This window comes from Pelobates fuscus, chromosome 9 (assembly GCF_036172605.1).
Source record: "Pelobates fuscus isolate aPelFus1 chromosome 9, aPelFus1.pri, whole genome shotgun sequence".
Lineage (NCBI taxonomy): Eukaryota > Metazoa > Chordata > Amphibia > Anura > Pelobatidae > Pelobates > Pelobates fuscus.
The window spans coordinates 52,938,651-53,147,167 of NC_086325.1; the positions used below are offsets into that span (position 1 = coordinate 52,938,651).

The 208,517-nt window shown below is 41.4% G+C and overlaps 2 protein-coding genes across 7 annotated transcripts; one reads left to right on the plus strand and one right to left on the minus strand.

Annotated features, from left to right (window-relative positions):
* The first annotated feature begins 31,292 nt into the window (after nt 1-31,292).
* CD99L2 (CD99 molecule like 2) lies at nt 31,293-108,259 on the plus strand. 3 transcript variants are annotated; one of them, XM_063431965.1, is made up of 13 exons: nt 31,293-31,468; nt 65,211-65,273; nt 66,714-66,752; nt 82,976-83,059; nt 84,114-84,209; nt 88,301-88,330; nt 96,645-96,704; nt 98,469-98,510; nt 100,926-100,991; nt 102,337-102,402; nt 102,813-102,932; nt 106,692-106,757; nt 107,802-108,259. In XM_063431965.1, exons 1-13 carry the CDS (start codon nt 31,405-31,407, stop codon nt 107,861-107,863), a joined length of 858 nt encoding a protein of 285 aa, XP_063288035.1. In that variant the 5' UTR covers nt 31,293-31,404; the 3' UTR covers nt 107,864-108,259. The 3 variants fall into 3 exon arrangements, with proteins under 3 accessions (XP_063288035.1, XP_063288036.1, XP_063288037.1); XM_063431966.1 differs by having other exon boundaries at nt 84,117-84,209; XM_063431967.1 differs by lacking the exon at nt 98,469-98,510.
* Nucleotides 108,260-119,789: 11,530 nt separating this feature from the next.
* On the minus strand, nt 119,790-192,555 carry MTMR1 (myotubularin related protein 1). Of its 4 annotated transcripts, XM_063431968.1 has the most exons (17): nt 192,270-192,555; nt 188,406-188,511; nt 187,451-187,474; nt 178,447-178,497; nt 174,557-174,632; nt 174,032-174,126; nt 173,703-173,810; nt 171,627-171,728; nt 169,445-169,528; nt 156,954-157,103; nt 154,865-155,053; nt 153,104-153,289; nt 150,677-150,883; nt 148,799-148,891; nt 147,016-147,129; nt 139,911-140,087; nt 119,790-124,248 (listed from the first exon to the last, which is right to left on the minus strand). In XM_063431968.1, exons 1-17 carry the CDS (start codon nt 192,401-192,403, stop codon nt 124,084-124,086), a joined length of 2,061 nt encoding a protein of 686 aa, XP_063288038.1. In that variant the 5' UTR covers nt 192,404-192,555; the 3' UTR covers nt 119,790-124,083. The 4 variants fall into 4 exon arrangements, with proteins under 4 accessions (XP_063288038.1, XP_063288039.1, XP_063288040.1 ...); XM_063431969.1 differs by lacking the exon at nt 187,451-187,474; XM_063431970.1 differs by lacking the exon at nt 178,447-178,497.
* Nucleotides 192,556-208,517: the final 15,962 nt, after the last annotated feature.

Here is a 208,517-nt window from a genome sequence, read left to right on the forward strand (position 1 = left end):
GATATGCTTTTGTGAAAAAGTGAGTTTTTAATGATTTTTTGAAGGAGTGGAGATTGGGTGAGTGAGGGAAGGGAGTTCCACAGGAACAATGCAGCCGTAGAGGAATCTTGAATGCAAGCATCAGAGGTGGAAGTACGAACAGGGGATAGATGCAGGTCTTCGGCATAGTGTAGGGGCCTAGACGGGACATACTTGTGTATTAGGGAGGATAGATAGATGGGAGTAGGATTATGTAGAGATTTGAAAGCAAGAACCAGAATTTTATATTGAGCCCTATATCTTACGGGAAGCTAATGCAGCGACTGACAGAGTGGTGAGGCATGGGAGGTGCGGGCGAACAGGAAGATAAATCTCACCGCCGCATTCATTAAAGACTGCAATGGGGCAAGTTGGGAGCACGTAAGACCACTGAGAAGCAGTGGCATGGACCAGCACCTTAGCCGCATCTGGTGTTAAGTAGTGGCGGATGCGCGCAATGTTTTTTAGATGGAAGCGGCAGGATTTGGCGATCGACTGGACATGAGGGGTGAAGGAGTGGCCGGAGTCAAAGAGAACACCTAGGCAGCGAGCCTGCATGGTGGAGCTGATGGTAGCACCATTAACGTGGATAGAGACAGAAACGGGAATAGCGGATCGTGTGAACTTCAAAGGAAGTAAAGGATAGGGCAGGGGCGATTGGTTGAAAGGTACATTTAGGGGAGAGAAGGATGCCTACGACACCTTCTTTACAGTTGTTGAAACATAGAAACATAGAATGTGACGGCAGATAAGAACCATTCAGCCCATCTAGTCTGCCCAATATTTCAAAATACTTTTAAAAAAATTAGTCCCTGGCAGGGGCGTACCTAGAGCATTTGGCACCCGGGGCGGACCCTGAGTGTGCACCCCCCCCCCCCCCCATAATAAAAATTTAAGAAAACACCCACAATTTTTTGCTTTCCTATGGACTGTTTGAATGTGCGCGCAGCTCTTGCCGCGCATGTGCATTCGGCTCCACTCGGGAGCTGACGTCGGCGGGGGAGAAGAGGTCACCCCTTAAAACCCATTCAGCCACTTACCTTTCTCCAACGTCGGGCTCCCTCGGCGCTGGTGACCTCTCCTCCCCCTGCCGACGTTAGATCCGAATGCGCATGCGCGGCAAGAGCCGCATGTGCATTCAAACTGCCCATAGGAAAGCATTACTCAATGCTTTCCTATGGACGTCCAGCGTCTTCTCACGGTGAGTTTTACAGTGAGAATTGCGGAAGCGCCTCTAGCGGCTGTCAGTGAGACAGCCACTAGAGGCTGGATTAACCCTCAGTGAAACATATGTTTTCAGCTGCAGGGTTAAAACTAGAGGGACCTGGCACCCATACCACTTTATTGAGCGGATCCTTAGAAATAGCATAGGAAAGGGATTTGAGTTCAAAAGATGTAGCGGCTAGGGCAGAGGTTTTGTAGAAGGGGGCCAGGGCAGGGATTTTGTATAAATGCGCCATTTTTGTAGAAGGGGGAAGACCAGTGCTTTTGTAGAAAGGGGCTGGTGAGAAACTTCTAGAAAACTCCTCCCCTGCCCCTTTCTACAAAGCCCCTGGTCTCGCCCCTTCTAGAAAACCCCTGCACACTGATCACATAAATTTCATACACTCGCTACACATAAAAACCCTGCACCCCGATCACATAAATTTCATACACTCCCTACACATAAAAAAACCTGCACATCCCCCTTAATTAAAAAAAAACCCTGCACACCCCCTTAATAAAAAACAAAAACCCTGCACACCCCCTTAATAAAAAACAAAAATCTGCAGTGCACATCCTCCCTTAATAAATAAAATACTGCAACCCCCTTAATAAAAAAAAAACCTGCACCCCCCTTTAATTAAACATAACCCCTCTAAATAAACTTCCCCCGTGCTGCACCCCCTTTAATTAATCCACCCCCTCTTTAATTAATCCACCCCCTCTTTAATTTATCCACAACCCCTCTTTAATGAATCCACAACCCCTCTTTAATTAATCCACAACCCCTCTAATTAATCCACCCCCTCTAATTAATCCACCTCCCTCTAATTAATCCACCCCCTCTAATTAATCCACCCTCCCTCTAATTAATCCCCCATAATTAATCCACCCCCTCTAATTAATCCACCCCCCTCTAATTAACCCAACCCCTCTAATTAACCCAACCCCTCTAATTAACCCAACCCCTCTAATTAATCCACCCCCTCTAATTAATCCACCCTCCCTTTAATTAATCCACCCCCTCTCTAATTAATCCACCCCCTCTAATTAATCCACCCCCTCTAATTAATCCACCCCCTCTAATTAATCCACCCCCCTCTAATACACCCCCTCTAATTAATCCACCCCCTCTAATTAATCCACCCCCTCTAATTAATCCACCCCCCTCTAATTAATCCACCCTCTCTAATTAATCCACCCCCGCTAATTAATATACCCCCTCTAATTAATACACCTCCCTCTAATTAATACACCTCCCTCTAATTAATACACCTCCCTCTAATTAATACACCCCCTCTAATTAATCCACCCCCTCTAATTAATACACCCCCCTCTAATTAATCCACCCCCTCTAATTAATCCACCCCCTCTAATTAATACACCCCCCTCTAATTAATACACCCCTCTAATTAATAAACCCCCCTCTAATTAATAAACCCCCCTCTAATTAATACACCCCCCTCTAATTAATACACCCCCTCTAATTAATACACCCTTCTCTAATTAATAAACCCCCCTCTAATTAATACACCCCCCTCTAATTAATACACCCCCCTCTAATTAATACACCCCCCCTTTAATTAATACACCCCCTCTAATTAATACACCCCCCCTTTAATTAATACACCCCCTCTAATTAATAAACCCCCCTCTACATAATACACCCCCCCCTTTAATTAATCCACCCCCCTCTAATTAATCCACCCCCCTCTAATTAATCCACCCCCCCTCTAATTAATACACCCCCTCTAATTAATCCACCCCCCCTCTAATTAATACACCCCCCCCCTTTAATGAATTCAGCCCCAGACATAAAATAACTACTTTATACTTACATTTTGATGATGCTTTGCTTGCCCGCCGAGTCCGACCACTAGGTGCCTCACCGCCCGGAAATGGATCCTTCCGCTGAAGATCCGTGAAGGCGGACTGACGGCGTTGCGCACGTCGTCATCACGTTGCGCGACGCCGCGGCCCGCAACGCTCCTCCCCCTCCTCCTCATAAAGAAGGAAGTCCCGCCGGTGTTTGGCCGCAAAGGTGCTGCGGCTGTGCGCAGCGTAAAGATGGGGGGTGACACATGACACTGGAAGTCATGGCACCCCCCTAGTCAGTGGCACCCGGGGCGGGCCGCCCCCCCCGCCCCCCCCTTAGTACGCCACTGGTCCCTGGCCTTATCTTATAGTTAGGATAGCCTTATGCCTATCCCAAGCATGCTTAAACTCCCTCACTGTGTTAACCTCTACCACTTCAGCTGGAAGGCTATTCCATGCATCCACTACCCTCTCAGTAAAGTATAATATTTGAACCTTTGTCCCTCTAATTTAAGACTATGTCCTCTTGTTGTGGTAGTTTTTCTTCTTTTAAATATAGTCTCCTCCTTTACTGTGTTGATTCCCTTTATGTATTTAATGTTTCTATCATATTCCCCCTGTCGTGTCTTTCCTCCAAGCTATACATGTTAAGATCCTTTAACCTTTCCTGGTAAGTTTTATCCTGCAATCCATGAACCAGTTTAGTAGCCCTTCTCTGAACTCTCTCTAAGGTATCAATATCCTTCTGAAGATACGGTCTCCAGTACTGCGTACAATACTCCAATGTAGAGGTTCCACTATCCCGATACACGGTGCATTAATTAAAGTGGGAGACAAAACAGAAATGTTGGGTCTGGGAGTGTGGGGGAATCGTAGCCCATTCTCCCTAAGATTTAGGTAATTTCTGTTTTGTCTCCCACTTCAATTAATGCACCTTGTATCAGGATAGTGGAACCTCTACATTGACTTTTTCAATTTCATATTTAATTAGAGAAAAAAAAAGACAGAGATAGTATACTCAACCTTAAGTATTGTTCCACCCTAAGTATTTTGAGCCAAAATTAGTAAGGCCCCAACAGCCATGTGTAATTATGTCAGTAAGACACATGTCCTGTGTCTCTAAAAAAAAAAAAAGCCCCCCTTTTATCTCACGGAAGGTTCCTTCTCACTCACTTTTCTCAGTGAGAAGCTAGCGATAGTTCTCAGCCTCTGAGTGGCTCCGGGCCCTAGGATTCCTCATAGAAGCCTTAGACCTGTACGGGGTGTGAAGGGGCAGAGAGCAGGTGCCTTTGCAGACTTTGGGGTTCAACCATCCATGAATAATTTAACCACTTAAGGTAAGACGGTGCTTGGGATCTTCCACACCGTAACAACTTTATTGCAAGTGTCCCTTTAAGAGCTTGAAAAGTAGCGTCCCCTCTAGCATAATATGTTCTCTGTGCCTGAGAGAAACAACTACTCTATTTTCTGCCACCATTACCTATTGTACCAATACTTAAAAATGTGGGGAACCTCTGGACTCACAATGAGTCAGCCTTCAACACTCAGGAAAGGAACAACACCCCTGTGGAGGAAACCTCAGCGGAACCATGGCTTGAAGGACTGCCCTCCCCTCTGGGCAGTAGTGTACATACCAGGGTCGCAGGGGTCGCGGCTGTGACCGGGCCCGGCCCACCAGCCTCTTCTGCTGAGGGGCCCAGGAGCCGGCCACCTCCGGCCCCCCCGAGGCTGGCCCTGCTGTCACCCGGCTGGCTGGCGGGCGCGCGAGGGAGCTCTGTCCCCTGAGTGCTCCCTCTTCAGCTCCCTCGCGCACCGCTCCGGCTCCGACATCAGTACGCGGCGCGCGAGGGAGCTGAAGAGGGAGCACTCAGGGGACAGTGCTCCCTCGCGCGCCCGCCAGCCAGCCGGGTGACAGCAGGGCCAGCAACAGCACTGGACCCCAGGGAATCCCCCCAGCTCTCCCACAGGTAAGGAGGATGGGGGGATTAAATAAAAAAAAAAAACGTTTGAGTGTGTTAGTGTTAGTGAGTGTGTGTGTTAGTGTTAGAGTGTGTGTGTGTTAGTGAGTGTTAGTGAGTGTTAGTGAATGTGTGTGTGAGTGTGTGTGTTAGTGTTAGAGTGTGTGTGTTAGTGAGTGTGTGTGTTAGTGTGTGTGTTAGTGAGTGTGTGTGTTAGTGTTAGAGTGTGTGTGTTAGTGAGTGTGTGTGTTAGTGTTAGAGTGTGTGTGTTAGTGAGTGCTAGTGAGTGTGTGTGTTAGTGTTAGAGTGTGTGTGTTAGTGAGTGTGTGTGTTAGTGTTAGAGTGTGTGTGTGTGTGTGTTAGTGAGTGTGTGTGTTAGTGAGTGTGTGTGTTAGTGTTAGAGTGTGTGTGTTAGTGAGTGTGTGTGTTAGTGTTAGAGTGTGTTAGTGTTAGAGTGTGTGTGTTAGTGAGTGTGTGTGTTAGTGTTAGAGTGTGTGTGTGTGTTAGTGAGTGTGTGTGTTAGTGAGTGTGTGTGTTAGTGTTAGTGAGTGTGTGTGTTAGTGTTAGTGTTAGTGAGTGTGTGTGTTAGTGTTAGTGTGTGTGTTAGTGTTAGAGTGTGTGTTAGTGTTAGAGTGTGTGTGTTAGTGAGTGTGTGTGTTAGTGAGTGTGTGTGTTAGTGAGTGTGTTAGTGTTAGTGAGTGTGTTAGTGTTAGTGAGTGTGTGTTAGTGAGTGTGTGTTAGTGTTAGTGAGTGTGTGTTAGTGTTAGAGTGTGTGTTAGTGAGTGTGTTAGTGTTAGAGTGTGTGTTAGTGTGTGTGTTAGTGTTAGAGTGTGTGTGTTAGTGTTAGTGAGTGTGTGTGTTAGTGAGTGTGTTAGTGTTAGTGAGTGTGTGTGTTAGTGAGTGTGTTAGTGTTAGTGAGTGTGTGTGTTAGTGTTAGAGTGTGTGTTAGTGAGTGTGTTAGTGTTAGTGTTAGAGTGTGTGTTAGTGTGTGTTAGTGTTAGAGTGTGTGTGTTAGTGTGTGTGTCTGTTACTGAGTATGTTTGTGCGTCTGTCACTGAGTGTGTGTCTGTCAGTAAATGTGTGCGTCTGTTCATGAGAGTGTGTGTTTGTGTGTCTTAAGCACTTACCTTTCTACAGCGCCGGACTCCCTTAACGCTGGGGATCTCTCCGTCCCCATCCGCCTCTCAGCTCCGAATGCACATGCGTGGCAAGAGCCACGCGCGCATTCAAACCGCCCATAGGAAAGCATTACTCAATGCTTTCCTATGGACGTTCAGCGTCTTCTCACTGTGATTTTCACAGTGAGAATCGCAGAAAATCCTCTAGCGGCTGTCAGTGAGACAGCCACTAGAGGCTGGATTAACCCTCAGTGAAACATAGCAGTTTCTCTGAAACTGCCATGTTTTCAGCTGCAGGGTTAAAACTAGAGAGACCTGGCACCCAGACCACTTCATTGAGCTGATGTGATCTGGGTGTCTGTAGTGGTCCTTTAAGTGTATGTGTTTATGCATGCACTGGCATACATACCGCGGTCGCACGGGTCGCAGCCCTGCGACCAGGTGCCCGCCGCCATGTGTTGCGGCCCCAGCCTGCGCAGAGTAAGCGCTTGCGCGGGGGGAGGGGGGGGCCCCGGATCAGTTTTCGCACCGGGGCCCCATGGGTTGTGTGTACGCCACTGCCTCTGGGCATTAAAAAGGCAAAAAAATAGAGTTTGTTAGATGCACGGTTTTCTCTTTCAATGAACTATTTAAATGTATAGAGAGACAGAGAGATGAATAGAGCCAGACAGATAAGAAGGAAAGAAGACAAAAAGACAGACAAACACCCACATAGATTATTGTGCTCATTATTGTTAGTATTACAAAAAAAGGTGGAGTGGAAATCCATATCAATGCCATTTAGCCCGGTACAATAATGATTCCCTGCTCTGGATTTTTCAAAATTATATAAACCTATACCCATGTTTTATAGCAGATACAAGAATTTGAAGAAATCGATTATTTACACTCATACAATTTATAATAGTGACTTAAGCCCTTTGTACCAGTGTAAATATTGAAAGCTGTGTTGGAACTGCACTCTGTCCCTTTAAGTAGTATGTAGCTGGGTGCAACTCGGACAGTCTCAGTCCCATGACCAAATGCTGAATAACAAAATAGAAGAAATGTCCAGGCACGGCAAGGTACAAACCAGGCAATTTTATTAAACCTACTCTATCACAACGTTTCGACCTACCTGAGCTTGACAAAGACTGATGGATGGAGTGGGTTCAATAAAATTGCCTGGTTTGTACCTTGGAGTGCCTGGACCTTTTTTCTATTTTACTATACAGTCCTAGTGACAAGTTGTAATTATGGCCTCAATTGACTATTTTAGGATAAGCTTTAGGATATATTTTAGATATTTTAATATTAAACGTTTTTTTTTATAAAACCTAAATTATTCGAAAAGCTTATCCAAAAATATAAAATCGAGGCCTATGACTGCAAGACAGACGTCCACTGGTAAAATTCTGAATAAATAATTTAGTTTCCCTAAATGTAAAGGTCATTACCCTATTTTGATGTTGGTGTAATGGGACTTACCTGATTGACTCTGCATTCCAAGACTCTCCTGCGGACTGCTTGCATCGATCGACTGAATCAGACACGGGGCCTGCTTCCAAACAGAAATGTGGCTGCTGCCCACTCATGGAGCATGTGCTTATATATCTCCTAGGTGCCCAATTTCACTTTTGGTCACAATTGATTGCATTTGTCGCTCCCGCACTTAAGGGAGCGCACTGGGCGAGGAGCAATCAGTGCTTTCCTTGTCATATTTAAGATGCTTTAGCACCATGTCCTCTACCCTATTGTTGATTCTGTTCTAGTGCCTGATTAGCTGTTTCATTATCCTGTTCTCTGTTTTCCCAGTTTGACCATGGCTACTTTCTGTATTCTGAGTACCTCTGGGACTCTGACCCGGCTAATTTAAACAGAGTGTGAGTAGGCATTTCAACAGCTAAAAACTGCCCTGATCAATGCCCCAGTACTGGCCACTCCCGACTCAACTAAAATTTCTTGTTCATACAGATTCTTCAATGTTTGGGTTGGGAGCCGTGCTGAGCCAGGTCAGAGAGGATGGCGGGGAGCACCCTGTTGCCTACTTGAGCAGAAAACTACTCCCCAGAAAAATGAGCTATGCTGCCATGGTCTGGGCTCTCAAAAAAACTGCAGCCCTACTTGTATGGCCGACAGTTTTTACTGCTCTGCTCACGGATTACCGGGCTGAACTGGGGACAATGCTAGACTGTTGCAGTGGAGCTTGGCACTCAAACCATATGACTTCACTATACATGACAGCCCTGGTAAGAAAAATGACAATGCCAACAGGTTATTTCTCCAGACTGAACTTGAAAAGTGACCGAGAACACCTGGGACATCCCAAACTGACACATGGGGATCAGGATGTTTCTGCATGGTTATAGGGATTCTATGGTGTTAGGAATACAAATCGTTATATCGCAGGACTAAGAGGGAAAGGTCCATTGCACCCTCTTCAATAAGCCACAGCGGTCTGGGGGATTGTAGTGCCCCTTTAGGCGGGAGCCGTGTGGCGGAGCCACCCCAGCCAGTGGATTAACTGGTGCAGAACTCTGACCTTTAACCTTCTAGCAAAATAACTAATCACCCCCTGGATTTTTCCCTGCCCTCTCCCTGTCCTTACAATGCAAAACGCTCCTTTGGCAACCACTGAGATCACTCTGGGAGACCAGGAAAGTCGCAATCACTACAGCGGAAACAGGCACCAGTCTCATGGAGCTACACTTAGGCCTAGTTCTAGGCAGCTGCCCAGTGAAACTAAATGCCACTTCTGCTCTTTTATTTTAACACCCAGGAGAGTGCTTTTTGTAGAGGAGGTAGGGAGGAGGATACCCCTTTTCCTAAGCCGGGAACACACAGTTTTGGAGACCTGCAGTTAGCCGCGACAGCCTGGAATTCTGCGCCGGCTCGGGATGTGGCCACAGCCTGGTCAAACTTCACTCAATGACAAGTACATACGATCCAGGCGCTTTTTGGACACATTGCTTGGGAGAGTGGGCCCTGTACGGGGATGCCTAAATTATCTGTATATGTTTAATAAAAGTTATGATTTTTCATCTTTTATTGTACGGCGCCCTGATGTCTGTGGATTTAATAAACTCAACAGCATATAATCAAATTATCTCCCAGACACAGAGCTGTTGGGGCTGTAACCCACTGTCCAAGTTAATGACCCCCTGTTGTTATTGTCCCTAATAATGTGTGCATTTGGTGACAATAAGCTGTTGTTGTACCATTCACTATGTGTCGTCTAGAGTTTGGGGGAGAGCTGTAATCAGTACAGTGTGATATTCTCTAGCTAGAGGGAACTGTAAACAAAGGTACTGAGCTCTGCAACACTTCAGTTCTTGATGTCCTTTTTTCCTCTATGTGTATTGCCACTCTTGCTAACCTCCCTAATTCAAAAACACATCCTATTAGCAGTAGAAAGAGGGAAGTGCTCATGCCATTGAACAGATCACTGGTGAGACCTCACTTGGAGTACTGTACACAGTACTGGAGACCATATCTTCAGAAGGATATTGATATTGATATATTGAGAGAGTTCAGAGAAGGGCTACTAAACTGGTTCATGGATTTCAGGATAAAACTTACCAGGAAAGGTTAAAGGATCTTAACATGTATAGCTTGGAGGAAAGACGAGACAGGGGGGATATGATAGAAACATTTAAATACATAAAGTTAATCAACAAAGTAAAGGAGGAGACTATATTTAAAAGAAGAAAAACTACAACAACAATAGGACAAAGGCTTACAGTAGAGGGGGAAAGGTTTAAAAATAATATCAGGAAGTATTACTTTACTGAGAGGGTAGTGGATGCATGGAATGGCCTTCCAGCTGAAGTGGTAGAGGTTAACACAGTAAAGGAGTTTAAGCATGCATGGGATAGGCATAAGGCTATCCTAACTATAAGATAAGGCCACGGGCTAATGAAAGTATTTAGAAAACTGGGCAGACTAGATGGGCCGAATGGTTCTTATCTGCCATCACATTCTATGTTTCTATGTTTCTATTTATACTGATAATTCACATCTACAGGATTTCTCAAGGGCAGCAAAGTTTTTATTAAAGACTTTACCTTTTCTTATTAGATGTTCCCCTATCTTCTCCAATCCTTTAAATAGTTACTCTAACAATGGCCAGTGCAAGTGTTTTATATATATATATACAGTGAGGGGAAAAATTATTTGATCCACTGCTGATTTTGAACGTTTGAACTCTGACAAAGAAATGATCAGTCTATAATTTTAATGGTAGGTGTATTTTAACAGTGAGAGACAGAATAACAAAAAAAGAATCCAGAAAAACGCCTGTCAAAAAAGTTATAAATTGATTTGCATTTCAATGAGTGAAATAAGTATTTGACCCCTTCGACTTAGTACTTGGTGGCAATCACAGAGGTCAGAAGTTTCTTGTAGTTGGCCACCAGGCTTGCACACATCTCAGGAGGGATTTGTGTGATTCCTCACTGTATATAAAAAAAGTGCGCTATATCTTTAAAATATGTTTTAGTGTACTTATATAAAGTGTACTTATAAATTACGCGTTTCACCTGGGCAGCTTCTTTAGATTATATCTGAAGAAGCCACCAAGGTGAAACACGTCATCACGCTACAAGCCCACATGAAGCTCGAGTTCCAGAAAGGATTCCATACTGTGCTGGCTGCCTGAGGACCGCAAGTTCTAGCCTCGAGTTGAAAGGGATTGAGGACACAGAGGAGGTACTCCAGATGGAATAGAGATCGGTACATCTTGTTTTTATGTTATCAATAAAGGATACATTTCATCGAATTACCGTCCTGCCTCTTACGTCGAGGTCCTGTTCACAGGGCATCTGAGCTGTACAAGTTAGAACAGACTTAAACCGCTCTCCTTTGTGAGTTGCCTGACTTTCCTACTATTTATATACACTTATATCACAGAGTTACACTATTATTGTTTCCTTTTTACTTTTATGTACTGATTTAACTACCTACACCAGGGAAGATATACTAAACAGTTCCTTTTCCAAGACCAAGAGAGTAACTGCTCTTCTTTGTTTGTTTTTTTATCACTAAGGGCACTGGTTTGTATTTACACCAAACGTTGGGATATTTATATGTATTATACTACTTATGGCACAATATAGTGAACTTTAAATTGCACTTTCACTGTACTGTGTTGCACTTTATATAAGTACGCTGAAAAATATTTTAAAGATATAGCGTACCTTTTTTATATATATTTTAATGCTAGGTGTTTTTTGAGCTATTTTACTTTTAAAGGTGCAGCTTTTAGAATATCTTAACCCTGTATAAGGGCTTTTTTATTCACTAAGCTTGAGAGATTTTTTTTCTAGCGCCATTTTTACTTGATTGTATATTTTAGCAATGCCAATATTTTTGACTACAAAGTATGAGATGCATTTTGCTGACCTTCCCCCTTCACCACTGCAAAAAAAAAAGGAAAATCATGCTAGATCTCTTAACTCATCTTTTGTGTTTCACACTCCCTTGTGTGCGTCTTACTTACCCACTTTGTGTATCTCTTATTTCCCCCCCAGCCCCTTTGTGTGTCTCTCCCCCAGCCCCATTTGTGTGTCTCCCCTTTGCCAGCACCTTGTCTCTGCCGCCAACCTCTCTGTATTTCTCGTTTTCCCCTTCCCCAGGTCCTCTGTGTGTTTCTTTTTCCCCAGATCCTCTGTGTGTCTCTTTCTTCCCCCTCCCCTCTGTGTGTCTCATTCTCCCCACCCAAGCCCCTTTGTGTGTCTCTTCATTCATCCTCTCTGTGTGTCCATTACCGGTGCTGCCTTATTGTTGCGCCGAGCCTGACCCCAACCATAATGACCATTTCTGCTTTTAGAAGCGGTGTTGTTGGTAGGAGACTTGATGCTATATGAAACAATGCTATCCAATGGCTTAGAACACAGTGCACTGATGACAGACATACAGAACCTCTCTAACTCGTTATGCACTCTAAACCAGCTAAACAGTCCAACTAAATGCTTCTCTGTGAAAAACTTATATAAATATAGCGTTTGATTCTGCTCCTCCATTTTTTCCCCTCTGTTGGTTCATTCTGATTTGATCTGTAAAATTTTATTGGCGCCACGGATGGAACTCTGAATCACGGAACAAACTGACCCGGCTTGTCCACTGTCAGCTTTGTATATTTTCTGATAAGTCCATTTGAAGCTTCTGTGCTATGGAATTCAGACAAACTACTAATCACCCACAATACTGATGAATCCCAACTCGCTTGAAAGTGAATACACACGTCTAGTACAGATTGGGCCAGGCCATGTAATTTTGGGACATAAGGCAAACTTTACACTCTTTGCTTTTTTTGTTAATTTCTGCATTTTTTTTTGTTATTCACGCATAGATATGGTGTGCATAACAGAACATATTCATACAATATATAGTCTCAAACCATAAAAATAATCTTTTTGTGTGTATGAGAATCTGTGCAGTACTATAGAGAATGCAATATTATGGATAAAGCACACATACCAGTGAAATCGAAAAATCTTAATACTATTCTCTTTAAACCCCATCATTCATTCTGTTCTACAGGATCAAGTCCGCTATCTCCTGTCACTGAGTTGCACATTGAACAGAATGTAATGATGGGAACTCAATATTAAATACAAAATATGAATAACTAAAACCCAGTTATACGGCATGATACACTTTTAATATACATAGAGAGATGACATTTTAATCACTTCTAGCCCATTGAAGGCTGGGGCTGCTTGTTAATAGGTCAGCACACACCGTTGGCAGCATGTCAATTTGTCAAAATGATGTCTGCCGCGTGTGAAGGGAGAAGCACACGATTATATACAGAGCACTTGAGATTTATAAGCAGCATAGGAAAATTACGAAGGTAGAGCGCTTTTTCTTTTGCTTCTCTGCCATTTTAAAATTCCTAGTGCTCAATATGAATGATCCTGTACTCTATGTAGAGCTCTATCAACACAGATGTGTGGGAGGTCAATTCCCTCTGCAATTATATAGGGGGACTCTATATAGGGGAGTTCTCTGGCGTTACCACCATACTGGATCCACGGTCTTTTATTTCTTGAAGTTATTTAGTAATTGTAATTTCTGATTTTTTTTTGTTCTATTGGAGTTACCCATTTTTTTTTTTTATTGTTTATTTTTGTTGTGCTCAGTTTAACAAGTTGACATACGGTGCCACGACGGCATACGTAATCACAGTAATATCACAGATTTACACATATGTGGCATTGAGATAAAGGCACATTTTTAAAGTTTAAGTGTAGTAAAGATAGACAGTTATCAGACATCAGAGTCAAGCATGAAACACAAAATAATAGTCCTGAACTAGGCACGTTATAATTCTGCACGTTTTTGTTTTTTAAACTAGGACGTAAACAAGCTAAGCAAACATGGCTAGATGCTCGCGTTGCTGATAAATGATAGGTATTAATTGGGGACACGTTTTGGTGAGGAATACAGTAGAGTATATCGCCACAGATGGCACCTGAGTAACACATTATATAATTAAATGTAAAACAAGCTTATAGGACAGGAGTATGAGATAAGAAAGGAATATAACCAATAGATTGTCAGGTATTCGCTTTTGTCAGATTGAGTTGTAGGGTTACAGGCCATCTATAAACATGCCTAACTGTTAGTTTTGTGTCATAAAATCTAGAGTTATGAAGAAAAACACAGCTAAACATGCTGGGTCTGAGGAGCATGTTAAGGATGTTATATAAGATTAGTCGATTGGCTATATAGGCTATATAGATGCGATATACAGGCTATATAGATGCTATATATTGGCTATATAGATGCAGGTGCCGTCCCTATGGCCAGCGTGAGACCTCATAGGATGTAGCAGGCTTATGGTTAACCGATGCCGGATCTGCCTTGTTGAAGCTTCAGGCAGTGAGTGTCCGCCGATGTAGGAATCCGAGCACAGTCCAGGAAGGCTTGCCGTTCGTCTCTATGTTGGTTTCCTCTGGGCCGCAGCGATCCACGATGGGATCTGCCATGTTTGTGCGGCAGGGGGCTAGTGTCCGTCGATGCAGGGATCCGGTCAGAGTCCAGCAAGGCTTGTCGCTTAATTCCCTGCTGCGTTCCCCTGGGCCGCCGCAGTGCGGGATTGATGTAGGGTGAGTGTGGGGCTGACTCCATGGCAGGGGTATCGTGATTGGCGCTGGAATCTCTGTTTCCCGGCAGAGAAGGTCCTTTCTCAGCGTTCCAACCCTGCGGTACAGCTGTTGTCGGCAGCATGAGTGGGTCCCCTGCACGGCTCTGTGCCGGCGTGGATTGCTGAGGAAGAGGAGGAGAGCTTTTCTGTCTCTCAGCTATGCGAAGCCAGAAGGCAGCAAACACTTCATCCAGCCTTTGGGTGAGTGAGCGTGTCTGTGTAGCGCCCAGATTCCCGCCCATGGCTTCCGCTGCCCTCGTGGGTTGTGGGCCTACGATGTCGCTGTTGGGCACCAGGACGGTTGACCGGGATAACCCCCACCGGTCCTTGGGGGGGGGGGGGCAAGAGCCTTGATTCAGGATTCCAGGCTTATATGGCGGCGGAGGAGCGGCCGCCTCCTCCGCGCCGACCACGTTTGTAGGCCATCCATAACCCTCAAGTGCCGTCATTGGAAAGATTTGCTTGTTTGGTGCCAGGGTGATCAGCAGTGCTTCCCCTCTCATTCTCTGTCTTTTATTTGGCATTTCGAGGTTGTGTTGTGCCCTTATTTTTGCTTACTTGACGTGCAAAGCAGGAGCTGGAGCATCAAGCGTCCGCTCAGTTCAGCAGCCAGGCCCCCGGAGTTACCCATTTTTAATCGATAAGGCCTGGAATCACCTGTGAAAGAGCACGCCTGCAACCTAGAACCAGAGAAAGAGGCTCTGAGTTGAGTTGATTTTCTTTTTTATATTGTTGTCAGCACTGTATGGAAATTGTGCACTATTTATCTCCTCTTTATGTGTACGGTCCTGCAACTTATGGACAATTAGAGTGAAATTGCTATTTTTCTTGAAATTACACTATTGATTAAAACATTGAAAATCACCCATAACATGTATTAACATTTTTTTCATGCGATGCTCCATTTTCTTTAAAATTTATATTAGAGATTCAGCAAACCAATTCAGTTGCAATTCAATGCAAATGAATGGAAGACATAGACAGAAGGTTTAATTTACCCTCCTCTGTGTATGACCTCTCTGTGATGACTAAAAGGTGCAAAGGGCAAATCGTTTTGGTTTTTTGGCTTGTTTATTTTTTATTAAAATTTTTTTCCTTTTTTTGTTCTGATAAATTACAAAAAGACAAACATATCACATAGACGAGCAAGATGCCACAGACAAAAAAAAAAGAGGCATCTTAACCCAGAGATAACATACAATACAGTTACACACATCATTTAAGACATAAAATGTCGATTTACATTATTAAATTCAATAATAGCAAAAAATAGCCATAACCACATCTACACAAGGAGACAAAGATGGGCCATAGCTAATAAACAAGACACACACAATTGGTCTTACATGGGGAGAAAAAAAAAAAAGAGTCAAATTACCCATGAATAAAGTTATTTTAATATCTAGAAAAGGATCGGAGAGCTCTTATGAAGCAATCCTAATCTTGTTTTCAAACCAGCTTGACAGAAATTGATATGTCTATTGCCCGAATTCCAACCCATTACCAGTCTGTAATGTCTACAATAAATTTAGAATAAAACTCACTAAGTCTCTCGTTATGAAAATTGTTACTCAAAAGTAAGCCCCTCTCCATCTGAAGTTGGTATAATAGTTGTGTTTTAAGTTGGCCTTTTTTTGGGATCTCCGTATTTTTCCAACATCTAGCAATTAGAGTTTTAGTTGCCATTAAACAGTGGACCAGAATCAATTTTAAGTTACCTTGTATTTCTGAGCCAAAAAGATGGAGAAGTGCAAGATCCGCTTTAAACTCAGGGCGTATACCTCCAATTCTAAACATAAGGTCAAATATAATATTCCAAAGAGGTTTAATTCTGGGACAGGTCCACCAAATATGGAGAAAAGTCCCATCAGGGTGGAAGCATCTCCAACAATTTGAGGGATTGGAGATGGATATTTTTGAAAGTCTTACAGGGACCAAATACCATCTAAACATAATTTTTGTGAAAGTCTCAAGAATATTCAGATTATGTATGTGTTTCCTTGTCACCAGAAAGGCTTTACACCAATTATTATATAGATAGATATCCAAGTCTTGTTCCCATTTAGTTAAAGCTTTAGGTATATCCGGGACCCCCGTGAGTTTTATCAAATCTATCGCAAGAGAGAATACCTTCTTTACATCTAAGCCAGAAAAAATCTTCCTGAACAGGTTGCCCTTATCGACAGCTAAAGAGATAATATGATCTTTAAGAAAACTCTTAAGACGTAGATAGTTAAATATCTCTTTAGAGGTTATATCCAGCTCCGTCTTAAGAGCTTCAAAACTTTTCATATGCGAACCAATAAAGAGGTCTTTTATCTTATAGTTACCCTTTTTATACCAGTGCTGTAAATTTATCTCTACCATAAGCAAAGGGCAAATCTTATTACAATAATTGAGAGGGAACTAAGATGGAGGCTCCCAGATTCAGAATAATGAGGTGTGGATTTCTAAATTTAGTTTTATATTTTACACCTCACAAATACATATGGGTTAAATATATAGCATAATAGGCATTAAAGAGAGGTATACCAGTTAGGAAAAAAAAGTGAAGTAAAGGGGAAGGAACCAACACCAAAAAGTCAAGCAAGGCGGGGGTCTCTCAAAACTGTGAGCCCAAATCCATTATCTAACTATTCCATATGTACCGTTAATTAAATATTGTACTTTAAATTGATTTTATATCATCAAATATTTGTGAATTTAGGCCAAAATTAGCCATACAAAAAAAACAGCTCAGTATTAGACCAATTGCCAAAAATTAATAAATAAATAATAAATGACAATGTAAGACTACTTACTTGTATGAAAACTGTAGAGAGATTGTGTAGATTGGATAGCTCCCCTTTAAAAGAAAAAAGGGGGGGAACGCTCCCAATCGACCTGGTATTTGGAAAAGAACTCAAATTATATAGACATGTACCTTGGATGTGTCCAAAAGGAAAAAAGGTATCACTAAAGAAAAAGCATATAAATATTGGAAACACTAGACAGATATGTATCCTAACATAGGCAGTGGGACACTGTAACTTTATTTAACAAACTGTGGAGAGGATACAATGTGTCAGTGTCCAATAAATGCTTGATGTTGAAACAAATCCTAAGTGGATATATCTCAATACCCCAATACCAATAAAGGCAAAATATGCTGAAATGAAAATATATGGTGGTAGAGTAGTCTACAGAGGAAAAAGAAAGTGTGATACCTTTGAATCTTAATAGATTCTTAATAGAAGTTGGACAGATGTTATAGTTGAGGCAGTGTAATGCAATGTGAGGAGGGACACAAACTGTCCGTTTGAACAGTAGCTTTAGAGTTGCCTAGAGTGGTAGTTTACATACTTAGGAGTAATAAGATAGAGTGGTGAATAAAATAAGGTTCAAAATTCCCTGGTAATCCACTATTCTAGACTCCTGTAAACTCCCCCCAACACCTTCGTGGGTGTTCTATTCTTGGTAGAAAGCTATGCTATGTCCCCTTCAACTCCTGTAAACTCCCCCCAACACCTTCGTGGGTGTTCTAATCTTGGTAGAGAGCTATGCTCTGTCCCCTTAAACTACTGTCATTAGACTAGTCCAGCTTCTAGAGAGAAATAAATAGACATTCTACTAACGAAAAAAGGAAAAAATAATAAATAAACGAGTGTCAATAAAGGATTCCCTCGTGCATCGTGATGTGCTCGGTGAGTGAGGGAGATCCAAAAGAAAAACCCGACGCGCGTTTCGGAGTACAAGACTCCTTCGTCAGGGGCTAAAAAAGCAATCTACACAATCTCTCTACAGTTTTCATATAAATATTGGGGTCCAAGCCCACATTTAGGTGGAACTGGTACCACCACCCTGACCCATTTTTTCCAAGTCTCTAATCCAACAGTTTGTGGATCGGGGATGACGGAATACAATACTTAGCTTTCCTACTTACTTGTATGAACTGTTAATACAGCTTCCCCTGTCTCTACTATTCTTTTCAAAGGCCCAATACACAGATAACAAAAACAAAACAGAAACATGATCAGCACATGTGCACATTGAGTGACTATATTAATTCTTTTTTATTTTAGAGCTTGTATGTTTGTTCCTATCAAACTCCCTATGTATCCAAGGAAATATAGTCTGACAGACCGCCTAGCACTCCGACCGAGTGCCTCCACCAATCAATGCTCCTAGTGCTCACCGAGGATTTCCAGCACTCCACCAGACACCATAAGCACTGCAGACCCCACTTCCAGCGATGCAGCTGCGCCTGGGTCTCACAGTTCTTCACCCACCCTGGACCCAAGACCGGGATCCAGCTTCCAGTGGGAAGACCTCTCCTACTCCCAGAGAGCCTAGCAGGAACAGCTCTTAAAAGAGCTTAGTGATTATAATCCCAGGGGAGTATAGTGATATAGCAATCCCCAGGGTAGATGCAGCCTTTTTTTCCCCCACACATGAGACGAGGCTCTATGTTGAGGGTAAAACAGGAACTCAATTTTAATGCTGGTAACTGTGTGTGTGAATGTCTGGCTGCGACTGCGTGTATGACTGCCTGCCTATGACTGCGTGTATGACTGCCTGCCTGTGCCAGTTTGTGACTGTATGCCTGTGACTCTGTGTGACTGTATGCCTGTGACTGTGTGTGTGACTGTCTACCTATGACTGTGTGTGTTTGTGTGAGACTGTCTGTAACTGTGTGTGTGACTTTGTGTGACTGTCTACATGTCACTGAGTATGTGTGACTGTCTGCCTGTGACTGTGTGATGCTGCCTGTAATTGTGCATGCTACTGCCTATAACTGTGTGTGTGAATCTCTGCCTGTAGCTGTGTGTGTGTGTAACTGTGTGTGACTGTCTGCCTGCAACTGTGTTTTTGACTGTGTGCAAGTGACTATGTGTCTGGGACTGTGTGCTTGTGGCTGTATTTGACAGTATATGTGTATAACTGTGGGCATCTGACTGTGTCTGACTGTTTTCGCCCTGTAGTGAGTCGGCAGCTGGGATATGACGTTATCCCGGCATCGGCGTCATTACAGTGCGCGCGAGGGACTGTGCAGGAGGAGCACAGAGATCCCAGCAGCAACCACTGACCACCAGCCCTCCACTCCACGCCTCCCAGATCAAGGTAGGAAGGTTGGGTGGACCTCTTATTAAATGTGTGTATGTATGTGATGATTGTGTGTGCATCTCTGTAGTTAAGTGTGTGTGTTGTGATTATGTGTGTTTATGTATGTGAGTGTGTGTGTCTGTGGTTATGTTGGTGTATTTCTCTGATTGTGTATGTAAATAAATATATACATATATACACAACCACAGATGTACACTCATACATACATCTATTGTTTTATTGTGTGTGTATATAAATGTGTATGTGTTTAGTAGATAGCTCCCTTATTTGGTGTCCTTAAATATTGCAATCTCACATAGTTATATACTAAACAATTGAAAGATTAAAATTAAGAAAATGGCTTTTAAAATTTTGATCTTTTAGCTGTTTAGTCGATAATTCCCTAAATTGGTGCCCTTATGTGAGATTTACATATTTAAAGGGACACTATAGTCACCTGAACAACTTTAGCTTAATGAAGCAGTTTTGGTGTACAGAACATGCCCCTGCAGCCTCACTGCTCAATCCTCTGCCATTTAGGAGTTAAATCCCTTTGTTTATGAACCCTAGTCACACCTCCCTGCATGTGACTTGCACAGCCTTCCATAAACACTTCCTGTAAAGAGAGCCCTATTTAGGCTTTCTTTATTTCAAGTTCTGTTTAATTAAGATTTTCTTACCCCCTGCTATATTAATAGCTTGCTAGACCCTGCAAGAGCCTCCTGTATGTGATTAAAGTTCAATTTAGAGATTGAGATACAATTATTTAAGGTAAATTACATCTGTTTGAAAGTGAAACCAGTTTTTTTTCATGCAGGCTCTGTCAATCATAGCCAGGGGAGGTGTGACTAGGGCTGCATAAACAGAAACAAAGTGATTTAACTCCTAAATGACAGTGAATTGAGCAGTTAAATTGCAGGGGAATGATCTATACACTAAAACTGCTTTATTTAGCTAAAGTAATTTAGGTGACTATAGAGTTCCTTTAAGATACCAAATTAGGGTGCTGTTTAGCAGGTAGCTCCCTTATTTGGTGTCCATAAATATGGCAATCCCACATAAGGATAGCAAATAGGGGAGTTATCTGATAAACAAAGAGCAAAGTTAAGAGGTGTCACCAGCCCACAACAAGAAATCTGGGTGGCTATTGTGAATTCTCTGCAAATTTGTTGCCGGATGTCAGCATGCACAGCATGCTGGCATCAGACAGCCAATAGCAGCATATTACCCCATCTCCTAAAAAAATCTTAGTGCCCCCCCCAGTGGTATCTTATGTGCCCCCTCTCATATATTGTTCCTAGAGTCCTGCATGTGTGTCAGTGTGTCTGTGTGTCTATGTATCTGCAGGAGTATGTATCTGCATGTGTGTCAGTGTGTATGTGTGCATACATCTCAGAATCTTGCCAACACTACACACAAATACACCCCTGCATTTCAACATCAACACTACATAGAAACCCCACCATTATATATAACCACACCACTGCATTAAAAAAAACGCATTACACATAAATGCATGCTTGCATTCAAACACCAATACTACATACAAACACACTCCTACATTCACTCAAACATACTCCATACAAAAACATGCTATCATTCAAACACACAAACACTGCTCAGTGCTAAATACATAAAAAAGATTGTGGCTGTTTTTTTACATTTTAAAGTGTGTGTGTGGGGAGGGTGCCAAAAATATAACTCCCCCCTCCCGCACCTCCCCCCCGGTTGCCAAAGGCTCTAGGTACTCCCCTGCAAGTAGTGTAAATGAATGGAAACTCGCAAGCTTGTAGTGTTAATCTGTCCAGTTATTTGTGCATACACTTAGCACTCTCAGTCATAACACGCTGATAACCCAGAGGGATTCTTTGCCTTAGTTATTAGATATTTCAAGGCAGAAGGTGCAGGGAACAAAGAGCCACATAAATAGTGTGGACTGCTGTTTTTGAATGGAATTTGGGTTTAATAAATGGCTTCTTATAGCTATAATATATTAAATCAGCATCGTTCATGCTGTACAGGCACGGTGGAGCTACTCCAGCTAGGACAAGGTGATGCAGTTCATTCTACTCTGAGATACTGCCCAACACAATGGAATAGAAGTTATCCAATTGTCAAGACAAAGAATAACAATTACATGCACAGGTAATTGGATCAGATTAATGCTTCAGGCTTGTGAATTCCTGTTCATTAAGATGTAGTCATTCAAAATAAGCAGGGAGTAATAACCTATAACCCTGCTGAGACAGGTGAAGAACTACTTCAGCTATGGGAGGAGGTAGGGGGGGGGGGGGAGAGGGGAGCCCCAAGAAATCATACCCAAATCCCTAAAGGGGCAACCAACTTCCAGAAGTAAATCTGTATTCTGTATAATCGGATTAAAATGGAACTTTTATAAAAGGTTTAAGGAGTCAGAGATCCAACCCAACAGTGTGTGCAAGACGAAGACTCTAGTCTTGGATATAATATATCACATGTACCTAGATCATATATTGGCGGAGATTGCCTCTCCCTCTTTTATGCTAAACTACTGTATAGCACTTCTACCATTACATATGAAAGAGACTAAACAAGAAACCAGAATCAAGCTCATATAGCAAGACTCCACTGTATGGAATCAACATTCAATTGAAACGTGTCTCTCGACTAAACACATCTTACTGGGACTTCCTCCTTTGGGTGCACGTTAGGGATCCCCTCTAAAATGTCCAGCATGGGACAATAAAATAAAAAAACACAGTCATCTTGCCAAGGCTAACCATAAAATACAGGCCCCCCAGAGAACAGCAGTTGCTAAAAAAAAATTGAGTTAAAGGGACACTATAGGCATTGAAGTGGTCTGGGTGCACTGTTCCTGTCCGTTTAACCCTGCAATTGGAATTAAACACAAGAAGGATTAAGGAACCGATCAGCTTCTTCCTCCCTTAATATTATAACTACCTTTATTGAATGATCCAGAACCTGAGGTCGAAGACCTACCGCTGTGCTCGAAAACAAAGAGAATCTCTATGTGTGTAACATTGGCCAATACGAAGACCCTTAAAATCCTATCTTGAAAATTAGAGAACAAAACATATATTCATTTTGACCAGCACAGTTAAGCCAATGAGAAACCTAGTTGCAAAGAAACTAATACATCATGCAGTCCTTCAGTAAAATCCCTGATCCAGTCTGGTCTATAGTCCACATCTGACATTCCATTTCCCTAGTTGCATTCTGCTAGACTGCCACTAGAGGGAGTGATGTTGACAATGTTTCTCAGATACAGGGAAAGTTCATTCCTGGCTCTAGTGTCATCTAAATTGACCTATAATCCACCTACGGTCATTAACTGGCATTGACACTGCATTCTCCCCTTTGCAAGAAATCACATATAAGTGTTCGTGTTCGCATTTGCCTCTGCATGTGCCTTTGTCACATCTTACTGGGACTTTGAAATCCTCTTTTGGGTGCATGTTAGGGAGCCCCTCTAAAATGTCCAGCATGGGACAATAAAATAAAAAACCACAGTCATCTTGCCAAGGCTAACCATAAAATACAGGCCCCCCAGAGAACAGCAGTTGCTAAAAAAAATTGTGTTAAAGGGTGTGACGAGGTGCCCTTCGCCACTTTGTCCTGGAGAGGCCTGCTTGCCCGCCTCCTCCCCTGCGACTATGGTCCTGGACTATATTGCACTGCAAACCCTGTATTCAGGCATATGGACTTGTATTAGACTGTCTTTTTCCCTTTATCTATGCTGTAGGTTTGGACTGCTAATATAGGGGATTTAGGCGAATATAGTGCATGAGAATGCCATTACTGGAGAATACAGCCGTTCGCATGATTTCATGCGAATTCTTTGTGCTCTGAATAGGTGGCCGCCATTTCGGGACTTTTCCACGTGTTCGCGGCCATCTTGCGTGCGAACAGCGGTGTTTGCCTGTGAACGCATGGAACTGAAATCGGAAGCACAAACAGGCGAATACCGCTAAGACCTCCAGACATCCAGAATTACGCACGGAAACTACCGAACGACCGGCCGTTCGGTAGTTATACTTAACTTAGTATGGGGATTCTAGCGACCACAAAGATGCGAATGGATGGCAAGAATTTCGTCTATTTTACCGTGCGAACGGAGACCGACCGCAAGGCCAAAACTCATGGAACTATTTTCGGCTAGTTGGTCTGTGCGGTCGGTCAAAACTTTGGAGCCCTGTATCTCCCGAACCATCCATCCGAATGGGCTGATTTTTGGACAGACTGTTCCCCTGAACAAGGGCTATTTGGGGATACCAGATTTAAAGCTGTACCCCCTGTTTTTGGGGTACATCCAGAACTTGGGTAAAATAATGTATGTTTTAATTGGGTTATGTGTTTATCTGAGGGGAGGAGACGTGGGGGTGTTACCATGCATGTGATTGGTCAATTTCATCCTCCCCCTGGGAGTGTCCTGTATGTACCTGATCCTAATAAAAAGCAGGCTGGGTGTTCCAGTCCTCAGACCTCTTCTGACCCTCAATACGTAGCCGTGTCTCGTTATTGGAGGGAACTGCTATATCACACTGGGGATTGCTATGCGATGCATATTCCCCTGAGCTCTTAATCACTTAGCTCTTTTAAGAGCTTGTTCCAGATACGCTCTCCTGGAGGAGAGGTCTTCCCCACACGGTCCTGGAGGACAGAAGCCGATCCAGGGTGGAAGGAAGACGGCGCGGCTCCAGTTAAGCTACGGCGGTTGTGGAGTCTGCGGTGGTTGTGGTGTCGTCTGCAGTGCTTGGAGTCCTCTGAGAGCGCTAGGAGCATCCATCAACGGAGGGTACTCGGTCGGGGTACACGGAGCTCCGTTACATTGGTGGCAGCGGTGGGATGGCATCCTAGTGCGAGGAGAAGCAGCTCAGAGACACGGGTAACGTTTGGAGTTACAATTGAGGGCAACGCTAGCCATTGGGCAGCGCCCCTGGCTACAACAGGATGGCTTCCCTAGGGCGAGGAACAGCATCCTGGGAACACCCAGCCAAACTGGACTATTGGTATAGTCACGTACAGTTTGACGCTATGCTGAAGCGGCGGTTGGATATCTACGGGTCCCTTCTAACCGAGGAAATGGTACCAAGAATAAGGAGAGAACTGGCGGAGTATCTGCAGATGGAAGCCGAATATCGGGCAGTGAGGGCAAAGTATTCCGTCCCTGCGCCCCAACAACAGCGTGAGTTACAGGGGGCCGAAGGGGCCGTCCTTTCCCCCCAGCAGCCGTGTGTCCTACAGAGAGCAGAGACAGTTGGTCCCTCTCTACAGCAACAGGACCATGGTAAGGGAGTGGAGACAGGCAGTCTCCCTCTCCAGCGGCAGTGTGTACCCCAGGGGGCCGAAGGTGCCGTCCTTCCCCCCCAGCAGCAGTGTGTCCTACAGAGAGCAGAGACAGTTGGTCCCTCTCTACAGCAACAGGACAATGGTAAGGGAGTGGAGACAGGCGGTCTCCCTCTCCAGCGGCAGTGTGTACCCCAGGGGGCCGAAGGTGCCGTCCTTCCCCCCCAGCAGCAGTATGTCCTACAGAGAGCAGAGACAGTTGGTCCCTCTCTACAGCAACAGGACCATGGTAAGGGAGCGGAGACAGGCGGTCTCCCTCTCCAGCGGCAGTGTGTACCCCAGGGGGCCGAAGGTGCCGTTCTTCCCCCCCAGCAGCAGTGTGTCCTACAGAGAGCAGAGACAGTTGGTCCCTCTCTACAGCAACAGGACCATGGTAAGGGAGTGGAGACAGGCGGTCTCCCTCTCCAGCGGCAGCCTGTGTTTCCAGGAGAGGAGCACAGCACCCCCTCTCCCCAGCGGCAGCTTCCCCCAACAAGGGGAGACACCAATCCTCCAGACGGCGCAGATGGGACCGTGGTCTCTGTGCCTGACCTACAGGGATGCTGGACAGCCCTTCCAGATCCCCAACTACCCTCACCGGGACACCCAGAGGAGGGGGTAAGTACAAATTCCCCTCCCCAGCTAACCCCTAGCGTGGCACCAGGGTTAACGGAGGCGATGCTAACCCCTCCTGACGTCCATGTTCCCTTGACTACTGAGCCGGACTATGGTCTCAGTACCCCAGCGGAAGAGCTGGCAGCTGGACAGAGCGCAGTCGGCCTCTGCCCTACCCTTGTCCCTGGTCCAGAGCCTGATGTCCTGCAGGCTACCCCAGCGGAAGAGCTGGCAGCTGGACAGAGCGCAGTCGGCCTCTGCCCTACCTTTGTCCCTGATCCAGAGCCTGATGTCCTGCAGGCTACCCCAGTGGAAGAGCTGGCATCTGGGCAGAGTACAGTCGGCCTCTGCCCTACCTTTTTCCCTGGTCCAGAGCCTGATGTCTTGCAGGCTACCCCAGCAGAAGAGCTGGCAGCTGGGCAGAGTGCAGTCGGCCTCTGCCCTACCTTTGTCCCTGGTCCAGAGCCTGATGTCCTGCAGGCTACCCCAGCAGAAGAGCTGGCATCTGGGCAGAGTGCAGTTGGCCTCTGCCCTTCAAGTACCCTCGGCATGTGGCCTCATTACCACAGCCAAATACCCAGGTGCAGTAACTGTGTGTTGTGGGTAGGCTGTTCCTGTACTTTGATGTTGTGGGGGGGCCACTCGGACATCTGTTTATTGTGGGTTGGTGGATCGACTAACGGAGGCACTGACCGACAGAAGGTCAGGTGCCTGGTTAGTCTTCCCCCCAAAGGGGAGATGTGTGACGAGGTGCCCTTCGCCACTTTGTCCTGGAGAGGCCTGCTTGCCCGCCTCCTCCCCTGCGACTATGGTCCTGGACTATATTGCACTGCAAACCCTGTATTCAGGCATATGGACTTGTATTAGACTGTCTTTTTCCCTTTATCTATGCTGTAGGTTTGGACTGCTAATATAACCTAACAGCCAGGGGATTTAGGCGAATATAGTGCATGAGAATGCCATTACTGGAGAATACAGCCGTTCGCATGATTTCATGCGAATTCTTTGTGCTCTGAATAGGTGGCCGCCATTTCGGGACTTTTCCACGTGTTCGCGGCCATCTTGCGTGCGAACAGCGGTGTTTGCCTGTGAACGCATGGAACTGAAATCGGAAGCACAAACAGGCGAATACCGCTAAGACCTCCAGACATCCAGAATTACGCACGGAAACTACCGAACGACCGGCCGTTCGGTAGTTATACTTAACTTAGTATGGGGATTCTAGCGACCACAAAGATGCGAATGGATGGCAAGAATTTCGTCTATTTTACCGTGCGAACGGAGACCGACCGCAAGGCCAAAACTCATGGAACTATTTTCGGCTAGTTGGTCTGTGCGGTCGGTCAAAACTTTGGAGCCCTGTATCTCCCGAACCATCCATCCGAATGGGCTGATTTTTGGACAGACTGTTCCCCTGAACAAGGGCTATTTGGGGATACCAGATTTAAAGCTGTACCCCCTGTTTTTGGGGTACATCCAGAACTTGGGTAAAATAATGTATGTTTTAATTGGGTTATGTGTTTATCTGAGGGGAGGAGACGTGGGGGTGTTACCATGCATGTGATTGGTCAATTTCATCCTCCCCCTGGGAGTGTCCTGTATGTACCTGATCCTAATAAAAAGCAGGCTGGGTGTTCCAGTCCTCAGACCTCTTCTGACCCTCAATACGTAGCCGTGTCTCGTTATTGGAGGGAACTGCTATATCACACTGGGGATTGCTATGCGATGCATATTCCCCTGAGCTCTTAATCACTTAGCTCTTTTAAGAGCTTGTTCCAGATACGCTCTCCTGGAGGAGAGGTCTTCCCCACACGGTCCTGGAGGACAGAAGCCGATCCAGGGTGGAAGGAAGACGGCGCGGCTCCAGTTAAGCTACGGCGGTTGTGGAGTCTGCGGTGGTTGTGGTGTCGTCTGCAGTGCTTGGAGTCCTCTGAGAGCGCTAGGAGCATCCATCAACGGAGGGTACTCGGTCGGGGTACACGGAGCTCCGTTACAAAGGGACACTATAGGCATTGAAGTGGTCTGGGTGCACTGTCCCTGCCCGTTTAACCCTGCAATTGGAATTATTGCAGGTATTGATTATTATTATTATTGCCATTTATATAGCGCCAACAGATTCCGTAGCGCTTTAGAATATTATGAGAGGGGGGATTTAACTATAAATAGGACAAATACAAGAAAACTTACAGGAACAATAGGTTGAAGAGGATCCTGCTCAAATAGCTTACAGTCTATAGGAGGTGGGGTATAGAACACATTAGGACAGGAAATATCAATCAAATATGGTGGGAGTGAAGCAGAGCTGGAGTAGAGAGTAAAGTGCTGCCCTTTAGGAGAGAGCAAGAGACCGGTATGTGAGGTAGAGTTTACTCTGCGAGGCCATAAACTTTCCTAAAGAGATGGATTTTAAGGCACTTCTTAAACGATTGAAAACTAGGGGAGAGTCTGATGGCGGTAGGCAGGCTATTCCATAGAAAGGGAGCCGCCTGTGAGAAGTCCTGCAAGCGCGAGTTGGCCATACGGGTGCGAGCAGTGGTCAGGAGATGGTCACGGGCAGAGCCGAGGGAACGAGGAGGGGCATACCTATGGATCTGTGAAGCGATATGAGGGGCTAGAATTGTTCAGTGCTTTATATGTATGGGTTACCACTTTGAATTTACTCATATAGGATACAGAAAGCCAATGTAGGGACTGACAGAGGGGTGAGGTGTGAGAGGACCAACTAGAGAGGAAAATCTTTTGGGAAGACCATGCAGGAAATTACTAGAGCATGGAGAAAGCTCCTTGGTAGCATCTTTGTAAGAAAGGGGTGGATGCGGGCTATGTTTTTAAATTGGAATCTACAGGATTTGGCAACACACTGGATGTGAGGATGTTGAAGGTGAGGCCAGAGTTAAGTATGACGCCAAGACAGCATGCTTGCAAGGATGGACTTATGTGGATACCACTGACTTGAATGGAGAGTGAGAGAGGAGGATCAGTATTAGGAGGAGGAAAGACAAGGAGTTTGGTTTTGGAGAGATTGAGTTTCAGAAACCGGCAGGACATCCAGTCAGAGATGAAAGAAAGGCAAGCAGTGACACGTGTCAGGACGGCAGGGGAGAGGTCTGGTGAGGAGAGATATGTTTGGGTGTCATCAGCATTCAGGTGGTGGTAGAATCCAAAGGAGGCAATAAGTTTGCCAAGAGAGGCAGTATAAAGAGAAAATAGAAGGGGACCAAGGACAGAGCCTTGGGGAACTCCAACCAAGACAGAACGAGGGGAGGAGGTATCCTTGGAAAAGGAGACACTGAATGAGCATTGGGAGAGATAAGAATAAAACCGTAAGAGGACAGAGTCACAGAGACTGAGCGATTGAAGAGTTTGAAGAAGGAGAGCATGATCAACGGTGTCAAAGGCAGCAGAGAGGTCAAGAAGAATTAATATGGAGTAGTGGCCTTCGGATTTACCTGCGATTAGGTCATTAGTAACTTTGATAAACGCAGTCTCAGTAGAGTGGAGAGGGCGGAAGCCAGACTGAAGAGGGTCAAGGAGAGAGTTGGAACTGAGGAAGCGAGACACACGGGTAAAGACAAGTCTTTCCAGAAGCTTTGAGGAAAAGGGAGCAGGGATATGGGACGATAGTTAGAAGGAGAGGATGGGTCGAGATATTTTTTTTCAGGATAGGTACTACAGTGGCATGTTTAAGGTCAGCAGGGACAACACCAGAAAGAAAAGGCAGTTGAAGATGTGTGTTAGGGAAGGCAAAATACAAGGGGAGAGAGATCTGATGAAGTGGTGGGGCGAGAGTAAAGGAGAAGCGCAGCCACTTCTTGGTCAGTAGCTGGGAGAAAGTCTGAAGGGTAGGAAAGGCATGATCTACGTGTGGTTGAGAGAGAGAACGGCAGGGTGGGGAGAATTCTTTCCTTAGCTGTTTAATCTTGTCGGTAAAGTAGCATGCAAAGCTATCGGCTGTAAGGTTAGTTTGGGGGTGGCAACAGCAGGGCAGAGAAGAGAGTTAAAGGTGTCAAAGAGACACCTGGGATTGCGGGAGCATGAACTAATGAGAGAGGAAAAGTATGACTGTTTGGAGAGGGCAAGGGCTGCGCTGTGTGAACACAATATGAATCTATAATGAAGATAGTCTGCCTATCCCTTGCAGGGATAACTCCACATCTAGTGGCTGTCTACCAGACAGCTACTAGAGGCGCTTCCGGGTGGTTAGGCGACTTTTGGACACCTAACTGATGCTGGACATCCTCACACTTGGCATGAATACATCAGCGTAAATTTCCTATGAGGTTGTCCTAATGCAAGAGCGGTGCTCAACGCACATGTGCTTTAGGTCCCCAACGTCAGCCGATGTCGGGGAAGGACGAGAGAAGGTGGAGCCTTACCCAGCACCTATCGACTACAGCGCTTGATTCAGGTAAGTGACAAAAGGTTTTTTTTAACTCTTTGTGAAAGCGAGGGGGGCACTATAGGCTAGGAATACAATTTTGCATTTCTAGCCTATAGTTTCCATTTAATCATGCATTACTAAGAGAGGGTGGTATACAGACATAATAAGTACAGGAGTGTGTGTCATCAGAATAATGCTAACCAGGTATAATATAGACACTGGGGGAGGGGGACAGGAGGTGAGCAGGATAATGGAGAAAATCACAGTTGGCAGGAGGGTATAGTGTAAAGGAAACTAAGAAAATACAACTACGACAAGAAGATGTCAGTACAATAGGTATCGTGAGAGTATCCCATATATAGTGTTTTTACCCCTACCGACCCTGACCCTATAGTGTCCCTTTAAATTTTAAATTCACTTTGAATTCTCACTTCAGTAAATTGATTGTTTCTGAAAAGGTCTTGTTCACTGTGTAGGGATCTCTTTTCATCTAACTGGCAGGCTTTTCTGTAGACAGGTATCTAAGAATGATTATGTCTGCCAGTCAGAAAGAAAGGTGTTGTTGAGGTGTTCTGAATAGCAGCACGAGTGTGGCGGCATCCTGTGTCTTTACAAGTACAGAATTAAACGTTTCAGGCATCATCAACAGTGGCTTTAGCAAAGCAGTTTCCAAATTCCCTGCCACTGCTGATTGGAGCTCCCTAGTGTTTGTTGTCATGGAAACACTATGTTCTGACCACATTACTTCGTATGGCTACATATGATCCATATCCTAATTAGAAAATATTACCATTTTTACCTTTATATTGGAAAAGGCTCTGTGCTAAAAAAAAAACCAAAGGGAAAATAAATGGAAAAATTAAATCCGCAACTGAACATTAACACCACAACAGTAGAAAGTGAATATTGAAAATTCCCAGCTCTCTAATTCTCTTTTTACAGTTTGGCCATTTAGGCCAACATTTACATTTTATTATCTCTATAAATCCTAGTTTAGTAAATAACCTGAAATGTGAAATAAATGACGTAATATTTCTTTTAAATATTAAGATGGTTTGACTAAATAATGAATGATGTTTAAGAAAATGCTCTGGAGTGTGCTCTGGAGTGTGCTGGATCTTGTGTGTTGTATGAATTGGCACCAGTAGCATGTTTTATTCCCTTTCTTGATGGCGATGCAGTTTATTTAGATGACAGTGCAGTGCTGATAGATAGCAATGCAGTGTAGTTAGATGGCGATGCAGTGTAGTTAGATGGTGATGCAGTGTAGTTAGATGGTGATGCAGTGATGATAGATGGTGATGCAGTGTAGTTAGATGGCGATGCAGTGTAGTTAGATGGCAGTGTAGTGTAGTTAGATGGTGATGCAGTGTAGTTAGATGGCAGTGCAGTGTAGTTAGATGGCAGTGTAGTGTAGTTAGATGGTGATGCAGTGTAGTTAGATGGCAGTGCAGTGTAGTTAGATGGTGATGCAGTGATGATAGATGGTGATGCAGTGATGATAGATGGTGATAGAGTGTAGTTAGATGGTGATGCAGTGTTACTATTATAGAAATGCAATGCACTGTAACCAGATCAGCCATAGTCTGGGCGGGTCCCTCTCCCCCCTCCCACACAGCCCCCTCCTCCCTCCTCCCTCCCCCCTCCCAACTCCCTGGCTGTGGCCGCCCTGCCTGGCCGCTGAGGCTGTAAGTGCTGTCCCTGTGTATAGGTGGATCTGGCCTTTTATTGCAGAGACCCCCAGGGACCCCCAGTGATTGCATGATGGCTGCCCGTGCCTCGCCCTTACTGCTGAGCTTGGCTCTGCTCACTGTGTGTTGGAAAGGTAAGAGCAACATGGTATGGCTGTGTGTGATGGGCTTAGTGCCCTGTATTGGCTGTGGATGATGGGCCCAGTGTCCTGTATTGGCTGTGGGTGATGGGCTCAGTGTCCTGTATTGGCTGTGGGTGATGGGCTTAGTGTCCTGGGCTCAGTGTCCTGTATTGGCTGTGGGTGATGAGCTTAGTGTCCTGTATTGGCTGTGAATGATGGGCTTAGTGTCCTGTATTGGCTGTGTGTGATGGGCTCAGTGTCCTGTGTTAACTGTGTGTGATGGGCTCAGTGTCCTGTATTGGCTGTGGGTGATGGGCTCAGTGTCCTGTGTTGGCTGTGGGTGATGGGCTCAGTGCCCTGTGTTGGCTGTGGGTGATGGGCTCAGTGCCCTGTGTTGGCTGTGTGTGAAGGGCTCAGTGCCCTGTGTTGGCTGTGTGTGATGGGTTCAGTGCCCTGTGTTGGCTGTGTGTGATGGGCTCAGTGCCCTGTGTTGGCTGTGTGTGATGGGCTCAGTGCCCTGTGTTGGCTGTGTGTGATGGGCTCAGTGCCCTGTGTTGGCTGTGTATGATGGGCTCAGTGCCCTGTGTTGGCTGTGTGTGATGGGCTCAGTGCCCTGTGTTGGCTGTGGGTGATGGGCTCAATGTCCTGTATTGGCTGTGGATGAGGGGCTCAGTGCTCTTTATCCCCCTAATTACATTGAAAGCAAGCTGCATACTCATAGGGCTTTCTCTGTCTTCTAGTGGTGGCTAAGCTTCATGGGAACAGTAGTGCAAAGGAGAGCAATCACGGCACTGTAAATAGTATTCATCCCATACCATGTCTGGCTGAGATTAATGGGGAGGGTATTGGAGTACTATATATCAACAATTACTGCTCTATGCTCATTATTACAATTGTCTGTTACAATTGTTGGCTAAGAATGATAGGGATGGTATGCCACAGCAGAGAGTAAAATGGCAGCAATCACTTCTCTGTTGTCGGTATTACCAGCTATTATCATGTCTGGCTGAGAGTTATTTGGACAGTATTGCTCAGCATTAGGAATTTCAAATGGCAGCAATCTATTTATAGTACAGTATTACCTATATGATCATGACTGCCTGAGAATCATGGGGAAGGCATTCCACAACATTTTGAGAGCCAGATGGCAGCAATCCCCGATGTATGCACAGTGTTGCTCAGTATCTGTTGGCTATATGTTTATATTCACATACACAATATTTGGAAACCATAGTTCTAGTGTTTTAAAACCGTGAAATCCTGCCTTAGTCATTTTATTAATTTGTATCTTTTTATGTATTTTTTGTTCTTAAAACACTGAATTGTAGTAAATGGGAAAAAAAACTAATGTAAAAAGAATTTAGGCTAAATTAGCCAAATTGTGAAAATTCTTAAACTCTGTCGTAGTCACAGCATTGGCTACTGATGCCTAAAATTAGCAGATAATTTTTCTATTTGCTACAACATTCTATTTAGTAATTGTCCCATTAATGTTGGTATCCGAAAACCGCAGTGAATGATGTCTTAATTCCAGTTTCTCCAACTTGAAAAATGTCTCTTTCTCTGTTTCTGACTCGACTATTTGGGGTTAATTGTTCGCTCATCATTTATTGGATAACTAACAGCACAGACGGACACAGGCAGTAGTCCTATTGTGTTTCCTATCTTTTATTTATAAAACACATTTGGCTTACTAAGCCTTAAGTAACTGCAATATTTAACCGGTCCATATAAACCATAATGGATACACTACTCTGGCAAGGTGATTGACGGGGGGGATGGCATGAGAAGCAGAATTCAACTGGTTCATTCTTGGTGTAAAAGGCTCACGTGTCTGTACCTAAGGCCTAGAGATGAATCTGCAGATTTAGATCTGTGGGGGCAAAATGGAAGCTTACACCAACCTAATGAAGCTAGTGCCATCCTTGAGCTAAACTGTAGGATACAGGGCTAAATGACCCTGCTTCTTTAAAATATCGGTAACACCTGGCATGGCTTAGCCATTTTACATCCTGCTATTATCACAGGTTTATTCACCAAAACAGACAGTGTGGTAAATTGAGCAGGGGAATTAAATTTTTAATTCTAGATCAAAATAGGCAAGTTGATTTAAAAAAATAAATAAAAAAAAAATAAAAAATTATTGATTTCCGCATTCCAGGATAACTATCTTGCCCAAAATATGCTATTCGCTGGTTTAATAAGTGTTTGTTATATTAGTTAGTTGACGTCCGTATGCTTATTTAGCCAATTTACATTCGAAGAGTTACCATGACCATGTCATTTGAGTGAAGTGGTCACGGTGCCTGGAGTCTGTATGTGAAGCGTTTTTCTATAAATCACTGCACATACAGCGTTTAACCCTTCTGGTGCCAGACGTAGTTATGGTGCCAGGAGGGCCCTAATACCTGCTTAACTTTGGGGGTTTAAACCATTAACAAATGGTTTAACCCCAAAGTGTTGAATCCACGGTCGGTTAGTTGCTAGTACTTTTGACTGAAGATTGGATCAGGAAGCCTCAGACAAGGCAACCTCTGATTGGCCGAGAGCATCGCTATCTAAGCCAATCAATAGCTCCCCTTTCACAAACCGGCTTGAAATAAATACATACGTACAGATAGGTTAAATGTTACTTAAAATGTATATTTCATGAGCCATTTACATGTGAGCTGTTAAATGCTACTTTGGATTTTAGATTATTCAATGGTATAACTGTGCACGTTAATTACCTGCCCCATGGCCCAAACAAAAACGAAACAAAAATTTAACTAACTTGGGTATTTGCCGCTCTTACATAGCACAGCTAGTGAATGGGGTTATAGTATGCCGTTTTAACAACGTGGTGGGTGAAATCTTTTGGGAGGAACAAACAATTTGGATGTGTTGTGTTTTACAATATGCAGGAATTTTGTGCTGTCAACATTTCTGTTGGTTTAGTTCACTGCAACAGATAGCTAATCCTTCATCTGAAAGGAATTGGGATTACTGAGCGACCCGTATCAAACTATTTATCTTCTGTTGTGATTATGTTATTAAGATCAGATCTCAGCATGTGGCGGGTATATGATCTGGATTGCATTAACACGTTTGAAATAACCATGTACTTTCACAAGAGAGAGCGATTATCAGATGATTTCATTTGAAGACCTTGATAGTTATTGATATCAAATAGTAAAAAGTTACAAACTATTCATTTATATTATTCAGAAATATATTTGCACTTAAACCATATATTTTAATTCAGCCAAATTGTTTAAAGCTATCTGATGATTTTGATGTTCTTTCATAAACACTGTACAAGTTGGTCCAATACTTTTTATATGTAAGGACCACCAGTATGATTGACACTGTCCGCTATAATTTATTCTAAAAAAAGAACAGTAATTTCTCTGCAGTTTACACCATTGAAATCACATCGGAAATCACATGAAACGTGTCTGCCTTTTTCCAGACATGCTTCATTTTCTTTAAATTATTTTAGATTTAGCAATTTACAACTTTGATCCATTTTACACGAGACAAAGACCGGGCAAACCTGTGGAGGAGGAGAAATAGACACAGTTTCATTTCTTCTCTTCTCTGTATGCTTCCTCTATGTACCCATACATGTTTGTATTCCTGACACTATAGTGTTCCTTTAAGCCACAAAGCTGATGGTGAAATTCTCACTGAGCTGTAGTTTCATTTATCTTGAATTTTTAGATCCGGTTTTCAATGACCACAAATCACTGCTTTGTGTAAAAAAAAAAAAAAAAAAAACCAAGCTCACTGTACGTTTTATATTCGTTTTGATATAGAGCGAGCATTGCATTTAATGGAACACTCCTGGCACCATTACGAATTTAATCTAAATGACGTTGTTATGGTTTCTCAAAGTCCTGAGCGCTTATTTCCTTAAAGGGAACCTGTCACAGCCTTGCCTTACCCTCTGCTCTCGTGGCTCTTTGTCCCACCTCTGGTACTCCGTTGCTCCTTTCAAAGTCATTTCCAATTTGCTTCCCCAAGCAGTGCAAACCTACTCCATGACGCCGACATGTTGGCTTTGTTGCTAGCATGCTGGTGTCTAAATGTCACTCCATTCCTATACTCCCTAGCCAATACTAGTAGCATATGGTTGAGTTACCATGGCAACCGGTGATTGTGATTTCCATGCTTGGAGAGCAGAACAACCACCTGTGGGTGTTCTCCTGCTCTCCTTTCTTAATGCGTTCTTTGGCATAGAGTCTGTGCCAAATAATTGATTGACAGGTGGGTTCCTTTAAGGTTTAAACTGTTTATAAAGTGGAATTTTAAGACAATTTTATAGAATTTTTAACAAGATATCTGTACAATTACAATTCCCCCACTTACACTGATCTCATACTGTTTTAATTTATGACTTATTGTATGGTAAAATATGATTTTTACGAGAATATCCCATTTAGTGTATTTTGAATAATTCCTCAATATGTTCAGACGTGGACGGTTTAAATCTGTGTGTACTGAATACCGTTGGATACAGTTATGTAATTAGCAATACGATAAGGAATAGTGTGCAATATGTTAGGATACGTAAAGATTTAACATTTATCGAATACCAGAAATGTTGTTACATGCTAATATACTGTTTACGAACAAGGAGACGGAAACATCAAAATTTTTATCAACTTTTAATGTTGAATGAATTAATAAGACACTGTGACTTTAAATCTAAGATATTGGGATAACGATATGAATCCTATATATACCACTACCGATCGCCGCCTCCTATCTTGACAAAGCCCACAGGAAGCGGGCGAAACGCGTTGATGGAGAGCGGCATCCAGAGCCTCTAGGGAAACACAGCTGTGTGCAGTGCGGACGTCCTTCCGTTTTGTGGGAGTTCCATCCCGGTCTGTGTGCAGAGACGTCCATCAGACCGAGTGGTAACATCTGCACAATATTGTTACAATGCTGTTTGTGTGGTTATTGGAAACAGTACCACATTAATTTTATGTAAGGGTTCCATTTGGGGAGTGTTTTTGTTTATTTTATTTTTTTATTAATTGCGCAATATTACGCTATGTGTGCATTTTGTATCCTTTTGAAAGGTATCGATATACTTGGACAAGCTACCATTAAGATACTTTTGGAACAAATAAGGACATATATCCCCATCCTCCTAGACTTATACTGCGCTGTATTGAGTGCGAACTGGGGCTCTATACATATAAGGTCAATTATACACAGTTTGTGGTACCCCAAACGTATACCATATAACCTTCCATAGGTTTATTGGTTTCAGAACTGAACATATTGCTGTGGTAAATTTGCATATAATGCATATTATACATTGTCTCACACTTTTCGCGTATCACAGTTTCTTTAAGGAAAATAATCAAAGTAAAGTCACCCCCAAAAAATTATAAATGGAAACAGGCGTCATCCACTAAATATCACTCAAACGTGTCTGATAGTGACTATATAACACCCTTGGTACAAGTTATATCAAAAGACATTTAGAGCCAGTAAATAATAATAAGCCCAGAGCTGATATGAGAAATAAAAGAACAAAAAGGAAACATTAAACAGGTGTTAAAAAAAAAAAAAAAAAAAAAAAGTGGTAAAATTAACAGAAAAAAAATGAGCAAATAAAATCCCTTTATACTTCAAGAACAATGTGCTCAACGCATAATCTGCTTATATGCGTAAAATATAAAAAAAGTCCATAAATAGTCCCTTAAAAGTCCATCGTGCTATTTGTAAATCCGCTTTTCAAATCTTCATATGTAGAAATGTATTCTAAAACGAGAAGTCACAGGACCACAATCTGCAGTTTGCTTTTTATATATTTTTTCCCCTTCTATCCATTATAATTAAAATATTTTAGGAACTAAAGAAAAAAAAATATATATATATATATATATATATATATATATATATTTTTTTTTTAAAAAGTTAATAATCTTGGATAACACTATTTGAATCAGAGCTTGGCAGTAATTCATTGCTTCTTTTTTGACAAGGCTGGTATTAGTGATAAGTAGCCCACCACCATCCCCTCTGGTTGCCCACCTGAGTACTTGTGGCATGGTCAAGCGGTCACTGCAATCCTTTGCCTTCCTTTTCAGCCAAGTGGACACTCTAGGCACTATAACTGCTTCATCTCATGGAGGTGGTTATAGTATCTGGTGTTCGCTGGTGCCATTCTTCTTCCATTTAGTAATAAACCATTTTCTAATGTTTAAATGCTGCTTGGGCTAATGAGGAAGCATGACCATGAAAAAAAAGTGTATAATCTTTGCCTTAGCTATTCCTCCAGTACGTGCCTGGCTGTGGGTGACTAGGGACCCTCATTCCTTGTTAAACTGATCCAAAATGGATAAACCCTGAATGGAGAGACGGCGCCAGACATTCCAGGCACTAACCAAATCAATGATATTAAATGGTTTAATGCTTGTGTGGGCTACTTATTGATAAATGAGGGTGGTCTAAGAAGGGATAACTGGTGGTTTATAAAAATGTGTGTTTGCCTGGCTAGGCGTCATGGGAATTGCACTTTACCCTTCAAACTGCCTTTGCTATCAGTTAATTGCAATTAACTTCACCGAAGCAGGGGGGCTATATATATACACCTTGGTATTTTAGTAATGTAAATACTTTGCTCTGAGAAACGTTTGTTGTTTTGTTGCATAAGGTTAGTAAGTAATTTAAGTGAGAGCTAAATGTATACACTGTCTTTTATCTACTAGCATAAAATGGTTCATGTCCTATTGTCACTTCAATTTTTTACTGATTTATTCACTATATTGGGAATCGACAAAAGAATTATACTTTAGACTACTCAATCCAATTTAAAATATAAAAAAAATGAGTTTTACCTTTTTTCCCTCTTTCCATTTATACTTACTTTGGCCTAAAATTATTCAAGTCGATTTCTCTCTAACTCAGCCTTTGTAACTGAGCTAGTCTCAACTTGACAACCTTAAATCATGCACCCTGTCCCAATCTGATTATCACCCTTTTCCCTCCTTGTAGTATCAAAGCAACTTTATAATGCAGGGGTAGGCAACCTTTTAGCAGCACTGTGCCGATATAGGATTGTGATGTCCCGTAGCGTGCCGGTCCTATTTTTTTATAAATCGAGGTGTGTATGCTGCCTTATTCTGCATGTGTTATTTTTACTGTAATTGCATTGTATCGTTGTATTTGTGCGTATATATGCAGGGCTGTCTTTAATAATGACTGGACCCTGGGCAAAGCATTTGCTTAGGGCCCCCTGGACCCTGTCCCCCCTTCCCAGGCGTGCAATCACATCCTCCACCTCAACACAGTGGCGGACCTAAAGTAGAGAGGTGCAAGAATTCTTGGCGGTCTCCCTGTTGCACGGGTGATTAAAAGGTAGATCCCCATCTGTCGTGCAACTCTAGAATAGCATTGACAGCTGGGGCTCTACCATTTAGTCATGTTTGCAGGTCTGTATTTAGCACTAAGCAGTTTTTGTGGAATATGTTTGTATGTGGTGTTGGCGTGATTGCAAGCACACACACACACACACACATATACTGACACACACACAGACATGCTGTCATACAAACATACTGACACACACACACACACACACAGATATACTGACACACAAAGACATACTGACACACAAAGACATACTGACACACACACACTGACAGACATACTGACACAGACATACACTTTAAAACTCACCCTCCAGTTTCCTACCTTTCCTGCTGGTGGCTGAAGGCGTTGGGAGTTGGGGTCTAGAGCTCTTGGCCAACCCCCCTCCAATCTGCCTACTCTTCTTTCCTGCGCGCTCCTCTCTTTGTGGGAGGAAGTGATGCGTGGCCGTCACTTCCTCCCAGCCTGCTGCCGAAAAGCAAGGGGCCCGCTCGCGCTGTTAAAGCACCTCAGCGTGTGACCGGGTCCCTGCTGACAGAAGCCCAGCGGGTGGCCCTTTGTGCATGGGCCACCTGGTGGGCCTCCTAAGTGTGCATATTACCAGCCCAGAGGGTTAGAAATAGTTGAGGCCAGCAGGGCTCACGGTGCAGGCGCCCAGTTTGCCCAGCGTTAAAGAAGGCCCTGCGTATATGAGCTATTATATTGCTTATGTTCATGAGTAGTTTATGGTATTGTGTATGATACATATGAATGTAAGCTGTGTATGGGTGCTGCTTGTGGAATTGTGTGTGTGTGTGTGGATGGATATGTCAAAGTGTGTGTTTGGTAGTGTGTGGGGGCTGTTTGGGGTATTGCATGTGGGGTTGTGTGCATGTATGTGGATTGTTAGTGGTGTTTCGTTTGTGCGGATTGTGTGTATGTTTGTGTGTGGGCTGTCCGTATTATTTGTATGAGGGGAGGGTTATTCTGCATTTCTGTGTATATCTAGCAGTGTGGGTTGCTTCCCTGGGTTCCAGTGGGGACTAGTCCGGCCAGGTACAGGTCAAGGACAGGAGCTGCAACAGCAACTGCGAGCTGCTCTACTACAGAGTGGCTTCCTATTCACAAGTGCTGGGAGGAAGTGATCTGAGATCACTACCTCTACGTGCTGCAATGCATAAATTGAGGATTGTCGTTCACCACCTTTTCGGATTAGCAGGTATCTGAAGTTTTACTGGGACTCCTGATAGGCCAGAGCCTGTTTGACTCTAGCAGCCTTGAGTGCCGTGCAAAGACACCTCGAGTGCCGTGCATGGCACTAGTGCCGTAGGTTGCCTACCCCTGTCATAATGTGTTCAATGACAGCCTCATTTTCATCTGCAAATAATTTCATATATATGGTGTGTTGGAAAGAGCCAAATGTCTAGAAAATATAGATCTGCAAATATAAAAAAACATAACATACCTAGAGTTTACCTGATGTGTACGAATTTGATTCACTTATGAAATCAAGAGAGTGAAGAATCCTCGAAAGTAATCGTAGGTGTATCCAGAATCACCCCAGCATCCAGCCGCAGAGTTTACACAAACTATACTAAGAGTGACGGCAAGTTTTTATACATTAGGCAACCTTCGGCACTCCAGGCGTTTTGGACTACACCTCCCATGATGCTTTGCCAGCATTATGGCTGTAAGAGCATTATTGGGAGATGTAGTCCACAACATCCGGAGTGCCGAGGGTTGCCTACCCCTGCAGGATTAAGTTTTACATTATAAATGTCTTATGAGCCATTAATAGTCTTGGAATATAAATGTTTACTGATGCAATTACTGTATCTACAAATATTTGTTACATGCACATATGTCTCGTGTGAAAAGCATTCAGTATTCTAAGAAATGTAGCTCTCACTAGTCATTGGTGTTATATGAACAATTATTATTGTGTTTATGTGTTGTCTATACACTATGTGATCCTACACTTGTACTTTTGGTGGCACTCTGATTAATCTATGTATTAGACACATGTTTTGTTTGATTAACTAGTGAATTTCTCATAATTACTTGTTATCTACATTATACATGCTTGGGGTAACCTGGTGAAAACCATCGGTACTTTTTTTTTTTTTTTTTTTTTGCGATTGCCATGCGGTTCACTAAGATAAAGCTCACACTATGCTGTCTGGATTGCATTTAATCTGCACACCAGTCAAGCCATAAGACTTGCCTTTCCCACAGAAATCTAACTTTAACAGTGCTCTCACTACTGCAAGGGTGAAGGGGTTTTCATTCACAAGGTCTCTGACATCCACCAGCTCCGTGATGTCGTCATGGAGGAGTGGAAGAGGACAAAGACGAAACGTTGCTGTTCTTTTTTTGTTTCCTTAAACCTGCCTCTGGCTTTAATTCCTTGAGTGCCTGGATAATTTCTTTCATAGGCTTTCTTGTAGTCAATCCAGGCCGTGCACAGATTGGTCTGTGCACGGCCTGGAGATGTGTGTGTGTGTATATATATTTGGTCCACCACACTATATATTACTTGCCATGGTGCTCTTTCATCCAAGTAACATAAATATATCCAAGAAGAAAGACACTTACTGGTATTATTATTCAAAGAAATAGGTCTATTTCCCAAGAATAGGTTAAATCACATCGACATCTAATCACATATAGATGAAACCAAGAGACTGCACTCACCTGAACATGCAGTAGGACCTGCTAAGATTGGGATACATTGTCGTTGTGGCGGGCTTATGCAATATATCCTCATATAATGTAACTAAACCACATTATTTTTAACTAGGTGTTTTTAAATAAAACTGTTACATTCTGTGAGACTCAAAATTGCTTTAGTGAGTGAGTGCACTAGATTTTGTATGATTGATTTATATATATTCTCTCTATTGGATCACCCAGTGGTTACAAGAGTCACTGCGTAATCCATTGGTTACACGTCTAGTGATTGGTTACTGTATGGCCCCTGCCTTCCACGGTGCAATGGAGACCCATTTTACACTGGAAAGTCTAGTGAATGTTTTTTTGCAAAATGTATTTTTGCTTGTGTGGGCTACTGATTGATAAATGGGGGTGGTCTAAGATGGGATAACTGGTGGTTTATAAAAATGTGTATATACCTGGCTAGGCGTTATGGGAATTGCACTTTACCCTTACAAATTTTCTATTTTTTTTCACATTATACCACATTTGAAGGATGAGTCAATGAGCTTACTTTACAATTAAAGACTGAGTCTCCAAGGTGATGTCATGTATGCTTGTTTTGTAGCTTTCAAATTAGGACTCCAATGGCACCACTGCATTAGACTATTCTGAAATGCGTGTTCTTCAGTATCAAGCACCATATTGATCGGTAAAAACGAGAGGCATTGTTGTTAGCTCAGTTAAAGCATCCTTTCCTTTAAGTCAAGTATAGCTCCAATACCAGTCATGTCTCTGGTTGTTTTTATTCATTCTCACAGCTTCTCAATGACCCATGGAGCTTCAATTAGTATAGGAAACCGACCATTCAGTCTCCTTGTTGAACAGGATTCCAACACAACAAATTGATAAAATTAGAAATGCAACTAATGAGTAAAACATTAATTAACCTCATGACAAATGAGAGGGTGTTCGTGAAACTATAGTCACCTGTTGGGCAAGAACAGCACAATAATAGGCCTCTAGTAACATTCAATCTATACACTGTTATTTATTTATTTGTTTGTTTGTTTTTACCGCGGATCTTTTATTGTATATTTGTTTTTATTGGAGTAAAATTCTTTGTACCTCATTCATCCTGGTTTGGCATTTATCCTTTATACACTGGGGAGAGGACATCTAATACTACAAGAAGACCGTGTGTATAGCCTGAAAAAGCGGATTTTTCACAAGTGATCACAGTTAGAGCTTGCTATTCTAGGCTCTATATATCGTGAGTGACCCATTACCTCTATTACACATCATTTTTACATATATACAGTATTATGCTATGTGTATATTGTTATATATTTATGATTATCTACAAGAATAACGAATATTGAATAGAAGTATTCATTTTGTTCTCTTTTCACCTCTTTTCACCTGCACCCCCCCCTGCCCCCCCCCCCACTTTGTATATTGTTATTTCACTATTGTGTAGTGTCTTTGAGTGATTTTAGACACTGGGGGTAGTTGCTGTTCTTACTGTTTAGCGCCAATCCATCTATAATTTTTCTCCTTTTAGGAGACTAATTTTTCCTTTTGTAATCCACTGTGCCAACCAGTCTGGTAGCAATTACAGAGCAATAGAATAATAGGAGTTTAACCCCTTAAGGACACATGACATGTGTGACATGTCATGATTCCCTTTTATTCCAGAAGTTTGGTCCTTAAGGGGTTAAACCTATATCCCATTGGCACACACATATAAAGTGCAGCTATGCGAGCCATTGGGATATGTATTCTGGACCTGGGTCTCAAGCCTTTTTGAGCTTGAAAACCCTTACATCACGATACATTTTAATGTTCTTATTGACAATTTGTTTAGTAATTGCTTTCTAGTGTAGAATCTAGTTTGGATTTAGCTAGATATTTATAAAAATTTTGTGTTTTGCACATACAAATGAGTTAAATGCAAATAGTCTTTCATGAGGCAGACACATGATGCATGCAAACATAATTTCTGTAGTGGCGCTTAATCGTAAAAGTAAAATCTCTTGCATAGGTTTGTGCTTCCTCTTTAGGATCAGTCGCTATCTGCAGTGAAGGATGTCTGCTTCCTCTAGGTCAGCGGTTCCCAAAGTGTGGGTCGCGACCCACTGGTGGGTCGCAGGGCGATCCCCAGTGGGTCGCGCTGACCCACACATCCAGGGCCGCCGGCAGTCAGGCAGACTGACACCAGGAGGGAGCCCGGCGGTTTGCCCTGTATGCCGCCGGGCTCCCTCCAGTCAGTCTGCCCAGCAGCTCCGGTCTGCAGCTCCGCCGGGTGCAGAGCTGCAGACCGTGTGATAAAAGTCTCGCGAGCTCCCAGAGCGTTACCATGGCAACACTCAGGGAGCTCGCGAGACTTTTATTACACTGTCTGCAGCTCTGCACCCGGCGGAGCCGAGACAGGAGAGTTACCCCAACGGACCACCAGGGAGACACTGGACCACCAGGGATGTTTAAAGAAGGTAGGGCACAGAGCCCAAACAATGCTCCCCCCACCCCAATGTAACCCCTTCTCTGTCCTCCCCCCACCCCCCCACCCACTGTAACCCCTTCTCTGCCCCCTCCTCCCCCTGTAACCCCTTCTCTGTCTGCCCCCCTCCCCCCGTAACCCCTTCTCTGCCTGCCCCCTCCCCCCACTGTAACCCCTTCGCTGCCTGCCCTCCCCCCCCAATGTAACCCCTTCTCTGTCTGCCCCCCTGTAACCCCTTCTCTGCCTGCCCCCTCCCCCCCAATGTAACCCCTTCTCTGTCTGCCACCCTCCCCCCCAATGTAACCCCTTCTCTGTCTGCCACCCTCCCCCCAATGTAACCCCTTCTCTGTCTGCCCCCCTCCCCCCCAATGTAACCCCTTCTCTGTCTGCCCCCCTGTAACCCCTTCTCTGCCTGCCCTCCCCCCCCAATGTAACCCCTTCTCTTTCTGCCCCCCGCCCCCCTCCCCCTGTAACCCCTTCTCTGCCTGCCCCCCTCCCCCCAATGTAACCCCTTCTCTTTCTGCCCCCCTCCCCCTGTAACCCCTTCTCTGTCTGCCCTCCTCCCCCCCCACTGTAACCCCTTCTCTGTCTGACCCCCTCCCCCCAATGTAACCCCTTCTCTGCCTGCCCTCCCCCCACTATAACCCCTTCTCTGCCTGCCCCCCTACCCCCACTGTAACCCCTTCTCTGCCTGCCCTCCCCCCCACTGTAACCCGTTCTCTGCCTGCCCTCCTCCCCCCACTGTAACCCCTTCTGTCTGCCACCCTCCCCCCAATGTAACCCCTTCTCTGTCTGCCACCCTCCCCCCAATGTAACCCCTTCTCTGTCTGCCACCCTCCCCCCCAATGTAACCCCTTCTCTTTCTGCCCCCCTCCCCCCCAATGTAACCCCTTCTCTGTCTGCCCCCCTGTAACCCCTTCTCTGCCTGCCCTCCCCCCCAATGTAACCCCTTCTCTTTCCTCCCCCCTGTAACCCCTTCTCTTTCTGCCCCCCTCCCCCCTGTAACCCCTTCTCTGCCTGCCCCCCTCCCCCTGTAACCCCTTCTCTGCCTGCCCCCCTCCCCCCCAATGTAACCCCTTCTCTTTCTGCCCCCCTCCCCCTGTAACCCCTTCTCTGTCTGCCCTCCTCCCCCCCCCACTGTAACCCCTTCTCTGTCTGACCCCCTCCCCCCAATGTAACCCCTTCTCTGCCTGCCCTCTCCCCCCACTATAACCCCTTCTCTGCCTGCCCCCCTCCCCCCACTGTAACCCCTTCTCTGCCTGCCCTCCCCCCCACTGTAACCCCTTCTCTGCCTGCCCTCCTCCCCCCACTGTAACCCCTTCTCTGCCTGCCCTCCTCCCCCCACTGTAACCCCTTCTCTGCCTGCCCCCCTCCCCCACTGTAACCCCTTCTCTGCCTGCCCCCTCCCCCACTGTAACGCCTACTCTGCCTGCCCTCCCCCCTGTAACCCCTTCTCTGCCTGCCCTCCCCCCTGTAACCCCTTCTCTGCCTGCCCTCCCCCCACTGTAACCCCTTCTCTGCCTGCCCTCCCCCCCTGTAACCCCTTCTCTGCCTACCCCCCACTCTAACCCCTTCTCTGCCTACCCCCCACTCTAACCCCTTCTCTGCCTCCCCTCCCCACTGTAACCCCTTCTCTGCCTACCCTACCCACTGTAACCCCTTCTCTGCCTACCCCCACTGTAACCCCTTCTCTCCCTGCCCCCTCCCCCACTGTAACCCATTCTCTGCCTACCCCCACTGTAACCCCTTCTCTCCCTGCCCCCCTCCCCCCACTGTAACCCCTTCTCTCCCTGCCCCTCTCCCCACACTGTAACCTTTTCTCCCCCTGCCCCCCCACTGTCGCCTTTTCTCCCCCTGCCCCCCCACACTGTAACCCTTTCTCCCCCTGCCCACCCACTGTAACCCTTTCTCACACTGCCACCCACACTGTTACCAGTACACACACTCCCTCCCACACTGTCACCCTCACCTCCTGTCTCTGCGTGTCCTTTTGTGTCAGTGTGTGTGTGTGTATTTGTGTGTCTGTGTGTATCTGTGTACATGAGTGTCTGTGTATCTGTGTGTGGGAAACTAAGTGTCATTGTGTGTATCGCTGTGTCAATGTGTGTATTTGTGTGTCTGTGTGTGTGTGTATACACTGCACACATACTCCATACAAAAACCATGCTTACATTGAAACACACATTGTGTATATGTATATTTTATAAACACAATATACACACACTGCATCCACTACACACACACACACACTGCAATCAAACGCAAACATTACATACAAATACACCCCTGCATTAAAACACTAAAATGATCTACAAACACCCCTTCATTCAAACACCAACACTACACACAAAAAGCACACCTGCATTTAAAGTCCTACACTACATATACAAACAAGTACACCACTACATTCCAATAGCAGCAGTACATACAAATACACTCATACATGCACACATATACTTAATACAAAAACATGCATTCAAACACTGCTCACAAATATAACCCTGCAATGATGTGCAAATGGTAGATCTCCATCTGGCATATTATTGTTGAAGTTCTCCGACAGATGGAGATCTACCTTTTGGCCACACTTTCACTAGATGGGGGCCCAGAAAACATACTTGCACCACGGTCCTCTCTACATTAGTTCCACCACTAGGATAATCAACGTGAGGTGCCTGGATGAAAGAGCAGGACAACAAAATTTCTGATTCTGAGTTTGTGAGTAAGCAGTTGTATGTCTCTAAAACTGATTGCCATGATGTGTAAAGTTTCTGCCTCTAAAACTGCCATGATATATCAAAATTATGCCTCTAAAACTGCCATGTTATGCCAATTTTATGCATCTAAAGCTGATTGCCATGGTGTGCCAATTTTATGCATCTGACTGTTTGCAATGGTGTGCCAATTGAATGCTTCTGAAACTGATTGCCATGATGTGCCACGTTTATGCATCTAAAAGTGATTGCCATGATATGCCAGGTTTTTATGCATCTAAAGCTGATGCCATGGTATGCCAAGTTTATGTATTTAAAGCTGTCATGATGTTCCAATTGTATGCCTCTAAAACTGATTGCCATGATGTACCAATTTTATGCATCTAAAACTGATTGCAATGGTATGCCATTGTATGCATCTAAAGCGGATTGCCACGGTGTGCCAATTGTATGCTTCTGAAGCTGATTGCCATGATGTGCCAAGTTTATGCATCTAAAAGTGATTGCCATGATATGCCAAGTTTATGCATCTAAAGCTGATTGCCATGGTGTGCCAAGTTTATGTATTTGAAGCTGTCATGATGTTCCAATTGTATGCCTCTATAACTGATTGCCATGATGTACCACTTTTATGCATCTAAAAGTGATTGCAATGGTATGCCAATTGTATGCTTCTGAAGCTGATTGCCATGATGTGCCAAGTTTATGCATCTAAAAGTGATTGCCATGATATGCCAAGTTTATGCATCTAAAAGTGATTGCCATGATATGCCAAGTGTATGCATCTAAAGCTGATTGCCATGGTGTGCCAAGTTTATGTATTTAAAGCTGTCATGATGTTCCAATTGTATGCCTCTAAAACTGATTGCAATGATGTACCAATTTTATGCATCTAAAACTGATTGCAATGGTATGCCAATTGTATGCATCTTAAGCGGATTGCCATGGTGTGCCAATTGTATGCATCTAAAGCGGATTTCCACGGTGTGCCAATTGTATGCTTCTGAAGCTGATTGCCATGATGTGCCAAGTTTATGCATCTAAAAGTGATTGCCATGATATGCCAATTTTATGCATCTAAAGCGGATTGCATTGGTGTGTCAATTGTATGCATCTAAAGCGGATTTCCACGGTGGTGGATTACATCGCCCATAATGCTGGCAAAGCATCGTGGGAGGTGTAGTCCAAAACATCTGGAGTACCAAAGGTTGCCTATGCCTGCTCTACGGTACATAGTTTGTGTGATTTTGCTTTATTGATCTTATAAGAAATAAAATCGATTTCACAGCGTTAATAGGAATTGGCAAATTGACTTGTCCCTGCCGATAGGATTATTCACTATAGTGTGAGTTTTTGAGATTTCAAATGTTAGGAAAAATTCTCAAAGTCTGCAGTGTTTCATTTTGACTATTTGACCTAATATATGAATGTCACATTTTATTTCAGACATTTCAGAATTTAGTGAACTGTGAATTCTTATCGTGACCCTCTGAGTAGAATTAACACTTAAATTACACATTAACACATTCAATTATGGTCATAATAAAAACTCGGGATTGTGAAAAATTGACACACAGATTTCCAATTTTAGGTTGCAATTGTATTGGCTATTCTAGTTTAAAATTTTGCATTTGTATACCACTTTTTGTACAGTTCTATTTTAATGAATAGTCTTAAGAGCAATGCAGCCCAGTGAATAGGAAGTTGTCCCAGCAAAACTGCTGTGATTTTGTTTTTTAAATGTCGTGCAAGAATTGCCGAACTGAGCTTTATTTTTAAATGTCTGGTATTAGAGCACTGTCAAACTTTGTCACTGTGGTTAACAAACTGATGATAGAGCTGTCTTGTTGTTTTATTTAGGCATCAGTTGATTTTTGTCTTCAAGTTATTAATGTTGTAGTACCAGCTGAACAAGCAAATCCCTTATGTGTAAACTGTGGATCTTACCAGTCTGTTATCGCAGACTCCTTCTCTCAGGCAGCATGTGGGAGTAGATTTCAATTTACTGGGAACAAAATATTATTTTGGCTGTCAACCTCAGGCAAAACGTTCTGCGGTATGAGTCCAAACATCCGTTTATAAGCGTCTTCTATTGCAACTGAAATGGTTTCTGCTCATTCTGTTCAATTTATCAGATGTCTGCTCTAATCACTGTATATGGGGCTCGGGGAGTCTACAATCCTGTTTTAGTTTTAAAAGAAATTGTAGGCATAGTGTTTCACTGGCAATTTCTTGGGATAAATTTTTTAATATTTTGTTTTTTTTTCCAACTAAGTAAGGAAGTATATTTCCACGCCCCTTCCCCCTTGCCGGAATATCATAGCCTAACTAACTGATTTTCTGCAGTCCTGATATATTCAGAATAATTTACTAAATGTTATGAATCTCTGAATTTGACCCCAATTTTTTTTTCTTCCTGTATTTACTAAACAAGATGTGGGGGAGTAAAGTTAAAATCTGCTAATTTAGGATTAAATAATTAAAGGAGCGCTATAGGGTCAGGAACACAAACATGTATTCCTGACCCTATAGGGTTAAAACCACCATCTAGCCCCCTGTCCCACTCATGCCTCCCTAATTATATTAAAATCTTACGTGTATTCAAGCCTGAAGCTGCTGGCTTTGTCCCTGTTTCCTTTTGACCTGCCTGCTGACATCATTAGAAGTGGTAACCTGACCCAATCACAGTGCTTTCCCATAGGATTGGCTGAGACGGACAAAGAGGCAGATCCAGCACAATTCAAACACAGCCCTGGCCAATTCGCATCTCCTCATAGAGATTAATTGAATCAATGCATCTCTATGAGGAAAGTTCAGTGTCTGCTTGCAGAGGGAGGGGATACTGAATGTTTGGATGCATTTTAGGCAGCCATGACCCAGGAAGGATCTCTAACAGCCATCTGAGGAGTGGCCAGTGAAGTTATCACTAGGCTTTAATGTAAACACTGCACTTTCTCTGAACCAGAACAATAAGCTATAGTTGTTCTGGTGACTCTAGTGTCCCTTTAACTTTGGATCAGCTTTTCAAATTATTTCATATTCTAAAAAATATTGTAGTATTTTAATATAATTTTAATATATTGATATTTTTATGTAAGAGAGATATTTTGTAAAAATTTTAAACGTTTAATGAAAATATTAAATTATTTGAAAAGGTTATCCAAAAATATTAAATTGAGGCCTTACTGTCTTATTTGAGTATGAAAGTGGCCCAAATATCTGTACAAAAGAGAATTTCATTAAAAACGAGGCACAAAATTAGAACTACTTAGTGGATCCCCTTCTTCATTTGAGGGATAAAAAAAATTGCTCCAAGTGTGGTGGACCTAATATTTGTCTATTGTAAGGTATCTCTCTGACCTGATAGTAACTCATCTGATCGTTCTCCCATCCTGTACGGTGCAACTGGGGATCCCTGGCAATCTTATGTGATCTTGATATTGTCAATTTAGTTTCATTGAGTATAGTATTATTTTTATTCACATATTTAAGCATAAAAAAATATCTAAACGCAACATATGAGCCGCATTCAATTACTTTTCAATAATATGTGTGTATATATACACAATATATATTTTGTCTGAAATAATTCTCCTTAAAGAGTTACTCCAAGCACCATGACCCATTTTTAGAGATTTGAAGTGGTAATTGTGCCATTTTGTATGTTACGCGGCACATACAGCCATTAACCAATCCACCTACAGTAGTATCATGGTGAGTCATTAGCCAGCTCTGAACAAAAGTTCTGGGCAGGGTAATACCAACTCCGTGCAAAATTGGAGTCTGACAGCCAATGGCTACACCCACCAATGCAGCCCCTCTCCTCCCCTCAGTCCACCCTCTGTCTGCCCTTCCCCTCCGGTGAGTGACTGTGACATCAGCCAAAGAGGACTGAGCGAGAACGGGCGAGAATGAATGGGGGAACTTGGCCATGGCAATGGAAAAGCGCCTCTTTTCAGTTATTTATTTATTTTGCGTTGGGGGTGGGCATACAACCACAAATGTGGTTACTCTATCCAAAATCAGTGTTTCTTGTTTATAGTAACCCTTTAAATATTTGTTAGCAACATTAGCTGTCCTTTGAAATGTATAGAAGCTTATAGGATAGGCATTCACATAATTCATTTTTTTTAAAATATACAAAATTATCTTTAATCTGTTTCAAGGACTTATTATGCCGACAATCATTGCTGCTATCTTTCTTGCTGTGATGTTTTAAACCAATTCTTTCACATGAATATTAAGATGAATAATGCCATCAATTCTAATACACATCTTCAAAGGATTACTATGGCAGTTTTTTGAAAGCGGATAAATAGATTGAAAGCTGATATTTTGTTTCAAACCATATGTTTTATAACACTGCATTTCAAAACAAATACTAATGACTTTCCCATATAGTCAATGTATGCATAAATCATAAAACAGTATAGCTCTACAGCCTGGGAAACTAAACAAGATTACCGGTAATAAGTATTACATTTTATATAATTTGTAAAATGTTTTAAATTCTAGTATAGAACAATGACAAATAATATCAACCAAAAACAAGTGTCGTAAAAAAACAGTTTTTGGTTATGGTAACACTTGGTTTGCTGAGTCATTATTACTTTGGACGTTATTTAAATTCCATTGTTTAGTCTTTTATATTTTTAGGTTGTGGAGACCCCCATTTTTCATGTAGATGGCACACCGCATTGTTTTTTTTTTTTTTTTTTTTTAATAAAATATTTCATTCTTTTAAAATTCACCAGACATTGTTCATTGGGTCTGCTTGCAGCTACCGGCAGAATTGTCCCTCGCTCAGAAGATATGTTCAATCAAGATTGTTTCATTCTGGTTCATGGGGTTTGCTCTTAACCACATAAACTCCTATCCAACATATAATTATGGCAGCCTGATTGACATCTGAGGGGCAGACTTGGAGCGGCGATGATTTTTTACAAATTGCTGCAGTTCTAATCAACTTTCAGGGTGTTGGGTAATTACAGGGACTCTTTATTTATCGACATGACCGGTACCAAGGATTCATTCATCACATATAAAGGTAGAGTTCAGCCATACCAAATCCCTAAAATTAGTAAAATAAAATTAGAAAATTCTATAAATAACACATTTCCTCTAAATAATATTCTCCCTTTTATTTTTCACTTTCACAGTAACTTCACTCATTACTAAAACATCCCTATGCTTCTGCTCACCTGTCCCTGGCAACACCATCTTCATTACTTCCACGTTACTCCCCTCTCTATTCATCCCATGCACTCTACATATACCTTTCCAGCCTATCTCTTTTAACTCCTCCCAAATCCTCTATATACATACTATCCTACAAAACTTTCAAATCCTACTCCCACCTTCACTTCCTTTCTATTCTTCTGCTCCTAACAGCTGGCTATGTCTCTCCAAACCCCGGTCCCATCTCAGCAAACTCACCACGTACTAACTCGAGGAAGCACACCAATCTCATACCATCTCATGTTACTCTTCCTCTAAATCCTCCTTCAATAATGCTCTTTGGAATGCACGCTCTGTTTGCAATATTACAAAATCCCCTTCTGTCCACGACCTCTTTATCTCTCATTCCCTAGATTTACTAGCCTTAACAGAAACATGGCTCTCCCCCTCTGACACTGCCACCCCTGCATCTTTATCCTTTGGTGGTTTTCAACGTATCCACAACCCAAGATACCTTGAATGTAAAGGTGGTGGTGTAGGGTTTCTCTTCTCACCTCACTGCTCCTTCAAACCCCTACCCACCCACACTTCCCTCTCTTTCCCATTATTCAAAATTCATTTGATTCGCCTTTTCAAACCCTCCTCTGCTAACATTGCCGTTATTTATCGCCCCTCTGGTTGCCCTCTCCTCATTCTAGATCACTTTGCTGCCTGGCTACCGTATTTCCTCTCTTCTAATATTCCATCCCTAATTCTCGGGGACTTCAATATTCCCATTAACCCACCTTTGACCTCAGCAGCCTCTAAACTACTTTCAATTACTTCCCCCCTTGGGCTATCGCAGTGGGACAATACCCTCTACCTAATTTTCTCTTATGCATGTACAGTACCTAATATCCGCAACACTCCATTTCCTCTCTCTGATCACCACCTCTTATTGTTTGCTCTCAAGTACCTTAATTATATTGACCTCCAGCAGCTGATATTGATTCACAACTGCTATCCATCCCTTCCCTCTCCTGTCCCTTACTGGCCATCTCCACATATAACACTACACTCACCTCTGCCTTGAACACTGCAGCCCCGCTCCAAACATGCTCCTCGAGGAGGGCATGCCCCCAACCGTGGCATACTAAATCAACACGCTACCTGCAAAGATGCTCTCGTTGTGCTGAACGCTCCTGGAGGAAGTCTCGCACCCAGTCAGATCTTCTCCATTATAAATTCATATTGTCTTCATACAGCGCAGCTGTCTTTACTCGTATGTTTCACTTCCTCAATTCCAACTCTCTCTTTGACTCTCTTTAATTTGGCTTCCGCCCTCTCCACTCTACTGAGACTGCTTTTATCAAAGTTACAAACAAGCTAAATCCAAAGGTCACTACTCCATACTAATGCTTCTTGAATTCCCTGCTGCCTTTGACACTGTTGATCATGCTCTCCTTCTTCAAACCCTTCAATCGCTCGGTCTCTGTGACTGTCCTTTTCGTGGTTTTCCTCTTCTCCCCCAACGCTCTTTCATTGCCTGCTTTTCTAATGATACCTCCTTCCCTCATCCTGTCTCGTTTGGACTGCCCCAAGGCTCTGTCCTTGGACCCCTTCTATTTTATCTTTATACTGGCTCTCTTGGCAAACTTATTACCTCTTTTGGAATCCACTACCACCTGTACGCTGATGACACCCAGATATATCTTTCCTCCCCTGACCCCTCTCCTGCCGTCCTGCAACGTGTCACTGCTTGCCTTTCTTCGATCTCTGACTGGATGTCCTCCTGCTTTTTGAAACTCAATCTCTAAAGCTGAGCTCCTTGTCTTTCCTTCTCCTAATACTGATCCTCCTCTTTTGCTCTCCCTTCAAATTAGTGGTATCCACATAAGTCCATCCTTGCAAGCAAGCTGTCTTGGCGTCATACTTGATTCTGGCCTCACATCCAGTATGTTGCCAAATCCTGTAGGTTCCATCTTAAAAACATATCCCACATCCGCCCCTTTCTTACGCAAGATGCTACCACGGAGCTTGTCCATGCTCTGCTAATTTCCCGCATGGATTATTGTAACCCTCTCCTAATTGGTCTTCACAAAAGCCGTATTGCCCCGCTACAGTCTGTAATGAATGCTGCCGCCAGACTGATTTTCCTCTCTAGTCGGTCCTCTCACACCTCACCCCTCTGTCAGTCCCTACATTGGCTTCCTGTATCCTATATCAATTCAAAGTGCTAACCCATACCTATAAAGCACTGAACAATTTTAGCCCCTCTTATATCTCTTCACAGATCCATACGTATGCCCCTTCTCGGTCTCTCCACTCTGCCTGTGACCTTCTCCTGTCCGCTACTCGCACCCATACGGCCAACTCACGTTTGCAGGACTTCTCGCGGGCGGCTCCCTTCCTATGGAATAGCTCCCCTAGTCCTCAGACTCTCCCCTAGTCCTCAATAGTTTAAGAAGTGCCTTAAAACACATCTCTTTAGGAAAGCTTATGGCCTCCCAGAGTAACCTCTACCTTACATACCTGTCTATTGCACTCTACTCTCTCCTCCAGCTCTGCTTCGCTCCCACCTTATTTGATTACTTTTTCCTGTCCTAATGTGTTTTATACCCCACCTCCTATAGACTGTAAGCCCGTTTGAGCAGGGTCCTCTTCAACCCATCATTCCTGTAAGTTTTCTTGTAATTATCCTATTTGTTGTTAAATCCCCCCCCCCTTTCATAATATTGTGATGCACTACGGAATCTGTTGGCGCTATATAAATGGCAATAATACTAATAATAATCAACACTGATCATTGATTATAAATACACATTGGTTTGAATAAGACATCAAGGGTTGAGAAAGGGGAAGAAGGCTGGCAAAGGGTTTAGTTAACAGATACCATATGGCTAGTAATGTGCCAATCAAAGAACATTGAGAAACAGCAGACCGATAATCAACAAAGCTGGAGTTCAAGGGGGTACACGTCCACTAGTCTTTTGATGTAGCTGTACAACATTGCTGTCAATGTATTACCGTATGTTGGCAAGCAGAAAGGCTCTTGAATAAGTTTTGCAATACAATGCAGCAGTTTAAGTGCCTTTTAATATTGTACAGTATCTGTAGACTGATCTGTCTCTGTAATACATCTTGTCATCCCGTTAAGCAGGTGTCACAGACACTCTAATATTCTGAACTAATCACAGATCACATGTTCAGGTGTTAGAATTTACTCTGTGTTCCATCGTACGCCCAACATACCAACAGGCATTCTCAAATATCTACCAACAAGCTGTTCTACTGTAGCACCGTGTTTGGTTCACTGGCTCTGTAAGCACCAGCTGGCAAAACACATGGTTTCTGTTCTTACACACATATTGGATTTAATTACCAGCATGGAATTGGGTTTAGCAGGCATTTTCCTTCTCCTGCTTGATGCTTTCCTGGACTGTAGCAAATGATCCAAGTGGCATGTTGGCCTTGCCCAACCGAGCCATTTTAGATAGACTTATTTTATTTGCCCCCAACACACACATTAATGTAGTTAATGATCCATCCTCTGACATGCACTCATTCACACACATGCATACAAAGCTAATTAGTCACTCTCCCTCACACATACATTTCTAATTAGTCAAACCCATAGGTCACTGTCCCCTGCTGTAAGTCACTGCTCCGGTCAGTCATCGATGGGGAGGTAGAAGGGATGGTAAGAGGCCTTTCAGTCTGTCCTTAATACCTAGCAGTAGAGCCAGGGAGCTGTGCATACAAGCAACACAGTGCTCATTTCCGCTTCCTCTCTAGGAACATTTACATTTTAAGCAGAAATAAGTCTTTTGCTGAAAATTCTCTATCGCTAGACAACAGTTGGAAGAGGTTGTGGAGGGTGCAGCAGGGATGTATTTACCACAAGACAGACAAGGCATTTGCCTAGGGCGCCAAAAAAACACCACCCCAAGCTCCCAGGCAAATGCCTTGATGGCCTCGTGTTCTGGGGCTTTCCACCTTACTGTGAGTGAGTGGAGCTGTCAGTGTTTGTCTGTGAGTGAGTGAATGAAAGTGTGTGTGTCTTTCAGTGAGAATGGGTGTGCCTGTGAGTGTGTGTGTGTCATTTTATGTTTACCTGTGAGAGTGTTTGTCTGTCAGTGAAAGCGTGTGTTGGTTAAACAGTGTGTGGCAATGACTGTATGTGTATGCCAATGACTGTTTATCTATCAGTGAGTGTATATCAGTGCATGTATCAATGAGGACATGTGTCTGTCAGTCAAAAAAGTGGCCTTGACACGAATTGCGTGGGGCAAATTTAGATTTTGGGCGAATTTAGTCGTGCCTAGGGCAGCACAAATCCAAAATTCACCACTGGGGTGAACATCCCGAGGGAGTCGGGGACATTACCCATTTGCCAACCATATAGACTCTGACAATATGCCATTGCAACCACTGCTTTCTTTCCTCTGTACCTATGGTGAATATGTGAACTTTAAAATTTAAGGAATAATAAAAGTAAAGAATTGCTAAAGGAGTGAAGTGCATGTTTACCCCACTGCTCTTAACATGGATAATTTTACAGTCATAATAATAATTACACCTGTTTATCAATTGCCGGTCTACACGTGTACCTGTGTGTGTAATATTGCCCCAGTACAGGGGATCACATACCAAATGTAGAACCAATTTTGTTTTTCATATTGCGAATTAACATTCTTAGAAACTTACCCATCTCAAGGTGTTGTTTAGTGTGTAAACTGCTTAAAATGTATCAAATACTCGGTGAGAAAAAAACATGCAACATGTGTGAGTACCTCTTAGGTAAAAATTCTGTAAAACATATATATATTTTTTTAAAATGAAGTTCAATATTTAAGGAAATGTAATGCTTAAAAGTGGGTTTGGAAATGTATGTACCTCCATCTTTATTGTAATTTATTGTAGTTTGTCAACTGACTTAACACTTCTTATCTTGTGTACGACTTTGAGGGTCTTGCTCTTCTGCCACAGTTTCATAAATGGTCACTTCCCCTTTACCAATAACCCCCTTCTTCTGCCTCTACAAGAAATGCGCTGGTCCTGTTAAAAAATAAAAATAAAAAATAAATAAAAAAATTGCGATTCGATCTTCTGAATGGTCAGTATTCTATATAAAGGGCAAAAGTAGATAGAATTGGCTACACATCTCTCCCTTCACTTGGAAGGACTTGCTGTCGTACCTGTATCTTCTGGGACTAGAAGTGGTCTGGGTGACTTTGGCAGTCCTTCAAACCATAACCAGAAGAAATTTGCGTAGAACTTTTTAGCACAGTGATTTTATTTTTCTGTATTATTTATTTATTTATTTAGAGATCAGTGTGCTCTTGTATGGAATTTTGTATGTTTCAGTAAAGTTTATTTTGCTACACATTCATGCATGATACCCGTGGACAAACGGACATGTGTGATTTCTCACATGTTACTCTAAACCACTACACCTGGTAAATGTTTTTACTATTCTACGGCCAATTCATTACCATGAGGTTCTCGCCGCAATCGCACTACAATTTTTGCCGTCTCCTTGTCATTGACTTCTGCCAAAGGTTCCAGTTTTTAGGCTTGCCTCCCAAAAATAGTGTGTGTGTGTGTGTGTGTGTGTGTGTGTGTGTGTGTGTATGTGTATATGTGTGTGTATATGTGTGTATGTGTGTATATATGTGTGTGTGTGTGTATGTGTGTGTGTGTGTGTGTGTGTGTGTGTGTGTGTGTATATATATGTGTGTGTGTATGTGTATATATATATACACATTATTATTATTATTTCTGGAGTTTTTCCATGTAAGATAACTTTAAAAGGAATTTAGTATTTTAAAATCAAAGTGCTCGTTCAGCTGGTCCTGATGGACAGCAAAGCCAGCTCTGCCAAGATTAGGCTGCATTTTCTGTGATAAAGTTTAAGTTCTGTATTAGGGAAACCAGATGTTATTTGCCATCTCTCTGTGTTATATATATATAAGACCTTTTCATGTATTTCCAGTTTCGGTTTCTTGTTGTGAAATAAATCCTCTTGCAGAAAGTACAGTCTGCAGCAGTCTAGACATTGACACAGGAAATGTGTTTTGTTCCAACCTACACAATGCAAACCTGTTTCTAAAAATTCACTTTTAGAAGCTCCGTAAATGCAAGGCAAATCTTGTAAGGGAATGAAGTGCAACAATGTTATTGCAGGGGAAGGGAAACAACAACAACACATATATTAATCTGTTTAGGAACTGAAAGACACAATGAGATATATACCGTATATACTCGAGTATAAGACGAGTTTTTCAGCACTTTTTTTTTCGAGTCAATTGTCTGTATTATGGCAACTTACATTGCCATAATACAGACTGGGGGCTGTGTAGGAGGGGGCTGGCAGAGAGCTCTTACTTACCTCTCCTGCAGCTCCTGTCAGCTCCCTTCTCCTCCACGCTGGTCCGATCAGCTCCCTCTGCAAGTCTCAGTGTAAGTCTCGCAGAGGAGAGAGAAGGGAGCTGACAGGAGCTGCTGTGAAGGTAAGTACGAGCTCTCTGCCAGCCCCCCTCCTACAGCCCATCCACTGGACCACCAGGGAGTGAGAGCCCCCCTCCCTGGCCAGCTAACAAGCAGGGGGGGGGGACAGAAAAAAATAAAATAAAAAAAAAAGATTAATAATAAAAAATAAAATAAAAAAATAATAATTAAAATAATAATAATTAATAATAAAAAAATGCCCACCCCCACCAATGCTCTGCATCTCACACACACACACACACACACACTGCACTCATACACACACTGCACTCATACACACACTGCACTCATACACACACTGCATTCATACACACACACACACACTGCACTGCATTCATTATATACACACTGCATTTATACACACTGCACTCATACACACACACTGCACTCATACACACACTGCATTCATACACACACACACACACACACACACTGCACTGCATTCATTATATACACACTGCATTCATACACACGCACTCATACACACACACTGCACTCATACACACACACTGCACTCATACACACACACTGCACTCATACACACACACTGCACTCATACACACACACTGCACTCATACACACACTGCACTCATACACACACTGCACTCATACACACACTGCACTCATACACACACACACTGCACTCATACACACACACACTGCACTCATACACACACACACACACTGCACTCATACACACACACACTGCACTCATACACACACACACTGCACTCATACACACACACACTGCACTCATACACACACACTGCACTCATACACACACACACACACTGCACTCATACACACACACTCTGCACTCATACACACACACTCTGCACTCATACACACACACTCTGCACTCATACACATACACACTGCACTCATATACACACTGCACTCATATACACACTGCACTCATACACACCCTGCATTCATGCACACACACACACACACACACACACACACTGCATTCATACACACGCACTCATACACACACACTGCACTCATACACACACACTGCACTCATACACACACACACTGCACTCATACACACACACACTGCACTCATACACACACACACTGCACTCATACACACACACACTGCACTCATACACACACACACTGCACTCATACACACACACACACTGCACTCATACACACACACACACTGCACTCATACACACACACACTGCACTCATACACACACACTGCACTCATACACACACACTGCACTCATACAGACACACTGCACTCATACACACACACTGCACTCATACACACACACACTGCACTCATACACACACACACTGCACTCATACACACACACACTGCACTCATACACACACACACTGCACTCATACATACACACACACACTGCACTCATACACACACACACTGCACTCATACACACACACGCTGCACTCATACACACACACACTGCACTCATACACACACACACTGCACTCATACACACACACACTGCACTCAGTGACCATTACAGTCACGACTATTTAAAATTACCGTATATACTCGAGTATAAGTCGAGTTTTTCAGCACATTTTTTGTGCTGAAAAACCCCAACTCGACTTATACTCGAGTCAATGTCTGTATTATGGCAACTTACATTGCCATAATACAGACAAGGGGCTGTTGGGGGCGGGCAGGAAGCGTTTACTTACCTCTCCTGCAGCTCCTGTCAGCTCCCTCCCCCTCAGGTTACCGTGGCAACGCTCCGCGCGGCCGCGAGACTTACACTGAGACTTGCAGAGGGAGCTGACCGGACCGGCGCGGAGGAGGAGGGAGCTGACAGGAGCTGCAGGAGAGGTAAGTAAACGCTTCCTGCCAGCCCCCCTCCTACACAGCCCATCCACTGGACCACCAGGGAGTGAGAGCCCCCCTCCCTGACATGTATCAAGCAGGGAGGGGGGACGAAAAAAAATGACATAACAATTTAAAAAATAAAATATTAATAATAAAAAAATATTACTAATAAAACAAAAAATATTAAAATAATAATAATTAAAAAATAATAATAAAAATGCCCACCCCCCACCAAGGCTCTGCATCACACACACACACTGCATTCATACACACACACTGTAAATAAATATTCAATTAATATAATTTTTTTAGGATCTAATTTTATTTAGAAATTTACCAGTAGCTGCTGCATTTCCCACCCTAGTCTTATACTCAAGTCAATAAGTTTTCCCCGTTTTGGGGGGTAAAATTAGGGGCCTCAGCTCTTATTCGGGTCGGCTTATACTCGAGTATATACGGTATATGTGAAAATATGGGTAGTCACCGCTCTGCTTTTGCATTCAGAATAATTTGAACTCTTTGCCAACACTTAAGGATTTTCTTGAAGAATCAGAAATTGGACTTGAAGATGAAATTTGCAACGAAATTGTAGATCATCTTTGCCATTTAATCACATCTATTGATCAGTATTTTTAATTCTTGAATGAAAACAATGAGTGGGTTCGAAATCCATTCATAAAAGACAAGCCAATTTTTCTGATGTATATTTTGAGAATCTGATTGATTTAACTTCTGACGGTCAACTAAGCCCAAAAATTTAAGAAGTTTCTCTTATTGCTTTTTGGGGTGATTTACACAAAGAATACCCAGAATTGTCCAAGTGAGCAATCAAAGTTCTGTTGCCATTCGCCAGCACATACTGATGTGAAACTGGTTTCTTGCTTTACTCTGCAATAGTGATGTCCCGAACAGTTCGCCGGGAAACGTTCGCCGGCGAACATAGCGTGTTCAGTCCGCCCCCTATTCGTCATGGAGGTGGGAGGGTCTGGGAGGGAGGGTCTGCTGCTGATTGGCTGGAATGTGTCTGCTGACTGTGAGGTACAGGGTCAAAGTTTACTCAATGATGACGAATAGGGGGCGGACCGCGAACACGCTATGTTCGCCGGCGAACGGTTCCTGACAAACTGTTCGGGACATCACTACTCTGCAACAAAAACAAAGTATCGAAATCAACTTGACGCAACTGCAGACATGCAAATACAATTGTCAACAATTAAACCAGATATAAAAGGAATTTGCCAGCAAAAGAGAGCATTACACTCTGCTCATTGGAAGGTTTCCAATGCGCTGCTCTGCGGCACACATTTTTTTGTTGGGGTTCCAAAGTTTTGCTATACCATGTCAAAGGGTTCCAAGGGAACAATTAATTGGGAAACCCTGCCCTAGAGGTACGCTTAGTTTTGTAATACAGTACTCTGCAATAGTGATACTGTGCAATCTAAAACTCCGTTTTCTTAAGAGATTTTTCCAAATCTTTTTAATTACATCTACAGAACTCTGGATATTCAAAAATTCAAAAGCTTGTAATATCCAAAGTGCTTCCTCGTCTGCATAGCAAAAAGTGCTAGGCTGTCCACCACTCTATAGTGCCATACATTTTCAAAGTGCATATATAATACAATCATGTTTTTTGGTTTTTTTTAGCAACACAGAAGTAACGAAATGGAGGTGCAACAAATTCCAATAGTGCTAAAGTCCAATATTTCAAAAAGCCAAACAAGAAATTGCACTCATCCATTAATAAAAACCTGGTTGCAACCATTTAACCCTGCCATGTACACATTGCAGTTTCAACAAAACTGCAATGTTTTACATTGGCTTAAAATGACAGGACCAGTGAACCCAGATCGCTTCATTAAGATGAAATTGTGTGGGTGGCTTTAGTGGTTCTCAAACCATAACCAGAAAGAATGTATAGAACTTTTTAGCACTGTGACTAATGCACTAATGTTATGCATGCTATGAATGTGAGCCTAGGTCTTACTGTATGGGATAGAACTCTTCGTGAGTTGTAGAGGTGTAGTTCGCATACTCGATCCTAGTGCCATGTTCCCGTGATGCCGGAGGCTAAATAGGAGGCAGCATATCACAGGTTTCGGCATACGTGCGTTTGGTGAGAATCGAAGTGAGGATGCAGTGAGTGCATAGAGGTATCAGATCTCAGAGGTCCTTAGTGTTTGGATGTAGCTTCTCCATAGTGTATCTACGTGGCTGGTGATTGTACTCTATGCCAAGAGTGTAAATACTCCTGACCGAGGGAGTTGTGGGGGTGTAGGAGGAGTTTGCTTGTTGCCGTTCTTGGCTTTAGTTGGACTACCTGGTCCAGGTATAAGTTTGTTTGTGTAAGTGTGACTACTGCCATGCTATGACATTTTGTGGTGGACTATCCTGTACATGTAGTGTCATACAGTAATAAGTATTTATAAATTAAAATGGGGAAAAGAATAGCAGAGAAGCAACATATAAGCCAAAACAGCAGAAAAGTTGAGCAAGAACATTTTGGCAGTCATTAGACTTGCAAAGACGTTGCCTGGATCTCAAATATGCTTCAAGTGGGTTCAAGTGCCTTGCGTCGAACCAGTCCCTATAGGCTGTCCTGGCCCTCGGGACAAATGGGGCGGGTCCCAATTGTCAGTAGTTGGTCTTGGGGGTGGATTTACAGCAGTCAGAATCACCAGGAACGTGAGTGCGTCCACCATCGAGGTGAGTGTGTGCTGCGTTCTGTTCCGGTGCACCACCAGGGATCGGTTAGTCCCCATTGGTTAAAGAGCTGAAAGTTTTACTCCAGATGAGGGTGGCTTTTGTGAGGTCTTGAAAGAAAGTCAAGGTAGCACCCTCAAAGGCCAGCAGTGTTTTACCTTTAAGAGCAGACATGATCTGTATCTTATCATGAACGGTTAGACATCTGAGTATCATGAAACCAGCTACATTTGATGGTGCCCTTGCTGATGTGGGTAGGAGATAGATCTCTTCTGTGGCTAGTTTCTTTGCTGTAGCCTGTGGTAAAATTGTGGCCAGGAGGCGTCTAGTGTAGTGCAGTAGTTCGTCCGGTAAGATTTTTGCAGGGATACCCCGTATTTTTATATAGGAGCGCCTTTGCCGTTCCTCCATGGCTGTCATCTATGCAGTCATGGCTCTCTGTTGTGTCCATACTTGCTACACCGAGTCTTGAAGCTCAGACAGGTGAAACTGCAGGTCTGTGATATTTTTCTCGGATGCCTTCCCCCTATCTGTAATTGCTTTTGTCTTTCTTGATGGGAGTGAGTTCTACCGACAAGATTTTGTGGAAGTCAGTAAGCCGTATTTTCAGATCATGCCTGGTGGTTGGAGTCATGTCGGCTGAGTCAGCTGAGTCCAGCTGTGTTGGGCTCTCTAATTGAGTGTCCATCGAGGTCTCTGGCTCCGATTGCTCTGGGTGGTAAGTGTGGGCTGCAGGGCGCGGGGATTCAGCAGGAGCGGTTTTGGCACGCATGGGCCGTTGTAGCATGGCCCCAATGTCCCTGTTGTCTGCCGCGGGTTGTGGTCGCTGTGAGTGGCGTCCCATGGCTGGCATGTGGGCAGGCAGGACTGTCGTGGTTGGGGAAGCCGTTTAAGTTTGCCTCAAGGCCTGTAAGTGTCAGCATGGGGTAGGCCCCGGTTTTCCGCCTCCGCTTAGGCTGGTTGGAAGCCACAAAGAATGTCATCTATCGCCTCAGGGTGAGTTAATGAGTCTTGCTGTCCACTTTTTCTAGGTGGATGGGCTTGGGATAGTTTGATATTCCTTGGATATTGGCTTTTATAGAGGAGCATACATGAATGGCGTCCGTTCAGGTTGATGGTCAAGGTCCGCCACCTTTGTTATTATTTTTTATTATTTTTTTTACACTACCAGTATTTGAAATGTTAGAAGAATATTAATTGGAACTATATCTAGATGCAATTATCAGAAGTTGCTTGCTTGTGTTCTCTTCTCACAAATAATGAGAGGAAAACTCATACTTTCATTTTGACTTCTGATCTGTCTTTTTCAACAATGTATAATGTATTTGAAATGGAAACTTAAGGTCTTTATTTTTTGGATAATCAAGAAAACTTAAGGTCTTTAATAAGCAAGCATCTTCCTGTAGATCTGTAGTTTTTTTCTTTTCTTTGTATGTTTTGGTGAGTTGTTAATGATTGTCTCACTATTTGCTATTCATATCCAGCAGATAATTGTTTTTTATAAGGCAATAAAACCACAACTTCAAATTGGTTTACCTGCAGCAAAATTAATTTACTATATTATTTTAAGCTATTAAATAGCTATTTTGACAAAAAATATAATGCCTCTACGATTGCCAGACATTTCTTTGCTCAGGCATGCTCGTTTGGAGTATAACGGAAAGGGCATGCAGGCAGTAAATTATATACCGTATTTACTCAAATCTAATGCACCCTTTTTTTCAAAAATAAAGTATAACTGCGCATTACATTCGCCAGCAAAAATATTTTTCAGCTTCCAAGTTTCAAAAATTGAGGTGCACATTAGATTCGATGGCGCATTCGATTCGAGTAAATACGGTATTTCTTTTTTTGATTTGTAAACACCAGTGAGATATTTTAGGTGTAATGATAATGGTTACCGTAAATATTACAGAAAGTGATATATATATGTGTGTGTGTGTGTGTGTGTATATATATATAGCACTGTAAACTGTTTAACTTTTATACAGGCAATTAAATGGTCATTAAAACTACCTTGCCAAAGTGCAGAAAATTAAACGAAGGCGCAGCATTGAACTTTCCTTTTTTGCCTTAATCTTGCAGTTTGGTGTTTAGTAATTGGACTCATGGGCATTGTTACAAATACTGCTTGACAAATGTATGGGAAGAGGGTAATTCCACTGACCGTGTGTGTGAGCATGAATATACTGTATGGATATGTATAATATATGTGTATATAAAAGTATATGTGTATATAAAATTTAGGAAGTAATCCTGTGTGTTTCTTCATATGTTTGTTTGTCTACTAATGATATCTTACTGGTGTGTTGTGTTTGATTGCATTGATTATTTTTATTTTCCCCCTCAGTATATGGAGGTGATTTCGATGACTTCAATTTGGAAGATGCTTTGGATATGGCAACAGAGAAACGTAAGTTTGTATGGGAACTTTTGGGACTTTATCTTTTTAAGCTAATTTTTACTTGTTGATCTCATTGATACAAAATCAAATTATAAAATTGTTACTCACTAATTGTGCCCTGAAATGGCAAATGTTGCCAAAGGATTCTAATAATTAGTACATGTTGTAAACTCTGATAGCCCTGGGTTTACACTGTTACTCTAATGCCAGTTAGTACTTCTAATGAAACTGTGTACAAAGTTGGAATTCCAGGACAGACACCCAAATTCTGACAACACGGTCAAACTAAGGACAGTTGGTATGCATGATACCATAACACATACATGAATAGGACAATCCATAACTGTGTTAAACATGTAGTAGAACAATTTGATTATGTTGACCTGAGAATATAGTCCAGCGACGCTCTAGATAATCTGTGCTATGATGCAGGAAGTGACCTCTAGTGGCTGTCTGGTAGACAGCCACTACAGGTGGAGTTAACCCTGCAAGGTAATTATTGCAGTTTATAGAAAACTGCAATAATTACACTTGCAGGGTTAAGAGTAGTGGGAGTTGGCACCCAGACCACTCCAATGGGCAGAAGTGGCTTGGAGTGTCCCTTTAACCCCTTAAGGACACATGACATGTGTGACATGTCATGATTCCCTTTTATTCCAGAAGTTTGGTCCTTAAGGGGTTAAGGTTACAAAATCTTTTTAACCCCTTAAGGACACATGACATGTGTGACATGTCATGATTCCCTTTTATTCCAGAAGTTTGGTCCTTAAGGGGTTAAACCAGGAGGATTATTTAACAAACTAGTTGGAAGTAAATTGGTTCCCTTTATAGTTATGCACTAGTCTAGAATGCATTAGCCTGCGGGATTCTTTTGACCAGCAACATTGTGCGGTAATTCCAGCCTCCCTAATCTATACCTTGGAATATCTGAAAGGCTCCTGACTGTTCTAAGAAACTCTTCAGAAATCCTGTTAAAAAGTCAAACCTGAAAAACCCTCTTTAAATAGAATTTTATTCTGAGATTACTGTATTAACCTATTCTCTGGATGAGTGCTCCTTATCAAAACCGGCCTCAACCTTGAAAGGTGAGCCAAGAAAATACTAGGAAAGGGAGAAAGAAAATGAATCTGTTGCATTTATTTAACCCCTCGATGCCCAGTGACATAACATGATGATATGATGGATCTAAACAGGTTTTATGTAACTTGTGATTATTGAAGGGTTACAATTTTTTTTTTAAATGTGTAACCAGACAACAGATGTGCAGCTATAAATAACGCGGTTCTGTTTTTTGCTTTCTTTATTCCCCCCTGTATATTGTCCTGCAATAGAGAGATACTATATTTACTATTGTACATAGTTGTTATTGTTCATTAAGAAATACCGGTCAGATTTCTGATTACATCACAATTTTTATAATTTTTTTTTTTTTTTTTTTTTTTTTTAAAGCTAAACCTAAACCTCCCAAAACTCCAGCACATAAACCAGGTAAGACCGTTCATTATTTGATTTATTTATTAAAATTTTAATTTTTTTTTGCAAATAGTAATTTTTATTTAGTCTCCGTACGGTACTTCATATACATAGGCTAGTACAGGTATCTTATAAGCATCACGCGTAACAGATGCATAGGTTCAATTGACCATTGTTGTTTCAGTAAGCTATATAAACCAATACATGTACCAAGTACAATGATTTTTAAAAAAAAATGTTTTTGGGTACTGAGCATATTTAAACAGAGGTGAAAATGGGGGGAGATGGAAGAACATGGGGGGTTCAAACTGTGTAACTAACACAAAGTTAAAATTTTAGGCATAGGCTGAATCTGTGCACATGCAATGATCGATGTTGGTACCGTATCATTTAACCAGGTACATACAATGCAGTTTGGCGTGCATGGGTATGGCTGTCAGACTTCGATTCACTTTTAATGAAGTAGTTCAGTTTTGACTTTGAAAGTGCTGCTATAATTATGTGGAAAATGAGATAACGACCTGGTTTTGAGATTGAGGTCGGTAAGTTAATTAGAATGTAGTGTTCCAGTAGGTGGGGTAGAAGTACTCCAGTATTGTTATGAATGAGTTTGGTTATGTTCTTCCAAAATTTGGGCAGACGTGTGCATTCCCACCAAATGTGTGACATGTTCCCAATTCCAGACCCACACCGCCAGCATTGGTTCGATGTAGTTGGGCTAATCCGATGCAAGCATGCTGGTCTGAGATACCACCTATAGATAAGTTTGTTTCCCGACTAATTCTGTATGGAGCAGAGAGTCAGGGTTTTGGGAGTCGTTATCATGTATTCCCATTCTGTTTCTGAAAAGGATTTGTTTAATTATTTTTCCCATGCTTTGATAAAGCTGTAATCTTTCATGTTGAATTTGTTAGGTATTGCGATATATATGGATGAAATACGTTTTTTTTCGAGGGTTTGGTACCCACATAAATGCTTTCGAAGTCCGTCAGCCTATGCCCATGTACAGAGATCGCATTAGTTAGTTTTTTTTTTTTATAGTAATCCATGAACACATTTGGCGGTAGGAGTAGTGTGCTATTGTAGGTAGTGTATAAGTGCGTTGTAGTTCGTGAAATGTCATGGTTTGTAAATAGTTGGTATAAGAAATAAATACCATGTCTTTCGCATATCCTGTAATTGAAATCTGGAATCAAGTGCATTAGGGATTTAATCGGCATGGCCAATGATATAGGGGAATGTGTAGTAAGATTTGAATGATTTGTGTCCCGTACTGACAGTGTCAGGCTGGTTGTTGGAAGGCAGTCGGGGGTTTGTGGTCTTTTGTTCGCTGGAATCCATGTCATGGTATCTGTGGTCATTTAGTTTGTCCAGCTGGACTCTATATGTTTCCATTGGGGGTCTTGTGTGTGCACTCTTGTATATAGAACGCTACTCAACACGGCTGCGTGGTAGTACCTTTTAAAATTAGGTAGACTCATGCCTCCTTCATTGAGAGGTCTGTGCGTGATTTCCAGTGCTGTACGTGCTCTCTTCCCATCCAACACGAAGTTAGAGACCCAACGCTGTAAAGTGCTAAAGTACGAATACCACATTCGTATGGATAGGGATCGGAATAAGTATTGTATCTTAGGGAGTACTATCATTTTAATTGCCGCTATACGCCCTGTCCAGGATATAAACAGAGGTTTCCATTCTTGTAGTTGTTGTTTTACTTCCATCAATAGTCTTTAGTAATTAAAATTAACCTGGTATGTACAGGTTTGTTAGTGATTTTGTAAAGACAATGCCTAGGAAAATAATCTGGTCCTTTGTATGTGTATAGGTATTTTCAGTCTTTGCAGTGTATCGACAGGGATTCCCTTGTGTAAAGCCTGTTTCTTAGTGACATTCAGTTTGTAATATGAAAATTTGCTGTATGTCTCCAGTATGCCATGACACATGATTGGATGCAAGCCAGGTGTTAAATATAACGAAATGTAAAGTGATTTCCTATAAATAAGCAAGATGTGTATATCTATGGCTTTATATAAAACCCATCACTTTTGGTTAGGAAGCCGTCTAGCTGCATCAAGATAGTAAAAACGCTATCCTAACCGTAACGCTCTTCTATCAAGATAATTTCCCTTTAAATTGGAGCTGTGTCACCCACAGCTGAATTAATATTCCACAGCATTCTGCAAGCAATGAGCATAGTCAGCACATTAGCAGCATAGTGCGACGAGCAGAGACTGCAGCTTTTAGTGGATGCTGGCAATCTCTTTGTAGTTCATACATTTTGGGCAGTCTTTATTTCCTCACATCGGTATTTCATGTCCTCTGCTAAAAGGTAGTGGGTGTTTTCCAGCATTTCTTAGTATAGAATGTCATAATCTGGGTCACTAACTAAGTGAATATTTGTAGGAAATCCTGAAGGAAATTGGACATTTTAGCCAAACGTGAATATTTCTGCAGTTGGACTATTTTATCTTAAAAATTGTCAATTCTATACAGTTCCCACTTTAGTACATAGCTCTGATGTGATTGCCTCTTTAAAGTCATAAACCATGAACTGTAATGAACTGGAAATCAAATTGCAAAACTAATTTATACCTGGCTTGTTTGGCCCAAATTATATATTTTTCCCCACCTCAATTTACTGTTTAGGGAATACGCATTTTTGTGATTCTATGTGTTGGGAGAAAAACTATCTTAAAGGGAACACTAGTCACTAGAACAAATTCAGCTTATTGTATTTGTTCTGGTGAGTATAATTAATCCATTCTGGCTTTTGCAGTAAACACTGTTTTTTGTTTCTTCAGAGAAAAGACGTTGACATTACAGCCTAGTGATACCTCCACTGGCCACTCCTCAGATGGCTACTAGAAGTGCTGCCTGGGGCAGTGTTGCACAGTGTGACTGCCATTGATTCGATGCATTTCAATGAGGAAATTGTGTTTTGGCCAAGGCTGTGAGTGGCTTGTGCTGGCTCTGACCCTGATCTGGCTTCTTGACAGTCTCAGCCAATCAAAGCTTTCCTATGGCAAAGCACTGTGAGTGGCTCAGAACCATACTTCTAATTATTTTTTTTTTTAGACATTCTTTATTTATGAGAGATTTTTCAAGTAAGGAAGGGGTACAGAAAAAAGAAAAGGGAGGGGAGGGGCAGGGGAAACAAACATCAAATTGCAAAGGATGACATACATCGGCTCAGAACATCGAGCCCGGCATGGATACATAATCGAGTATAATGTTTCAGCAATGATAAAGTCACAATCAGTGTACAGCGTGTCCGCCTAAGCGGGTTATAGTTAGTAATATGGGGCACCTTCCTCAGGTAATACTTCTAATTATGTCAGTCAAGCAGGCAGATCAAGGGCAGAGCCAGCAGCAGGACACTGGAATAAAGGTAAGATTTTACTATATTTAGTGGGCTTTTAACACTATAGGGTTAGGAATACATGTTTGTGTTCCTGACCATATAGTGTTCCTTTTAAACATTATGTGTGTCAAAGCCTGTTCAAGACCTCGGGTAAAAACCTTACCACTCATTAAAGAGTAACCATAGTTTTGTGTTTTTTCTTGGAAACTTCAATTCGATATTTTTTTCTTGTATTTTCATCTTCCTATGATGCTATGGACATCTGCTGAGAAAAGCTGCATGAGTAAATGCACGCTCAGATGTTTCTTCCGAAGTGATGTAGGCGTGCAACTTCCCTCAAAGCGCCTGCACGCAGCACAGTCGGTAGAGGGGCATTAAATTTAATTGCTAGGACAACCAGATATACAATATAAATTAAAATTCTAAATCTGTTTTGAACGAATTTTTTCCCTTCAGATTAGAGGCAGTGCTTATACCACAGGGATATCCAATCTGGAGGGAAAAAACAGGCAGGCAAATCTCCAAACATTTAAACCCTCCCCTAATTACCTCCTTTCCCATAAGTAGCAGCTCCTCCTGAACATACCCAGTTCTTTGCCTGCCTCCGGCAGGGGAGGTTAGACAGGAGGTTCTCCAGGAAGCAGGTGAGAAGGGCTGAGGCTCTGGGGGCACTGCTTCCTTCATGTCCGGGTAAGTAGCCTTTAACACGCCGGACGGCGTGGTCCCTCAAGTTTTATGTTGCCGTCTAATGCCGTGCCAGGTGCCGGTCTGACGAAGGACGCAGGCGTGCGTCGGCTGGGAAGTCCTGCGGTGGAACGCACACACAGGTTGCATTGCGTTCCACTAGGGAGTCGCGGAGCGCTATGCGCATGCGCAATGCGAACCTTGATTCAGGCGCCAAATTTGAACTGGGCGTTCTCTTTTGGTTTCAGGACTTATATGAGCATTTACCAGCAGCAACCTCTGTTTGCCAGGAGCTCTCAGATCGGTTGTAAAGAGTGTTATCTCACCTGCCCTCCAACACACTCTCAGGCCATTTAAGGTAAGACTGATTAAGTTTTTAATTAAATGGGTCCTAGCCTGAATCGATAAGGAGAAAAATTTGATTGTTTTCCCTTTTTTTGTTTTCTCTTTTCAGTATGTCTAATCCGGAAAATTTGGATAAAGTTGCTGAAAAGGGGAAATGTTCATCTAAAGCCAAGCATTTAATCTGCTCTGTGTGTAGCCAACCTATGCCAGATGGTTATAAAAAGAAACTTTGCTCAGTGTGTTCTAAAGAAGCTTCAGAGGAAGCAAAAAGAACAGAAATGTCTACTTTCCTCAGCTGGTTGCAACAGAGTATGCAGCAAACATTTGGGGATATGCAGTCGGCTGCATTACAGTCAGTCCAGGCCTCGGTTGCCCAAGATTCGCAAGTTGTAAAACATGCTAAGAAAAGACTGAGATCTTGGGAAGCTTCTGATACTAGTTCAGTAACTAGTGGTTCTGAGTATGAGGAAATTTCAGGTGGTGATTCTTCAGATGAGGAGTTTGCCTTCCCAGATGAAGCAATTGGGAAATTGATTAAAGAAGTGCAGTGCATTTTTGGAATTGAGGAAACAGGGAAAAAGTCCAAAGTGTTTCCTTTTCTCCCACAGATTAAGGAATTGATTTTAAAAGAGTGGAAATTCCCTAGTCACAAGCCATTTCTGTCTAGACATTTTAAAACTCTTTTTTCCTTAGCATCGGAACAAGACTGTAAGCTGGATACGGTCCCTGTAGTGGACGTTCCTATTGCTCAAATCTCTAAGAAAACTACTTTACCGATTGGAGACACAAGCGGGCTCAAGGATGTCATGGACAAACGCATTGACTCCTCCTTAAAAAAGTTGTTCATATCTTCTGCAGCCCAAGCTAAAGCTTTGATTACGGGGTCATCTGTTGCCAAGGCCCAAAGACTTTGGTTGGAAGAACTAGAAAAAGTTTATACGGGAGAAACTAAGGAAGACCCGGTAAAGCTATTAAAGAATATCAGGATGGGGGGCGGAGCCAACCGGCAACCTGAACGGCCGCACACTGCATGAGCTCCTGTACTGCAGGGTCCAAATTCGACGATTAATGAAAAACTACCTGCTGGAAATTTTCACAAGTGCGATATCTGAACGGGTGAAACCAATACGGACATGCCGACATCAATCACGACACCCAACTCAGCCGGGTACCGCAGCAGCCACATGAGGCCTATCGGAGGCATGGGGGTAGGATGGCCACCTTCCCGCCAAACGCTTCCCGCACGGAACGAGAGTTATGCACTCACCCCCCCCCCTGAGGACCGATGGGGGTTATCACGGTCTCCGCCGGACGGGGTACCCCGTGCACCGCATCAAGCGACGGACACCATAGACCCCCAACATGGAACGGAGCAAGGGGTCACCAAGATGGCGGTTCACTCTGACACGAGAGTGTCGGACAAGCGCTGGGAACAGCTTACTACAACAGGAACTATAGACCACACAAAGGACTCTATAGCATTAATCTTTGACCACTTCTGGGCCAAGTTGGAGGCATACCTACAGACTGAGACACCGAACCGGACCCCACCCGCGCAGGTCAGAGCCGTCAGCAGTAGGGGGAAGGGGGTTACTCTAAAACCACGCGTCAAGGCCCCTCCCGGACCGGGAGCAACACTGGGTATATCCCAGAGGTGCCAGCCATACTGGCGGAGAGCAATGAAGCGACTACGCAAGCGACCGACTACATACCTCCGTACCACCCCAAAAGGGGCGACCCTGGGCCACACAGGACTCCAGGCTCATGGCTCACGAGCACCAGCCCCCACGAGGTTCCGGGGCAAGGGCGGACCCCCACACCTAACATGGCAGGGCTCTACCCAGCGGAGACAAGCCCCAGGCACCAGACTGGGGTCTAAGCGGCGCCCGACACTCACCGAGAACCAGGACCGCAGCACAACGCTCAGGAGGCAAGCCGGAAGGGGGCACACCGACCAAGACACCTGCACAGCCAACCATCCACATGGCCTGAGAGTACAGGGCAACCTCAGCACCACGACGACCCACCTGATCTTACTGGACTCGAGGGACTTATCGATATGCGATCTGCCAGAACCGACCACGGGTGTAGGCTGACACCCACTAACTCTCGTTGCCGCACGGCGGCCTGGACTGCCGACATGATTCTACATCTAAGCAGCCCTTGTGGACTATGTCCCTCCAACCTTTTATTTTTATTTTTATTCATATACTGGTATATCAATGCTAAATTTTATTTTATTTCATGTCTCTTTTATGTCTAAATCTATTAACAATGTCGTTGAAATGTATAGCATAGTCAGGTTGTAACTACCAGAATCAAGCTGCACAGCATGTTTAGCCAGACACAGCAAATCACTAGATAGATACGTAAGCTTGAACAAACGAATAACATGCACTGTTATCTATCACTTTTATAACCAGCCTGAAGTTAATCCGGTTTTGTAATTTTTTAAAAACTCAGCATAGCCATAATTCATTGTTACGCATCTTTAAAACCTTTTAAAAAAAAACAAAAACGTAATCTTAATAGTTCTTGACATAGTTCTACATTTTTATTGAATGCGCATTGTATTTTTCAGGAGCCACGTAAAACAAAAATCAGGCATTGTATCTCTATGACCGGTCATACAGCAATGATATTTACTGTTATATAGCGGGTGCCGACTGTTGTGACATGGCACGAGTACATATGATTGTTAACCCTCCACAGGCACACAAGAACACAGAATTTCAAAAATATGTTGCTGACGACACTGTTAAGCTGGAATGTGCCTGCATATTTAGATTCAATCATTTTTCATAACTAGTCTAGCAACGACAAGCGCAAAAGGTTTTTCATTTGTTTTGCATTTATTTACTTCAGTTAACTCTTGATGATGCAATTGTTTAGTTCACACTACCTGTATAACTGTTACTTTATGCGTGCTATTAACCTATTGAAAAATTTGCTTAACATAAAATATAAAATGAGGCTGTCATTCGAAGGAGATGTACTACTGTGCTAAAGCGAACCCACTCTGTACGAAAACTGTGCATCCCCCTTTCTTTATTCTGTACCCCATCTGACTCCTGCCTCAATAAAAGAAAGATTGACAAAAAAAAAAAAAGAATATCAGGATGGCATCTGATTTTTTGGTAGATGCGTCTGCAGAAAGCCTAAAAATTTCGGCCAAGAATATAGGTACTTCAACAGTCGCCAGAAGAGCGCTTTGGCTCAAAAATTGGTCAGCAGATACAGCATCTAAGAATTCACTGTGTGACCTATCCTTTGAACCAGGAAGACTTTTTGGTTCAAAACTGGATGAATTGTTAAAACAGATGAAGGAAGGAAGGAAAGCTTTACCAGAATCATTTAAGAAGCAGTTTAGAAGACGTAAAGCGGAGTCGCTTCCCTCATTTAGAAGTTCCTTTCGTAGAAACTATTTCAGGGGTCAGCATAAAAAAGCCTTTGATTATAGGAAGAAGGAAAGATTTTCTGACAGAAGAAATAAAAAGTTATGACGCCAGGCCTGTGGGTGGAAGGCTGAGTCACTTCCTAGAGCACTGGAAAGGAACAACATCAGATCGCTGGGTTCTCACAGTGATAAAACACGGATACGCTCTAGAATTATCACAAGCCCCAATGGAAATGTTTCTATGTTCCGAGGTTCATTCTCTAGAGATGGAACTCTCTCTAATGCGAGAAGTATCGACTCTATTACTGAAAAGAGTGGTGGAAGAAGTTCCTCTCAAGGAAAGTTTTCGGGGCACCTATTCAAGACTTTTCTTGGTTCCAAAGCCAGATGGTTCGTTCAGACCCATTTTAGATCTAAAAGCCGTAAACAGGTGGATTATCAAAAAGAAGTTCCTCATGGAAACAATAAAGTCCGCTACTCTGCTTATTCATCCAAAAAGTTGGTTTGCGTCCCTGGATTTAAAAGATGCCTATCTGCATGTGCCCATAGCAGAATCCAGCAAAAGTCTTCTAAGGTTCGCTGTGTGCTGCCGATCAGTAATCAAACATTACCAATTCAGAGCATTACCTTTCGGCCTGTCATCAGCACCCAGGGTATTCACAAAGCTGCTAGTAGTCGTTTCAGCTTTTCTAAGAGGTATGGGCATCTCTGTCATTCCGTATTTGGACGACTGGCTGTTGATTGCAGAGTCCCAAGGTCAACTACAGCTAGACCTGGGGACAGCGATAGAATCGCTAGCAAAGCATGGCTGGCTAATAAATTTCAACAAATCGGAACTAGTGCCAGTTCAAAGGATCCAGTTCCTGGGTCTGATTTTGGATTCTATCGCAATGAAGATATTCCTGCCAGAAGAGAAGAAACTAAAAATCAAGCGATTAATTCGGAATCTCAGAAGAAAAATTGTGTTTTCAATCAGAGAAGCCATGGGCTTGCTGGGTCTGTTTACAGCCTCAATCCCGGCAGTCGGTTGGGCAAAATCCAGAATGAGACCTCTACAAAGAAACATTCTGCAAGTCTGGAATCGACAGGAACTCGGCCTGGATGGGCTTATGAGGTTCAACAAGCTAACTTTGAGAAGTCTGCAGTGGTGGACATCTTCTCGATTCCTGCACGAGGGTCTGTCATTCCGGATGAAGTCCTTCACTATAATTACGACAGACGCCTCTGCCCTGGGCTGGGGGGCCCATCTGGGAGACATCAAGAAGCAGGGGTCCTGGCAAGAGAAGGATATGAAAAATTCCTCGAACTTCAGGGAATTAAAGGCCGTGTGGATGGCACTCTTGGCATTTCAGATGCTTATCAAAGATCGACATATTCAAATCCGCTCAGACAATCGAACGACAGTGGCATATTTGAACAGACAGGGAGGTACGAGATCAACAAAGTTAGAAAGCCTTTGTTCAATGATCATGCTGTGGTCAGAAGTGCACCTGTTGTCAATTTCAGCAGTTCACATTTTAGGGAAATTCAATGTGGTGGCAGATGCCCTGAGCAGGCATCATTTGAAACAAGCAGATTGGTCCCTGTCATGCAGAACTTTCAAGTTCATCACAGACCGCTTCGGTGTTCCGGAGATAGATCTGATGGCTTCCAGAATGAACAGGAAGACAAGACGTTTTGCATCCCTAAATCCAACAGACAGGCCGGATATCATAGATGCCCTGTCAGTTCCATGGAAGTTCAACCTGGCTTATGCCTTTCCGCCAGTAGTGCTTATTCCCAGAATACTTCAAAAAGTAAGACTGGAAAGTGTACGTATTATCCTTATCCTTCCATGGTGGCCAAGAAGAAGTTGGTTCTCGGTTCTCCTGAATTTTCCAGGGGCCACATTTTGGAAGCTCCCACTTTCAAGAGAAATACTAGAGGACGCCATGGTGCCTCTGCCGACCCTTCGAAGATTCCATTTGACGGCCTGGTTTCTGAACGCCAGATTCTAGAGAGCAACGGTCTGGATACTGAAGTGATAAAGATCCTGTTGGCAACTAACAAGGAATCTACTTCAAAGATCTACGCTAGAATTTGGAAGATATTCTGTCAGTGGTGTTGTAGATTTAAAGTCAACCCTGTTTCCGCATCCATCCAGAAGATTCTAAGTTTCCTTCAGATGGGATTTGCTAAAGGTCTTAAACCTGCTTCATTGAAATTGCAGGTTTCTGCTATCAGTTTCTTCTCCCTCAGATGCTTGGCCTCTAATATTCTGATTTCGAGGTTCTTCAGAGCTCTAACTCGTTTGGTGCCCTATGTTAGGGAAACCTATCCTCCCTGGGATCTTAACTTGGTTCTTTCAGCGCTTTGTGAGCCGCCCTTTGAACCATTGGAGGAAGCTTCCCTAAAGATTATTTCATTAAAAACTGTCTTTTTGGTGGCTATTACATCAGCTAAAAGAATTTGTGAGATTCAAGCTCTTCGGGCGAATTTTCCTTTTTTAGTTTTCCATCAGGACAAGGTGGTTCTAAAGCTCGATCCTTCTTTTATACCTAAAGTTTTTTCGGTTTCGAACGTCAACCAGGAAGTGGTCTTACCGACTTTTTGTCAGAATCCATCTAATGCCTTGGAAAGCAAATTTCACTGCCTAGACGTAAAGAGATGTCTTTTACAATACCTAAAATCTACGGAATCCTTCAGGAAGGATAATAGTCTTTTTGTCCTATTCAGAGGCACTAGGAAAGGCATGAAGGTTTCGAAGAGTTCTCTGGCTAGATGGCTGAAGGATTGTATTCTGTTGGCTTATTCCAAGAATGGCATGGAACATCCAGGCCCTATAAAGGCCCACTCTACTAGAGCGGTTTCGACGTCTTGGGCTCTCCGAGCAGCTGCATCTCCCTCTCAGATTTGTTCGGCTGCTACTTGGTCCTCTCTCCATACTTTCTCAAGACACTACAAGTTGGACATACTGGCCTCGGAGGATGCTGCTTTTGGGCGCAAGGTGCTTCAAGCTGTAGTGAAATGAACCCGCCCTCAGGATCTGCTTTATTATATCCCTGTGGTATAAGCACTGCCTCTAATCTGAAGGGAAAAACATAAATTTTACTTACCGTAAATTTATTTTTCCTGAAGATTAGAGGCAGTGCTACATTCCCGCCCCTTTTTTTCTAATAAACTCAGTAATTTTGCAGCTATTTGGCTTATGTATTTTCTGGGTATGTTCAGGAGGAGCTGCTACTTATGGGAAAGGAGGTAATTAGGGGAGGGTTTAAATGTTTGGAGATTTGCCTGCCTGTTTTTTCCCTCCAGATTGGATATCCCTGTGGTATAAGCACTGCCTCTAATCTTCAGGAAAAAGAAATTTACGGTAAGTAAAATTTATGTTTTTGCTAGATTTTCATTATGATTAGATTGTGCAAAAATCTCGCATACCCTAAATAATCAACCTTATCAGAAGTTTAGAACTGCAGTGCATAGAATCAAAGGAATGTATTAATGCTTAGTACAAACAGGGCTGAAAAAAATAAATAAAACTGTAATGCAAGAACTGCGCCTGCTGTCTGTGTTTTTTTTTTTTTTACAATGTAATCTACTATTTATTGTGCTTTACATTTAAATTGTATGCATGCATCACCACTTCATATTAAACCATTAGTGTAATTTATTTTGACATAAAATAACAGACTTACTTATAGAGAGTCTTACGTGCAGACATCAACATGTTGCGAACTAGCTGACACCTGTCACAATCTGCTAATGGCAGGTTATCAATGTCAGCCATGGCAACTATACAGTTCAGAAAAAAAAGAATGAGCCGGGTTTGAATGACGCAACAATGGACCTAGTTCTGATAATATATGCTTTATACAAGAGTGGTCAACAGGGACGGACTGACAGTGACCTGGGCCCCTGGGCAAAATTAGGACCTGGGCCCCTGGCAGAACCATATATGCTGGTATATAAGACGGTGTATGTACCGTGTATTTGATTATATGTGCATGTAAAGTTAATGTATGTTTGTGTATGTATATTCACTGTGAGCCCTGGTTTAAGTGAATGTATGTATGTTTTTGTGTGCAGTGTCACGATGTGTGGATTCAGAGTATAAATACGTTTTTTTTTTCTTTGTTTTTTAACAGTGTGTATGTGAATCATGGCAATGTGTTTATATGAGGTATGCAAGCATCCTAATTATGGGTCTTGAAGAACTAACCATGTGCCAAAAGTTACGAGTCACCAGAACGACTAGAGATTAATGTTGTTGTTCTGGTATGTATAGCCAGTCCCTACAGGCATTGTAATGTAAATGCTGCCTTTTCGGAAAAAAGGCAGTGTTTACATTGCTGCATAGGGACACCTCCAGTGGCAGTCACTCACACAGTGATAGACAATGTGCAGCACTGACATTTAGTGTCTCTATGCTCTGCATGGAGGCACTGAACTTTCCCCACAGAGATGCATTGATTCAATAATACCCCCTATTGTTCTCTATCTATACTGCCTCCCTTGGTAAACTCATCAGCTCCGTTGGTTTCCAATATCATTTATATGCAGATGACACGCAAATCTACCTGTCCTCCCCTGATCTCTCTCCGCCCACCTTGACTCGTGTTTCTCACTGACTCTCTGCTATTTCCAACTGGATGGCTGCTCACTTCCTTAAACTCAACCTGTCCAAAACAGAACTTCTAGTTCTTCCTCCCTCAAGTGCTGCTACTCCTGTTGTCTCCATCCAAGTCAACGGCGCTACTATCACCTCTACCTCGCAGGCTCGCTGCCTAGGGGTTCTTTTCGATTCTGACCTCTCTTTTACTCCCCATGTCCAATCGATAGTCAAATCCTGACGCTTCCAACTCAAGAACATAGCGCGCATCCGCCCATATCTAACGCCGGACGCTGCTAAGATACTGGTTCATGCTGTTGTTCTCTCTCGCCTCGACTACTGCAATCCCCTTCTCACCGGTCTTACATGTTCCCAGCTTGCACCGCTGCAATCTATAATGAATACGGCTGCGAGGCTTATTTTCCTGTCCAGTCGCACCTCCCACGCCTCCACGCTCTGTCAGTCCCTGCATTGGCTTCCAGTTAGATATAGAGCCCAATTCAAAATTCTGGCGCTTGCTTACAAATCCCTACATAATTCTGCTCCAACATACCTATCCTCCCTCATACACAAGCATGTCCCATCGAGACCCCTGCACTCAGCCCAAGACCTACGCCTATCCTCTGCCCGGATCCCCACCTCTGACGCTCGCCTTCAAGACTTCTCTAGGGCTGCACCTATTCTGTGGAACTCCCTTCCCTCCTCAATCAGACTTTCACCCAGCCTCCATTCCTTCAAAAAATCTTTGAAAACTCACTTCTTCATTAAAGCGTATCAATTAAACTGTCAGCAGGCTTCTCATCCCCCACCCCATGATCCTTTCCTGCAACTGTCAAAAATGACCTACCAAGTACTCAATAAACCCTTCTCTAACAAACTATTTAATCCCCCTACTTTAACCCTTTGTGTCACTATACCCCACTCCCTCTAGCATGTAAGCTCATTGAGCAGGGCCCTCAACCCCCTCTGTTCCTGTACGTCCAGTGGTCTGATCTCAATTATGTGTCTGTTAGTCCACCCATTGTACAGCGCTACGGAATTTGTTGGCGCTATATAAATAATAAAATAATAATAATAATAATAATACATCTCTATGAGGAGATGCTTATTGGCACAGAGCAGCGTTTTGCCATCTGTGTCAATTAGCTTCCAATGGGAGAGCATTAGAATGGCAGAGATCATCAATTCTGATGATCTCAGTCAAGGGGCCAGAGCATGGGCTGAGCCAGCGCCAGCGGATCCGTGTGGCGCTAAAATAAAGGTAAATATATTACATTTTTAGGAGGAGCAAGGGGATGTGGTAATCTAAATGGTGTTTCTAACACTATAGGGTTAGGAATATACATTTGTATTCCTGACCCTATAGTGTTCCTTTAAATGCATTTTTTTTTCTTGTTTTGGAATTAATTCTAGTATGTCCATGACATCAGTGTGTGTGCAGGGATGTATTTCTATTGAGGGTCTGTATGTGTGTAAATGCAAGGCCATATTTGGGTGTAGTTTGTGTGTGAACTCAGGTTTGCATGTGTGGAACATCTGTGTGTGTGAACACAGGGGCATGTAGTTGTTATACGTGCTGTAGTGTGAAAGTAGTGGGGGCAGGGGGTAATAGAAGCTATTGAGGGTGCAGGGGAAGAATAGAGGCTGAAGTGGGTAACAGGGGTTGTAGAATATGAAGGGGGTAATAGGGGTTGTAGTGGATAATAGGGGCTGTAGCATGTGTAAGGGTTATTAGGAGTTGTGGGTCGTAGGGGGTTGTAGGATGTATAGGGGGTCATAGGGGTTGTAGGATGTGTAGGGGGTCATTGGGATTGTAGGATGTGTAGGGGGTCGTAGGGGGTGATGGGGGTTGTAGGATGTGTAGGGGGTCATTGGGGTTGTAGGCTGTGTAGGGGGTCATTGGGGTTGTAGGATGTGTAGGGGGTCATTGGGGTTGTAGGATGTGTAGGGGGTCATAGGGGTTGTAGGATGTGTAGGGGGTCATAGGGGTTGTAGGATGTGTAGGGGGTCATAGGGGTTGTAGGATGTGTAGGGGGTCATAGGGGTTGTAGGATGTGTAGGGGGTCATTGGGGTTGTAGGATGTGTAGGGGGTCATTGGGGTTGTAGGATGTGTAGGGGGTCATTGGGGTTGTAGGATGTGTAGGGGGTCATTGGGGTTGTAGGATGTGTAGGGGGTCATTGGGGTTGTAGGCTGTGTAGGGGGTCATTGGGGTTGTAGGCTGTGTAGGGGGTCATTGGGGTTGTAGGATGTGTAGGGGGTCATAGGGGTTGTAGGATGTGTAGGGGGTCATTGGGGTTGTAGGATGTGTAGGGGGTCATTGGGGTTGTAGGATGTGTAGGGGGTCATTGGGGTTGTAGGATGTGTAGGGGGTCATTGGGGTTGTAGGATGTGTAGGGGGTCATTGGGGTTGTAGGATGTGTAGGGGGTCATTGGGGTTGTAGGATGTGTAGGGGGTCATTGGGGTTGTAGGATGTGTAGAGGTCATTGGGGTTGTAGGATGTGTAGGGGGTTGTAGGGGGCGATGGGGGTTGTAGGATGTGTAGGGGGCGATGGGGGTTGTAGGATGTGTAGGGTCTGTAGTGGGTATTATGAGTTGTAGGAGGTAATGGGGACTGTAGTATGTGTAGGGGGTCATAGGGGCTGTAGTATATGTAGGGCTAATAATAGTTACAACAAAGTATTTAACCAGGAAAGGTACATTCATATTACTCTGGTTTTCCAGTACGTCCTGGGGATGGTACCTTAGCCCAACATCCAGGGGTTGTTACTATTTCCCAATTTAATGGTACTCCTTTTATCTACCTCTGAATCAACCCTGCTGGGATTTGAACCTGCGACCCAAGCGTTAAACAGATTCTACTGATGATGCATTAGTTCAGAGGGCCTAATAGGGACTGTGGGGGGTGATAGGGGTTGTAGTGTGTGTTGGGGCTTGGTGAATAAAGGGGAATGGATGGATAGGAGCTGTTTGGGCAGCTTATATACCCAAAAACATTTTTACTAAAAAGAAAAAAAGTTGGGTCCAGACAGTCCAGTCTCCTCCTCGGCATGCAAGTGTTCTGAAGAGCTCCCTCCTGGTCGGCCATGAGATTGCAGGACATGTTGCCTGTAACACTGATAGAGTAGTTCCGGACGGGCTGCCTTGATCAGTTACAGGCAGCCTGCATGCTGTGCTCATCTCAGGGCAGAGGCTCTGCTCCTGGAGCCTCTGCCGATATTTTTTTCCAGGCAAAAGCCGCAGACTGCACAAGACCGGCACATTGAGAGGCTCCTAGTGGGTCTTTGATAAGGCCCCTTGGCTGTCTTTTAGTGTGATACAAAGCTCTCTGCTGACAATAACTATAGACCGGCCGACCAAGGGGGGGAACTTCTGTAGCAGCAGGGACCCACAGAAGGTCGTGCTGGCCCCTTACTGAGTGCAGGCTGGCTGGGGAGCTTGTTGAACTCCCCAGCTGCCTTTACATTCTGCACCACAGACGGCCCCCTCGGGCCTTCGGTCCATGGCAGATATGCCCGATTGCTCAGTCCGCCCCTGGTGGTCAACAATCCTCCGCCAAAGAGATGGAAAAGGACTAACACATAGAGGTGTGTTTACTAAAACCTGAATTGTTAAGTTAAAAAATAAATTGCTGAATTTCTCAAAATCTGCAATTAGTTTTGCTAAACTTAGCAGTTCGAATTTCCATCCTCTAACGTTTTGGTGTTTAGTGAATACAGCCAGTATTTTATATTACATAAATAAAAAAGAGCATATGTCAATGTGATGTCATCAAGTAGATTTGGCCCTGACTTTGATCTGCTGTCAGAGTACTTTAGAAGTATGTAGGGAAATTACATCCAAACATGTCCGTGTCTTTGCAGGTGATGACTTTGATTTATCAGATTTTTTTGATACTCCAAGCAAGCCAACGACAAAGCCCCCCAGGCCACCTCCAAAGAAACCAGGTTAGATACTATTACAGCTTGTTACATTATATGCAGTGTCTCAGAATACTACACATTTATAATATGTGATCACTTCGTGGTCTGTGAATATTTTTATGTATATATGTAACGAATGTATTTGCCAAGGGAAGCTGAGAGGGTGCAAAAATATCTGGAGAAGAATTTCATCATTTCTCAGTCATGGCTCTTTCCCACCATCACCTCTTAAAGGGAACCTGTCATGGCCCAAACAACTTAATTTCATTAGATTGAGCATAAGATTCAGTCTATAGAGTTTTGCTAACAAATGAATAGATTAGGAGAAACACCTATTTAAAAATGTTTTTCTCCCAGCTGTCCGTCAAAGCCTTGTGTGCCGAGGTATTGACTGACAAGGGAGAGCAGAAAAGACCTCCCACAAGAGGTCCTTCAGCTCTCCACCCACTGCGTTGTGGTTGCTATGGAAATTCCCTAGCTGTCGCTTCTGGCACTGGTTCTAGAGTACAGGAACAGAGTGTTGTGACGACACTCCGTTCAGATGTTGTCACTCTGGCAATGAAGAAAAATGAAAGAAGACCTTGGGAGGAGCGCAGGTGGAGTGAAGGACGGCCAGGACACAAAGCGGCGCTGGAATGGAGGAAAAGTGAGTAAATCTAAAATTCTACATTGAACACACCATGCATCTCTGTGATATATGATGTATTCAATCTATATGGGAGCAATTTCAGGTAAGTTAATTACTATATGCCTCCCAGGGTGTCTTCGCCTTCTAACACAGGTTATTTTGTTACTCAGTGCTGTCAGTGGCTGAGCTGTGTGCGTACATTTGATAAGGAAGTGTTTTTCTGGAATAAGGGGGTGTGGCTAAAAAAGGCAGGCTTATGGTCCAGCAATCTGCAAAACATTTATTTATTTTCTGCAAAACTATAAAGATTTGAGTATGCAAAAAAGACAGCATATTAATGAGGCCATGTCCTATTAAATGCATTAAAGTATTATTGGTGCCCAGAAGGCCCAATTAACACCAATACTGTGGTTTCATGGCATTGTTTTATTATTTATTAATGTCTCTCAGCAGGTGACCTGGATTTGTCAGACTTTTTTGATACCCCAAGTAAACCCACTGCAAAGCCAGCTAGACCAACCATTAAACCCCCTCCCAAAAAACCCGGTGAGTAACAAATACGTTTTTTTTCCCATTGCACAAACTTTGACTTGATTTATACCCCCCTTTAAAGCACACATCAGCTAGCCATTGGATGACTTCTCTTGCAGGATAGACAGATGAGCTTCTATTAGACAACATTTGCCAGACATCTCTATTATGTGTTAAAAATTGTACCTTGAAAGCTTAAGGGACAGGATTGAACAGTTTGGAATTTCTTGAATGTATGCATTTTTGGTGGTGAAATTACACTTAGTTGTATGTTTGCTTTCAGCAACAACAATAGGTGGACACCATCCATGTGTTTGACAGTTTATTCAAAGTCCTCAGCAGTGGTTTTATTGTGTTTTTTTTTTTTTTAATTTTTTTTTTTACCTACAGAGATACAGGTTCTCAAACTGGTGTATTAATATAAATGTGCTAAGGAGACTGCTATGCTTGTTGGCAGTACTATACTTCAGATAGTTGTACCCCTATGTTAAAATGTCTAAAATTATACAGTCATGGGAAAAAGAAAGTACATCCTCTTTGCATTCTATGGTTTCACTTATTAAGGTATAATAGAATGATCTGTTCCTTAGCTGATCTTAAAATTAGGTAAATACAACATCAGATGAACAACAACGCATGACACATTACACCGTGTCATGATTCATTTAACAAAAATAAAGCCAAAATGGAGAAGCCATGTGTGAACAACTAAGTACACCTATGATTCAATAGCTTGTAGAACTACCTTTAGCATTAAAAACGTGAAGTAATCGACTTTAGCAATCTCTCAAATCGAATTTTTGCCCACTCTTCTTTACAACTTTGCCACAGTTCATTGAGGTTTTATGGAATTTGTCTATGCACAGTTCTCTTAAGGTCCCGCCACAACATTTCAATTGACCTCCACTGGGCCATTGCAACACTTTGAGCCATTTGAAGCCAATCTGTTGTAGACTGGTAGGTGTGCTTTGGATCCTTGTCCTGTTGCACAACTCAACTTTGACCAAGATTTAGCTGTCGGACAGATGGCCTCACATTTGACTCTAGAATACTTCGGTATATAGAGAAATTCATGGTCGATGCAATGTCTGCAAAACAAGCCCAAATCATCATCCCTCTACCACCATGCTTGACAGTTGATATAACGTGTTTGTGCTGATATGTTGAATTTTTGCCAAGTGTGTCACTGTGCGTTATGACCAGAAATCTCCATTTTTGTCTTATTTGTCCAAAGGACATTGTTCCAGAAGTCTTGTGGTTTGTTCAGGTGCAACTTTGAGAGAAGAAGCTTTTTTTCTGGCCACCCTTCCAAACAAACCATACTTGTTCAGTCTTTTTCTAATTGTACTGTCATGAACTTTCATTTTTAACATGCTTACTGTGGCCTTTAGAGTCTGAGATGTAACTCTTGTTTTTTTGCAATTTCTCTGATCTTTGCACGGTCTGACCTTGGGATGAATTTGCTGGGAAGATTGACAACTGTCTTCAATGTTTTTTCCACTTTTGAATAATCTTTTTCACTGTAGCATGATGGACTTTACATTGTTTAGAAATTGCCTTATATCCCTTCCCAGTTTGATGGGCAGCAACAATTGCTTCTCTAAGATCATTGCTGATGTGTTTCCTCCTTGGCATTGTGCTAACACACACCTGAATGCTCCAGACCAGCAAACTGCTAAAACGTTGACTTTTATAAAGGTGGTTGTGACGTAGTGCCCTTTGCCACTTACTCCTGGAGAGGCCTGCTTGCCTGCCTCTTGCCTTGTGACCATGGCCCCTGAGATATATTGCTCTTTATAAACATTATTCAGGCTTATGGACTTTTATTAGACTGTTTCTGGCACTTTAAATGCTCTGGGAAAAGATCTGTTCTTTTGCTATGGCACTTCGGATGCAGCCGAAGTAGTTGAAGGGGCCGCCATTCAACAAACAAACACGTAGCGGTGGACATTTTAATTCAGCTGAACGCGGTCAGCCGGGTTTTGCCGTCGAGTTCATGGAACTAAAATCGGATACTCTGCAGCACGAACACCGCTGAAGTTTTACCTTCTTTGTGACTTCGACAGTAGTCTAACGGCATTCGACTATATGAACGCCACATTAACATTACCTATTTGCACGAACGCCCGCCGTTCGTGCATTTGATCGGCATTTGAACTGTGATGAATAGACCGGCCGCACAGCCCAAATCTTTGGAACTGTTTTGGGCAGGAAAATGTGCATGCGGTAGGTCAAAGAAGACATCCAGCTAACTCCCAAACGGCTGAACGGATTCGCATGAGTTTTGGATATGTTTGTTCCCTAATTATGTGAATGTGATGTGTAATTTTAAAGTTATAGAAAATGTGTAAAAAGTTTATTTTTCGCTTGGAGATAATTGAGCTGATACAGTAATTAGCCCAATTATCTCCCAAGCAGAGGGGAGGATTTTACCGTAATGAATGGGAGTGTTTAACTGTGTGTCTGTATATGATTGGTTGTTACGTTTGTGTTTTCAGTACCCAACAAGGTCCACGTGGGTGGCAACCTTGTGGGGAAATATGTATAAAAGAAGCAATAAAGCCTCAGTGCATTCTGTTCCTGTTTGACCCTCAACACGTAGTCTTGTCTCGTGATTGGAGGGGAACTGCTATAATCAAACTGGGGATTGCTATACCATGTATATTTCCCTTAGCTTTAATCACTTAGCTCTTTTAAGAGCTGTTCCTGATACGCTCTCCCACACGGTCCTGGAGGACAGAGGCTGATCCAGGGTGGAAGGAAGACGGCAAGACTACAGTTAAGCTACGGCGGTTGTGGAACTTGCGAAGGTTGTGGTGTCTGGTGCGGTGCTTGTGGTCCTCGGCGCAAGCTAGGAAGCGACCATCAACGGAAGGTACTCGGTCGGAGTACAGGTGATCCGTTACAGTGGTCACACTTGCTGATGATCAGTTAATCAAAGATATTTCGTTATTAGAAGAACCAGTCTGCTACTTAGCCTCATAACTCCCATGGAAGCAGTAAGTGTGTACTTAGTTTTTCCACACATGGCTTCTCCATTTTAGCTTTGTAATTTTTCATGTGTTGTTGTTCATCTGAGCCTGTATTTACCTTAATGTAAGACCTGCTAAGGCAGGGTTTGACAAATTTGCTTTGAATCTTGGAGCCAGCTAAAAAAGTTAGGAGCCATGCTTTTTTTAAAATTCCAAAACTTTATTTTCAATGACAAAAAGACAATTTTTAAAGGGACACTTAATTTAGTGGTTCTGGTGTCTATAGCCTGTCCTGAAAAGGAAAGGTTACATTTCTGATAAGTAGCACCTCTAGTGGCATTCACTCAAATAGCCACAAAGGGCACCTACATTTAACGTCTGCATGAAGATGCTAAACGTTTCCCATAGAGATGCATTGATTCAATGAGGAGATGCTGATTGGAGCAGAGCATTGTTTTGCAGAGCATGCGCAATAGCCTCCCAATACTTGATTATCTCTGCCATAGAGCGGGACCCACCACGGGGAAACAGGCACGTGGTTAAAAATGTGAGTAAAAACACCATTCCTATATGATCGGACACATAAAACCAGACACGCACACAATTACAATTTATTACTTGTTTTAATTATTTTTTAATTAAAACAACCTTACCTTTGGGAGAGCTGGAGTGGATCGGATTTTCCTGGGGTCCAGGCTAGGCAGCTGTGATCTTCTTGCTCTGCTCCCTCGCTCACCGCTTACTGATGCTGGGGCTGGAGTGACCTCAAATTCCGGCCCCGGCATCACTAAGTGGCGCTCAAAGGGAGCAGAGGAAGAAGATCATAGCTCCCTCACTGCCCGACTCAGAGTGAACGGGCTCACAAGTCGCAGGCGCCAGGTCGAGCCCTGTGCTAAGAAACAGATGATTATCTTGTCCTGATATGTAGAACCGTAGAACCGTAGAAGAGGGTGTACTTTATTGTTCCCATGACTGTATGTGATCTCTACCTCAAATACTATGAAAAATCAATGTGTTTAATGAATCCTATATGCATGTTTTAACACATGGGAGTTGCTGCAGCTTTACTAGTGTTCTAAATGATAATCTTTAGGTATTGTTACAAATAATCTGATTTATTTCCTTTGTCTGCAGATATCCCGAAAAACCCAGGAAAAAAGCCAGGTAGGGGAATGAGAATTTCTATTAATCTACACCTTTGTTACCAGCATGATATGCACATCTTTGGTGCGGAGAGTGGTCTCATGTAAAATCCTAAATTTAAGTTTTTCTTACTTTTCTTATATTTTAACCACGTAAGGACCACGGGACTGTTTATGCCGTCATGCATGGCTTTAATGTCCAGTGACGGCATAGACCATCATGCAGAAAACGTACCCGCAGTGCTATTACAAAGGAACCCCAGGTATTTTTTTTTTTTATCTCTGGGGGTTCCCTCTATCACTTGGGGCCAGAATTAGAGGCCCCAGACTGAAATATACTCTGTTTACAGAGCCCAAAGTGAGCCCTGCAGTAAGAGATTTAAATCCCCATTGTTACAATGCTGTGTGAGCAGGGTTAAATCCCTTCTCAAACCAGGAAACCCAGGTATCAATAGATACCTGGGGCTCCCTTCGGTCTGCTGAATGTCTCTCTTCATACCCCAATAGCATTTTGGTCCATGCTGGGCTTTGTCCGTTGCACAGCACTGACTACAAGGCATTGGGCATGCTATATTCAATATTTAAAATTGAAAATTGTCATACCCAATACCCAATAGATGGCAGCAACATACCACTCTATTTTAGCTTCACATTCCCTTTGCTAATATCAGTATTAATATAAGCAGGGGGAACATTTGGGATTAGATTAAATCAGGGACTAAGATTATTTATAAGGTTTATATTTAAGATGGGTTTGGAATTAATTTTGGAATTGGAATTTGTGTTTGGATTAGGTTTAGGGCCAGCAAGGGAATTCTTCTAACACTTTTTATATAGTTAGGATTAATATTAGGATTGAGGCTAAATTTGGGAATATGCATATAATTATAGGTTAGGATAAAGGTCATGTTTATTATTAGATGTAGGGTTAGATTTGGGATTAGGATTTGGTTTAGAATTAGTGTTTGGTTTAAGATTAATATTAAGATTGTTACTTTGCAAAGGTATTGCTCTACTCAGGAGATGTTGAGTAGTATAAGATTTGTATTAAGAATTAAAAAGCATAAAAAGACAATATAGATGTAACAATTTAAAAATAAATACCACAAACTTGGCAAAACTATTGATTTATTTTTTTCGGCTTCTTAATTAAGCTCAAAATATATAATGTGAGAGTCTCCATGGTGTCCGCTTTTGCAAATAATATGCATTTATGGAGTAATTTAAAAATGTGAGCTACTAAAATGCCCCTAAATATATCTGCAGTCTGTCGGGTTTAAGAAATAATTTTTTAAAAATGCAAAAATAAAATAATAATATACACTTGAAAATAAACTGCTGCTAAAATGGCTGTATAATAAGGCTCAAAATATATCATATGACATATATTCACAAATAGTCTTACATGATTTGAACTGTGAAAGTGCTACAATGCCCACGAAATGCAGAATAAGCCCATCAAAGTCATCAATGGAAATTCTTATTGTAAAAACTGAAATAGTCAGAACTCTTATATAGCACATATATACACATATATCTCAAAATACACTTATAATATATTATAAAATGCTTTAATTATAATATATTATACATATATAGGAAATAAAATTTTGTGTATATATATATATATATATATATATATATATATATATATATATATATATATATATATATATATATATACCGTATATACTCGAGTATAAGCCGAGTTTTTCAGCCCATTTTTTGGGCTGAAAAACCCCAACTCGGCTTATACTCGAGTCAGAGTCTGTATTATGGCAATTTGCATTGCCATAATACAGACCGGGGGAGAGGGGGGCTGGCAGAGCTGTACTTACCTGTTCTGCAGCTCCTGTCAGCTCTCTCCTCCTCCGCGCCGTCCGTTCAGCACCTCGGTCAGCTCCCAGTGTAAGTCTCGCGAGAGCCGCGGCTCTCGCGAGACTTACACTGTGAGCTGACAGAGGGAGCTGCACGGACGGCGCAGAGGAGGAGAGAGCTGACAGGAGCTGCAGAACAGGTAAGTACAGCTCTGCCAGCCCCCCTCTCCCCCCACTGAACTGCCACTGGACCACCAGGGAAGGAGCCCCCCTCCCTGCCATGTATCAAGCAGGGAGGGGGGACGAAAAATAAATAAAATAAGAAATAATAATAAAAAAAAAAATAATAATAATAAAAAAATAAATAAAAAAAAAGGGGGTATAAGGACCACTGTGGGAGGGGGGGGGGGTATAAGGACCACTATGGGAGGGAGGGGGTGGGATAAGGACCACTATGGGAGGGAGGGGGGGTATAAGGACCGCTATGGGAGGGAGGGGGGGGATAAGGACCACTATTGGAGGGAGGGGGTGGGATAAGGACCACTATGGGAGGGAGGGGGGTATAAGGACCGCTATGGGAGGGAGGGGGGGATAAGGACCACTATGGGAGGGAGGGGGGGATAAGGACCACTATGGGAGGGAGGGGGGGGATAAGGACCACTATGGGAGGGAAGGGGGGGGATAAGGACCACTATGGGAGGGAGGGGGGGGATAAGGACCACTATGGGAGGGAGGGGGGGGATAAGGACCACTATGGGAGGGAGGGGGGGATAAGGACCACTATGGGAGGGAAGGGGGGGATAAGGACCACTATCGGAGGGAGGGGGGTGGGATAAGGACCACTATGGGAGGGAGGGGGGGAGAAAAGGAACACTATGGGAGGAAGGGAGGGGGGGATAAGGACCACTATAGGAGGGAGGGGGATAAGGACCACTATGGGAGGGAGGGGGATAAGGACCACTATGGGAGGGAGTGGGGGATAAGGACCACTAGGGGAGGGAGGGGGGGATAAGGACCACTAGGGAAGGGGAGGGGGAAGTAGGGACCACTAGGGGAGGGGAGGGGGAAGTAAGGACCACTAGGGGAGGGGTGAGTCAGGACCACTGGGGGAGGGGGGTGAAGGAACACGGGGGTGGGGAGGTAAGGACCACTGAGGGAGGAGGAGGGGAGGTCAGGACATATGGGGGGGGCAAATATCCTTGCACCGGCCCTGCACACACTGCATTCATACACACACTGCATTCATACACACACACACTGCATTCATACACACACACTGCATTCACACACACACACTGCACTCATACACACGCTGCACTCATACACACGCTGCACTCATACACACGCTGCACTCATACACACACACGCTGCACTCATACACACACACGCTGCACTCATACACACACACGCTGCACTCATACGCACACACTGCATTCATTATACACACACTGTAAATAAATATTCAATTAATATATTTTTTTTAGGATCTAATTTTATTTAGAAATTTACCAGTAGCTGCTGCATTTCCCACCCTAGTCTTATACTCGAGTCAATAAGTTTTCCCAGTTTTTTGGGGAAAAATTAGGGGCCTCGGCTTATATTCGGGTCGGCTTATACTCGAGTATATACGGTATTCTACATTTGAAAATTGTATGCCATGATGGGGTTATTTCACATTTCTGGGCTACCATATGGTCTCAAAAAGCAACACAGATCCAGCAAACTGAATTGGGCAAGCCCTATATTGACACTGTAACTTTCCAAAACACCATAAAACCTGTACAAGGGGGATATTGGTATACTCGAGAGACTTCGCTGAACACAAATATTAGTGTTTCAAACAGTAAAAGGTATCACAACTATGAAATCACCAGTAAAAGTGGCTTCTACAAAAGACTGGACATACCCCACTTTGAATGCCGTGGGTTGTCTACTTTTACAAATGGTATGCCATGATGGGGTTAATTTTCATTCCTGAGCTGCTATACGGTCTCAAAGGCAACATAGGCTCAGCAAACCAATCTGGCAAATTTCAATGTGCAAACATGAAAAACGGGAAAGCCCTACATTTGACCCCTGCAAGCTTGCAAAAACCCATAAAACCTGTACATTGGGGGAGATGTTGCTGACCACATATTGGGGTGAGCTTTGTCAGGAACACATAACAGGAACTGAGAATCCTTGCCTAAAGTACAATGTGAGTGAAAAATAACACAAAAAAATGACTACCCAAACGTTTGACAAAGACTGGTGGTAGAATTAGTGTATGGAAAGTGTTAAAATACCACCATCTGAAATACCCTAGGGTGTCTACTTTTCAAAAATATATGGTTTGATGGGGGTAGATTACATTGGCCAGCTTAAAAAATGTTCCAATAGGACATGGGTGCATGATGACCAGCTGTGAAAATTCCAAGTTGGAAAAGTGGAATGTGCACCCTCCAAATAAGGTCTTTTAGCCCCCAGAGAACCCAACACACCTATAAATGGGGTGGTATCACTGTACTCAGGAGATGTTGCTGAACACATATTGGGGTGTACTTTGGCAGTAACCCTTAAAGTTCTCAGTACATGTATTCTTAAATTGCTATGTGTGTCAAAAAACCCACCAATTATCGATTTATTTTTTTACATTTGGCATAGATTGGTGTTAAAATGGTTGCATGAAAAGAGTCAAAATACCCCAATTTTATTTTATTTTTTTCCATATCTAATCTTTATTTTAGAAAGAAATTATTTATGACATTACACATTTACGACACTATACAGCACAACATATTTGACATGCATAGTTATGAATCTCTATTTACATTACATGTTAATATATCATTTTCTATTTCCACTTTTTATTATGTTACTTATCTTCTAAGTTTAAACTTTACATATCCTATCCAGCATGTCAACACATAAGAAAGTATACAATACAACATAAACCCCATGTCTCTTATTCCTGCGATAGGGACTAAATTAGATAGGACTTCCTGTGCCAAGTTAGAATTATACACTTGTTGCTTTAGATCCTGCCCAGTGTTATGCATTATATACATATGTAAGTGGGGTCACATAGCTTTTCTCTTTTAAAAAAAAAAAAAAAGAAATTACATCTGTTGTATCTTACACAGTCAATCTGTCATCATTATCCTTTCTTTAGATATTATACCCATTCAGGGGTCAAGTCCTGGGGAAAAAAGTGTGGGAAGTGTGGGAACTCTACCCCACCAAAAAAAAAACCACTCGTATGCATATATAAACGCGTGCACAGACACACACACATACTCAGACACTCACACAGTGGTGTATTTTAATTTTGTGCTGCCCTAGGCATGACTATACCGGAGCACCCCCTAATCTAAATTTACCACCCCTTCCTGTCAAGGGCGCACCGCTTCCTGATTAAGAACCCACCCCTTCCTCTTTAGACTCCACCTTTTCCTGCTCCTTTTAAAGAAATACTATAGTGCCAGGAAAACAAAGCTGTTTTCCTGGCACTATAATTCCCTGTAGTGCCCCCCCTCCCTCATTCGACACTGATGGGGTTAAAATCCTATGGGTATTTTATGGGTCACCTAACCACCCGAAAGTCCCTCTAGTGTCTGATAGACAGCCACTAGAGGTGGAGTTACCCCTCAAGGTAATTATTGCAGTTTCTGAGAAACCGCAATAATTAAACTTGCAGGTTTAAGGGGACTGGGACACTGCACCCAGACCACTTCAATGAGCTGAAATTGTCTGGGTGCCACGTACATATGATAACAGACGTAAATACACTCATACACACACACACACACACTGACACAAACACACACATACATACACCAACAGACATGAACTAACACACACACACAAACAGACATACACACACACAAACAGACATACACTAACAGACATACACACACACACACACGCACACACTAACATACACACACACACACACACACTAACAGACATACACACACACACACTAACAGACATACACACACACACACACACTAACAGACATACACACACACATACATACACATACACTAACAGACATACACACATACACTAACAGACATACATACACATACACTAACAGACATACATACACATACACTAACAGACATACACATACATACACATACACTAACAGACATACACATACACATACACTAACAGACATACACACACACATACATAGACTAACACACATACACATACACTAACAGACATACACATACACTAACAGACATACACACACACATACATACACATACACTAACAGACATACATACACATACACTAACAGACATACACACAGACATACATACACATACATACATACACATACACTAACAGACATACACTAACAGACATACACTAACAGACATACACTAACAGACATACACTAACAGACATACACACAGACATACACACAGACATACACACAGACATACACACAGACATACACACAGACATACACTAACAGACATACACTAACAGACATACACTAACAGACATACACTAACAGACATACACTAACAGACATACACTAACAGACATACACACAGACATACACACAGACATACACACAGACATACACACAGACATACACACAGACATACACACAGACATACACACAGACATACACACAGACATACACACAGACATACACACAGACATACACACAGACATACACACAGACATACACATACACTAACAGACATACACACAGACATACATACACATACACTAACAGACATACACACAGACATACATACACATACACTAACAGACATACACAAACAGACATACACACAGGCATACATACACATACACTAACAGACATACACACAGGCATACATACACATACACTAACAGACATACACACAGGCATACATACACATACACTAACAGACATACACACAGACATACATACACATACAGACATACATACACATACACTAACAGACATACACACAGGCATACATACACATACACTAACAGACATACACACAGACATACATACACATACACTAACAGACATACATACATACACTAACACATACATATATTCAAATTATTCAAATAAACATTGCCCACCCACCCAGCCTCCCTACCTTTCAGGAAAGCTGGCATGGATGGGTCCCTGGGGTCCAGTGGGGCTGCAGTGAGGCTGGCATGGGGGTGCCACCTGATTGCCCCCCCCTCCTCCCCCCCGGTGGGCGGCTCTCTCCCTGTCACACGCGGCGAGGGAGCTGTGTCCTCTCTGCTCCCTCTCGCCGCGCGCCGTTTTCTGATGCAGGGAGCCGGAATATGACGTCATATTCCGGCTCCCGGCATCAGCAGACAACCCACGCGGCGAGAGGGAGCAGAGAGGACACAGCTCCCTCGCCGCGTGTGACGGGGAGAGAGCCGCCCACCGGGGGGGAGGAGGGGGGGGCAATCAGGTGGCCCCCCCATGACAGGGGGAAGAGAGGGCATTTATTTGGGGGCGGCATTTTTTGCCGCCCCCTGAGTGCCTGCAGGGGGAACGGCGTTCCTGCTGTGAAAAAAGTGCAGGAACGCCGTTCCCACGCGTTCCTGCAGGACGCGAGCCCTGTACCCATTTCCATCTTTAGCCGATATACCAGTTACAAGTTTAATACCTTGGGTTGTCTTCTTTTAAAAAATATATACATGTGAAGGGTTATTCAGGGATTCCTGACAGATATCAGTGTTACAATGTAGCTTGCGTTAATCTTGAAAAATAAATGGTTTGGAAATAGCAAAGAGCTACTTGTATATATAGCCCTATAACTTTCCAAAAAAGCTAAGAACATGTTAACATTGGGTATTTCTAAACTCAAAATTATTAAAGTATTTTGCATGGGTGTTTTTTGGTGATTGTAGATGGTTGTGGTTGTAGATGCGTAACAGATTATGGGGGTCAAAGTTCGAAAAAGTTTTTTTTTTTTTAATTTTTGTCATATTTTATAAAAAAAAATGTATAGTAAATTATGATATGATGAAAATAATAGTATCTTTAGAAAGACCATTTAATGGCAAGAAAAACGGTATAGAATATGTGTGGGTACAGTAAATGCGTAAGAGGAAAATTACAGCTAAACAAAAACACTGCAGAAATGTAAAAACAGCCCTGGTCCTTAACGGTAAGAAAATTGAAAAACGGTCTGGTCACTAAGAGGTTAAAGACCTACTTATGAAGTTTACCTTCTGTTTTGTTTGTTGTTTTTTTTTTCTTTCCATTTTTCCTGCCAAGACATCCTTCTGATGTGAATAAGACTATCAGGGTTATTTACTAAAGTGAGAATTTCCAATAATTTAAAGTGAATTTCAGCTTTAATTTAGTTGGAGAATTTTCCCAGTTTGGTAATTCTGGCCTTAAATTTGAAATATTCTTCAAATTCCGGACACTTATTCACAAGCCCTCTTTGTTCTTACAGATTAATTTTTTTTCCTCTTCACTATAATTGAGATTGTTGAAATCCTTTCTTTGTATCTTCATTTTGTGTGTATTTTGTTTTTTTTCCCTGAAAGATTCGGGTGGCTTTGACTTGTCAGATGCCTTGGATGAGAAGAATGATCCAAAAGGTTCAGGTATGGGGCAGTTGAAATTTAGGAATTAAATTTTGTACTTGTTACAATGAAGCCACTCTGTATAATGTTGCAAAATGTAATCCAGATGGTACAACCTATTAAAGGGAATGGGTCTGTGCTGTCTGTGACAGTCTCACTTTGCAGTACAAGTCTGAGGATCCCTCTTTACATTAAACATGTCTAAGTACTTGCATCATCGTATGTTACCTATTAAATATGACAATAGATCCTCTAAGTGAAATTTATTTTAACTAATTTTTGTTACTTTGCACTTGGATCTTTCACAGATAATCTAGCAGTAGTTTATCAGACTTTTTATTATTTTTATTTAGTATATTACCTCCTGCATTACTAACATTTAGTGCAAAACCTCTTTATAATGCAAGAACCACTTCCTTATGGTTTACCAAGCTTCAGTCTTGACCTACAATGTCAGCACAGTTGAACAATTAATTAGGCTACTACAACAAGAGATAAGATAAGGTTTTTGCAGGGGGGCGGGGCCAGACCACCAAGCCTAATGGCTGCATGCATACACAGCTCCTGCAAATTTCTAGGCCTAAAGCCTTAAAAACATGATTTTTTTTCGCTTTAATAACGACCACCAGCAGCAATCCACAATGCAGAGGAGAAACTGGAACCAGGGTGAGGCCGGCTCCTCGAGCTGCAATCCACTGGTGAAAAAAATCTTCGATAGCCCGACTGGGGCCTACTCCGGCGGTGAGTGGGGCGAACAGCTGCTGCTCCACTATTCTGCCAAACGGAACCCAGCCAGAGGCCCTAAGCAGAGCGGACCGGACCCCGAGCGGCATACTTCTGAGGGCATACCTGCCTATTTAAAAGACACCCTCTTTACTGCAGCAGATGTACCCCAGCAATGATGGGCGTAATAGTGTAACCATTAGTTCATACCCTGTTAGCCCCCCTTGCACCCACACCAAACACGGGGCCCAGTGGCTGCTTTGCTGAAATATTAATCCTAGTCTAGCGTGTTTCTTCATTTTATTTTGTACCTTTATAATCGACTAAGTTAGGGTCAAACCATACAGATTGTCTTAGCCAGCCCTAGGGTTTTTCTTGTTAAGCAACAATGTATACATTGGCGTTAATTAATACACTTTTCATATTGTCTATTATAGCGAACCTAAAGCAACGCAAGTTTAAGCCAGTTTAACTCTCAACTCTCGAAATGTCTAAGCCTGTACAAACATTAACAAGTTGTCAAATCTGATGGTCAACCTTCTAACTATGTTATGTCATATCCTGACAATACCTTAGCAACGTAAAACCATTCTGTTTATAACCCAAAAATGTGCTTGTTCTACTATGTACCTCTATGTTTATCTGTTTTAATGCGCTGGAGGATTGCCTTTGGGGTACCTCACTAGCGAATGTTAGAAGCTTACGCACAACAAAAATAAAGAATTAAATAAAAAGATACGTTTTTTGCAAAGGGAAAAAATCAAGAACAAATGCCCCTTTTTTTTTTATCCTAGGTTTTTATTTTTAGAACCCTTTCAAGTGAGATGGAAACACCTATAAATGTGTCATCGTTGTTTTGAAATATACATTTGAACTTTAACGAGTGCAAATTGTAAGATAAAACAAAACTATTCCTCTTCACAGATTACTGATTTTATATTTTATTGATTAACTCTACAGAATTATGGCGGCTTTTTTTTAGAGTTCTAAATCTGTGCTGTATGCATTTAAAAAAAACCAAAAAAACAATTCTACATAAATATAAGTTTTTCATGGTGATAGGTACCAAGATTAAAGAGAAAGATAAGCCGGCTGGGGGATCTGGTAAGAAGCAAGTCTTCTGGCACAAAACGTACTTCTTTTTTCCACTTGAACGCCTTCTCTTATTCTCCTTTCTTCTTTAGTCTCAAATAAACACATTACGCCATTAAACCTTCGCTAGCCAGATGTTCTGCTATGCCCAGTTTATACTAAAAATTTATATTGTGTACCCAAGTACGCCCAGGAACGGACCTAAAAGCAATCCATACCAGAGCTAGGTTATATTAGCTCTTAGCTCTGGAATATGTGAGTTTTTCCATTTTTTTCCTTTTTTCCTGTGCTTACAAAAATAACATTATTACACTATATGCAATTTTATATTTTAAAGGCACAGAAGACACCAATATATCACTAGAAAAAATCCCAGTTAAGTGCTTGAATATCATTTTTTTGTGTATGCACAATATAATACTGGGTTATCACATAAGCGCTCCACTGTTTTAAACTTTGTGTACCCAAGTGTCTGTGGTTATCGGGGCCAGATTTTATTCAACATATGATGATGATGGTGGTCGTTTAGACTACTTTTATGATGTGGTAATATCAATAGTATTTTTCAGCATTTCCCAATGGGCTACCCTTCCTTCATCAAAGTGGCACTTCCGTACTTCTATTACGTTATGTTACCATGGAAACAGATCCGGGTAGTGTGTAGCCCAGAAAAGTTGCTTAGTGAAATATAGTTGCTTAGTGAAATAATTTCACCAAACATTAGGATTTTATGTATTCTATTTTAAATTGTTATATGGTAATATAGTTATGGCATTTATAAACTGCAGTTTTCCGTTTCACTGTTTGACGGAGAACTAAAATTAGATAGAAGCTGTTGCATACATCACAAATTATCAGCCAAGCTACTTACAGACACAATATGCTAGTCTGTTTAAAGTTGGTGAAATAATAACTAGAATTGTAAATGTACGTGTCATATGCACTGAACTGTTCGTCAATTCTTTCATGTCATGCTCTGGGAAGCGAGGAATTTAAAAGTACATTAAAAAAAGGGGAAAATCTCCAATTTAAATAAAGATCTTTTTCAAAATCACAAAAAAAAATATTACAGCACGGGAAAAAATGTGAGAAAATAAACCATTTGCTGAAATCCCAGAGTATTCTTATCTCAAATGTGACCAATGTAGTAGTTCACAGTGAGAATTGATCAATCATAGGTGGATGATGTACTTTTAGAAACTCCAAGAATCTCGTTTGAATGTTGTAGGGGACTTCTGTGTTCCTTTCACATTGTCCAACTGAGGTCACGTGTTTTGTTTGGCTGAGCCTTCTGGGAATCATATCGTACAGAAGAGGGGAGATTTATCAAGGCAAAACGGGTGCTAATATGTGTGTAAAGTGATACATATTGAGATACATTCTGTTCGTTTCCATGGTAATTGTTCCTTAGTTAGCTGTTTTTGCTCAGTATAGCACCTGCTTTTGCTTTGATAAATTTCTCCCAGATATTTATTCTATTCAGACTGCAGTGATAGGCAGCCTCTGATTCTTCAATTGCTGTGGATTCACGCTGTCATGAGAATAGGCAGCTGCTGGAATGCTAGAAGATACCCCTGTGGTCCTACAAAGGAACCTGTTGGTTGGATTGATGCTTTTTGCTTCCTAACACACTTGTTTGTAGGTTCTGCATTCTAACTACTCTATCTTCTTACCTCCGTTTCATGCTGTGGTTGTGCATTGCAAATTTAAATGCTCATCTGTTAACATATTCTTGTTTTAACTGTGCGATGTGTGCCTCTTTTAAAACGGCAAATACTCTACTCCCATTTAACATGAAATAATCTGTCTGCGTTTTTGTGCTGATGGTCAACAAATGTGTCTTTGTAGAGAGAATTTGACCTTTCTTAGTTGTACACAGCACACAGCATTGTTTCCATAGTAAAACAAGACTGCCGCCCATTTAGCTGTTACTAAATAGAAAATGACAAATTCCAAGTTATTGAATTCAGAATAGTAACTAACAGTGCAGTATTTAAAGGACTCTTTGAAATAAACATTTATATTGTACATTCTCCTAAGCCAAAACTAAAGGGTTTAGTGACTAATAACGAATTACAGGATAATGGATTTGCAATAAAATCAGGAAATAATCACAGCTTCGCTATTTTAGTCTGAATTTTGCATTTCAGTGTTTAATTAATTAGAAAAAAATAATAATTAGCGAATAGACCCCCGTTTATCCATGTATTTTCAGTGGATCCCTGTTCACTGGAAAACAACCATTATATTAGTCAATCTTGGAGGGATTATGTAGAAGGGAAACCTCTCTTTACAGAGTCACCTAAACAACCTAGCCTACGGAGCATCTCACTAAGTGACCAATCAGTCACGTTTTCACATTAGCCAGGGTCTGATGATGAATTTGTTTGTTTTTTCTTCCTTAATCACTGTTGCAATGTATTGCAGATTTTTCGGATTCTGATTTAGAAGACATCGTGGGTGGCGGTGGCTACAGTCCAGACAAAAAGAAAGGTATTATGAATTCACTTGTAGTTGGATACATTCTCCATTCCTGGTTTTGTAAGACTAGGTTTGGCCAGAAGATCAGCCCCATATCAACTTGGTTAGTAAGACTTGTGTTACATTAAGGGGAATAAGGCATTTGTCCAAGGTGGAAGCCCAACGGGATGCTGTGCAAGTCTATTGACCTACTGAAAAGAATTTAAGATTTTCCATTTACTGGCCTCTGCATTGCAAAATAGCACACGGACAGCACATTGGTTGGCATATGCCATTATCAAGTCTAATACTGTATCTGATGAATGACCCATTCAGCTGCAAAAGGAACACTAAATCACTTCTTTCTAAATGTTTTCCCACCATGGACCACTAGGGCTGATGCCCTCTCCCATGTCCTACACTTATGGATTCATACATAATACATATTCAGGAACACCACACACATAAAAAAATAATTTTTAAATTTAACAAGGCTACTTAAAATCACCTATCTCAGCAAACAAATATGGGAAACCCGTTCCATCATATGGCCATGCTGTGTTAAGCCCACCACTACTTAACAGTATCCTACACTAATTCAAACGTGGGAGACAAATTTAATAGTGCTAGTGCTAAATAAGCTAAAGTGTATTTAAATAATTTGTTGTAAGAGCATTGTTATTATATTAAAAAATAAATATATATATATGATATAGTTCAAAATGAATGTGATAAAGGCAATTTAAAAAAAAATGCAGTGTCAAATCGAAACAATTCAAGTGATAGTGCTGTGATGAATATACTCAAAATGCAATTCATACATCTGCTGTATGAAAATTATAATTAAAGTGACATTACTATCCAAAACCTCCTCAAATATATAGCTGTGGTCACCTCCAAAGGAGCCTCTGAAGCTGGGCATGTTTCGGGTGTGCCCCCAATTCCTTTTTGTCCTTACTACACTTATGGATTGGCAGGGTGGTGGGCTTATTCATGACAGGGGTGAAGAATTACTTGGAAGGAAAGGGGTTCAGTGACCTGGACAAGGACGAGATAAGGTGCAGGAAAAGATAAACTACAGAACAAGGAATATAGACCAGTGAAAGAGAGAATTTAATTAGATGTTGAGATAGATATGGTGGAGAAAGAATATCATTTGTAGACGCTTAGACTGTACGCATAGTCTGAGTTTGCCTGTCCTTACTCATTGGTCAATCCAGGTCTTAATTGGGACACACAAATGGACATCGTCTTTGACATTTTGTTTTTTTGGAGCAGCATTCCTTCTTGCTGCCTGAGGATTAATGAGGTGTACTGACGTAATACCATGCAATAAAGAAGGGTTTATATGCGTTTTTGTTTTTTTCCTTTTCCTCAGGTGGTCATGGAGGTGGTGGTGGTGGCTCAAACGGATATTCAGGAGCAGGCGGTGACTCTGATTCTGGTGGGTGTCATTAAACCTCTACATGCCTTGAAAATTAGCAGAAGCTTCCTTCTGACTTGCAACATTCTTGCAAATATATGAGCTGTGACAGTCTCTCAGCTTGTTCAAAAGAAAGTAATTTCAAAGATTGTTAAATATTGGAAAAATATTAGATGTTATTTAATACCTAGAAATGATCTAGGTCCTATTTTATTGCACATGTGAGTTACACACAGTATTATTATTAAACAGACTCACTAGGTTTGGGAAACCCCGAGTAGAGGTGAAATGTTGCAAGTTAGGTGAAAAGTGTCACACATTTAATCCACAACATATCCAGTATATTGATACACGGCTCTGTGTTATGTCTGTCTACAACATCACTGTACGCATATATAACCATTATTAAAATGGCTGCTTGGTTTTCACAGGAGGTTCAGCAGAGCCTGCAACTATTGCAGGGGTGGCAAGCGGCTTGGCTATGGCATTACTTGGTGCTGTAGTGAGTTACATTTCATATCAACAAAAGAAGTTTTGCTTCAGAATACAAGGTACGTTTATTTACACAATTCACTTACATGATCTAAAGATTATTCGGAGCACTAGTATCCATACCTCCAAACTGTTAGATTATGGCTTGGGGTTGTATTTATGATGAGATGTAGTATCTAAAGTTTGGATTGGGAACAACATTTAGATTCAAGTTGAATGTGAGGTTCAGGTTATCATTAGAAGCTTATGGTATATTAATAATGTATTGTGTTGCTTAGAAAAAGCTGGTGCTGAGTTTTTGTAGACACCATTAACGGAGTTTTCAGGCCTGATTGTCTGGCACAAGAGTGCAAGTACGGAGGTGACCCAGAGTCTCTCGCCCCTCACCCCCTCAGCTCACTAAAGGCAAGTCTACTGTCTAGCAGCATCCTACATTTTTAGAGAAGTGGTGGGACAACCTTACAATCGTCTTTTCAGAGGCACAGTGATCGACTAGATGGACCATTCCCTCCATAAGCTCTACTATACAAGAAACAAACCACAAATTGTTTTCTCGCTTGTACCACACATCTCAACTCCTACAATGAATCTTGCTTCGTATTCCTAATACATGCTGGAGGGGCTAAACTGTGGTTGGAACAATGATACACATTTGGTGGGACTGCCCGCTTATAGCTTCATATTGGCGAAAGTGTACCCTACTATAAATTTATTTTGGGGAAAGCTTGCCATTTTGTGCAGCATTGTTCCCCCTTAGCCATATGATATTACCTATTTCCAAATTTAAGAAATCCCTGACCAAGCATTTCCTTAATACAGCTAGGATGCTGATCACTGCCTTCTGGAAAAAGACCTTGGCCCAGAGCCTGGCACCATGGGTGGCCTATATTGGGTCCATGTAAGCAATGACTGCCTTATTGCATGGTATACATGAAGCTAATGTCATCTAGCGAATGATTGGCAAACAACAAAGGGAACTGACCGGCAACCTAACACATTCCTCTTCACCTTTTCCCCCATGTTCTACACAAGGTTTTAGGAATTCTCACTCCTGCACTGTGTTTTATCGCTTGTTTGGCACGGAGGTGGTGATCCCTTTAGGATGCCTCCACTAACTTGCCTTGGCTCAATATCTTTGGTTTGAGGCTGTTATTCATTTGCTAGGGAAGTGTAGCAATATATCGAATCCCACAGGTCTGGTTACCTGTATTAATGACCTATTTATAAGGGAATTGCCTTGTTTTTTTTTCTGTCATATTCTTTCTATTTTGTCAAAGTATGATATCTTTATAAAGAGAGTGTCAAAATAAAAAAAAAGAACCAGTGCTTCAACTCAGTAGGGTGATTCCCATCAATCTCAGGCAACCTGAGGCATGTATGTCCCACTGCTTCGCTAAGAAAAGAAGGGAGTCCTAGCAATGATGTGCATTTTTTTTTTTAATGACTTTGACCTTGGCAGTGTTTCTTTGGGTGTTTGGTTTTGTAACCCCGGCACTCACCGTGTACACTTTATTTCGTTTAAAACCTCAAAACATTGTTCGAAAAAAACAAATTTTAATGTTTTGGAGATGGTGATAAAATAAAGCCCCTTATTGTTTATTATTTTGCCATAGTACACGCTTTAACCCGTTTTTAAAGCTGGCTTAAATGTTGCTTTTTTTTTTCCTTTCCTAAACTTTCTCTCAGTCCATCATTCGGCCAACTCACAGGCTATGTTTTGGTGAAATAAGATTTTGAGAGAGCAATGGCCTCCACATACCGGTATTTATTTTTGCTGAGCAGGTGCCCATGTGTTTACGTTCTGCACATGTGTATCACTAGATCAAATAATTATACTCAGTGTTTTGTTTGTCTCGTGAATTTCCCTAAAAATGTGGAAACCATTTGTGGAAGATCAGAGTTCCCTGGATCCTTGAACAACTTTCAAGGTTACGTGTGTATATAGTCCTGTTGCAAGGCAACACAAAGATCCAGAGAAGACTATAAGCGTGGATCTTGCTTTCTAGAGGTCTTTCCCAAGGACTTGCTTATTCTGCAGCACACAACACTTTATCCTGGAAATAGAAATGTCCAGTGAGCCATAAAGAATTATGTCGTTTATGCCTTGAGGGTTTAGTAATGTGATATTGACAGTCTGCACAGCACTCTATTAGCAGCCTACAACTGGATATAACATATACTAGACAGATTATATTTTATGGGATTTAATTAAGACATTCCACCCTCATCACCCTCTCTATTTGCTAATTATTAAAATGAATTATATTTACACAGCTAGAAAAATAATTGAGGGGGGAAAAAAAAGTGCCCACCCTCCCCTGGAAAAAAAAAACATGGATAATTGTGTTTTTGCTTTAAATCTGATGTTTTAGTTTATGCGCAACTGAAATGCTAATTAATTACGACAAACTCCATACTATTTAATGCAGACTATCTGGACAAAGTCAAAAAATATGTGAAGAATAGGGGATGTGGGGAAAAAAACTCACATTTACCAGAGCCCTATCACCCCAGGCTCTGATCTTATGATATAATTTTTATCACATAATTTTTTAGTAATGTAGTCTTAATATGATGACAGTTTTATATATGACATTCTGTATGAGTAGTTATGTGCAATAATAGGTTGGACACTAGCCCTTTAACGTTGGTTACCTGATTGAAAAGTACACACATATGAGTATGCTGGACTAGAGACTTAAAATCCATCGGATGTATAATACCAGCCTTTCTGAGGAAACCACGCCCCCGGACCAATGAAATAACAGAAGGGGAGGAGTGAGACACTTAAAAGACAGGGCTGGACACCAATGACGTTGTCAGAGGAAGCCTGTGGAGGCGGGCGAAACGCGTCACACACACGTCACGAGAGAGGCGGACCCGGAAGTGATCACGTGATCGGGACGGACGAAACCAGGAAGTGATTTTATACTTGCTGTTTACATGCTTTTATGTGGGTAGCTATGTTAGCATAACCCACCACTCGCAAAGTAAGAGTTTTTAACCATTTATTTTTAATAAATTGTCTTTGATACTATTCAATTGGAGGTCCTGCCTCTCTCTGTCCTATATTGCACAGCTTTATCGGTTTCCAGTGAGCTTGGAGCCTAACCAGTGTGGGAATCTTCCCTCTTAAGTGGAGCATTGCAAACCCAGAGCCTGGGGTGATAGGGCTCTGGTAAATGTGAGTTTTTTTCCCCACATCCCCTATTTTTCACATATTTTTTGACTTTGTCCAGATAGTCTGCACTATATGTTGTTATTCTCTATCTACAGATCAGTTTAGCGCGCTTTCTTTGGTAAATATCTGTTATTTAATCTGTGTGTACTTCTGTATCACTGGTTTGGAGTGCTGCCATACTGTATGTTTTATATCCTATAGCGCTGACACCCTGTTGGTTCTTATTTCCATACTATTTAATGTTTAGTTTTTTGTGGGTGGAAGGTAGTTGAGGTGGAGATGGACGTAGGGATATTATTGACTGGTGCGTGGTTTGGGCAAAAGAGTGCATGGTTAACAGTCCTTGGGGCTATTATACTGCTACTGTATGGCAATGTTTCTCTCTGTTCTGTCCCTAAATAAAGTAGTCGTTGGTAGGCAAGATTCCTGGAGTCTTTTCTTGGACACGTCCGTTACTGTTTGTGCTAGTCAGAACTGTTTTGGAAGGTAATAGGTCTGCCATTATGGTTATAAAGATTAAGCAATCAATAGGCAGACTCATTCTCTCCCTGCCTTAGCCGAGTGCTAGGATCTGTTATATTGTACAGTGCTGTTAGTTTTCAAGGCCATTCAATTATGCTGTTTCTTGTACTTACAGAGAGCCTTAATGCAGAATATGTCAAGGGGGAACAGGCAGAAGGCGTAGTGTGCGAAGAACCGCCAGGTAAGGATTATGTTTGACCGTAATGTGTGTTTCCCTGATAAATGCTATATTTCCTTCAGTGCCTAGAACAAAATACCTTTACTACATGTACACAGAGAAAAAAAACAAGCATTTACAATACTAAATAAATGTAAAAAAAAATGTTTGAACCTCTTTTACTGCTTTTAACTGTTGTGTACTTTTTAAATTAAATCTCATTTTAATTCCTGTGAATGTCTAGATATATGTGATCTGTAACAAACATGTCACCATGTTTCAGTAGAATGAAACATGTCATTAAAAACACTTTTTGGGGTTTAATAGACAAGAACTCTTTTTATTTATTTATTTTTAAATTATTATTGCTATCAAACAATACAAGAATCCAAACTGATGTTCCAGTATCTGACCTCTGATTGATGCTGGAAAGAAAAATCTATATTTTATAATTATTATAGTTACAGTATATCAGAAACCTCCAGGAATATAATATAATATAATATAAGTATATAAAATCATTGTCTCTAGCGAAAAATAGACCAAAATACGCACAATTCTCTCACTACAATTCCTCAGCCAATTTCTCAAGGTAAACTTTCTAGCCACTTGCTGTGGAACCATAAAATTACGGTATGTAGCACAATATAACAAAAAAGTAATAAAACTATGTACATACGGTATCTCCGCATTCCATTCTGAGAAGCCGAATAGGTGATGGGTAAATGATTCATTAGGTACACAGGCAATGAAACGGGAACCTTACCACAAAAAATAATAAATACAAAACATCCTCTTGCATTAATACCCAGCATAGATTGAAAAATATAATTATACAAGAATTGCTGTACACATTCTCACAGACGGGTGAACCTTTAATAGTATTTACATGGGCTTAAACCCGAGTACAAGTTTTGTATGTAAGGGCGGGAACTTTCTCACGGTCCTAGGCCATTTGAAAACAAACAAGGGGGTGAAGTGAAATTCTGTGAGCAGTGGTTTTTCATTCAGTCTGCTAGTTTTCTAGTTTCCTGTATACTAACTGCTTCATACGTTTTACCATTTTAGTAAAATATTCAGTGGAAGAACAGACCGCCGCTCCTCCAACACAAGATCCTTCCAAGGTGTGAACATCCCATTCACGACACCAACACAGAGAAATGTTGCCAGCCACGTAATCGATGAAGCCTGTATGGGCGTATTTTAATTGGGCTTCAAGATAATGGACAGCTTCTTAAAGAGTTTTATGTTTACGTTTTAGTGACAGGTCAATTTTTTAACTTATTTTTTTCTCGTTGATATGATCAAATATTGATGTGAATACCCTTCCCGGTTTTTAATTAATAACATTATCTGGAAACCATTTTTTTTTTTCCCATTTGTGAAATGGAAGCAATTCTTAACATTACTTTAGTGCTCCACACAAAATATTAATATACCCAGGATCTGAATGGGAGCCCCTCAGGCTACTGCTGTTAAAATTCTTTGCTTGTGTGAGTTTTCAATAAACAAGAAATAGATTCTTCTGATCCTTGAAATCCTTAAATCCTTTGCAGGCGCAATCAAAGCAGCCCAGTGTTTGACAGCTGCATTTGGCCACATTTTATACCTAAGCTAGGTGCCTTGATTTAAATGGGAAAAATAATATTGATTGAAGCAGGAACAATGCTGGTAACATAGATGGTTTTATATATTTATTTATATGTTGGTTTTTTTATGACACTGCTCAGTTGGCACACACAGGTAATTTTTTTTTCCCTTTTTAGACAAGATAGAAGTGTGCATGACACACACACACACAAAAAAAAACAAGTCTCTGGCCACACAAAATTCTGTTATTTAATCTTTTTTAGTCTGAAGTTCTTAGTGGGTATATAAACGACAGGCATTCAAGGTTTACAGACTATCAGCAGCAATAAATCACTTTATTAAAATGAAGTAAATTTGGTGCTTAATTTTGTACTTCTTTTTTTACTGCATTATCAGAGCATCCTCATCAGCTACCAAGAGCACTGCAAAGGTCGATTTAAGTATCTCTCGCTTAGTCCGTCTGTCTTTATTCAGCTCCTGTCGATGTATCATATCTGCGGCAAGTCCGTTGTCTCTTTTCAGAAAGATGCAATTAGACCATTTCCCATTTTCCTTTTGCTGTAATTTGGTGATCAGTTGCCACCTGGAAAATACCAATATTCTGTGTATCATGGAGAGCATTCTAAAACCAGCCACCGCATCTTGATACACTTCAAGAGATATAGTCTCACCAAAATGACATTTGATTTATTGATAAAATGTATGTCCTACTACCTGCATATTCATTCTAATCCAGGAAATGTAGTTTAACAATGAACATGCCTCAGAGTATAGTTATACTGTATGGAGTCACACATCTTCTAAGTGATTCATACGGTTACCATGGCCACCATGTTTCCAGGGACACATATCACATATACAGAATGATGGGCAGCACATGAAAAGGGTTGCCCTATAGTATGTAGAATTCCAATGGTGGTGTATAAGATTAAGTAGTCAGGCAATGAAGAATCCTGCAGAATATGTATTTTAAATACTGCAGGGAAACCATTTTCATGCGTTTTCATGAATATAACAAATTTCTATGTGTCCCTGAAAACATAGTGGATATGGTAACCCTATGAATACACATATGATTTAACTACCCGGGCAGCCTGTTGCAATTAAGGCATCAAGCAAGTTTTTATTTTAATGATGATGCCTGATCTGTCTGTAGATAAAGAATATTTATTATTAATTTATTTACTTTTTTATATTACGTTTACTTAGAGCATCTTATTCTAGATGAATAGGTTTTCCCTGTACCTACTTGTACCCGACGTAAACGACTCAGAGAGCTTTGATTCAAGTGTATGGATTCAATTTTGGCTGATCTTTGCCAGACCCAGTCTGTCCTGAGAGAGGAGTTTACAAGTACTTTCTATGTTTAGTGTCTCTTCTCATTGATTAACGTTTAAGAACAGGATTTGATGATAAATCCATCACTTTCTCACAGAGTCTGGGGATAGACTGCAGGGAGATTCTATTCAGTTATTGAAAATATTTTTTTTTCTATTATTGTGGAGGAAAATTCTGACATTGTTTGATTAGATGGAAGGGGGGGGGGGGGGGGGGGGAACCCCAATTGTTATGTAATCAGAAATCCTAAAACGGAGAGTAGTAATTGCAACTTTCTGCAGGCTCGTTTCCCATCGTCCTGTAATTTTGCAGTCTTTGCTCCAGTCGTATACGAAGAGTCAAGCCATGTTATACATTGCTTGTATAGGTTTTAAACACACATGGGACACTATCTTTATAAATGGATATATAACCATAAAGCTCACAGGAACACTGTAGATCAGGGGTGCCCAAAAGGTAAATCCCCAGCTATTGTAGAACTACAGCTACCATGATGCTTTGCCTGCCTTTAGAATGACAAAGCATCATGGAAGCTGTAGTTTTAAAACATCTGGGAATCTACCGTTTGGGCACCCCGGCTCTAGATGACGCACTCCCCTTTACAAATTAGAAAAATAAAGTAACTCTCCATAACCACTGCTTCACCTTCATCTGCGATCATCACTAGTCACTAGGATAATCTTAAATCCAATCCAGTGCTTTTCCATAGGGGAAACACCGACAGCCCTTCTGTGGATTCACAGCAAACGCCACACTGTGTCAATAAGCATTGCAGTTTCTCTATGGCAGCGGTTCCCAAACTGTGTGCCAATGGGGCACACATATTTTCCCGGTGCTATGATCAATGATATATTCATGAATTTGCCCTCTCACCCCCACCCCACACAGTAACTCCCCCACACCATAACAATAACCCACATACAAACACAGTTCTCTATCCCCCCCTATCCCCTTCTACAGCCCCTATCCCAGCAGACCCCAGGTAAGTTTTCAAACTGTTCTTAAACCGTTTTACTACTTACTCTGGGAGGGCACTACTGGCACGGTAACCACTACAAAGTGCTGTAGTGGTTATTGTGCCTGGATTGTTTCTTTAAATAATCTACCAGTGCCCCTACCAAGATTAGGTTCTGAATCTGCGCTTGAACGGCAAGCATTTCTGCTGACCAGGGGCCCAGAATATACCACTGCGATGTACATACATACAACCTAATAAAAAGTTTGACTTGGGGGCGCCTTGAACCTTAAAAGTTTGGGACTAAATAGGGAGACTAAATTGTTTGGCATTGTCATGATGCTGAATCTAAATATCTTCAGAAAATGAGGGTGTTGTAGGAGGAAGTGCCCCAAATGGTTTTCTGATTGACAGCCACTAGAGGGTGACTGACAGACAAATGGAAACATTGCTGTTATTCTCAGAAATCACATTTATCAGACTGAAGGGACAGCTTCTTGGCACTAAGATCGCTACATTTAGTTGTAGTGGTAATGGTGCTTAATTTCCCTTTACACTGTATGGAGGAGAAATACTGTGCACACTGCATAGGATATTCATTATAATCTTATGCATCTTTCTGAGGGATTTCTCACATTTTGTGAATGCCACTAAATGTTCTTTTCAGCAAGAGGAGTTTGCATTCCATTGTTATTTTATTCTCCCGGCTGAGTAATGGCTGATTATATACCTGTTAGTGTATTGCTGAGAGATAAAGGTATGAACAAACCAAAGGTCCTTTTTCTCAGGGTATCTGGGACAATACTAAGCCCCCTTCAATCCAGGCTGCTGTCAACACTGTGGCTTATGGCAGGTGGCTTATTTTCCTTTCTTATTAATGTGTTTTTTTTGGTTTTCTCACATAGTGGTCTTGGCTAATTGTGAGCTGCTGGGGAAAGTGATATGAGTGTATACAAAGCTGCTAACTACCCAAGATTCCACTTTAGAATCCATCCAGGGATACAGGTACTGCACGGCCATACTATCAGCAGTGCTGTATCTTTTATTTACTTATTACTGGCGTTTATAGAGCACCCACCTATTCCGCAACACTGAATGTTGCTTTGTTCGGCATACTCACTGTGATGGTGTACATGGAACACTTTCTAACTATCTCCATCCATTGCCAGTAGAAATACAATATTTAACTGAATGTCACCAATAATGACATTCTGGAACTAATGTAATCTTGCTAGTCAATCTATGTAGGAGTCTCCCCATTCTGTTGGGGAGAGCCTGCGGGTTGGTGTGTCAAGACCCATGGCCATCTCTTCTGTATCTCTGATTCTATGTTAAGTTACACCCTGGGCTTCAGATGGAACCTCTGATTTAGACATTTACCCCACTTATGGACTGTCCTCATAGCCTTGAGGTGAAGCATCAGAAAATCTCAGTAGCACACTCAGCATAACATTAGTCCCGTGTACCTTTTGCGGTTATATGTGAAGATGTCCATATGCTTACTCGAACACTAATCAGAGAGTGCTGGTGGAAATCTAATTGACAAGCTCATGTCGTATTACTATAACCATAATATATGATTAGATTATAAGAGGAAATTGAGAGAGACACACAGTGCTCTGCAACACTTGTTAAAGGCACATCACACGGGTTAACCTCTAAGAACCAATGATACATGACATCACAATCCAGTCTGCATGTACTATCCAAATTCATCAGGTTTAGGCACAAAAGTGAGCATTGATGAAAATGCTAAATTATTTCAAAAGGTCAAAATTGCCAACCTTGAAAAATAAAACGATTCAAGTCAGCTATGTTTCAAGTGTTGGCCTTCAATTTGAAATTCACTTTAAATGACTATTTATTGTATCCTTACTTTTGGTGAATAGCCTTTCCTAGGATTTCAGTTTTGCAGTGACAGATATTGGTCCAAAACAAACTAAACTCACCTTAAAATAATGTTTGCTATTTTTGGTGAAGACTAAGTTTGGATTCATGTCTCACACTCTGAGTGACCTCATTAAGTTATTTTAAGTTAAAGCCAGTAAGGGCCATATGGAAAATCTCATACAAAGGTTTAAATGGATTCTCCAGTGTAGTGCCCCTCTCCCTTTCACCCGCCATCCCAAGTGGCTGAAGGGGTTAAAACTATTTTGCAGTATCAATATATAGATTGTTTAAAAGCTCATACTGCTTTAAATATATTTTAGAAGATGGTTTTTAAAGAGTCTTTAAGATGTTATGTACAATCTTATGCCAACTGCTTTGCGATTCCTAAAAGAAAATGTACACTTTTGTGTTTTTTTGTTTAATTTCTTTTAACTAAACCATAAATGTTGATGTATGAGCTAACAGGAGAATCTTTCTAATTTGACTAATTTTCCCAGTTTGTATCACTGGAATTCACCATTAAGGGGTTTATTTCAAGTTAATTAAAAATATGGTTACAAAATTGTTGAACACTGTTTCCTTGTCACAAAGGGCATTTAAATTGTGTCACTTCTTTGGAGTATGCACTGGGGGAGGGGGGAGGGAGGGAGGGGGACAGGGGTACATGTAGTCTGTGTAAGAGTTTCTTATCGACTGTTCACGTCTGACTGTTACAGATATTAGCGGACTGCTAATATAAGTTTACCTACCGCAGTTAATAAAGGTTTGTGAACAGATTTTGCATATTGTGTTAAACTACAGATGAATTGTTTGGGAATATGTAAAGCTAATAAAAATATTAAAGTAAAAGCGTGTGATCAGTTTTTTCAAAATTGTATGTTTGTCATTGAAGATGCAGTAAAATTATATACCGTAGTTTGAAAAACTCACAATTTTACAGATGTTTAATCATGTTAAATGTTAAAATAACAGGGATGGTCATTCATCGTGAGTACTTACTTCCACAATTTCTTAATAAACATGACAATTAAATCTGTTATGGTTTTTCCTTGTATGAACACAGAGAATATAGAATTTTTCATGATACCCGACATTAAAATTACTTTAAAACTACTGGTCATTAAATGACATAGCAGTGAAAAGGGACACTATAGTCACCAAAAAAATAAAATAAAAGCTTAATGAAGCAGTTTTTTTCTGTATACATCATGCCCCAGGAGTTTCACTGCTCAATTCTCTGGTTCATTATTATTATATTATTTATAGAGCGCCAACAAATTACGTAGCGCTGTACAATGGGTGGACTAACAGACACATAATTGAGATCAAACCAGTGGACGTACATGAACTCTGCTTATTGAGATTACATGCTAGAATGAGTGGGGTATAGTGGCACAAAGGGTTAAAGTAGGGGAATTAGTTTATTAGAGAAGGGTTTATTGAGTGCTTGGTAGGTCATTTTTGACAGTTGCAGGAAACCTGGGGTGGGGGATGAGAAACCTGCTGACAGTGTAATTGATACGCTTTAATGAAGAAGTGAGTTTTCAAAGATTTTTTGAAGGAGTGGAGGCTGGGTGAAAGTCTGATTGAGAAGGGAAGGGAGTTCCACAGAAGAGGTGCAGCCCTGGAGAAGTCTTGAAGGCGAGCGTCAGAGGTGGGGATCCGGGCAGAGGATAGGCGTAGGTCTTGGGCTGAGCACAGGGGTCTCGATGGGACATGCTTGTGTATGAGGGAGGATAGGTATGTTGGAGCAGCATTATGTAGGGATTTGTAAGCAAGCGCCAGAATTTTGAATTGGGCCCTGTAACTAGAGTCCAGTGCAGGGACTGACAGAGCGTGGAGGCATGGGAGGTGCGACCGGACAGGAAAATAAGCCTCGCAGTCGCATTCATTAGAGATTGCAGCGGTGCAAGCTGGGAACATGTAAGACCGGTGAGAAGGGGATTGCAATAGTCAAGGCGAGAGAGAACAACAGCATGAACCAGTACCGTAGCCGCGTCTGGCGTAAGATATGGGCGATTGCGCGCTATGTTCTTGAGTTGAAAGCGACAGGATTTGGCTATCGATTGGACATGGGGAGTAAAAGAAAGGTCAGAATCAAGAAGAACCCCTAGGCAGCAAGCTTGCGAGGTAGAAGTGATAGTAACGCCGTTGACTTGGATGGAGACAGACACAGGAGTAGCAGCACTTGAGGGAGGAAAAACTAAAAGTTCTGTTTTGGACAGGTTGAGTTTAAGGAAGTGAGCAGCCATCCATTTGGAAATAGCAGAGAGGCAGTCAGAAACACGAGTCAAGGTGGGTGGAGAGAGATCAGGGGAGGACAGGTAGATTTGTGTGTCATCTGCATATAAATGATATTGGAAGCCAAAGGAGCTGATGAGTTTACCAAGGGAGGCAGTATAGATTGAGAACAGTAGGGGGCCAAGGACTGAACCTTGGGGGACGCCGACAGAGAGGGGTTGGGGAGAAGAGGCAGTGCCAGAGAAAGAAACACTGAAAGAGCGCTGGGAGAGGTAGGATGAGCACCAGGACAGAGCAGTATCCCGTAGACCAAAGTTACGGAGAATGTGAAGAAGCTGTTGATGATCAACAGTGTCAAAGGCGGCAGAAAGATCAAGGAGGATTAGGATAGAGTATTGGCGGCGAGATTTAGCAGCAATTAAGTCGTTGGATACTTTGGTTACAGCAGTTTCGACAGAGTGACCAGCGCGGAATCCAGACTGAAGGGGGTCAAGCAGAGAGTTGGATTCGAGAAAGTCTGTCAATCTGGCGTACACAACTCTCTCGAGGATCTTGGAGGCAAATGGCAGTAGCGAGATAGGGCAGTAGTTGGATGGGGAGTTGGGATCAAGGTTGGGCTTATTCAGAATCGGGGTTACAGTTGCATGTTTGAAGGGTGAGGGAAATGTGCCAGAGGAAAGGGAGAGATTGAAGATGTTAGCGAGAGGTAGAGCAAGAGAGGGAGACAAAGTGAGGATAAGATGCGAGGGAATAGGATCGAGGGAGCAGGTGATGGGGCGGGAGGACTGGAGCAGAGCAGAAACCTCTTGTGCTGTAGCAGGTGCAAATGAGCATAGGATGGCAGGGTGTTGTATTGATATGGGTAGGAGAGCGATTAGAGATCTCGTTCCTGATTGTAGAGATCTTCTCAGTGAATTGAGATGCAAAGTTTGTGGTGGACAAGGTGGTGGAAGGAGGGGGAGTCACAGGGCGAAGAAGAGCATCAAAAGTGTGAAACAGGTGTTTGGGTTGATGGGACAGTGTGCTTATGAGGGTGTTGAAGTAGTTTACCTTTGCAGAGGAGAGAGCCATGCTGTAGGAGCGCAGCATAAATTTATAGTGGACAAAGTCAGATGCAAAGTGATACTTTCTCCAGCAGCGTTCAGCAGTTCTTGAACATTTTTGGAGGTAACGGGTCAGCTGGGTGTGCCAGGGTTGTAATTGGGGGCGCTTGCTGCGTTTAACTGTAGGAGGTGCCATGATGTCAAGTTGAGAGGAGAGAGTGGAGTTGTACAGTGTGGTTGCAGAGTTAGGGCAGTTGAGATTTGAGATGGGTAAAAGGAGTGTTTGGAGTGTGGTGGAGAAGTGCTGGAGATCGAGGGAGTTGAGGTTTCTGCGAGGTTGGAGAGGTAATGGTGGTGAAATTTTGGTATGGGGTATGCAGATGTTAAATGTTAGCAGATGGTGGTCAGACAAAGGAAATGGAACAGTGAAGAGATCAGAGGTGGTACAGAGATTGGTGAAGATGAGGTCAAGAGTGTTTCCTGTGGTGTGAGTTGCTGAGGTAGAAATCTGTGCGAGTCCAAAGGAGGAGGTTACAGAGAGCAGACAGGAGGCATCAGGGCAGTTGAGCTTGTTGATAGGGATATTGAAGTCCCCAGGTATGAGGGAGGGAGTGCTAGAGGAAAGAAAGTGGCGTAACCAGGGGGAAAAGTGTTCAATAAATAGTTTAGGGTGACCGGGGGGGCGATAGATGATGGCAATTCTTAAAGGAGTGGGCTTAAAAAGGCGTACAGTGTGAACTTTAAAGGATAGGGCAGGAGCAGGGAGGATAGGTTGAAAAGTACATTGAGGGGACAGAAGGATGCCTACACCACCTCCTTTACAGTCAAGTCTGGGAGAACTGTAGACCACCGAAACATAAAGAAGCAGGAGTAGCAGTATCGGATGGGGACAGCCTGTGGGGATATTTATGGGATAATAATAGTAAACAGTTGAGAATTACCTACTATTTCAATTCTCAGATCCCAAAGATCGTTATCGTGTAAGTGAAATGTATTCCATATAAATAAAATCACAATTTGTTATAAAAATAGATACAATTTATTGTGACAATTTAAATAATAATATGTAACATGCGTGATAATAATCAATGAATATTTAGTATAACATAGTATGCAATACAATGGCAATACACATTACAAAGCAATTGTCAAACAATGATTTATGACGGTAGTTCACAGAGAAACGAAAGTGAAAGTTTCACACAGAGAAAGCTTCCAGCGAATAGCCATAAAAACTTTAGCTAGCAGTTAGAATAACCCTTTCAATGCTGGCTAGACCTCCTAGGTTAATTAAGACCTATTCTCATGGGATTTTAAATAAAATAACATTTATACCAGCTCATTAGTCATTTCCTGGAACCATCCAATAAGAGTAATCTACCATGTTCTATAAGCAGAATTTTAACTTGCCTAATAGATATTTTATCTTATTTTAGAACAAATCAATACACCTGGATAAATATCACGATATGCCAACATGTGATATGTCACATAAATACATACTTATTCTAATTCCATCTGCAGCATGGAATGGTTATAAATATATACTTCTTAGTTAACTAAGATTTCTAAATATCGAAATCTGATCGTGAATTATCCAGTCATATATCATGCTATTAGAAAATTTTAATTAATTTAGATTAAATTAAACCAGTATAATTACCAGTTGAGTAGACATTCTCATCTGATTAGTAGGTAGTCTCAGGAACTTGTTTGGATTTCTTGCTCTGACTCTGCGTTTCTTTCTTAGCCTGCGATCCTGACTGCCTCCTTTTGCTTTCTCTCCACACCTCCCTCTTCCCTTTGTCTTAACTTTTAAAGGAAAAATTCACTAGGTGATAGACCAATAGGGACACTGGAGGTGTGGTTACCTTCCAGATAACAATTTAAGTATTTGGTCTATAGAGGGCAGTCTCGTCCCACTAAACATACCTATCCAGGAAAGGGTTAACTTTTTCTGGTGGCTATTTTGACGTCATTTACCTTATCTTTATAGTTGTCTATAACTTAAGTTTTCTGTCAGATCAAAGAGTTCCTTTGGGCTTTCTTCAGACTATGTGTGACAAATTCTGCTATAATTTCTAATATGACAGTTCGTAAACTTAATATCACCTTTCACTACAATGGGACTCTATACAATATCGAAAGTAAAATTACATTATTTAATCTTCTCTGTCACAAATGTCTGGGTTTAGAATTGATTATATTCCATTAGCATTTAGACAGTCTGTCCATCCCCCGTTCTCAACTCTTATCAACAGGTTTGTATATACTAAGCATTCCTTTAGCTCTGGCAAAGTGGTTCGTTTTACAGAAAGGATAGAAATCTTGTGTCTTTTGTTAGCTTGAAAATAACAAAATGGAGTCTGGTCTGTTCAAACTGACTCAGGCAGTATACACTTTTAATTTCTATCATAGCACAAATGTATGCCGATATAAATATCCTGACAAGCCAGGTCTCAGTGAGTGCCAGTATTGTGAGTGAGTTAGAGATGATGAGGTCATGTATAGCTGTAGATTTGATATTACTACAAATGGAGCGAGCGTTCCAGAGTGCACACTGAATATTGGTAGAGGAGGAAAAACTGCAGGGTATTTGGAGGAGGATTGCATGGTTTCTGGTTATTTTAGTGTGAGCAGATGAGATGTGGGGCCCTGGGTTGGGGGAAACGTCCCCAGCTGCCAGAAGTAGGAGGAGATAGTGACAGGATGTGTGAATGGGTTTTATATGGGCGGCGACTAGGGTGAGATTGGGTTAGAGAAGGAGAGAGAGAATAGAGAAATGAGTGCAGGGCTTGAGATGAGAGAAGAGGGGAGTGTAGCAAAGAGGGATTAATGTAAATGTGAGTGTGTTGTTGAGGGAAGTGGGTGGAAGGGGATATTTTCATCCTGAGGGAGATGAGAGAGAAGGAGAGGAGGAGAATATAGAGCATTGCTCTGATGGGTAGGTAATTAGAGGAAAGGAGAAGGAGCAGAAGTATAAGAATGAGAAGGACTCATTCATTAAGGTAAAAGTTGCGCTGGTGATTACAGTGTCCCTTTAAATTCAAGATCAGGCATGTCAACGTGACACTGCAGGTTAGAAATTAAGACCAATTCATTTTTTTCTCAAGAGTAGGTGCAATATTTGTTAATGGCCTTTTCCCCCTTTTTAAATGTAGGGAGGATTACAACAGTGAATATTAAGTGGTGATTGTTTTATATGAAAATTCTTCCATCCTGCATAATAACACTCTAAACATGTTTAAATAAAAAAACATTTAATAAACTTTAACAGAATACTCAGTTACAAAAAAAAGTGCTACCATGTCAGTTTACACTATATACAGTGAAGGAGTAAAATGATAAATATTCATAGGGAAGAAGAAAAAAAAAAAATACAGATCACTATCATGTAACTAAAATATCTATTCTGTGCATCATATGAACATTATAACCACACATTTGGCAGGGAATGTCTTAAGTAAATTACTGGGATAACCGGACAATCATGCAATAAATATCAATGAATGCATATAGAGCAATTGAACCATAATACATGAGCTAAACTTCTCCACTGAATTTTAGAGAACCGCACGAAAAACACTTCATCATGAAATACAAGTTGTGCACCAAGATATTTGTACATGTTGGCAAAAAATAATAAAAAAATCAATGACCTTTTAAATGTTTCCTATTGATTACATTTATGTGAGGACCAGTCCTAACAGTTAAGCGCCTCCAACCCCTCTGGATATTGGAGCCAGGTACCGTTCCTTTCTGGCTCTCATACCCAGGCATGCGCAGTGCCGTCACGGCTTGTCATAGACTATCATTACATTCAATAAGACAAGAGAATCATTTGATTGCGACAAGCACTGTGTATATACTAACTGCCCCAATGCTCTTCTATGACTAGCACTGTACAAGCCGAGAAGGAGCGTGCGGCAGCGCTGATGGGTACTTAGCGCTGGAGAAAAAGGTAATTTAAAGAAACACTCCAAGCACTATAACCATTGCAGCACTTTGGTAGCTGTTGAAAAAGTGTCCTTCAAAAGCAAAATGCGTGGTATGTCTCCTTTTCTCCCCTAATGTATTTTTAGCACTTTGGTAAATTTTTCTGTGCCGCCTACTTGCCATTGTTTTATGTTTTGGGTAGATTTTTGAACAGTTGCAGGAAGTGGCACACGGCCCCTGACAAACGCCAGGCACAGTCAAACCATTGCTAAACTGTTTGAGTACTTACATGGAGGACACCAGGGTACCTCTAGCACTATAATCACTACAGCACAGTATAGAAGTTATGGCACTGTGAGTGTTCCTTTAAAATCACCTCCTGTAGTCTGCACAGGAACAACCAATTTTAAATGTAAAAACAAAACCTCCCCAAAACGACACATTCAGACATGAATATACAGAATGCCTTGCAAAAGTATGCTGACCCTTTACCAATTCTCACATTATTCTGACGGTCTATATATTAACATTTTATGGTTTGTGTGAGCAATACTTTAGTTGCAAACATTTAAACTTGGAAAGTATATTTTTTATACAAGATGACATTGGGTTTATGGTAAATATTTTGATGGAAAACAATAAAATTGTTGTTTTTAAAAACATTAATCCCCTCTGCCCTGGAAGCTTCTTAAGTTACACAGCTCGAAAAAAAAACCCATATTGTTAACCAACAATTGGCGTCTACTTGCGAGACATTAAAGTAGCCAGCATCTCTCTTTGCTGCATGACCCATGATCCTTATCCAAAGTGGGACTTTCAACAAGACACAAAGGAAAGCTGTGACAATTAAGAAGAAATATTCTACTGCTGCAATAGAGAATATTGGAATGACATCAGTTCGGAAAGTAAACACAAAGCAATATCAAAGTGTCTGAAACTCCCAGTTAGCACTGCTGGATCAATAATCTGTAAGAGGGGAGGATTCCACCCAGACGCTACCTATAAAAGGAGGCCATCGGTCACTTTAATGGCATTTTGGGGGTCAGAAGCCAAGAATTTCAAGAGATCTACTCTCCCATCAAATACAATTCCTGTATGAGTGGTGTAGTTTAAAGACACATTACTGTGAGTATCATTGCTGTGGAGCGGTTATACACTCGGACACACCAACAATATGGAGCTCCAAGAAAAGAGAAACACTGGGATAGAAAAGAGGGACAGAGCGTCCAAAATAGAGACTGTCCCTCCTAAATTGGGACACTTGGCAGGTATGAATATGCTATATTTTGCATGCTCTAATCCTTGTAGTTTTATCACAAAAATAACTTCTCTTTTAGTACGCCCCCTCATGCCAGAGACCTTTCTTATCATTGTATACATCTCAGACCCAACAGCACTGCTTTTAATTCACAACCTGGCTGCAGACAGAGAAACTACAAACAGGCAGTGATATCTTTACTATATGCTTTCCTGAGTGCCCTCTCCTTCTTATGTAGGTTATTTTGTAGTTTAGATCATTCAACACCACCACTGGTTGAGCTGTCAAAACATTTGACAAGGAAATGTTATAAGGTTTTCTAGAATGAGGGGCGTGGCTTAGGTTTTGCAAAAAACTTTTTTTTGTTCAAAAACTACAGAGATTTGAGCACCCATAAAATACAGCCTATTATTCAAATGCATTAAAGTGGCCCTGATGAATGGCGCGTCCCTTCTACCTGCAAAACATAGCTTCATTAGATAGTAACATGATGGGATTGAACACTCCTGCAAGCAGCAGATTTCAGTGTTTTCCTTTAAGTAATATCTTCTCCCCCCCAATTGCACAGCGCTGAGGAATATGTTGGCACTTTAAAAAGTCCAGTAATAATAATAATTACACATTAATTCCTAATTTTGGCTTTAAAAATATACCCTTAGAACGAATGAGTTTGCAATAAAAGGTTTTGGCCATTTGTGAGTATGTATCATTTGTAATCCTGAAAGGAATGATTATTTTTAATGGGTACGAATACTTTTGCAAGGAAATTCCTATAACACACAGCTGCAGTGCAGTCCAGCTCACAAAGATGCTAGAGGCAACAATGTTAATAGTTCTTCTAAATAAGTTACCAATGTTGTAGAATTCACCATTTGTATTTTGCCCGATATATCAATTAAAGGGTTACTCCAACGGTTTCTTATTTTTAATAAAAACGTAACTTGAATCCATCGTCAGGTTCTCCCCAATCCTTTCCAAACCTTCCTCATCCTCACGCTGCATTAGGCTTTTCTCATAGAGATGCATTGTTCGACCTTGGGCAATCCGCTTCTGATAAAGAAGTACTGGATTCCAATGTACAGCGCTACGGAATGTGATGGCGCTATATAAAAATAATAAAATAATAATAATTCTCTATCACTGCGCATGTGAGTGACTGCTCATCTCTCCACTAAAGCCAGTCTGTCTCGCAATTCTGGCAATCTGAGCAGTGAGCTGGGGAGGGCTGGACAAGGAGCGTGAACTAAACAGGGGAGGAAAATAACATCCAATTTAGAGAGGCTGGGAGGGCTGGACTGTGAAGGCTGCACAGAAGGAGGGGAAAATCATACATAGATCAAGTGCTGTGTGCGCGCAAGTTCCATGCATGAGGTCCAACAGGCTTCTCCTTGCAGGAGTGCTGCCTCAGAGGGAAGAAGCTTTTTACATCTGTCGCCAGAGGTAACTATATCCGGGCACAAATATACAGATGTATCTGTCTAAGCAAAGGTCATTGGGGGTTGGAATAACCCTTTAAATAAATATATAGTAACTGGAAAGCAGATGATTGTAACAATATTTGATTTGGACCCATCAGCATGGAGTAATGCACGGATTCACGTATTACCTGTTTGGTCTGTAGCCCAGACTCCTTTAGTATGGTTACAGGATATTAGGCAAATATTAAACTTCTCTGCAGGCTGTTTCTGCTGGACACCCAATGGGAGTTATAATCATCCTCTCAAATGATATTACTCAATAATGGTGTCTTCCAACCCAAACTATTTTAAATATACTACATACTGCTCTGTTAGTGTATATTATGTATACAAACGCTTCCTGAGAAAATTCAGAACAAAAACACATCACCCCCTAGAGCGAACAGCATTTGTTTCACAATGCATCTCAGAATACCTTTTCAATGGCTCATTGCATGCGACAATTATCTAGGAAAAAAAAAAAAATATTTTTTTATTCCGAATGTCTAGGATATGCTCACGATCTATTAAGAATAATTTGTTTTGGAGAGGTGTACGCACGGAGGATGGGAGAATTTTCTGATTTAGATATTTTTGCATTTTTTAAGTCCTTTCAAGATTACATGTTTAATGAACAAACCATAACGTTAAAACCCCTTCAATCACTTACCTGAATCCAGTGCCAATGTCCCTCGGCACTGGGTCAGACGCCACCCATGCTCTGAGACCTAATGCGCATTAACCAACACTTTCCTATGGGGATTTCAGTGACGGCGGAGGTCCTCATGCATAGCGTGAGGGTGTCCAGCGCCATTTAGACGACCAAAGCTTCTAGAGGTGGAGTTAATTAACCCTGAGAGGTAATTATTGCAGTGTCCTAGAAACTGCTATAATTACTACTGTAGGGTTAAGGGAAATTGCACTAAGACCACTTCAATGAGCTGAGGTGGTCTGGGTGCCTATAGTGTCCCTTTGACACTGCATATCAAAGTTAGATTTAAAGTATTTAATGGAGCTACCCACTATTTAACAATTCTGCAATAGACACATTCTGTCCGTTCCTTCATTGATATCCATATCCGCATTTTGGTAGAAAAACAATGCATTAGCCAATGTAAGATAAATTGAGAGCAAACACTCTTCCAGGACATGAAAAAATTAATTTGATCCCTTCATAGAGTATACTTAGAATAAGGTCTAAACAAAGTGCTGCACTGCAATGTACAGTGATGACACGGGTAAAAAGGTTACTTGTGCTGAATTCCTATATATAAATAGCTAGAAATAAAGACTATCTGGGATTTAGGTTTATGGAGAATAAACCCATCTGCAGGTAACAGTTCTGTGAACCGTAACAGATTAAACATTCAAGTGAAGTGCAGGAGGGAAGGGATGTAGCACGTAGCATGTAAACATTCAAGGATAAGAACCGTATTGATGAATCCTGATTATCTGGAGCAAAGAAGCTTGGCGGTGTTTGAGTCAGCTTTGCAACCAATTAAAGGTGTTACAGACTCCTTCACCAACAGATGCTTGATCAAGAAACCTGGGCGAAATCCTTTGGTGCCCAGAATGTTGGTTGCTATAGGGAATGAGACCTGTTTGTACATCGAACATGAAGCATTACGGTCTGCACTGCTTATTAAACAGCTGTGTGTACAGGAGTAGCGGAATGCGAAGGGGACGACCCCCGGTCTGATGAAGAGGACACAGATCGGGTTGCAGCTTCTCTCTGAAGTTCCTCCAGCTTCTTCTGAAGTTCTGCTCTTATGGACAGGAGATCCTTAAGGTTCTGATGAATTGGCATCTGAAAGTATAAAATAGATATGTCATTTGTGTGTTAATACAGCTTTAATTATTTGATATGAATTTTAATGGTTTCAGCAAAAGCATTTAAAAGAGCATGAAAAGAAACGCACACAACTGTGTTGCATTATTACGGTTTGTTTCCAAGAGAAAGCTCCATGTAAAAACAAGGGAACACACGTTAGTAATCCAATTTATGTTGTGAATGCTCTAATGATAGGTTACCTTATTTATAGGATACCAAAACAACTTTGCATTTCTAGAGGATAATTTGCATAAATTATAGGCTTTGGACTAGATTATTCAATTGCCTCCTTTGTGTGGTGAATTGTTAATCTACACAGGTCTCCTAAAAACATAGTTAAACAGTGTATGCGCTGCCAAAACTAAATATTTGATAGTACCGAGTGTTTACTGCAGGGTTTCCCGACCTGCTACATGTACACAGAAGCACTTCTCAATAGGGTGAGATGATAGTACAAAGCACATTTTAATTCAGATAATAATTAGAAAGAAATTGTTGGTAGAAGCTTGAAAGGACACTAAGCATGAACACAACTTTAGTGTAAAGATAAACTATAGTCACCGGTTTCGGTGTATAGATCATGCTCATGCAGTCTCACTGCTCAATTTAGCAGTTAAATCACTTTGTTTATACAGCCCTAGTCACACCTCTCTGAATGCAATGTGCACAGCCTTCCTAAACACTTCCTGAAAATTGGATCTAATGTTAAGCTTCCCTTATTGCACAATATGTTTATTTGAGAATTACTCCCCTCCTGCTCTGTCAATATCCTGCTAGACCTTGCAGGAGCCTCCTGCGTACCTTCTAAAGTAAGTTAATATCTCATTGAAAATTAAAACCCTTTTATCTTGCAGGCTGTGTCAGTCACAGCTAGGGGAGGTTTGGCTAGGACTGCATAAACAGAAACAAAGGTAATTTGACTCCTAAATGGCAGATAACTGAGCAGTGAGACTGCAGAGGCATTGTCTAAACACTAAAACAACTTCATTAAGTTAAAGTTGGTCCCTTTAATTAAGTGGTTTTGGTGTATAGATCATGCACATGTCTCTCTGCTCAATTCTCTGTCGTTTAAGAGTTAAATCACTGTTTATACAGTCCTAGAGACTCTCACAGCCTCCCTACACACTTTTTGGAAAATATTATTAAATTTAAAAAAATTAATTTGCTTCCATTATTGCACATTTAGAATTTCTTAATTCCTGCTCGGTTAATAGCCTGCAAAAGACTATCCGGTGTGTGATTAAAGTCGAATTAACAGGGCGGGCAATAAAAACTTCTAAAGTAAACACACATTGCTGTAAGATCGGATTTAAAATGAGACCATTGTTTCCATGCAGGCTGCGTTAATCACAGTGAGTAGAGGTATGGCTAGGGCTGCATAAACCATGAATTAACTCCTACATGACAGAATTGAGGAGTGAGAATACAGGGGCATGTTCTTTACACCAAAAGCACCACATTAAGCTAAATGTATTTTGGTGCCTATACAATCCCTTCCAAAATGCTGGTTTTGGAGTTCTTCAGCAGATCAAAGACAGTTATGGAAATAAAGGTTACGGTCTGCTTGAACCACAACTTAGAGAATCCTTGACATGTAGAGATTGCAGATATAATGGCCAGTTTGCAATGATTATAGCTATTGCCCTACAGAATACATTTGAAAAAGGTATGCATGTCTTATTTGCACAATTCTTATCACACAACCATATAAATACTGCCTTGGAAGGCTAAACTGTTACTTGTACCATAGTGCGAAGGCAGATCTGCATCCCTTGTGCATCCTCTACTAATCTACATACCACAAGAGGTCAGGTATAGACTGTAGACGTATAGGTGTTAATTAAAATAACATGATGTTAAAGAACCACTCTAGTGCCAGGAAAACATACTCGTTTTCCTGGCACTAGAGTACCCTGAGGGTGCCCCCACCCTCAGGGACCCCCTCCCGCCGGGCTCTGGAGAGAGGAAGGGGTTAAACTTACCTCTTTTTCCAGCGCCGGGCGGGGAGCTTTCCTCCTCCTCTCCATCTTGATCGCGACGTCATCGGCTGAATGCGCATGAGCGGCAGGAGCCGCGCTCGCATTCAGCCGGTCGCATAGGAAAGCATTTACAATGCTTTCCTATGGACGCTTGCGTGCTCTCACTGTGATTTTCACAGTGAGAAGCACGCAAGCGCCTCTAGCGGCTGTCAATGAGACAGCCACTAGAGGATTTGGAGGCTGGATTAACCCTCATTATAAACATAGCAGTTTCTCTGAAACTGCTATGTTTATAAAAAAAAGGGTTAATCCTAGAGGTACCTGGCACCCAGACCACTTCATTAAGCTGAAGTCGTCTGGGTGCCTAGAGTGGTCCTTTAAGTATATTGTTCTTGATCACTCATGTACAGTGCGATAAACCTGTAGTTTCTATACACATGTTTCAGTATCCCCAGTTACAGACAATGACACATTGTGCATGTTAAGATAGAATGGGGTTTCCCTACGTCCTTGTCATGAAGGGGTTATGGCAGTACTGCAGACTAAGCAGTCACAAGTCACATTGTGTAGCTGAATCTCTGAGCTGTGGTTGCCATCCTTAGGGATGTCAAGTGTTATCAGGACATGTCCCATGATACCCATTGTACAGCGTTATGGAATTTGCTGGAGCTATATAAATAATAAAATAATAATACCCAGGCAGTTGCGGTCAGTGCGGTTATATATTCAACACACCAACAATTTAGAGAAAAGAGAGAGAAATAGCCTTATTCAATAAAGTGAGAATTATCTGGAATTCAAAGTGAAATTTAAGGTCAAACTACCCAAAACTGGAAGCATACCTGAGAATTTGTATCATTCTGTTAGAGACGTGGCTATTCACATACTTTGCATTGAGGATTTGAATGCATTTCTCCTTGGCTATACTACAAAACACCAGTAAATGGTGCAGGTTCTTCAGATATCAAATTGGTTACAAAAAGCATTAAAACAAAGACCTATAGTGAAATGAAAACCAAATTGCAGCATCCAGGCAAAAACTGCTGATTTGGAAAAAAAAAAAATATATAACTCTTCTATAAGTACAGCTGGGCTATTTCAGTAGGAAAAAAAAATATTTTTTTTTTTTTTTTAAATAGTGTATAGCGATACCAAATCAGGATTTTTTTTTTTACTTAAAGGGACACTATAGTCACCTGAACAACTTTAACTTAATGAAGCAGTTTTGGTGTATAGAACATGCCCCTGCAGCCTCACTGCTCAATCCTCTGCCATTTAGGAGTTAAATCCCTTTGTTTATGAACCCTAGTCACACCTCCCTGCATGTGACTTGCACAGCCTACCATAAACACTTCCTGTAAAGAGAGCCCTATTTAGTCTCTCTTTATTGCAAGTTCTGTGTAATTAAGATTTTCTTATCCCCTGCCATGTTAATAGCTTGATAGACCCTGCAAGAGCCTCCTGTATGTGATTAAAGTTCAATTTAGAGATTGAGATACAATTATTTAAGGTAAATTACATCTGTTTGAAAGTGAAACCAGTTTTTTTTTCATGCAGGCTCTGTCAATCATAGCCAGGGGAGGTGTGGCTAGGGCTGCATAAACAGAAACAAAGTGATTTAACTCCTAAATGACAGTGAATTGAGCAGTGAAATTGCAGGGGAATGATCTATACACTAAAACTGCTTTATTTAGCTAAATTAATTTAGGTGACTATAGTGTTCCTTTATGGATCAGAAAGAAGGGGAAAAAAATGTGCAATCCTTTTAATTGCTTCCACGATTTACAGTCCCCAAATACTCTCCCTGTCAAATGTTATGTGTGATAAATGTGGGAGGGAGGCACATGCCATTCTACGCTACACGATTAGTAGTACCCTGTATAAAAATAAATAATAAAAAAAACAAGGCGTGACTAGAAGGTGGCAATTTCAAATCTCACATTGTGGCAAACTGTTTTATTATCCAGCAATAACAACAATAATAAAAATTTTTTTTTTTTTTAAAAACTTCGACACAGTCCTAAAATTATCCGTAAGTAAAATCAGGAGAATGGGGGCAGGGAGGTATGAAAGGATGCTTACAGGAATTGCTAAACAAAGGCTATTGCTGTTTACTGAATGTGTGCAGGGGTGTATAACGCACGGAGCGTTCGTGTTTCAAGGACACGCATTACCTTGAAAATTGTTAAGTGATGAATCTATTTGTTCTCGCTGAATGAGTCTTTTTCATCTTTTCTTGCTATGGGAAGTCTAGATAGAAAAGCTACTGTATTTTAATGCCATTGTGTGGTCTGAGCTACACCACACTGCCATTTATTCTCATTTATCTGCAAAGTCACATTTCCTTCAAGACTCAAAGCGATTCCTTTTTTTGTGGCTCAGTAATTATTATTTTTTTTGAGAAAAATATATAAAGAAATAAAAAGCATTCAATCTGGCTGGATTTATAAATAAAAAAAAAAAAAAAGCTGTGTCAATTAATTAATGACACAGTGAAAGGTCGTATTCAACCAATTAAGATAATTAACATTTTATTGCAGTGCTGTGCAGGAAGCAGACCTCACAAAAATAAACAAAGGTACTTTCTGTAATGTGCCCACAACGACAGCTCTAAACACGGTAAAATCCCATATACACTCATTATGAAATATTGCACATCTATGGGCCAGGTTGGCGAGATAGAAACTCTCGCATATTAAATTGTACAAATAATGCCTTGAGATATATGGCTCTTTCAAGGGCTACAAGTTTTCATTATATAATCGAACAATCTATTGATTATGCTGTTCATTATTCAAAGTAAATTGATCTTGAATGAAATCTCCATAGAGTTATAAAGATGCCATAGCACGCACGCACGCACGCAATAAGTATCACTTAAGAGATTATATGTGTCCAAAGGCAGATTTAACCATTGAACATTTAACAGAGGAAAAAAAAAACACACAACAAGGATTTGTGTATTTGTGGAGGGCTCTGGAAAGTACTATACATTTTTCATGTCAATATACATATTATTAAAAGCGTATATTACTTTTTAGAATTATTTTTTAACGAATAGTGAGAAAACTCAAACGGGTTAAAGACTTGCGTTAAAGACTAATACAATATGGGGGCGTGTCCGACTTCCGGCCTGATCGGACGCATGGAGTGAGAGCTCCTCCAGTCACCGAGCCAAAAAGCTAACTAAAACGGATAAAACAGCACGAACAAACGCTAAACACCGGCGAGAGAACGCAGGGGTATATACCCACCGAAAGGATGTCTCCCTCGAAGCAGACAAAGCTCACTGACCCGTCCAGAAATCCTAAAAAAGACCGCCATAAACTAATCCAAGATGGCGCTGGACCGGAGACTCCAACGCAGGCCTCAGGAAAATCGACGGAGCCCGACCAGCCTCCAGATTTGGAAGGGCATATTACCAAATCCTACATTAAAACCATGCTCCAGAACCTGAGAGCGACGATCAGGGAGGACTTTACTACTGCTATCTCAGGCATCCACCAAGAAATAGCAGAGTTGGGGGACCGCACTGACCACTTAGAACAGAAGACCGAGGAGCTCTGCTCAGCCCACAACGCAGCAGCAGACAAGCTCCAAGCACTGGAAGCTGATAATGCGAAATTGTGGCAGAAACTAGCAGACATGGAGGACAGATCACGAAGGAACAATGTGAGGTTTCGTGGAATAGCAGAAAACATCCCGGCGGACAAACTTCATGAATATATCACCAACATGTGCACAACGCTAGCTCCTGCTATCAGCAGCACGGCCTGGGAACTTGACAGAGTTCACCGCCTGCCGAAACCGCCACGCCTCACACCCGACACCCCACGAGATGTGATCGCTCGTTTCCATCACTATAAATCAAAAGACGCTCTCCTCCAGGCGGCTAGATCAACACCCAACCTACCTGCACCATATGATGGCATTGCGTTGTATGCTGACCTGTCAGCCATGACTATGGCCCGCCGCAGGGACTTCTCCACAATCACTAAAACACTACGCAACAACAAAATAGCCTACAGATGGGGATTTCCTACGAAACTGTTAGTCTGGAAGGAGGGAAAACTACACACACTGGCAGATCCTGACCGCGGTCTTACCGTCCTGAAAGAATGGGGCCTTTGGGACCCTCAGGGCCCGTCCGCTCCTCCAGAGGCCTCCCAGCAGCGATTCCGTCCGGAATGGAAGATGGTGGGCCAACCCAGGCGCTAACCCGACATACGTCTCCAGCATAAAAGAACTTACAAAAGAACTTTCATAGCAACAAAAAAGAAAAAGCAAGAGGTCTACTAACCGAGGACTCACTCATCAAGTGACCGCGAAAATGTCTTCTCATGCTACTCGATGTATAGCTGACTACAGGACTGGTAGTATTATTTAGGCACCATTGTTGCATCATAAAATGTATAAAACTGCCCATTCCAATTAGCGCTCAGATACTAGAGTGTCCCTATTTTAATGTTGAATCCCTGGGGGTACTGGGGTTAGGAAGTGGGCCCCCAACACCACCCGCCCACCGCTCCCCCTTCCTGCTTGCAGGGCGCGAGCGGCTTTCGTCCCACAGACCCACCACACGACATGGCATCACAACCACCGGCACTGCCGGGCTACATAGGTGCTTATGACCACGTAGGGGCCACCGATAGGCACCAACTGCTGCATGGGGATGGGGCGGGAGGACAGGGTCTCCTTACCTTGGGCCACATCTTACATCACGAGGTGACCATGAGAGTGGGAGACAAGTCCACTTCTAACTATGGGACCATACAGGCCGTCTAAGCCTACTAACCACAGTACCTCACTCACGTAAACTAGCCCCCAGGGAGTTGAGAATGACAGTTACTAGTCCGGGCAAAGTTATTTTCTCTCCATTTATAAAAAAAAAAAAAAAAATCCAAAACAAAGAAAAAAAAAAAATTAAAAAAAAAAAAAAAAAAAAAAAAAATTACGATTGACAATAAAAAAAAAGTATACCTCCAAAGTTACTTACACAGACAAACCTATTACCATTCTCCACTATGCAGAGAGACTAGGATAAATAACCCACAATGATTCTGATACAGTGCCTCTGCATACCTGGAGGGCTAATTACATAGTTCTCCGGTCAAACTATCCCATATGTCAATTTGTGATGTTATGTTCTTCGATGACACTACTATGGCTCGGGAGCACGCTCGCTCCACACGTTCCCCAATTAGGATGTACACTGGAGGTACGCTAATGTATTCTCCGGCCCATCCACAGGTTAACTCTCAATGGAGAGGATTCTGTACATACCTTATTTGTAATGTTTACGTTTTTGTCTCTGTCACCCTTCCCCTTGTTTTCCCCCCCAAAATCCCTAACCGTTACCTGTCCCACAACCAAGGTGGATTACCACAGCTTAGATACCTGGTAGACAACCCTTATAGATATTACACGAATCTCGCCTATCATCGAGGCGGAGGGTGGCGTTATGGCACTACAATCCCAGCCCCAGCGTCATACAGCTATAATAACGATTCCTACATTTCTCTGATATGACACACCAATTTAAGTGCCTATCCATGAACGTAAATGGTTTGAACAGCCCATTCAAGAGACATGTAGCCATGAGGGAAATACACGACTCCAAGGCTGCAATAATTTGCCTACAGGAAACTCACCTAAGCGCGCACAACCCCCCGGCCTTCAAACCAACCTGCTATCCACAAATGTTTCATGCATTCTCCCCAAACAAGTCCAAAGGGGTCGCTATACTGTTTCATCAAGACTGGGTCTTTCAACAGACAGGGATATATCAAGATAAATTGGGCAGACTACTAATCTTAGTGGGCACACTAAATGGCATAATGATCACGATAGGCTCCTTATACGCCCCCAATGAAGCCCAAACACCCTTCCTACAATCAGCATTCGTCAAAGTGGCTAAACTTAGACAAGGCCACACTATAATATGTGGGGACTTCAATTGCACTCTGGACCCCAATCTGGATATTCAGAGGGCGCAAGGTAAAAAACCCCTACAACACGCCACATCCTTGAGCCGCAAACTCTCCGCAATACTACACACTAACGACCTTTATGATACCTGGCGTAATCTTTATCCTAGCGGGAGAGATTACACCTTTTTCTCACCCGTACACCACACGTACTCGCGCATAGACATGTGCCTGGTCGATGCAGTGACATTACAAAACGTAGAGGACGTGGAGATTAGAAACAGGACATGGTCAGACCATGCCCCGATTATCACCACATTCAGAACTTTATATCCCACAAGGGGAAGGAGTACGTGGAGGTTAAACGACTCCCTACTTAATGAGAAAGCGCTCATAACAAAACTAGCCAACGCAATTCAGGTATTCTATGCAGTACATGATAAGGACGAGTCAACCATTTCGACGCAATGGCTGGCTCTCAAAGCAGTAATTAGAGGTCTCTTAATACAAGCAGGAGCGCTCCGCAAAAGGAAAGGCAATCAGGTTAAGGCACAACTTTTAGAGGAACTCACACGAACGGAGGCTAAAAACAAAACCAATCCGTCCAAGAAATTAACTACCCTAGCCAACAAAATAAAATCAGAGTTACATGCAATATCCCTAAACTCACTGGAACAACAAATGCGTAAACTCAACCTAACCCACTATATGCAAGGTAATAAGGCAGGCAGATCATTGGCTCGCCGCCTAAAAGCACAATACCTACAATCCAAACTCCCATACATGACCTCGGCCTCTGGCGAGAAACTCTATAACCCCCAAGACATAGTGGAAGAACTTGCATCATATTATGACACGCTCTACAATTTAAAACATGCAAAAGACACCCACCAACCCTCCATGGACGAAATCCATGAGTTGATAAACAATGCAGACCTGCCACGTCTGACAGATACACAACTAGTATCTCTCTTAGCACCATTTACAGAGGAGGAAGTGCACAAAACCATCAACTCACTCCCCAAACACAAAGCACCCGGACCAGACGGGTTTCCCAATTCCTTCTACGCAACCTTTGCCACACAACTCACGCCACACCTCACCAGGCTATTCAACCACATCAAAGACACAGGGACCATCCCGGCAGAGATGCTCCTAGCTCATGTAATAACACTTCCAAAGCCAGGGAAAACTCCCACAGAATGTGCCAATCTAAGGCCAATATCATTATTAAATGCAGACACCAAACTATATGCAAAGCTACTAGCTACACGCATCAAACCGATGCTACTAGACATGGTCTCCCCGGAACAAGCAGGGTTTGTTCCGTCTAGGCAACCGGGAGACAATACACGCCATTTTTTAAACCTAATCCAATGGGCACAACATACCCAACAACAGGGCATACTACTGGCACTAGACGCGGAAAAGGCGTTCGATCGCCTAAATTGGACATACATGAGCGCAGTTCTGTCCAAAATGGGATTCCCCCCCCAATTTCAAAGGAGCATACTGGCCCTCTACTCAAACCCTTCGGCCAAAGTGTACAATACCGGCTTCCTTTCCAGGCCATTTCCAATAACTAATGGCACAAGACAAGGATGCCCCCTCTCCCCGCTAATATTCATCCTCTGTCTAGAACCGTTGGTCAGGCTCATCAAATCACAAGACTCAATCCAGGGTCTGGCCACGCCAATAGGGACCATGAAAATTGCATTATTCGCAGATGACATCCTTTTGTTCATATCTGACCCATCTCAGTCCCTCCCACACTTAATGACACTACTCGGTGAATACGGTAGAGTATCCTATTATAGAAACAACGCAAAAAAATCACAGGCCCTAGCGATCCGCTTGCCACACTGCACCATACAAGCTCTTAAAACTGATTTCCCATTCGATTGGCGCAGAACATCAATCTCATACTTAGGTATCCAACTGCCTGCCACACCTTCGCTAGTGACTAAGGTTAATCACACGCCCCTGCTGCACAAACTGGACCTCCAACTCAAACACTGGGACGCCAAAGGGACGTCCTGGTTTGGTCGTATAAACACTGTTAAAATGATGATCATACCACACATCCTATACCTCTTTCGCACTTTACCTATAGCGATCCCGAATGCGATAATAAAAAGATTCCAATCAACTATAAACGCACATATATGGAAGAGAAAACCCCCCCGCGTATCGCAGAAAATGACCTGGAGACCCTTCCTAGCAGGCGGCCTAAGCGTCCCCAACATTCAGCTATACTATAAAGCCTCCATTATGGCACAGGGCTTAGCAATCCTGGAAAGCACGTCCTCCCCCATCTGGCTAAACTTAGAAAATGCCTGCATGGCCCAAGGCACGATAACAGATGCCCTGTGGACACTCTCGGAACGGGAGATGAAAGACAGGGATATACTTCCACCCACAAAACTGCTACTCAGAACATGGAGACAAGCGGTTATAAAAATGGGGATTGGGAAAGACCTTATGCACGCTGCCCCCCTACGTACTATGAGCCCCCACACAACAGACCTTTGCCTTGACACATGGACACGACATGGCATTATACATATAGGTGCATTATACGACAATGAGGGAGTGATGCCCTTCCCAGCGCTGCAGCAATCATTTAACCTCCCATCGAGGGAATTGTTTACATACCTGCGCATAAAAAACATATTACATGGTCGCATACTACACAGTGATAGACACTACCCGTTACCACAATTTGTACTCAAATGCCAGGGTAAACTAAGAAACACTAAAGCATTGTCCTTCTGCTACTCATCTCTTATGGAACTGGTAACCAAAGACAGCCCCCCATATATGAGCACGTGGGAGAAAGACTTACAGATACAAATTAGCCAAAATACATGGAGGGCGGCATTGACTAGGGTAAAGAGGACCACACACAGCGTGGCCCATAGAGAAGCGTTTTGCAAAATACTGATGAGGTGGTATTTAGTTCCCTCGCGTTTAGCACACATATACCCAGGCTCGACCTCCACGTGCTGGAGATGCCAGAGCAATGAAGGCACACTACTACATGTGTTTTGGTCCTGCCCGGTTTTAGCTCCATTCTGGAACGCATTGGAACAGTTTCTCCATAAAGAACTGAAAATTCAGGTACCAAAATCCCCAGAATGCTACCTACTCCATATATTTCCGTATCCCCTAAAAGAAGATGAGCTACACATACTCACACACAGCCTCATAGCAGCAAAAATTACTATAGCGCACAAGTGGAAACAACCACAGTGCCCTAACCTCTCAGAAATTCTCACACGCCTAGACCAGACAAACAATTATGAAAGAATGGCAAGTCGACTCCGAAATGACGAACACAGATACACAACACGATGGCAAAGATGGACTCAGTTTACTGATCTACATAAGTCCTAAAACCCTGATCAATAGGTCCCCTAGGGGCATGCCTAACTAGAACAGGCAAAACCAATTAGACGTGTAGGACCGTTTAAACCCACGCCGAAACTAGGTGACGAAAACTGATATGATATAAACTGATACGTGATGCTTTGGTTCGCAGAGAACAATGTGACCACCCCTACCATGATGTAATGTAGAACCGAATCAAGCTGTATCCACATCCATATGTGTAACTATACTATGTAACTGTGACTTATATAATTGAGTAGTGATATCAAAAACCATGTTGTTCCTACAGTATGAATAACCCACCTTCCCCTTTTCCCTTCTTCCTTTCTGTACCCCCCCCCCCCCATAACTTTTGTTTTTGTGTTGCCAAAGAAAAAAATCAATAAACATTGAGACATTGAAAAAAAAAAAAAAAAAAAAAAAAAGACTAATACAATATGAGTTGGCTACTTTCAAGCCACACTGGTGATAAATGTGTATACACGTGGTTGGAGAATAGATGCCCACATTACAGGGAGTGAAGGGGTTAAAGAAGAACAGCCATTGGAGAGTGGAGACATTCTAAAGCATTACAATGATTTGCTATATATTTTAATTTAATGCACATCTACCAAGGCACAGAAAGGCATGTAATGACTACCATGATTTTAGGAAACCAAGATAATTTTAGATATTGACTTACACAAGAACAGGGGTAAGGCAACCTTTTAGTAGTACTGTGGCGTGCCAATCCTCCTTTTTTTTTTTTTAAATGAGATGTGTATGCTTTGTAGCATATGTGGGCTGTTATATTGTACAGTATACGTTCCTGAGTAGTTTGTGATATTGTGTGTGCTACCTATGAATGTGAGCTGTAAGGGGATTGCTTGTGTAATTGTATACATGGATGATGTGTCACATTGTATGTTTGTTGTGTGTATGTGTGGAGCTGCTTGGGGTATTGCATGTGAGAGGCTACATGTGGGGTTGAGAGTATGTGTGTGGATTGTCAGTGGTGCTGTTTGTATTATTTGTATGAGGGGGAGGCTTCTGCAGCTCTGTGTATATTTAGCAGTGTGGGGTCCAGTGGGGACAAGGCTGGCCAGCAGAAGGTCAAGGGTGGGAGCTGCGATGGGCGCTGCAGGCTGCTCTACACCAGTGGATTACAAAAACAAAGAGTGGAATAGCGCCAAGTCAAAGGACAGGGAGGCTGCACACCTAAATGGGTAAACCTCTTCTAAAAAACCCAAACAATACAAGAATGTAGGGTGTGCTAGGGGGTGAAGAAATACTAAAAACAACTGAAGTAAAACAGATAATACGTGGTAAATAAAATGGTTTCAAATCAGTAATACTTAAAAGCAAACATGCCAATAAAGTCCAAAATGAAGTGTATAGGCAAGTCTATAAGAATTTGCCTTTATCTCCAGGTGAGTATGTCTTCCAGATAGTTGAGGTCCAGTGACATAAAAGAGAAGAAAAGAGATCAAATAGTGCAATATGTTCCAAAAGTATAAAGGCTAGAGTAAAATAAGATACCACCTACGCTGATTACACTGAGCGGGTTATCTGCTCAGGTAAATGTGAGTATTACTCTTTTATTTCTTCTACTGGATATATTTTATACAGTAAGCACTATCTGTTGAACCTTTGTTTTTACCTTCACATATTCTGCTGACAAGATACACTTTGGTCTATACCTCCCATCATATCCCTGAAGTGGGGGAACAATGCCACTGCAAGCGCTTCACACTAGAGCTGGTTTTAAGCTCTATTCCATGTGAGTAGGCCATTTGGATTTTATTTTACTGTAGCCTTTATACTTTTGGAACATATTGCACTATTGGATCTCTTTTCTTCTCTTTAATGTCCCTGGACCTCAGCTATCTGGAAGACATACTCACCTGGAGGTAAAGGCAAATTCGTATAGGCTTATACACTTCATTTTGGACTTTATTGGCTTGTTTGCTTTTAAGTATTACTGATTTTAAACCATCTTATTGACCACGTATTATCTGTTTTACTTCAGTTGTTTTTAGTATTTTGTCACCCCCTACCCCCTGGCGCACCCTACAGTCTTGTATTGTTGCTCTACTCCAGTGCAGATTCCTGTTCACAAGTGCTGGGATGAAGTGATCTGAAATGATTTCCTCTAAGTGCAGCAATATGTAAATTGAGTTTTGCCCCTCATCTCTCAGTTTGCACTATAGGATCCCCTTGCCAAATGTCACAGCAGTAACGTGTGCTTTCAGTGTGACCCAAGTGACTCAAATTTAAGATACCTTACAAATCCCTTTAAAAACAAGTGTTATAATTAAAAAGACACCAAGCATAGGCATCATAAATGCTGCTGTTAATGGTTATAGTGCTATTCTATTAGGCAACAGGCACTGTCTCCTGGTTCTGGATCAAGTAATTTTTTTGAGCAATTTGATCAACACTAAGGGTCTCGGAGGCACACCCAGCTAAGCCCCACTTGTCATATTGCCAAAAGGGAAGTTCCTCTTCAGCAATAGCAACATCAATGTTCCATAAAAGGTTGACCAAGAGGGAATAATCCCACTTAGATAGATAGGAAGGCAGAGAGTATGGTCTAGAATAAGGTTACACCCTAGGTTAAATATGTAAAACAAAAGGAAAAGAACGTAAAAATAAAAAGATCAATTGCTTCAAACCAGGAGTAGATACGAACACCTAGAATACTATGTTAAATAAATATACTTCTAGCAGAGATGGTAGATCTGGTAAACAGTGAATTCACCTGTAGGTCTGGGCCACTTATTTTACCATTAAATGTATTTTGGGTCCTAAAATCTTGATTTCAATTTAGAGCCAATCCCCCACAAAGTTAAGTTTACATTTTATAAGTCTGTGACACATACAGCTAAGCATGTCTTTACAAACAGTAAATTGGGTTTCTATTAAACACAGTTGTTATAGTAATACAGTGAGGTCGGTTTCCTTTGCAAATGGACATAGAAGTCTTTCATACCAGCTATATCGGTTTCCATTGCATCAAGGAAGACTTTTTTTTTTAATATTAGTCTTGTTAACATGGTTGTTTATAAGTTTTGGGGTTTCTTTCCTGCTCGGCTCAACTCTATGAATGAAACAATCTATTACGGCTTTCGTGTGATTAAACTAATCACAGCTATTAGTTAGGCACATCCAATGATATCACTGTAGTCCTGGCACAACACTTTTGTCACCAGAACAACTACAGCTTATTGTAGTTGTTCTGGTGAGTATAATCATTGCCTTCAGGCATTTTCATGCAAACACTGCCTTTTCAGAGAAAAAGCTGGCACATACCCGTACAGTAGAAATAAAATAAAATAGCCATACATACATAGATGAATTTCTCCCAGCTGTGTGCGACAGCTTAACGATCTGTGAGGTTACAAGAAAAGAAAAAAAGAAAGGCAGTGTTTACATTGCCCCTAGGGACACCTACAAGTGGCCACTCATCAGATGGCAACTGGAGGTGCTTCCTGGCTCAGTGCTGCACAGTAGGCAGCACTGGCGTTTAGCATGGGGACGCTGAATTTTCCTCATACAGATGCATTGATTCAATGCATCTCTATGAGGAAGTGCTGATTGGCCTAAATGATGTATAGCCCAACCCCCATACCGATTTTAGCCAATGCAGTGCTTTCCCCGTGGTAAAGCATTGATTGGCAAAAAAGCAGCAATTTTGATGATGTCACCAACGGGGCGAGGCCAGCGATGGAAATAAGGTGAGCATTAATTCCTTTTAAGGGGGTGGTAATGGGAAGCAAGCCACCTAAATGGTGGGTTTAGCACTATAGGAACAGGAATACATGTTTGTGTTCCTTACCCTATAGTGCTCCTTTAATGAAGACATTAATATATACTGCAAGAAACAGACACACACTAGCTTTATAGAAAATGAAAGTTTTAATAAGTAGTCGCTGTCATGTCCGATACAATGTGGCTCAGCCACGTTACATTCAGCAGGGCAATCAGACAAAATACAAGTAATAACTCACTCTACCTCTAGGAGGACATTATTGATATAAAGATGGCTAATAGAAAAGGAGAAAAAAAAAACTAAAGGAGGAAGAAACATTTTGAATCGATCTATTAATACATAAAAAATGGTTTGGTATCAATAAACAGTTTTTTATACCTCATGTTGGTGACAGATAGGATGATTTAGGTTCAAACTGTTGACACTAGGGTCCATATCACAAACGGCCACGAAAATGAAACGGCCATATTAAGAAACTTAAGATACACATGTTAACATTCTGTTTAACTTGTGTGGTGAGAGATCTCTAAAACAAAGTGTACGTTGCACAATAGCAAGACTGATTCATACATGGACAATGGGAGAACTAACCTGACTTCGTGTTCGAGGGTTCCATCGAATGTAGTAATTAACCCAGAGTTCCAAATGGCTCAAGCTTGCAACGGGATACAGCACGTGGTGTTCATAGTTCACATAAAATGGGTTTGTAAATTCATCCACATGACTATTAATGTAGGACCACAAAGATATGGTCTTTGTGTGGATTTCCTAAAGGAAAATAATATTTTTTTTTAAAAAGTGTTTGATATTTTTTCACAACCTACAACTTGCTAATGTAGTGTAGGAATTTGACATCTGTAGGGAAAAAATGTACATCTTTTGTTTAAGCAAAAAAAAATAAAAATTAGTGTTTCTTCAAAGAACATGTGCAGAGGAAAAAGCTCGAACATACCCGTACAGGAGAAATAAAATGAAATGGCCATACATAGAGGAATTTCTCCCAGCTGCGTTCTACAGCTTAACGATCTGCGAGGTTACAAGAAAAAGAAAAAAAAAATCCCACATCTGATTCCATGGAAAACAAGTCATTAGGAAGGGAGGGAATCAAATAAAATCGGATCCCTGAAATCATGACCACATACATTCAGCTCCATCTTGTGGTAAAATATGGGGTGTAGGCTTGCAGCTATAACAAGCATTACATATTCATTTGTTACTGGGCCTGCAGATCATTTGTCAGCAGGGGAAATATTTGATATCGATAGACTGATTATTTTATTTCATATTCAGGACACATAGGTTTAAGAAATAAAATAAAAAAATAAAAAATGCAGTCGCTGCGAAATAGAAATAGATAACTGAAATAATAAAGTGAAGTAAAGGTAGAAAAGATAAGTAAAGGTGAAAATCACGAAGAATAATGATAGAAATGAACAAATGATGAACATGGAATGGAAGAAAAATCCAAATTGAGTAATGGAGATACACCTACCTAGCTCTGATGTTTAAAATAAATAAATAAATAAATAATAAAAAAAAATGATAAGGTTTGAAAGGGAGACATTTGGGATGTATGGGTATGTGCTGTGGCAGCCAAGGCAAGATACTAAAATCTTTGTTAAAGATAAAGTATCACACAGGAAGTGGAATTTACAACCGATGCCCACAACATTATCTTTGCTTTCTTTATTTGTCCACATCGCTAACCATTGCAACATAGTAAAAGCAAAATATAGGAGGTAATCAGCGTTTAGAATAGATATACATACGGTACAGATGTAGTTTCTAGTATATTAAAAGCGTATCAATTAAACTGTTAATATCTCCCGACTGATTCCTCTTCTGCAACTGTCACTAGTCTAACACTATCCTTACCTTTTTGTGTCATATTACCCCACTCCCTCTAGCATGTAAGCTCATTGAGCAGGGCCCTCAACCCCTCTGTTCCTGTGTGTCCAACTTGTCTGGTTACAGCTACATGTCTGTTCGTCCACCCATTGTAAAGCGCTGCGGAATTTGATAGCGCTATATAAATATCATAATAAATCGATTAATATAAAACGAGAGAGAAATAATGGTGCAGTAGAATTGGTGGTATTGAGGGAGTATATATGGGCAAATTGCACATGCACACTTTATAGCGCTGTCTCAGCTCTAATAAGGAGGCCGGGACGGAATAATCCCCGTCTATGGTTATAAGTGAGCTTGATATCAGAGTTGTGCAGACATCATATGGAAAAAACACAAATAATTCCAATGGAATGGCATATACAGAAATGATATAGATGGAGTACAATATCCACCAATTGTACTGCACCATTATTAATTCTCTTGTTTTATATTCATAGATTTATATGCTAGAAACTACACATTTACCGTATGTATATCTATTATAAGCGCTGATCACCTCCTATATTTTGCTTTTACTGTATACTTCACGAGGATCAGGGAACCCCTTGTTGGTGAAATGCTGCTAGCTTTCGTTTGATATTGAGTGCTTACTTCACATCTGTTTTGTATATTCCATTGCAATATAGACAGCAAACTGTCCAACCATCTAACGCTCTGCACCGCGACTGGAAAAGGCTTAAAGAGACAATAAACCACATAACCACAAGAGCTCAGGGTAGTTGTAGTGCTGCCTACAAGTGTATTGGCTCTGTCTGTTGGTTTAAATACCAAACCTTTAAGGCTCGGACATAAACCGAGGCTCTTCTGATAATCTGGAGACTGCCTTCCCCCAAACACTTCCACCTAAATTATGTCACAGGAAAAATAGCAACTATACAATTCTAAAGCCTTGGTTTGCAGACTATAATCCTTTCGTCACAATGAGCAAGGGGTCCGAGGCAAATCTATAATTACATGACATCCAGGTCCAGTGTGGTCAAACCTCGATGTTTAGTAGGGTCATTAGGGGTGTTTTGCCAGCATTACCAGGGTAGTTTACAAAGAATATGGCTCAATGTTAACAAAAAAGCCGCCTGGGTAATGCAGAAACAAACACTCCCTTTATGACGAGCTGGAATTGCATAGTACTCAGATTTAAAAGAACCCTATAGGGTCAGGAACACAATCATATATTACTGACCCTATAGTGTTAAAACCACCATCTAGCCCCCCTGGTCCCACCTGCAATGTGCCCTACATTAGCATGCACTCCGGTCAAAAACACAATTTATTTCACTCGTGCCATTTCAGGGAGATCCCAAACCATTTTGTACACCAGGTTGCGCTCACCCAAGAATGAAATGACAATGGCAGCTTCTCATAGGCATTGCTAGTGAGGTAGTGTGGAATCTAATCTAGGCACAGTGAATGTAAAGATGGCTATAGCTGTGCTCTCCTAACACTAACAGCAGCTTCACTGCTAGCCATAAGTCACTGTACTGGTTTCAATGGCACTTGCTAACTTTCGAGAGGCTGCTGTGCATGTCACCATATAAGATCAGATTCTATCCATTAAGTCCAGGTAAATCATGTCTGCCTCCTAAGTGACAACACTCAACAAATTAAATTGCTGCTTTATGATTTGTCTGGCCTGCAAAATCGCATTAAATGTTTGTGAAGCACAGCTTCCAAATAATAAAAAAAGACCTGAGTGTACCTTATCTATAAACTGCAGCTGCTGCAAATATTTAACTTAAAAAAATAGTACTGGTTTGTTTGGGATGCACAGTTATGATTGCTTTCTGTAGAAAGTTTTTATCCTGGTAAAAAAAAATATTTAGCAAGGCCCATAGTGTTGAGACAGACCATCTAGTGCTCATGAAAAAAAAAAAGCTGCCACATCAAATCTTGTTGAGAAACAAGAACTCAGACATAATGCAATCATTTGTTAAAGGAAGAGATGCCAAATATTGTGTAATAAGCTGCTATAGTGAGCTGCCGGATTAGGCTCTGATCGCCCTCTTCTGATGTGATGTTACGGAGCAGACATTAGGAATCTGGAATGTTTCTGTCGGATACAAGTAACATGAGAGTGCAGCCTGCAGACAACAATTGCTTGTTTTTCATGCACAGCTGCAGGGAAAGGTTAGTAAGGCATGGGGTGATTATGAATTGGCGTTCACAATATAATTTGAACCAGTGGTCATCAACCTATGAAACTAGTGCTATCCCTCACACAACTGATGCCTTGGCATGTCACACAATGCTGCTAGACCCAGATGTACAGCAAGCATGTCAAACTCAAGGGCTAACACGGGCCAAATAAACAAGGTTTAACTTTATGTGGGCAAAAAGTTGCCTGACACTGGACGTCCTCATGCTCGTAGGGCTGCAAAGTAAACAAAAGAGCAAATTTATTTTAGGGACATATGTATTTGCATATAACCAATGTTTCAGTCCAACTACCTTGACATAGTAAGAAAAGTTTGGTAATGGGACAGAAATGGTGAAAGTATGCTGTTGCACAGCTGTAAAATACAAATTGCGTTAACTTGTTGATTTTGAAATCCTCTGAGTGTGTTCTTCACTTTGCCTGAGATCATCAAACTTGACGATCTCAGCCAATCCAATGTTTCCCATAGGAAAGCATTGGGAGGCTATTGTGGATGTGAGGCAAAAGCTGCGCAGCCAATCAGCATCTCCACGTGGAGCGTTCAGCACCTCCATGCAGACCCAATCTAATACACCGCCCCTCCCTCATTTTAAACACTGCCCCTAATTTCAATACAATGCCCCCCTCCCTCCACTCCAATTTAATACACTGCCCTCCTCAGACCACTTGAACACACTGGCCCACACCCTCCCCCAAATTAATACACTGGCCCACACCCTCCCCCAAATTAATACACTGGCCCACACCCTCCCCCAAATTAATACACTGGCCCACTCCCTCCCCCAAATTAATACACTGGCCCACTCCCTCCCCCAAATTAATACACTGGCCCACTCCCTCCCCCAAATTAATACACTGGCCCACTCCCTCCCCCAAATTAATACACTGGCCCACTCCCTCCCCCAAATTAATACACTGGCCCACTCCCTCCCCCAAATTAATACACTGGCCCACTCCCTCCCCCAAATTAATACACTGGCCCACTCCCTCCCCCAAATTAATACACTGGCCCACTCCCTCCCCCAAATTAATACACTGGCCCACTCCCTCCCCCAAATTAATACACTGGCCCACTCCCTCCCCCAAATTAATACACTGGCCCACTCCCTCCCCCAAATTAATACACTGGCCCACTCCCTCCCCCAAATTAATACACTGGCCCACTCCCTCCCCCAAATTAATACACTGGCCCACTCCCTCCCCCAAATTAATACACTGGCCCACTCCCTCCCCCAAATTAATACACTGGCCCACTCCCTCCCCCAAATTAATACACTGGCCCACTCCCTCCCCCAAATTAATACACTGGCCCACTCCCTCCCCCAAATTAATACACTGGCCCACTCCCTCCCCCAAATTAATACACTGGCCCACTCCCTCCCCCAAATTAATACACTGGCCCACTCCCTCCCCCAAATTAATACACTGGCCCACTCCCTCCCCCAAATTAATACACTGGCCCACTCCCTCCCCCAAATTAATACACTGGCCCACTCCCTCCCCCAAATTAATACACTGGCCCACTCCCTCCCCCAAATTAATACACTGGCCCACTCCCTCCCCCAAATTAATACACTGGCCCACTCCCTCCCCCAAATTAATACACTGGCCCACTCCCTCCCCCAAATTAATACACTGGCCCACTCCCTCCCCCAAATTAATACACTGGCCCACTCCCTCCCCCAAATTAATACACTGGCCCACTCCCTCCCCCAAATTAATACACTGGCCCACTCCCTCCCCCAAATTAATACACTGGCCCACTCCCTCCCCCAAATTAATACACTGGCCCACTCCCTCCCCCAATTTAATACACTGGCCCACTCCCTCCCCCAATTTAATACACTGGCCCACTCCCTCCCCCAAATTAATACACTGGCCCACTCCCTCCCCCAAATTAATACACTGGCCCACTCCCTCCCCCAAATTAATACACTGGCCCACTCCCTCCCCCAAATTAATACACTGGCCCACTCCCTCCCCCAAATTAATACACTGGCCCACTCCCTCCCCCAAATTAATACACTGGCCCACTCCCTCCCCCAAATTAATACACTGGCCCACTTACCTCCCCCAAATTAATACACTGGCCCACTTACCTCCCCCAAATACATACACTGGCCCCCTCCCTCCCTCAAATTAATACACTGTCCCCCTTCCTCAATTTAACACACTGTCCCCCTTCCTCAATTTAACACACTGTCCCCCTTCCTCAATTTAACACACTGTCCCCCTTCCTCAATTTAACACACTGTCCCCCTTCCTCAATTTAACACACTGTCCCCCTTCCTCAATTTAACACACTGTCTCCCTTCCCCCTTTTAACACACTACACAGGAATGTACTCCCAGCCCCTCTTCCCCTACCTTAAGATAAGCCGCCTGTCCTCCAATCACAGCTCTGCTCTTCTCTCCACAAGCAGGCTAGACACTCCTCTGGCACTCCAAGCAGGAGGGAAGGGGGAGTGGTTGGCCTGCTCTCCAGTTGCGTCAGTGGGACGGAAGACAAGAATTAGACTGGAAATATCTTTCTTGTCTAGCGGCTGGTCGCAGCCACAGCACAAAGCAGCCCCAGGGCAAGCGATCCGCAAATACATTCATTGCGGGCCGCAAGTTTGACATGTTTGCTTTACAGAAAACTATACTTATTTCTTTGGATATGGCTCTGAGTGATTGCACAAGTTACTGTGGCTGTGCTAAACTCACTTAAAGTATCATACAGGAAGGAGAAGTACAAGTGGTTTGCAACAACTGGAGGTGAAAAACACAGGACACACCCATTGGACCACCAGAGTTTATTATTACTTAATGTTTATATAAAGTGCCAACAAATTCCACAGCACTGTACAAAAGGAAATGCAAGCAAATGATTAACACTTTCATTTAAAAGGAACAGAGGATTCAGCCTGTGAGCTCACAATCGAGCAATGACAGTACTTTTCTGCAAAGTGCTTGAGATCACACAGAGTGAAGAAAATATTCATTTCAAGGAACTTCAATGTATTCGCACAGTATTAGCAGAAGTTGCTTCCTCGGAATTAGATTATTCTAAAACAACTTCAGCAGAATCCCACAACGGACGACTAAAATAAAACACTATTGTGCCACAGATTATTCAAAGAATTTAAAAATTTGTTGTAGATGAAATAATATAATTAATCTACAACCACCACAGGAAACAAACATGCTCTGTTTGCTGCTTCCAACATTCCATCCCATGATGTGCCTAAAACACATCGGCACTGCTTACCATATCCTGACTTCCACTAGCAAGCCTGCTTTGGCGCGTACACTACTATCATGTATTCCTACAATGGAATGGTTTACACTTTGCCGTAAATGAGAAAAAAGTGTCTTCTGCGTGTTCTTGTATGTATGTACACACACACACACACACACACACAAAGTTAAACTATAGTTATAAAGTTATAAAAAGTAAGATCTGTGCCAAGTTCTACATAGATCTTAGTGCTCAAAGCATGATTGGCTATTTGCAGGCATAAGTAAGCATTTGTAAATCATTCATGCAGACATAACCTATAGCAAATAGTCTTCACCATCACCCCCAAACCCTACAATAATAATGTAGAAAAATATGAGGAGAAAAAAAAAAACCAAACAAACCAGAACATACCTCTTTCATTCTCTGTTGCTCACAATTGTATAAAAAAGTTCCAAACAGACAGCTATAAAGGTGATCCAATATAGTGACGAGGAAGAGTTCATTGAACTCAAAAGCTGCAGGAAACTGGAAGAAAAAAAAAAAAAAAAGGGAGAGAGGGAGGTTAGAATATATATATATATATATATTAGCTTTACTTAATAGACAAGATGGATGGTTCTTCTAATATTTGTTTTTCTAACCAAGAAGAACAATATTTTTTACTTACCGTAAATGTATTTTTCCTTAAGATTAGAGGCAGTGCAACAATTTCCTTGAGGCAAAAAAGGCAGGCAGATTTTATAATATATATATATATATATATATATATATATATATAAATAAAACCTTAAAAAAGGTTGAGTCCCTCCTCATCCTCCTTTTAATACTATGAAAGCCATCCCCCATACCATACATACATACCAATGCCACAGAAAGTACACAAGCCAACTCGTGCAAAAACTATTTATTAAAATGGTTAGGGAATTCGAAGTGCACTGCCTCTAATCTTAAGCAAAAATACATTTACGGTAAGTAAAAAAATGTTGCCTTGTTTGAATTTGCCGCGAAAGCACAGAGATTGCATTGTGTATGCGCAAAGCAAATCATAACCTCTAGGTGGCATGCATTGCAACCAGTACTTGGGCTCCACCTGAAGGACCTCCAAGCAGCGTGCACAACATACGGCACAGGCTGTGCAGATGTTTTTAAAAAAGAGTGGAACGAGGCACCCGGCTAGCGTTCCAAATGCTCGAAGAGGGAAGAGCCAAGTCTACAATCAGATGATCTCATGGACAAGTGGAGGCCCCTCCCCCCAGCTGCAGCCATCTCACCTCACCTGGAAAACAAAAAAGTCACCCCTACCTACCCTGCCGAAAACAGGCAGACAACACAGGCATTGGTATGTTTGGGGTATTTTAGAGTATTAATATTTTTTTGTAAACAGTTCTGTCTGCCTTTTCTGCAACAAGGAAATGGCATCTGGATATGTACGTATTATCTGTGGCTATCTTAAGGCATCAGCGTATAAAGCACGACGAGATTTTTTTTATTTGATTGATTTAGGTTTTATCCCTCTTGTTGCATTGCATCTAATCTGGAAGGAAAATAACAGATATGCCATATATTAACTGGCAAGTAGGTCTTGTTTATTTTAATTGTAAGATGAACATTTTAATCTGTCACTAATAGAGAGAAGCATGATTTTTTTGTTGTGTCATAAAATGGGGGAGAGAACATAAAGAATGCTTCTTCCCTACATATATCAGGGCATGTAAAATAATTTATAGTAATGCAATCACTGGGTATTGAGAACATGAACTTTAAGGCAGAAAATCAAAATACAAAACTGAATTAGATTTAATTTAGAAAAACAAATTTGATGCCCTAGTCCCATTGCTTCACCACAAACCAGACTTTGAGGGTCATTAATAGGGTTTTCTTTGTATCCGCACTACTAAAACAAGGACTGGTGATACTTTCGGAAAACTGATTTGGGGGGTCACAGAGTTATTTTTATAAAAACAAAAACAATATATGCTTTTCACCAAAGACCCACTTGGCAGCCACTCCCCCAACAAGGCTGTTATCTTTAAAGAAAAAAATAAAAAAAAAATAAAAAAAAAATGTTTTAATCTGTTCCCTAACTTGGATTTCACAAATACATTTTAAAAACCCCATTATATTCCTGAATGTACAGTGTTGGATAAACTGCTCATGATTCTTGCAACAATAACGACTGTTAACGGCTTTTTACCTGATTTGTCATTTGCCACACACAGTCTATGAACTGGAGGAAAATTGGCGACCGATCAGCATCAGCATGATTGTCATCTCCATGGCCCACTCTCTGTGATGTGAGGTTACAAGACATCACCCATTAATATTACGTATTTAATACAACATTATTATTACCGTTACTGGAGATATAAATAGAGATTAGAGAGAGAGTTCAATATCTTTATTTATCTTTCTATACTCTCAAAAAGAATCCCAAAACGTGACCAGGCAGCAAATTAGATTAAGTACACAACCAAGTGTCTGTGTATATATATATATATATATATATATATTTATTTTGTTAGCCCATCATTTTAATGAGAAAATGGAGAGTGAAAGAGACAATCACACTACTTTTGAGGAGTACATGTATTATGTAAGGTACACGAGGATGAACCCCTCTTCCCAACCATCTTGATACCATAAAGAGGCTGTAAAGAAATCGCTTACATATACACAATCCATTTAATTACAAAGTTCTGAAAACAGAGAGAACTCTACGAATTCCAATGGAATATTCCCAATTACCTCTTACTTTAAGAAATATTCACTGAACTTCCCTTATTAAACAGAGTATTTTAATCACTAGTTTGTTTAAAGGAGAATAGAGACAATTAAATGTTCTCCCGGTAATAGAAGATATATCTCCATGGCAGCATCATTCATGGCCAGCTCCGTCCTTGTTGGTTGATGGGATACATAATATTATAAGAATGTCCACTTTATCATCAGTCTTGTTTCATCTATTTGTGGCTAACAGGACAGGATCTGCAATTATTTTTCTTTTATTCAGCTCCTTAAAGCATCCTGGTGAATGGTGTTCTCTTATTAGATTGCAGGTAGTAAGCTATAGAGTAACAGTGTGATGTAGGAGACTGTTCTTCATCCTACTTACTGGTAGAGCACTGGCAGTTGGTTCCTTTTGCATATCTGGATATGTACGAATTATCTGTAGCTATCCTGAGGCATCAGCGTATAAAGCATGATGAGAGGTTTTAATTTGGTTTATTTAAGTTTTGTTTTTGAAGCATCATATTCTCCCTTACTCCTGAGTTTTCCAATTGAATGTCTTTTCAGGGTGATTTAGTGTTTGGGCTGCCTTTGTATGCAGTTATGAAGAGAGCATCGGAGAAGAATGTCTTCCTTTAGAAAGGACTCCGTGGATAGCATCAACCTAACTCATAGTCTGGTCAGCCATATCTACAGAGACTGCATCAACTAGAAAACAGGTAACATTGACCAAGTAAGGGTTGAAATGAGATCGGTTTGGAAAAGCTTCTCATGGAAAGGTAAATGGGTCCTTTAGTGGCTCTAATGAACTTATGTGAACGTTATCTAGAGCAGAGACCATGTTTTACAGATTTCTAGGATTCCTGGATGCAAACCACTCCATTGACTATTGGCTAGTTTCATTGTCGTAACCACAAGGTTTTCTTTAATCCTACACATCATGGACCACAGGAAAAGAAATACTCTTTCAAGAGCGATTTCAAAAAATCAGAAGACTACATTGATAGGAATCTGATCTTCTGTCAGATGATTATGGATGGAGTCATAAAGTTACAGTAATCATCTATTGGTTTACTTTTGCTTGTATCGAAAACAGACACACACAGATAGAGGGGGCTCTCTTTTAAACTTGTGGTTTCCTTCCTGTGCAATCAGCCAAAGGGCACAAACTACCAAATAGTGATGCAGTCATTAATCCATTCAGGTAAATAAAATTATGGTAAGTATGCATGAATTTTTCTTACTGCCAATTGTAATTCAGAATGAACCAACATGCATCTCATTTTTTTTGTTAATCACCAGCATATAAGCACCATAGTCTTGTAGCAATGGTACCAAAACTCACCATGGCAAATCGATGGCCAAAACTTATCCACTCTTTTTCTATAAGAACCTCAAACCCTTTGATTGTTCTGTAATAGCTATCCAACATTAACATAGCTAGAGAGGTCAGCTGTGCCGTTCGATCCCACCCATCACTGCAGTGAACAACCACTGACGTTTTGCTTGATTCAACTCTGTCTGCAATTCTCACTGAACCAGCCAAAAGCATCTGAAAAAAAGAATAAAAATAAAAGTGCATAATATTTTTGGCATTTACACAGCACAAACTAATTCTGCAGTGCTTTACAATATTATAAAAGGTGGGAATTTAACAACAAAGAAGACAATTACATTATGTCACAGGAACAATAGGTTGATAACGACTGCTCAAACGAGCTTTCAGTCTAGAGGCCACATACATACATACAGTGCCTTGAAAAAGATTTCCCCCCCCCCCCTTGACTTTTTACATTACAGCTTTAAGTTCAATGTTTTATTAATATACATTTTATGTGATGGATCAGAACACAATAGTCTAAGTTGGTGAAGTGAAATGAGAAAAATATATACATAAAACAATTTTTTTGAAATAGAAAACAGAAAATTGGCATGTGCGTATGTATTCACCCACTTTGTTATGAAGCCCATAAAAAGCTCTGGCGCAACCAATTACCTTCAGAAGTCACATAATTAGTAGTGAAATGATGTCCACCTGTGTCCAATCTAAAGTGTCACATGATCTGTCATTACATATACACACACACCTTTTTTTAGGTGTGAACACCTAAGCAATAGGCAACTCTAACCAAACACTGCCATGAAGACCAAGGAACTCTCCAAACAAGTAAGGGACAATTTGTTGAGAAGTACAAGTCAGAGTTAGGTTATTTAAAAAAAAAAAAAAAAAAATCCAAATCTTTGATGATCCCCAGGAGCACCATCAAATCTATCATAACCAAATGTAAAGAACATGGCACAACAGCCAACCTGCCAAGAGACAGCAGCCAACCAAAAGAGACGTAAGGTAACCGTGGAGGGAGCTGCAGAATTCCACAGCAGAGACTGGAGTATCTGTACATAGGACGACAATAAGCCGTACGCTCCATAGAGTTGGGCTTTATGGCAGAGTGGCCAGAAGAAAGCCATTACTGTCAGCAAAAAACAAAATGGCACGTTTTGAGTTTGCAAAAAGGCATGTGGGAGACTCCCAAAATGTATGGAGGAAGGTGCTCTGGTCTGATGAGAATAAAATGTAACTATTCGGCCATCAAAGAAAACGCTATGTCTGGCGCAAACCCAACACATCACATCACCCAAACAACACCATCCCCACAGTGAAACATGGTGGTGGCAGCATCATGCTGTGGGGATGTTTTTCAGCAGCCGGGACTGGGAAACTGGTCAGAGTTGAAGGAATGATGGATGGTGCTAAATACAGGGATATTCTTGAGCAAAACCTGTACCACTCTGTGCGTGATTGGAGGCTAGGACGGAGGTTCACCTTCCAGAAGGGCAATGACCCCAAACACACTGCTAAAGCAACACTTGAGTGGTTTAAGGGGAAATATGTAAATGTGTTGGAATGGCCTAGTCAATGCCCAGACCTCAATCCAATAGAAAATCTGGTCAGATTTAAAGATTGCTGTTCACAAGCGCTAACCATCCAACTTAAAGGAGCTGGAGCAGTTTTGCAAGGAGGAATGGGCAAACATCCCAGTGGTAAGATGTGGCAAGCTCATAGAGACTTATCCAAAGCGACTTGGATAAGTGATTGCCACAAAAGGTGGCTCTACAAAGTATTGACTTTAGGGGGGTGAATAGTTATGCACATTGACCTTTTCTGTTATTTTGTCCTATTTGTTGTTTGCTTCACAATAGAAAATAAAATTAAATTAAAAAAAAAATCTTCAAAGTTGTGGGCATGTTCTTTTCAAATAATTTTTAAATAATTTTTATTGAAAAATTTTGCTAGTTGTGGGCATGTTCTGTAAATTAAATGATGCAAATCCTCAAACAATTCATGTTAATTCCAGGTTGTGAGGCAACAAAACACGGAAAATGCCAAGAGGGGTGAATACTTTTGCAAGGCACTGTACATACATACATACATACTACAAAATAAAAACAGATTAGAAAAACAAATTAATTATGTGTTGGAAGACATTGAAAACTGGATATTATTAGATTATGCATACACAACTAAAGAGGAATGTTTCAGGAAATCCTCTGGAACCTTTATCTAGCATATAATACAAAACATAAAAGACACACAAAGATAACCAAACCGTACTCACCCTCACATGTGAAACACACCAAACAAGAAATGAAGTCTACAAAAATGATTCCCTTTAGAAAATAGAAATCATGTTCACACTCAGATATTTTCTCTTACTGATTAAATTTTTTTTATTTTTTTAAAGTTTCATACAAGATTGGGTACATTGCTTACCCTTATGTATTCAAGCCAATGTGTCCCATCAATATTTGACAGCCAGCGTGCCTCATCTATAGATGGATAAACAATCTCCTTCACTTTGCGGAGAGACTCTCTCATCACGTGAATATTGTGGATCTCCAAAAAGATTAATTCGGCATTTGGATAAGCGGTTTCACTTTCATACCCTCCTCCTTTTGCCTGCAGATTGTAAAACAATCAATGTAAAAAGAAAATCTGTTTGCATCCTCTGCTTCTACACATAAGATTTGCTTTAAAATAATGCTAGAATTTAGTTTGATAATTTGTATTATTAATATGCGGTTGACCATCACTTAGTTCTAATCAAATATTAATCCTTTTTGTCAAATGAATTGATCACCTGAATTGCCAGTAAGGAATCCAGGAATTAAATTGAATTTACTATTGTAAGGTGTGACTGCCCAAGAATTATTAATGCTAAAACACCACATATCTTATTTCCCAAGCAGAGAGATTATAAAGAAAATAAAAGACTTGCATTCAATACTACTTTCAGTAAAGGGTTATAAAAGAAACATTTGATGATGGTCTAATATCTGCAGGTAGGTAGAATGGCCTGGCACTGCCATTAAATTCTACGCTATCCACCATGCTGCTCAAAGCAAACCGGAACTCTAGGTGAAACTACACTTGCACAGTATAACAAAAGCAATGAAGAGAAGAGGATGTATCTGCAATATCTTACAATTTATAAATGAAATAAAAACATTGCTGCTTTCTCCCAGCAGAATAGACCGCAAATCATCCAAACAGAAATAAAATTAAAAGGACACTGCAGTTAAATGTAATGGTGCTGGAGTCTACAGTTTGTCCCTGCAGCCTTAAAGGGACACTCCAGGCACCCAGATCACTTCTGCCCATTGGAGTGGTCTGGGTGCCAACTCCCACTACTCTTAACCCTGCAACTGTAATTATTGCAGTTTTTTATAAACTGCAATAATGACCTTGCAGGGTTAACTCCTCCTCTAGTGGCTGTCTACTAGACAGCCACAAAAGGGCACTTCCTTGTCCACAACACAGAAAACCTGTGCTAGAGCGTCGCTGGACATCCGCATGCCGGAGGAAGAAGCAGCGACGTGGGACATGTTGCTGCCTCTGGTAAGTTACTGAAGGGGTTTTCACCCCTTCAGCAACCGGGGATTGGGAGGGAAAGGAGACCTGCAGTGCCAGGAAAACGGATTGTTTCAGCGAAAAGGCAGTGTTTACATTGCTGGCTATCTACACTTCTAGTGGCAGTCACTCAGACGGAATTGTCAGGAATACATATTTGTATAACTGACACTCTTGTATTCCTTTACATTAAATTTGTCCTAAGAAAGTGGAGATGGCAGAGGCCTTCTTTTAGGTAGGCAAGATCTTAAATCCATACCTTGAGAATCCCACTTCAGCACAAGTGTACATTAAAAGACATACTTCTCCTGCGATCCCTATAGCAAGCTGGCTTGCCAATTATTGCTGGAATACGGGAATTGCATGACGGATGCTGTTGCGCGGACACTGACGCTATCACAGAGATGGAAATCTTCAAGCAGGGACAATAGTGCTATAACGGGGTGTGAGCAAGGTGAAACTCTTATTATGGCAAGTCTGACATAAAGTAAGAGAGGTAAGCATACTCCTAGAGAAATTAAATAGATAATTTACCCTTAAGATAAATTATGTGTTTGTTGCCATTTGGTGTTCAGGCTAATCGGTCATGACAAGTTCACTTTAAGCTAGTGTTATCAATCGTACCTTATTAGTGTCAGCAACACTGTTCTGTCTGGCATCAAAGATGACAAGTTTGTGTGATTGAGCATTGGCATCCATTATCGTTTGCAAATATTTCTCATCCTCTTTGCAACGCTTGTCATTGGGGCCAACTAACGGCTGGCTGCAGCGAGTTATCGTGGCCTGGCTTTCGGGATGAATCCATGATAACACCTAAAATGTGAGGCGCAGGTACATTAACAGCCCATACTACGTCTGTACACAATACACACATCAATGCAAGAGTCTGTCGTCCACTCACTAGGGTGCAGAATAATTGAAAAGAAAAGAAATACCACAGTTTAAGGAGGTTTAAACGGACATTAAAATACATCAAAATAGGTATTTAAGTTGCCTTGAACAAAATTTATGCCAAAGTATTCAGGAAACATCAAAATAATATAACATTTTTCCAGAAGGCCGAGACCGCATTATATCCAGTATATACAATATAAATGTTACTTCTTACCATATAGTATTGTGTAGAGGTTAAAGTTTAGTGTAGTGTGCAAGTTAAGGGGAGCCCTTTATTGTGAAGCAGCTCTGGGACATACATGTACAAGTGACGCCTGAAATTAGTGGGAATTACACTCTTCAGCTGCCATCTGGGATTGTAACTACCACTTGTCTTAAAGGACCACTCTAGTGCCAGGAAAGCATACTCGTTTTCCTGGCACTAGAGTGCCCTGAGGGTGCCCCCACCCTCAGGGACCCCCTCCCGCCCGGCTCTGGAAAGGGGAAAGGGGTTTAAATCTTACCTTTTTCCAGCGCTGGGCGGAGAGCTCTCCTCCTGCTCTCCTCCTCCGATCCGCCTCTTCTCCTCCCCGTCGGCTGAATGCGCACGCGCGGCAAGAGCTGCGCGCGCATTCAGCCGGTCACATAGGAAAGCATTCATAATGCTTTCCTATGGACGCTTGCGTGCTCTCACTGTGATTTTCACAGTGAGAATCACGCAAGCGCCTCTAGCGGCTGTCAGTGAGACAGCCACTAGAGGAAAAAGGGGAAGGCTTAACTAATTGATAAACATAGCAGTTTCTCTGAAACTGCTATGTTTATAAAACAATTAGTTAACCCTAGCTGGACCTGGCACCCAGACCACTTCATTAAGCTGAAGTGGTCTGGGTGCCTAGAGTGGTCCTTTAAGCAGGCTAGGACAAGTATATACTGGTTCTGCCCAAACATTAAATGGTGTATTATGGGAAACTAATGCTGTTGAGGGTTTCTGGACACATCGCAAATTGCAAAACAAAGTCAATTAGTTAAAACGAAAAAATAATAATGTCTCCAAAATTTTAAAAAAAAAATGCATTATTTTCCCGTAAGACATGCTTTGACGCTATGCATCGTTCATAAGATATTTTTAGGATACAAGGATAATTGTCAAGGCAGTGTAACTGTTAATTTCCTTTAAATACTACGTATAGAAATTAGGTTCATATGTGCATCCATCTTGGAGTTTGGAAGTGGAGTTCCCAGGCTTTGCTTACATTGGAACACTATAGGGTCAGGAACACAAACATGTATTCCTGACCCTATAGTGTTAAAACCACAGTCTAGCCCACCTGACCCATAAATATAATAAAATCTTACTTGTATTCAAGTCTACAGCTGCTACCTCTGCCCCTGTCTGCTGACATCATCAGAAGTGGTGGTCTGAGCCAATCACAATGCATAGGATTGGCTTAGACTGCCAAGGAGGCAGATCAGGGGTTGAGCCAGCACAAGTCAAACACAGCCCTGGCCAATCAGCATCTCCTCAAAGATTAATTGAATCAATGCAACTCTATGAGGAAAGTTCAGGGTCTCGATGCAGAAGGTGGAGACACTGAATGGCAGTGCTGGTCACTGTGCAGAACTGCCCCAGGAAGCACCTCTAGCAGCCATCTAAGAAGTGGACAGAGGATTGCATTTGCATTTTCTCTGAAAAGACCGCAAAAAGCCTGAAGGAAATGATTATACTCACCAGAAACAAAATGCAAAAGGCTTTAGTTGTTCTGGTGACTATATAGTCCCTTTAATACTTACCGTTATTGATCATTTTTTTTTTTTTTTTTTTAAAAGGACAGCTACTTACTGGAATACGTCCTTTTGATCTAAAAGCTGCGACTCTGGCAAGGTCATCATCCGCTACACTGGTGGGAACCACGAAGACAGCTGGATATGTATCACACAATTCATACGTACTGTTAATCTTTGTTATCTTCCAGCTCTCGTTTGGCAAACCCTGAGTATGAAATAAACAAATTCAATACATTTCTGAATAAAAGATATTTAGACTGTAGTAACAGTATGTAAGGCGAAGGTAATGAGAGTAAACATTTACTGGGAAGCAATATGTTCCGGGAGTGTATTACAGAGCAATTTGAGAGGGTGAGACAACCATGTAAAATGTATATTATTTACATGAGAAAGTGAATAGAATTAAAATTATCATTTTCTCCAACAACTAACTACACAGCAACACCAGAGGGCATTCGAAAACACTTTAGATGCAAAAATGTAAAACCACTAGAATTGACAAGCAACATATGCTATGGGGGCAAGGCCTAAAGCAATGGTAACTGGATTTAGGCCAATTTTGTGGAGTAGGAATAATTCAGCAAAGGATTATAAACCGTAATGTGATAAAAAAAAAAAAAAAAAAACAACAACATTACTTTCCATTATACAGCTCAGTCAATATACATTATATAAACCCTCCACTAAAATGAACTTGATGCTGCATATGAACGGTTTAACCCCTTAAGGACCAAACTTCTGGAATAAAAGGGAATCATGACATGTCACACATGTCATGTGTCCTTAAGGGGTTTAAAATATTGGGGTTGGTTCTAAAACGCAGGCATATCAAGCCCTGATCATCCGTACTAAACCAAATCAACACACGATGATAATGCTAATTGTCACAAATTATCATGATAAGACATTATCATGATAAGACACATTAATACTTAATTATGAAGATGCGTGTGGATAACAGTAAGATTTAGGAACTTGTATAAAATTATTTATTACCTTAATCAACATGAAAAAAATAGATAAATGTATCTCATTTAATGTGTTCATGAAAGAACACAGAATTAAAAATTTTCAATGTCTGGTTTCCCTAACCTGGGTTGCACTGACTAGCCGAGAAAGGGTTAAACATCTCAACTAATCAAAGTTGTCTAGTTTGGATGAAATGGACAATGGATATGAAGAAGGTCCAATTGCACAGTACCAATGCCGCCAATATTGTTGAAATCATTGAGCGCCAAGAAAAGTCCTGATTTTTTGGCAAATACTTTCTTAAAGGTATCATATTAAACCAAGGGACATCAAATGGTCACCCTAGGGCATCCTAATCACTACAGTGAGCTGTAGCAGTTATGCTGCTTTGCACATCCCTTTATCTCTGGGGTTAAAAGTATAAAAATAAATAAAGCCACAAACAAATGCTTTGAAAGTGGTATGTAAAGAATTTAAACTGAAAAGTCAATTTATAATACTCTCCAATAGAAAATAACATGGACCACATACAAATCTGGGATAAAATTTGATACAATTAAAGAGATATTAAAGATGCCCGTGTCACGGTTTGGTATTGGAAAAAAAAAAATCAATGTAGATAATATTCTCAGATGCAATACTTGCTTATATAAGAAGTGTGCCAATTAGCAGAGCAGGTTTAAAACCTTGAAACCAACCTGCTACTCACATCACTTACCAATGAGAAGGTCACATTTAGGTAGGTATACATGTGTGGGTGAAACTGCCCCCCAAAAAATCCATGTATTAGGATAGCCCTGGCTCAGGATCACATCCTATTCCATTAGGGATAGGAGAGATGCAGGTGCAGCCAAACCACTCCAAATACGGCCAAGTATCCCATAATGCACAGCATGCGACTTGCACACCATGCAATGATGGATGCACCAACTATCATTTGGGAACAGAGGCAAACAAATTGTAATACAAGCATAGACCCTTGAATAGTAGAAAGCATAGATGGCAGTTTACACTTTAGAAAATTGCACCATAGCATTTTCCTTGATCAGTGTATATCAAGGGTGTCCAAAAGGTCGATCCCAGATGTTGTTAGAACTACAACTTGCTTGATGTTTTGCATGCCTTTAATATGCATTTAGAACGACAAAGTATCATGGATGCTGTAGTTTTAAAACATTTGGGGATCTACCTTTTGAGCACCCCAGGTGTATATTAATATACAGACTTTCAGAAGTTTTTTTTCTTCTGCTGGACATTGCAACACATGTAGCTTAGAGTCCAAATATTACCAATAAAATATTCATATTTCTAATGTTTTATAACAATGTAATTTACATGGAATGTAAAAAGCTAAATAGAGAAATAAATACAAGAAGAGATGTTTCCCATCTGTCATTAATAAGCTGGTAGTAGTATTTTGTGGAAATGTGTCACCACTCAAGAAGAAGGGGTTTTAGCCTTCTATTAAATAGATAGAGGGTGGTGGTGAAACATCAGTTATGAAACTAAAAATTAACTTTTATTTCTCAAATTTAAAAATTGTTTCTCATTTACCAGTGTTGGGATTTGAAAACACGGATACAAAATAAAGAGTATATACTCAAAAACAGAACAAAAAAAAAATAACAATACTGAACATAGAACGTTAGTCTAAGAACAAAAAACAAATTGATACTTCTAACTTAGATACTGTATATATTGGAGACAAATTGTAACTATTGGTAGAGTCTCTCAAAAGTTGCAGTATCTAATAAAGTGCTCAATGATTCACCAGATATTGCTGAGAAGTTCAGTATAGAGGTTGTTATCTGGTGATTAGATCTCTATAAGATCAATAAACTAGAAAAAAATAAAAATAATAGTGATAAATTCTAAGGTTTGTAGGCAGATGCATAACTAGAAACCATGGGGCCCGGTGCAAAAACTATTATTCCAGTATTATATCCAAAGAGAAACATTCATATTTACCCCACAGAATAATAATTAAGCCTCATTTTGTTATATAAACAAGCCCAAACATGAGTGGCCTGACTTGACTATAGGGGAAGGAATTGTGATGTCCGTCCTATTGGATCGCGGGTGGGGCGTGTGACATGTCTATGGAATGGGAAATTTATAACAAATTCGTAGATGCAATTATTATTATTATTTCTGTGGTATGTACATAAGAGAAGATAGAGCCAAATGTTTCCATTTGGATTGACATGGTCTTGAACAAAGGAGGTGGTCACTTATTATTTCTATAGGTACACCTTAACTCCACCCCTGTGCAAGACTTGATAATCCACAAGGTATATATCCAATGATTTCTAGGGGTGTGAGTGTACTTGCTTGGAGCCAAGATCTAATTTTGAGTGAGTCACCCTTATCCTTCCTTGCCAGAGACCCCCTGGGCAGAAGTTTTACTTTGAAAACCTAAGTGAGTAATTAGGAATTCTGTTATTGTATCCTTTTTGTTTTTATCTGTTGCTGGTGTAAATCATTTATCATATATTTTTGTATGCACTGCGACTATTTTTTTCTCATAATAAATATTAGTTTATTAAGTTCTGCCTTTGTCTGGTTAAGAATCACGTTACCTGAAGATACCAATTAGTATTTTGCAATTACATAGATATTCTGCTAAGTAATATTTGGTAGGTTTTTATTCTTAATTTACCTGGGGGACCATTTATAAATGGTCTGTGTGGTGGCGGCAGCGTTAAAATAGTAATAGTTATATTATTATATTTAATTAAGTGTGGTTGCATCGCGCAAGGGCTGGCTGTAAGTTTTTGCAATAATAATGTGTGCCTAATTAGTGCAGGTTAAAGAAAGCAATTAAAAATAAATTCATTGAGGGGGCGGAGCCTGGACACGGAGCCGAGTAGACGTGCCTGCCACGAGCTCCCGGTGGCCGGAGCCGCAAATTGGGGAAAAGCGGAGACTACATGGCCCAAAGCCCCTTGAAGGTGCACCACCCACGTCGGGGGTGCACCGCTGAAACGACGGTTGCGACCCCGGGACCTGTCGGAGCCGGGAAAGCGGACATCGGCATGAGGCCTACTGAGGCTGGGGCCGGGGGGAGGCGGCCGCTCCCCTCGGCGCCGGAGCTTTCAAGCGACGCTAATACAGCTTGCTCCCCCCCCCCCCCTATGGACCGGTGGGGGTTATCCCGGTCCCCACTGGAAGCACCGACCTCAGCAAAAAACAGGAGAGCCCACCCCACGATACGCAGGGGAAACAGGACACCAAGGCACTTCCAAGATGGCTGCCTAGCGCAGATACCACGAAAACCGGGCACCTAATAAACCGCCCGCACCGCCTAAAAGGACATTTGACTGGCTATGCAACAAATTCTGGGAGGCACTGCACAATCAAGGTGCTACCTACCACCAAGCAGAGTTAATGGTGGCCGCTTGGATCAGGCCAACAGCACGACGCAGGCAGTACAGGCGTTTACCCAGAGCCTCCAAAGCGGCCATCCGGCAACGCAGGTACCTGAAGTCTCCAAGGCGGGAAGGGGCGCTGGGCCCCGTAGGAACACGCCACTGCTCCCCATCACTTAAACCCGCGACCATGCTACAAACGGCACACGCAGGGGACCCTCCAGACCAGACCAAGAATACACAGCGCAGCATGAACCGGATCCCTGCGGGCGACGCTACAACACAAATGTCGGAGCGACTGCACTCCCCTCAAGGCGCCACCGGAGCGGGCTCCCGATATGGCGACATCATACCAGTAAGCCCCGAAGCATGGACTCATGTTGTCACTGACCGGTACTTCCCAACATTAGGCATTGGCTGAATCATTAGCTGCACAACCCCACGAGAGCCAAGCCCAGCTACTCCGGGTGCTAGCACAGGCCTGAAGGGGTTAGAACTGAATGTTTCTTTTTTTTTTTTTTGCCCTAGCATAGAGCCATCTCTTTCGCAACCCCATGAAGAGTAATGACCCCCTGCCATACATTGACATGTTCACGTAAGGTTACTCTTGTACACCAGTGGTTCTTTACTCAAAGGTTACATAGCTCTTGTCACAGCATCTTAATTTTATGTTTAAGTGAAGAGAGGTCACGCTATGTTATGCATATGCCTAAACATTAAAAGTTCCTAATGCTCGTTATATACTCTAATTTTCTGAAAATATGCTAGACTAAACATACCTCTCTGTTTACACGCATTGCCTAAATGTTTACTCTAATGATCCTCGACTATTGTTTCAACGAATTGCACACCGTCTGATAACTTGAATATAGAATTTTATAGAATGTTTGTGTTGATACCTACCAATGTCACCTTTTGCATAAGTGTTTGAAATGTGCAATAATATCTAATGCCACGAATGGGTGTGATACAGCATTGTGATTAGACCAATATGTTGATAATACTAAAATGGAATGCTTTTTGTTAAACTAATGACACATCAATACACCAATTGGGTGGCTTCTAGCATGGCTTTTGCAACGATCTAACGTTCATATACCTTCAATCTATGTTTAAATCCAATTGTTTACGCCTGATAATATAAAAAATGTGCTTGATATTCATGTACCCCACATGTTCCACGTGGAAAAGCCTGAGGACTGCTATTGGGGCACCTCTCGCCTGCTTGTACCATGTATTTGCACGTCAAAAATAAAGAATTGAAAAAAAAAAAAAATAGTAATAGTTATATTATTATATTTAAGTGTGGGTGGTGTTAAGAGGGATTTTGTCATTATTTCCGGTCTAGTGCAGATAAATAGTGAACTTTAACCCCTTTGCCAACACAACTACGCCACGCACACTCTTTGAGTAGGGTGCGTTCGTGACATCCCATACTCTTCAAACCTTAAAATTTATCACGGGTGGCGGGGCCTGGCCGCCGAGCTGGAAGGACATGGAGCACATCAGCTCCTCCACGAACCCTTGCTAAACTGGCTAAATATGCCTAGTTCCCCCTGGAAATCATACCAAACAGATGCCAACTGGCAGGGGGACCCAAGCGACATCTGCATGTGCAAAGTCAGCTCCTGTCCGACTGCCGACGACACTGTATGGGCCGCTGAGTTTGGGCCTGCTGTGAGGCTCTGGCAGGAGAAACGGCCGATCTCCCGTGCTTGGTCCGGCTGTGCCTCCCTCTGGCTCATCAAAGGCCCCGTTCCCCCCCCAGCCCCCCCGGTGGGCCGGTGGGGGTTATCCCGGCCCCCCCACCGGGGAGGCAGAGCACACTCCAGGGAGCTGGACAACGGCGAGACCAGTCTGGGCCCGCATGGCACAAGCTAAGATGGCCGGCGCATAAACTGCACGACGGAGCAGAGCGACCGCAGTACCTGAGAGGAGGCTCGATGCCCCCCAGGAGGTCAGTGTGAACGACTGCAATAGCAGCAATTACCAACCCCAAGCTGACACTGGGGGGGAACAGCTGGAGAGTGACCATGCAACACATGAGCGAACCGCAGCAGCCCCCTCACGGGACCCCTACCCACGAGATAGGAGACTTCTGCCTCCGGTCACTGTTCGCATGAGCGGATCAGCGGGGACCATTGCAGGACCATGACCCAGCATTTCATACAAGACCTCACGGACTTGGGACGCAAGACCCACTCATAGCACATGGTACTGACCCATGGATCCAACGCAGCTCTGGGAGTGAACTCCTGTGTGATCCCGGCTCCCTGCATGTCTAGATAGCCCTTGTACTAGCAAGCATCTGCCTTCCTGGAGGGCTTTATTCAGCGTATTACTCTTACAGTTAACTCTGAATATCACTAGAAATGTTAGTTACTAACATGCCTAGTTACTGATGTTGTTTGTATCTCCCAGCCAGCATTCACACAACGCAACGATAATTGAGATGCTTAGGGTAATAGTGATGTTTATTAGCTAGTAGGAAACTACTGTTAATCTATGTGTATTAACTTTTATACGTATACCCACCTACCATATGCCATAGCCTAGCTTGTTTCTACTCTAACTATAAGTAAAAATGAGGCATTGCGAATCGACAACTGTTTATTGCATGATATATAAAATACAAAACTTATTAGAACAACTAATATAATGAGCGACTCTACCCTAGCATGTCTTACAGTGTAGGCGAACTGTTTACTGCATCACATATACTGCATTACCTGTACCATCTATATTGAAACTAACATGGTTAACGCATGAACCAACCCTGCATAACATATATACTTACGCTCTAATCGATGCCTTAACTAATTAATGCTACGGTCACGTTACCGTTACGTTATTTAAGCCTGATAAAATATAAAAAATTGTGCCAGTTAATCATACACCCCGCATGTTTAAACGTGGGAAACGCCTGAGGATTGCTTTTGGGGCACCTCAAGCCTGTCTGTATCATGCATGTGCACTACAAAACTAAAGAATAAAAATGTATCACTATTATTTTATTTTGTTCTAATTTATTGATACAAAGCAAGATATACCTATACCTAAAAAATACAAAAGAAAATACGCTCATAGGGGATTAACGTTGATACAATAAAGTGCCCCTTATTTATATAACACACTCACAAGATTGAGGTTTTTTACAAGCTCATCAGAATGATGTGGATTCTCTTGGACCCCTCGTTTGTTGAAGGAATAGATATTACATGCAAGAGATAAAAGATGACATAGTGTAATGCTGTTTTGAAAAAGTATAAATTGGCTTTAATGGTTACACTTACAGCATAAAAGTTGTAAAAAGGCCCATCAATACAAATCTGTCGTCCAGACAATGCAGGAAACGAAATCCTTGTAGAGATCTCAGCCAGATAGACAAATATAAAATCAAATAAAATAAAATCAAAGTTCAAATAACTCTACGCGTTTCGTCTGACTTCGCAGACTTCCTCAGGAGTGATGAAGTGCTTCAAATCTTCTGGGTGCTTTGTCCTCCATTTATAAGTCTTCCCGCCGTTGATTCGGATCGAAATCAGCTGTAAATTATCTGTTGTATTTTGGTCCGTGATGTTTTCCCATATATGGAGTTCCGGAGCGTCTCTGTGGAACGCACGTGCGTTCCACCAACCCGGAAACATCCACCTTCATCTCGGCTGGGCGGAAGTCATCGACTTTGCGACGCAATGCGTCTCACTGGAACGCACGTGCGTTCCATCTCACCCCCACGAAGCAGTCATCATAAAATGAAATTGGACAAATACATAATATTAGAAATTTGTTCACATCATTATCATTTTGAGCCAATATAAAAGTATATACTAGGACTCCAGTTATCTTCTAGAATATATTCTTAAGGAGTAAGACACTCATAGCGTTTTTGTGATCTTAAAGTGGTACCAATGTTGAGCACACATAGTAATATCAAGGTTTTTCACATATAATGATTCTATACTTTCTCTTAACATTCTCTTAACATTCCTTGTTCACACTCTATTTTTGGGGAGTATCTTTTGGATGTAAAAAATATCCAAGACTAAATCGAATGGAGCATCACAATCCAAGAATTGGATACACAAAGAGACAAAAAAACAGAGGTAAAAAATAGGATACAGTGACTGGAATAAGTGCACGGTGGAGAAACCAGAGAGAGGGATTCTGGACTACAAAAAATGAATAGATAAAAATAAAAATAAAAATAAAATTAAAAATAAAAATAAATGTTAAAAAGGAGAGTTATAAAAAACAAATTAAATCAAAATCCACATTCAGCCCTAAGGGCTGAAGTGTTTGCAGCTTATGAATCCAGAATCCCTCCCTCTGTCTGAGTTTCATCATAATGTCCCCTCCCCTTACATCCAAAATCACCCGTTCGATAACAACCCAGGATAAATTATGGGTCTTAAAAGCTGGGCATACATTGCAATGTGTGACTGAATGGTTCCTGACCCCCTTCTTAATATTATTTAGATGTTCTAAAAAACGTATTTTAGCCTTGCGTCCTGTTCTCCCCACATATTGGGCTCCGCAACCACAGCTAAGTAGATAGACTACGTTGGTGGATAGGCATGTGGTATGCCCCTTAATCCTGAATTCCTCTCCCGTTGTTGTACTCTTAAAGCCTGAGATATGGCTTGGCATAAATCTACAAGCTTTGCATTTTCCGCATGTATAAAAACCCTTTCTACTGTTCTTTTCCTCCCTATTTTTGTTAGGAGGTTTAAATAGACTAGGTGTCAAGTGGGTTGAAAAATTTCTCCCTTTTCTATAAATCATTTTGGGGATGTCTGGTAATTGACATCTCAAAAATTTGTCCTGTTGTAAAATGGACCAGTGTTTTCTAAAGATTTTATTGATGTGGAATGCTTTCGAGTTGTACTGTGTGTTAAACGAGAACTCAAAGGGATTCTTTTTATTCGATAATCTTTTATTCCTATCCACCAGGAGGTCTCCCCTGTTGACATTTTTAATCTTTTGCACCTCAGCTTGTAATTGATCTTTCTTATAACCCTTTTCTACAAATTTCCTAGTGAGGAACTCTGCCTGCTCTGTATATAGTTTCACGTCTGAACAGTTTCGTCTCAATCTGGTGTACTGGCTTTTTGGAACACCTGCAAGCCACTTGGGATGATGTCCACTATCCGATTGGATGAAACTGTTCATATCCGTAGGCTTGAAGTATGTTTTGGTTCTAATCTCCAGATCTTCGATAAAGATCGTCAAGTCCAGGAAGTCTATAGTAGTGTGGTTAAAGATGGGTGTGAATACCAATGAGAATGTGTTATCGTTCAGATATGAAAAGAAATTTATCAATTGTTCATCAGATCCTTTCCAGATTACAAGGATGTCTGGCGTCGGTACATCGATGACATCCTTGTAATCTGGAAAGGATCTGATGAACAATTGATAAATTTCTTTTCATATCTGAACGATAACACATTCTCATTGGTATTCACACCCATCTTTAACCACACTACTATAGACTTCCTGGACTTGACGATCTTTATCGAAGATCTGGAGATTAGAACCAAAACATACTTCAAGCCTACGGATATGAACAGTTTCATCCAATCGGATAGTGGACATCATCCCAAGTGGCTTGCAGGTGTTCCAAAAAGCCAGTACACCAGATTGAGACGAAACTGTTCAGACGTGAAACTATATACAGAGCAGGCAGAGTTCCTCACTAGGAAATTTGTAGAAAAGGGTTATAAGAAAGATCAATTACAAGCTGAGGTGCAAAAGATTAAAAATGTCAACAGGGGAGACCTCCTGGTGGATAGGAATAAAAGATTATCGAATAAAAAGAATCCCTTTGAGTTCTCGTTTAACACACAGTACAACTCGAAAGCATTCCACATCAATAAAATCTTTAGAAAACACTGGTCCATTTTACAACAGGACGAATTTTTGAGATGTCAATTACCAGACATCCCCAAAATGATTTATAGAAAAGGGAGAAATTTTTCAACCCACTTGACACCTAGTCTATTTAAACCTCCTAACAAAAATAGGGAGGAAAAGAACAGTAGAAAGGGTTTTTATACATGCGGAAAATGCAAAGCTTGTAGATTTATGCCAAGCCATATCTCAGGCTTTAAGAGTACAACAACGGGAGAGGAATTCAGGATTAAGGGGCATACCACATGCCTATCCACCAACGTAGTCTATCTACTTAGCTGTGGTTGCGGAGCCCAATATGTGGGGAGAACAGGACGCAAGGCTAAAATACGTTTTTTAGAACATCTAAATAATATTAAGAAGGGGGTCAGGAACCATTCAGTCCCCACACATTGCAATGTATGCCCAGCTTTTAAGACCCATAATTTATCCTGGGTTGTTATCGAACGGGTGATTTTGGATGTAAGGGGAGGGGACATTATGATGAAACTCAGACAGAGGGAGGGATTCTGGATTCATAAGCTGCAAACACTTCAGCCCTTAGGGCTGAATGTGGATTTTGATTTAATTTGTTTTTTATAACTCTCCTTTTTAACATTTATTTTTATTTTTAATTTTATTTTTATTTTTATTTTTATCTATTCATTTTTTGTAGTCCAGAATCCCTCTCTCTGGTTTCTCCACCGTGCACTTATTCCAGTCACTGTATCCTATTTTTTACCTCTGTTTTTTTGTCTCTTTGTGTATCCAATTCTTGGATTGTGATGCTCCATTCGATTTAGTCTTGGATATTTTTTACATCCAAAAGATACTCCCCAAAAATAGAGTGTGAACAAGGAATGTTAAGAGAATGTTAAGAGAAAGTATAGAATCATTATATGTGAAAAACCTTGATATTACTATGTGTGCTCAACATTGGTACCACTTTAAGATCACAAAAACGCTATGAGTGTCTTACTCCTTAAGAATATATTCTAGAAGATAACTGGAGTCCTAGTATATACTTTTATATTGGCTCAAAATGATAATGATGTGAACAAATTTCTAATATTATGTATTTGTCCAATTTCATTTTATGATGACTGCTTCGTGGGGGTGAGATGGAACGCACGTGCGTTCCAGTGAGACGCATTGCGTCGCAAAGTCGATGACTTCCGCCCAGCCGAGATGAAGGTGGATGTTTCCGGGTTGGTGGAACGCACGTGCGTTCCACAGAGACGCTCCGGAACTCCATATATGGGAAAACATCACGGACCAAAATACAACAGATGATTTACAGCTGATTTCGATCCGAATCAACGGCGGGAAGACTTATAAATGGAGGACAAAGCACCCAGAAGATTTGAAGCACTTCATCACTCCTGAGGAAGTCTGCGAAGTCAGACGAAACGCGTAGAGTTATTTGAACTTTGATTTTATTTTATTTGATTTTATATTTGTCTATCTGGCTGAGATCTCTACAAGGATTTCGTTTCCTGCATTGTCTGGACGACAGATTTGTATTGATGGGCCTTTTTACAACTTTTATGCTGTAAGTGTAACCATTAAAGCCAATTTATACTTTTTCAAAACAGCATTACACTATGTCATCTTTTATCTCTTGCATGTAATATCTATTCCTTCAACAAACGAGGGGTCCAAGAGAATCCACATCATTCTGATGAGCTTGTAAAAAACCTCAATCTTGTGAGTGTGTTATATAAATAAGGGGCACTTTATTGTATCAACGTTAATCCCCTATGAGCGTATTTTCTTTTGTATTTTTTAGGTATAGGTATATCTTGCTTTGTATCTGTGTATTTTAAGGACTAAGAGGAATCCTTTTGTTATACCTTACCATACGAAGGGAAGTAATTATCCTTTTGCATATTTTACACATACTGCACTTGGGTGGTCTAATATTTGTAGTTCTAATTTATTGCTCTGATAGAAATTTAATCACCAGATAACAGCCTCTATACTGAACTACTCAGCGATATCTGGCGAATCATTAAGCACTTTGTTATTAGATACTGCAACTTTTGAGAGACTCTACCAATAGTTACAATTTGTCTCCAATGTATACAGTATCTAAGTTAGGAGTATCAATTTTTTTTTTGTTCTTAGACCAACATTCTATTCTATTCTTATTTTGTATCAGTTTTCTCAAATCCTAACACTAGGGAATAAGAAACAATTTTTAAATTTGAGAAAAGCTAATTTTTTGTTTCATAACTGATGTTTTACCACCGCCCTCTATCTACACATAGATAAATACATTAGAAAAAATATTCCAAGTCAGAATACAGAACTCTTTTCATACCTGTCTTTTGTATTCTGCAGCAGGATCATAAACTTTCCAGCCATTCACAGAGAATTTTTCTTTATAGGCAAAAGCAAAAAGTGTCTATAATGAAATAAAAATAAATAAAAAAATAATACCAGTTATAGATTAAATATATAAACAATCAGAAATCTTGTGGTAGGTCATGTATCAAACTTATCAATGCTGTCAGGGAAACACATATAAATATAGAGCATAAACAATACAACATGATGCATTTAAGAAATCATCTGAGTATTAGAATATAAGAAAGCATATCACTATTAAAATGTAAGAAAAAACAGCTCCTGCTATCAGTATTAAAATGGTCCTCTACAATTTTATAGTGAGACAAGTGACTATTCATGCATACAAAGAACATGGCTCCAGCATATGCCAGTAATATTTACATCCCCGACTCCATGAAGCTATGAAGATAGTCATAGCAAGTTAATGACCAATATCCAAAAAAAAAATAAAAAAAAAATAAATGTTTATTAAGTGGGTCAAAGAAGAATACTTCGCATTTTAAAGGGACACTATAGGCACGAAGACAACTTTAGCTTAATGAAGCAGTTTTGGTGTGTAGATCATTGCTCAATTCTATGTCATTTAGGAGTTAAATCGCTTTGTTTATGCAGCTCTAGTCACACCTAGCTGCATGTGACTTGCAACAGCCTTCCTAAACACTTCCTGTAAAGAGTCATATAATATTTGATCTTCCATTATTGCACGGTCTGTTTAATTTCGAATTTTGAAAATTTTTCCTACTCTATTAATAGCCATCTAGACCCTGCAGTCGCCTTGTGTGTGTAATTAGAGTTCAACTTAACCCCTTAAGGACCAAACTTCTGGAATAAAAGGGAATCATGACATGTCACACATGTCATGTGTCCTTAAGGGGTTAAAGCAGAAGATGAAAACTTCTTGAGCAAGTTAACATCTGATTTAAAAGTAAATATTATTTTCATGCAGGGTGTGTCAATGACATACAGGGGAGATGTGACTACAGCTGCATAAAGAGACACAAATTGATTAAATGACTGAAAATTGGGCAGTGTGACTGCAGGAGTATGATCTATAAGTTGCTCTGATGCCCAATAACTGCTTAAATTAAGTGGTTTGGTTTCTTAAAGAGACAGTTTAAACACAAACATCACTTCACCCTAAGAAAGTGATTTTGGATTGACCGGATTCAATACTTCCCATAGAGAACCACTGGATTGGCAAATGGTGGCATTTACCATGCATGTGCCGGATGTCCACAGTGATTCAGGAACAGAGTTACGTTTAATAGCAATTTAAATAAATGTACCAGTATTCTAAAAAGGTTAAGGAACATCTAATTATGGCCTAGATTTAATATTTTAGGATAAGCTTTTAAAGAGTTTTTGTAAATATCAAAATATTTAATTATTTAAAGAGCTCATCAAAACATTAATTAGAGGTAACACGTATATATACACACACACACACACTTTTTTTTTTTTTTAAACACACCTTAAAGGGAGCCTGTAGACAATAAGTTCCCTTTGAATATGGTGACTTCTATTCACCCTTCTTTGAGGTTTAAAAAGTATATATATATATATATATATATATATATATATATATATATATATATATATATATATATATATATATATATATATATATATATATATATATATATATATATATATCTCTTACGTGCCTCAGTTCCAGTGCCGAGACACCACCGCTGCAACTGTCCAATAAACCTTCTTCGTCACCAAGCCTTCTGACGTCTTCTCGGTTCTCATCCAGTCCAATGCGTCTCACAAAGAAGCATTGGGGACGAGATGCTCATGTGCGGCAAAATGCTTTGCTTGTCCAATAAAATTATCTGCATGAGAAGCATTGGTTGAAGAAGAGAGGGCAGCGGAAGCGCCCCTAGCGACTGTTAAAACACACACTAAAAGGTGTGTGTAACCCTGCAATGAAACCATGTTACATTGCATGGTTAAAATGAATGGCATCTGCACCCAGACCACTTTAATAAAGTGATAAAGTGTTCTGGGTATCTAAAATGTCCTTTAATGCTGTAAATATTTGTGACAAATGCAAACTTAAAATGGAAAGTCCCCAGAATATTAGTAAGCATTCTGGAACCACACCAATCAAGCATACATTACAAAAGGGCAATTCATTCAATCATACTCACCATGCCATTGGAAAGAGGAAATGCATGTTTTATAAGAGTCTCAAATATTTCCAATTTACTCTGTTCTTCCTGTTTGTACGCTAGACGCAAGTTTCTCATGTCCTTTCAAAAAAAAAAAAAGAAAAACAAAACACGATACCTATTGGTATACATTGACTCATGGACTTTGACATGGCATGACATGGAATTATGAAAGATGAGAGACATCTGTCTTACCGAGGATCATCACATTATGCTATGTAAAAAAAAGTATGAACTGCCATGGAAACCTGACATTTTGAGCAATTCGATTAGCTGAATCAAACGTTTCACAAGTATATTTGGCTTGGCTTTTTGAATGCTTCTTCCAGATTATTACATCATTGGAAATCGTCTCTCCATATGAATTCAATAACACTAGGGTAAGAAGCTATCTGTCCTCAGACTTAAAAGCATATTTTGGGGCTTTGCATAAAATGAGTGATTAGTTACATGCACATTTTTCCAGATTGCAATATCACATTACCTAAAAACAGCAGGTTCTAATGATATCTTTTTCTTTTTAGAATAATAAAAATGACATTAAAAATGTTTTTTAAAAAAGCAAATGCAAACAGATGCTGCATGAAATATTTTGCTATCGAGAATTTAAAAAAAAAAAAAAAAGTTAAATCAATGACAAGCAACTAACAAAAGTGTTTGCTAATTACATGCATTGTCACGCTCCTAGTAATTCGTGGGTGGATTTAAACATGCTGTGATTTCAAATACTGGCATGAAACAGATCTAATTTGAAATTAGGCGATCTAAACACCATAACTACTACTAGCATTTATATAGCAAGCAGGCTACTGGCGTCATCCCCTGGTTCACTGTCCAACATATTTGGGCAGCATCAGCCAATGGGCTCAGGCTATTACTGCTGCCTAATTATGTACAAATTCGATATAGCTAATGCAGACATGAAATCTCCACATTAACAATACAGAAAGAGAGAGGCCAGGCGAACCCTCAGTTGCAAAACGCCTGAAACTGTTTGACACAGAACCATGGGACCGCACTAGATGTCTAACTCCGTAACCACGACAATGGCTGTAGTTATTATGGTTTGCATAGATGAAACGTTTTTGTTATAGCTTTTTTCCCAAGCTTGCAGATAGATTTATCCTGAAACTCCACCTGAAGATACCTTGCCAGCCAGAAATTTGTGGCAACTGTGATCAACTTAAAGGGAAATCGTCACTTCTCTAGGAACCGAATCAGTGAACAACATAAGTGATTACCAATTTAAGTTCATTTTTTATTTTCATGTCATGCTCTGTTCCCTTAAAGATTTAGCAAAAGCCATCACAATCCAATTCAGTCTAGGTACAGAAAGGGCACAAATGCAAATGAGGATAAACAGATAGTTTGTTTAATTTCGCTCTCCCCTATGTTTAAAGGTTCACTAAAATCACCCAGAAGACTTAATATCAACAAAGTGGTCTAGGTGCAGTAGTCTTAACACTGCAATGTAAAACACTGCAGTTTTTTTTTTGTTTTTTTTTAGAAACTGGATTTGGTTTACATTGCAGGATTAAAATCAGTCTGAGAGCCACTGGAAAAAAAAAAAAGTAAAAAGTGGTCACGTGTACCGGAAGCTTTCCTATGGTGAAGCTTGGAGGTGCGTGCGGTACTCACCACACATGCGTTTCAGTTTCCAATGCTCCTGTCTGAGCAACTCGAGAGTCAGATCGCATAATAGGAGGCAAGGGTGCTAGCAAAGCCAAGGGAGCCTGGCTCTGAACTAAAGAGAAAACCGGGGGAGGCAAATCAAACCTCATACAGGGCACTAAAGCCCTATGCAGGTTTGTATTCTTAGCGCTATATAGTGTTTGACTTTGTTAACTGCCTGGTGTAAAAGACAGTATTTATAACAATGATTGACAGGGAGCCAAGATGGCAGGACTCTATTTTTCATACCTCACAAACTCATACTTAAGTATATGGGATAAATAAATATAAAAAAGTTAAAATAATAGGAAATTACATCAACCCTTTAATGTATGCATGCTACTGAAATATGAAAAAAAAAAAAAAATAAAGTTACAAATTTACCTTACAAACTATCTCTATACCACATGAGTTATTTCCGTGGCTCTGAACACCAATCTTCTCCACTCTGCTAATTACTCCAAGAGGAACATCCAGGATGAAGGGCGGGTCCTACACGTGGATGGACATCGGGGACATGGGTTAATGAAATAATTAAAAGTAAATATAGATAGGAAATGCTTACAGGCACTAAACTCGATATATAGAACATACATCCCAAGCAAAAAGGTAGATTACAAAGTCACTTTTACAATTAGCTAATAAAGCTGTCGGCTTTACAATGCAACACCAAAAATCACGGTGTAAAAGTAACATATCAAAGTAACACTCACCCTTTCCACATTCTTGAAGTACATTTTGAAGTCTGTTACAGTTAACGTTCCACTGACGGCTCCCCAAAATGGACAGATATACATAACATCTTTTGCTGTGGAAAGTAAAACATAATAATTTGGTAATGTGCAAAGAAAGTCCTGCCCATTTATACCAGTGCTTTAAATTTCCCAGCAATGTGCATGCTTTCTGACTGCACTAGATAAGATAAATGAGGCAAATCCACATAACACCCCTGCAAACAGAGCTATCCCAGTTATATGGGAAATTGCTACAAAATATTGCCATATATAGTTAATCTTAGTACATAACTCCCTCTTAATGCAGCAATCACACACACAAAAAAACACACAAAAAACAACACAACGAATCAGTAAGGTCACATTTATAAACATGTATAATTTTGTTTTAAAATCTATATATAAAAATGCACTGACTTTAAAATTATATATATATATATATTTTTTTTATTTTTGGGGGGGATGATCTAGTTCTCATCACAAAAGAAGGGGGTTTCCTCTCACCAATTGCCTTGATAGACTCGCCAGGAAATAGCGGTGCTTCTTCCATCTGTGCCAGCTTGTTTCCATCTCTCAGAGCCTGGCAAGGGACCAAAAACAAGAATTAAATCCAGTTCCCCATCTGTGCATTACTGGCATACTTTCAGATTCTCTCCCCCATGGCTACCAGGAAAACGAAAACGGTGCCTTCTTAACCGCGTATCTGTTAATAACATAAAACAATGGGCTCCACTCAGTCTGCATTATCCCCTGTCACAATAATTAGTTCATGCGTAAAATATTGATCATTTTAAACTGATTTTTTTTTTGAGAGGGAAAAAAATAACTACATAACTTTTGCTGAGAAGAGATACAGATATAAACATAGATATATAGTGAGTATAGATTTCTATAATTTGCATAAATAATTCTATCCCTGCTAAGTACCATAACTAGTAAAGAGAGTGTAGGTATTAAAAGGCAACTGTTGCTCTGAGATGAAGCAAATAGAATATTTTCAGCTATTAAAACGGATGGTAAAATAAATAAAAATCTAATCAGACATTGACAACATATGAGAGATAGTGTGATTCCTCAAAGTCAGATATATTAATTTCATTCACTAATTCATAAATATTAATTGAAAAGTTCAGATACTGTGGCAACCACATTAAAATTAACACCCATGTGGTATTGCAGTACATTTAAAATAAAATAAAAAAAGTAATCTTACTTTGAGGACCACACTCAAGACATTTGCTGACAGTTTGAGTGCTAAACTACTGTTTAACATAGACTAACCTACGCAGACAGATTTGCTATAGAGTAGGGGTAGCCAACAGACAGCTCTCAAGCTACTAAAGTGGATGACAAAGTCCACTTCAGGCAGTTACCCTCTGCTATGAAAATGGCCAATTGTTCTTTACCCCTGCATTGGGGTCTATAATTTAGTGCCCAATATATTTAAAACCCCATACAACAAAGAGAACAGTAATCACAATGACTGTACTTGGTTTGACAGAGAGCCTTCTTAGACTCTGTGATATGTCTAAAAAAATGGAAGAATGGGCCTGTGTTACTGAACAAGGTTTCTGAAAAAAGACAATTTAGATACCGGTCATAAATATTAGGAGATGATGGTATAGATTAAACGTGAGATGTACCTCAAGATTGGATCTAGGTATGTTTCAGGGACACATGGACCCATAATGTTTTTTGCTCAATCTCAAAGTTCCGTGCTGGAATCTTGGTTATTAAATACAACTTTAGCAATCCACTTGCTAGCACTGTGCCCAGAGAAATGCAGAAATTTCATTTTCTCTATAACGCTTTAAAAATAGATTCCATGTTGACGTACCTGAATGATACCTGGAGACAGGTGGCTGTTGGCTACCCTTTTTTTCTATGTAATTGATAATGAAATAAATACACATTAAATTTGTACAAATTCATTGATGGCAACTCTTTGACATAACTAAATATGTTCGAGTTTAATCTACATTAATTTTATTGAATAAAAAGGAATACACTATGATCCATAACCAATCAAATCAAACTGATCAATTACGTAGTAAAGTAAAAGGCTGACAAACCGTTGTGATCTTTGTTTGCATGGCAATCTAGGTTTAAGGGAGTTTATTGACTAAATTGTGAATTGTGGCAAATTGAAAGCTGAATTGCACAATTTAGGAGAAAAAGTTCAATATTTTTTTTTTCTCTGCTCTGGCATACATAGTGCTGTTGAGTGCTCAGCGCGCTAAATACTTAGATAATCCCTTTGGCACAAAGCATCATTACCACTACAGCCAGCTATGTACGGTTTATGGACCATTAAAATACCATAACAGACTAGCCCAAGGTAATACAGAACAGTGAATTGTAGTGTACTGGAAAAGAGAAATGTAAAATCCACAATAAAATAGAAAAGCTATGACTATAATGAGTTGAAAAATATTTCCAGCTCGGCTAATTTGCATTTTGCAGGGTTATTCAGTAAAGTAAGAATTTTAAGACCAAAGCAGAAGCAAAGCTGAAATATTATTTTTTCTGGTTCAGCTATTTTGAGATCCTAATTTAAAATCCACTTTGAATTCACACTTTAGTGAATACACCTGGTGATTTTTAATACACTAATTAAACATTCAGTTGCGCTGTAACTACAGACACTCCTCACTTACCGACCGTATTCCGTTCCTACGACCCGGTCGTAGAACGAATTGGTCGGTAAGTGAGGAGGTTATGGGATTCCCTGCTCTGCCGCGTTCGTCTATGTTCGGGGAAATGTCCCTGAACACAGACATGCGCACCAGAGCGGGGAATCCCTTAAATCTATGTTCGGGGAAATTTCCCCGAACATAGATTAGAGGGATTCCCTGCTCTGTTGCGTTCGTCTATTTTCAAGAACATAGAGCAGGGAATCCATAACTCCTCACTTACCGACCAATTCGTTCTACGACCGGGTCGTAGGAACGGAATACGGTCGGTAAGTGAGGAGTGTCTGTCGTTGCAGCCCAACTGAATTGTAAGTTACAAAACAAGCATTAAAAGAATAAAAACAACTTTAGCTCAAGTAAGCAGTTTTTGTGTATAGATCATGCCCCTGCAGTCTCACTGCTCAATTCTCTGCCATTTAGAAGTTAAATCTACACTCCCCCTGGCTGTGACTCACACAGTCTGCATGAAAACAACATGGTTTCATATTCAATCAGATGTTACTTGCTTTAGAAGTTTTTATCGCCTGCTCTGTAAATTGAACTTTAATTGCATGTAGGAGGTTCCTGCAGGGTCTAGCAAGCTACTGACAAAGCAGGAGATAAGAAATTCTAAATTAAACAGAATTTGCAATAAAGTGTAAACATTAGATGACTCTTTACAAGACATGTTTAGGAAGGCTGTGCAAGTCACATGCAGGGAGGTGTGACTAGGTCTGCATAAACAAAGTGATTAAACTCCTAAATGGCAGAGAATTGAGCAGTGAGGCTGCAGAGGCATGATCTATACACCAAAACTGCTTTAACAAGCTAAAGTTTCCTTTGGTGACTATAGTGTCCGTTTAAGTATATAAACTACACATTGAATAGAAGCACTGCTTTAGAAGTCAGAACCACAAACTATCCACACAGTAGAGCTGACAAATGCCACTTTGTTACAGAAATTTAAAGCGGATTTTATAAGAGTTCTACATATTAAAACATGCTAAACAATGTGAACGTTACGCCTAGAATCAGATGGATAAATTGCCTATTCTGAATCTACAGGTTAGAATACTTTTGTAAAAAGCATAGCAGAAATGTAGGGGATTTAACCGGCAAAAAACTGTAAGAGGTTTTTTTTTTTTTAAATTCTCTAATTTGTCATGGGAGGGCCCATACAAACAAACAACAAAACACTGAAAAGTATACACCTATGCAGGGTTTTGATGGTGGATTCTTAGAACATAAAATATAGGTCGAAGCAACCAAATTGCAAGCATAGAATACATTTTTTACAAGTTTGCTCTTTGAAATGTGCACAGTAAAATCACATATGGCAATGGGATAAAAATGTATCTAGGCCGGGAGACAGACCAAAACGAAACCACAACCACTGTCTGTTTCATATGCTTTACATACTACACTGTACCCTGGATTCAAATCTACACAACTGACCCATAAACTATTTAGTTATCAAGTCCCATGTAAAGTTTTTTGTTTTAAAAAAAAATAATAGAAAATTAAATATACTCTTAAGAACCCACAATGATCGTATTCTGAATACAGCATAACATAAATATTCACAGCAGCGCAGGGTTCTTTAAATTTATTTCCACGTCAGGAAAAGTATGGCGGACACAGCAAGGCAGGTTGGACCATGAGGTTAGTATTCCTACAGGCATGCACTAGTAGTTAAACATATAAAAGGGATAGACTTGCCACCTGCTCAGTTTCCATTTCAGATTTATAGCCATTTTGTTCGTCCTGAATCTCCTGTATTAGCCGAGGCAGCGATGGACAGAAACAGAAGCAACAAGAGAAAAATCATGCAGACAACAGGTCAAAGGCCAGGTAAAACACACTTTAAAGAGACAGTATAGACTTTCACCATTTTGGAGTTGCCTTTATAGCTGAACATATAAGCAAAGGGAGTCACTGGCATGCCTAGGTACACTGCAAGCAATTGGCATGAAGGCAGAAACACAGCTGTACAGATGTTTTGTTACCACACAAGGATTTACGGAGTTGTACAAATTTTGCGGCTGAACCCATGTTTAAGAAATGGCTGTTTATCTCAAATACAGAATATTTACTTTTAGGAACATTTCTTTCATCCCTCACCAAAAGCCCACTACCTTCCCTTGTGGTTAAAGCTGTGAATTGTCTTGAAAACACTGGGGAGTTGCAAATTAAAAAAAAAAAAAAAAAAAAAAAAAAAAAAATCAAATCACACTAATATGTTTAAAGTGACATCACTTTTAAAACCAGATTACACTTTTAACCCCTTAAGGACACATGACATGTCTGACACGTCATGATTCCCTTTTATTCCAGAAGTTTGGTCCTTAAGGGGTTAAAGAAATATACAAACCAGAAAAAATAAATTTTTTTTTTTTTGAAAATTATGTACTAAAATGTTTATAAACCAATTATTAACTTAGACAGATTGCAATACTGGTTTTTATATTAGTTAGATCAGTGTTCCCATGGAGTGGGTGTGAAAAGCATAAGAACGAAGAGGCAGGTACATATGGTAAATAAATAAAATGAAATTATGTTCACCTGCTACAGTTGCAGTTTAGGTGGTCGGCCCCCCTGCCAGCAACGTGAATCAATGCATCTCTATGAGGACCATTCAGTGCCTCCATGCAAAGCATGGTGATGTTTAACACCACTGCTGCACACTGTGCAGCACAGACCCAGGAAGCACCTCTAGTGGCAGTTAGTGTATGCCACTAGATGTGTTCCTAGGCAGTAATGTAAATACTGCCTTTTCTGTGACACTAGAACAACTAGCTCTAGAGCTACAAAGTCCTATGAGGCAATCATGATCCCACGGATGCAGTTGTATAACAAATATGGGTCAAAGTCAACAGGGACTTAACAGGACACTTCAAGCACCATAACAACAACAACCAATCATAGTTTAAGGTGTTAGGAGTCCTCTGGCGCAGTTCCACTGTATTCTGTGAAGCTGTTTTAGCACGGTTTGACACTTCTATGTGTTTCCCCAAGGTACCCACACGGCTTTCGGTCTTTTCAAGCAGGAGAAGGCAGACACTAATGCGAGCAATTAAGCAATCATTCATTGCATAAGAGCGCCAACCGAGAGCTCTGCCAATGAATGAGCAGCTGTATTTAAACAAAATTGACATCCATATCCCCTGCTCCGAGAAGCCAGGAAGCAGTGCAGGTGCACCATATGTGACCCAGGTAAGTGTAAAACCATACTGAAATGGTTTGGCAAACAAAACCAAAATAAATATATAAAGGTTTCAGCACCAGTCTGGAGTGTACGTCTCCTGTGGCTGTGAAGACATTTCAGTTATATTACATGAGATCCTGAAGCAATGACTAGCATCGAAGGAACGAATGGTATGGTAACAAAACATTTGTATTTTACAATATATTAAAAAATAAATAAAATGAAAAAAAACTGTTTATTTTATAAAATGGAAGAACATGCAGGCAATATGTCATTCTTTTAAACAAACGTTGGCTTGGGTTTAGAATATCTCAGCCGGTGCAATTCCTTAAGACCTCCTCTGATAAATATAAGTGGCCCAATCACTGCCAAAAGTGGTTCAATTACACTTTTAGGCAGACTTACAAATCTTATGCAGTACAGGAAAACCAGAAAGCAGACAGAGGTAAATAGGGGTGAGGCCGTAACAAGGGACAGACAACTTACGTGATTTAGGGTAAGGAAGTCAAGTGGAGTTAAAGTTTTTTTTAAACCATTATGTAACTTGTTTGTCAACCAATCCCCAGATTAAAATGTAAAAAAAAAAATCAAAAAAAAAAAAAAAAAAATCACAACTTTGCCTTATTGGTCTACATTTTCCTTTTTGTTAATGTACAGGATTTTAATCAAAACAATTTAAAAAGAGATACACCATCTAGAGCAGGTTTTAAGACCGGATTGTCCACTCATTCCCTCGAGGGCCATGAGCTTGTCCGTTTCAAATCAACTAAGCAGTAACCACCAGATCAGGGGTTCTGAACCCGGTTATCAAGGGTAACTAATAGTGCAGGATTTAGGCTCTTCACAATTATGTTTCATTAGAAATACCAACAAACCTAAAACCATTGGTATACCTTGACGTCTGGGGTTAACAAACACTGCACTAGATCACTACACTATTTTATTGTTAATACGTTACCCAAAAGTCTGGCTTTTGAATGGCCTTTGAGGATGTGGTCAATCCTGCAAAACAGGAAGTGTGCACTGTCTTTTTAAGACAAGCAATAAAAGAATGACTGGTCATTAACCCCTTAAGGACACAACTTCTGGAATAAAAGGGAATCATGACGGAATATATCCGTCATGTGTCCTTAAGGCGGTAAACAAAGGCAAAACACATGCAAGAAATTAAGGGGCATGCAAGCAAGCAAGCAATTGCTGAAGCCTTTATTCTGTGCTGCCTAGAACTCAAAATCCTTGTTTTACATGCCTAGTCATATCATAAATTATTGTAAATGCTGACAAAACGTGCCAGCCTCTTATTTTATTAAAACATGCCAACTTGTACTGACGTTCAACATGGTAAACGTTTAAAGGGAGAATTATTCAACATTATCGGCAATTGAATCTACAAACATGCATATCTAAAAAGGGCAGTAAAGACGAGTGCAAGTTCATGTCATCCAAAACAAATTGATCAATTGCAAATACATGGCATCTGTACATTTTGACAAAGAACCTACATGTTCTTTATTGCAAACTACAATAAACAACAAATAGGAGTTATTTGTGACAATTTTTCCTGTTTAAAAATCACATCATACCAGAGAAAACACAATAAAAAATAACATACTCCTGGATAGAAAGTGGCATTAGACATTTTTAAAATCATGCAAACCTTTAGTATATTATGATAGATTCATTGATTTATTTTTTTCTATAGTAAATCTGCATACAAAGTAGAAGCCAAAATATGATCATATTCACAGCACGTGAGAAACTTAGTCACTTTAAAAAGCAATACTGATACTGCATTTACCAGCAAACCATACCTGTAATAAGAAAAGTTGAATATTTGTCTCAGAAAGACGTTATATGTATACCTGTACACTGTTAAAATATTAGAATAAATTACATTTTTTAGAATAGCCAACTGTCGAGTTGGGACACAATGGGTCCCCATGATGCTTCAGTGGGCCTCTCAATATTTAGAGGCACATCAGGTTTATTGGACTCAAGGCAACTGTACACAATACATGGATACTGAAACAGCCCTGACTTTCACAAGTAAACACTGTTAAAATCATATATAAAAAGAAAACAAAAAATGGGTCAAAGTGGTCATTTTAAAATTGAAGATTGGTTTAACTAAGAAAAAAACCCACTATGAATACAATTTAGAGCCATATCAAGAAAGGTTAAGAATCAATGCATTAGAGTAGACAATTGTCCATTGCAGGTGCAAGGGCACTCCCAAATCACAATTGGAATATTTAAGATCCTTAAAGGAACACTCGAGGCACCAAAACAACTTAATCTAAATGAAGTTGTTACGGTGCCAGGAGGCCCTCAGAGGCACTCCTACCTCAAGGGGTTAAACGGTTCTCGAACGGTTTAACCCCAAAGTTGCCTCCAGCAATCACAGTTCTTTACCGCAGCTTTCGGCTTCTGCAACATCTTTAAAAACCGACACTCTCTCAGCCAATCGTTGACTCCCAATTCACAAAAGGGAGTCAACGATTAGCTGAGAGAGTGTAAGATGATCACTCTTAGCCAATCAGCGCCACCCCTGCCCAGCAGCAATCCGCACTTCCTGAAACTGAAATTTCAGAAGCCGGATACCACGGTGGGGGAGCTGTGATTGCCGCTGGAGGCAACTTTGGTGTTAAACTTTTGGGGAACGATCCCCTTTGCACCCCTATGCTATGTCGAATATCTTCACTATTTCACTCGCCATTTGCATATGGACCGTATAGGTATCCGCAAGGTAGTTCACTCCAAACCCACAAACTCTCTCTAGGGATGGTTACATCTACTGTTCAGTTAGGGGTTAAGCAAACACATTATACTAAACAACAGAGGCTCAATGGTAGAATGCAGGTACTCCTTTTTATCATAGAGCTAGGTGACAGTCAGTTTCACACATACGACTCACGTTAAAAGTTTGTTTCTCCAAGCTAACCCACGTAGATCATTCTGTTTGTATGCTTCACATTTATAAAACTGTATGCTCTTACCTGTTTAAGAACAATTCGCATGCTCCCTTTAACGTAAATTGTATAAGAGCAAAGTTTACTATATAATGCCAACTGATCCGTGTCAAACTATGCTACATTTTGTAACAGTGGGATTATGGAAACCTATGTACTCCCTTCCCTTTTTGACCATCTTGTGGATCTGCGCGTACTGTGTATAACTGTGTGAATTATGCTACATTTGTTACCCCTTTACCCCCGTCCCCTTTTTTTATTTCTGTATCCTCCCTGTTATTTTTGTGTGAAATTCTTCAATAAAAATCAGACATTGAAAAAAAAAAAAAAAAAAACTTTTGGGGAACGGTTTAACCCCGGAAGGTAAGAGTGTGCCGGGGGCCTCCTGGCCCCATAACTTCATCTAGATGAAGCCGCTATTGTACCTAAGGGGGTCTAAACTATCCCTTTAAAATTAGAGAATTGTATTTTACAAAATAAATTCTCCTAATACAAATCTTACATACACATATAATAAAATTAATAAAAAATAAAAATGAAATCCCTTCTATTATCATTAGACTCATATGTCCTATGTAAAAAACATATGCATGAGTGTATGTCAGTAGATCCCAAACAGTCTGACATAACACAGGTCTATAGAAAAACACTGGTATTTCAGTATGATTGCAGTATCAAAATATTTAGATCTTGGTAAGACAGCTGACTAATGGCTTCCTTATAAACTTAACAGGCGCTAGAAAATGTATACCCAGTAAGCAAACCCCTTCATATTCTTTCATAGAGTTAAACATATTCGCTTGATAAAGGGTTCAAAACAGGGTAGGTAGAGCAATAGGCAACTGTCTGGAACCAGAGAGCCACATCTAAACAGGGACATGGCAACATGCTCTGGTTTTCTTTAGCCACAAGTCTCAAAATAAATGAGATACTGGCAGTCAGGAAGGCTTCTGATGTGATCACATAAAAGGTTTATACACTCAGAATACAGTTTTTAAGGAACACGCCACACACCTAATACAGGTTAGCTTGCGAGAATGCTCTATGTGAGAAGAGTGTGTCCTCTTTCCATTTTACAAAAAAGTGCAGATTTCTATAGAAATTGGCATTTTAATAAATTAACTTGCATACCTCCTAAGGGGCATCATCTAGAAGGGACAGTCCATACTGTGGACCCAAATCCTGCTGTCCCTCTTTTCTATCATAATGTCCCTCTATATTGTGTTCCCAAGTACAAGACAGAGCTTCACAGGGGGAAAAAAAACTCCCAGTAATATCTCTAATAAACTACAATAACTTTGTGTAGAATCCAGTCTGTGTAAATAAGATACATTGTTCTTGTCCTGAATTTTATTTTAGTTGTAAAAATTGTTCTTAGTTATTTAACTAAAATGTCTCCGATCAGCCCCACCCCTGGCCACGCCGCTACTCACACCTCTAAAATTAAAGACTGTCCTTTTTTGTTCATTTGAAATGTTGTTAGGTATGTAACCTTGTTACATTCCCCCGGCTGCGAGACAACCGGCCTGGTTACTTCCTGGTTGTTTATCTCAGTGGAGCTAAACTCAAGAGGCAGCAATTACTCAGAGCACCTACCTTGCAAAGACTTCCCATTGAACTACACTGGGAATTCTGTGATTGGACAGCCACAGAAAGTCTGGACGGGGTTAGAAGGGTAGGATTTGCAAAGACTGCAGATAAGAGATCTGCAGTTTTTAGATAATACATCAAAAGGAAAAAAAATTGCATAATTAAATGCATGCGTGCACTGGGGTATATCTACTAAACAGTGATTTCTTTAGTGTTTGGGCAGTGGAGTGTTTCTTTACTTACCATTGCAGTTATTATAAAAAAAATTATGTTTAAAATGAATTTAACGCTCATGCAAAGTTATGTTTGCTGTATACATCGTGCGCTGCCATTTAGAATTAGGCAACTGTGGGTAAGAGAACGACTAAAGCTGGAAATAGCAGGCTCTCACTTTCTAATGGCACAAATTCTAAACAATAATAATCGCTCATTACATAGCTTTCTATAAATACATTTTAACCCTATCAAAACCCAATCAGAAAAAACTATAGGACAGAAATAAAATCAAACCAATCAACAGCAGCAAAGCAAGACAACATACTGCGTGCTCTTGAATACAGTGTAAACCAACATAAGTGTTAACTGTTCAGGATTCAAATTTTAGGGGTACTCACCTAGGTACTATAACAAGTACAGGTGATTACAGCAGTTATAGTGCAATGACATTTTGGGTGCAATCCCTTTTATTATTGGAAAACCCAAGTAAAAGACTATGTCTCTGCAAGGATAACATTGTATCTGTACAAACCTTCCCAAATTCCGATGGCAACGACAAGCTGTGATGAGCACTTGGGCCCACAAGCCTGAGGCTCCTGAAGGGCAGGAGCACACATTGCAATAGAGTAGGATTTGGCCACAATAAGTCAATAAAGCATCCTAATTTAACAGTTTTGAAGGTAACAAAAAAACAAAACATTTTTTGGCAACACATACCAGAGGTATGCAGTACGTCCCTGGTGTCTGTTGTATTTAGATGAGCCAAAAGCAGATTCAGAGATTCGTTGTACTGCACTGGGGGGGAAGGGGTGATGTGATATCCTGTCATCAGTGTGCATCAGCATACCACCCTGGAGTGCAAATTACCTCTAAAGAAGTCCGAAAACGCACTATACAGCGGCAGGCAATCTTACTACAACACCTCAGATCCAGTGATGCTTACCCAGCCACAAACCTATTCCTATCTTGTAAGATACCTGCTAAGCATACTAGCTAGGGCTACCAATTAATTATTTAAAATCTATGGATTAAACATGTTACTGTAACTTATTCTGCTGTATGGTTAAAAAAAAAAAAAAAAAAGAAAAAACATGCAGAAGAAGAAAGGGAAAACAATCAACATTTGAAATCATTGTGATAACGTGAACACACAAAAACAAACAAAAAAAGACCATGCTAGAATCCAAATCATGGTCGGTGACCAGACACAACACCTTACTTCAAGGTGGCATACAGATTTCCTGAAGTAAATATTTGCAGTTTCCTTGGCCTTTAAATGGATATATGAATGTGCTCTTTTGCATAGGATCAAATTAAGCGGTAACATTGCGGTCCTTTCATGAAACTTCCCAAAGCATTTATTTCCATTAGCAATTAACTGGCAATATAAATTTGCTGCCACTACAGATGTGGACAGCAGTGGTTATGGTGAAAACACAAAATATACAAGCTCAAAGAACGAAGCAATATTTTACATAGAACAAGCACGTTTCAAAGTCAGAGCACAAATGCCACATGAAAACTGATTACTGAAAATACAAATTGCATCAGCTTAAGACACAAAATAGCAACACAATGCACCATTAAAGTGAGCTAAAACAAACAGAGCAAGCTTTAAGTGTGTGTCACATCACAAAAAGAAAACGTACTGGAGATCAAGAATCAAAATCTCAAAAAAGGACAAAAACAAAAAAATATTAAAGTGGCTCTGTCACTTCAAATGTGCCTTTCTCCTATAGTTTCCTTTACTCTTCCCCTTTCAGAATCTGTTCTTCTTTTCTTTATTTCGGATCTAATCGCTTTAAAACATAAGACAAAGTAGTGACTATTTTGCCTCATGTATTTTTCCTACACTTGTCTTGACAAAGGTTGGAGCTTAAAAGGAAACTATAGTGCAAAAAAAAAAAAAAATACTTTTTCCTGGCACTATAACTTCCCCCTCCCTCACCCCCTCCCCATATGGTTCAGTCACTAACCTGGGTCCAGCACTGTTGTCACTCGGGTCCATCATCGCTCCTACCCCCTGCCGTCAACCGGCAGGGTAGACCTAATGCGGATGTGTAGCAATGGTTTGGGTGACGCTGGAAGTCCCCATGAATAGCGTGAGGACGTCCAGCGTCCGTTAGGCAACCAAAAGTCGCCTAACAGCCTGGAAGTCCTTCTAACAGCTGTCTGGTAGACACCCACTAGAGGTTGAGTTAACCCTGAAAGGTAATATGACAGTTGCTTACAAACTGCAATAAATTACCTTTGTAATGTTAAAGGACCTGGGGGAATGCACCCATACCACTTCAATAAGCCGAAGCAGACTGGGTGCCTATAGTGCCCCTTTAAGGCAAACTTTGTTATCTTGAGTAGAAAGTGGAGCTTGCCTTGAGCAAACAGTTGTCATTTGTCACACTTGTCAGGCGTAGGAAAAACACATCAGACAAAATAGTCTCTGCTTTGTCTTCTCTTTTAAAGAGAAATAGATCAGAAATGATCAAAAGAACAAACTGTGAAAGACGAGGAGAAGAGTAAACCCTAGGAGAAAATTAGGTTTGAGGTGACATGGACACTTTAAATCAAAATCAATGTAAGTTGCCCTGAAGAAAATATTCTTCTTCGATAGATGTAGTCATGGTTTCTACTATGGTAAGAAATTAGCCCTTGCTTTTAAGATTTTGATACTTAACATTTACTTTTCAACACAACATAAACGACAAACTAGCAAGAGGCTGACTTGGAGGACATCGATATACCTTACCCTTATGTCAGGCCTTTTGTACACCTGTTAAAAATGCACAATAGTGCCAAAGAAAGAAATTAATTGGGTAGATGTGGTTTATTTTTGGAGTAATACCAGAAATATTGAAGTTTCGCATTGAGCGCGAGAGCAATACATTTTCCAAAATTACAATAATACACATGCATTATAAAACAGTACTGGCGTTCTGGGATCTTCACATTGTGTAATAAATATAGCATTAAGGTCTTACCAAGACATTAACTATGCAATTTCTTGGGGTTAGTGAAAGAAATCACACTTTGCATCTCTACTCTCTAACTTCGAGCGGCAAGATAAGCCGAGTGACAGCTTATCTCACGACTAAAGTGAGGGGGAACCAAGCACCATCAAATATACTGTAGGGAGGGTTGGTATTAGGGAGGGAGGAAACAATGGTGTATTGAACCAGTTATTTGGACTGTGAATCTGCAACCTACATGATCCCACAGGCTTATTCTAGCAGGTGTGCTCACGGCACTGCCTGCCAGAGAGGAAGCTCATTATGTCTGTCACCAGTTCGCAGTGCACACTGTCAACAACATTTTTATTGTTTTGCACATAACGCACAGTCAGTACGCAGCAGAGTTTCAGGCCGGCTAAGTCACGTGTCGGAGAAGTAAATACACTCCAATACAAGATATATAGATATCTCTGTATAGACAACGTTTCAAGCTAAAACGCTGCACATATAGTTCGCTTCCACCATGATCACTTCTACAAGAAAAAAGTGTCCACGGAGGTTGGAGTAATCTTTTAAGAATGCAGTTTATTAGACAGTGCCAAGCTTTGTGTACCCTGAAGACACCAAGGACAGTTCTGTTTTTAAGACCACACTTTATTACACTAGACTACACCTTGCTTTTCAAGCCTCAAGGGGCACTTTAATAAAAAATAAATTTAAAAAAATCAATATATTCAGAACCACTTCACTTACCCGGTAATCTCGAGATACATTTTCTGGTGGCACGGAACCAGAGATTTGACTGGATATTGTGGCTGCGATCAGCTGCTTGCACCACTCAACATGTGACCCAGTGGGACTGCAAAAGTAGAAGAGTAATACATAGATGATTTACAGCAATCTGAATCAGTTTCATTATGTTTGCCAAAAAACGTCATATCGGGCGAGGTTCAAAGAGACGGCATATCAGTTTGTATTTTCCAGGGCTGCAGGTTCTTCCCAATTTACATATCTAAACTCCTCAAGTACAAATAAACTTTCTAAAAAAAACGAATGCAAAGGGAACAGCCGCCTTAAAACAGAAATAGGCAAGGCTACTTTTTTTTGTGTGTGCAAAAGACCACCTATATTACGTGGTTGTTTGCATGTCAGAGCCCAAGGGTTGAGTGGGAAGAAAATGTACTTGCATACTTGGAAGATTTAGCAAAAGTCTTCTTGATGTCACTTGTATGCATTAGATAAGAAGAAGTGACTGTTGATGGGAACAACAAAAACACATTAGGCGGAAGAAGCTGACTGAAGTCACATTTTGACAGTCACCAACGTGTCCGTGAGACATTACATTAACATTGAAACAGCAGATACTGCAAACCATAAACAATCATTTTTTATCTGTCCAGTCAGATAGAGTTCCTAAATAAACTTGCTGGTTGTTCCCACCTAGTAGGTAGAAGCAACTAATAAAACGAGCTATAATTTTATGCCTTGTTTTTGTTTTAGTTGCAATAAAGGGGTAAGTAAAAATGGTAACCCAGATGTAAACCTGTCTGTCCACAATGATAAGTTTTACCACAATAAATAAACCTACATGAGGCCTAAACTTTCAACAGGGGTTTATGTAACTCACATGAAGAGTGGGCATTCAGATCTGGACTGCACATGCCGACCGTATACTTGAATATGCAAACCGAAAAGATGCACCTTACAATGATGCTGTACATATCAGATAAAAGCTTTGCCTTTCAGTAAAGGCTAGTGACAATCCAAAATTCCATAACTAATATTAGACTCAACCCAGGTCATTTGCTGTGCCTTCCTTACGGTATATAGTCCACCATGTACAGCCCAATATTAATCATGCATGCTACTTAAATACTAGGATTTTAATTTGAGTATTTTCAGGAGTTAATCTCTGTAAACTAATACATCAAAATTACTCCCCCATTTCAGTTGAAAATAAGGTTATGTAAACACTAGACAGCTTTTCATGGCTTATGTGCCCAGAATTAAGAGAATGGAAAACAGTACTGAAGACACGTCACGAAAGATAGATCAGAGTTTGTTTGCATGTTTTGAAAATCTACTTGGCAAGAAATGTGTGCATTAATGCCTTTCCGTTGGTTAAGCAAACGGAAAAACTGCATCCTAATGTTTACTTGTCAAGAACAATCAAAGAACGTAAGGGAAACAAATGCTTCTTCTCCCGGTTACATCTGCACTTAAATCTTACATTCATGTTCCCAGGAAGAGATTAAGAAATGTTTTTTTAGGGCGGTGAACTAAACTCCATATTGATGGATGATGCAATAAAAATTGAAACAAAACATTAGGTAAAAATTATAATTTTTTTTTTTTTTTTTTTTATAAAAAGGATGTCCCTTGGAATGTGCAGCTTTTGCAGGGCCCCGGATGTGGCTGGCTGTGCATTCTCAAACAATTCTTGTCATTCTACGTTTGAATGGGCAGTATGGAGATGACGTTTATTAGCCTTGAGTAGTTTCATTCACAAAGGCACGAATTGAGCTACTTTGCAAGCCAATAGATGCAGGAATGTGACTTCTTTTAGCATTCTGAGAAGAAAGCCAAGCAGTTCACACAACCTTCAAGAATGATTTTTAAAGCATATCGGTTTCATCCCAATATAAAGTACTGTGATTTAACCATGTGTCTTGCAATCAGTTGTTATTTAAGATGTAGACAGGCATATTGAATTGTCTATCTTGAAAAATTGGCACTTTTATAACATAAGAAAAATTGACCTGCCGTTAATCCAGAGTAGACAAAAATTATTCAAATAAATAGAACACAACATGTAAAGATTATGATAGAGTCATAGAGAATAAGAGAGTGTACCAGAAAATATACAAGGGAAACACAGAGTTCTAGTCACCTAAATATTATGTGTATTGAATTGACTAGGGAAATACATGTTTAGGTCAATATTGCCAATGATAAAAAAAAAAAAATCTCAGAGGCATCCTCTCCTTTTGTCACCTGCCAAGATCTGTCACAGCACAACAACTTTGCAACAAGGGTATTAAAAATAAGAAAAACCTGAACTGGTTTGCATTTGACAATTAACAAGAGTGTACACAGAGAAAATGGCATTTAAATTCAAAACAAAATATTAAAACAATTAAAAAGTATTTGCTGTTACAGTCAAACCTCTCATTTCTTTCCCAATCTATCTACAGAAGTCTCATACATTGTGCATACATTATACACCCTCAGAGTCAAAAAAACCCACAACATTTAACCACTAGTATCTGATGCTCAGACAGATGTAGAAACAATACTACACAACAGCTGGAGAGCCTCGGGTTATGACAGAGATGGCTAATGTCTGACAAATCAATACTAATGCTGTTGATGTCTACATTCCCATGCTGCTAATCCAGTCAAATAGCCTGTCCAGCATTATTGAAATAGTAGTCTACAGCAGATGACGTGTGTCATGCCAGGCATAGCACCATTAACACTGCAGAAATCTAACATAGCACTACATTGCAAAAACAACTCTCAGAGTCAAGAACATTTAACCCCATGAACTGCTAATGATGCTCAGGCAGCGAGCCTGGACCAAAGCCTGCCAAAAGCTGGATAGCCACAGGTTATGGCAGTGATTACCAAGATCTGGCAAAGGTGATGTCAAGATTGGCTATATCTTCACACCCCAGCTCTACATTTTCCACAAAGCTAATCAAGACAAATAGATATTGGAGTATCCTACAAATGGAATCCACAACAGGTCGCTGGCTGGGTATGATGCATGGGTACCACTCCAATGATGCACACTATCTGAGCCCTGGCTGGGTATGATGCCATGGGTACCACTCCAATAATGCTCACTATCTGAGCCCTGGCTGGGTATGATGCCATGGGTACCATTCCCATGATGCTCAGTGTGCGAGCCCTGACTGAGGATGATGCCATGGGTACCACTCCCATGATGCTCAGTGTGCGAGCCCTGACTAAGGATGATGCCATGGGTACCACTCCCATGATGCTCAGTGTGCGAGCCCTGACTGGGTATGATGCCATGGGTACCACTCCCATGATGCTCAGTGTGCGAGCCCTGACTGGGTATGATGCCATGGGTACCACTCCCATGATGCTCAGTGTGCGAGCCCTGGCTGAGGATGATGCCATGGGTACCACTCCCATGATGCTCAGTGTGTGAGCCCTGGCTGAGGATGATGCCATGGGTACCACTCCCATGATGCTCAGTATCTGAGCCCTGGCTGAGGATGATGCCATGGGTACCACTCCCATGATGCTCAGTATCTGAGCCCTGGCTGGGGATGATGCCATGGGTACCACTCCCATGATGCTCAGTATCTGAGCCCTGGCTGGGGATGATGCCATGGGTACCACTCCCATGATTCTCAGTATCTGAGCCCTGGCTGGGGATGATTCCATGGGTACCACTCCCATGATGCTCAGTATCTGAGCCCTGGCTGGGGATGATGCCATGGGTACCACTCCCATGATGCTCAGTATCTGAGCCCTGGCTGGGGATGATGCCATGGGTACCACTCCCATGATGCTCAGTATCTGAGCCCTGGCTGGGGATGATGGCAGTGTTGCTGCTCCCTGTGACCCCCTCTCCCCCCATACCTCTCCAGGGTCTCCACGCTGGGCTGCCGGGAGGTGGTTATAGAGGGGGGCGCGGATGGCCGGGGAGGTTTCCTGGCTGGAGGTGCTGCACTCCCTCCTGCAGCCGCAGACTCCAGGACCGGCAGCTTGTCCATGGGATGTTATGTTGGCTTCCTCCCCCCTCCTCCTCCGGATGCCCGGGCTGTGCTGACCTCCTGTCCCCGCTTATCGCACCGGAAAGGCCGGATTGGAGGCCTCGCTTCCTGCCTGTCAGATTGGGAGTCTCAGGCTCCGCCCCCTTTCTTTACAACACAGGAAGCTCGTGCTGCCTCTCTGCTCCCTCCCTACTACCGTCTTAAACACGCCCACAACGTGTAAACCCCGCCCACTGCCCGTATAACGACGCCCTCATTACAACATAACCCCGCCTCCAGAATACATAGATTCCCTGCACAGCCTGCCATTCCATCTAGCTCTCCACCTCCCCCTGCAGGGGCTGCCATTCCATCCAGTATTCCACCTCCCCCTGAACAGCCTGCCATTCCATCCAGCATTCCACCTCCCCCTGCACAGCCTGCCATTAGATCTAGCTCTCCACCTCCCCCTGCAGAGGCTGCCATTCAATCCAGCATTCCACCTCCCCCTGAACAGCCTGCCATTACATCCAGCATTCCACCTCCCCCTGCACAGCCTGCCATTCCATCTAGCTCTCCACCTCCTCCTGCAGGGGCTGCCATTCCATCCAGCATTCCACCTCCCCTCCCCCTGAACAGCCTGCCATTCCATCCAGCATTCCACCTCCCCCTGCACGGCCTGCCATTCCATCCAGCATTCCACCTCCCCCTGCAAGGGCTGCCATTCCATCCAGCATTCCACCTCCCCCTGAACAGCCTGCCATTACATCCAGCTCTCCACCCCCCCTGCAGGGGCGGCCATTCCATCCAGCATTCCACATCAATGGACAAACCATCAGTGTGCACTGTGCTATACATCAATAAAGCATCCTTCCAGTGTGCACTATAATGTACTGTACATCAATACACAAACCATCAGTGTGCACTGTGCATCAATACAGCATCCTTCCAGTGTGCACTATAATGTACTGTACATCAATACACAAACCATCAGTGTGCACTGTGACTGTGTCTGTACATTGCATTTGCATAATGCCATCAGTGTGAACTGTACTGTTAGCCAGGTGAATACTGAGCATAAATCCCTTCACAGCTAGTCCACCCTCTCCCACCCCATGAGAAACATTATCTGACAGGCAGTTTTCTGCTATTAGATCCAGGGCCGTCTTTAAGGTGGGGCAGGGGCAAATGGGGCAGATGCCCAGTTACTGGGGGTGGGGGGGCCAAAGCAGCTGCCCCATGGGCCCCCTGCCCGCAACCAGGGCCAGACTAGCTCACCATAATCATTTCCTGGAAATTCCCCGGTTAGCTGCCAAAATGCTGAGAAATATTGCTGTGAAGTAATCAGGGGCCTGGCCCTTTAATATCACTCTGGGTTGGGCCCCAGTCATTTCCTCAGTTTCCCCGCAGTCTGCTGGGAGGATCACTTCCTCCCAACTAACAGGGCTCTGCTAGGGAGGAAGAGAAGGAGGAACACATGGAGGAAGGGAGGACTGGGGAAGTATGTTGTCTCAGACTCCCATCAGCCTCAGTCAGCCAGCTCCCACTGGAGACCAGGTAAGCCACCCTTCTGAACCCAAAAAGGAAGGAAACAGGAGGGTGGCTAAATTATGCAACTTGATACTTATCTGCGTGTGTACCTTGGTCTAAGTATACAGGTTGTGCATACATGTGTGTGTGTGTGTCAGTATTTATGTGTACCTTTATGTCTGTATATGTGTACCAGTGTGTCTGTGCATGTGTATTTGTGTCAGTGTGTATGTATTCCTGTGTCTGTGTACTTGTCTGTCTGTGTAGCTGTTTGTCAGTGTATATGTGCACTTGTCTGTCAGTGTGTATGTAAACATGTGTCTGTGTGCCTGTTTTTCAGTGTGTAAGTGTTTATGCGTGTCAGTGTGTACCTGTGTGTGTGTGTCTGTGCACCTGTGTGTATCTGTATTTGTGTGTCAGTGTGTATGTATATCTGTGTCTGTGTACGTATGTGTATCTGTGTGTCAAAGTGTGTGTTTGTGTCACTGTGCTTATGTGTGTTAATGTGTATGTATTCTTGTGTAAGTATGCATGGGCATACATCCCAACAAATACAACATACAAACAGAAACATTACATACAAGCACAGCCCTGATTTCAAACTTCAAAATGATATACAGATACACCCTTCACTCAAACACCGAATACTACACACAAATGTACATCCGCATTTAAAAGACAACACTATATCCAAACACAACCCTGCATGTAAATGCAAACATTACATACAAACACATCCCTGTATTAAAACGCTAAAGTGATATACAAAACACCAACTCCATGCAGAAAAGCACACCTGCATTTAAAAGCCAACAATACTTTCAAACACACACCCTGCATTCAAACGCAAACACTACACACAAGGACACCACTGCTTTCCAATAGTAACAGTACATACACACAAGGACACCACTGCTTTCCAATAGTAACAATACATACACACAAGGACACCACTGCTTTCCAATAGTAACAGTACATACACACAAGGACACCACTGCTTTCCCATAGTAACAGTACATACACACAAGGACACCACTGCTTTCCAATAGTAACAGTACATACATACAAGGACACCACTGCTTTCCCATAGTAACAGTACACACATACAAGTACATACATGCAGTCAGGCTCCAGGGGCCCCAAGCATATGATTGCCCAGGATCCAATCAATAATAAAGATGGCCCTGATTAGATCTGATTTCTCCGGCCTTCCATGGGTGAAACATTTAGCTAAGCACTTGCAAGGAGTTGTGCTGGCGGGGGCGCCGAAGTTGATATATTGTAGGCCGGTGGATGCAGGTTTAGGACTATAGCATGGAGGGAACAGAGAGGGGAAGGCAGTAACTTCCTGTGTTGGAAAGAGCGATGGCGGAGGCTGAGAAACAGCCAATCAGAGCTAAGCTCTCTTACTCTCCCTGCCTGACTTTCTCTAGTTCTGCCGGTAAGAGACAGCAGCCAATCAGGGCTGAGCTCTCTTACTCTCCCTGCCTGACTTTCTCTAGTTCTGCAGACAGCAGCCAATCAGGGCTGAGCTCTCTTACTCTTCCTGCCTGACTTTCTCTAGTTCTGCAGACAGCAGCCAATCAGGGCTGAGCTCTCTTACTCTCCCTGCCTGACTTTCTCTAGTTCTGCAGACAGCAGCCAATCAGGGCTGAGCTCTCTTACTCTACCTGCCTGACTTTCTCTAGTTCTGCCGGTAACAGACAGCAGCCAATCAGATCTGAGCTCTCTTACTCTCACCTGCCTGACTTTCTCTTGTTCTGCAGACAGCAGCCAATCAGGGCTGAGCTCTCTTACTCTCGCTGCCTGACTTTCTCTAGTTCTGCAGACCGCAGCCAATCAGGGCTGAGCTCTCTTACTCTCCCTGCCTGACTTTCTCTAGTTCTGCCGGTAAGAGACAGCAACCAATCAGGGCTGAGCTCTCTTACTCTCCCTGCCTGACTTTCTCTAGTTCTGCAGACAGCAGCCAATCAGATCTGAGCTCTCTTACTCTCACCTGCCTGACTTTCTCTAGTTCTGCAGACAGCAGCCAATCAGGGCTGAGCTCTCTTACTCTCGCTGCCTGACTTTCTCTAGTTCTGCAGACAGCAGCCAATCAGGGCTGAGCTCTCTTACTCTCCCTGCCTGACTTTCTCTAGTTCTGCCGGTAACAGACAGCAGCCAATCAGAGCTAAGCTCTCTTACTCTCCCTGCCTGACTTTCTCTAGTTCTGCCAGTAAGAGACAGCAGCCAATCAGGGCTGAGCTCTCTTACTCTCCCTGCCTGACTTTCTCTAGTTCTGCAGACAGCAGCCAATCAGGGCTGAGCTCTCTTACTCTCCCTGCCTGACTTTCTCTAGTTCTGCAGACAGCAGCCAATCAGGGCTGAGCTCTCTTACTCTCCCTGCCTGACTTTCTCTAGTTCTGCAGACAGCAGCCAATCAGGGCTGAGCTCTCTTACTCTCCCTGCCTGACTTGCTCTAGTTCTGCCAGTAGCAGACAGCAGCCAATCAGGGCTGCGCTCTTTTTGTCTGACTTGCTAGTGGTAAAATGTATGTAGAATGTCAATACAGACCTTACTGGAAGGAACTCTTCATATTGATTGCTTGTTTTTATCTCAAATCTTGTTTGGGGTTTTAGGGTATGGTCCTTTATTTTTCAAATTTATTTATTTATTTTTATATGAAGTAAGCCGTTATTGAAAACCCAATCACAATGCATTTATTTTTAGAAAAAAGGCAGTGTTTACATTATAGCCTAGAAACACCTCTAGTTGCCACTCATCTGGCAGCCAGTAGAGGTGCTTCCTGTGGCAGTGCTACACACTATGCAGTACTGATACTCAGCATGGAGACACTGAACTGTCCCCATAGAAACAGAAATGCATTGATTTAATCTCTATGAGTAAGCATTGTGATTTGCTGAGATCATCAATTCTGATGGTTTTCTCCAAGGAGGCCTGTGATGAGGAGCCATGTGCAGCACTGCATAAAGGTGAGTAAATCAAACCTTTCTAACCCAAGGTGAAGAGGGCAGACCACCTAAACTATGGTTTTAGTACTATACTGTCAGGAATACACGTTTGTGTTCCTTTAATGTCAAAAGAAAAAAAAAATAATCTCCTTAGTAGATTTTGCAGAAGATCATGGGCATGCTAAATACAGGGCAAGAGGATGCAAGTGCTTGTCCACTCTACAAGGATGCAGGTAACTTTCTCTTTGTTTTTTTTGCTATGTATTTTGAGCTGTTAGATACTAAGCTACTGCTGCTGTAAGCCCGGTGCTTTATTTTGTGTTTGTATATGATTTTTGTATCACACAGCTACGTTACATTGCTGCCAGCCACCACATTTGCTCTATTAAGAGTTTATAAGTATGTAGGGGCAGCACCCCCCCTTCCTGTCTCAACAGAGAAAGGTGATTTGTATGTGTTATAGCCCTATTTAGGGTTAATAAGTATGTGGCGGTTTATTATTATTATTATATTATTTATATAGCGTCAGCAAATTCCGTAGCGCTGTACAATATAAAACACCCCTTCATGTCTCATTGGAGAAGTTTACCTTTGTCTGATACCAGCAAAGTTTATTGTATGTGTAGAAGCCCTATAAAGGGTTAAATGTTAAAGGGTTTATAAAATACCCCTTCCTGTCTCATTGGAGATTCTTGGCTGATATCAGCATATCTAATGGCTAGTGTAGGAACTCACCTATTGAGGCTTGCCTTGACGTGGCAGGCAAGCTTATATTCAAATGGCCATTGGAATAAAACTAAAGAGCCTCCATTTTGTTTAAATGTACATAGGGATTTGGGCCGGAGCGCAGGTAAATTTCTCTTTGACTCTACAAGGATTGCAGCCATTACTAAATGTATAAGTGGCGGTGCCATAACCAGATCAGTAGACTAGACATCATGAAAGGATTATAGAATTCAATTTCCAACTTTAGACAGAAGACAAATTTGTGTTGGGTGCTTTGGAATTGCATTAGTTTTTAAAGTGTTCATCATTCTATCTTTTAGTTCGTCATGCAGACCCAACACCATTTTGCAAGAGACATTATTGGAAACGAATTCTGAACTTTCCAAAGCAATGAATGCAGTTTATGTATTCTAAACATCTATAGTGACCTGACCCCACCAAGCCCTTGGCTCTGTGCAAGTGTAGATTAAAGTTTGTACTGCATTCATTTACAAGACAAAATACAATGAATTGACAACAATTTGACATTTATTATTCTTATTGGTATTTAAAATAGTTTATTTATTTTGAAATTCATAAATTATGGTTTTAGAATGCATTTTTTTCATGATCGAGTGTATAAATAATGAATTGACAACACAGATTCAAAGTTTAAAGTTTATTAAATCATTTTAAGTTTAAAGTTTGTTTTAAATTGCTTCATTTTAGAATGCACTGTTATTTTTAGCAAGTATTTCTAACCCACTGTGTCTTTATTTTTATTTATTAACTTTTCATTAGTTAATATAGTAATACTATAAATTATTAAGAGGATTTCTGCACTAGCTAATTGAGTAAGATAGCAAATGTACACTACACTTCTTGAACTGGCTCCTTCATTGCTTTTCAGGACAGACTGAACTGAAGCTTGTTCTGTTACACATGTTATGTCTATACCAAGCTGTGAAATGAGCTGTCATTAAGCTGATAGCAGTCAATGTGCAGCTTCTATTAGCTTAGGCAGCAGTTTCCCTAGTCTAACGAATGGAACTGCTGTCCATCGTTTAACTACATGCATTATAAATGACATTAAAGCTATTGCAGGTAAAAAAAAGAATGTAAAAGCAAAAAACATTTTCTTCATTAACTAATGTATGCTTTGTAAAATAATGAAAAAAATAAAATAAAAAGTAAAATTAAATAAAAAAAAACAAAAAAAAAAACTTACAAGCGGGGAACGTGTTCAAGCCGCACATGTGAGCGGACGTGCAAAACCTGAGCTCTCCCGGAACGCGGCTCTAAAGCTGCTTAAACAGCGAGAAAAAAAATCTACAGACCCCACGGAAAACCTACACACCCGAAAGGAAAACACCTCTGTACCCCATGGCTACAAACAAATTAAAGCAGAACACGTTAAACTCTCATTTGGAGAGGCACCAAAACTCGGAGTCTAAAAATCTAAATGGCGCCGACGGACCGCACTCACCAGCATGCAGCTCAGAAGCAGGAGACAGCAACCAAGAACAGCACAGCAACTAATTCATCCATCAGATTGATAATGCAGGAGCTGCAAACCTCATTTAAAGCTGACCTCCTGCAAATGACTGCAGACATCAAAGCAGACATCCACAGCATGGGGGAATGTACTACCCGTCTGGAAGACAGGACAGAAGCACTAGTGGAGGCACACAATTCCATGGCAGAGGCCTACACATCCCTGGAAAATAAAATAAAACTACTAGAAGAAAAGGTGGCTGATCAGGAAGACAGGAGTAGGACGAACAACATTCGCATAAGAGGTATACCAGAAACCATAACACAACAAGACCTACCCAGGTATGTCAAAGACTTAGTCAAGTCCTTGATTCCCTCCATGTCTGAATTCGACCTGATCTTAGACAGAACACACCGGCTCCCCAAGCCTAAACACCTCCCCCCTGACACCGCAAGAGACACCATCACTAGAGTCCATCACTTCACAGTCAAAGATATAATTATGCAAACACCTAGAACCACGAGCAAATGGCCGAAAACATACATGAAACTATTTACAGACCTATCCTCAGCAACCATGCTTAAACGCTGTACATTTGCACCGATAACAGAAGCGCTGAGAAACGCAAATATCCCCTATAAGTGGGGTTTTCCGACAAAACTACTAATTAAAAGAAACGGCATAGATAAACCCATTATGAACCCGGAAGATGGCAAAAGAATGCTACAGGAATGGAACATACCGCTACCGACCAACAGCCCTCGGAAGAAGCAAGTGGCAGCCCAAGCACCAAAGGCGCTCTCCAAAGAATGGTCACAAGTGCCCCGAGCATCCCACGCAACACCTGAACAGGAGGCCTCACCAACTTTACAGGACTACTGAGCTATACCACACCACCAATATTCAAATGGACTGAACGCACAGGTTTTATTTTACTTCACTTTTTGACTCATGTTTATAACTGTTTATTTACCCTGATATACCCTGAGATGATCTCGATATTCCAACCCTGAGTAATACACCCCCAAGGCTCAAGTAGCCTTACTTCTCCGTTGCCCAAGGCAACCAAATGTCACTGTGAAGTGACTTACAGAACATTGTATATAGTTTTTCCCCCGTTATTTCCCCTATCCCCTTACAGAGTGTGTCACCCAACCATACTATACTTATTGTGCTGAGATGCCCAGAGCCTGGGACACCCAAGATCACACAACCCTTCTATATTGGTCAGACCGAACACAAAATCACAAATTCTGAGATGGATAAAGGCCACAAACAATTGGCACAGCACAGCCCACAATGGTACAATGGTAATTAAAATGATGTCACTAAATGCCGAAGGGCTTAACTTCCCTAACAAAAGAAGAATGGCCATACAAGAAGCAAGGAAATTTGGGGCCCAAGTGGCATTCTTTCTGGAGACACAATTTAAATGGAACACCAGGCCCAAATTTACCTCAAAATGGTATTCACACGATTTCCACACGTTATTTAGCTAAAAAGAGAGGAGTCTCCAATTTGATAAGTAAAGATGTAGCATTTTCATTAGTTCGGAAAAATTTTTAGTGATAAAAAAGGACGATACTTAATTTTGCAATGTATACTCAATAATGCACCTTACGCCATGGTCAATGTTTATGGCCCAAATGAAAATCAAAATTAGTTCTTACAAATTATACTAGCATTAACAGATATGTACAAGTATGGGGAGGTAATCATTGGGGGCGACACAAATTTCTTATTAGACAGCAATATTGACTCTTCTACCACTGCACAGATTTCAAGTCGCACGCTCAAACATAGAACAACACTAACGGCGAAGATATGCACCACCCTCACTGCTAATCACATGGTAGTAAATAAAAAAGAGAAGTAGATGGCGCTTACACAGTAAAATCAAAACACAGTACTGGAGTGGAAAAAGGTGTTCCCCAACACCCTAAAATCAAAGTAATAAAATAGAGTATTTAAAAGTAACAAGTGCCAAATACACACACCACTCCCTGTGTATAAAATAAGAAATAATGATACTTATATATATACAGGTACATATGGGAGATGTTCCATGTAGTAAAATCCTATAAAGACAAAAGATACATAGTATAGACTGTATATATAAAAAGAAATATATGAAAGTGATAGAATACACTCACGAATTCCAGAGCCGTGCCAGGCTCTGTATATAGTGCCCAAGGGTGCCTTAAAAGGCTATATGGAGAATCTTGGATGATGTCCCCCAGAAGCAGGAAAAAGCAGCAAGTGATGATAAAAAAAAATATTACATTTATTGTAAATAAAAGTTTAAAAGTAACTGTGCAGGTCCCATATGGTGACACACAAAATCACAGTCATGCAGACGCGTTTCAACTCAGTCTGAGTTTTCATCAGTGCATAAAACATCCAGCTGCTGTTCCGTTTTAAATTCTCCGCTTTTCTGATTGCCGGTCACGTGGGCGGAAGTTCGGGTGGCCGGCGTCTGACGTCACTTCCGGTATTTCGGTGCTCGTTTTCCGGCTTAATTCTGTTCAATGCATTTGCCCAATTGAAGCTGGAAACTCCACATTGTAAATGGGCACCTTGTATAGTCCTTAAAGTGCATACATATAAGCAGTAGCTTGTAATGTGGAAAGTGACATAGTTATATATACAGATAACGGAAATAATATAGTAGAGGGACTTAATTGATTGACAACTTATAGGTACATAATGCATAATGTCAATGTTAGTTTGTTAGTGCATTTGCCCAAATGATGCAAAAGGCTCCATATTAAGAATTATTAAGAAATATTAAGAAAAACCCCTTCAGTGACTTACCTGGGACAGCGGCGATGTCCCTCGCCGCTGTCTCCGCCTCCGCGACGCTCCTCCTAGTGATTACGTCGGCCGGTGGGCGAGACTAATCTCGCTCACCGTCCGAGGAGACCTAATGCGCATGCGCGGAAATTCCGCGCATGCGCATTACGTCTCCCCATAGGAAAGCATTGAAAAATCATTTCAATGCTTTCCTATGGGGTTTTGAGCGACGCTGGAGGTCCTCACACAGCGTGAGGACGTCCAGCGACGCTCTAGCACAGGAAACCTGTGCTAGAACCCAGGAAGTGACCTCTAGTGGCTGTCTAATAGACAGCCACTAGAGGTGGAGTTAACCCTGCAATGTAAATATTGCAGTTTATGAAAAACTGCAATAATTACACTTGCAGGGTTAAGGGTAGTGGGAGTTGGCACCCAGACCACTCCAATGAGCAGAAGTGGTCTGGGTGCCTACAGTGTCCCTTTAAACCGATTGTCCCAGACATCCCCCTCAAAGATTGGAACGTGGCAGGGTTAACGAAAATATCCCAACTACTCGATGCCAAAGGAATAATACCATTCCTAGTCTTACAAACACAGTGGCAGGTCCCGAACTGAGCGATCTTTTCCTACTTACAATTTAAAAGTGTTTTACAGGCACATACATCACTCTCGCAAACAGCACAAGACTCAGCACGAGCCACCTCGTACTTAATTGTAGAAAGATGTTGGGCATCACCCACAAAACCCAAAACACTTACACTATGCTACAAAGCATGGCAGGAACTCTCAGTAACCAACCCACACCCATATAAAGGCCAATGGGAGACAGATTGCGAAGTAGTGCTGACAGATAACGATTGGTTACGCGCTCTCAACGGCCTGTCCAAATGGACAAAGTGTTACACGCACATTGAAGCCCATAAAAAGCTCCTATACCGCTGGTATATGACCCCACAGAGGCTTCATCGTATATACCCCAATACATCCCAGACGTGCTGGAGGTGCAACACATCCACAGGAACATTAGAAGAACACCTGTGGTGGTCATGCAACAGCATCCAACCCCTTTGGACCGCTGTAACCGCAACATGGGACAATTAGACATCCCTAAATTTCCATTAACAAAAACCTCCTGCCTCTTGCTCCTACTCCCAGATCACCTAAACTTAGGACAAAAGCTAATCACAGCCCTCACCATACTAGCTGCAAGAAACCTAATAGCACTGCATTGGAAATATCAGATCTGCCCTTCCCTAACCCAGCTCCAGACCAAACTTACTCAGTTCAAAATATATGAAAGAATGGCAGTAATGTCCCCACAAAAGAAACAAGAATTTGACATGAAGTGGGGGAGTTGGGAGGAGGAGGTGGACGAAACAAGAGGGACCAGATACGAATAGCTTGTGAGCCATTAACAAAAGGGTAAAACAAAGGAAAACACCCTCCTTATGATTACACCAAGACCCAGACTCAGACACTGGCAGAACTCAAATGCAAACTTAACACACTCACCAACCCCCTCCCCCCCGCCCTTCTACCTCACCAATTGACTCATACATCCCCCCCCCCATACCACATCAAGTCAAGCTCCGACCCCGACATGGAGGAACACTCACCTACTTACTTACTTAGTCCACTGGGACAAATCCAAAACATTTCACTCCACTAACCCGCATACTCGGGGATAATCCACTCTGAGAAAACGACAAAGAGATATACTGAAAACACACAAGGAAGTAAACAATGCCATACCAATACTTTGGAAAATTACTCACAGTAAGAAGGAAGAATACCCCCACCTTGGCAACCACCTAGATACTCAACCGCATGATAATAAATGTAACCGCACGACAGCAGTTAACATAAGAATGTACTATACATGCACCTAAATATTACTGTACTAATGTAAATTAATTTAACAAAATGTCTTTCGTTCTACCAAATGTCAACCCTCACTAACCCAACCCTTTTTCCCTTCTGTATCAAATTTTGCAATATGAAAATAATAAAAAACTAATTAAAAAATAAATAACTTACAAGCTGTTTCACAAGCATACTGGAGCAGCTGCTTCCACAATACTGTACAGACTACAAGGCATTGTGGGACTGTCACGCTGCCTCCTGCAATGTGGCATCGCATGGATGGCCAAGAACCACAGCAGCCGCTGTCCTATCATGTTGCACCTCCAAAATGAAGGATTTACATTTATATTCATATTTTAACACAGAGACAATCAATACCGATATTTAACGTTTATATTTAAATTTAAAGTACTTTTATTTTTATATTGACTTTGAGGTGATAAAGCTACAATAATTAGGCCAAACAGAAAAGAATTTAGGATATAATCTAAATCATGGGTCGTCAACCTGGTCACTACCGCCCACTATTGGGCGTTTTAGGATTTCAGGTGGGCGGTAGGGATTTCCAGGTTCTGACGGACGGGCGGGCGGGTTGCAAGCCGGCGGTACCCCTGCGACTGGGTACCGCCGTGACAATTTGCGGCCCCGGTCCGCGCGGCAAACCGCCGGGGCCGCATATGGAGGTGTCCATCGGGTGGCCCATGCTGACAGGGCCACCCGATGGATGTGGATTGTGAGGGGGGCCCGGTCAGCGCTGGGCGCTTTAACAGCGTGACCGGGCCCCCTGTGATGACATTGCAGAGCTGGGAGGAAGTGACTGCACATCACTCCTCCCAGCTAACCCTGAGAGCCGCGCGGGAGGAAGACCAGGGAGTCAGAGTGGGAACTCTGACTCCCATCCACCTGAGCCACCACTGGACCCCAGGGAAAGTCACCCTCCTGAATCTAAAAGGTAGGAAACAGGAGGGTGACTTAAATATAATGTGTGTGTGTGTGTGTGTGTGGGTGGGTCTTTGTATGTATATATGTGTGTCTTGTGTGTGTATGTATGTGTGACTGTCTGTTGGTATGTGTCTTGTGTGTGTATGTATGTGTCTTGTGTGTATGTGTGTCTGTCTGTGTTCCTGTATGTGTCGTGTGTGTCTTGTGTGTATGTATGTGTCGTGTGTGTATCTATGTGTCTGTATGTGTCGTGTGTGTGTGTGTGTGTATGTGTCATGTGTCGTGTGTGTATGTATGTGTCGTGTGTGTGTGTGTATGTACACTGTGTGCAGAATTATTAGGCAAATGAGTATTTTGACCACATCATCCTCTTTATGCATGTTGTCTTACTCCAAGCTGTATAGGCTCGAAAGCCTACTACCAATTAAGCATATTAGGTGATGTGCATCTCTGTAATGAGAAGGGGTGTGGTCTAATGACATCAACACCCTATATCAGGTGTGCATAATTATTAGGCAACTTCCTTTCCTTTGGCAAAATGGGTCAAAAGAAGGACTTGACAGGCTCAGAAAAGTCAAAAATAGTGAGATATCTTGCAGAGGGATGCAGCACTCTTAAAATTGCAAAGCTTCTGAAGCGTGATCATCGAACAATCAAGCGTTTCATTCAAAATAGTCAACAGGGTCGCAAGAAGCGTGTGGAGAAACCAAGGCGCAAAATAACTGCCCATGAACTGAGAAAAGTCAAGCGTGCAGCTGCCAAGATGCCACTTGCCACCAGTTTGGCCATATTTCAGAGCTGCAACATCACTGGAGTGCCCAAAAGCACAAGGTGTGCAATACTCAGAGACATGGCCAAGGTAAGAAAGGCTGAAAGACGACCACCACTGAACAAGACACACAAGCTGAAACGTCAAGACTGGGCCAAGAAATATCTCAAGACTGATTTTTCTAAGGTTTTATGGACTGATGAAATGAGAGTGAGTCTTGATGGGCCAGATGGATGGATTGGTAAAGGGCAGAGAGCTCCAGTCCAACTCAGACGCCAGCAAGGTGGAGGTGGAGTACTGGTTTGGGCTGGTATCATCAAAGATGAGCTTGTGGGGCCTTTTCGGGTTGAGGATGGAGTCAAGCTCAACTCCCAGTTTCTGGAAGACACCTTCTTCAAGCAGTGGTACAGGAAGAAGTCTGCATCCTTCAAGAAAAACATGATTTTCATGCAGGACAATGCTCCATCACACGCGTCCAAGTACTCCACAGCGTGGCTGGCAAGAAAGGGTATAAAAGAAGAAAATCTAATGACATGGCCTCCTTGTTCACCTGATCTGAACCCCATTGAGAACCTGTGGTCCATCATCAAATGTGAGATTTACAAGGAGGGAAAACAGTACACCTCTCTGAACAGTGTCTGGGAGGCTGTGGTTGCTGCTGCACGCAATGTTGATGGTGAACAGATCAAAACACTGACAGAATCCATGGATGGCAGGCTTTTGAGTGTCCTTGCAAAGAAAGGTGGCTATATTGGTCACTGATTTGTTTTGTTTTGTTTTTGAATGTCAAAAATGTATATTTGTGAATGTTGAGATGTTCTATTGGTTTCACTGGTAAAAATAAATAATTGAAATGGGTATATATTTGTTTTTTGTTAAGTTGCCTAATAATTATGCACAGTAATAGTCACCTGCACACACAGATATCCCCCTAAAATAGCTATAACTAAAAACAAACTAAAAACTACTTCCAAAAATATTCACTTTGATATTAATGAGTTTTTTGGGTTCATTGAGAACATGGTTGTTGTTCAATAATAAAATTAATCCTCAAAAATACAACTTGCCTAATAATTCTGCACTCCCTGTATGTGTCGTGTGTGTGTGTGTATGTATGTATGTGTCGTGTGTGTGTGTATGTATGTATGTGTCGTGTGTGTGTGTGTGTGTATGTATGTATACGTGTGTCTGTACGTGTGTGTCTGTTATAGTGGACTATATAGTAAGTGGGCTACCTAGCTCAGCCTTCCTACTGGGCATTGCTACAAGGAAGGTTAAAAAAATAGAAAAAAGGGGAAAAAAAGGTGGGGAGGGGAATTGAGGAGGGAGAGGCGATGAGCTGACGCACAAATGAGAAATCATATTATGCGCAAACAGAGAAGTCGTCTGAATATCACTGAAAGAGACCTTCGTTTGTTCCTTACGAAAATCGAACCAGATATCAAATATTTAGTCTCGCAGCATCAACCTCAAGGATCTCATTAATCACTAGTAAAGGTAATTTAAATTTACTTTATTGTTTTCTCATTAAACTTTATAAAGTTAAAAACCTTATAAACCTGCATTAAGTAGAAATAAAAAGATAAATGTACGTACATTTATTTTTTGTAAAACACCCTCCTTTCTAAAAATATTCTGCATTTGCGCGAAAACTGGTGGGCGGTAAGGACATTTTTTCAACCAAAAAGATGCATTAGTGGGCGGTAGGTAAAAAAAGGTTGACTACCACTGATCTAAATACTTTAGTTTACACATGTTAAAATACAGTATTAGGTTGTTTTCATTTTTTTATCTTTCATAATAAAATATGTATGGAATATCCAAATATGAAATCTTATTTGTGTTTTTTTTTCCTCTCTCTTATTTTAGGTAAATGGATTTAAATAAGGAAATAGTATGCTTAATAATGATCTCTCTCCAATTTTTTATGCACTAATGCATTTTAACTAGTAAACATAAAAACATTAACAAAAAATGTTTTAAATAGTTTATTTTTATGTTTATATATATTTTTTGGTAAATCACTTATTAATGGGCATTATTGATTCATTTTAGCTATAGCTGTCTTTCTTATATAATGCTATATAATGAATTTATTGTAATATTTTAATTTATATTGTATAATATTTATTATATTTTTAAGGGGTTTCTTTTTAAATGTGTTTTATAGAATTGTTATTGCTAAAATCCGTTTTTAATGATACTATTGTTTAATTTTTGGGTATAACTATGTCTTTCTTATATAATGTTTTACCCTATTTATTGTCCATTATATTATACTATAATATGGAGTTACACATAAATTGACAGCAGCTAAATTACAGCTATTTTTTGTTTAAGCATTGCTTCTATTTACCTTATCTAAAAATATTATCTAACTTATGTTATGTAAAATAATAAATACACACAAAATACAAACAAAATAAAATTAAAAAAACAAAACTAAGTAAAACAAGGATTAGTTAGATTAAAAACAAAAGAAGGAAGGTATGTAGAAAAGGATAAAGGTCTAGCTGACTGCCTCAATGAATATTTTTGTTCAGTATTTACAGATGAAAATGAAGGAAAGGGGCCTCAGTTAGGGAAAAGGACAAATGAGTCATTTGTTAAATGTGAGTTTACAGAGGAAGAGGTTCTATTTCAACTGTCAAAAGTAAAGACAAATAAGTCAATGGGACCTGACGGAATACACCCAAAGTTATTAAAAGAGCTTAGTGGTGTACTAGCAAAACCATTAACAGATTTATTTAACCAATTGTTGTTAACAGGAGTAGTCCCAGAAGATTGGAAGTTAGCGAATGTTGTGCCCATTCACAAGAAAGGTAGTAGGGAGGAGTCGGGCAACTATAGGCCAGTAAGCCTTACTTCAGTAGTGGGGAAAGTAATGGAAACCATGTTAAAGGATATGATTGTTGAACATCTAAAAACACATGGACTTCAAGATCCATGCACAAACCGGGGCTAGCTGGGGCTTGGGCTATAGCTCTGAATGAGGGGCACTGTAGGCCCAAGTCTTTTTGCATAGACTGTTCCCACTGCTCTCCCTTTAGTTATTTCAATGTGGCTATGTATATGAGCGCAGGTAAC

Bases quoted from the DNA above. Each gene is read 5' to 3' on its own strand.
- CD99L2 (XM_063431965.1), top strand. From the start codon at position 31,405: ATGATGGCTGCCCGTGCCTCGCCCTTACTGCTGAGCTTGGCTCTGCTC. The intron at 83,060-84,113 runs GTTAGATACTAT...AATGTCTCTCAG, and splicing joins GCCACCTCCAAAGAAACCAG to CAGGTGACCTGGATTTGTCA. The intron at 96,705-98,468 runs GTATGGGGCAGT...TCATGGTGATAG, and splicing joins GAATGATCCAAAAGGTTCAG to GTACCAAGATTAAAGAGAAA.
- MTMR1 (XM_063431968.1), bottom strand. From the start codon at position 192,403: ATGGACAAGCTGCCGGTCCTGGAGTCTGCGGCTGCAGGAGGGAGTGCA. The intron at 187,475-188,405 runs GTAAGTGAAGTG...CATTTTTAACAG, and splicing joins ATGTATCTCGAGATTACCGG to GTGTACAAAAGGCCTGACAT. The intron at 173,811-174,031 runs GTGAGTGTTACT...ATCCACGTGTAG, and splicing joins ACTTCAAGAATGTGGAAAGG to GACCCGCCCTTCATCCTGGA.